The sequence below is a fragment of the Urocitellus parryii genome, chromosome 12 (assembly GCF_045843805.1).
Source record: "Urocitellus parryii isolate mUroPar1 chromosome 12, mUroPar1.hap1, whole genome shotgun sequence".
Taxonomy (NCBI): domain Eukaryota; kingdom Metazoa; phylum Chordata; class Mammalia; order Rodentia; family Sciuridae; genus Urocitellus; species Urocitellus parryii.
The window spans coordinates 5830175-6118532 of NC_135542.1; the positions used below are offsets into that span (position 1 = coordinate 5830175).

Sequence of the window (288358 nt, forward strand, 5' to 3'; positions counted from 1 at the left end):
TTTAAGATATTGCTGCCATTTTTGATTTAGCTCAGCAGTGGTATTTATAGTGCATTTTCTGTTTGACAGGATGTTTCTTACACATATTTTCTTCTCTCCCCGTTCCCACTGCTCCCTCTGAGACAAATCATTCCCTGCCTGTATTTATTCACTCGATTCCCACCCTCCCCCGCCCCCACCCCCTGGCCCCACTTGCACACAACTGCCAGTTAATCTTCTTTAAACATTGCTCTGTTTATATAACTTTGCAGCTTAAAAAACAGTCGATACCTCTCCAATGTCCAGAAGATAATGTGCAGGCTTCCTCTCACGGACATCCCCACTTTCTCACCTTGGCTTCTCAATGTGACACCCCCTCCTCCCACCCCCCACCCCCCATTTTAGGCTGCAGCCAGGCTACCGTCCCCAGGAACTGGAGGTGGAGCTTCTCTCTGCTGGGTCTAACCATCTTTTCTCCAAGGATCTGGATCCCTGCTGTGTCGACTCTGCTGTGCTGAATTCAAGATGCCTCATTTAGCCGTGTTGTGTCCAAACGGAGGTTTCCTGGTTGGGGCCGCCTCCGGGTCAGCTTCTGGCAGTGATCATTAGCCCAGATTTTATGGGATGAGGAAGGCTGGTCACCCTGGGTGGTAGGCTAAATAACCCCCCTCCCACTGCCATCAAAAGTAGGCCCACATCTGTATCCCCAGAATCTCTGAATATGTTACCTTAGAAGTCAGGAGGCATTGTGGTAAAATCAAGATCTTGAGATGGAGATTATCTGGATTATTCCGGTGGCCTCAAAGGAATCGCCAGAGTCCTTTTGAGAGGGAGGCATGAAGGTCAGAGTCAGAGAAGGTGATTTGAAGATAGAAGCAGAGTTCAGAGAGATAGAGATTTTGGAAATGCTAACCTGCAGGTTTGAGGAAAAGGTGCATGGATTCAGGCAGCCTCTAGAAGCTGGGAAAATCAAGAAACACATCCTCCTCTACCACCTTGAAAGGAACTAGCTCTGCCCACACCTTAACTTAAGCCTAACCTCCTGACCTCCAGAAGTGTAAGGGAGTTCATCTGTGTTTTTTTAAGCCACTGAAGTTGTGTACCAGTAGGAAACTAATGCAATTAGTTTTTGCATACTCTCCTGGTTCCTTGCCTAGCAATCCTGGTTTATATCCTCTGTGGGCTCACGATGAACATCCACCAGGCTTTGAGGCTGAGACTGGTAAAAGTTAAAACCTGTCCATCCAACACATTCACCACAGTCACATGTGACCATTGATACTTTAATTAGACTATAATAAAACATTGAGTTCCTCTGTTATACCAACCACATTTTAAGTGTCAACAAACACACGTGGCTAGTGGCTACTGGACAGGGAAGATATAGGACAAGCCCACCATCATGGAAAGTTCTATTGGACAGCGCTCGTTAGAATGAAATGCTGTATGCCATCAGTTTTTATAAACTATGAGCCCATTCAAATGTGTTAAATGAAATCTCTAGAGGAAGTCATGTGTGTTGTAGAAATTCAGAAGAGCTTTGTAGGTCTTACTCTCGTGGGGGGAGTGCATGGTGATGTTTTGGGGTCTTTAGTATGGGTTAGCTCAGGAGTGGCATTTTAAAGCCCTTGAAACATCTGGCTGGCTTGCTCCCTAGTGTGCTAGATCCGGGCTCACTAAACAGGGCTGTGTGTGACTGAGCACGTGGGAGCGACTGAGCACCCTGGAACACTCACAGTCCCTGGAAGGTTCTCATCTGAGGTAGGGAGGGGCCTCCTAGGTAGCCTGGCCTCAGAGAGCCCTTCTAGAGCATAGTATTGCTCAGGAAGTCTTCCCTGTCAGTAAGAGGTTACATTCTTCACTATGTTCTTCTATGTCCCAAAGTTTTTATTTTAAAAATTCTTTAATTCACAAGAAATCTGTTGGTGTATGGGATGTGAGGTAGGAATCTAGTTCTGCATTGAACAGCAAATGTCCTATCATTTCCCCCCAACTAATTTGAAATGCCACTTGGGTGATATAATAAATTTCTTCACATAAATGGATGTTTTTCCACTTATCTCTCCCTACATAGCCATTACCCTGCTTTAATTGCTACAGCCTTGCAGTTGATTTTGTTATCAAGCAGGGCAGTACCTCTCTCATTATCCTTATTTTTCAATCTTTTATCTATTCTTGTTCATTTCCTCTTACTGGTGCACTTTAGAATTAGTTGACTAAGTTTTCCTAAAGGTCCAAATGGAATTTGCATGGGAATTCACAGGCTAATGAGACAATTGACATTTTAACAATATTGGGTCTCTTGATTTATGAACAAGGTACTCTGTTCCATTTATCTAGCTTACGCTTCTTTAAAGTTTAATATTTGTCTTTATCTCATTGTAAGTCAATTTAAAAGTATTTGTTGTAGCAGATGTGAAAGTGTCCATTTTTCCCATGAAGTCTTAAAGTACTTAATGCGAGTGTAAAGGAAAACTACCATTTGTCTGAGTGTGTGTTTCAGTTAGATTTTTAGTTGCTGTGACCAAATTATCTGCCAAGAACAACTTGGAAGTGGGAAAGTTTATTAGAAGCTCATGATTTCAGAGGTCTCAGTCCACAGAGAGCTGACTCCATCGCTCTGGGCCAGAGGAGAGGGGAGGGTCCCAGCAGAAGAAAAGTGCTCAGCTCCAGGCAGAGTCCGGAAGCCAAGGCTGGAGGGATGTGGGGAGGGACCCCAGGGAAGATGCATCTTCCAGAGCACCTCCAGCCACCTGCCTCCTCCAGCCAAGCCCCACCTGCCTACAGTTACCACCCAGTTAACACAGGAGCTTTGGCAGGGACACCTCAATCCAAACCATAACAGGACTGGTCTTACTAAGACTTCTCTTTTTATGGTGTTTTTGTTTTGTTTTGTTTCTGTAAACTCTCTTGGATGTTTCTAGAATGTCATACCATCTACAAATCAAGACAGCTTTTCCTTTTTTATTCCTGGTGTCTTCGCCTCCTCTCTCTGCTTGCATTGGTTTAACTTTCTGGAGTACCCAACATGATTTATGTCATAGTGGCAAAAACAAGTCTTCTTGACACTTAATAGGAACACTTCCATTAACTCACCATTAAGGATAATGTTTACTGAAGGATATTTCTTTCTGTTTTTAAATTTGCTCAGAGAGGTTGAAATTTAGTCAGAATATTGTTTTACACTTGAGATAATTATATTGCTTTTCTTCTTTAAATTGTAAATTTTAAATTACAAGAAGATATTTCGTATCATCGAACAACTTAAAATCCTGGAACAAACCTTACTTGGCCAGTCCTATTAGAATTAGTGTTTAAATATGCAGATAAATTCCATTTGTCAATATTTCATTGGAACTCCCATTTTAGAATTTTTGCGTCTATTTTTTTATTTGTCCAACTACAATTTTTTTTTAGTTATAGCTGGATACAATATCTTTATTTTCTTTATTTTTATGTGGTGCTGAGAATTGAACCCAGCGACTCGCGCGTGAGAGGCGAGCGCCCTACTCCTGAGCCACAGCTCCAGCCCTGCATCTGTATTTTTCAGTGATGTTTCTTCAAAGGTTTCCTTTTAGCCCATTTATTTTGAGTTTTGTCTCGTCGGGGTTATGCTAGCCTTATAGAATGACGAGGGAAGTTACCACACTTTTCAGGTCTGGAATCTTTATATATCCTGAGGGTCCGGAGGAACTTTCCTGTGGCTGAGACAAAGAGCTTTTTAAACATAGATTTTTTTTTTCACTAATTTTAATTTCCTCTGTCGTAGTTTGTCTATTGTGGTTTTCTACTTCTTTAAGTCACTTTTGGCTCCACTGTTTGGAGCAGCATTAGTCACAATGGCCAAAAGATGGAAACAATCCAGATGTCCATCAACAGAAGAATGGAAAACAAAATGTAGGATAGATACACAATGGGACTTATTTATCCATAAAAAGGAAGGAGGTTCTGCTACATGCTATGACATGAATAAACTGTGAGGACATGCTTACTGAAATAAGGCAGTCACAAAAATACAAATGAGTATATAAGTCTATATATATGAAATAACTAGAACAGGCGAATAGGTAGAGATAGAAAGTAGATTAGAGGTAACAAGAGTCTGGGAAGACAGGAATGGAGGATTATTGCTTAATGGTTACAGAATTTCTGTTGGGGATGATGGAGAGGTTGGGAAATAGATAGTGGTGATGGTTGCACAATAGTGTGAATTAATGCTACCAAATTGTACACTTAAAGTAGTTAAAATGGCACATTTTATATTGTGCCTATTTTATCACAGTAAAAAAATTTAGATCCACATAAAGTAGTTTTTGTTTTTGAAAAGGTCACTTTCAGTAATGTACATTTTTTAGAGCATCTTCCATTTCATCTACAAGTTTAAAATTATTGGTATGAATTTATAATTTATCCCTTTTCTTAATTTTGTGTATTTGCATGTCATTTCTTTTTGGTCACTCAGGTCACCAAAAGCAAGTTTATCCCCCTTTTTCACCTCAAGAAACAGTTTTTCAATTTATTGATTAAATATTCTAATTTCTTTCTTTTTAATTAATTCCTCCTAATAACTGTATACATTTCTTTCTCAAGAATTATTCCATTGTATTTTTACAATGGAATAATTTTATTTTTCGGTGTGTGTGGGGGTCCTATTACCTTCGCTGTCCTTCATTTCAAAAGAGATAATGATTTTAGTTAAAATTTCATTTTTAATTGTAGAAAGTAAACATGGCTTTTTTAAATTTACAGGCTAATTGTTTGCTTGTTTTCTTTTTGGCTGACACTTTGCTATTTCTCCTTTCTAATTTTACTACCTTGTGCCCAGAGACTGTACAGCAATGTGTGTTATATGTGATTTGTACTTTGGCAACTATACTGAAATTTTCTATGTGGCCTAATTAATAGAATCTTTTATGAGTGTTTTGAGGTCAACTGAAAAGAATGTATGTGAAGTATATGAATGTACACGCAAATATTTATATGGATGTGCATAAATAAATAAATAAATGCATTCTAACAGTTACTAATGTTATTCAAATATTCCATATACATATAAAAATTCTCTTTTTAATCTGTAAATTTCTAAGAAAGATCTGGGTTGGGCTGGAGATGTGGCTCAGCGGTAGCGCGCTCGCCTGGCATGCGTGCGACCCAGGTTCGATCCTCAGCACCACATACAAGCAAAGATGCTGTGTCCGACGATAACTAAAAAATAAAATATTAAAAAAAAAAAGATCTGGGTTAAAGGGTTCCAGTAATATTTTTTAATTATCAACGTTTTTTTGCATATTTGTATATTAAAGGTATATAGCGGACAAAGGTTTACAACAATGACCTTTTATGAAGTATCTTTTCTCATTTTATCTAATGCTTCTAATTAAAATCCTATTTTTTCCTGACTTTAAGAGTGCCATCCTAATCGTCTCTATTTTAGATCTTTATTAATTTTAAGGTACATGGATTTAAAAGTCAAATAATTTTATGAGAGTTAAAACAAAATAAGCTCTTGACCTTGCCCCTTCCACCACTGATTTCCTCTCCCTAGAGACCATCGCCTACTACCTGGTTTTTTCCAATAATTGCATCCATATTTCTAAATGATAATTTTCCCACTACTATCTCTCAATTTTCAATTTTAGATTTCATCTATTTCCTGTTGTGGAATATTTTATTTTTCTCTCTCTCTCTCTCTCTCTTTAAATCTTTTAGTTATAGGTGGACACAATGTCTTTATTTTACTTTATGTGGTACTGAGGATCAAACCCAGTGCCTCACGCATGTTAGGTGAGCGCTCTACCTCTGAGCCCCAACGCCAGCCCTATTTCTCTCTATTATGTGATCCCACCACATTCCAAATTCCATTCCCCATACCCTTTCGAAAGAGGTATAATTTGTGTTTATGTCAATATTCAATTTTTATTATTATGCCTCTTAAAATGATTCATAACTAGGCTACTTAATATATAACGATTATATATCTTTCTGATATAATTTTCTGTTTTCCCAGGAGCTAATAAATTTAGCCTTGTCTGATTTTTTAAGTACTCATCCACAAATTCATCCCAACTTTCCGCAGTAAGTCTCCTGTCCACAGCCCATAGTTCCTCCTGCCAGAGGTTGACCTCAGGGCCTCCTGCATTGCTGTCCTCCTCGGATTCAATTCTGTTACCCTCATCCTGGGTGTCCCCTTGGTCTAGTCTCCTGTGCTGGATTCTGTAGTTGATCCCATACCTTTCTTTTTCTTGGTTTACTCTCTTGTTTTGGTGGGTGGTGTCCGACTTTCTCAGGACGGGATAGATGAGGGTGACCTGTCTGAAAATGTCTTTTTTTTCTACTCTTTATTTGAATGGTAGTTTGAAGGTGTCTGTAGATTTCTATGTTGGAAATCATGTTGCCACGGGATTTGGAAGGCAATGCCAGTTCTGGTCTTGTTCTTAAGACACGTGAAGACAATCAGACTCCTGTTACTTTATCTGTGACCTGTTGGTTTCCAGGAGGCTTTCAGAATCTTCTCTCCTGAGAGCCATGAAACCTCAAAGTGAGTTGCCTCAGTACAGATTTCTTTCCAGGCATTATTCTGGGCCTTATTAGACTCTCCATTTAGAAACTTATGAATTTTATGGCTTGGAGATCCGTTCAATTGTGGACTTGATAATGTCTTCTCCTTTGTTTCCTCTTTGTTCTTTCTGAAACCCACTAAACTGATGCTTTATTATTTCTAATCCATTTAAAATTAAAAAAAAATTTTTTTTCAGTTGTTGATGGACCTTTATTATTCATTTATTTATATCTTGTGCTGAGAATCAAACCCGGTGTCTCACACATATGAGGCAAGTGTTCTACCACTGAGCCTCAACCCCAGCCTTATTTTTAGTCTATTTTCATCTTTTCTTTTATATATATGTAAATGCATATGTATATATTTAAACATATATACATTTGTATATATGTGTGTATACACACACGCATGTGTATATAAAAGGACATTTTAATTCTTATCCTTAGAAACTATAAAGACTATACATGATTTAGAAATGAGACTGGCCAAAGAAGACTCATCCATTCTTATGCCTTTTCTTTTGTCTGATCACTCACAAATATAATGTTATCAGCTATGAATGTCAGTGCTTGTTGCCTCTCATTATTTTTATCCATACATTCTCTGTAGTCTACTTTCTCTTCCACTTGAATCCATTCTATCCTCCACATTCACTTGAATGCAAGACCCCTTTTTTTTCACATACTGATATGCCACTTCTCTAAGGCCTGGCTGGAACGCTGTTACTCTGTGCAATGTTTGTTTGTTTGTTTGTTTGTTTGTTTGTTTTAATTAAGGACCAAGGATCTTTATTCTCAGTTCTGAAATGAAGTCCATGACTCAGATAATATGCCACTGTTTGAAGAAAAGAGATCCCACCAACTTCCCTATGTCATTAGTTACTAGAGAAAATAGCCTGACTGAATTTCTCCCTTCCACCTGTCTCATGACAGGGTCCTGACCCACTTGCCCAAGTAACTGCACATAATTCAAAGATCTTTCAAGAACCACACTGTTGCCTATTTCTGACTTGTATCTATAACACAGATCTTGGAAACCTGGTTTCTATTTTTTTTTTTTTCTTACAATCTTTTCGTTTTGAAGCTTTTCCTTATATGCTTACTCACGTCCATTATTGCACTTTTAAATTAATTATATCATGTGTATTATCACATTTTTAATTCCTGAGGCCATTTTTGAATATTCCCAATCTTTATTCATAGACACAATTATCTTCTCTCTTTTACTTTTTTGGTCCTGGGGATTGAACGCAGAGTCTCATTCATGTTGAACATGAGTTCTACCATGGAGTTATATACCCAGCCATCTTCTCATTCTCCAAATTTCCTTTTCTCTTTGGTTATTTTTTTTGTTTTGATTACTGCTTTTATGTGGAAACTTTCCTCAGTTACCTGTCAACCCTTAGATGACCCTTTATAATTAGGAGTCAGTCTCTCAAAGCATATGGGGGGAGAAACCTTACTGGAAGCTGCTTTCTGAGGGGTGTGGCTTGCTCCCTAGTGAATTCACTGTAAGGAGATCTGGCTGGGCAGTGTAGTTGGGGAAAGCCAACCACCAGTGTTTGGATGTCTTTGCTCCTAAGCTACTCAGATACCTTAGAAAAGGGGCTCTCCATTGCCTGGAAGTAATAGTGCAGACTAGCGGCATTCTTGGGGTCACGTGAAGGGAAAGGACCTGGAATCTCATAGTTCCCAATATGCGGCATTTCCTTTAACTCTACTATGTTCACTACAGTCCTTCATTCCTGTCCTGAGGCTGGAGTCCAGTGTGGCTCTAGTTCCTTCTCTCCCTAGTCTTTTGTGGGAGGTGTCATTAGAGCTTCAATTCGTCACATATGGACTTTCCAACAAGAATCCCATTTTTAGCTTCACATCCATTCTATCCTCCATATTCCGAATGCTTCCCATGCTGAGTCTTTCTGGTGGATTGTGCCACAAGGCTGCCTACTTCTACTTCCACCACTGCCAAACAGGTATTAGTATTTTCTGGTCATTTAATCCTTCACCAAATAGATTACTTTCCACAGCTAGTGTAGATTTTCCAAGATATATATATATATATATATATGTTGTAGGTGGACACAATACCTTTATTTCATTTATTTATTTTTTAATGCGGTGCTGAGGATTAAACCAAGTGCCTCACGCCTGCTAGGCAAGCACTCGACCACTGAGCCACAACCCCAACCCCCCTTTTCCAAGATTTTGCTGCAGTTCTTTGTCCTGATGAGTTTATGCCTATTAAAAAAAATCCCATTCCTGTATCATTAGTGGGTGGGAAGGGAGTGGGAACATCTTCAATCCATCATGTTTTAACTCAGTGTTCTGTGCTTATTTTCATTAGTATTTTCTTATTCTACCTTTACTTGTTCCTGCATTTGGAAAATTTAAACCATAATTTTGTTTCAGGTGTTTTACATAGTAATAATAATAGCTAACATTAAGCACCATTTGCTAGGCACTTAACACATTATATATATATTTTCACACACACACAAGCATGTATTGGAGAACAGGGTACTATACATGCATTATATGATTTATTACTCACAACAACACTATTAAGTAGGTAGCAAATACTATTAATATGCTTTCTTAAAAATCCTTAATAGGTGAACTGGGGTTGTGGCTCAGAGGTAGAGTGCTCGTCTAGTATGTGTGAGGTGCTGGGTTTGATCCTCAGCACCATATAAAAATAAAGGTATTGTGTCTACCTATAACTGAAAAATAAATATTTAAAAAAATCCTTAATAGGTGGTGGACCCAAGAGGGAGAGCCAGAGTCTGTTCTACTGTACTAATGACTGTACTACTAGTAATGGCAACTTAATTTTTTCTTTAATCCTGTAGACTCTTTGTCCTCTAATAGGAGAATTTCAGCCCTTCATGCTCAATGGGATCAATGACATGCATGAATGTGTTCTTACTAACTATGGTGAATTGTACTATTTCTAGCAATAATCCACTCTTTTCTAATGTGAATTGAGCTGCTATAAACATTGATGTGGCCATATCATTATCTTATGTTGATTTTAAGCCCTTTGGATATATACCAAAGAGTGGTTCCATTCCAAGTTTTCTGAGGAATCTCCATACTGCTTTCCAGAGTGGTTGTACAAATCTGCAGTCCCACCAGCAAAGTATGAGTATATTGAATTGCCTTTGTGACCCTGAATTTAAACAGAAGTTTTCTTGTTCCTGTTTTGCCAACAAAGCAATCCTATCCACTTTCTATCTTCTAAGAATCCCTCAAATTTCTGGACTATGGAAGCTTCTTTCTTATTTGCTTTGTTACCTTATGTTTTAATTATTCCTGTAATAAAGAGCAGGATAAAAATTTGTCTTCCGTTCTTCCATGAGCCAAGTTCATTCAGCTCTCTCTACTTCATCTTAAAAACACATCGTCTCTAAAACAAAGTAGGGAAAGAGAAGAAGTATCTTTGTGGAGAAATTGCTTCCTCAAAGTCACTTTTGATTGCTTCCCAGAGGATTCTTTAACATCTGTCCCACAGTCCACTTCCAGTGAAGACTGATGCTTGGCCAAACCAGCTAATTCCATTTTTTGAGTTATTTTCACATTCTTCATTTTAGTATTGCTTTTCACTTGCCCTCCTTCCCCAACCCTTCTATTCTTTAATTCAAAAGTGCAGAATTGCCACATAGTCTAATTTCTCTTATATAGAAAATTGTCTAAGAAACTTATTGCATTAAAATGTTAGGAATTTAATATATTTAATAATATAGTTTCCATACCAGTAATATGTAAGTAGTTCCCTCTAGGTGGGGGATATATTCTAAGACCCTCAACAAATGCCTGAAACCTCACATAGTACAAGGCCTTTATATACTGTATTTTTCATCTGTATCTATATATCTACATATCTATACACCTACATATAGAATTACATATATAGAGAGAGATATATAGATATGTATAGATAGATAGATAGAGATAGATAGATAGATACACAGATATACTATACAGGTATAGACATATATTAAAAAGTTTAATTCATCAATTAGCCCCACTAAGAGATTAACAACAATAACATAGAACAGTTACAGCAGTATAGTAATAAAGGTTATGTGATTGTGGTTTCTCTCTTGGAAGTGTCAAGACAATTATTAATATTTTTCAAATGTTGTTTACCATGGATAACTACAATCATGGAAAGCAATACTGGGGATAAGGAAGTATACTTTGTATACTTTGGAAGATGATGAATGAAGGTAAACAGTGCTCATTCTAAAGGGCCAATCAGTAATGGTGCATTCCAGATATTTCAGAGAGAGAGGTCTTCAATGTACAATTGCAGACTATTTGCAAAGCCACTTTGCTTATTCATAAAATTAGCAATGCCTTCTACAGACAGAATTCTTTAGCAGCTCTGACCAAGTCTGCAAGGTGAGCTCTTGACAATCACTTTTGTTTTCTGCTTAGTCCTTTGTAGTTGATGATAATGATGATTATGATTTTTGAGTAAAAGTCAGTGTGCCCCTCTGGAGATTTCTTGGGGGTGGCACCTTTGGGATGGTGGAAGTCTTCGTGAGTGGGTGAGCAAAAGAGGTATTTTGAATACACTTTAGACTTTTCTCCAGAAATGGCACAAAGACAAGCTCAGTTTCCACAAATCTCATTCCCTGCTTAGTGACCTGCCCTCATAGGAATTTACTTGGTTTAGGGGAAGGAAACAATCCCACTCTGCACAGCAGTGTCTGGGAGAATTCATTAGCATGGAAATGTTCAGCTCACTAAGCAGTGTCAACTCACCAGGTGTGCACCTGACATGGGTTAATTATTTCAAATTATGCCTCCCAATTATTGGATCCCCCTCCTTTACCCTGGATGGCATTATCTTAACAACTTGTCCCGATTCCACATCTTCCCTGCAACTTTTGACTTTTTAGCAACTCACTCCTACACTTAAGCCCATTCTGTCCATTTCAAAAATTTGTTCTTCGACTCAAGTCACAGTCTCCTCATCTTCACTTCCCAGGGGTAGAGTGAAAGAGTGCCCTCATTTGCCCAGGACCGTCCCAATTTATGCCAGTTTTTCTGAGGTCAAATCTGATTTGTCTTTTGGTCTAGACTTCATTTTTTAACTAAATACTGTTATTAAGCTAGGTTGGGTCTGCTCTAACTGTGCCTTGTACTTCTAGCTTCATAGGGTATGAACCTATGTGCAGTGAACAGAGCTCTCATCTTAACATGTGCTTAAGTCTGGCGGATGACCCTCTGCTGACGTGCTGTATCTAATGCTTCATTTTCAAGGATGGTTTATAGGCCAGCATCCTGAAAACACAAAGTGTACAGAGAAAAAAAATGGCTGGGGACAGCTAATTTCTCCTAATCTTGGAGACAGTGGGGAACATATCCAGTGTTCTTGCCCTTGCCATTCACTGTGTCCATAATGATCACTGAGATATCATTGTCAGGGTCAGTGGAAAACATGGAAAATGATAGCATAGATGTATGTCAATATGTACAGGATCTAGAGGTCGAACAGTCCTCCAGAGGGTTAAGAAAATATTTTGAACACTTGCATAGTGGACTTGTGATTTATAGTGTAAATATATACAGAAATATATCTACCCCTTTATATCAGTTTATCTATAAATCTACAACTATTTATTTTGAGAAATACAATGAGCATTTGCACTGCATTTGACGGGGTTAAGGAAGAAAACATGTATGTATAATGAAAAGGAAATACCAGGTTTCCATTGTTCTGAATGTTGATGTTGGATCTCTAACACCACACTAAATACTTGTTGACATTTACCAGCCACCATAGGGACCCTACTGATTTCACTAATCAGTTGATAACCAAACGACATATGTCTGCTGAGGAAGCATCAGCACCTACTTGGAAAGGAGTAGATACTTTAAAGATCACTATGCCCCAAAACAGCAATTGACCCTGTGAAATGCAGAAGGTATACATTACCTATGACCTTAAAAACCCATAAGTTTGGGGCTGGGGATGTGGCTCAAGCGGTAGCGCGCTCTCCTGGCATGCGTGCGGCCCGGGTTCGATCCTCAGCACCACATACAAACAAAGATGTTGTGTCTGCCGAAAAAAAAAAAAACCCATGAGTTTTCACTTAGATCCAATAACTGTTCTAAGTTCATTTCATGAGTGAAAAGTGACAAATAATTGTTAACAGATTGATTTCATTCATTGAAGAAACCTTTTAATTATTTTTAAATGATTCCAGTTAATATCTACAAATAAGACTTAAATATAGAAATAACCCATAATCTGGTAATGATGGTCTTTGTTTGTCCCAACTAATTGAACCAATGAAATCAAAATATAGTTTTTGAAAGTTCATTATGTCAAAAGTGAAAAATCTGCCGTTGTTCATGCACTGTGAATTCAGATTAAAATTTTAGCATTGAGATAAAAATACTTGTAGTGAGATTTTTATGGTTAGAAATAATACTCTGATTGCTTGGAGCACAAATATATAGCATAACTGTATCCAAACAAACTGTGATATTCTACTAATAGAAATGAAGCTATAGTATAGTTTAGTAAAGTAGCTATATTTCAAAGTACAGAAATATTCTCCTATGTGTACAGTTAGAAGAAATAAATTACAGTTCTTTGTGTCATGACCCTGACATTGGAGGAAATCAATTTGCATGGAATAACATTTATTCCTTTATTTTTAGTGCTAGGCATTGAACCCATGGACTTACACATGCCAAGTATGAGCTTTACCATGCATAGAGGAATTGTGAGAAAGCCTATGATTTCCTATCATCTAAATTTGGTGAAACATTTAAAATGACCATAAATACAGACAACTTTATTGACAAATTTAATCTTATTAAAATATTTATTGAAAAAAATTGCTCTGGGGGCTGGGGTTGTGGCTCAGTGGTAGAGCACTTGCCTATCATTTGCGAGGCCCTGGGTTCGATCCTCAGGACCACATAAAAACAAAGAAAATAAAGGTATTGTGTTCAACTACAACTAAAAATTAAATATTAAAAAAAAGAAAAAAGTTCTCTGAATGAAGCAAAAGAATATTAAATGGGAGATTATTTAATGCTTATCTGTTTCATTGTGGGGAAAAAAAGTGGATTTGGGAATATTTTCCATTAATATATATTTTTGTGCTCATCAAATCTCCCAGTTCTCTCCCTGAGAAATCCACCCTCAGTTCAACCTCTCTCCTCTCTCCAGTCCTCAGTTCTTACCAGCCATCTGCAGTCAGTCCATTTTGCTCTTGGGTCCCCTCTGCTGAACATGGCCTCTTGTGCTGATAAACTAGCAAGATGTCTGAAGACCAGGTACCTTCTTTAGTGTTCACTTGATCCTTGGGGGAGTCCAATGATGCATGTATAGTTCACTTAGTCCATTTTCTGTTGCTATGTCAGACCACCACAAACTGGTTAATTCATGAAGAATGGAGGTTTATTCAGTCAGAGTTCTGGAGGCTAGCAGATCCAAGGGCACGGTGCTAACAGCTTGGCTTCAAGTGAGCACCATTTTGCTATATTATGACAGGGAAGAGGACATCAAGTGGCCAGACAGAACAAGCTTGCCAGAGAAAGCTCACTTTTAAAACAAAACCACTCCTGTGATTACCTATTCATTCATGAATGGGTCAGTTCATTCATTAGCCGAGGCCTGATGACCCGATCACCTCACAAACACTCCACCTTTCAAATATCGTTAACATGTGACGTTGGGGATGACACTTACAGAACATAAAATCTGAGGACTCTATTCAAACCATAATAGCTGCTCTGCTGTTGCTTCCCTCTCAGTCCTATCACTCCTTCGTCTTTTCTTCTGCTCGGACACTGGGTCAGATCAGATGGCTGCTGGCTAAGCCAAGCACATGTCCAGTGAAGACCCTTCAAACACTATAAGCGGATTTCTTGGAGAGCCTCCCCTTCCCCTTAGCTTTGGGAGGGGAAAGGGCTTCTGCCTCCAGCCCCACACAGACATACCCCATGAAAATGAAGAAATGGTATTGATTCATCAACACCACTCCGCCTGTCTGCTTGAGTCAGGGTAGGGAAGGCAGTCAGCCCTGTAAGAAGATGGGGGCGCCGACTGCTGAAGTCTATGGGACACTCCTGAACTCACAATGCTCCTTGGTCCTCAGCCTGGGGACCTTGCCTGTAATTCTGGATCATAGGAAACATTTCAAGAAAATTCCACTAACAAGCCACATGATATTTTCCCTGAAAATAAGTTGCCTTACTCATGAGCTGCTGGTAGATCTTACTCTTCTTGCTTGTCAACTCCAAGCATTTCTCCTGTTAGCCCTAACCGTGGCATGGGTTTAAATTTCCAAGCACATAAACTGTGTCTTAGACCCTGTTCTGCAATGTATTATGCTTGGGCCAATTACTTGACTACTTTCAACCTATTTCCCCATCTGTAAAATAGGCATTATAACAGTTCTACCTGATAGGATCATTTATCAATCAAATAGTGCCTTTCATGCCAAAGACTTTGCAGAACATCTTGCATGAGAGGTTGTGTGTGGGCAAAGAGTGGGGAGCCAAGAGTGGAAGGTAGGGGTTTTCCTTCTTCCAAGCTCATTTGCTCCAAGTTGGACTTAATCAGTAGTTTTTTGTGTTTGTTGTTATATTTCGAATTTTTAAGATAATAGATGCCCAGTTATCATGACCATGGTTGTGGTATCATAAAAATGTACAAGAGAAAGAAAGAAAGCTGTGAAAGGAGTGCTAACCTGTTCAAGATGCTGATGTGACGTGGAAGGTAATATGAGCATGGTATCTCTCTCAATTGGCAGCCTCCTTGCCATGTAGGGGCAGAACCTGTTTCTTTTCTTTTTTAAAAAAACATTTTTGTTTTTTAGTTGTAGTTGGACACCATACCTTTATTTCATTTTTATGTGGTGCTGAGGATCGAACCCAGTGCCCTGCACATGCTAGGTGAGCGCTCTACTGCTGAGCCACAACCCCAGCCCCCCAAGAACTTGTTTCTTTACTCATCCTTCTAAGGTCATAGACTGACCATGCTTCTGCTTTGGCACTCATTGTGATGAGTTATTACTAATATTTACTTATATTAACAGCAGATCTAGAAAAGATCTCAACAATATTTAGAGTTAATAAGAATTAATTGATAAGAATCATTTAAATTATTTGATTCAATTAAACTAGGTCTGATCTCCTTTATGGTTTCCTAATATTCTTTTAGGGAAACTTTTAAACCTAAAGAAAACTTGAAAGCATATGCGCTCATATAATTTGCTTATTTCTTGGTCCACATGTGTGGTTTTGGCTGAGCCACCTGAAAACCGTGAACATTGTGACTCTCAACCATACTGTAATTACTTAAGAAGGACTTTCTTATACATGTTGTGCATCTCTCATTCAAAATCCAAAATATGAAATACTCCAAAATCTGAAACATTTTTTCTTTTTCTTTTGGTACCAGGGATTGAACCCAGAGGCACTTAACCACTTGAGCCACATCCCCAGCCCTTTTTAATATTTTATTTAGAGACAGGGTCTCGTTGAGTTGCTTAGGACCTCACTAACTTGCTGAGGCTGGCTTTGAACTCCCAATCTTCCTGCCTCCACTTCCCAAGCCACTGGGATTACAGGCATGTGCCACAGCACCTGTTAATTAAACATGTTTTATTATGTACAAATTTCAAAATAAAATATGAAAGTGCCTGTGTTTCTGCACTTTATCACTCACCCCTCTGAGTCAGCTTCATGGTCCAACATTACATTCTCTTCTGGGTGCCAATCGCAGACACTTTTTAGACACAGAAAGCACCAAATTCCAATAGCAGCCATGTCCCCAGAGACCTTGGCTGTAAACTTACTTCTTTTAGAAATTGTCTTGTGCTTCTTATCTCTCCCCTGTTGGTATATATTGTGCAAAATAAAGTGGGTGTTTGGTAAAGTTTAAGTTGTCTGTGAATGTGTGTAACATATGATAACACATCTGAAATGAACAGGCATATCTGGAAATACTCTTTGTTCTGTTCTCCATCTTCAGCAAAGTGAGTGCACCTCACACCCTGCAACCCTCCCTGCCTTTCTTTTTTCAACACTGCAGAAGGTTCGAGAACCACGCCTGGGCTTGGACCTTGTTTGCCTTTGTTCAGACCAACAAACTGGGCATTGTCTTTGCACAGTCAGTCAGAGCTCTAAATGGTGGTCAAGAATGTGTAGCCAGACATGTAATTACCAGGAGTGCCCTTTTCCAGACCCCGTTTCAACTAAGTGCATTCCCCTCATTTCTCAAATTTGCCAGGCTTGTCGGTTTCTCAAGATTTCAGGCCCAAGGGCTTGAGACCATCTGTGTCTGGGATAGTATCTATTATGTGACTGGAAAAATGTGGAAAAATAATTTCTTGTTGAGCAAGTTCAGAGGATCCTTAATATAATGCTGAGTATTTGCACTTGTCAAGCGGGAGGATCTCCGACAGAAAGCCTCTGTTCTTGAGAAGAGAGCCTGAAGGACAATAGACCATGCTCGGGGCTTCTCTGCACAGAGGGATGTGGGCTTGAGTGAGTCACTTTGCTTAAATCTGAGACTCTCTCTCTCTGCAAAATGCTGATGGTCATGAAGCTGCGCCATTCCAAGGCTGTGATGAGGATTAGAGGAAGCAATGGGCAGAAAAACACCTATCAAAACTGTCCTGTCATGTCATGGCATTTCCACTGCTATGGTTCCTCGTGCTTCTCAGGGGCCATGGACCTACGTTGGGAGCTGGGCAGGCAGTGCAGAGCACTGATGTGGCCTCTTCTGTTCTAACACCTTCTCTACCAGACTGAGGGTCCTTCCTGGACCCCAGTGGGAGACATCAGGTTGCTGCCTCTAAGGTATGTCTAAAGAAGTGACAAATGTTCTACATTCCCCAGGACATCTCCCTTGAGAGCTGCACTGGAGCCTGGAGTCCCCACCTTTAAACCTTCTCTACTTATAACTTAGCAGAACTTTTTGGAAGGAGTTTGACAAAATGTGCTAGGAACGTGACAAATGTTCATAGTCTTTGTTATGGTTCATAGATATATGGTGTCCCCCCAAAGGTCATCTGTGAGGCCATGAGGGAAAGTTCCGAATTGAAATGACTGGGTGAGGAGAGCTGCAACCCAGCCAGTGAATTAATGATCTGATAGGGATTACCTGAGTGGTAACTGAAGGTGGGCAGGGTATGGCTGGGTGCACGCCTTGAAGATCTCTATTTTATCCCTGGTGAGTGCAGTAGCTCTCTTTCTCTGCTTCTTGGTGCCATGTCCGGAGCTACTCTCCCCCATCACACTTTTCTGTCATGGTGTCTGTGCCTTGCATTGAGCTTCAAGGAATGGAGTCGGCCATTGATGGAGTGAGACTTCTGAAACTGTGAGGTTTGTGAAAACAAACCTTTCCTCTTCTAATTGCACTTGTGATGTCTTTTGGTTCATAGCAGCAAAAAAGCTGACTAAAAAAATCTTTGAATCTTCAATTTTTAAAAATATTTATTTATTTTTTTGGTTGTAGTTGGATACGATACCTTTATTTTACTTATTTATTTAGTTTTTTTATTAGTTCAAAACATTACAAAGCTCTTGACATATACTTATTTATTTTTTATGTGGTGCTGAGGATCGAACCCAGGGCCTCGCCCATGCTAGGTGAGCACTCTACTGCGGAGCCACAATCCCAGCCCTGAACCTACAATTTTATTTCAAGAATTTATTTTAGGAAATTACCATACTTCCCTCTCTTGCCTTTGGAGAATACATTCCAAGACCCCTCAGTGGATGCCTGCCGTGCTGGATAGTACTGAACCGTATGTATGCTGAGTCCTTCCCATACTACAAGACTAATGAATGGGCAGTATCTAGAGTGTGGTTTGCTGGCTAAAGGAATGATTTGTGTCCCAAGTGGGACTCATGGCAATAGCAGAACATTTTATCATGCTATTCAGAATAGCAAAATTTTAAATTTATGAATTATTTATTTCTAGAATTCTCCATTTAACATTTTTGAATTTCGGTTGACTGTAGGTAACTGAAACTCATGAAATTAATGGGTAGGTAAGGGGAGGCTACTACAGTAACCTGTGTGCTGATTAGAAACACCTTATTACCCAAAGCCACAGGACTGGTAAAATACGATATAGTCAATCAACCTATTAAAAATTAGGTTGTGGGCTGGAGTTGTTGCTCAGTGGTAGAGCGTTTACCTTACATGCGTAAGGCACTGGGTTTGATCCTCAGCACCACATAAAAATAAACAAAATAAAGATATTGTGTCCATCTATAATTAAAAAATATTTTAAAAATTAGGTTGTACATGTATAATCAGAAAAATGAGAAATTATACTCCATTTATGTATATCAAAGTGCATAAATGTATTCTACTAACATGTATAACTAATTAAAACAAATTAAAAAATTTAAAATGCTTTTTGAAACCTTCACATTTGTGTAATTGTTAAAAAATGGTAAGATTACTTCCACTTTTCTTTTTTCTAATGGAAAATGTAATTATATATTTTATTTGAAAAACCTTAAATATCAAAAACAATAAAAGAAGTGGAAGAAAAAAATTAGGTTGTAACAGGTTATTTAATGATGTAGAATGTTAGCAAATATGAAGTGAAAAAGAAGCAGGCCACCAAATCGAACAATTTCTGTTACATTTATAAATAAATAAATAAGCATGCTTAGGGGAAAAACTGAAAATGTATTAAATGTTAGTGATTGTTAGTAAGAATTATAGGTGAGTTTTATTTTTATTTTATGTTTTTCTGCATTTTGTTTAATAATGTGTATTATTTTTATAGTCAGAAGGATTTTTTTTTAATATGCCTCCTTCAAGTTAAGGAATTGAATCTTTTCACCAAGGCTTAGTTAAAATGCACAAGTTACCTAAAACTTAACAGTTAAAAGCATGGGTTGCCCAAATGGATCTGGTCTTTAATCCCAGATTTGCTATTATTGCTTATTATTATTTAAGGTGCAATCAGAGCCAAATTACTTAATGTCTCTAAGCCTTGGTTTTTCTCCTCCACGAAACAGTGATTATGGAAGTATTTGTTACACAGTGTGAGATAAAATGCTTGGTACAATCCCCAGCACATGGTAAGCACCCAATAAATGGGAACAGCTAGCACATTCTTCTATGAGTACCTCATGGATGTCAGTGCAGGTGGTGTGTCAGTTGACAGTCATCCTTGATGTATACAGGGATTAGTTCCACGACACCCTCCCTTAGCATACCAAAATCCACAGATGCTCAAGTTTGTGTATAAAACAGCTAAGGATTTGTAAAGAATTTATGCACATCCTCCAATGTACTTTAAATCATCTCTAGATTACTTTTACCTAATAGAATATGAGTGCTATGTAAATAGGTGTTGTATTGTATCACGTAGAGAATAATGATAAGAAAAGTCTATTCTTTCCATATAGATGCAATCCTTCCCCCCCCACACACACATGCTTTCAATCCACAGTTGTACCCACAGGTATGGCTGAAGATAGGAGGGGCTGACTATAATTTCTGGCTGCCTTCTTATAAGATAGATGAGGAGTTGGGAGTGGGAGAGGGTGGGAACTCTACAAGACCCTGGGCTGGTGAGCATCCTCTCTCCTGGTTGGGTCAGTTCTGCTCAAAGTCTTGTGCACTAAGTTGGGGAGAGAAGATACTTTTGTATCCCAACAAAATTCCTGTAAGGAAAAACTGCCCCACTTTAAATTTTCTGACATATAATGTTCAGAGTAGCCAAATACCAGTGGCTAGAAGAACAACAAATTCTAATTTCCTGACTTGTAAGCAGTAAAGTTTCATAGTATTAACATAGCTTTGCATTTAATTTCCTTAGCGTTTTTCACAAACAAAGCATTCCCAACAAGAAAAAGAAAATAAAAAGGGGGATAAAAGCACAATGGAATATGCATGCCAATCTGAAGATATCACTGACATTCTCATTAAAAAAAGTGAATGCATGTAACAAGAGAAATAAATATTTTCACTTGCAAAGCATGCAGCAGTAATATAGTCATATTCAGGGATTATAAAGACAGTCAAGCTTGCTTTATCTTTGTCATGCCATAGTTCTTTTTTTATATTATTATGTTAAGCATTTCTGTCAAATTTAGCAAAAGGCATCATTCTTCCAAAAAATAAAATAAACATACTTAGGTCTCAATATTAAAACAAAAACAAAAACAAAACCTATTTCTAGATTTTCCATGAGAAATAGTCACAAAACATAGTTCAGAGCCAGACATTATTTTAAAACATTAGCTAATTCACAAATACCCCATTCATACTGGAGATTACTCAATGCTGAAAAAATATTCCTTTTGGCAAAATCAACTTCTATTTCAATCCATTTCTACCTTAGTCTTCTTTTTCCCATATTAGTCTCTTCCCTGTCATGTTATGTCTGTAAAAAGATCTAAGAAATTTTTTACAATTTAATTTTAAAGACACTCTTTATAAATGACTTGCAGACTGTAGTTACTTATTTAAAAAGTCAATCTAGTTGGGATATGGCTCTTTCCTGGTATGTAAAATACACTTTCCTGTTTTTTTTACATACACTTTCCTAGTATGTAAAAAAAGAAAGAAAGAAAAAGAAAAAGAAAGATTTGTAAGTTTTGTTGGGTGTGGTGGCATATGCCTGTAATACTAGCAGGAGGATCAAAGTTCCAGGTCGGCCTCATCAACTTAATGAGGCCCCAAGCAACTCAAGAGACTCTGTATCCAAAAGAAAAAGAAAATGCAAAAAGTGTTTTTGGGGGATGTAGCTCAACAGTAAAGTGCCCCCAAAAAGAAATAAAGAGTCATTTCAATGTAAATAGAAGCAACTTGCAACTCATACTTAGAAGAGAGTTTGTGTAATTTTTTTTATTTTGATAGATTAACAACAAATACATGTGTCTAATAAATACATCTTAGATCACAAGGAGGGTGACAGGACAGGAGGTGAGGGGGATCATAGCAAAAACTACAAAACTGACACTTTCCTAAACTACCCATGTGCTAAAATGTGGAAACCACTACATTAGGGCAAGAAAGACTAATGGTCTGCAACTTCAGTAAGAAACATCAAAACTGTTAAATTACTCTTACAAGTTGACTTGTGGCTTCTCTACCCTCTCAAAAAAGATATGGAGAAATCCTAACCCCCAGTATCTCAGAATGTGACCTCACCTGGAAACAGAGTTGTTGTAGATGTACCTGGTAAAGATTCTACTTCAGTTATGACATATTAAATGCTGGAGCATAAGAGAGGTCCCCTGTCCTGCCACTTCCTGGGATGTATCTACACAGGCTGAGGATATGAATATCTGAGGAAGTATAAATAAAAGTCTACATCTTCTCAGCTAACAGGTCTGAGCACCTGATTCCTTTCACTTAACCACTTACCAACACCAGACATCCCTGACTACTCTTAGCGTCCTCACCTAGCTTTTCCCAACCACTTTCTATGGCTGCCATCTTGGTTTCTAAAGCTAGGGTTATCTCTGACCCAAATTTTGAAGCCCCAAGAGGATCTTGCAAGTAAAGGACTTTTTGCAATTCAACTTCACTTAAGCAATCCTGACATAGATATATAAAAGGGCACTAATGCCCTAAAAGGTTTAAAATAGTTATTATTCTGTATTTTTAAAAAAATGTTTACAAAAACCTTTTCTACAAAAAAAAAAGATACTATGGATTGAAATCTGATTGTTATTGTGGCTCTCTTGGAAGGTAGGTCCTCATTAGGAGGGATTAAGGCCTTTCTAGAGTTCACTCTTCTTCAGTTTGGATTAGTAAGCCTGAGGACTGGTTGTTATAAAGTGAGACAACCTCTTGTGTTTTGTCCCTACTGTACACATTTGCTTGCGCTTCTGCTTTCAGGCAGGAGTTGAAATAGCATGAGGTCCTTGCTGGTGCCAAGCTCTTGGGACTTCCCAGTGTCTAGAACTGTGAGCCAATAAATCTCTTTTCTTTAAAAATTACCCAGCCTTGGGCTGGGGATGTGGCTCAAGCGGTAGCGCGCTCGCCTGGCATGCGTGCGGCTCGGGTTCGATCCTCAGCACCACATACCAACAAAGATGTTGTGTCCGCAGAGAACTAAAAAAAAAAATAAATATTAAAAAAAAAATTACCCAGCCTCTAGTAACAAAAATGGCATGGTATTGGCACCAAAATAGACTTGTAGACCAATAGTACAGAATAGAGGACACAGAGACAATCTCCCATAAATACAGTTATCTCGTACTAGACAAAGGCCCCAAAAACATGCATTGGAGAAAAGATAGCCTCTTCAACAAATGGTGCTGGGAAAGCTGGAAATCCATATGCAGCAAAATGAAATTAAACCCTTGTCTCTCACCATGCACAAAACTCAACTCAAAGGACCTAGGCATTAGACCAGAGACCCTGCGCCTAATAGAAGAAAAAGTAGGCCGAAATCTTCATCATGTTGGATTAGGCCCCAACTTCCTTAACAAGATTCCTAAAGCACAAGAAATAAAATCAAGAATCAATAAATGGGATGGATTCAAACTAAAAAGCTTCTTTTCAGCAAAAGAAACAATCAATTAGGTGATAGCCTAAAGAATGGGAGCAAATTTTTACCCCATGCACACCAGAGCACTAATCTCTAGGGTACATAAAGAACTCAAAAAACTTAACACCAAAAAATCAAGTAACCCAATCAATCGACGGGCTAAGGAACTGAACTGACACTTCTCAGAAGAAGCTATACAATCAATCAATCAATGTATGAAAAAATGCTCAACAGCTCTAGTAATTAGAGAAATGCAAATCAAAACTACTCTAAGATTCCATCTCACACCAGTCAGAATGGCAGTTATCGAGAATACAAACAACAATAAGCATTGGCAAGGATGTGGGGGAAAGGCACACTCATACATTGCTGGTGGAACTGCAAATTGGTGCAACCAATCTGGAAAGCAGTATGGAGATTCCTTAGCAAACTTGGAACTACCATTTGACCCTGCTATCCCACTTCTTGGTCTATACCTAAAGGACTTAAAAACAGCATACTACAGGGACACAGCCACATCAATGTTTATAGCAGCACAATTCACAGTAGCTATACTGTGGAACCAACCTAGATGCCCTTCAATAGATAAATGTATACAGGAACTGTGGTATATATACACAATGGGATATTGCTCAGCATTAAAAGAAAATAAAATTATGGCATTTGCAAGTAAATGGATGGAATTGGAGAATATCATGCTAATCGAAGTAAGCCATTCCCCCAAAAACCAAAGGCTGAATGTTTTCTCTGATAAGTGAATGCTGATCCATAATGGATGGGGGCATGGAATGAGTGGAGAAACTTTAGATTGGGCAAAGGGAGGGAGTGGAGGGGAGGGGAAATCGAGGTAGGAAAGATGGTGGAAGAGGCAGACATCACTACCCTAGGTACATGTATGATTGAATGAATGGTATGACTCTACTTTGTGTACAATCAGAGAAGTAAAAAATTGTGCTCCATTTGTGTACTATGAATCAAAATGCATTCTGTTGTCATGTATAACTAATTAAAATAAATAAATAAATTACCCAGTTTTAAGTATTTTGTTACAGTAAAGGAAAACAGACTGAGATAACAAACAGGTCCACATAAAATGTATCTATAAGTAAACTAGGACTTCTAGCCCTACTGCCCACAGTAATAACCTACTGATTAACATATTCATTAGCACATCTCTGTTCCATTTTTCACTTTCCTCTCTTCTTCACTGTGCTTTCAGGGATGATCTCTCAAATAAACTATCAAAACCAAATTATTATCTTAGGATCTGCCTTTGAGAGACCTGAGCTCAGATAACTTCCTCATCAGAGATGTGGCAACACCCACAGTTTTGAACTGGTAGCAAGGATCTTGCTCCTGGGCCACTTCTTCTTTTTTTGCCCTTTGATCTGCCTTCTGCATCCCCCGCCTTCTACCCTGTTAGGCACTAGAGAAGTTGCTTCCTTTTAATTCAACTGGTATACTAGTTTAAAAGATTTTTATATACTCTCCTCCAAAGCTCATAGATGGCTTTGAAAGTGTGGAAGCCTGCTGCCCAATTCTATAGTATTCCCCTTGTGCCATTAATAATCTCCATCCCTCATCCACCCTAGCTAAGAGATATACATGATTATAGGGCTGAGACCAGGGTGATATAAATTAGTATCTGCAAGGCTCTAAGAGGATCTGCCAATCATTTCATCCAATCCCTAATCTCACTTTAGAAAACTGAGGGGCCAAGCGAGTTAGCATTTGTTCAACACCTTGTCCATCAGAGAATGAGAACTCAGACCTCTGACTCTTAAGCCTATGCTTCTCCTCTCTGAGCTTTTTCACATCAACCATCTTTCCCCTTGTTTGATTAATTCCCCTTGCTCACTAATACTTTGATCACTTACTTCCAGTTTGCCTAGTCCTTAGTGACCCTGAACATTCAAGTCATATCCATGCAGTCCTCTGCTCTCCTTATCCTCTGTTTTGTGGTTAAAAATCCATTTCCCCAAATATTATTGTAACAAAGAAAAAAACTAGGAAACAAATGATGACCAAGGGTCGTCACTATCAACCTAACATTCCTGTGTCATTAAGCTCCCTCTAGAACCCCTATGCCTGAGTGTAAGAGGACTGTCAGCCCTTCCTACCCCTACAAGATAGGCATTCATTTCCTTGGCTTCCTCCGCTCAGGGGCAGCATAACTGTTGCTGTGGTTGAATATATCCTCCACAGCTCGTGTTGGAAATGAAATTCCCAACCAAGAATGTTAAGAGGTGGGTCCTTTAAGAGGTGATTACATCTTGAGAGCTCTGCTTCGAGAATGGGCGAATGTGGGGAGCCTCTCTGAATGACCCACACCTTCCATCCTGAAGCAAGAGGCTCTGCCCATCACTACATTTCGTGGTGACTTGGGCGTTGTTTCAGCCCAGGAAGTAGAAGGCACGTCTTCAGGAGCTACACTCACCTATTTCTTTGTACTACTTACTACCCCTTTGCCCTGTTTGGGATAGAATGTTCCATGGAATCGCCCTTTGTGTGTCCCCTTCTCTCACTTGGCCTTTGGGTGTGGCCTTCCTAGCTGTTAGTCAACCTGCTGACAGCAGACATCACAAAGCTAGACTCAACCCCCGGAAACTTGACCCCTGGCTTCATTTGAATGGCTTCTCCTCATGGGCTCACGGGCTCTCTCTCTCTTTCTGCGAACCCTTAAGGTCAGAAGAGCCTTCACAGAACCCAAAGGAAAAAGCATCTCTGCTCTTGTGTGATTATTTCGTGCAGCCCAGTTCACCTGGAGTGACCCTGAGTGTTTTAGTCGTGAGGAACACAACAGGCTGATATCACAGGAGTGGACTGTTACTGTGGGAGTGGGTTCCTGATAAAAGTCATGTGCTTGGACCCTTCTTCCCATCTCTGTTTCTCTCTGCCATGCACTTGTGGGTGTACACAGAAACACACACACACACTCTCTCTCTCTCTCCTTTCTGCCTTCTACTATCAGATGATATAGTAAGAAGGTCCTTGCCAGATGAGGGCCCCTTGAACTTGGGGTTTTGTCCTCTACAACTGTAAGAAATGTCTCTGATCTTTATTAGTGACCCAGTCTCAGGTATTCTATTATGGTAGTACAAAATAAACCACGACAAATGCTACTCTGGTCCTGAGTGACCAGAGAACTTCTTGATGTGACTGATAGTCTGGATTCTGTTTTCAACCCCTGACCTCAGTTTGTCTCCACTTACACTGTCTCAATTATGTTATAGTTTGGATCTTAAGTGTCCCTCAAAGCCCCATATGTTAAGGATCCCAGGGTGTGCCATTCAGAAGTGGTAGGAACTGTAAGAGGTGGGGTCTAGTGTAAACTCTTATGGCATTGGGGTGTCCCTTGTTCTAGTCAGCTTTTTTGATGCTAAGACTAAAAGACATGACAAGAAAAATCAGAGGAAGAAAAGTCTAGGGGTTCACAGCTTCAGAAGTCCCAGTCCATAGAGAACCAATTTCATAGCCATGGGCCCAAGGTGAGGCGGAATATCATGGCAGAAGTGTGTGGTAGAGGAAAGCAGCCAGGACATGGCCAGCAGGAATCAGAGAGGGGCTGGGGTGGGGGAGACTGGGAGAGGGAGAGGGAGAGATCAGGTAGGAGGGGGGGTGAGAGTGTTCCGATCACCCTGGACAAAATAGAAACCCTTAAAGCAAACCCCCGGTGACCGACTTCTTGCAGTCACACCCTATCTGCCTGTAATTACCACCCAGTTAGTCAGTACCAGTGGATGAATGCTCTGATGATGCTAAGGCTCTCATAACCCAATTATTTCACTTCTGAAAATTCTTAATTGTCTCACACATTAACTTTTGGGGAATACCTTGTACCTAAACCATACCAGCCCTTGAAGGGGATAGTGGAATCCTACTCCTCAGCTTCCAGCTGCCATGAGATGAATGATTTTGCTCCAACCATGTGTTTGCTGCCATGTTATCTTGCCACAGGCCCAAAAGAAACAGGACCAAACAATCATGTACTCAAACCTCCACATCTCTGAGCCAAAAATAAGCCTTTCCTTTATAAAAGCCAAGTATTTCAGGGACTTGTTACAGTGAAAGAAAGTCGACGAACACACACTGTCTTTCAGGGCTCTCTGAACTGAGTCCTCTGGCCAGGGTGGGCAGACTTTTCATCCTTTTTCTATTTTTCATTCTTTGCCCAAGCAAGCTATTCCCCACTCCTCTCCCCTGATCTAAAATGCCAAATTGGTGTTTATTTTCCAATATATCAACTACCTTGATTATCTTTTTGGATGGCTTTGTGTCCTCAAATAGATTCTTAAGGACAAGGTCCTTTCTGGCACTGTGTACCACAGGCTTGTTACACACTGAGTTTGTCCCTGCAACCCCACTGTTCATGTGTTGAAGCTCTAACCTCTCATGTGATTATCTGGAGACAGGGCCTTTAAGGAAGTAATAAAGGCTGGACTAGGTCATAAGGATAAAGCCACTACGGATAGCATTGGTACCCTTATAGGAAGAGATACCAGCAAGTGCATCCCTGTCTCCTTGAGTATGCCCCAAGGAAAAGTCATATATGTATGTAGGGAGCAGGTGGCTGTGTGCAAGCCAGGAAGAGAACTTTCATCCAAAACGGAATGATACATAGCTTTGATCTTGAACTTTTAAACTCCAGAACTTCAAGAAAATAAATGTCTGTTACAGCAGCCCCCCTTATCTGTATCTGGGATACTTTCTAAGATTCCCCGTGAACTCCTGAAACCATAGTACTGTGTACTATGTACATATGTACTAACCCTACGTATACTATGTTCTTACCCTAAACACACATACTTATGATAAAGTTTAATTTATAAATTAAGCACAATAAAAATTAAAAATAGCAATAAAGCAGAACAATTATAACAATATATTATAACAAGTAAGATTTATAAAATTTATTTCTGGAGTTTTCCATTTAATATATTCAGACCACAGCTGAGCTCAGATAACTGAACCTCAGAAAGTGAAATCATGAATAAGGTGAAGGGGGTACTATATTTAAGCCACCCAGAATATGGTATTTTGCTATGGTAGCCTGATCTAATACATGGCTGTTCACTGAAAACACTGCCCCTACCCTTGGAGCTGGAATGGACTTTCAAGGTGGGCAGGTATCTATTATTCTACTGTGAAAAGTGTACTAACTTTAGTTTGCTGTTCAAACCTTCCTTCTTCACTACTTCTCAGCAATCCCCATCTTTTCCCCTGCTCAGAACATCATCTTGCAATTGTGAACAAGTCTTTCACCTCCTTGTCTGTGCCACCTTCTGGCACACCATCAGATATCAAGTCTTAGAGAATCCACCATCCCCAGACCTCTTGTATTCCCTGTCACCAGGTGTTATTACCTTGGCCTAAGTTCTTATTTCTTGTTCTTATCTCTAGTTTTCATCTAGTATACAGAAGAGGAAATAGATGCTCAGAAATTAAACATGAGCAAGGTTGCACAACTGACAAATAATAGAATGAGCATTCAAATCCAGTTCAGTTTTGCCCCACATCCAGCATACTTAACACCAGACCGGTTTAGTGCTCTTTCCATCTTGCTCAGATTTACAGTGTTTGGCCTTGTTCTCTGGCTATTTATGAAACTGCTGTATGCTCATTATCAGAGTGCAAGCTCTCTGAGGACAGACTTGTGTTGTTCTTCCTAATATCCTGGGCAATGGCTAAGCCAAAGGCTGTACTGTTCTTTGAGACCAGTTTCTGACTCAAAAGTGAGAAATAAGTGTTCCAATGATGATATGGGAAAAAGATACTTGATTTAGAGAAACTCTATAGAAGAGATAGTTCTGAGCTGGGCTTGAGGTGACAGAACTTGAGAGAAAGAGGGGTGGTCTGAGGTGGGTCATGCCATGGGTTTAGTGTTGAACCAGTAGAAGGAGCTCCCTGGGGGGGGGGGCGTGGGGCTGGCACTTCTGTATGCGTACCCACTGTGCACACTGAGCAAGTTACTTAATTTTTTTAGATATTGGTTTTCTAGTGTGTAAAGTCAGAAAGATAAGAGTACCAGTAGGTTAATGTGAAAAATGATGAGGTAATATGTGTACCTAGTATTAACAGTAAACACTATTAAAATATTAATAATATGGTCTGAAAGTTCATAAGTGCACCAGTCTGTTCTCTAAAGAAATTATTTAACCTGTATTCATAGTCAATTCCATTGCTGTTGATGGATAAAAATAAAAATTACTTGAAAGCATTAATAAATATATAGAAACATTCTGGTAACAGCGATTTTTCCTAATCTGTGACTAGTAGGAGTCTTACAAGAGAGTCTCATGTCAAAAATCCTAGAAACTAAACTGTCAGGAAGAAGGAGAGTGCAACACGTATTGTGGGTAGAGCAGCTTAACATGGCTAAATCAGACTTGGATTTTGGAAAGAGATGGCCAAGACGCAATGCCTGCTCCCCTTCCAGGTTATGCTTTTAAGGATTTGGGTTCATTCTTTTATCTTCCAGTAGTCCTTTAGTTTCCTTATCCCAGTGCAGTAAATTGGATGAGGTACATAAAACCCTCAAGAATTGGCAGTTAATGACGACAATGAAAGCGTGATCTTTGTGAAACCCAGTTATGAAAGGCCTTGGCTTTTCATCCCGGTGGGACCCGTTCTCAGCCTACGTTCCTGTAACAGCAAGGTGAGTTTCCTTTGCGAACCTGTCAGAAATGCACGTTCTCAGGCCCATTCAATACCTCCAGAATCGGAGCCTGGGGGTGGGACTGCTTTTACCAAACCTCCTGGGGATTCCTCTTGAACACCTGCAGTCAAGTAATAGGCGGCCAATGGACATTTTTGGCTGATGCAGGAATGTGATAGAGAAGACTCTGATTCAACCCATGGCCCAGGTCCTGACTGGCTTCCCAGGTGGCCGGAAGAAGCCTGTGTGTTGACCCTTAGTGACCTCCAGGTACAAAACACGGGTGAGAGCTGGCGACCCCAGACCGAGTGCTCACGCTCTGAGCGCAGTCAGAAACGGCCGGGCAGCCAGGCGACACTCGGCGAGGCCCGGATAACCACCACCCTGTCACCAACGTCGCCTGGAAAAGAGAAAGGAAGGGAAAACGGTGTCGGGAAACGGAAGCGGGGGTCTTCAGGGCCCTCCACCTGGAGGTGGTGGGGGATGGGGGGAGGGGTGTGAGGAGGGAGGGAACACCCAGCTCGCCCCCTCCGCGGCCGGGGGCGGGGGGGGACCCCAGGGGCCGTCGCCTCCAGCTTCGGGGCCCCGCTCCACGTTCGGGCGTTCCGGGTGAGTGCGAGCTGGGCGTTTCCTCGGCCGAGCACCTCCCCGGGGGGAACCCCCGCCCGCCGTCTCCCGGGCCCGGCGTCTCGGGAGCGCGGAGCGGGCCGGGCGCCGAGGCCCCACCCCGGGCGCCGGGCGTCGAGTCCCGGCCGCGGCCCGCCGCCCGCCGCCCGCCGCCCGGCCATTGTTCGGGCCCCACCCCTGATGAATATTCACGCCGCGCGGGCGCCGCGCCCCGCGCCTCCCCGCCGGGGCTTCGGGGCGTGAGTGCGTTTCCGCCCGCTTTTCCTGCCGGGGAAGGAGAGGGGGAGCTGTTTTCTCTCTCCTCGGAATATATTTTTGGTGTCCCGTTTCTCCTCCTCCCGCGCCGCCGCCCCCCGCCTCCCGCCCGCCCCCGCCCCCGCCCCCCGGGTGATCTTTGTCTCGCTGCCTCGCGCTCACTCGCTCAACTCTCGGCGGCGCCGCGGCCCCTCGCTCCGGGCCCGTCCTCGAGGCGCGCGGGGCGCGGGCGCCGGGGCCTGAGGCGGCGGGCGACGCCCGGGGGCCGAGCGGCCCGCGCCATGGTGTGAGCGCCGTCGCCGCGCACGCTCCGCCCGCCCTCCGCGCGGCCCGGCCGCCGAGAGCCGCGAGCGGCCGAGAGCGCGGCCGTCCCGCCGCCGCCGCCACCGCCCCCGGCCCCGCGAGGAGAGTCCCGGCGGCCCGGCTGCGCGCGAGCAGCGCCGTCGGCGGCCTGGCCCGCGGCCGACTCCGCAGGGCCCCAGCGAGATCGAGCGTTAGCCTGCGTTTTGGGGGTAGCCAGCAGGAAAAATGGCGAACGACTCCCCTGCAAAAAGTCTGGTGGACATCGACCTCTCCTCCCTGCGGGTGAGTGGGCCCGCGCGGGCAGCGGGCAGCGGGACCCGCCCTGGCCGGCCGGGCGCTCGGGCGGCGCCGTGGGCAGAGCCGCGGGCGCGGCGGCCCTTTGTCTGCCGTTCGGCGAGTGCGGGGACCCGGGCGCGACCCTCGGCGCGGCCGCCGCCCCCGCGCACGGGGGCCGAGTGGGGTGAAGCCCACCTCTTTGTCACCGCCCTTTCTCTCCGATGGCCCCGGCTTTATGGATTCATTTTGGGTCTCTTCTAAATGCTCTCCTCTCCCCTCCTTTCTCTCCAGGACCCTGCTGGGATTTTTGAGCTGGTGGAAGTGGTTGGAAATGGCACCTATGGACAAGTCTATAAGGTCGGTGTGGGGCGCCTTCTTTGTTTCCCGTGGCCTGTTGAAACTTCTTGTGGGGGGACCGGGGAGAGGGTGAGCCATCCGCTGCTGACTGGAGGCCACGCCGCCGGGCTGAAGTTGGGAAAGGGGTTTCGCCTGGCATCCCTTTGCTTTTTAAACATCGAGTTTGCATTCTCACTGGCCTTAAAAGACCTCATTTCCTGGCTTTGAGATAAGGAAATAAGCTACACAGTTAGGCATGCACTTTAATTCAGCAAAATGGAAAAGGATCCCCCCCCCCCAAAAGACAACCTGATTTTTTTTTTTCCTTTGGCTCCAAATCTGACTTCCTGAGTTGTGTGTCAATTAAAATTCAGGATAGGCAGGCCTTGTCTATGATTATCCTAAACCACTGTCTTGGCTTTCTTGAAAATTGTCAAGAAAATTGTCTTGTTTCTTCGTTTGAGTGCTGCCAAGTGCTCAAGGTGGGGAGTTTGGTGTTGCCTGGGACTACTTTATAACAACTTTGGCTATCTTACCCTCTACTGATGGAAACATATTTTGGGGAAGCAGGGAGGAGTGTATGTTTGGGCAACAGGAGCAGGAAGAATTACAGTGTGGGGATTATAAAGTATGAATTCCAGGAATAACCTGTTTGACAGCTGTGTAATTGAAACAGAGATGAGGGAGAGCGGGGAGGAGAGAGGATGCCCTGGTTTCACACCCACCCCAGGTCTTTCTCTTTCTTTACCTACATTCTTTGTATTTATATTTTATCAACCCCTTCCCCCCACCAATGAAACTAGAATCTGGACACTGTGAGTCTGCACTGAGTAGCTGACATCTGATGTGACTAACAGTGTGTTGTTCATTTTTATCCAGTGCACATTCTGGAGATTATGAAAGAGCTGTAGGTGAGGGAGGCACAGGCCTTGAAAATTCAAAACAATGTTAAATTCTCCCTGTCTCGGTTTGTTTTCTTATTGCTAAACGTTTTCTGAAAGTTATCTGCACTGGGGGAGTTTTCTAGCTGTTAAGAGTGGGTGCAAGGTTGGGCTTGAGAAAAATTATCTTATGAAGCAGGGCTTTGTGGTTCATTGAAGAATTGTCATTGTCTCATTCAAAACGGGGGGAGTTGGAGGGCTTACTGTAGACTTTGTCTTAGGCCAAATGCAGTGTGGATCTTATTGTCTCCTTTCTGCTTTATGAATAGCCTTATCTATCACTTGAACATTTCTCCCCAGCCCCAACTTCCCCTGGTCTGGGCAACTACTGACTGGCCTGTGGTCTGAACTTGAGTCCGTATTCTTAGGTGATCTCAAGTGAATTAGCATGTGTTTTGTTGGTTAACTGTTGGGGCTGGGGCCAGATTTTTGAATTTGAAAAGAAGCCCTATTAGCTCTTCCTGCTGGGCTCAACAGAATTTGGAAGGCTTTGGAAAATTTTGGAAAAGATTGTGTTGCAACTCACTGAGTGACTGGTAACTGGCTTAAAGACATTTTCCCCAGCCCCAATGTTTGTCTAACCACCAGGCGGTTTTTTTTTTTTTTTTCCCCTAACCCAGTTTTTCTGGCCAAATCTAAGTGGTGAGTATACTCTTCCAAGTGAGTTAGCCAAAGCTTGTTTTTGACCTGGTTACACAGTAGTTGGATTGTTTGTATATTCCTCGGTCGGTCAGCATATGTGTTAAGGGCAGTGAAGTAAGTTAGAAGGCTGGAGCCCTTGTTGAAACCATAAGAAAAAGGAAAGAATAAAACCCCAGTGTGGATTAATTGGTTTTAAGAGATGGGTGCTCTTTATGGTAACAGCTCGGGCAGGTTCATTGTTGTTTCCCCTTCTCATTTCCTCTTTCCTTCCTTGTCCTTTACTGCTCAGGCTATTGAAAGAGATTTACTGAGACTACATTTGGGAAGTATTTGGGATAGTGACAATGACAATAGTGCTCTGACTACAAAGTCTGTACATTTGAGTAGAAATTCTTTAATTATGCAAACCTCCAAGGAGTTATAAAAATCTGTGCAGTTGCATATAATCCAGAATAAAGTAGTACTTGAGATTTTGCTGGTTAATTTTACCATTTTGGAAATTTTCAGATATACACAAAGAGAATTACAGTTCAGTTTAACGGTTATCAATCCATGACTGACCTGTTTCACCTGTATCTTCCTCCCCTTCTTTCTTTCTTTATTTGTTTATTTTTGTGGTGCTGAGTATTGAACCCAGGGCCTGTGCATGAAAGGCAAGCACTTTACCAACTGATCTATATCCCCAGCCCTCCTCCCCTCCTTTATTTTAAGGTCGACCGCAGGTACTATTTTACCCTTAAATACTTCAGTTCATTTATTTTTTTCTTTTAACATAACCACAATGTCATTATCACATTTAGAAAATATCAAATATCCAGCATTAATATTTTCCTAATTGTCTTAAACATGTCTTGGTACTTGTTAATATCACAAGAAGTTCTTCAATGATTATGACCTGGTACATGGAACTTTAATCTACTGTCTTCAGTAGAGACAAACATCTCTCTTTTCTTTTTAAATGTATAATTTCTAGAGTCATTTACCATTATGCATAGGGGTTTATTTAGGATTTTTGTTGGCTGATTGTTGGTTTGGGAATTAGATTCTTAACACTTGAGTTAACTTATAGCAGTTAATTTATTACTAAATTTTTTTTAAGAAAAACATTGTCAGGTAAAACACCTGTAAGCTGAACAACCTGTAGTACTGATATATTTCAGTGTTTAAGTTTCTACATTTTTGTTTTTTCAATGACAGGTTGCTTATTTTGAGGGGACTGTAATTTATATGGAGTAAATGAGTCGAGTTTCTGAGTTTTGATATGTTCTATGAAAAGTACATTTTGGGGGGATAGTGTCTAGTTTTTAAATTACCTCTGAAAAAAATGGTAAATGGTTGGGTATATTTAATGGCATAAAACTTTTATCTTAAAAAATAGTCGAAAAGCATTATATTCTGTTCAGAGAGGTTTATTTCTAGCTTTATGTTTTTAAGGGCTCATAGGAAAGGATACTCAAAAATTAAAGCTTTAAAAAATTTTTTATGGGGTTGAGCTCAGTGGTAGACAACTTGCCTAACAACTTCCTAGGCCCTGTGTTGATCCCCAGTACAAATATCCCCCAATTTTTTTTGTGAATTTGTGTCAGAATATTACATTCAGAGTATCAAATAAAAGAAGTGTCTGTGGCACAATGATCTGTATGTCTGTTTACTGATTCCCCAGGTTGAATAAATAGAATTCCATTTTTTTTATGAATGATAACGTGACAAATTAAAGCCAGAAATAAATCAAATTTGTTTTCATGTTGTTTGGATTTTATTGTTTAAGTATTTGTTTCACCATTTTTTGGTTTTCTTGGTAATTACTGCTATTTTGTATTTTGTGGGCATATGGCCAGACTCCAAAAGAAAATTCTGAATCTTGAAAGAACTGCAGTGAGGGGTCAAGGGGGAAATCCATTAATAGTAGTTGTTACAGAGCTTAGAATTCAGCAGGTGAAGTGTCTGAAATCAGGGCTCGTTCAAGGAAGGGATGGTAGATTTTATGAATGTAAGATGGAACATGTCTGACCCTATCTGTCCTTGGAGGTTGAGCAGTAGGGTACTCTCAACCCAGAGACCTTGGTGGTAAGAGGAGCTAACTGTGAGAGCCCCCTCCTCCAGCCACTGTGCTAATGCTGTACTCCTCAGTTAAGAAAGGCAGGGAGGGGAGGGTGTGCCTGAGAAGGGCTGAGTTACCTTTGGGAATGGCAGGAGGTTTAGGGAGTAGGGGGGAGTCTCAGGAAGGCATTATTTGTGCTGGAGTTGAGGAGGACATCATTCTTTAAACACCGAGGAGCTACTGAAAGGTTTCATTGTTTTTGAGCCAGACCCGGTGGCAGTGGAGCAGTCTGTAATCCCAGCCCCTCAGGAGGGTGAGGCAGGAGGATTTCAAGTTTAAGGCCAGCATGGGAATTTAGGGAGCACCTGTCTCAAGATGATGATAATGATGACGATTAAAAAAAGGGTTGGGGATGTAGTTCAGAGGTAGAGGACTTGCCTAGCATGCCTGAGACCCCAGGTTTAGTCCCTAGCACCACTGGGGGTAAGAAAGGGTATGTTAGGATTGGAAATCCCTGGGAGTAGGGGATTTGAGTAGATGATGTTTTGGAAGGAGCAGGTAAGATAGTTGGCAATGGTCCAGAAAGAGGAGGTGAAGGTTGAGTTAGGGTAGTAGTGGCTGTGATGGTAAAGAGGAGGTGAGGTTGTGGCAGATACTTGGGAAACCCTCTTTGCTAGATTTAAGTTGCTGAATCCCCTTATTCTCTGCAGGCTTTGGTATGTCTCTTCAGTGAGTACACTACTCACTAGATAGGAGGAACCTTGTGATTAGCAAGGTGAAAGTGCTAAAATTATTTTTGATTGCTCAGTGGTACAGTGCCATATAAACTTTTAAAAATCGTTACTTTTAACATTTTGGAGCAAGCACTTAAACCTTTGTGAGGGATTCTCTAAATATTATCTTTTAAATGTAGCATCTCTTGTTTTTAATTGGAGGTGAGGACATCCATTGGAGCAATGTGAATTCTGTAGAACTAGATGTTTTTATTAGAAGGAGGGTTGTGTCAGCTGTTCTGCTGCTGAGTGGCATGTTCAGACTTGTTCTGATATCTGGATTTCCTTCATGCTAGAAAGATCCTGGACTTCGGTAAGGTGGGAGAAAGCCACCCTGTTGAACAAGTATTGATGTGTAGCTCTTAAAGATTGTCAAACCCACACTTTCCAAAGCTGTTTTCACTAAATCAGGAATATCAGAAGCTTTTACAGAAAATCTAACCACCCCTGCTGATATTGGGTTTTATTGCTTGAAACTTTGTAATAAATATGTATTCATTTGCATACCTGCAAGTATTGTATAGATGTGTATTTTTACTTATTATAATCCAGAAATATTATCCACATACTTGTGGTACAGTGTATGTGTTCACAGGTTCACAGATTGAGCCTGGAGGAGTAGAGAGACATTTTTGAAATTTTTTGAAATAATGCATCCTACTTTTTTTTTTTTTTTTTTTTGGCACTGGTAATCAAACCCAGGGGAACTTTACTACCTAGCTACATTTTCAGTTCTTTAAAAAAATTGTTTTTGTTTCAAGATAGGGTTTCATGAAGTTGCTGAGGCTGGCCTGGAACTTGAGAGGTCTTCTTGCCTCAGCCTTCTGAGTTGATGTGATTACAGGTGTGAATCACCACACCCAGCTTGCATATTACTTTTGAAATAATATATCACTGAACAGGTATGTTGAGCTAAAGAATAATCTAAGGAGTTTTATTCTCAGGGAACTAAATATTGTAAGTTGAGTATGTTTTACCTTATGGAGAGATATTTTAATATATAAATTTCACATATGCTCTTTTATTTTGTTTCTTTGCTTTTATTAGCAAATACTTGCCTAACAGATACGAGCAAGTACCTGAGGTAAGAGCTTGCCACTCTTAGTATCAAATATTTCCATCTCTTTCTCAGTTGTATTAAGTTTATGATGCCTGGGCTTCCTATTATTACTATCAGTGCTTTAATCTTTTCAATTATTTAAAAACACTGGCAGATTGCAATAGAATATTTAAATAATTGCCAGTTATCCTCCTTTTCAGATATAGGATGTCCAGGCATTGAGGTCAGAACTGTGATGAGAAGTGAGCCACAACCATGGGGTTACCTGGCAGGTACATACAAGGTAAAATGTACAAAAGTGCAGACTGCTAAAATTCTCAAAATCCCACTATTCATTTAGAATGTGTAATAATTTTAAGGTTTGAGACAATTTTAGGTCATTTCTTTAGCTTTTGAATCAATATTTAAAAATTTTTTTCTATCATAAATAGATGGATTGTGGGTGATCATGGTTCATTATATAATGAGTATTTGCAAGTAGGTATTTTGAAAATTTATTATAAATAGATTTTTTACTAATTGAGTTTGGCTAGTTTGAATTACCAGTGTTAAAGTATTGTGCCACTTCAATATTTAATTTGGGGGCCGTTCCTTGATTATCAGTGTAGAAATTCCCAAGTACTTATTTAACTTGTAGAAGTTGACAGTTGATTGACTTTAATATGATATTACAAGATATGAGTCCAGGTAATTGTTTTGTATGTATGGAAGGATGGCTAGGAAGAGAATGGAGGATAGGGTAATGTGTTATCAGTGGCAGTGTGGCAGCAATATGTTCTTGGGCTGTATAATGTTATATCATGACTTTTCAAACATAGTATCTTTTGTTATGAGACTGATCTAGGGATAAAGACTACTGGCATTATGCAGAAGAATAACTATCTTTTAGGTTGAATAATAAAGCAATGTATGTTGGGAGGTACTTGTAAGAATTTCAGAGGAAAAGGTGAGAATGGTAAGTTTTAGGACTTCTCAAATTCAAAAACTGGGAACTTAAAAACCTTGGTAGCATTATAGGAATTTAGAAAACTAAATTGGGGGAGGCGGTGAAAAACAACCATTTGGGCTGGCTTCATCTAACAAGTACTAACTGTGCTGTTACCAATGCTAGGCCTGTTGTGAGTATTTGTATGTCATGGTGAACAAAACAGGTGAAAATCTACGCTCATGGAATGCTAGAAATTCAGGGGAATGGACACAAAATGCCAGAAATGGAGTATCAACTGTAGATCCTGTGTTGTCTACATTTCCCAGGTCCTCCACTCAGCCCACTTAAAATCAGACACAAAGAATTCTCCAGCACATCAAATGGCATGCTGCATGTGCTCTTTTTAAGTCTGAGTGACTCAGCCTCAGCAGAGTTTTCTTTATGTTAAAATTTAGTGAAACAAAGCACAAGAAAATTTAAATGAAAAAGTAGACATACAGAATACCAGCTTAAATTTTTTTTTATCATTAGAGCTAAAAGATACAATGTTATCCTGTCAGTTTGCTATAATTTACACATTTAACTCTTAATTTCTGAAATGATCTTGCTGTGTAACCCAGTCAGTAGACCACACTCTGAGATGCTCTGAACTGGCAAGATTGATTTGGATTGCTTAGTAAGCTTGAGTTGATTGGTGCAATAGCAAGCTGGAGAATTTGGGGCTCTTGTCCATGCCCATCACTTGATTCATCTACCATTGAGAAGCAGGGAGACAGAACAGGTGTGCTTAGTGGCCAAATGTCTTTGACCTCTGGGCGGTATAACTGGGCTAAATGTGCACAAGTTATGCTATTTCAAGTAATTAAAAGGAAAAAACCTACCCTTTTACATTATAATTTTAAACCCTCTTATTTTAGCTAAATGATGAGTACAGCCTTAAAAAACTTACTGAAGTTATGCATGCACATACTTAACAGGTGATACCAAAATGCTCATTTCGGAACTTGAATTTATCCTATTCCCCAGAGGCATTTATTTTTGATGCTTTTAGCTGCTACATCTTATGTTTACTGCCATATATCTACATTATGAGCTTATATCACTATTTTTCAATTTATACGTTTTGTACATTTATTGACTTTCTGCAACAGTAGTTAATTCTTGTTGAACTACTGTAGTTCAATAGTAGTTGGATATTTGGCTTATATACTTCCCTTAAATGAGTTTGTCATAATTTTGGGTTAATATAATAGTTGTTTATATTATCATAACTATGGAGATACCATTTATATATGAGCCAAACAGTTGAATATTATTATATTTCCTTATTTAAATAGCACCCCTTCTCATTATTTTACTTTTGTGTTTGCTTGTTTTTGCCTCTTAGATGCCCAAGAAGATAAATCAAATGGCTAGCAAAATTCAGCCTCTCTTAACAATTTTTCCTAATGCTAAATATGTCAGATAATTTATTGTTTCTGATACCCTGTTGATTTGAAATTTTCCACCTTGGAGATAACCTTACAACTAGGTAGGTGTGATTACCCTGAACCTGGTGTATAGCTGTTGTCATGGAACTTCACTGTTCTTGGATACCACAGTTGTTTTTTTTTTTTTTTTTTTGATCAACAGCACATCCTCCAGTAGCTTTTTTTGGGGGGGGGGGTACCAGGGATTGAACTCAGGGGCACTCGACCACTGAGTCACATCCCCAGCCCTATTTTGTATTTCATTTAGAGACAGGGTCTCACTGAGTTGCTTAGCCTCACTTTTTGCTGAGGCTGATTTTGAACTCATAATCCTCCTGTCTCAGCCTCCATGCCCAGCCTCCAGTAGCTTTATAAGAAAATTATGGGATGTGAAGGTTTTAGGTCCTTTCTAAATCCTAAAAACAGGCTGTAAATCCCTGTTTTTTAATCTTGTATTCAACACTTTGCTCCATGTCTTCTCGAGCATCACTTCTTTCATCTCTTCAGGGACTGAAGTTCTGAATTCCCAGGGATTTAGAGTGATGTGGGATAGTCACTAGATTGAGATAGAGAAAGGGGTGCAAACTTGTGCCAGTTCTCCTGATTTTATAGCCTTCATCCTCACTTGATATTGGTTGTTTCCAAATGATGATTTTCTCATCATTCTAGGGGCAAACGGCCTCACTCTTTGGTGGTGTTCTCAGTAGCACTTAGATTGTAACATTTTCTTCTTTACTAAGTCATTTACTGCTCTGTCTACATTTTAGCTGTTCGACCTGGTAAAAATGATCTCTGCTGCCATCTTTTCTTATCTGTTTTTTGGTTTACCGTATAGTTTTTATGGGAGTTAAGTCCCATGATCAATGTGATCGGTCCATCATGTTTAACTAGAAGTTGTATCTTTTTAAACTTATGGTTTTACTTAGACATTTTTCTTTTCATCCAGAACAATAATAATAGAAACAATATCATCAACAAAAATGGAACAGATCATCAGTGTCTTAGTTTGTGACCTTTGTGCTGACCCTTAATTTGGGATTTGCAGGCCCAGGAGATAAGATGAGGGAGGAGAGAGGCAAGAGATAAAGTGGTGTTGTGCTATATTACTTTAAAGACACAGAGGAATTTGGCAGGTTTTTTTTTTTTTTTTTAATAAAAGGCAGCTTATATTATTGATATATATTTTATATGTCATGAAATTCACCCAGGTTAGTCTTGGTACACCATTCACCACAAAGCATTCTTAGAACATTTTGATCATCTCAGTAGGATCCTCATACCCATTTACAGTTAATCCCCATTGTAACCTGAAGCCCCAGGCAATCACTAATTATTCTGTTTCTAGAAAGTTACCTTTTCTGAACATTTTATTTAAATGGAATTAGTGTAGTCTCTCCCATGTAATTTTTTTTTTTTTCACTTCACACATTGTAATATTCATCCATGTAGCAGTGTGGAGGTTTGTTTCTATTACATAGTAGTGTTACAGGTATGAGGGTGCCACATTTTGTCTGTATGTTTACCAGTTGATGGGCATTGGAGTTGTTTCTACTATTTGTCTTTTGTGAATTCAAAAGATGTTTTTAAGTTTTTTAAATTTTATTTTACTAGAACATTATATTATACATACTTTTGGGGTTCCTTTTGGTATAATTAAACATACAAGAATTTGATTTCAGTCCCAGTTCCCCTTCCCTTTTCCTCTCTTCCTTCCTCCTCCTTTTCTCCCTATTCTACTTATTTTCCTTTCTTTGATTGGTATTTTTACATATATATACAAGTGAAATTCCTTTTTTTTTTTGCACATTTGTGTATGTTATATAACATGACTCAGATTCATTCTGTATTTCTTTCCCTCCCTCCCTTTTCATTCTTTTCCATTGATCTTCCCTATATCTTTTAAGAAATCTGATCCCCTTCCCAACTGCCTTCTTTTCCTTATTTTTCCCTAGTTTCTTCATATGAGAGAAAACATTTGACTCCTGATTTTCTAAGTCTGGCTTATTTCACTTAGCATGATTTTCTCTATTTCCATCCGACTACCAGGAGATGCCATTATTTCTTCTTTATGGCTGAGTAAAACTCCATTGTGTGTGTGTATGTGTATGTATGTATGTATGTATGTATGTATGTATCAGATTTTCGTGATCCATATACCAAGGAGTAGGATACCTGGGTCGTATGTTAGTTCCATTTCTAGTTTTTTGAGGAGCCTCCATACTACTTTCCAAAGTGGTTGTAATAATTTACAGTCTTACCAGCAGTGTATGAGTGTGGCTCAGTGGTAGAGTGCTCACCTAGCATGCATGAAGCCCTGGGTTCAATCCTCAGCACCACATAAATGTAAAATAAAGATATTGTGTCCACCTAAAACTTAAGAATAAATATTTTCTAGCCAGAATTTATTTTTCATATTCTTTATTTTTAAAATATCTTTATTTTATTTTTATGTGGTGCTGGGGATAGAACCCAGTACCTCATGCATGCTAGGCGAGCACTCTACCACTGAGCCACAACCCCATCCCTATTTTTCATATTCTTAATAATTGCCATTTTGGCTAGAATGAGATGAAATCTTAATGTAGTTTTGATTTGCATTTCTCTGATTGCTAGAGATGTTGAACATTTTTTTACTATATTTATTGGTTATTTCCTTTGAGAAATTTCTGTTTAGTTCTTTTGCCCACTTATTGATTGGGTGTGTTTTTGCCTTGCATCACAGTCTTGTTCAGAAAAGCTACCTGATGGTGCTGTGTGCTGGAGCAAAGACCAGGAATTTATCTGCCTGTGTCTTCACATTTCTCATCAATTTAACCAAACATCTAGTTCTGGTGGCTGTTTGGATCAGAGCTTTACCTTCCCTATTCTGGCTGTTTTTCATCACTATGAGTTTAAGTCATTTCTTTAAACATGAGTCCATTTTCTTTCTTATCATCATAAAGACAGTTTACATATTAGTGAGGTTACTGATATTAGTAACTGGGTCAAACTAGTTTTTCCATCTCACTAATTGTTGGGGATTCCATTATGTGATAGCTATATGTGATATGCCATGTGAGTTTCCCTTTATCCCCAGCAGAAGCTATTGAAACACCAGAAATTAAAAACAAAACAAGGGATGGGGTTGTGGCTCAGCGGTAGAGCGCTTGCCTAGCATGCATGAGGCACTGGGTTCGATCCTCAACACCATATAAAAATAAAAAATAAAGATATTGTATCCACCTACAACTAAAAAAAAAATATTAAAAAATAAAAACACAACAAAACAAAATCTATTCTCTTTGGTTAGAGAATGTATTCCAAGTTAAATAAATGCCTTGCTGTGTTACATGGGGAAATGAGTTTACTCATATTAATCTGCTTAAAGTGTACCTTCAAAATATTTTTTTCATATTTTCTAAAATTCTTCTATGATTTTTTTCAAGTAGTAAACTAATGCATTCAGATAAAATCTAGTTAAGTTTAATAATTGTTTACTTTTTGCGAATTCTTGAGCTTGAGAGTATTCTTACCTGCTTATGACAGTAAAAGAATACCAATTGACTACCAGAAACCTGCTTCAGTTTTTGAGATTGTCTTTGTGTAATTGATGTGTAATTTTATGACTTCAATTTTGAGATCTCCAGTCAAAGAGTGCATTATCTGAATTAAGGTTTTGCATTAAGGCAAATACAGTTTATTGGTGATCCCCAGTTAGACACAGAGTATTGCCTGAAATTGTGCATTCACATGGCAACATAATTCTTTGGGTGTATTCATTCACTTAATAGGACTTGTCTCAAATTCCAGGGCCTTTCTTTTTTTTTTTTTAATATTTATTCTTAAGTTTTAGGTGGACACAATATCTTTATTTTACATTTATGTGGTGCTGAGGATCGAACCCAGGGCTTCATGCATGCTAGGTGAGCACTCTACCACTGAGCCACAATCCCAGCCCCTAGGCCCTTTCTGGTTTGAATTTGGTGTATTAGAGCATCACAATTCTCTGGCTCTATGTGCATGTGTTCTCATTCATTCTTTTTAAAAATTTTTAATTTTAGTTGTCAATGGACCTGTATTTTATTTTATATGAGGTGCTGAGAATCAAACCCAGTGCCTCACACATGTTAGGCAGGTGCTCTAACACTGAGCTACAGCCCCAGCCCTCTCATTCATTCTTTTTTTTTTTAATGTGTATATATATATATATTAATCCCTTATCATATATATGGTTCACACACTTATTTTCTTAATCCACAGGCTGATTTTTCACTTTGTTAACTCTTTTTGAGAGAGAGGAGAGAGAGAGAGAGAGAGAGAGAGAGAGAGAGAGAGAGAGAGAGAATTTTAATATTTATTTTTTAGTTTTTGGCGGACACAACATCTTTGTTTGTACATGGTGCTGAGGATCGAACCCGGGCCGCACGCATGCCACGTGAGCGCACTACCGCTGAGCCACATCCCCAGCCCCTCTCATTCATTCTTATTGGTCCCTCCTTTGATTTTTCAGAAGAAAAAAATGAAAACAAAACTTTTGGGTACATAGTCCTTTTACTCAGCAGTATTTGAGGGCTTAGTATCTGTTTTTTTGATTCATTGTCAACAGCTGCTTTAAGCCTATTTGGTAGGCAAGATTTCTCTTATTCGTTTATTACTGAACTACTTAATGCATGTGTAATGTGTGCCAGGCACCATTTGGTGACAATGGACAAGAAAGGCAGTCAGCTTGTGCCTTTGTGTAGCATAAGCCCAATGTGTAAAGCAGAAAACGAACAAACAGTTTAAGAGGATGGTATTGCAGATGGGGAAGAGCTGGGCCTATGTGAGCATACAACATGATAGCTAAGCAGATCTGATAAAGAAGATGAGATGGCACACAACTTTGATGTGCTGGCTGATGAGGCATAGATGTGTGAGGAGAAACAGTCTCTTCAGATTTAGAAGAAGCCATTGATCCTATGACTCATCATCTTGGTTAATACAAGATGGGGGAGGTTTGTTCCATTGATTATGGTGATTGACTGTATTTGATTTGCCTTGATACAGCTGTATGCCTTGCCTCCAACATCTGCTGTTTTGAATCTCCTGTATCACTTGAGAGTTACCAGCTTATTCATTTAGCACAAACATGTCCGTCAGAGGAAAGTGGAGGAGGAGCCCTCATGTCCCAGACCTCAGAAAGTCCTTTGAACAGCGTCTGAAATGATACCTGGTGAATGGATGGCCTCAAGTAGGTCATATCTGCCCTACACATGGGAGTTTGCTTTGTTCAGCTCCTGGTCCCCATGACCTTAGGGCTGGAAAGGACCTCTGTAAAATGGAAACATTGGTGTACAGGTTTGTGATATTCAGGTAGTTTTTAGACATTTCTATACTTCGGGTTTTGGAAGGAAATGATTAAAAGATGAAATGATGAAATTTTGCATTCTTTTTATTTTCTCCGCATAGTAGGGGCATCACTTGATGGGGACACTAGAAGTGTGCCATTAGGCAATATCATCAATTATGTGAACATCATAGCGTGTTTACACAAACTAAGATAGCTGCAGTGTCAGTAGGTGATAGAACTTACAGAACTACCTTTATTGACTGAAATGTCATGCAGTGCATGACTGTATTTGCTTTGTGAAGATACGAACAAAAGAGCTGTCACATTTTATCTTTAAAATATGGTAGCTTTTAAATTTTCTTTTTCTGAACCTACTAATTAAAATGGTTTTGTGGGCCTTTTTAAAAAGAAAAAAATTGAAAATAATTAGAGTAAATATTTTTAATCCTTCTCTAATCTTAGTGGAAAACAGGATTTTTAAATTTTGAGTGCTATATTAGTTTACTACTCAACTAGCTGAAAATATATTCATTCTTATTGTTACATGAAAATTTTAATGCTAAATTTTATACAGGATATTGTTTTTCTGGCTCTGTGAGGACTTGCTCTCATTGGTAGTCTTCCTTTTTACACTTCTTTGTGATTGAATTTTTTCTCATTTTATTTGATCCCTTTTACTGACTTGTGTATAATTTAGTTGGTAAGTTTCTTTAGGTTTTGTAGTACACATCTTTTAACTTAATGGTCTACCTTCAAATGATAAATACTTCATGTGTAAGAAACTTACAATAGTATTCTTCTATTTGTACCCATTTGTGTAGTTTCGCATACATTTTACTTTCATGTGTGCTCTAACTCCCAAAATATATTTGTTTCAACAGTCAACAATTTTTTAAAAACAATTTGAACAGTAAATAAAAGAAAGCTAATATTTGTATTCATGTGATCAGCATTTCTAGTGATTCTCATTTTTTGTATAGATCCATATTTCTTCTTCCCTTATTCTACTTTATTCTCACTTGTATTGCTGCTATTGAGAAGACTCCTGTTAATCCTTGTTTTGTTCCTTTGTATGTACATGTCATTATTTTCTGACTGTTTTTAAGACTTCCTTTATCCTTGATTTTGAGTGATTTGATTATGCCATACTTTGTACTTTTTCCCCCATTTTTTAAATTTAGTTTTTAGTTTTAGGTGGACACAGTATCTTTTTATTTTTATGTGGTGCTGAGGATTGAACCCAGTGCCTCATGCATGCTAGGTGAGCACTTTACCACTGAGCCACAACCCCAGCCCTCCCCCTGTTTTTTGTGCTTATGGTTTCTGGTCTTTTGGACCTGTGGATTCACTGGTTTCATCGAGATTTTCCCCTTACCCCATATTCCATCTGCCTAGGCTTTGGGACTCCCATTGTGTACATATGTGTTAAGCCCCTCACAGCTCACTGATAACACCTTTGGGGGGAAAAAAAAAACCTCTTTGAGCTTCATTTTAGATAGTTTTATTGCTCCTCATTTGTTTTTTCTTAAGTGCTGACTTTACCAAGTAATCCCATCCGGCATATTTTTCTTCTCAGTGTATTTTTATCTCTAGAAATCCGATTTGGGTCTTTAAAAATATTTTTCCAGGATTTACATTTTCTTTCTACTTAGCTTTTTGAAAATATGGAATATGTTACAATAGCTGCTTTAATGTCCTTGTCTGTAATGCTAACGTGTCAATTTTGCATTGTTTCAGCTAATTGTTCTCATTATTGGTTATTCTCCGTGTAATAATCCTTTAAAGGATGCCATTTATTATTAATTTTACCTTGTTTAGATTCTGTACTTTTTTTTTTTTTTTGGTACCGAGGATTGAACTGGGGGGCAATCAACCACTGAGCCACATCCTCATCCTATTTTGTATTTTATTTAGAGAAGGGTCTCATTAGTTGTGATTTACATTTGTCTGGTAACTAATGATGCTGAGCGCCTTGCTCCTTGCTGAGGCTGGTTTTGAACTCGTGATCCTCCTGTCTCTGCCTCCCAAGACACTGGGATTATAGGCGTGAACCACTGTGCCTGTCTCTGTACATATTTTTGAGCTTTGTTCTGGGATGCATTTAAGTTACACAGAAATAATTTATTTCTTTCAGGTCTTTTATGATTTTTGTTAAGTAGATCTGAAGCAGTCCGTGGTCAGTCTACCATGAACTGTTCCCCATCGCTCATGCAAGACCTTTCTGACTATTCTTAATTTCCTGGCACTTATGAGTTATTACAGTTGGTCTGGTTTGAACAGGCACTGTTTGCTTCCTTGTGTGAACACCAGCTCTGCTCTATCTAGTCCTTTTGAATGTGTAGTTTTTCTTCAGACTTGGGTATTTTTCTTACATGTGTGTACTGACCAGTGCTTTGGCTGAGTACACAGAGGCTTCTCTTCAGAGTTCCAGAGTTTTTTTCTGTGTCACTTTTGTCTCTTGACTGAAACTCTTAACTGCCTTGATCTACCCAGACTCTCAGCTGCTTCTCCTTAGCTAAGGGAGTCTGTTGGGTTCTATGTTTCTTCTTCCTGTGCCATGACCTGAGAACTCTGTAAAGTGCTTAAGTTTAGGCAGGTTATGTTTCAGGGGTCACTATCTTTTCATTGCTTGATGTCGAGTTTCTTGAACACCACCCATTCATCAATTTGTGTGGGTTTGTTTTGGTTGTTTCAAGTGGAAAGGTGAATCAGTCCCTGTTAACTACATCCTGACTGGAAGTGCAGGCCCAGTGCCAGTAGCAGTCTGTTTCTAATTTACCACTCATTAACAATGACAAACTGTAAAATTAGCCCTCCCCTTTTTAAGTGGGGGTTATGAGAATGTAAGAGAGCAACCATAGCTTTTAAAGGAAACATTAAAAAAATTTATTGATTTATTTTTTTAGTTAAGATTTCAAACACCACAATATTCACCAATTTAAAGCATACAATTCAGTTGTTTAATTTAGTATATTCACAGAGTTGTGCAACCATAGTCAGCAGTTTTAAATTTTTATTATCCCCAAGCTCCAATCCTCCTATCACTCTTTTCTCTCTTCTTCCTGCCCCAGTTATGGGCTACCACTAATCTGCTTTCTGTCTTTGTAGAAATATCTGCTTATTGTAGATATTTGTAGTTATTGTAGATACTTCACATAAAAGTTTTGTGATTGGCTTCTTTTACTTAGTGTAATTTTGTTTGTTTGTTTGTTTGTTTGTTTGGTACCAGGGATTGAACTCAGGGGCACTTGACCACTGAGCCACATCCCAGCCCTTTTTTGTATTTTATTTAGAGAAAGGGTTTCACTGAGTTGCTAAGCACCTTGCCATTGCTGAGGCTGGTTTTGAACTCTTGATTCTCCTGTCTCAGCCTCCTGAGCTGCTAGGATTACAGGCGTGTGCCACCACGTTTTATTTTTATCATTGAATAATATTCTGTTGTGTGTATAAATAGAACATTATATTGATTCATTAGTTGATGGACATATGAGGGTCATGTTGACTTTGGGTCTGTTTGGCATAGTGCTGCTATGAAAGTTTGCATGAAAGTTTTTGTGTGGGCTATGTTGGGTTTATATGTAGGAGTGGGATTGCTGAGTTAAATGGTAACTCTGACCTTTTGAGGAGCTATTAGAGTGTATTTCAAAGTGGTAGTACTATATACATTTCCACCAGCAGTAAATGAAATTTTAAATTTCTTTACATCTTGCCAACACTTGTAATTATCTGTCATTTTCATTATAGCCTTGTAGTGGGTGTGGAGTGTTCTCTCATTTTAGTGTTTGCGATTTGCATTTAACCAATGATGCAACTAATGATGCTGAGCATCTTTTTATTTGCTTGTTTCAAACTTGATTTGGAATCTTGGAATCTTTGGTTCCAAGATTCAAATCTTGGAACACTAAGTTTTGAATCTTTTCTTTGGCACACCCCCCACCACCACCACCAACAACAACATTTTTTTACCCATTATTTAAATAGGGTGAAATTGGGAGTGGTAGTACATACCTGTAATCCCAGCTATTGTTTATTTTTTATTTTTTGGAGGGGGGGGAATTGAACTCAGGGCATTCAACCATTGAGCCACATCACATCCCCAGCTCTATTTTGTATTTTATTTAGAGACAGGGTCTCACTGAATTGCTTAGCACCTCACTTTTACAGAGGCTGGCTTTAAATTGGTGATCCTCCTGTCTCAGTCTCCTGAGCCGCTGAGATTATAGTCATGTGCCACTGTGCCTGGCTAATCCCAGCTACTGGGGAGGCTGAGACAGGAGGATCTCGAGTGTGAGGCCAGCCTGGGTAATTGAGGTTTTGATTTGCAAAACTTTCCTCCCATTCTGTTACTTTTTTTTTGTTTTTCTTCATGGTATAATTTCAAGCACAAACATTTTTAATTTTGATATTCAATTTATCTTTCTTTTGTTTGTGCATTTGGTGTCATATCTAAGAAACTACTTCCTGATCCAAGGTTATGAAAATTTAGTCCTGTTTTCTAGTTTTAGTTTTTACATTTAGACCTTCTATCCTTTTTTGTTTGTTTTAGTACTGGCAATTGAACCCAGTGGCACTTAACCACTGAGTCACATTCTCAGCCCTTTTTTAAATATATTTTTTAGAGATAGGGTCTCACTGAGTTCATGCTAAGTTGCTGAGGCTGGCTTCTTGTTGAATTGCTTTAGCATACTTGTCAAAAACCAATTAACCTTGAATGTGAGGGTTTCTGGATTCCTTAGTTTTTGAAGTTTTTTTTTTTTTTAAATTTTAATATTTATTTTTTAGTTTTCGGCGGACACAACAGCTTTGTTTGTATGTGATGCTGAGGATCGAACCCGGGCTGCATGCATGCCAGGCAAGCGCGCTACCGCTCGAGCCACATCCCCAGCCCCCAGTTTTTGAAGTTTTTATACTCTTACTTCTATTCCATAGGTCTCTATGTCTATCCTATGCCATTATCACACTATCTTAATTACCTTTGAAGTAAGTTTAAGTTAGGAAGTTTGAGCTTTCCGGTGAGGTTCTTCAAAACAACTTGTTGATTTTGCTCATCTTGATACTAAAGGCTGACATTAATATATACTTTCAAGAACCAGTATTTTTGCAGTTGCCCTAAGCTTTATGAATTGATACTTAGACTCCTTTTGCAATTAAAATTTTTACTGTTTTGCAAACTAATGTCTGTTTATACTTATGTACATATCATGCATAGGAAAGGCTCCCATATATTTGTAAGGGAGCATCTAAAGACATTCCCAAATCCTCTTCCCTCTGCAGATGGGTCAAGGAATAATATGATGTTTTCAGAGTCTTAGTGATCCTAACAGTTAAGGACCATATGATACAGAGGAAGAAAAAATAAAAGATCTAAAGAATGGAAACCATGCCATGATATCTACATGCAAAAAAATCTCTCTAAATGATTTTATGATTTCTTATGAAAGTAGCATGGTGGGCTGGGGATGTGGCTCAAGCGGTAGCGCGCTCTCCTGGCATGCATGCTGCCCGGGTTCGATCCTCAGCACCACATACCAACAAAGATGTTGTGTCCGCCAAGAACTAAGGAAATAAATAAATAAATGTTAAAATTCTCTCTCTCTCTCTGTCCCCCTCTCTCTCTCACTCTTAAAAAAAAAAAAAAGTAGCATGGTAAAAAAAAATGTCTCCAGGATATGTACAAATTATATACCAAGATAACAAACCTGTTATTATCACAGAATACAGTGAATTTTAAGGAAGATGGAAGATTCTGGCCTTGGAATACTAAGAAATTGCTTTGAATTTCAAGAGCTGATTAATCAAAAATTTTTGTTTAAACAAAATCTTTATTTTGCTTAAAACATTTTAGCTCAGAGGAAGAATGAATGTTTTGCATTTTCAGTATTCTGGTTTAACAGTGATAAATGAAAAAGTTCTTAATCACCTATCATCTGACCCTACCAAAAATAAAACTCAAGGGGCTTTCCATTTCATTTACAATCCTAAAACTCTGCTGGCCTTAGGACAAGAATAAGTTGTATAGTATCTTTGTCTTGGAACCTCATTCATACAATATAGATAAACCTCAAATCCAATCCAGAGCATTACTTCAAGGAACAGTGTGATTTTTTTTTTTAAAAGAAAGAGTGAGAGAGGAGAGAGAGAGAGAGAGAATTTTTAATATTTATTTTTAGTTCTCGGCGGACACAACATCTTTTGTTTATATGTGGTGCTGAGGATCGAACCCGGGCCGCACGCATGCCAGGCGAGTGTGCTACCGCTTGAGCCACATCCCCAGCCCCAGTGTGATTTTAATACACTTAGAATGTGTGATAGTGCTACATCAAACTCTGGCAAAAAAAATGTATCTGCTATTTGTTCTAGAGACTATAAGCCCCACCCATAGAATTCTTTAGTCACAGAAATGGGACTGAAACCCCCCCATTCCTAGCTAATTAAAAAAAAAAACACTTGCCACTTAGTACTTCTATAAATTCCTTAAACTTTTCGCTCTTCAGAGAATGTGATGAAAATATGTAGTCTCAAGAACAACAAGTGTATGTGAACTCCATGCCTACACATTTGTGCTTGGGCTACCATAATGGAATGCCGCAGACTGAGGACCTTCAACAACAGATTTCATTTTCTTACATTTATAGAGGCTGGAAATCTAAGGTTGAGGCAGGGTTGGTTTCTCCTGAGGCCACTACCTTGGACTTGTAGAGAGCCATCTTTTTGTTTTGTATGGCATGGGTTTTGCTCTTCACATGCCTCCACAGTACCTTTCAGGATGATTCAGATTTCCTTCTCCTGTAGGGACACTAGTCAAAATGGATTAGGGCAGCCCCATGCATGCCAGGCATGTGCTTTGTCCCTGAGCTGTACCCTAGCCCCCAGACCCTCATTTTAACTTAGTCCCCTTTTTAAAAAGCCCTGTCTCTTAAGTACTGCCACATTCTGAGGTACTTGGGGCTAGAACTTCCACATATGAATTTTGGAAGCTTTAGTCCATAACATACAAAATATTTTTCCTACTGAAGATATAGAAAATGATTATGCTCTAGAGTATTAATGATTTTAACACTTGATAAATCTGGAACTTTATTTTTAAGAAGTAAGAAAATATAGAGAGTCTTCTTTTTTTTTAATATTTATTTTTTAGTTTTCGGCAGACACAACATCTTTGTTTTTTGTATGTGGTGCTGAGGATCGAACCCGGGCCGCACGCATGCCAAGCGAGCGCGATACTGCTTGAGCCACGTCCTCAGCCCCCAGAGAGTCTTCTAACCAAATGCATGTTCATTCAACACAAAATACTGTTATAGATGATAGAGATACAAAATTGGCGCGCGCACACACACACACAGGGTTAAACTCCGCATTTTCATGCTGTTGAAGAACACAGAAAATAAATGCATTAGGTGGTGATAGTTGCCTATTTCAGTCATCTTTTGCTGAGTAACAGATCCACCCCCCCCCAACTTAGTGGCTGAATACAGGCTTTATTTTGTTTGCTGATGATTTTGTAGGTCAACACTTGGATTGGGGCTGTTCTCAACATGGTGGTTCTGGTGTCTCCTAGGGCCCCTCAAACAGCTGACTTCATCTGGTAGTTAACTGGGGGTTGCATAGTGTAAGGGGCTGGTAAACTTCTTACTTGGCCGGCCTTTCTTTGTCTTGTCATAATTTTCTCTTTCTGGCCTTTCTTCCTTTTATTCTTTTAGAATTTACTCTATTTTAGTTTTTTTTTTTTTTGATAATGGAGATCAAACCCAGATTTCTCACATGCCAGGCAATTAAGTGCTCCACTGCTGAGCCACATCTCGTATCTTTCTTTTGTCCTTTATTTAGGAGTTTTAAAGGGGTTTTGAATATTGTGGGAGATTCCATTTTGGGGGATAGAATTTGAGACACAATGTTGACCTTTTAAAATATCTTTATATTACAAAAAGTTCTAGTCACTAAATGCATTCCTATTACCAAGTGTTCTGTTTTAGGGCTGGAGTTAGGATTTTTCACCCTTTAATTTGGATAGGGTAATAACAGCAGAATGGTCAAGTACATCATAAACTTTGCCTTGGCTTTAGGATTGTCTCAGTTCTCTTCTGGCAGTGCTAGACCTGCTTTTCTTAGCTGAACAGGAAATGAGGGTAGGGCTGGGTAGGGGAAATCATGCATATCCAACTTTCAGTGTGCAGGCTTCTCATTGGTTTTCTAGGACAGTAAATCAAGTTTGTCTCCTTCCCCAAAATGTTGATTACTAAGGGGAAATGAGATATAGCTACAGGTAAACTAACTAGTTTGTACCTGCTGTTTATGTGTCAGAAAATGAAGTGTAAAGATGTTTGATTTCTTAGGATGAATAAAATAAGTGATGATTTGAGGTTCAAGTGCCTCAGCTTAAGGCTGTCATAGAATAACTAACTCTTAATTTCTTTATTGTAGGCTAAAGAACAAACTCTTGGCTTGGATCAGCCAGTTATTTTGAAAACTCATAACCTTTTCTCATTAGAGGAGAAGTTGACTGGGACTCCATTGCAGGTGGATTTTCAGTGTCAGTGGGTGGCATGTGAAAGTGTCTGGTGTTCCATGTGCAGTGCACAAGACACATGTTTGCAAATGGAAGGTGTTCCACAGCAGTAGTTTTGGTGAGTTTAGAAAAGAATCAAGATATGTAGTAAGTGCAGTGAGGACTCAGTAGCCTTTGGTAATGTGTTTAGATGAATTAACAAGAGTTGGAGAGATGAAGACTTAGAAGAGAAAAATGCTAATACTGGAGGCTAGACTGATTTGTAGGAGTTTGGGAATCTATATGCTTTATTTGAATTACTAAGAAGATATTAGTAGGAAGGGAGAAATCAGGAGAGCTTCAGATCCAGGATGACAAAGGAAAGAGGAGACCCAGGGCACTAAGGGTGGATGAGAGGCAGAGGAGGTGATGGAGGAGCACATGTTGCTACCATGAAGCTTTCCTTTTGCTCTAGTTTTGAGTCAACTTTCAAGTTTGTCACACTTGAGTGTGCACTTGAATCAACTGGGGAGCTTGTTAAAATGCGGATTCTGATTCAGCATGTCTACAGTGGAGTCTGGGACTCTGAATTTCGAATATTCTTCAGGGTGCTGTTAAAGTAATTCCACACTTTGAATGCTAAGAGTGTAGCGGGACCAAGAAGTTAGAGAAGGAAAGAGTATTGGTAGTTTGCAGCTGACTCAGATGTTTCATTAGAACACAGCTGTTAGGGTGTCTTATTTGGACTAGGGTTATGTTATCTCTTTAAAGTGTCTTGTGTATCTGTACAGTCAAGATGATGATTTTGTGGGGCTGGGGATGTGGCTCAGGCGGTAGCGCGCTCGCCTGGCATGCGTGCGGCCCAGGTTCGATCCTCAGCACCACATACAAACAACGATGTTGTGTCCGCCGATAACTAAAAAATAAATATTAAAAATTTAAAAAAAAAAAAGATGATGATTTTGTGAACAGATTGTAACTTTCAGATTACTAGAATCTGGAAGACAGATTCTAGTCTTTCTGGGAATCACAGGGTAAATTTATGTAGGTTAGGGTGTTAGGAAGTTGACAGATGGGGAAAGAGAGACTTTGTGGTTTGGTCAGGACTAGGGTCACAGACATGTGGGATCTCCCTTTGGCCCTTGTATGCTCTGTCCCTGTCTCTCTCACTGTCTGGGTTGAAAGGCAGTACAATGAAGTACTGCTACCTCCTTGCCATCCAGTTTGATGATTTGGTGACATGACAATATCATATACTGATGATGATCCTCATGGTCCTTTTTGGTGTGTTGTGCATATGCTGGCATAGAACTAAAAGTGTTTGAGAGAGTAGTAGATCAGGTGCCAGGGTGGCCTAAGCTGTGGCAGTAAGTTTCTAGTAAAAACAGATGAGGCCATTGTGGTGTTGTGGAGAAGGCTATAGACTCACACAGCAGGCTGTCAGACAACAGCTGTGTTTTGAGTCAGGAGAGGGGAAAAGTGGGCAGGTGCAAATGTAATCAACTGGGTAACTTGGGAAAGACTCTTAGGCATGTTTTCTGGTTCTTGATTACATGCTCTCTCTTGCATCTAGCAAAAGAAGCAATAAAAATATCATTGTTGGAATAGAAAATTCAAAGCCAGACTGAGGAGTTCTGAAAAAGACAGCAAGGAATGGAAGGTAGGAAGAGCTTAAAGAGCTGAAGTAGTTGAGAAGGAAGTAAGTTAAAAATCAGTCTCGGAGGAGATCTGCACAATGCAGTTGTGTTTAAGTGTATGTATCTTTTGGGGATGGAGGGTAAGGCCATTTGTTTTTAAGTTAAATTGCTGGAACTATAGAATGATAATTCTGGAAGAAACTCCAGAAAGCCTTTATTCACCCCTCATTTGGCTAGAAAAGAGCCCCAAAAACCTAGTGAGGTGGAGGGACTTATTGAAGATATTTGCAGCTATACAGTAAACTATGGACTTGCACATTTTTGCCTCAAATGACTTGATATCTACCCTGGCTTTCTCTCATTCATTTTTAAAAAATATACTTTCTTTGAGTTTCTTTCATGTGCAGGCACAGTAATAAACTTTTTTAAAAAAACATCATTTTCCTTTTATTTTTTAGATTGTGCTTTCTGAAAGTTTAATTAATCTTTTTGTTCCTTTTTTTTTTTGATGGGGTAATAATTACTAGATTTATCTTTTGTAGACCTTAATTTAACTTTAAAAACAAGTTCAAGTATGGCTGAATTTGGGCCGAGTTGATGCAACCAGTCTTTAAAGAATAATTTTTTTAATACTCCATTTTCCTATAATTCACGTTTTATAATTTGGCTTTTAAAACATTTTACTCTAGCTGAATTGCATTTAGACTCATAGAATTTTTACTAGCATTAATTTCTATGGTAGAATATGTAAGTAGTCTCTGAGATTCAAAAACGAGAGGATTAAAACTTGATTGATACTAGAATTTGTCAGTACCTCACAGAAGACAGTGATATGGAGGTATTTTGAGAATTCAAAATATACTTCTGAATGACTTTGGAGAGATGCAGGTTTTTCCTCTAGACCTCTGTTTAAAAAAAAAAAAAAAAAAAAAATTCCGGAGAGGAAATTGCCCGGACTTTGTGAACTCTAGGAATGGCTGATTGGGCAGGGAAAGAAGACTCTGGCAGAGATAGTGTATGGAATATCTAAATATTGTGTTAAGGGTGGTGTGTTGACTTTTTAAAAAAAATTTAGTTGACCCACTGGTTCAGAGGAGGTGGTAATTGATACTGAATTCAAGAATTGTCATAAAGATAAGGTAACTATGCTTCCACTTTCTCTAGTAAATTGTAGATATTTAGAGCAGAATCCTCTCTACTCCCCACAAAACCTTCAAATCCAGTAAAAGTTAGACACAGTGATCCTGCTATCAGCTGATAGCAACTTTCTGGCTTAATTTTATTTCCTCTCTCTGCACCTGGTGAACAGAGTTCCTGCTGTGACCTTCCTGTGGACTTTGAGGCTATTAACTGTGTTTTACAGCTGAGGGAGATAGAGGTGGTGGGAAATCTGAAGGAAAAATCATGGCAGAAGTTCTCAATTGGGTATACTTTAGAATCTTCTCAAGGAGCCTGAAATCTTCAGCCTAAAGTAGCAAGTCCCAGCCTTGCATGCAGATCACAGTCATCTGAGAGAAAAGAGAGAAATTGATGCCTATGCTATAACCCCAGGAAATCAGACTTGATTATTCTAGGGTGCTATCCAGGCATTGGGACTTTTTTTTTGGGGGGGGGAGGGTACTAGCGAGGGGCATTCAGCCAGTGAGCCACATCCCCAGTCCTATTTTGTATTTTATTTAGAGACAGGGTCTCATTGAGTTGCTGAGGCTGGCTTTGAGCTTGTGATCCTCCCGCCTTAGCTTCCTGAGCCCCTGGGATTACAGGTGTGTGCCACTGTGCTCTACTGCATTAGGATTTTTAAAAGCTGCTTGCTCTCTGGTGCATGCAAGCTTCAAAACCATTGAGTTTTGGATGACAGCTGTCCAGTTAATACCTGAAACTGATGGTATTGAATTTGGAAGTTCTTTTTCCTCTCCTTTTACCTTTATTTATTTATTTTTTATATTTATTATTTTTTTACTTGTAGTTGGACACATTATCTTTTTCATTCTTTTGTGGTGCTGAGGATCGAACCCAGGGCCTCACACATGCTAGGCGAGCGATCTACCACCGAGCCACAATCCCAGTCCCTTACCTTTTTTTATAACCCAGTTTTGGAAAACACAACATTCAGTACATTGTGGGAATTTATCTCTTGAGAAAGAGGTAAATATAGGTCTGCTCCACTCCCCATCCCTGTCCTCAGATGGGAAAGGTTGTGAATTACTGTTGATTTTCTAACTGACTTAAAGTTTTCAACTAGGTGTTTTGTTGGAGGTTCTTCCTTTGTATTTTGTTAATTTTCAGAGTTTGTAAAGATTTCATCTCACATATACAACTTTGTATGTAATTTTATTGGAGAGTATTTCCCAGAAGATATCTGTTACTTTTGGAGGAAGAGGAGAAGAAACCTAAGAAAAATGGGCTTTAGATAAGCACAGAAGGTAGATAAAGTAGGTTCTCATTTTTTTTTTAAGTTTTTGCATAATATCTGGAGAACTGTCAGAATCATTGTATTCTGCTGGAATTGACTTGAAAAGTCTGTTCCCTGCTTGTGTGCCTCTAGTGGTTGAGCCCCTGGCCAGAACCCAGATGAATTCTCAGTGAGGATGAACAAAACTGGAGGTTTCACCTTACATGTGGCAATGATTTTTTTCCAAAGTTTGAAGAATTAACCATTTATTTTAAAACTTTTTATTGCCAGCTTTTTTTTCCCCCCTTGGAAAGAAATTGAGAAGAAAACGTAAATTGGCCTGGTGGAATTAAGTAATTGTAACTAGAGAAGGAGTATGTGAGTTAATTTATTCTGACTTCCTGCCCAGGCTCAGAAAGCTCTCTCACAGCATCTCTGGCCAGTCATTTGTCCTTGTCCTAGGGACAGGAGCTCATGGTCACTATTAGGTACATCACTCAAAGCAGTGTTGTCTGACATTTTCTTCCCTGTAACTTCTGCCCTAGTTAAGTAATGACTAGCCAGATTATGAAGACATTGGTCATGATACCCTAAGTCTTCTTAGCATTAACTGAGTATCTTTAGTTCTTTCTTTTGAATATTTGACACATCTCATTGTGTCTTACATTATACCTTTGGAAGTGCCTTAGTTTGATAATGATGCATTCAGAAACCTGTGGTACTTGGGTTGGACACAGTGTTCCAGCTCTCCATCTAGTATGGTGATGTCTTGTACACTTGCTTGACAGATTACAGATTCTGGATCAGTCCAAGAAAATAGGTAACAGGTGGAGCCATCAGGTTAGTGAGTGTTGTAGCATCAAGGGCTGGGAGGGGCTCCCTCATTGGAACATTGACAGATCAATTATCTTGAACCAATCTGCTTATCTTTTTGGACTCAGTTTTCTTCTCTGCAAAAGGAAGGAGTGGACCAGTCTGAGCCCGTTCATTTCTCAAGTGTTGAGTGCATTCAAAAGGTTTTTGAAACCTAGAACAGGATTTCATTAGAAGGCAATTAATATTTACAGAGCACCTGGTTTCACTCACAGGCTAACCCTAGACAGTGTTTTAGGTCTTCACTGGTTTCTCAGTTTTTGGTATTTTTCCACATTCAAAAAGATGCTTTTTGGAGGGAATGAAAACAATATCAGTTTTGAGCTTAGGACTTAAGGAATAGTTCTTTCACAGCTGTGGGAGATTGGCTCAGAGAGCAAATTTGTTACAAACAAATTGATCCCAGTACTCTGCTCAGGCCTAAGGATGAGGCCTAGAAATCTCTTTTTTTTTAAACCTTTGAAAATGATTAGCAGTGTTTGGGAAGTACTAGTTTCAGTAGTGTTCACTTCTTCTATAGAGTGAAGTCTTTTTATGTAACATGGCATGTACCTGGGATTTACTTCAAAATAGCTTCATTTCAAAATAGCATAAGGGAGGAGGTAGGTCAGAATAAGGATGAAATAGGACTGTCCATGCATTGATAATTATTCAAGCTGGTGATAATATAATAATTTAAGCTAGTACTTCTTCACTACCGTGAATTGTTACCATTCTGCCACCTTTTCCATCTTTGTGGTGTGTTTGAGGTTTTCCAGACTAAAAAGATAGGCCAAAAAAAGTGGCATTTTGAAACATTTTACTTCTGCCTAATGTTTTTATTTTGTAGACATAAAATAGTCGGTGATAAGGTCTGGAGGAGTATGCTCATCTCATTTAAAACAGACTCAAATCAGATCCCTCACATGAATAAGCCTCTACCTCAGTCTCTACCTCAGCATCTGCTGTGTTAAGTATAGAGCTGGTCATCACCCTTTTGGCTTCAGGTCTATATGAAAAGAGGGATTCCCTCATACAATGCCCTTTTCCTGAATCAGCATCTCAACACACTTGGGGTATGAAAGGAAAACTCTAGTGGGTGGTGATTGTGGTTGAAGATTTAGGGAGGAGCCAGGATGCCTGTGTGATATTCACATATGGCATGTAGCATTCTATAGGATCTAAATAGTTGTAGAGTCTCTCTCTTCAGTCTCATCTTCCCCCTATAACATATTTGTTGTGGCCACCTCATATTTCTTTGGTGGAAGTCTAGATAAAAGCTGGAGTTAACTGAATTTCTGGTGACCTGTGTGTGGGATCTTTGATGTGTAGTGTTTTTTTTTTTTTTTTAAGCTTGTGAAGATGAAGTAGTCAGATCAATTTAATATTAGAGTGAGTTTTGAAACCGTACTAACTTCAGGGATTCAGCATTATAAAAGGTCTTTAGGCTTATGTTTATTTCTAGTGATTCAAGGACTTTGGAGGAATTATGATGACTACTTTTGAATATGTGTAGGGTTTAAAAACCGATGAAAGCATCTCTTTATGGTCACGGGTTATGTGGGTAGGTAGGTGGATGTGGACATTATGCCACAGAAAACTTTTGCTACTTAATTGAGTTTATGAGCCTTTCTCCTTTAGTATTTTTTATTTTAAATATTTTTTTAGTTGTAGATGAACACATTATCTTTATTTTAATTTATTTTATGTGGTGCTTAGGATCAAACCCAGGGCCTTATGAGTGCAAGGCAAGCAGTCTACCACTGAGCTTCAGCCCCACCACTCCCCTTTATTAGTATTTTAGTTTTGATTTTATTGTTGACAAAACACTTAATATTAGTTAAGCATCAGCTGATATTACCTACTCATCTTGGAGTTTATCGCAGGCCTTTTCAGGTGACTCTTCCACTCCTACCGCTGGCATAGGTCAACTGATAACTTTCTATGCCATCATGAAGGCCTCAAGCTTTACTTAGAACATAAACGACTTTATTTTGGAGTTAAAGAGCCTTAGTTGTCAGAATTATAGATTATGTTTCTTTTTTTTCTTTTAAATTTTAAAAAATATTTTCTAAGTTGTCAATGGATCTTTTATTTTATTTATTTATAAATAGTACTGAGGATCAGACACGGGCCTCACACATGCCAGGCAAGTGTTCTACCACTGAGCCACAACTCCAGCCCCTTATGTTTCTTTAACTACATAGGAAAGAGGAAGATGTTTTTGAGTGGTTTGGCTGGATTGTTTCATGTGAGATGGAAGAGGAATTCAGTTTGAATTCATAACTTTCTAATGATGTGTGTTAGGGTAGTCTACAAATGGTCTGTAGAAATACACACTTGACAGTTAGCATTTACTCATGTAGCAACCATCTTCCAAAATAAAAATATCTACTTCTATAAAACTCAGTGGACCTTTTTTTTAAAGGTCCATGACAGTTTACTCCCCCCCCAGGAAATCCAAGAAATTAATATATGCATTTTTTAATCTTTTATCTAGCAGTATAAAGAACCTTGTATAGTCACTAGATTGTCTCTTGATTGTAAATGCAGAACTCCTTAAAGATAAATCCAAATGCTATAAAGGAAGCAATAGATGAAAGCAGAGCAGCTGAAAGAGTTAAAGCTGAGTTGTGTGTGTGGGTGTATGTATGTATGTCCCTCTATATCCTTTTCTTCCCTTCCAGGTCTTCCCTAAAAATATGCTTGGTGTTGTAGAAGATATTATTATATTCAGGATATATATTTTTTGTTTATTATTATGTTTACAATATCTTGTCCTCAAATTTTTCATAAAACTGTTTTTGTCAGACATAACTTAGCAATAGCAAATACATAGCTGTGAGTCTATTTTAGACTCTAATTTTTTTTTTTTTTGCAAATACATATAAGTCAGTTTGCACGAAAGAGAGACAGGAGATGCCCAATTGTCTCTTGGTTTGGCATTTGGTGCTAGTGTTAAAATTGTAAAATAGGAATGGGGGTGTAGCTCCGTGGTAGAGCATTTAGTTAGCATGGACAATGGACAAAGTCCAGGGTTCCATCATCCCAGCACCACCAAAAAAAAGGGGGAGGGGCTGGGACAATGAAGACACCAAAGAAGGAGCACATTTAGAACTCCAGGTAGGAATGTGTGGAACTAGAAAAGTAGAAGTTTGTTACACTGCAGTTCCCCCCCCCCCATAAATAACTGAGGGAATAACCAGAGTTGGTAACATTAAGATTATAGCTCAAATAATCTGATGCTGAAACTGCACACTTAGAAGAAATGACTGTGAGTGGTGCCGAGTTCGATCTCTGGTACCCAAGGGGGAGAAAAAGAGTCTTAAAGAAGTAATGGCTGTATATTGCAATAACCTGGGGAGCTTTCATCCCCAAATTCAGATCAACAGGGAAGTTAGGGGTATATTCATGTATCACCACTAAAATTTTATAGTTCATATTTTATTAGTTTATTTTCTCACCTAAGTATCTGCATATCAGTCTGCCTTGTTGTTTTTAAAAGGCATTTCAAAATAAGTTGTGGAAATCAGTACTCTTTACCTTGAAAGTTTCAACTTTAATGTTATCAAATAGAGTACAGTGTTTATTAGAACATTTTCTTTCTTTTAGGGGAAAAATGTACATGTAATGAAATATACAAATCTTAATGAGTTTTGACAGTGCAAACACCTGTGTAACCTGAACCCTCATTAGAATATAGAACATCACCATAACATCTGGGAACTTTAAAAAACTTAATTTAATCTTTGGTCCCCAATGATTAATCCGGGATGAGGTCCAGGCATGGCATTTTAAAAGTAAATCCTTCATTTGATATTAATGTGCAACTGTGTTTGGATATCGTTGCTCTAGATACTCCTGAATCTTGTAGTACGTGAAATAAATTGATTTATATTTGGAAACTTGGAAAAATTAAGAACTGAATCATTCTGTAACATGAAAAACTGGTGAATATTTCACAAAAGTTAAACTTTTAGGAATTTAAAGATGCTATAAAGGAAGCGACAGATGAAAGCAGAGCAGGTTAAAGAGTTAAAGCTGAAGTGTGTGTGTGTCTCTCTTTCCCTCCCTCTCTATACTTTTCTTTCCTTCCAGGTCTTCCCTAAAAATGTGCTTGATATTGTAGAAGACATTATATTGAGGAAATATATTTTTTGTTTACTATTATGTTTACAATCTCTTGTCTTCAAATTTTTCATAAAGTAACCAAGCAAGTAGCATTTCTCCAGTTGTGGGGTGCAGTTGACCAGTGGGTAGTATAACCCAATTATTGGGTAATTAATCGAACAGGAAATAAAATGCATCACATGTACTATGAAACCTTTATTTACACTTATGTATATTGGGTAGTGTTTTTAATTGTACTGTCTTAAGTTACAATGAAGATAGTTTGAAAATTCCTAGTCTGGGAGATTCTACGTTTGCTTTAGTGAAAGTTAGGAATGGTTAATAAATGAACTAAATTTTTAGGTATTTCTTTTGAAATTAACATTGTATTAGTTTTGTTAGCTTTATTGGCCACTGATATCTGTGGTGTTGTTTTTAGTTGTATTCTGTTGGTGTTAGGTCTCGCGGTGGCTACACCCATCAAGGTAATTCTTCCTGCCCACCTTTGACTAGCAAGTCTTCTTCTGTCTTCTTTTTCTCTGTTGGCAAAGTGTTTCCTGTCTTGTGGGTTATTTAAACTAGTTTTGAGGAAAGGTTTAGTTCTTGGCACCTCCTACAGCCTGTAGCTGGCACAGCATCAGACGGCATACAGAGAACAGATGATCTGAGATGGCGAGAACCTGTTCTCATTTCTCTTCCAGCAGCTCTCTGGGGCCCTTGTGAGTGTGTCTTCTCTGGAGAGACATGGACTGTGTTCAGGGGACCTTCCTTTAAAATTTGTCTGGCCCTAGAACACTTGCAAAGGGGGACTTTTAATAAGTTTGGATTCTCTTCTGAAACCCCTTTTCCCCCATGTTTTTAAAATTGTTTTTATCATTTGAAATGCCCATATTTTCTTTCAGATTTAAAGAATAGTGTGATAGATGGTCCATTTGGGGATTATATTCATGGCTTAAAATTACTTTTCTTGTTTTTCTCCTGTTGTGAGAGATTTTGTGGTATATTTATGAATCTGAGATAGAAAGGTGTGTTGAATTGAATGGTAGTTGTCTCAAGTTTGTTGTTTGCTGCTATAACAGAGTATCTGAGACTGGGTAATTTATAAAGAATAGAAATGTATTTGTTTGGCTCAAAGTCCTGGAAGCTAAAAGTTTCAGGAGCATGGCACTGGTATCTGGTGAGGACCTTTGTATTATATTATCCCATTGGAAAAGGGCAAGCAAATCCAGAAGACAAGAGAATGGGGCCCTTATTGTTGGAATGTGGTTTTTCCCTAAGGGTTTGTGAGTTTGGAAGCATGGTATAATGTTGAGAGGTGGTGGAACCTGTAGGAGGTGGAATCTAGTGGAAGTTGGTCCCATCATTGAGGACACTGCCCTTGAAAGGACTTAATTTAGTTCTCTTGAGACTCTGCTTAGTTTTTTGCAAGAAGTTTATTATAAAAAAAGCCAGACCACCCCCTCCCTTCTGTCTGGCTTGGTGTATCACCATGTGATTTTTCCCATTTCATATGTTCCCACCTTGATACCACCCATATGATGAAGTTGGGGGGCTCTTTCTAGAGCGAACAGGTCATCAGTGTGAAGTTCTTCAACCTTTAGTATTGTGAACTAAATTATTACATCCCCACCCCCACCCGGCTGCTTTTTAAACAAATTATCCAGTCTCAGGTATATTGTTTTAGCAGTGGACTAATACAAGGGACTGAACATATCCTTTTATCAGGAACCCACTCCTGCAATAATGACATTAATCCATTCTAGAGAGTAGAACTCTTAAGATCTAATCACCTGTCCCAGCTCTCAAAACTGTTGCTGAAATACTTGCTCTCTTTTCACTTTCCCTCCCTCCTTTTTTTTGGATGGTGATTGGGAACAGTTTTTCAGTTTGTGTAGGCTACAGCAGAAGTCAATCCTGGCTGGTTAGCACAACTGCAAAGAGATACCTGACTAACAAGGGAGAGTGGTAGAAGGAGCTGACTGCTCATTCACCCACTGTGGTTTGGTGCTCTTGCTTATTATTGACTCCAGAACTCTGAATGTGTAGTGGTTATCCAGAACCTCAAAACACATTGAAATGATTTTTAGTAGGGTTGAGGGTACTTTCTGGATTTTTATTTTGAGGCTACCATAATTTTTTTTTTTCATACTGGGGATTGAACCCAGGGACACTTTTCCACTGAGCTACATCCCCAGCAATTTTTAATTTATTTTGAGACTGGGTCTCAGCAAGTTGTTTAGGCCCATGCTGAGTTCCTAAGGCTGACTTCAGATTCTCCTGCCTCAGCCTCCCAGTTTTTGGGATTGCAGGCATGTGCTGCCAAACCTGGCTTGAGACCACCATCAATTCTTATACGTCAATTTCTATCAAATTACTTCAGCTCAAATAGCATATAATAGGAATTTTACTTTAATTTGAATTGGACAGTAGTTTTTGTTGTTGTTGTTTTTTAATTTCAAAGCAAAGAACAGAAAATAACGTCTTCTAAAAAGAAAATGATATGATACCCAAGGGGGCAGGGTGAAGGGAAAGGAGTTTCAAAAATGAACCTGAATAGCATTCTTTGTTCCTGATTTTTATGCACTCTAGATTCCTTTTAAATGCAAAAGTTTTGGTTCCTGTTAGTGGATTTTACCTCACCTTCACTTCTACAAATGACTAGGAAAATTATTAAAAATCCCATAATTTTGTTTGGATTTATAATATGATGCTTTCTGTAATATTTCTATAATATGATGCTTTCTCTTTAGAACTGAGGAGGGAAAGCTGGTTCTGTAGTTTTCTGTGGTAATTATACTAAAACCAGCATTGAATGAGTAGATGCAGATTTTAATATAATTCATTATTATTTTTAAACTCAGAGTTGAAATAGGCTCAAAGAACCCACAAAAAGTAGCTGTATGATTTAGCATGGCTCTAGGGCTGAAGTAACCCATGCACTGTTTCCTCATAAGCTTTCAGAACTTGTTTATGTTGACTTTATTTCTTTGAGAACTGATTACCTCTTGAGAGTGCAATCTAGATTGATTTGTGTGGACTGGGGCTGCAGAAAAACAGCAGGTGACCTCAGAGAAAGTGGCTTTACCATCTTGAGGAGAATAAGATGTAGCTGTTCAGAAAATGGGATATTTTAAAATTCAAAGGCGCTTTTGACTTTGCCTGTTCATCTCCTTCATGTGGCTGCATCTCCCCTCTTCTGCTGTGCTGACAGAAAGGAAAGGCAGCTTTGCTAATCATGTGCCTGCATCCAGCCAAATGTTATATGCTGGTGGACTTGGAATGATGAAAGTATAGCCATTGTCCCTCATGTGTTAGGGTTTAGTGGCTGTCCTCTCACTCTGAGCCCGTGACACTTGACCTCTATTCCTTTGTTACATCTTAAAAAGTCTTTTAGGTGTCTTTTCAGACAGTTGAAACCAACAATTTATCTATGTCATGAAATGACAAGCTAAAAAGCCTACCATGAACTAAAAAGCCAACTTCTGTCCTTTGCATGCTCTTGGATTCCCTGGCCTGGGCCTGTATCTGCAGGAGTAGGAAAGCAGCCAAGAACAGTCTTGTAGGTTGCACCTGCACCTCTGTGACTGAAGAGGGACGTGAGGCTATTGCTGATGGGGTGCAAGAGTGGTAAGAAAAGACCCAACTTTTTAGGGAGATGAGGAAAGGGAAGGGATGTCAAGAAACCACTGAGCCCGAGGCATACAAGACCCATTGCTCCATTATCCTCTTGGGGCCCAGAGAGGGTCAAGGTCTTAGCAAGTTGGTGTCAAGTCCAGAATGAGAATTGGGGTCTTTTTGAAGGCCGACAACTTGACTGTTAGTTGTAGCACTTGATGTTGAGGGAGTGGAGGAGTTAGAGGAAGTGAGGTGATTGGCTTAAAAGGCCAGAAGGCCAAGTGTATGGAGCATGCATGGGAAAGTGGGACAAAAACGAATTTTGGAACCAGACAGATCCATCCTGCTTTGCTTTGAAGATAAACTGCCATGTGTACAGATAGCCTTGTATAATGCTAGCCCAGGGTTTCCTTCTTTTGGGCTCTATAGCTCTGGAACATCTGTTCTGTTAGAGGAGAGACCTCATTGTTAGAGGAAGAACACAGATTTGGCTTCTGAGTTTCTAATCCAATTCCACTTTCACATACTGGCCATTCGACTTTGAAATGTCCTGTACTTTGCTCCCTGAGCCACCCAGTGGGCTCAGCAATCTTGACCTCAAAAGCTGAGGGCAGGGTGGGGTTGTGTTAGTGCATACATCTAGCAGAGTATGTGGCAGCTGGTCCACACTGTATACATGTGATGAAGTATCTGATAAGAATTCTTCATTCTCTTTCTATTATTATTTAGATTATTGATAGAAAAAAAATCCTCAGAGTGGGTAGAGATTATTGTCCATCATAGAGGGTCATAGAGGGTATCATGGTGTAGTTTTTGTGATAGGAAGAAAGATTGATGTTGTGAAATGATTTTTAGTTGAAAATCTTCAAATTTAAATATTAAAGAAAATAGTGACTTGGTTAAATGTTTCAGGGGGACCCCCATTTTTTCTTTACCTATATAGGTAATAATCAACTTCTACAAAGTTTACTATTAGATTAAAAAAAACTGGGCGGAAAACTTCACAGATAAATCTGAGGCACATTATTATCTATATTGTTGTGTTGCGTATAATTTAATATGAACATCAGGTAGTTTACTTAAGGTTGTAATCAGTCTTATTACATAACAAATCTAAATTTTAATACACTCACTTTTCATTTCCATTCTTTGGTATCTGTAGTGACATGCTGGTTCAGCAGCATTAGTTTACATACAGTGTTTGGTTGTTGCCCATTCATTCATGCACACCCTGGAGACCTCATGCTCCTGGGCTGCTCCCTGAGAACTGCTCTTGTCTTCCCCACACTTCTGCCCGTGTATGTCTGGGAGGCCTTTGGTTGACTGCTTTGTCTTGCAGCCAGCTCTTCTCCCCTGCCTGCCTTTTGTTGCTACTTCGTAGGAGAGAGGTTCAGGCGACAGAAGTTCTGGATCTGTGCGATGTATGTGCTGTCCAGCAGCATGATCTCCTTTGCTGTTTTCTGATTGAAGCTCTAGCCTGCATGAGGGAGGGGTTGTGAAGGAGAAAAGGTTCCTGAGAAAAGGGCTCAGAGGTCCTCAGCACCTTGGACTTTTGAGAATTGCTGAGAGTAGTTGAGTTTATTTGGTAGATGTGTTGGGGCTAGGAGTCAGGAAAGAGCTAAGCTCAGTTAGCAAACATTTGGGCTTATGGACTAGATGTTAAATTTCCTTTGTCCAGCACCAAAGCCCTTTGTTTTCCTTGGTAGAAGGCTTAACATGTAGATGTACAGTATAGTGACTTGAGTTTTAGTTGCTCAGACCCCTGTTGTGATGGCAAGCATGAGTTAGACTAGAAAGAAGCAAAGCTCTAACTCTAGGGCAGAAAGAAAGGTAGAGCATACATTGCCAGGTTTCTGTTCTCGAGACTAAAAGGCTCAGGGGTCACTCTAGTTAAACTGGGCTAACTGGGCTGCACGAAATAACCACACAAGAGACACAAATACCTTTTTCTTTGGGGTTGCTGCGACGGCTCCTCTGACCTTAAGGGTCTGCAGAAAGAGAGAGCGAGAGCACGCGCTGACCCCTTTTATTGAGGAGAAGCTATTCAAATGAGGCAAGGGGTCAGGTTTCAGGGGGCTGAGTCTATCTTCATGATGTCCACTGTCAGCAGATTGACTGACACCTGGGTAGGCCACACCCAAGGGCACAGCAAGAGAAGGGGACACACACAAGGCACTTCCATGGAAGATTCTATCTTAAACAGGGCAAGGGGTTATATTACAAAGCAACAGGTGAGCATAGCTGCACCCATGGGCTGTAGGAAGATACACCCATTTCTGTGACTGAGGGCCTCAGCACCCAACTGGGGAGTGTAACTCAGTCACCCATAAGATTGGCTTCCCACAATACATGAGGGGCAGTCTTGCAGGGGCAAATGGCGTTATATACAGCAAACTTCTGGACTAGTTATTTTTGCCAAGGCTAGCCCTGTTTTTATTCATCCCTGTACAAAACGGGCAGAAGTTATCAGAGAACAAAGGTCTTCTTTTTTTGGGTGGTATCTGAGCAGCGTGCTTCTTGAACAGCTCAGTCAGGGCACCAAATAGATGCCACCTGCTTTATTTTTGTACCAGGGTTTCCTGTTGAGTTCAAATGAAAAAGTCTGTGGGTTTTGGAGTAAACACTTCTCAGAATATCCTAAGTCATTTCAGTCATTTGTTGGGGTAAGCCAAGCCCAAGAGCCAGTGAGGCCAGAGATTCTCTGTCAAACTAAGGATTTCAGCCTTCCTCCTGAAGCTGCAGGGTGAAAGGTGTGAAGCAGGAGAGAGGGAGATAGCTTGGTAGTTGGAAAGACCAATCCAGCAGAGTGGGGAGGGTGGTGTGGAACAGTGTGACTGAAGACAAGTTTGGTTGCTGCTGGAATAGGAGTCAGAAATTGAAATAGGCATGGAAGTGGACCAAGGATGTAAATGAGAGAGGTGATGAAATGTCCTGTTCACAGGTGTTTTATTCTACAAAACATATTGAACCAAATACTTTGAAAGCTAAAATGGTAGACTTGCTGCCACTGCTGCTTGTGTGCAGGATCCATTCCCATTTGTTTTCTCACGGTTCGCTATAGTAGCCTTCATTCTTCCTAGCTTCCACTTTCTTTTTTAAAGAGAGAGAATTTTTTTTAAATATTTATTTTTTAGTTTTTCTGCGGACACAACATCGTTGTTTGTATGTAGTGCTGAGGACTGAACCTGGGCTGCACGGATGCCAGGCGAGCACGCTACCTCTTGAGCCACATCCCTAGCTCCTAGCTTCCACTTCTGATATGTCCCCTACCATAAGCTCTAGGATCTGTTCAGAACAGGAACCTGATCGTGTCACTCCTTCAGCAGTCACCCACTACTCATATGACAAAGGTCAGACTTCTAGTTTAGGCCCACCTGTCATGTGGTCCTCTTTTCTCTCTTGCTGCTGCTTTATTGACCTTTTGTCAAGTTTGCTTGCCTAGCTCCTGCCTGCCAGGAACTTAAGGTTTCTGTAGAGCCCTCCCTGACTTGTCAGGTGGGTCTGGTTTTGAATACAAGCCCTTTTACCACTTTGTTTCTTCTTGTCTTATCACTTGGTGCACAGTTGCCTTTGTGCAATCTCTGAGGGCTCACTACCCTGTCCTCTGACTTATCACAGTTCCTGGCATACAGATGAATTCAGTTTAGCCTATTATAACAATTCACTCTGTTGCTGAGTTTCACTCATCCAAAAATGTTTTATTTAGTATATCTTTGTTTGACATACTTGAGTCCCTTTTCAATGTGCCCTCTAGTTCCCTGTTTTAATTTTGTAACACTCCTCACAGTTTTCTGTAACTAATTTCTTAATCCTTCCTGCTGGAAAATAATTTCTAGGGATGCAGTTAGTGCTCCTGATACATATTGTACTTTGTACTTCGTGGATAATTAACCCTTTTTTGACTGAAAGCATTTGAGAATGATATTCGTTAAATTAAAATAATTAAAACCCTGGCGGAAAAGCGTTTATCAGTTTGTCTCCTTCCTTATTTCTTTTTTGCTGTCTTTGAACAGGCCATTTCTACTATCACCGTATTGCATGCTTGCTATGCTATCATGAGCTGTCCACACACAGGAAAGAGGGAGCTGTTGGGCAATTTGGAGTTTTGATTATGAACGATTAGTCATTATGACAAATTAGTGAAACGCAGATGATAAAGCTGCTAGTAAAATTTAATCTGGTAAAAGTATTTGTCATCTGAAAGAGCTGCCATTCTGACATTTAAGATATCTGTTATATTTCTGTTGGGGCTAGAGCTTTGGTTTCTGCGTCAGTAATAAGCATCTACCCTTACTTCTGTAATGAGGCTTATGTCCTCTTTTTAATTTTTAAAAATATATCTTATTTTAGTTGTAGATGAACACAGTATCTTTATTTTTATTTATTTATTTTTTAATGTGGTGTTGATGATCGAACCCAGGGCCTCATGCATGTGAGGCAAGTGCTCTACCACTGAACTACAAACTCAAGCCCCCTTTTTAATTTTTTAAAAATCACATCATGTTGTTTATATGGTTCCAAAGAACTTTTGAATGCACATTATCTCTTCAGATACTTTAATGTTTTTTTTTTTTTTTTTTTTTTTTTTTTTTGCTATTACTAATTGTTGTCTCATTTGATGGGTCACAGTATAAGATTGGGAGAAGAGACAGGCCTGGAGTGGTCTGGAGGTAAGACTGGGGAGTGTTTCATTAAACCTGCTGATGATTGTACACAGTAGAGAGATAATATGCATTTCCTTTCTCTGCCACTCCTTTGAATTGCTCAAGGCCAGGATTCTGTCTGGAACAGGTGACTCAGATGAAAGTAAGTTTGAAAAGGAAAAAAGCTGTCATTTTCTGGTTGCTCATTGTTATTCAGGGCCCAAATGATACCCCTTCCCCTTTCCCCCAGTTCTGTTCTCCCTTCTTGCTCTCTCATGTGAACTTCTGACTCCTTTAACTTTCTTGCTGCACTTTTTTAGTTTGCCAGGAATGAATGGAAAGGAAAGGAATGTCAGGAATTAATATTTGATGGTCACTTGCTCTATGACAGGCTCTGCAGTTATCATTTTGAACTTCAGAGAGGTTACCTAACATGCTAGCATCATCCTGCTAGTAGATGGCAGTGCTGTGGTTGAACTAGGAGAAATTGTCTTAAAAGACAGCAACAGTTACACACCTCTTCCTCCTACCCAAAGAGGATGCTCCTTTTACTTCTTTGAAATCACTAAAATACATTTCTAGGTAAAGGCTGGCATGCTTCAAACAATAAGGATCTTTATAAATCTTGATTTTTCTTTCAATCCATCAAATGAGGAAATTAGGAAACTAGTTTCTGAGTAGAAACTGACTTTAACTTCCTTTTTTTTTTTCTTTTGTGGTGCTGGGGATTGAACCCAAAGTCTCCACATGCTAGGCAGGTGCCATTCTGGATGAACACTGAGCCCAGTCTGAAAGATAGTACAGCCTTAGACATGATATGTTGAGAAAGAAATTCCTTTAGTTAGTACTAGAATTAACACAGATTTAAAAAAGCAGGAGGATGTCTTTTTAAATATGGGGCAATTAAAGTCAGTTTGGGTTGAACAAAATTCATAATAGTTGCTCCTTAGAGCAATATAGTGTTTTGAGATTTGTTGAATGAAAGAAATAGGGTAATGATCAGCAGAAGAGTTTTTGTCTCAGTTGGTTTTGTTGTTGTTGTTGTTATTTGTTTGTTTTAAGCATGTTGAATCTTATTCCCTCATCATTCTTGTGCTTTGTAGTGCTCTAACCAGACTCAGGTGTAACCCCCTTTGTAGCTGGTGATCACATTTTTTGCCCTCCTTGCTTTCTGGGTTCCTGTGCTTTGATCTCTGAAGCTTAGGGAAAATATAGTGGAGATATAGATCACTGTCTGATTGTCACCAAATTGTTGGTAACCCTGGGAAAGAGACTGGTTCTGAGAGTTCATTTTTTTGAGCTGCAAATTACAAGCCAATTACAATAGTGCTTATTTCATGAGGTGATTGTGAGTTAAATAAAATAGTGTTGGTAAAGACAAATGGTACAGTAAATGCCATTATTGCTAGCCATCATTATTTCTTGATTGCTCTGGTAGGGTAATTTGCTTTATTCTTCTATTCAGCATTTGAGAATGATATTCATATTCTTTTCAGCATGTGTGTCTATGGTTTCATTGTAATTCTTGTAAAGCAGAATCCATGACTTAAGAGAGAGGACAGGAGTTGAAATCACCGATAGTTTCATGACTTATTCCATGAATAGCTCTGCTGTGGACTCCTCAGAATTGTCAGGCAACACGGAGCTTTCCTTCCTTGCATGTGAAATAAGAGAGAGAAGTAGTTCCTGAAGGTGTTATTTTTGTTGTCATCAGGTTACAGTATGGATGACCCCAAAAGTAAAAGCCTTTATGAAGATATTTTAAATAGTATGTAAATGTAAATACCAATCTCCATATGTAGGAGTCCTGAAGAATTTTTTTCCTGAAATATCACTTGATTCTAAGGGTTTAAAAATTCTTTTTGGTGATAATTCAGTGTAATTTAAGCAGAACATTTATTTCTATAATAGTTGGTATGTTGTGGCTCTGGGGTATTGGTAGTTGTAATGTACATTTCTTGGAGGTGGCTGCTGCTTTTTCAATCTGCTCTCTTGGTGTCTTATAGAACCAGAACTTATTGTACATACTTACTTTTTAAATTTTGTTGATTAAAGGTTGAAAAAAAATTAGCCCTACTCTGGAAACTTGTTTCCTTTACAGTTGGTAGATAAGAGAATTTTCAGTGAATCTCTAAGCCCTGGAAATTAATTCAGAATTTACTCAGGTTAGAGATAATTATTTCTTAGTTCAGCTCACTTTGATAAGTCAGCTGTCTTGGGGCAGCCAGCCCTGGGGCCACCAGAAAGGCTCCTGCCTGTTAATCTGAAAATGAAGAAGACCATGTAAATGTTTTGTTAATTAAAGTAGTCAACCCTCCTCCGTCCTTATGTGTGAGACTGTGACCCTTCCTATGCTGTTGGGGAGGCCTCCCATTATTTTATACTAAGGGGAAGTATGAGGAGGAAGAGTTGAAGCTTTTGAGCATTTGGATTATAAGCTAAAGGCCCATGAATGCAGATTTTGAATATTCTGGCAGGCTGGACATTCCTATTGAACCTCCAGTAAAACATCTGCTTTCTTTGGATTCAAGGTGATTTATGTTTGTCTCCTCCCCCTATCATAATTTAATCACCCATATTGTATAATTGTGCCTCTAAGTTATTACATAAACCTGGAGCCCTGTACAAATAAGGGCATATACTATCTGCAGTAGAGTCAAACTTGAAGCAGTGCTTTTTTAAAAAAAATATATATATTTTTTAGTTGTAGTTGGACACAATACCTTTATTTTGTTTACTTATTTTTTATGTGGTGCTGAGAAGGGAACCCAGGGCCTCCCATGTGCTAGGTGAGCAAGCTACCACTGAGCCACAACTTCAGCCAGAAGTAGTGCTTTTTGACCTTGAGGTTTGCAGTTACTATTCTTTTCAAGCACACTAAAAGACAGAAAGGAATGTTGACATTCAGATGGGCAAAATAAATATTTGAAGGTAGGTTTTAGTCTTCTTAATTTGCACTGGAAGCATAAGCAAAGCTCTTCCGTAATCTCTTTGAAAAGAACCTTATTTTTAGAGTAAGGGAAGGAAACAAGTCTGTTCAGAAAACCTTGCTAAGTTTTGTGGAAGTATCTCCTTTTCTGTAGCTAATATTAATAGCAGCACTGGTTACAGTCAACATATGGGAGTTTGTGAGCCAGATTTTGTACCTTAAAGTTCCTCCATTAATCATTCCCATTGTTAGTATGATGAGACTGAAGCTTATAGAGGTCATTTTTCTCACTTAGGCCATAAAGAGTTAAGAAGTGGATCTGAGAGTCAAATCCAGCTTTGAGCTGTTTCAGGACTCATTTAACACTAACATATTATAAACAGGTAATTTTGACTTTGTAACAGGTATTTTTCTCCCTTAAGGATATCATAGACTGTCTTAATGAGGGGTTCCTTGCCCATGCTAAATTAAATCAAGGGCATTTTACTTTGTGCCTTCCTCCCTCTTCCATTACTCAGTTTTAGTTTTTAATGAGATCAATTTTGATATGATTGACCTAAACAAAAGTTCTATGGACTTTTAAATTTTTATGAGTGTGAGAAGGTGTACTGGGACTAAATAGTTGAGAACTGCTGACCTAGGCTTTGGTGTTAGCAAGTCCTGTCTTTAAGTCCCTATTCTAGTTTTAGCTATGGGCTCTTGTGAGAATTATTTTTTTGATCCTCAGTGCCCTTATTTAAAAAATGGAATCAGTAGTAGTAACTAACAGTGTTGTGAGGATTAGGATTAAATAAAACAGTACATGCCAAGTGTTTCTCTTAAGGGCTGGGCACTATAAATGCGATTGCTACTGTGCTAGGTGGTGGGGATGCACAGATGAGTATTGTTCTACCAGTCTTCAAAGAGTTTACATCATTTTGATATAGTCAGACATGTCAACAGGTAGGGGTTTGTAGAGGAAAAGAAGAGCCCTCACTAGTGTAGAAGTTCTAAGAAGAGGGCTTAGCTTGGAAAAGGTTGTCACCAAAGGCATTGGAGAATTGTGGGAACTGGCACTGGGCCTCACATGCTCCAGTGGGTCTTGCCATATGAGCAAGAGGAAGAATTGAAAGGGACCCTTCAAAGTACTGTGCTTTTGGGTTGGGTCCAGCCTGACTTTAGAGGAGGAGTGTCATTCTGCAGTGAATCTGAGACCTCAGGTCACTTGTGATATCTTTTAGAGGCCTCCTAGGCAGGGACCAGCAGGTTCTGACCTTGATTTATTCAGGCAGATTGAGGAGGCAGCAGCACAAGGCAATGGGCCTGGGGACTAAAAACTGATTGGTAACCTAGGGAGTGTCTCTTCTCATCAGTGACCTCTTTGGTGTTGTTTTCTTTAAGCCTCTTAAATTAAATTGCTTCTTTCATCCTCCTCAGCTTCCTGTGCCACACTGCCTGCCATCCTCCCTTTACTTTCTTCTCTTTAGCACTCTTTGCTACTTTGTCATCCAACTTTAGGAGGTTTCTTAAAAATAAGTGTGTGCCAAAGAACCTGAAGCCCCTTTAATTTAATTCTAACTTTGGCCTGAATGCAGTAAGTAAAACTAAAGCTAGTTAGTGCTCCTTTCCTGCTTTCTCTGGTCTCCCTTCGTTGCACAGAAAAACTCCTGTTGCTGGTTGTTTTTCAGCAGGTAGAGCTGAGCACTCCAGAGGCCTTGCTTAGTAGCCTTCTTTCTGCAATGCATGGTAGGAGGGGCTAGCAGATAGGGGAACAGGAACACTTAACCATTCTGCCTGTGGATGTGTCGGTCCTAATTGCGTTTTCTGGAGAAAGAAGGGTGATGATTCATATTGCCCTGATGAAAGAGAGGGGTAAGCCCCAAATGTCAGTTATAATGTAGAATATATTGTCCTCTGAAAGGACATACCAATTTTTTAAAAAAATTTAAATTCTAAAGTGAAATGAACAATCTAACAAGCAGCCCTCTCCCCTTATAAATGAGGGTTTCTTTACTTTAGAGATTATTATAAACACTGTGTACATTCAAGTTTTGATTTAGCCTCAGATTTTCTGTTTGGGCACTGGTGAGGTTAATCCAGTCATTCTGAAATGAGAATGTTTGGGCTGAGTGAGCTGTGAAACCCCATGTGGAGTTGCACGCGCCTAATAATCCCAGTGGCTCCTCCTGTAATCCCAGTGGCTCAGGAATTTGATATTGGAGGATCAGGAATTCAAAGCCAGCCTCAACAGTTTAGCAAAACCCTGACTTAAAATAAGATACAAAAAGGTCTTGGAATGTGGCTCAGTGGTTAAGTGCCCCTGGGTTTGATCCTTAATACCAAAAAAAAAAAAAAAAAAGAAAAGAAAAAAATCTATGTGGGCATATTTTGGGGGAGGTTTGGAAGGGGGTGCCACTGCCTCAGTTTTCATTTGCTTGTACAATGTGCATACTGATAATTTATGTTGGTAAATGCTTCTCTTTTCTTTATTTGGGGGCTTTTTGTTTTTAGGGCTTACATGTCATAAGTAATATTTCTAACATGGTGAAAATAACAGAAAAGTTTTTCTGTCAGAACTGTGACCCTTGCCTCAGTGACTGACTTACAGAGAAGAAGAATATTTATTTGTTACTACTTTTTGGATCAAGAGTTTATTAAGGTCCCCATTCTTAATAATAATAACTCTTTCCCATAAATACGTTATGTGTTCCTTATCATTTAACAGGGCTACCTAGAGCTCTTCAGGTGGCCTTGAATTTCGCTGACACGATGTTGCTTTTTCTGTTCTGTCCTTTTTACCTCAGACATGATAGTCATGTCTCACATTTTAAACCACCCCCAGAAGCAGTTAATATTTGAAGGAAGGAAAATGTGTTGAAGGTAGAGAGACTACCTATTTTTCTTAAGATTCTAGGTTTTTTTTTTTTTGCTGCCTTACTCTGAGAAACCTGTTAGAAGACCAAGTTTAAAACTTAATGAAATTTGTCTTAGCATGGTAAGACATAATACAGAATCTTGAGCAGCACTGTCCAGTAGAACTATGGTGAAAGGCCACATATAATGTAAACTTTTCTAGTGTGTGTATATATAAATATGAAAAGAAACAGTTGAAATTAATTTTAATATATAGTTAGCTCATAGCCAAACTATTACTACTTCATCATATCATTTAACAAATACATTAATTAGGCATTTACATTCTTTGCTTTTTTTTTTTTTTTAAATCTAGTGCATAATGTACATTTATAGCATATCTCTGTTGGGACTTGCCACCTTCCAAGTACCCAGTAGCCACATGTAGACTCACCAGATTTAGAGTTTGATTTTTTTTTTCTGTCTCCAAAGTGTATATTTTTATTTTTATTTTATTTTAATTTTTTTGTTTTAATTAGTTACACATGACAGTACAATGATCTTGACATATCATACATTTGAATCAGATGGGGAATAATTTCTCATTTTTTTGAGTGTACAGGTTGCAGAATCACATTGGTCATGCAGTCACGTATATACATATAGCAATAATAAAGTCTATTTTATTCTGCTGTTCTTCCTTTCCCCCCTTTAGGCTTGTACAGCAGAGGCAGAAGCTCAGTAGTTCCAGCTGGTGATTGTGAAAACAGTTTAGTAGCCCCTTGAGTCTGAAGTGTTATGTAGGACTCAGACAAGAATGGGTAATTTCTTAAGGATCCTTTGTTAGTTTGGCAGATATTTCCAGGAATTCAAATCCAAGAAATAAATGGCCTCTGCCTTCCCTCATTGAACAGGTAGTATGGTGGGGAAAATGGATGCAAAACAGATAACTCCTCAATAGGTGTTTTATTGGACATGTCTTGTGAGAAATGGTTAGGAGGAGCTGTCTGTGTGTGATTGTCCTAGTTTGATGTCGTGGGTTTGAAATTTCTGTGTATGGTACTGTCAAATGAAGATGTCTCTGGGATTCCCTTTAAAATGGGTTAGGAGGGAGCTGGGTGAAAACTAGGAGAATGAGTAGGAGAGAAGAGAAGTAGGAGGAAGAGACACAGAGAGGAGGGTGGTAAGAGAGAAGGGGAGGAGAGGGACCAGGTTAACACACTTACAACTGACGCAGATCCCTTTACACTTAATACCATGTACTGGGTTTGTTGTACCTTCAGTGAGTCTTGTCTTAGACAATACGTGTTACATTTACTTACAAATTGGAGTTGCTGTTCTAATTTATTTTTGCTTCACTTTGGTCCCAGAGGAGCTAGCACAGTGCTCATTAGCCAGAAGGAAGTGTCAGCTGCCGTTCCACTGCTTTCTTATCAACCAATATTTTATTATATTTTAGTTCTTATCTGCGTAGGACAGGTGACCTCTTTGGCTGCAGAATGGGCCATGAGAGAATGTTCCCTGAGAGTGCTGTAGAGCAGTGCTTTACAAAAGCTTGTGGCCTTTCAGTTTCCTATTTGATTTTGTTATGTTTTCCTTCTGAACCTCCTCTTCTTTCTAGGATTTATAAAGTGGATTAGGACTAATTTTATATTGATATTAGAAGTTTTATGACATATACAAGGATAAATGAAGTCCAAGTATCAAAAACACAGTCTGTGAATGAAAGATTTCTTGAAATTTAGTGAAAATAGCATAGGAATACACTTGACCTCACAGTTTTAAATTTCTCAGATTGTGTTTGCAGTGTGCCAGCTTGTTTCTTATTGAACAGTTCGTTTCTCAGTGATTCATATTCTTATCTGAAAGGTGTCATTATCTCATTAGTTCAACTTCATGTTGGTTAATTCTTGGCTGGGGAGAGATTGCCGCTCCCTATATTAAACTGCATTTTCTCATGTTCTTATTCACTTATCACCTAGCCTGTTTTCTGTTGATCACAGTTGACAAGCTTGTGCCTTCTGCCCAATGTCACTTGAAATTAAGAAGTTTCAGGGTGAAGGAGGAGGAAAAGAAGATGATCTAGACAGTGCATGGAGCCAGGCACTATGCTAGTATTTTCATGGGCAAAGATTCGTTTGAGGTAATTCCCATTGAGCTGAAGAGAACACTAGAAGTTTAGCAAGGTTAAACTACCTACCTATGGTCCTAGAGCTGGAAGGTGCTAGGTTGAAGTTCAGGTTCATTCCACTATACTGTACCAAGAGTTTTTACCACCCTTATCCATGTTTCACATCATTATCACTGCTGGCTCTCCCGTTTGTGCTGACAAACAGGGCTCAGAGGACTGCTGTGTTTCTCTTGGTGCCAGGCACTGACTGCAGGGAGCATTGGCACCCTTATGCAGATGGAGCCATGGCATTCCAGGGCAGACTCAGACCACAGGACAATGCCAGTTCTGTTTTCATTGCAGAGTCAATAATAGTAACAATAGCCAGCATGCCATGAGTTGTGGAGCATAACTGTATGCACACTATTTCATTTAATCCTTCGAATTAATGCAGTCAAGGCAAGTGGTATTTTGATGTCCATTTTTTAGGTAATGAAACAGAGGCCTAGAGGTTTTTGTGCAATTTGCCTGAGACTATGTAGAACCTAGTCAGTGGTAGAGCTATCATTCGACTTTAACTTATTCTCAAGTTTGCCTGTGGTTAAATCACTTTCACTCTTGTCCCCTCAAATGCCCACACCCATCCCTCTTCTCTTCCCTCCTCAATAGCACCCTTTTTCAAAGAAAATCTTTGTTTGAAATAAAATCTTTTGAAATTGCCTTTGGCATTTTGAGCATAAACATTCTCATTGTGCTGTTGGAGGAGGCTGTGGGAATGCATTCCGAGGAGGTCTTAGCAGCCTTTTTTATTTGGTTGAGGTGCTAGAATATGAGAAATCAAGTTAATAATATCCCAAGACCCCAAAGCCCCATCTAGCTCCAATTTATGAAACATAGCAATATGGATTTCAACAAGTCCACTTTTAGCACTTTTGTGATACCCTTCCAAACCATTTTTGTCTGCAAATATTCACTGAATTTTGTTTAGCCCAATAAGAACATTTCCAACCTCTAGTCTTCTATGGAAGACAATTTCCAGCAATATTCATAATAGAAATTGCCAGCATACTCAAAGGTTTTGGTGATTGCTTTTAGTTAGCTATGCCCTTTTTACAAAGTTACCTCAATCTTGTGGCTGAAAAAGTTAAACCTCCTTGGTATGAGAGACTTTTTAGTGTTGGCTTCTTTGCTCATGCTACTTGGGGTTTTCTTTTTATTCTTTTAAAATATTTTTAGTGATAGATGAACACAATAACTTTATTTTGTTTATGTGGTTCTGAGGACTGAACCCAGTGCCTCACACGTGTGAGGGAAGCACTCTACCACTGAGCCACAAACTCAGCCCCCCACTTGGGGTTTTCTGCTTGAGGTTTGGAGGAGCCACTGAAAGCATAGCTCTCTCCATGACTCTGTCTAGAAGGTGGAAACACCAGCCCTTGGGGTTTGGATCATTACTGGCTATTTCCAGTAACAGTGAAGCAGACAGATTCCCAGTATGATTGACCAGCCCAGCCAGCATGGCACTGCCTTTGTTTTTGAGTGTGAGATGTTTATCCATGCTGTCTTCATCTTCTCTTTGTGTTAATGTGAAATGCTTTCAAGGGAGGGAGGCTTCATCTGCAGGATGTCCTCTTAATGGTGAATATGTTTTCATATTTCACATTGCTGATAAGATTTGAAGCTGGTTGCTGGCCTTTTCTGTGGGAAATCACTATCTAGGTGTGAGTTGTGTCATTCTTTTTTCACTATATGTTTGTGGTTGTTGATGTAAGTTTTCATTAAGCCGAGGGAAGTAAATTAAAGCCCTGGGAAAATGCTGCCAGGGAATGTACCTGCCATATTGGATGGTGCTAAAAGCAACAACTTCTCAGTCCTCAGCAGCTTCATGTTGGAAAGGGAGGTAGAAGGGCAGGAAGGAGTAGAGGCTGAGGGGAAGGGCCCTGTAGTGCCAGCAGTGACCACAGAAGCCCAGTGAGTTTTGCTGTCTCACTAGAGGGAATTAACAGGGTGTGATTAAGGGCATTTGCTTTTATTTATTTGTGCCTTGTTCTAGGAAGAATTTAAAACAAATATTTATTATCCAGCATAACATATTGAAGTAATGAAATAATTTTAAGTGCCTGGGCAGCTGCTTTTACATTTCATATGCACGAGTTAAACAAAGTTAATGAGGAATTGTCCTGGTGCTAGATTTTGGAATTTTGTCCAAGAATGACAAAATTTGTCATTTTGATACCCTCCCCCTTTCTTTGTTAGAGCAGAGTGAAAATGTCTTGTATTCTGGGCTAAAATTTCTTAAAGATTTTTTTTTTTTTAAATTTCCTAGTAAAGAGCCTTTGTCTATTTTGCAGGCTCTGAATTCACATGACCAGTGCTAGAGAATAAATAGCTGCTTAAACACAGCAAAAGGGAAGCCTGGTCCATCTTCTTGATCCTTTTGTTCTATTTACTTTCCACCTCAGTCTCTCCCATTATTTCCAACCCCAGGAATAAAAGGAATAAAAGTTCATGCAAATTAGTGCAAGGCCTGAGATATCCATTTAAAAGGACAGAAATTCCAGAAAAGGATGCCTCTGGTATCATCTCTGAGTGAGAGTTTCTGGTCTTTCTGTAGTTTTGTATCCTCCTTCCCTCCCTTGCCCTGCCCCTTTTATTATATGGAGTAGACTATTGAAATTGGTAGCTGAATTAGGCCAGACCCTTCCCCCTGTCAAATACACCTAGGGTTGCTGTACAGGGCAGTTTGTACTTTGTTTTTCTCTCCTGCCTTTGTTTTCACTAGTAAGTGCATGTCTATATGTCTTTTAACCGGAATTTTGGTGCAGACAGGGAAACTAGTCGTAGCCTGAATCCTCACTTACAAATTTCTCTTGAGTTCTTTTCCTTTCTTTATTGGCCACTCTTCTGGAAGTTGTGTATTAGCAGTCAGTATGTCCAGTTTTCCAGACACATTTTCTCTGCATTGGCCTTCTCTTTTTCCTTTCAAGCAGTTTTAGATATTTATTTCAAATATAGACTCTCATATACAGTTTGCATTTTTGACAGTGAATTTTTTTTCAATCAAAATAATATGAAAGGGGCTGGAGATGTGGCTCAGCGGTAGCGCGCTCGCCTGGCATGCGTGCGGCCCGGGTTCGATCCTCAGCACCACATACCAACAAAGATGTTGTGTCCGCCGAGAACTAAAAAATAAATATTAAAAATTCTCTCTCTCTCTCCTCTCTCTCACTCTCTCTTTAAAAAAAAAATAATATGAAAGGTCTTAAACTGAGTTGTATAGCTTAAGCTAGGTAGTGAATCTCTGCTTTGTCATCAGTCTTTGAGAAATATTTGATTACAGCACATTCTTAGTTTATATTTTTTTTCTATAGTAGGAAAAAGGTATTAAAATACAATTTGACGTTTTTCTTGGGAGGGAAAATATTTGCCATTATGAATAATTTGAACCATAAATATATGCACAAGATGACCACTCCTGGCACTTTTTCTTATTTTACTTGGGTAGGCACGAGCAAATCCAAATAGTACTACATTTAAATGTTTATGTTGACCAGTTGCAGTAAAGCATATAGTCCCAGGTTTTAGGAGTGCAGCCACTCTCCTTTGATGACCTCGGATGATTCCATAGCATTGCTTTTAGGAGAAAGGATGCATCTAGTCTAAAGAAGAAAATAAAATTTTTGAGAAATTTGGCAGAAATCAGGAATATAGGCATTAAAAATAATCGAACACTGGGCAGCATGTTCTCAGAGTTAAGCAGAAATTGACCTCTTGGATACTTGACACTATTTAAGAAGGGTTACCTTTTCACTTTAGGTTCTTGTTTTAGTTTTCAATAGACTACAGAGGCTCATTAAATTAGGTTAGATTTCTATGTGAAAAAGTTTGCTTCCTTTGGTTTCCTTTGGCATTTTTCTCCTAGAAAGAGCTCTTACCAGTTTTCCTTTTCTTGAAGGAGTCTTGCATGACACCATCTCCTTGGCATTTCCTCTGAATTTGTGAGCAAAAGGAAGGGATTATTTCATAATACAAGAGAAAGTTAACGGAGCTATTTCTTTAACCCTACCTCCTCCTTTTTTATTTTATTTTTTTAAGGTTTAGGCTGTATTTCAGTGTCTTTCATAGTCTCATACTATTTAGGTTCTGAAGCTGGATCTTAGATATACTGAGACATTTATATATAAATTAGATATAGTGTTTTACTTAAAAAAGATACTGTTTCTTAAAATAATATGAAAAATCTCTTATTTTAGCTAGAAATGGAATGTTTAAACATGTTAGCAGTTAGATAAAGAAGACTAGACTGAATCCAAAGAATCTTTAGAACTTTAACTCCCTGGGAACAAAATGTTTAGGCAACAATAGCTAGACTTTTAAATAGAACATTTGTGTTTTATGAACTTGCTATAGAGGTTAAATGTACTATATGGAGGCACTCTGGTTATGTAAAGGGAACACTTAATATTTGAGATTATATAGATTAGGGGCTGGAGATGTGGCTCAGCGGTAGCGCGCTCGCCTGGCATGCGTGCGGCCCGGGTTCGATCCTCAGCACCACATACCAACAAAGATGTTGTGTCCGCCGAGAACTAAAAAATAAATATTAAAAATTCTCTCTCTCTCTCTCTCTCCTCTCTCACTCTCTCTTTAAAAAAAAAAAAAAAAAAAAAAAAAAAAAAAAAAAAAGAGATTATATAGATTAGGGTTTTAGGGTTTGTTGTTATTAGATATATTTTTTCCTCATGGCTTTTTGTTTTTATGATTTTGTAGATTGTGCTGACAATGGCATTTGACCCTGTCTATCACTTCTAGATGTGTGTGTGTCTGGCCTCATACTAGGTGCTAGGGATATAGGAAGGAGTCCGGCTCTGCCCTGAGGATCCTCTCACTTTGTAGACAGGTAATTAAATTACAATGAGAATGGGCATCCTGAAGAGAAAGCACTTAATTTTCATTTGGCCACATCTGCTTCCTGAACTGAGTTTAAGCAGCACCTGTACCGAGTCTGAGCATCCAGAGTCTGGGCAGCTGTGGCTGGAGACTGATTGATAGAACCTGATGGAATCTCAGGTCAGTGCCTCAACAGGTCTGTAAGCTTGGGCAACTTATTTAACCCTTCTCAGTTAATTTCCTTGTGTTCGGAAAAAATAGTACTAGGAACCACCTGTGTATCAGGCTTGTTTTCTGTATTAGAAAGCATATGATGGAGGCTGGGGATGTGGCTCAAGCGGTAGTGCGCTCGCCTGGCATGCGTGCGGCCCGGGTTCGATCCTCAGCACCATGTGCAAACAAAGATGTTGTGTCCGCCGAAAACTAAAAACTAATAAATAAATATATAAAAAAAAGAAAGCATATGATGGAAAGTGAATTGACTTTAACTAAGCATTCTGTAGATAGTGTTATGATCCTGTTGATAACCTTTGGCATCAGGAATTGTGTATCAAACATTTAAATACCTTGAAGAACTTCTTACTGTGAGTATAGAATCTGGAAAATTGCCAAGCCATGATAAGCTGCTCATTCCACCTTGGCTTCACCTTGGCAACAAATCCACAGCTGGCACAGGTAGCATAGTTGGTGGTGTCCCCTTCCCTGCTCACTCTGGGCAATGAAGTTTTTTCCCTTACAGTGTCTTAAAATTCCTGGGATTTAGAATGCCAGAGGAGTTTTCAAAGGAGACGCTTCTGAATAGAACCTCTGTCCAGCCCAGGCCCTCATACTCCCATTCAACCCTGAGTACAGAAGTACTTTTGATACCATCTGCTGAGTTGTCAGCTCTTGTGGAGGTAAAACGGCTAAAGTGGCACAGGGGGGGATTATTAAGGGCACAAACATCTAAATGGGAGCTCTTTAACAAAAGTCTGGCACTGAACAGAGCTTCCTCATTCTAAGTTACTGTGAAGGTCCCCCCACCCCCAAGCATGTGTTGCACAAAGCTGTACTGTTGTCTCACCGGGGCTAGCAGAGGGCTGTGAGGCTCTCTGACTTTATACAGTCCCCTCCTCCTTGGCTTTTCAGTGCTAGGCCCTCCCTGTGTGGGTGTAATTGGAACTGGGAGAGGAAAGGATTATAGAAAGCAATAGTATGCTTTTTGCTAGTTGCCAGCAGCTGTTTTGGACCAGTGGGGGGCTGGGATGTTGTGTGTGCCATTTGAATGGCACCCTTTTTAGAAGGGTGACATCTGATTATTGGTTGATAAGTAACTAGATAATAGGAATGCATGGCCAAGTAGCATACAGGCAAAAGGTCTAGACCACAGCCTCACTCTTCTTCCTTACTTGCCCCTTCTCTGACCTGTGGTGTGGCATCTGTGTAGGGAGCATAAATCTACTTCGCCCTTACCACAGAGCTCTAGGAAAGAATCCTACAGGAAGACAAGAAGCAGAATTTCTGTCACGCTTACTCTTACTTTCTACTCTGGTCAGTGGATAAGGCTCTCAGGCTGCTGTAGAGTTGGATGGAGATGGTTCACTTGGCCAAGAGTAAAAGCACAACTTGGTTATGACCACTTTACAAGTCATCACCACAGTATCAGGTAACTTCTGATACTGTTACACATACACTTGTATCATTTTATTTTGTGCTTTGTCTTGGTGACTGTGATTTTTCAAGTGCTTTGGAGGCCACTTTGGCCAGTTAATTTCTTTTCGATTGCAGAATAACCATAATTGTTATGAGAATGTGAAAAAAAAATGTGTATAAGTCCTCCAAAGGAAATAAGAGTAAAGTAAGTTTTAATGTGTACAAGTCCTCCAAAGGAAATAAGAGTAAAGTAAGTTTTTCAAAAGATTTTAAATCTACCATTACTTCTGGTGCAGAACTCCTTAGCATTCATGGGTTCTAGACTATACAACACTTCAGTGAGAGAGAGAGAGAGAGAGAGATAGATAGATATGAACTAATGTGAAAAGTGTCTTGTCAGAATTTTTGGGAGAAGTAGTTAATAGAATTCTAGTGTAAATGCTTCTGTAAAATACGGTTATTTTCTAATTTTGGAAACTTACTTTAACCTAAAAAGAACTCTCTTGATGCATTTAGAACATAATCTGACTTAAAGAAAAACAAACAAAAATCCAGTGTGCCAGCACAAGGCTGAGAATGGAGAGAGGGCAGGTGAGGAAGAGAAGGGCTAGGCTGCATGCCTCTGAGGTGTGCTATTAACAAAAGATGCTGCTTTGCCTGAGCAGATGGGAATTGATTCTGGTTCTGTTACATTTTTTTGTTCTGTAGGGTGGAGCAATTAGTGACATGACTTTACTATGTGGGAAGTCTGTGTGGGTTTACTGTTCATTGAAGAGGGTTTATTTAACACATTTACAGATGTTTAGTCAAATAAGAGAACATGTAGGATTTTTAAAAATTTGTGTGTGTGTGTAGTGTAAACCTATGCATATAAAATACGAGTGTTGTGCATATATAGCTTTGTACTACAGTATCATGAATACAGATGTTTCTGAAAAATTGTACACAAATTGAACCTTATTTTTAAATTTGTACTTCATCTTATTAGAATGGCCCTCATACTGTCAGATGACTTGGATTTAACCCTAGTTTTGATACTGTTTCTGAATCTTTGCCTCTGAGCTCAAATTCCCATTTGTAAACTGAGAAGGAGAACATTTTAGTCCTGCCTGTGTCCTAGTAGTTGTTAACAGTGATCTACTGTGTGAATATATATGGAAAAGTCTATTTACAAAGTATATAATGGCTTACAAGATGGCATACTATGTATTTTGCATTTTTAAATGCATTTTAATGGAGTCCAAAGAATTAGTTATAGGGAAAGTTTTGCAATGTTATTTATCTGAATAATTGTATCTGCTTTAAAACTCCTAGATTTTTCTAAAGCATACATGAATTACTGTAGACTTCTCACTTTCTGATTACATTTGTCACTCATAGTCTAGGCTAATATAATTAAGACCCTGACCTCTTCCTTATTCTGTGGTTCCTCTAACCTCCCCGCCCCTCCCCCCAATTCATATTGCCCTTTTTTTTTCTTGAATTCTTTTTTATTTATAAATGTATCTGCAGGAATCCTAAATACTTTAAAGTAAAATAATTTAGATTAAAATACTTATTTTTCCACTTAAGTTTAGGACCACTAAAGTTGGACCACTGAAGTTTCCCACTTAAGCTGGACCACCTGACATGAAACCCATTGCAGTACTGTGAAGGCATAAACCATAATCCATGAAACGGTCCAAAAATACGTTAATCAGAATAACTAAGGTAACTTGTGGCTAAGAGAAACAAAATACAACACAGGTAGCACAAATGAATAATCAGATAAATACAAAATCTACTGGGAAGGTTTGTTGTAGAAAAAGTTAATTTTTTTTTTTAAAGTAAGTATGTGAATGTAGTCTGAGTATTGGATAATATGGGGTTGTTATTTTCTTTTAGCTGTGATATAGGCTTGGGTATACTGCCATCTATATTTAGAAAGAAGGTATTAATATGTCTATATTTTGAAATGTTCATTCTTTGTAGGAGAAACATTTAAATAATGTCAGAATGATAACAAATATTGAATCTAGGCATTAGCTACTCAGATACTTACTCTATTTAGGATCATTCCTTTCACTCCTCTGTGTACTTTGAAATTTCAGTTAAAAATAAACGAAAGTTATCTTCATTTCTGAAATAATTGCTCAATGAGTTAAGATCCAGGGCTGGGGTTGTGGCTCAGTGGTAGAGAGCTTGACTAGCATGAGTGAGGCACTGGGTTCAAAGCTCAGCACCACATAAAAATAAATAAAACAATATAAAAGTATTGTGTCCATAAACAACTACATATATATATATATATATATATATATGTAGATCCACATGAATTTCTATTTCTCAAAAGATATTTCTTTGTACTACTGATTTTTTTTTTTTTTTTTTTTTGCTACTGGGAATTCAATCCCAGGGGTGCTCTGTCACTGGGATGTATCTCCAACTCTGTCCCTTGAGACAGGGTTTTGCTAAGTTGTCTAGGCTGGCCTTGCACCTTCCTATCTTCCTTCCTCCCGAATAGCTGAGATTATAGTCCTGTACCTCTGGGGCCTGATGCCATACTGATATTTTGCCTCTTTTCAGCTTTCTTGTTGAGTCTTTAATAACAAGAAGTTACAGGCTACACTCGGAGACCAAGGTAGTTGGGAAGTGCTTGGTGGCTCTTGTTGGCCCTGGCTGTCTCACAGATGCACTTTTTTGTTTACCACGTTTAATGGACCCTTTTCCTTAACAGCTTCTGAGAAAATTTCCTTCCTCACCTGGTAAATTGTTCTGGTGCGGCCATCCACTCTTTCTGTGATATAAGAATCTTTGAAATTATGGAAAAATAAACTTACTGGAATGATTTCCTCTCTTTCAGAGAGAGAGCTGGACAGGTGAAAGCTGGGTGATCATGAGATTTAGTGGGAAAGTTGCCATTGCTCTAGAAGTCATGTCACTTAGCCAGATGGATTTGATGTTTGCCTGTGACAGGTTCAGTCTTGAATGCTTTAAGTGGACTGTGGAAGGACTCTGAAGCAGCCCTGGTTCACAGTCTTTGTGGCATGACCTGAGTCTCTTTAAAGTTACTTCATGAAAGTTTGAATTACATCTGTAACTTGAATCAATTGGGTGGTTTTGAAGGAAATAAGACTTAGACCTCCATTTGTCAGCCATATGCAAATTTATTGTCTTGTTGTCTAAGAGTTGTCCACCCCTCCCCACCCCCTCCCGTTTCCCCCCTAGTCCCCCCTCCCATCTCCCCCCTCTCTCCCCCCAGTCTCCTCCCATCTCCCCTTCCCTGTTTACACCATCTCCCCCCCATTCCCCCTTCCTTTCATGGTTTTGTTTTCTTTTTTTTTTTTAATATTTATTTTTCAGTTTTTTGGCGGACACAACATCTTTGTTGGTATGTGGTGCTGAGGATGGAACCCGGGCCGCACGCATGCCAGGAGAGCGCACTACCGCTTGAGCCACATCCCCAGCCCTCTCCTCATAGTTTTCTTAAAAAAAGAAAAATTGGGTGTTTTCCCTAACTTGTTTCTAGCTTTGATGTCTTTATGCTCATTTTCTTCTTTTTTTATAATAACATTACAAAGCTCTTTACATATCATATTTCATACATTTGATTCAAGTGGTTTATGAACTCCTATCACATTGGTTACACATCCATGTTTTTACATGTTGCCATACTAGTGTCTGTTGTATTCTGCTGCCTTTCCTATCCCCTACTATCCCCCCTCCCCTCCCCTCCCCTCCCATCTTCTCTCTCTACCCCATCTACTGTAATTCATTTCTCTCCCTTGTTTTTTTTCCCTTTCCCCTCACTTCCTCTTATATGTAATTTTGTATAACAATGAGGGTCTCCTTCCATTTTCATGCAATTTCCCTTCTCTCTCCCTTTCCCTCCCACCTCTCGGCCCTGTTTAATGTTAATCTTTTTCTCATGCTCTTCCTCCCTGCTCTGTTCTTAGTTGCTCTCCTTATATCAAAGAAGATATTTGGCATTTGTTTTTTAGGGATTGGCTAGCTTCACTAAGCATAATCTTCTCTAATGCCATCCATTTCCCTGCAAATTCCATGATTTTGTTATTTTTCAGTGCTGAGTAATACTCCAATGTGTATAAATGCCACATTTTTTTTTTATCCATTCATCTATTGAAGGGCATCTAGGTTGGTTCCACAGTCTAGCTATTGTGAATTGTGCTGCTATGAATATTGATGTAGCAGTATCCTTATAGGACGCTCTTTTAAGGTCTTTAGGGAATAGTCCAAGAAGGGGAATAGCTGGGTCAAATGGTGGTTCCATTCCCAGGTTTCCCGGGAATCTCCATACTGCTTTCCAAATTGGCCGCACCAATTTGCAGTCCCACCAGCAATGTACAAGTGTACCCTTTTCTCCACATCCTCGCCAGCACTTGTTGTTGTTTGACTTCCTAATGGCTGCCAATCTTACTGGAGTGAGATGGTATCTTAGGGTGGTTTTGATTTGCATTTCTCTGACTGCTAGAGATGGTGAGCATTTTTTCATGTACTTGTTGATTGATTGTATGTTGTCCTCTGAGAATTGTCTGTTCAGGTACTTGGCCCATTTGTTGATTGGGTTATTTGTTAACTTATTGTCTAATTTTTTGAGTTCTTTGTATACTCTGGATATTAGAGCTCTATCTGAAGTGTGAGGAGTAAAGATTTGTTCCCAGGATGTAGGCTCCCTATTTACCTCTCTTATTGTTTCTCTTGCTGAGAAAAAAACTTTTTAGTTTGAGTAAGTCCCATTTGTTGATTCTTGTTTTTAACTCTTGTGCTATGGGTGTCCTATTAAGGAATTTGGAGCCCGACCCCAAAATATGTAAATTGGAGCCAACTTTTTCTTCTATCAGACACAGAGTCTCTGTTTTGATATCAAGCTCCTTGATCCATTTTGAGTTAACTTTTGTGCCTGACTAGAGAAAGGGATTCAGATTCATTTTGTTGTATATGGATTTCTGGTTTTCCCAGCACCATTTGTTGAAGATGCTATCCTTTCTCCATTGCATGCTTTTAGCCCCTTTGTCAAATATAAGATAATTGTAATTTTGTGCATTGGTCTCTGTGTCCTCTATTCTGTACCATTGGTCCACCCACCTGTTTTGGTAACAGTACCATGCTGTTTTTGTTACTATTGCTCTATAGTATAGTTTGAAGTCTGCTATCGCTATACTGCCTGAATCACTCTAACTGCTTAGAATTGCTTTTGCTATTCTGGGTCTTTTATTTTTCCATATGAATTTCATGATTGCTTTATCTATTTCTACAAGAAATGCCGTTGGGATTTTGATTGGCATTGCATTAAACCTGTAGAGAACTTTTGGTAATGTCGCCATTTTGATGATGTTAGTTCTGCCTGTCCATGAACAGGGTATATTTTTCCGTCTTTTAAGATCTTCTATTTCTCTCTTTAGGGTTCTGTTGTTTTCATTGTATAAATCTTTCACCTCTTTTGTTAGGTTAATTCCCAAGTATTTTATTTTTTTTGAGGATATTGTGAATGGGGTGGTTTTTCTCATTTCCATTTCAGAAGATTTGTCGCTGATATACAGGAATGCCTTTGTTTTATGCATGTTGATTTTATATCCTGCCACTTTGCTGAATTCATTTATTAGCTCTAGTAGTTTCTTTGTAGACCCGTTTGGATATGCTAGGTATAAGATCATGTCATCCGCAAATAGTGATAATTTAAGTTCTTATTTTCCTATCTTTATGCCTTTAATTTCTTTTGTCTGTCTAATTGCTCTGGCCAGTATTTCGAGAACTATATTGAATATAAGTGGTGAAAGAGGGCATCCCTGTCTTGTTCCAGATTTTAGAGGGAATGCCTTCAATTTTTCTCCATTTAGAATGATGCTAGCTGAAGCTTAGCATAGATAGCTTTTACAATGTTGAGGTAAGTTCCTGTTATCCCTAGTTTTTCTAGTGTTTTGAACGTAAAGGGATGCTGTACTTTGTCGAATGCTTTTTCTGTGTCTATCGAAATGATCATATGGTTCTTATCTTTAAGTCTATTGATGTGGTGAATAACATTTATTGATTTCCGTATACTGAACCAGCTTTGCATCCCAGGGATGAATCCTACTTGATCATGGTGCACAATTTTTTTGATATGTTTTTGCATCCGATTCGCCAGAATTTTATTGAGTATTTTTGCATCTAGGTTCATTAGAGATATTGATCTGTAGTTTTCTTTCTTTGAAGTGTCTTTGTCTGGTTTCGGGATCAGGGTGATGTTGGCCTCATAGAATGAATTTGGAAGAGCTCCCTCTTTTTCTATTTCCTGAAATAACTTGAAAAGTATTGGTATTAATTCTTCTTTAAAGGTTTTGTAAATCTCCGCCGTATACCCATCCTGTCCTGGGCTTTTCTTGGTTGATTGTCCTTTGATGGCTTCTTCTATTTCCTCCATTGTTATTGGTCTGTTTAAATTGTGTGTATCCTCGTGACTCAATCTGGGCAAATCATATGACTTAAGAAATTTATCGATGTCTTCACTATCTTCTATTTTATTGGAATATAGGGTTTCAAAATAATTTCTAATTATCTTCCGTATTTCTGTATTGTCTGTTGTGATATTGCCTTTTTTCATCCCGTATGTTAATAATTTGAGTTCTCTCTCTTCTTCTCTTCTTTAGCATGGCTAAGGGTCTGTCAATCTTATTTATTTTTTCGAAGAACCAACTTTTAGTTTCATCAATTTTTTCAATAGTTTCTTTTGTTTCAATTTCATTGATTTCTGCTCTGATTTTAATTATTTCTTGCCTTCTGCTACATTTGCTGTTGTTTTGCTCTTCCTTTTCTAGGGTTTTGAGATGAAGTGTGAGCTCATTTATTTTTGGTTTTTTCTTTTTGAGGAATGAACTCCAGGCGATGAATTTCCCTCTTAAAACTGCTTTCATTGTATCCCATAGATTCCGATATGTTGTGTCTGTGTTTTCATTTATCTTTAAGAATTTTTTGATTTCCTCCTTTATGTCTTCTGTAACCCATTGATCATTCAGTAACATATTGTTCATTTTCCAGGTGATGCAGGATTTTTTCTTCCTTCTTTTATCATTGATTTCCAGTTTCATTCCATTATGATCAGATAAGATGCATGGTATTATCTCCACACCTTTATATTTACTAAGAGTTGCCCCATGGCATAATATATGGTCTATCTTTGAGAAGGATCCATGTGCTACTGATATATATATATATAGAATATATCAACCACCTGATATATTCTATACAGTTAAGTCTAGGTTATTGATTGTGTTATTGAGTTCTATAGTTTCTTTATTAAATTTTTGTTTGGAGGATCTGTCCAATGGTGAGAGAGGTGTGTTGAAGTCACCTATAATTATTGTGTTGTGGTCTATTTGATTCTTGAACTTGAGGAGAGTTTGTTTTATGAACGTTGCAGCACCATGATTGTTGCATACATATCGATAATTGTTATGTCTTGTTGGTGAGTGGTTCCTTTTAACAGTATATAGTGTCCTTTTTTATCCCTTTTGATTAACTTAGGTTTGAAGTTGATTTTATTTGATATGAGTATGGCCACTCCTGCTTGCTTCCGAGGACTTCCGAGGACTGTGTGAGTGGTATGATTTTTCCCAACATTTCACCTTCAGCCTGTGTATGTCTTTTCCTATCATATGAGTCTCCTGAAGGCAGCATATTGTTGGATTTGTTTTTTTAATCCCATTTTCTTGCCTATGTCGCTTTATTGGTGAGTTTAAGCCATTAACGTTTAGGATTACTATTGATATATATGGTTTGTACTTCCAATCATGTTTTTTTGTCTGTTTGTTTATTTATTTAAATTTGGCTTGTTTTTCCTCTTTGATTATTCCCCCCCCCCTTTACTGAGTTACCTCCCACTGTTGGGTTTGTGTGCTGTTTTTCATTTCCTCTTCTTGTAGTGTTTTGCTCAAAATGCTTTGCAGTACTGGTTTTCTGGCTCCAAATTCTTTGAACTTTTGTTTATCGTTAAATATTTTAATTTCATTGTCAAACCTGAAGCTTAATTTTGCTGGATACAATATTCTTGGTTTGAATCCATTATCTTTCAGCATTTGAAATACGTTGTTCCAGGATCTTTTTGCTTTCAACGTCTGTGATGAAAAATCAGCCGTTAACCTAATTGGTTTACCCCTGAATGTAATCTGCCTCCTTTCTCTTGTAGCTTTTAATATTCTCTCCTTGTTCTGTATGTTGGATATCTTCATAATAATTTGTCTTGGAGTTGGTCTATTATGGGTTTGTATGTTTGGGGTCCTGGATCTGTCATGCCTGGAAAGTTTTCTAAAATTATTTCATTCAAGAGATTACTTATTCCTTTGGTTTGGACCTCTATACCTTCCTCTATCTCAGTGACTCTTAATTTTGTTTTTTTTATGACATCCCATATTTTTGGATGTTTTGCTCATAGTTTGTTACCAGCCTTTCTGCGTTGAATATAGTCTTTTTGAGTTGATATACTTTGTCTTTATTATCTGATGTTCTGACTTCTACTTGATGTAGTCTACTTGTAATATTCTCATTTGAGTTTTTGATTTGGTTTATGGTTTCCTGCATTTCTAGGACTACTATTTGATTTTTTTAAAAATCTCTATCTCCTGATAGAGTTGATTTTTTTGCTTCTTGAATCTGTTTATGTAATTCATTTTCAAAGTATTCTTTCATTGTTTGGACTTGCTGTCTCATGACTTCTTTAAGATTCCATTCCATCTTAGTCAGGTATGCCTTAAGGTCTTTGTTTGTCCATTTTTCTGATATCTCTAGGTTCTCCTCTTCTATGGCTGAACTTGCTGCGATGGGGTCGGATCTGTGGAAGCTGGCGATGATGACGTCAGCTCTCCAATATGGTGGTCGCTGGCTTCCTCGGTGGAGTACCCAGTGTGGAGGGCAGATCTGGACTGTTTCTCTCCCCCGTCTCAAACCCAGCATTCAGCCCGGAGCACTGTAGGGCACAGTTGGCAGGACCCCACAGAACCATAGCACCGTTTCTCTGCGTTGCTGGCCCGTCGGCGCATGCCCTGGCTACGGGGCGGTCCGCTGGCCAGTCAGCCTGAATCTCCAGGCGCACGGTTCACTCACAGTTGAGCCGCAGTAACTGATCCTCGGGTGTTGAAATTCTTCCTCTAGGTTTCAGTGCACCTCAATTTTGCTGGACCTTCCTAATAAGATTGCTTCTGGCCGTTCTAAACTCGCTAATCACCTGCGCAGTGACGCGGTACACAGGGGTGTCGCACTCTGTTCGCCGCCATCCACTCATTTTCCTTTATGTTTCCTCTACTAACAAATAATTTCTTTCAAACTCTGTTAGGTTGCATAGGTTGAGACAACTTTCTACTGTTGAGAGATTTATTGACAATAAAAAGGGGACAATGGGCAAATGGTCCAGTTTAGTGAAAAAGCTGCAATGATTTATTTTGGACTCACCTTAGGAAGAGTAAATGAAGAGCCCGGCATGCTTTGCAAATATGTTATCTCCCTGGAAGTCATCATTTAATCTGGTTTTTATTAGAATTTTTTCCATTAGTTCAAAATTGTAAAGTTTATCACTTTTCCCTTAAATGGGATTTCCCCAAGCTCTTCAGTTGTAATTGAGTTTCAGAGGGAGCCTTTAAACATGAAGGCTCTCCCTGTGGCACCTTGTTTTGGTGTCTTGGTGCTGTGATATGTTATCTCCAGAATGGCTGTGACTTTTAACTTTCATCCCTAATCTTTTCTTATGAACCTCTGTCTCACCTTTGGTGAAGTGTCTGTCTCTTTAATCTAACCCAGTACCCTCAGGGGCAAAGAGAAGTTCTCATACTTGGCTCTAGACTGCTCTCCTCTGAAAGAGGGATGTTTCTCTATAACTTGCATTAAAGTGGCGTTTATGGCAGGTTAGTGGTCTCAGTCTTCAATTAAGCAGGAAATTTGCTTTAATAATTGCTGTGACAGTTTGGCTTGGTAATACCTGGCTTGCAGTGAGGTGAAATGCACTGTTACTTAGACCAGTTATTTTTTTTTCACTTGTCCACAAATAATACCGATTTTTAGTTTTGGTGGCTTAGTATCAGTTGGCATGGTTGTTCTTAATTAATTGTTTGTATCCTTCTTCTTTACATGTGGCTTATTACTATCATTACTTAAGCTGCATTATGGTTATCTTGCATCCAGTAGTATTTTAATACTATAAAGAGTAGGGAGCCTGTAGTGACCTTTTGGATTTCTCATCCAGTTAGGGGTTGTGCTTTGTCCCTTTCCGAAAGATTTTGTTCTGTTTCCTTTATATTTGACTCCAGTGAGCTTGGGAGTTATCTGATCATCACCATGGATGTTTTTTCTTTTAATAGTAGTCATTGCTTTTAGCAAAGAATACAGTGTTGGTTTAGAAAAGACAAAGTTAGCCTTTCAAGGAGAAAGAATCCTTGGGCGGTTTATAACTGTCTTTAGTGTTAATATTTGGCTTAGGTTTGTGCATTTTGGTTATAGTCTGACATTTAAATTTTGCACATTTTCTTCTAACTTTAGTATAAACCACATAATCCATTTCTTTTCTGTGCAGAATTTGAGGTAGTGCTGCGCACCTCTGTTGTTTGCTCCCACTGCCCCCAATCTGTAGAATGGGTTTTTCCTGTTAGTGGACCAGCAGAAGGTAGGGTTGGGTTAGGTGATCACATAGAATTGTTCCATGGCAAAAGGGTGTTTCCAGTCAGTGTCATTGATGTTGGTGCTTCTCAGCCTAAGGATTTAAGAGCTACTAGTTAGTGTTGGGTGGGAAGATACCCTCTTTTGGCCCTTTCTTGCAGTGTTGCTACTGCTTTGCAGCAGACGGCACAAATGTTTTATTTGCTCTCATGTTCCAGTTCTCAGTGAACATAGGATGTCTGTGGCCACAGTTGGTTTAAGTGTGTTCAAATTCTTCTAATTTAAAGCCATAATATGATTTGATTGTAAAGATAAAAGGAGAAGAATCTGTGAGGGTCTAACACTTTATTTATGTACTCATTTTTTGATTTTAAGATGAGCAAGAAAATCTTTGCCTTTTGCTTTTACCAAAATCTTGTGCTCATATTTGTTATATAGTTTCTGAATCTTAAAGCATTAAGTTACTTTCTACAGAGAGGTAGAATGTGTTTCAGCTCCTTTCATAATACTTGTACATCTGTGCTGTAAGAATTAGAAGTCATCAGAGTCAGGTCCCTGCCTCCTGTTGCTTATAGACCTTAGTGGTTGTTAAATGAAGGCACAGAGGAGTGACCATGGCAGGTAGAATTGTAAAAAGAAATAAGGATAAGTTAATGGGAATGGTAGAGAATGGAACAGTTATTTACAGTTTTGTGGCTTGTACTTTCATAGTTTATTTGAAATGAACTGGGTTCTCATATGTTTGTGTTATTGTGATTCTTATCACATACGTTTCGAGTCATGATTTTGAACTACATGTTGGGTGTTGTGCATCTAAAATGAAGAAGTCTCGTGGAAATGGGGGATGAACAACAACCCTATTAGCTGATTCATTTCAGTGAGATAGTATTGTTTTTTATTAATTTGTTATATCAGCAAAATAATATTTCATAAACATTTAATAGGAGGATAAACTCATCACTCATATCCTCAGTTACTAAGTTTTGGAAAAAATACATTAATATACTGTGTAGCTTGAACCTTCAAATAATATCATTTAAAATAGTACTAGGTTTAAATTTCACAGAACATTTTTGTTCACTCTAATTTTTTATAGACTGATAACATCACGTAAAACTCTGTGGTAGTGCATATGATGTGATCAGCTACAGCTTGTCTTCCACCTCGCCTCATGTCTAAAATAAATGGTTCTTCATGTTCCAGTATTCTTCTTGCCTAATTTCTGTTGGATTGAATTGAGAAGCCAACCTGAGATTCTTGGAATTACTGCTGTTGTCTTGTATGGCAACCTGCTGAAGGACTCATAGTTACCCCAACAGATAGCTGGGTAGACAACTGTCACCATGTGGAGCCAAATTGTGGTCAGGATTCAGCTGAACTTCAGTTGCAGAAATAGTTCCCATGCTGTCCCCCTCACCCCACTTGCTAGCTTTTAGGCTTTTCCCTGATCAATTCTCTCAATTACCCTTAAAACTACTTACAGCACCATGGCTCCTTTCCTCTTCCCGTTTTTCGTAGGCCCAGGTCTTTTAAGTGTACCAACTACCTTCCCTTTTGTCATTGCTTACTTACATGTCTCCCTGTGAGCCAAATTTCCTGGTTGATTTCATGACTTCCACTATATTTTTAACTGTGGAGGCCACGCAGAATGTAGATAAGTAGTTGAGTTGTACAGGACTGCTAGCAGTTAAAGCACCACTGCTTTCTCCTCATTCACATGCTGAGTTGAGCTGCATGTGCTTCAGAATTGTCAAATCATTCAAAGAAGTGGAGACTATAGTGAGAAGATTCCCAGTCTACCCTGCTCATGGTTTATTTTTTAGATAGAAGCAAAATCCCTACACCGTTTTAGAGTAAGCTTGTTTACTTAAAATTGATGGTTGAAATATAACTGCTGATGGCCTGGATGCTGAAGTCCATGTTGGGTTAGCCAGGTTTCTCTGGGCCTTTCGTGTCTCCCTCAGAATATCAAGTTTTCCTGTCTCTGTGCTGAGATTGCTATGTTAGGGTTTAAAAGTCTGTGGGCTCAGTATGCATTGAAAGGATTTGCCTATATAAACATTGTTGACCTTGGCCTCTACTTGGGCATGACCCGGATGAAGAGGATTGGAGGTCTGTGGACTTGAAACCACCTAAAAATCATTCAGAAACAAATTATTTGTATTTTATTCCCTGGAAGAGCAAATTGTCTCCCCTGGGCTGACAGTCTGGTGTCCCCCATTTTAAACAAACCTTGTTTCTGAAGTTGGAGTTCACACACGTGAAAAAAGATATTTAATAAAATTTCTTTAGACTGGGTGAACTTTAGTTAATGTTATCAAAATTCTTCAAGTATCAACTTAGGAACACAACTACTGATTTAAAGGAGATATAGCTATCGAAATGTTTGTCTGAACATAAATTTTTGTTCCTTTTTTAATTGTGAACTGTTGTGATGTCCTTTTCAAAGACCTGAATGAGATTATCTTGCGTGTGCATTCAAGAAAGTATTATTATTTTTTAAAGGTTGCTACTGATTTTTCTGTTATCCACCTAATCAGTATTAATAGTGTGCTTCTCTTTCAGCACAGAGACAGGGGACAAGTAGTGCATAAATCAAATCTTAATGAGGTCCTGTTTGGCAATCATGTTGCCTAGTGTTTTCGTCTGTTTTACATAATGTGAAGAATTGTTTCTGCAGTCACAGTAATTATCTCACCTTGTACTGACCACTGCACTAGACTCCTCACACATGGAGTGTCAGTCCTCATCTTCATTGAGGCTCAGGTGTCTAGGAGGAGAAGGTAATGATGTTACTACCATCCCTGGATTCCAGCCCAGATGATTTACCACTTTATGTGAATACTCTGCTTTGATTTATCTGACTGAATAGTTTCTTTGCATTGGGTTTTCATAAAGTGTCATGGAATACTGTTGGTATAGGGTAGTGCTTGTGAATGTCATCAACTTTGAGACCCTTTGTAGTTCTTTGCTGCACACCTTCCACCATCTAGCACTTCCTCCTTGGCTGTAGCACCTTGTAGGGATTATGCCTATCCTGGCTTTGATATTTTCCCAACTGAAGATCCCAAATCTATTGGAGACTCTGAATTACAAGTGTCTTGAATGTCAGTGTGATAAGAATAGGAAATTAGAGGGCTGCAAGCCGGGGCAGGGAAGGAAGATAATGCCAACAAAGCAAAATCCCTAAGCGGATGTGTCTGTCTGAGGGGCCCCTCACTGAGCAAACAGAAAAAGACTCAAGGGCCCAGGCATCTCCTAGGTTTTGAATCACTGCTGCTTCCCTTTAGTGTTTTATTTTTATTTTATGAAAAATTATTGTAAAATTGACCTTAGTTTTCTTTTTAGTACAGTCTGTATGGAGTTTTAACACACGTTTACAGATTGATGAAACCATAGAATACCAAATAGTTCATTACCCAGACACATCTATGTGTGCTTTCCTGGAGTTCAGATTTGGAAGGAATGTCTTGAGTGTGGGAGAGGCTTGGGCTCCCTGTAGGTGGGACTATTTCAAGACCCAGAAAGAGCTTTGGAGGAGCTGAGGGATAGTGGAATATGGGCAACCCCTCAGAATTTCTCCAGAGGCCTGTAGTTCACTCCCAGACAGGCCTCAGGTCTTTCCAGCTAGGTGTTCTTATTTACTTTATCATATTTCTATTTTGCTTATTTATCATTCTAAAGGAGAACTTACTAATGAACTAACTTAACTTCCTTCCTGTTGGTTGAAGGCATTCATGGGTTTTGTAATAGTATTTTAGGACTTCACAATTAATCTTAACCCCCCAGGTTTTCTGTGTATTGTTGACTCAGTGGTTTTGCAGGGCCACACTATACAGTGTAGCAGGTTGAGTTCCTGGGGAACATTGGCCTGTACCCATAAGGAATAATAAGAGTGTCTGGCTCTGGAGAGGAGAAGCCCTATTCACCCTAGAGGCAAATGAATCAATTCTTGGGTCATTTTTGGCCACCTTCATTTTATTGTGTTTTCTATAAAGAATGTGTACCTCACTAAGTTTATCCTTGAATGATCTGTTGAAGTTGGAGAACTGCCTAGGTGGACTTGCCTGGAAGCCTCTGAGAAGTTAAGATCACTGGGGAGGTTTAAAGATTGTGCCTTCTGTTTGAGATTGTTTGTCTGAATTTACAAATTGCTGAATAGATTACTCACACAAGCACCAATTGGCTCCTTGCTTATTCATTGAAAAACCATTTGCTGATTACATACTGCTTGCAGGCCTGGGCTAGTGCTGGGGCTGGGAACTTAGAAGCTAGTAATTAGTGATTTGCCATCTGGGTTTTTTTTTTTTTTTTTTCCCCCCCTTCTTCCTTCTTAAAAAAGAAAAAGAAAAAAAAAAACTTGCTGCTTGATGAAGAGAGGATGACCATACCTCCTTTGCCCAAGGAAGCCTTGATTCACAACTGCTGACCTTGTGTACTTATTATTAGTGCCATTTGCTTTCAAACATTCTGTTTGCATGGTGGATTAGTATGGCCACCCCAAGGGGTAAAGAGGTTGAGTACTTGTTTGGCACTTACCAGTCATTGTTTATGTTGGAGTGTTCTGGCCTCTGCTCCTTGGGCTTCTCCCATAGTCAGGGCAACACCTGTTTGTTTTCACAAGTCCAGGAGATAACCATACATTTTATTAGCTGCAGTATAATGCTGAATTTACTGTAACATGTGATCCACAGTAGTGTTGTTTTGGGGGGCTTGCAATGTTTTTTGGAGGAATTTGGGTTTGCGTTATGTATTCTGAAGCCTGTGACGTTATTCCCCATGGGGCTAGGGTTACAGATATTTTGAATTATTCATGGGGGAAATTAAGATGCCCAATCCCCACTTCTAGTGATTTTGATCCAGTAGAGCTGGGTGAGACCCAAGCATATTTAATTTGAGACAAAGAAAAATCACCCAACAACAACAACAAAAATCTCTTCCAGTGACTGTCAGTTGTGGTTTGAAGAACCACAGTTATTCTCCAGTGGAGAACACTGAGCCTGTGCCTGGCAAGTGCATATGCCAGCATTTTGATGGAGTTGTGGGGTAGTGCCGAGATCTGCTGTCAGCTCAAGGTGAATGGCTGTCCATCTTGGCTCTACTCGTTGTTGTTTTTTTTTTTTTTTTTTTTTTTGGCCTAGCCTGGAGATGTAGCTTTAACAAGTTCATTTTTTAAGAGAAATTAGAAATCTGGATTTTAAAAATATGCAACTTCCAGATTTTTGGAACATTCAATTTTTTTAAAAAAATAAAGACAGAATGCAACCTCCACCCTCATAAAAAATACTATGGGAACTGTGATGTCCAATTTAGTCAGTATTACCAGGGAGAATAACCCTATTGTTAGTGTCTAGAGAGTGGTTTCTGACTGTAGAACTCACAGAAAGTATCTTAATAAGATGCCACAGTAATTTGAAATGGGAGAACTGCAACCTATAACAAACTGATAGAGGCCATTTTTAATATGGCTCTATTAATAGTTTTTGTTAGTATTATTCAGTAGTTGAAATGTGTAACCTCATAGCCTTCATAAATTGTAATATACAACGATGTGCACTATAAATTAAGAATTTTATTGTTAAGTTAACCATCCCCCCTCCCCACTTTCTTTTTCTATTGTCTGTACAGGATGAAGGGAGATCCTGCTTTCTTTGCAATTAGAAAATGCTCTGTCAGTATGGAATTCAGATCTTAACTTTGAGTGTGAATTTTACTTGAAAGATGACTACTGAAGAACAAATATATAGTCAGGCTGTGGATGGAGAAATGGGGCAGATCCCTTTTTTTTTTTTTTTTTTTAAACCTGTGCTTTTTGCCTTTTGTAGCCTTTTCTGTATAACCCAACATTGAGCTTTGCCAGAGGTGGTAGCCAGTGTTGGCTGGGCATGTCTGGAGACGGACCATGCCTGTTTGCACAGCTGCCTGCAGCACTGGGTTGTCCTTTGGGCTCTGTCTACTGCTGATGAGAGAATGGAGCCACATCACCATAGTTGAAACTTTTACAAAGCTACTGCAATGCCATAGAGCAGCAAAGGTCATGGAGCTAATGTGGCCCACTCCTAAGTGCCTGTGAGAGTCTTTTTGTGCAGAATAATTCTAGCTCACAAGGTCCTGCAGGGTGACCAGAAGGACAGGTCATCACTTCCATCTGACTTCTGCCCAAATGGTAGGGTATCCTGACTACCCAGTATAGACAGCATCCTCTTCACCACTGCCATTCTTTTTCCATTTTGCCCTACCACGTTTTTTTCTGTAAGTTGTGCCCCCACCCCCAAAAGCCATCAGAATTTATGGTTAAAAGAGCAGAAGGTGTATGTATTTGTTTATTGCTTGTGTTCCCCTCCAAGAAGCAGAACACTGATTTCTCCATAGTGACTATTCCAGGGCCTGGTTATTCAAAATATTGGCCTGGGAAGTAGACCTTAGAACCAAGAACATTGTATAGTGAGATGTCACACACTTCTGAGAAGTTGAGAGACTTGTTTAGGGTCATAAGTCTATTTTGTGGCAGAGCGGTTTACTCAGATGATCAGAATTTACTTTTAATATTTTCTATGTATTTTGGAAAAGTAAATTTTGGTGTTCTTATGACTGAAAGAGTTAAAATTTGGCTCGCATTTCTGTAGGGTGAATTTTAATGCTTATGGCTATGGGTTGAAGAGGGTGGCTTTTTTGGAGCCCTCTTTCTAAATGGGTAACTTTGGGCTACTTTTCTAATCTCACAGAGCCTTCTTCCTCTTTCTTCTTTGTACGGTTGTTGTGAAGACTTCTTGTATAATGTATTAAAAGTATTTGTACATTTTTATGTGCCAGGCACAGTAAATAAATATATACTTACTAAACTATTTGTTGAAAGAAAGACCATACAGTGAATACTTTCTTATCACTTATTTGGGAAGTAGAAGGAGAGGAGGAAACTGAATGATAGAGGCAATCATATACGTGGTGAGAATTTCATCTTGCCTCTTGTTTCAGTCATGTAATGTAATGCTCATGGCCTCATCATACAGAGAAGGTGGAGTGTGGGCTAGAACGCAGAACAGTAGTGCCCTTTATTTACAAAGTCTTTCATTGTGATCTTACTCTGAGAAAGCTATAACGGATGTGTACAATTCAAAGGAATCAGTTATATAACACTGAGGAAAAACTCATGTGTTTTTATGATATGGTTCCTCATAATATGTCATGAATTTTAACAAAAGAACTTTGAGGAGGGAGTTTTCTGTTTCAGATATTGAGGCAAGAACTCTATTTCCGTGTTTTCTATGGAAACATTTTAAGAAATCAATTTATTTTTTCATTTTGAGCAAGTTGAATTCTCTATGGAAATCATGGTATGAATTTGCATGAGGATGCTTTGACTTTAAAACCTGAGCTGAGGGTAAGGGTGCATTATTTCTGGCAAGGGATCTGTGTAATGGCACCTCAAAGGAAAATTCTTGTTTCTTATTTACCTTTTTTTTTTAAAGGATTAATGCAGTTATGAGTAATAAATGAAATACCTTATGAATATTAAGCACAATCAAATGAAGAGTTCTAAACACCAGAAGGAAATAAGCACTATCCTCCCGCTACATGCAGGGAAGGATTATATCCTCCCAACCTTTGCCAGTGCCTATAACAGCAGCAGAAGCAGATTACAGATACTAGTTTAAAATTGTGTTTAGAAATAGTTTAGGGAGACGTGAACCTGCCTAAGAGTTCTACTTTATATGAATCATGTGAATACATCTAGGTTTAAAGACAGTGCTGTTTCAGTCAGCTTAATATGTTGAGAAAGAAGAATTTAATTGACGGTTAGGTTGTTGGCAGGTACTGAGGTGGATCAACAGCCCAGAATGGAATCAGATTCCCTTTCATCACTTAGTCTCTTGCCTTTTGATTTGTGTCTGAAAATTTGAACTTTTTTTCTCTAAGCCAGAGAGTTGAGTTCTCTTGAGTGCATTAGTGATGATTAAAGTGATGTTTCAATATTGGGATTATGCTATGGATATAATTCCAAAACAAATGTACCTGTGAAGTTACAAGGGAGAAATGTAGAGAAACTTCTTGAGTGAAGAGAGGGGAACTCTACAGAATAGTTTTGTCTTTCATTCTGCATCAGTGTTGCCATTATGATGAAGGTTTTTATTCAAATTCACTGAATCATTTTTTTTTTTCTTTGTCGAATGTCTTCTGAGGTCATGTGCTCTGGCTGGCTTCATGATTGTTGGCATGGTATAGCTGTGTCTGTTACTTTTTTGTTGCATCTGGGGTTCCATAGCTGATCAGTAGGGAAGCCCATCCACATTGGCATCCTGAGCAGTTTAAGTTTGCATAAAGAATGGTGAGTTATTTTTTTTTTTTTAAGTGTTAAGTTTTTTTTTTTTTTTTTTTTTTTTTTTTTTTTTTTATGCTGTTAAGTGTTCTTTTGCTGTTTTAAACTTAAATTCCTGAACCTGCGGTCAATTGGGCTTTTCAAATGAGGGGAAGGAAAGACGATTGCATGTGGGCAGTAAATGTTAGTGATAGCTGCTGCAGAATTTGACATTTCCATTGTTTTAGATTTAATAAGAATACTTTCTAGTGCCTTCTTTTTCTCTATTGAAAGAATGTATGTACTAATAAACCTTTTTTCTTTCCTTGTATTTTTCTGGACCCTCTACCATTGTTGCTTTTAGATTTGCCAGTCTTCTCCTTCAAACATAGTTCCTCATACTTGATATTATAGTTCAGACTGCAGGGCTGTTGCCTCCCTTGAAAAGCACACTGACCTTTTTCATGCAGCTTTACCAGGTATCTTTAAAAAGTAGCTGCCCTTTCCTCTCACCTAACCCATTGCAAAGCCAAATCTGCTCTTACCCCGCTTCAAGGAATTACTCATAAATGCTCGGGACAGTATTTCTTCTCTTGCACCCTTTCATTGTGTGTTCATCTAAACTCTCTACACTTCTATAATACAGAGGTGATTTTTGATTCAGTGATAGCTCATTTAACTGGGTCTTAGTTTGCTGCCTGCTCCCTCCCTCTATCAGTTCTAGAACACAGCTGTAAATGACAGAACAAGCAGGCAGAGCCCAGATGACAGGACCCTTTGTACTGCGTGATGTAATATTCCCTGAGGCTGTCACTTAATTGCAAGGATTAAAATTGATGTTCATAGTGATTTTTTTTGAGCCATTAAGAAAAGCATCTTTAATGTATTCAAGATTTTAGGGTTTAGAAAGATTTTTATCCAGATTGGCTCCTTAAAAAGGAAAAGAAAGATTTGTTGCATAATTTACTTATCTGCTCATTCATCTGTGCAAAATGATGACTCATTTATTGGGGAATGGGTGGTAGCATTAGGTTAACTCATATCATATTGTCCATTTTTGATTTTTCCTTTTTATCATTAGTCTACACATTCACTGTGATTGAGGCATAGTTTTCCAGATGTAGCTCCAACCCAAGGAAGGTATAGTTTTGTATCAAGGCTATTAATTTTAAACTCTTGAGGGAATAAAGCTCTGTCTTATTAAATCACAAGTCCTGGGCTGGGGATGTGGCTCAAGCAGTAGTGCGCTCGCCTGGCATGCGTGCGGCCCGGGTTCGATCCTCAGCACCACATACCAACAAAGATGTTGTGTCTGCTGAGAACTAAAAAATAAAAAAAATAATAATAAAAATAAATAAATAAATCACAAGTCCTGACTGATTATATAATACATATTCCTATGCTTTATTTATCTACCTGCTGATCCATGACCCTGGTCAGGGAAGGGAGGTCCAATAGATAACTAGATGTTGATTTTAATAAGAAGTAGTAGTCACAAGGATGAACTGTGTAAAATATGACCTTACTTCAGACATGTTCTGCACTTTGGAGGCCAGTGATTAGAACAGCACATGGATCAGTGGGCTCATCTTGCCTTATTCCTGATCTGTTGCAGGGAGGTGTTTAGAAAACCAAGCTCTTTCCCCAAGTGCTCTAAGCAGACTCTTTCCTAAGTTAATGACATGGATCCTTATCTTAGACAGCTCATGGAGTGCTGTCTGGATAATATGTCTTCCCCCTTCAGTAATTTTGGATTTTTCATAGACTCTTCCTGGAAAATAGCACTCATGAGTGAGGCTTGTGGTTTTGGTGTATACAATTCAGAACCAGTTAAGCAGGTCTTTGCCCTTTGGGGTCAATGGAAAGAGTGGTCAGCAGATTGCCTGGTGTTGAACTCATGCCATTTACCACATGCTTATGGAGGTTCCCTATTTGCTATAAAAATAAGGAAATTCAGAAGGTGGAGTGGATTGGAATTTTCAAGTTGAGCTATGAGTATTCTGGGTAAAGAATTAATAGGCCAGTTTTGGTTTAACTATGAGGTATGAATTATGGTAGCTTTCTGGGTTTACATTCTCATGTATAAAATCACCTTTTTATTGAACCATATTGTATGCCTATCTTTTGAACTCCTGAAGTCTTGTAACTTCAGGGCAAGAGTTAGGTGTTTTTCCAGAACACATAGTTGTCCTTCTTTAGAATTTACTTGGTATGAATCTAACATTCACATACCCCAAATCCCCAGATTAGATCTAAAAATTGGATATATTGTTGTATTGTTTTTTTGTACCAGGGGTAGAACCCAGGGATTCTTAACTACTGAACAACACCCCCAGCTCTTATTTGTATTTTATTTAGACACAGGGTTTCACTGAGTTGCTTAGAGCCTTGATAAGTTTCTGAGGCTAGGTTTTGAACTCCGATCCTCCTGCCTCAGCCTCCTGAGCTGCTAGGATTATAGGCATGCTCTACTGTGCTTGGCCTGCATATTTTGTTTTAATTAATACTCCACTGTCTGAAGGGGAGATGAGAATTTGTATTTGGCCATTTTCATACAGTCTTGAGGAAGTAATTCCCAAATCTAGAGAACATGTGAAATTACTAGACTCTGATTTTTAAAAGTCTGGATTTCTGTATTCCACTTACATAATACTTAGGTTGGGTCTAGAATGGAAGTTTGCAACATGGATGAAAATAAGTGATTTTGGTATTGGACTTGACTTGTTCACTAGAGAAAGTTAACCACCACTTCTGTAAACTTTTTCCTTCCAAAATATAAACACCACTAAATCAATAAAACACCACTAAAAAGTTAAGGAACAATGATCAAGAAACATATTTTCCAAGTTGGATGCGAATGAGAAGCAACCAGGCTAGTTCCCCTCTTGAAACAGGTGCACACCCTACACACTAGGTAGAATCTCTTCTTCCAGTGTTGTGAAGGAGACTAGTATCTTCTTGGTTAAGTGTAGTGTATGACAACCTCCACATGTCCCTCCTTGTCCTCAGAGGTGATTTGGTTGTGTTACACTTCTAGTTATGGGTAAATCATTGTGTTCTCCCTTTTTCTCCTGGCCTGTTGCTTCCTGCATTACTGTCCTCTTCTAGAAATTAGGAAGGACTGTAAATCTTGAGGGATCCATGTCCTCTCCTTTGATGATCTTCAAGTAATATCTCCTTAACAGTCCCTTTGGCCCTTCCTGTCAAAATAGCACTGTCATGTTTCCTAGGTGCTTCTGTGCCTGGACACATAGTGTGTTTCTTCAGATAATGTCCTTTGTATGTGTGCTTGCACTTAAACACTCCTCCAAATTACAGGCTCCTTGAAGGCTGGTGCCTTGTTTTATCATCTTGCAAATGTAGGGCATATCCTTTGCATTGGTGAAATGCAGTTGGTTTTCAGCTTGATGAGATTTGCATTAGTAGGCTTTGCTGGTAAGCAAACATAAAGCCAATTTCAGGAAGTTAATCTCTGAAGTTTTTTGTTTCTGATTAAATTCAGCAAAAAAGCAGTTTGATCTTTAGTACTCATTGAAGAAAAATTTATGATGGGCTAAAGGTGGGAGCAAACAAAAGCCCCTTATCAGTTTTAGAAAGCCATGGATGTGTGACTCTGAATGTACCCATATATGTCTTTGGGTTCCTTGAGGAATTCCTGTGGGGTGTTTCTTTATCATAGAAGGTTCAGGCCAGGGGTTGAAAATATATTTATATTGTTGGTTAAGATAATGTCGTGTTGATAAAATATTTGTCGAATAGTGTACTTGGCAGTTCCTATATAAGTTGGTTAAATAGGACATTGTGCCATTTCTATGTAAGAGTGCAAAGCCTAGTATAGGGAATAGGTCTGGGTGTGAATCTTGGGTTGGTTAACCTAACCCTCTCCAAACTTTGGTTTCTCCATTTTATAAGATGAAGACAATGATACTTATTGAGTTGTGTGAAGAGTACAGATTTTACATGGAGAATGTTTGCTCATTAAATGTCTCAAGTGGGCCTTCCTGGTGCCTGTATTCTGTTCTTCCAGCCCTATCTTAGTATGTAGTGCTTTCAGGTAACAAGGCCAGGCCCACTGTCATTTAGGCTTAAATGTGCCTCCCTCTGGGCTGTTGAGGGAGGAAGACAAGTTATGTGTTCACTTACCTTACATAGTGTCATAGTAAAATTTCCTTCTGTATTATCCTATCCATTTTCTCTCTGCTAAATGAGCCACCAGAGCTTTCTGATTTATGAGGAAGGACTAGCTTTAGGTAGAAAGCACTTTGAACAGAAACAGTGCTACATTGCAGTGTACTTCCTTGTTAAGGTGTTAGGGGAGGATACTTGAGGGAAGGCTGAAGGATGAGTGCTAAAACTACTTGATAGAGTAGTTAGTATGGGACTGTTGGCGGAATCATCCTTTAGGATTGGAGTCCTAAATGAAGGGCTTTCATTTTTGGGTTCAGTAACACCTCCTTTATGTTTCCTCTTAGTGTGAACAAAACCTCCAGCATTTGCTTCTTGATGGACATATGTAATCATCATATATATTTTAATGGAGTTATCTAATACTTGGTGAAGGTAGAGGATTTAAGAAGATGGGGACATTGCTATGTTTTTCTCTTGAGATTTAAAAGCTTCTCTTAAATGCTGTTCTCTCTGCCTGTAGGCTCCTTGAGGGCCTGGGACAGACTTCAGTGGAGGCAGAAAAGCTGCCACAGTGCCTGCATGTTAAAACCACGTGGCATGATTTATCCTGGAACGTGTATTTGCAAGTGCAAGGTGGCAATTTTGACTTGGTTAGAAATACTAAGAAGAGTTGAAAAATATACCATTTTCTTTAGTTTGGAACTCTGCCAAAAAGTTTTCTTCCTAAAAAAGAAACATTCATTTTCTCAAAATTTAAAAACTAAAAATGAATCAAAAGCCATGAAGACTGCTTGATGAGGGGGGTGATTCTGGTTACTGTGAGCCTGTCAGACTTTCACGAAATAGTACTGATGGAGTCAAAACTTTTAAGTCTAGATATAGTACTGATGGAGTCAAAACTTTTAAGTCTAGATCTTATTATGTCTCCCTTTGAAAGCATAGAATGGAAATAACTTAAGCTGTGTCTTTAAAAACAAAACAGTTGATAGTAGCAATTTGACAAGTTGGTAGAAACAGTGGGAGTTCATCTCTTGCTTTTCATGTAATCATTGCTGCCATTGTACCTCTGGGCATATTATATGACTTTTTTAATAATGAAATTGATTCACAGTTCCTCATCTCACCTGTGGACTAGGTTAAGGACTTGCTTTGTTGCCCTCCTAGAGATTTTCAGAATTCATTGAAAAAGTACATATGAACCGTATTTGGAGACTTTTCATTAAGTGTTTCATAAATGCATTAATGTTTACATGGTATCACTTAAATAAAGCAAGCCAAGAACCTTTAATTCCTGCTGTCTGGCATTTTATAACTCTGGATGGGTCATCTGCTACTGGGTAATAGGACAAGAAAGTTGAGTTCATAATGGATGTGTTAGGTATGCATATTTACTACTGAAAAAGTCATTTTATGTTGTATTTTAGAATGTGTACGTACAAGAGAGAGAAAGACCCTGTTACTACTTAGTGCGCAATCAGTCACTCCATGTGCTAGTTAGATGTTTCAGTGACACAGTGCTGGATCCCAAGTCAGGTGATGGAGTGTGATCATTGTTCATCTGTAGAGAGCAATACTGTGAAGGTTAAAATGGGGTGATGTAATATATGTACAGCCTGAAACTTCAGTGTATCCTTAAATTGCCAGCACAGTGAAGTCTGTTATGTTTATTTTTTCTTCAGGCAGGCAGTACAGAGGAGGGCCATGCATTATAGATAATGGGATGCCAGGAGAGGCATGGGTATAGTCTTCCGCAATGGGTGGGTCAACCAGATTTGGCACATGGGTCACCCAGATTGGGCACATTTGTTTGTAGCTCATCCTTGGGTTGGAGGCAGTCAGTAAACTCTCTTTTGGGTAGTGTTGAGTAAATCACAGATACATTTTTATCCTTTAAAAATGTTTTGGTTGTAGACTTCTAGGCTCATAATTATGATAGTAATATTCAGTAATTCATTCTGAGCTTTAATTTTTTTGGGGGGTGGGGTCAGGCTGTTTTGCTGGCCATTTTGTTTACTTTACACAAAGGTGGTCTAGTTCACTTGATAAATGATGACTTGTGGTTTTAAATTTATAGGTTTGCTTTTTTCTCCCTAGTAATTAGAATAGCATGCTATGTTAGTGCACCATAGCTGCCTCTGTAATTGGCCATGCCTTCCAAAAATTACAAATGGTCCTAAATTAACAAGGTGCAAGGTAGTTGGAATCTTGGGGTTGTGGGGTTGGGAAGGAATTGGCCTTTTATGAGAGGGACAAGGACACTCAGCTGAGATTTCACTGTGTGCCAGGTCAGAATGGCCAGGCTTTCCATACTCTTCTCTACGTCATCTATAGCCTGGGCACCAGGCATCTGAACACACTGAGTTTTGTAGCAGTATTAGGAAGTTCATCAAAGTTAAGCAGCTTCCCTAAGGAAATATAGTGATGGCTTGAGGAGGAAGGAGAGGCGCCTGAATCCCATATTCTTTTTTCACTAGTACTTTTATTGTTTCTTAGGAAGGAGCAGGATTATTAGATTTCTTGATTTGAATTTAAATTTAAAAGTGGGACCTAATTTGGAGACCTAGTGTGTATTAACAAAGATTAATACCTTTGCATGATCTTACTTTTGTCATCAAAATAATTGATTCATTACTAGGTCCTATCTTATAATTCCTTAGTAAGGGAAATTCATGTTCTATATTAAGCAAATGCTGAGTGAATTCACAAATCTGAGCTTTTATGCCACTGTCAAACTGCTAAGATATGAGAATACACCACACTTGCATTCTTGAGTTCAGGCATAGAGGAAAGCCCAGATGATTTTCTAGTTGCTCCTTATGGTGATGTCTATGCTAATTTATTTGGAGAAAGAGAGAGAGAAAGAACGATGACCACTAAACAAACATCTGGAGAGGATTTTCATAGACCCTTGGATTTTTTTTGACTGTAGGGATCTTAAGCGTTACCTTGTCAGAACAACCCCACATTTTACCTAACACATTCCCAGCGTTGTGTAACTACCTCTCAAAAAGAATGGGGCTGGGGCTGTGTGCTCAAGCGGTAGCATGCTCGCCTGGTATGCGTGTGGCCCGGGTTCGATCCTCAGCACCACATACAAAGCAAAGATATCGAGTCCGCTGAAAACTAAAAAATAAATATTAAAAAAAAATTTTTTTCTCGGGCTGGAGATGTGGCTCAGCGGTAGCGCGCTCGCCTGGCATGCGTGCGGCCCGGGTTCGATCCTCAGCACCACATACCAACAAGGATGTTGTGTCCGCCGAGAACTAAAAAATAAATATTAAAATTCTCTCTCTCTCTCTCTCTCTCTCTCTCTCTCTCTCTCTCTAAAAAAAAAAAAAAAGAATGGGGCTGGGGTTGTGTGTAGCCCAGCGGTAGAGCACTTGCCTAGGCCCTGTGAGGACCTGGGTTTGATCCTCAGCCTCACATATAAATAAATAAATAAAATAAATGTTAAAAAAAGAAAAAAAAAGAAGGAAAGCTAGGGCAACTCATGTGACATTTACCCCCATCTCTTGATTTCTGTTAGTGAGAAGTTTGCTTTAGTCATTTGGAAATAAACCCACTGAGGTTTTGAGAGCTGATATATAGAGATGATCTTTTTAAGCCTTACATGGAAGGTATCAGAGGATTATTTAGTACGATATCCTCTTAAGTTCTGCTCTTTCTTCTTGGAAACAAGTAAATCATAATTTGGCTTCATGATTCGGTTGCCATAGTCATAGGAGCTGTGTGATACTGTGATCGGTTGAGGGCATCAGTGTCTGGCCACATTTTATCCTGGGTTGTGCTTGACCACTGACCACATGCCGTGCCTTTTTCTTTGCACCTCGATTGTACACCACAACCTAATGCTGCAACTAACATTGTTGTTCCACTGTTAGAAGCGGCACCCAAGGCCCACCCATCTGGGACTTGCCAGGTCACAGTTACTGAGAGTACTGGTTGTCTTACAATGTCATTTTCATGTAGTTGCTTTTTCCAAGTTTTAACTTGAGTTCTTGCATAAGTTCTCCAGGATAAATGGAGAATTTTCCTCAGATTTGAAATAAAGAATTCACTACTATATTCATCTTGAGACCACAGAGAGACAAGTGTCTGGGCTTTTGATCTTTTTTATTTTATTTTTTAAAAATTTTCCATGTGGAGTGTTAAAAAGGAAAAAGTAGTCAACCTATCGTGTTGAAGCATGTTATTTAAGTTGCTTGATTATAATGATATGCAAATTAAATATAGATGCACCACTTTTTAAAAGAAAGAAAGTGAAGAAGGAAGGAATTAAATGCTTTTAAGTGATTGTCTATATTAGAAACTCTTTTCTATTGGAAAGCATAGGACTGTTTCATCATTTTAATTAATAAGCAAAACACAGAAGATTTGTTGAAAAATTTAACCATTCTGTTTTAATGACTGTGCAAAACTGTGCTGATCAATCTTTTCTTGGTTTCCCAGGGTCGACATGTTAAAACGGGTCAGCTGGCAGCCATCAAAGTTATGGATGTCACAGAGGTAAGACTGGATCACATATTTTAAAGGAAAACCCACCAACATAAGAGTATTGTTCTGTTTGAAGATTCTGATTACTGAAACAAATTGCCTTGGTGTGACATTGTGAGTTCATAGATCTTGTAGCAGACCTGGTGACTTAAATTGTTCCAAATGGTTCCTCTAGATAGTAGCATTTGCTTAAACACACACACACACACACACACACACACACACACACGAGTGATGTCATCTTTGGCAGCATATAATGGGCCATAATTGGAAACATCTTCTGTAATGGAAAATAAAAGATTTGAGAAGGGATCCTGGAGGTCACATGAACAAGAAGATGGAGGGGTGTGGGATGGGGAAAAGCTTCTCTAGGGTATTAGGCCACATTTGTATCATTTCTTTTATTTTTAACATGGGGGAAGAAAACAGAACCAGCCAAGTTCCCAGAGGTTGGAAAACAGAAACATCTGTTAGAATGCTGAGCAGATTGTTGGCAAAATTTAGTAGCAAAAAATAGTTATTGGAATGGTTGCATGAGGATTTACTGTGCAGCTTTAGATGGGAAAGAGAATTTAACTCAAACAAAAAGAGTGTGTGTATGTCCCTGTCCCTGTGAGTGTAAGAGACAGGATCTCACTGAGTTGCTTAGCACCTCGCTTTTGCTGAGGCTGGCTTTGAACTTGGGATCCTCCTGCCTCCGCCTCCCAAGTGGCTAGGATTACAGGCATGTGCCTGCGCCTGGCTTAAATTATTTTTACCTGTACACTCATATTGCTTCTGGTTTGCCTAATTATCAACAGGATTGAACACTGGATCTCATAGGTTCTAGAAAGAATTAACTAGCAGCTTTAGCAATTTAGAATAGCTTTAAATCAAGCCTAATTCCTCAAATCTGGGGGTCTTCCAAAGGTGATGATTGCTAATAAACTGATTTGTTTGGTGTGCTCTCTAGTAATCTGGAGAGTCCTGTGGCTGCCTCCTACTATGCTGATCTTCACATCATGAAGTGTTTTCTTTTTTCATCAAAGAGGATACTAGAGACAAATAAACAGACAAAAAAGCAAAAAATGCTGTTGCTTGGTGAATAATCTAAAGGTTCTCTAACAAATTGTGATAAGGACTATCGTGTTGAGTTACAGTGGTACTGTCTTGGCATGCAGCTCAATGGGAAATTAGATATTTTCCAGTTAAATATGGTTTTAAGATTATTTTAAAGAGTGGTGAAGAGCAGTAAATTCTTATTGTAATTTAAGTACAGTAGTTGAGTTATCTGTGAAGTGCCATCTCTGTGCCTGGAATGATCATTGGTACCTTCCTATGAAAATCTCTGTTTTAGTCAGCTATTTTGCTGCTGTGACTAAACCAGCACAATTGTAGGGGAGGAAAAGTTTACTTGAGGGCTTATGGTTTCAGAGGTCTTAGTCCATAGAAGGCTGGCTACATTTTCAGGGCTCGAGATGAGGCTGAGCATCGTGGCTGGAGAGTGTGGAGGGAGGGAAGCAGCTCACATCTTGGTGATCAGAAAGCAGAGAGAGACCCCAGTGTCCAGATACAAAATATATACCCCATAGCCATGCCCCCAGTGAACCACTTTCTCCACCCACACCCCACCTGCCTCCAGTTACCACTCAGTTAATCTCATTAGGGATCAATTCACTGATTAGGAGGATATAACCTAATCATTTCTCCTTCAAACCTTCTTGCATTGTCTCACAGTGAGCTTTTGGGGGACACCACATCTAGACCATAACAGTCTCCATTCATGTCATGGTATATATTTTACTGCCTTGAGAAATGGTGGCACTAGAGCCTGCATTCCCCCCCCCCCCCCATATTTATTGACATACTTCTTGCCCTGTTTACTGCCAGACTTGTGGGTACCATTTTTAAATGTAAGCTTTGGAGTTTTAATGAATTGAGAGTTAAGTTTCTTTCCTAGGGTGCCTTTAGCCTGTGCTGCTGCTTCTAACACTGCTGTCGTGGCCAGCCAGTGAATGCCCTCTTTTACATCTCAGGTGTAACCCAATAGGCCCAAAGCCTGTAAGCTGGCTCTGATTATAAAGTGCAATACATAGTAGTCAGTGTGGAAAGAAAGTGTGAAATGTATGAGAATATAAAGAAAAAAGTAGTTGCTTATATTTCCCTGCCTTTTGACAGTCTTTAGTGGTGCTTTGGTGTATTTTCTTTAGACCATATCTCTGAGTGTAGCTGTAAAGTACTTCATATTTGCATGTGTAATAGATGGTTTTGCATTTCATGTGTCCTTAGATTCCCTCCTCCCCTTATGAGCTGGAGATCAAACCTAGGTCCTTATGCAGGTGAGCTAGGCAAGTGCTCTACCACTGAGCTACAGTTGAGTTGTCTACAAAAAGTATTTCCTTACCTTATTTTAAGACAGTGTTGGGCAAATGGATAATACAAGTATTTTCAGGACTCCTTAAAAAAAAAATAATGGAAAACCCATATGCTCAGGTGAAATGAAAACCAGATAGTGACTTTTTAAGAAAATAACAAAAATTAAAAAAACAAAAAACCCCCCAAACCCAAACCCAGTCGACCTTTTAGCATATTGGCCTTTCAGTGATGCTTCTTGTGTGCTGTTTTTCATGCAGTGACCTCTACCATAACCTGTGGCTCAGGAAAGACCCAGAGTAAGTGTTGATTATGGATAGAGGACCATGTGCAGCTGGCAGCTGGGAAAACATGCCTATCCTAACCCTAACCCTATCCTCCATGGCAAGGGCTCCCTGGCTGTTCTTGTGAAGTTGTGGGCCTTGGTCTGACTGGGAAAGAGATTTTACAGCTGATGCTCCTGGTTATAACTCCAGCAGGAGGGGCTGTTGGTAAGGATTTGCATGATGAAGGAGGATTCTGCTTGGTTTTTGATTTCCACTCAGTTTCGTCTTAGGAGCAAAAAGATACAAATACTTATTCTTGGTGTGGGGGGGTGAAATAGACTCAGGTGAAATAGAGAGGCTAAGTTAGCAGGCTCAGAAGGCAAGAAGAATTACAGGCGTGGGAAGTTGAATGGCAGCTAACTTCCCAGCAGTTAGCTGTTGGCAGTGTAAATGCGCTGAGCTCTCTGGAACTGACTTCAATTGAATGCAAAAATGTGATCCCTCTTCACTAGTGATTATGTGAAAAATCTGGAAACATAACCAATTGAGAATTCAGATTCCACTTTGGAGCGAGGTGACATGAGACCTTAGTAGCAAACTTAGGGGTCTAGAAGTGAGGCATTTATTTGTAAATGTATGGATCTCTTCACATTTCCTTTTGTTCTTCACTAGTATTAAGAATTGACTAGGACTGGGGTTGTAGCTCGGTGGTAGAGCACTCAGCAGCACATATAAACAAATAAAGGTCCATCGACAACTAAAAAATTATTAAAAAAATAAAAGAATTGACTAGGATTTTTAAGGATTGTTTTGAAGGAAAGCATGTCTTTGATTGGCTTTTGGGATAAGTTTAAGGAGCCAGTTAGCAATACATTCAGACTGGATGATACTAGCCCAACACGTCTGTAATGTGTGTTTTGTTTAATTATAGATTCACAGGAATTTGCAGAAAAATGTGTAAGAGTCCCACGTGCCCTTCACCCAGTTTACTCCATTGATAGTATCTTGCATAACTGTAGTACATTATCATATTTGGAGTACATGCATAAAACAAAGCAGAGCAGGTTATTGCTTTTATAAACTAAGGGTTTCACCGGGACTCCAAATTAGGCCGCTTCATTACACTTTGTTTGCCTGTATGTCTTAGGACAAAGACAGACCTGGAAACCAACTTTGGTTCAGTCCACAGAGCCTATTTAGATTTCCTCAGTTTAACATGTACTCATTTGTGATATGTTTTGAGGAATAGTTGAATTGGTCATTTATATTCTTTTTGTTTGTTTGTTTGTTATGGGGGGGGGGATACTGGGGATTGAACTCAGGGGCACTCAACCACGGAGCCACATCCCCAGCCCTGCTTTTTGTATTTTATTTAGAGACAGGGTCTACATTGAGCTGTTGAGTGCCTTGCTTTTTGATGAGGCTGGCTTTGAACTTGTGATCCTCCTGTCTCAGCCTCCTGAGCTGCTGGGATTATAGGCGTGTACCACTGAGCCCAGCAGTAATTTATATTCTTGATAGTTTTTTTATTTCAGTTCTTATGTCTTAATGTTAAACATTTAAATGGCTCTTATATTGTTCCTTTTACTTTTGAGTTAACATTACTTTCAGTTAACCTCTAAGATTAAAAACATGAATTAACTAGACATTAATGGTGCCTATTTGGGGTTCATAAACTCTTTGAGTAAGGCATGTCTGTAAGGATGGAATTTTATTTTGTGTTTTAATAACATTTCCCCAGCTTTTTATTATTAAAATTTTCATAATTACAGAATTGTTGAAATAATAAACACACTCTACACTTTACTTGAATTCAACAATTGTGTTAAAATTTCATTTGAGATGTATGTGTTATATATGTTGTTGTTAAAATTTATCAGTACCATCATGATACTTGATCTGTAAATACTTAAACCTGCCCTCTTAAAATAGACATTCTTTACATAATCATAATTCCAGAATTTCATTCTAATATTCAGTCTACAGTCAGATATCCTTGATTGTGCCAAGAATATTTTTATAGCTAAGTTTTTGAATCACAGTCTGATCCGGGTTTGTGCATTTCATTTGGTTGTGTTTTTTGTTTTTTTAAACTCATTTTTAAGCTAGTAATGATTCTTAGTAACCCCCTTGCCCCGGCCTCCCCACCTTTTGTGTGTGTTAAAGAAATGGACTTTTGGGAGAGCCCAGCCAATTGTTTTGCAAAATATCCTGCATTCTGGATTTGTCTAATAGTTTACTCATGTTACATTTTAACTTGTTCCTTTTTCTCCTGTATTCCTGTAAACTGGAAATTAGGTTGTGAGGCATGATTGGATGCAGAATAACTATTATTTGTCAAGAACACCTCATTGGTGATTTTAAGTATTATATACTTAATTATCAGGGACTTATCAATTCTAGTTCCACTGTTAGTGATGCCAAGTTTGAATGTTTACTTGAAGAGGTGAGTACTAGGTTTCTCCACTATAAAGGTGCATCATTTGCTTTATACTTAATAAATAATTTCCAGGGTGATACATTAGCATGGTGTGGATATTCTGTTCACTCAAAGCCTTTTAACTAATGGTTTTAGCAATTTTTTGATGACCCTTGCCTGGATAAGTTACTATTGCAAAAGGATGATTTTTCCTGTTTTCTGTATGTATTAGCATCACCCATTTGGACCTATCCCACCCTCTCCTGTCTTTTCTCTTTCCCTGGATATTGCTATTAGACATGAGCAGTTTTGTTCATTCAGTGTATTAGCTCAATTACAGTTGTTGTTGTTGTTGTTGTTGTTGTTATATAGTCACATTTTACCAAATTAGGCAGTGGGTTCCTTTGACATGGTCCCAGTGGGTTCCCAGTAGAATCTTCTTTATAATAGTTAGAACAAGAGAAAACCTGGTATTAACTAATTAATTAATTAAGATTGCTAGACTGGAAATAACAGTTAAAAAACAAAACAAAACCTGTTCATGTGAATTACACACTGATATTAAAAAGGCAGTAGTAACTTTAGTAACTATTAAGAGTGACATGTGCCAGAGGCCTGTTGAAAGCCACACAGTTAACCCCTGTCATCCTCAAAAATATCTAGAAACTTAAAATTTGTTTTTACTGTTGGCATCCTAGTGTCTAGAACAGTGCCTGGAGATCTATTAGACACACAGGAATTTATTGTTAATATATAACAAATACCCATCTAATAAAGACACATGGATAAATCTGCTCAGAGCTAGAATTCTAATTGAAGCATTTCTCCTCAGTGGTCACTCTCTACCATTATGTTATTGCCTCTCTAGAGTTTTAAAATCACCATTAAAGTAGTGTCAGCAGATGGGTATCACCTATTAATCCGTTTCAGCACCATAGTCTGTGCTTTTCATCTGGCTCCTCAGTGTCTCCGGGTGTGCTCACAGGTCACAGGCGCCTCTTCACTACTGCCATGTATCAGTCTGCCATCGCCGCCATTGCGAGCACAGGATGAATCCAGAACCCAGATTTTGGATTCCCAACTTACTATAGTTATGAGAATATTTATTTAAACACCAGAACCTAATAAGACCTATTCAGTAATCAACCATTTTTCACCTTTCTAAAGTTTGTTTTTAGTAGATCAGTCAAAGCTTTTTTTTTTTTTTTGGTCCTAAGACTAAAATGTTGTGGACTGGCAATCCTGGCATATTCTTTAGGGACAGAAAAATATTGGGTATGGTGTCTGTTGGATCATGGGAACTGGGCAGTTGGCAGATTTTGTTGAGCATCTTCTACATTCTTAGGATCATGCTGTGTGAGCTGTAAAAGCCTGGTTTATGCCTAAAACATCCAGGTAAAAACCCAGCCTCTGCCTTTAATTTTATTGGAAAGGCAAGAGTCACACTCCAGGCCTTGAATGCCACACAATTGTGCATCATCACTTCAGGTAGACAGGTATTTGAATACCTCTGAGGTAAGGACCCACAGATGGCAAAAGAGTAAAACCAGAATACTCAGGTAAAAAAGCAAAGCTCTGTAAAGCTTAACAATTTTACCATTTTGCAGTTGAAGGGGAACACAGTGTAAAGAATGTACTGTTCTAGACTGAGAATAAGAACAAAAGGGAGGAGGGAGGGATCTTTGTGGACTGTGTGACCTATTGTTCCTTCTGATTATTTCTCAGAAGCCAGTCAAATGCTGCAGGCCTTGTAGCTTGATACTAGCTTCTTCCAATTCAGCCAATTGGTGGCACTTTCTCCCTGCCATTCCGTGTTTCTGACCGTCTCCAAAGGACTATCCAGGAGAGAGTGTGTTGGGGGGGGGGCAGGCTCGCGCGCTCTCTCTCTCTCTCTCTCTCTCTCTCTCTCTCTCTCTCTCTCTCTCTCTCTCTCTCTCTCGTCAAAGTATACATACGCTATCCACCCCATATTCTTTCTCACTTTATCTTCTATTTTTAAAATGAACTACCTTCTTTCTCTTAACTACTCGAGCAAAATTGATGTGCCAAGTTTGTGGAATGCTCTGTTTCTTTATTGGGTATTACCTTCGAAAGTTTCAATCTGACTTAAATTGATATTACAACCCAATTTGAAAGTATTGCTTTTTTTCTCTACCTCAGAGAACTACCTTTGATCCCCCTTGAGTAATATTGCTCCCATTGAGAATGTCTGGTATAGAGTGATAGAAAGACAGTGACTTTTTAAGAGGGAAAAAAAAGCATGGCTATCACATTAGATATAGTACACTGCATTAGTTTGGTATGGAAATTGAGTTTAGTGCACTTTTAGTCAGCTTTCTCATTACTGTGACTAAATGACCCAACCAGCACAACTGTAGAGGAGGAAACCTTTAATTAAGGGCCCATGGTTTCAAAGGTCTCAATCCATAGACAGCCAACTCTGTTCCTCAGGGCTGGAGGTGAGGCAGAACATCATGGGGAAGAGTGTGGCTCACATGTTGATCAAGCAGCAGAGACAGACAGACTCCACTTTCCAGATACAAATATATACACCAAAGCCGTGCCCCAGTTCCCACCTCCTCCAGCCACACCTTACCACTTCAGTAACCTCTCATTTAATTCCTGTCAGGGGTTTAATTCACGGATTAGTTTAGTTTAGACTATAACCTGATGGCTTCTCCTCCAAACCTTGCATTGTCTCACACGTGAACTTTTGGGGGACGCCTCACATCCAAACCATAACAGTGCACACATCAGTTTTTGAGAGTAAGGTTAACATCTCTCTTTTAAAAAAAGAAAATTTTTTTTAGTTGTAGATGACACGATATCTTTAATTTATTCTTTTTTTATGTGGTGCTGAAGATTGAACCCAGTGCCTCACACCTGCTAGGAAAGTGCTCTATCACTGAGCCACAACCCCAAGCCCCAAACATCTCTTCATCTAGATGAAAGAACAAATTCTGGGGACTTATACCAATGTTTTTCTGATTATAAAGCTGATTCTTTGTTCTATCTTTCTATCCTTCTATCCCTAAAAATAATAGCTAATTTAAGATTAAATTTGAACTGTTAAAAAAATAGGTACTTGCTAAGATGTTTTAAAAATAGCTGAACTGGCATTCATTAATGCCATAGTAAAATCTGAAGGACTATATAATTTGTTTTAGGTAGGGATAGAATGTGATTTTATTTTCTGTTAATTCATTCTAACTTAAGATTGCAATTGAGACTTACATAACATGGAATTCCTTCCTCGATATTCTTATGTAGTTAATTAGTAAACAGAGGAAGAGAAGTTAGCTGTTCACCCAAGATATATTGTTTTTTGAAGTTTAAGAACTGTGTTTTTTATTTATGGATGATTGCAATTGGAATTTAAAGAGGTAGTTGACCTACCATAGCTTACTGCCAGAATGGAGTCCCAGTCTTATTTTCTTTATGCTGAGGTATTTCCCAGTTCACTATAGGAACATAGCAGGGGTGTTTGGTGTTCGTATTTACGTTTTAAAAATGGTGGTTCCTAACAAGGTGCAATGTTGTGTAAGTACTAGGCACTCACATCTTGGATGAATTAAATAGAATGCTCCAAATTTGGTGATGGTATTTGGGTCACTCTGAGAAAACACATAATAGATATTAAATATTGATTTCTTTGTCCTTAAAAATTATAATTGATATAATTATTGCAGAGAATTTGGAGATATGATCACTTTTTATACTATTCTCTTTTTTTGTAATCATATAAAATAAAAATGCTAGCAGCCATAAATAATAGCAAGATATGCTTTTATTTACTCATATTTAAATATCATCCCTCTGGAAAGAAATTATTAGGGAGCTGGGCTCAGTGGCTCACGCCTATAATCCCAGTGGCTTGGGAGGCTGAGATAGGAGGCTTGAGAGTTCAAAGCCAGTCTCAGCAAGAGCAAGACACTAAACAACTCTGTGAGAGAGACCCTGTCTCTAAATAAAACCAAAACAACAGGGCTGGGGATGTGACTCAGTGGTTGAGTGCCCCTGAGTTCAGTCCCTGGAACCAAAAAGAAAAGAAAAGAAAAAGAAAAAAGAAAGAAATCATTAGGAATTACAAAGAACAAATACATTTCTAGGTTTTAAAGCATTTCTAGAGTAATCACTGAACTATTTTTTAACTTTTTTCTCCTCTTTCCCATGAACATAAATTTAGGGTTTATACATCTCTTCCAAGGTGAATTATAGTTTATGAGTCTCATAGAAAATTTGCCTCATTATTGAATAGTCATGTCCTGGTTTTTACCCCAAAATAGGAATACATCCTTTATTAAACTACGGTCTAGAATTAAACTTAAAGCTTCAGTTTCCTCATTCATAAAATGAGGCTTTTTACCTCTTAGGCTTTTGTCAGAATGAAAATGACAGTGTCTAGCATATTAATTTTTACATTGTGAATATATGAGTTTCCTTGCTCACTTCTTCTCATTAAAGATACTAAAATATCACTTTTGCTGAAACAAACCTCAAGGCCCCTAGATACTTTCCTCTGCTTCCCCCCAGCCTCCTGCCTCTCAGTGCAGCTCTCTTTCCTGCCAGCTCCTGTCAGATGGCTTCTTTATCCCCCCTGTGGCCCTTTGGTCTAAAAGGAAGAACTGGCTATAGAGATAGATTAAAATTTGGAACTACAGGATGAAGCAGCATTATCTCTCTGGTCTTTGTGAAAACAATTGCTCACACAGCTCCAGCTGATCTTCTCCCTTATGCATCTTTAACTCAACATGGTCTTCCTTAATGATGGTTTGAGTGACTGATAAGAACCATGTGTGTGTGTGTGTGTGTGTGTGTTTTTAAAATGCTTTTTAGTGCCCTAGTTTGTAGAATGGGGTAGCAGGGTGTTAGGATAGCTGTCAGTTTTATTCAGTCAACTAGACAAAAATCATGGGACAGTGGTAACATTTAGACCAAAGGGCCTTCTTCACAGTGCAGTCCTACAAGTTTTTTTAAGTTAACCTGCTACCTTATAAGTGATCATAGGTTCTAGTTATTTTCCTTAGTATGTTTTTATTGTCACCATTAAGAGGATGGAAAAACATATCCATTGCTCCTAATGTTTCTGGTCGGGCCAGAGTAACTGAAGACAATTGTGGTGTGGGTGCTGTGTGTGTGTGTGTGTGTGTGTGTGTGTTCTTTGACTTAGGAGCTTGTTCAGAGGACTTGCTGTCTTCCTGTCTGTGCAGGGATCATGTATCTTCCTTCTACCCACAAGTCTATGGCTGGGCCACTCTAATCCAGCAGAATTGGAAGATGAATGTAGCTCCAGGGAGGTCATCCCACATAAAGAATGCTTTCTTCACAGCTCTTCATTCTGGCTTAAAAGTTCAAGGTTGTTTGGGCCTTTGAATTTTACTGGTTAGTTCTACTCATTTAGATGGCAGAAAGTTGAGTCCCCAAAACAAGTTAATATAGTACCCTATGACTTTTGTGATTCCTGCATTATAGATCAGTAAAGCTGTTGGAACAGAAAGTTTAAGCAACTTCTGGAATGAGTTTAAATTTTTCTATGAATTAGCTATTGTAAGAAGAAAATACAGATAAGTGAAAAAAATAATTTCATAATTCATCATTTGGTTTAATTGCTTTAATTGTGTGTGTGTGTGTGTGTGTGGTGTGTATATTCTTAGTTTCATATAGAGATTACATTTATATTTGCAAATATATTTAAAAACTTTTAGAAATGATAAAAAGCCTTATTAAAAATAATGTACTCATCTAGAAAATTGGAAAAATGGGACAGATATTCCCTTCCATAATGCCCTGCCCCCAGGCTAACTACTGGTTGACTTTTGAGTGTGTTTTCAGTCTTCTGTGAAGTAAAGCTATTAGTCACTCAAGAAACCTCCAGTTGAACATGTGCTTGTCTGTGTGGTTGCATTCAATTTAAAAGTCAATTTGTATTTATTCCAAGAAGATTTTCTCAAATAATTCAAAAGATGAAGTCCTTAACTTTGCCTAGTCTCAAATATATAGTTTTCTTAACTTTTTAAAGTTACCACTTCATAGTACACTTCTGTTTTTGAGCTTGTAGTATGTATATATTCTGTATTCATGTAGTGTTACTTCTTCTGTCCATACACCTGGACAGGACAGTGTAACCTTTAGATTGTAAACTACTAAAGAACAGGTCAGTTTAAGTAACTTCATAGTACTGAACAAAAGTGTTTATTATTTTTAGTTGTTCTTCCATATTGGCTTACAAGATCTTGAAAGGTAGACTAATCACTACACATACTGGGGATTGAATCGATATGTTTTTCTTGTCAGATAGTTCTTAGATGACAAGATTTTTGTCATAATCTTCATTAATTCATTTGAATATAAATAAAACAAGAAAGCCATTTGTGATTTAAGTCTTATAATAACTGTTTGAAATTCACATTTTGAAACTTCTTGATAGAGTATGTATATTTCTGCTGACACTTAAATATTAGGTACTGTTTTATATATCATGCTACTTCATTCAGTAGCCTGGCCTATCTGTGACCAGTGGATACAGATGTGGGGTTCCATGTTTGTGAGACAGCACCAACTTCAAAAACATCTGGTCTTAGGGGCTGAGGATATAGCTCAGTTTGGTAGAGTGCTTACCTCACATGCACAAGGCCCTAGGTTCAATCACTAGCACCACCAAAACAAACAAACAAACAAACAAAAAATCTGGTCTAAGAATATAGTTCTCTTCTGCAACTACATGAAAATTATTTGGAACATAATGGAATAATGCCAGTCACAGTTAGAAGACAAATGATTCAAAAGCCCAAGATTATTTTCTGAGCAGTTGTGAAGATTTCTGTGAATTGGAAGTAACTCTGTCTTATTTGAGCACACATCACATAGCCCAGTGCCTGTGCATCCATACTGTGGGTATGTTATTTTCCTTCATTCTAAGTTGAAGGAATAGCTGGTTTGTAATAATAGGTAGCAAAACCAGCAGTGAGATCTTTAGCCAAACCTTGAGAGTAAATTTGGTTCAGATCTCACAAGGAATGCTATGTCTGAGGTGCTTTTCTTTTCTCTCTTCTCTTCTTCTCCTCTCTTCTTGAACCCAGGGGAGATTAACCCCTGAGCCACATCCTTGACCCTTTTTATGTTTTATTTTGCCAAGATCTGAGTTACTCAGAGCCTCTCTATGTTGCTTTGGCTAGCTATCCTGGAACTTGTGATTCTCCTGTAATCCCAAGTAATCCCAAATCTCTGGGATTACAGGCTTGCACCTCTGAGTCTGGTTTTGGGATGCAGCTTCTTAAGTAGCTGCTATTCATTTTGAAGGAATGTTTAGAAAAGATGCCATAGTATCACTGCATTTTTATGTGTATGTAATAATTTCATTGGATTTTATATAATGTTAATTTATATACTTATTAGAAATTTATATGTTAAAATTAACGTATACACATTGTTGACATATAAGCAGTTCACTGCATTGACTTTTGTACTGGACGTGGTAGGGAATTCTTCCTTCTGAACTGGTAATTATTTTTATAACATCTGAAAAACTTTAGAATACATTTAAAAACAGAATTATCCCTAGAATTTGTTGTTTATAATATTTCTTAAGATTTTATGATCCCCCGCCCCAAGTAATTGAGGATGTCAGTCTTCAAGGAAATTAACCATTGAGAAATTGTAGTTCTGAACTGCAAAATCAGCTTACCCCTTTACACTGTACTCTTTAGCTTAATTGGCATATGTTTTTCTTTCCTTTTGATTTTGCGGTTTTACCTTTAAAGGTTGTAAGCCTTAGGGAACCATAAGTTTTAAACTCACTTCCCCTTCTGTATCTAATTTTAGTTAGAAAAACTGATAAACCCAATTAATTCTGTAAACAGAAATTATAGTGCTTTTGTATGTCGTTGTTTTCATTTTTTATTAGAGAACTATGCATGGTTTGGGGGTTTATTTTGACAAAATCATACATGTGAAGAGTTTGATTTCAATCCCCATACTCCTCTTTCGCCACTCCTCCCTCCTCTACTAAACTTCCTTGCTTCTACATATACATAAACATGAAATTCCCTTTGATTCTTTTACATAAGAATATAACATGAATTTATTAAATTCATTCTTCAAATGTCTTCCCTGCTTTCCTCCCTCACTCTCCTCCTACTCCACTGATCTTCCCTGTTTCTTTATGTTGTGTGTCAGTTTTTAGCCTTAGGCTTAGTATTCTTCAGAGAGACTAGGTGCTGAGTGTATATACCAGTGTGTAAATGTCCACGCACTAAGAGAGCACCTTATGCATAAAGCTGATAGATTCAGAGGTGAGGCTATAAGCCTCTGGTAAGAAAAGAAGATGTTTTCTTGATATCCTTTATAGATGTATTTTATTAATAGCATAGTTAGTCTGGGCTTAAGAATGTGCATGTACTTTCTCTGGTGCCTGGGATTGCTTGCATCATTCTGTGTGCTGTGGATCCTCATTTGGGTTGCTTTGATGCTATCTCTTCCCAGAGTTCTTTTCTTCCTATAAGATCTTCCCAAGTGCACCTTGAATGGTTTTTCCTTATCCTCTGGGGCAGCTGGTTGCCCTTGCCTGTTTCCTTTTCCTTGTGCTTTGTAGTCTCTGTCAGTGTTAACCTAGTTGTTTCTTTTAGTAGCTAGCCATTTCCCTGTCCAGTGCCTGTTCTCTAGCTCTAGGGCACAGTACATGCTGTGAATGATATGTACATGCAAATCACATGTGTTGAACCAATGGATGGGTGAATGGACAAGCTCTAAAAAGGCTGTTAAGGAGAGTGGCATAACCACTTCTTAGCCTTTATTTTTTGAGTAATGTCAGATGGTAGATTTGGTGGTTTGTATTGGTGGATGGAGGTAAATGAGTTGGACAGGTGTCAATGAGAGTATCCTTTGTGCTTATTTGAATTGGTAAATGACCTTTAAGGGTCTTTACTGGAGCATTTATTTCAGCATGTAACTAAATGGCCTAAATTTTGGACTGTATAAATCCATATATATTTTTGGAGGGGAGATACCATTTGAGACTTAACTTTGTGTTTGTTTTTATGATGGTGATGGGTTTATTTTTCCTTTGTTGAAGAAGTCCAATTCCCCTGCCCCATTACTCTGAAGATAGGCATGTAGTAGTTGATGGTCCTCTTTTTAGCAACTACATTCTTTCCCTTACCCTAAGCATTTTATTTTTAAAAAATTGGTCTGACTTGGCCAGCCTCAGGAGATTGATTCCAGGCAATCTCTGACCATATGTTTTATTTCATGGTCATTCAGAGTGGCAGGAGATGAGAATCCCAGGAGAGGGAGAACTGTGTTGTTCTTTAGGGAGTGGCATCACTTGACTGCTGGTGGACAGAGAGCAGCTGTGGTGTCTTGAGGTCCTCTTCCCAGATTTCTCCCACTGCCTCCATTCTGCCTCCTCATAGTACTCACATTCCAGAATGGAGGAATGCATTTAAGGAAAAGTTTTATATCGAGTTAATGAGTTATTTGTAGATTAAAAATGATTTATCACAATTTTGTGAAATGTGTAAGTAGTAGATTAACCTACAGTGCCGTATAATGAATGATTAATAGCAAGAAACTGTGTCCTGATCTAAAAAAAGAAATTCACTTTTTCGCTTTTTCTGAATAATTAGTATGCAGCTTGCTTATGGTGCTGGATGGGATGGTGGGATAGTAGGTGAATTTATTATAAAAAGGTTTAAGAAACAGGTTTAAGCTAGGATAGCACCATTTATGTTTATAAAATTTGTAGAAGTTTAACTTCTGTTTGTTTATTTCAGTTGGATCACGTCAGTCCTATATTATTGACTTCCCTTATAAAATCTGAAAAACACTTCTTATGCAATAAAATTTCACATTTATAAATAGTAGTCCTGTATACCTTCTAAAATCATTCAAATGAAATATAATTTTCTCAAAAAATACAGAGAATTCAATATTAGAATGTTTCCCAGAATGCACCCACGCAGGTTGCTGCAGGATGAGTGTCCATTGTCTTGGTGGTGGTGGTAATGTTACTGCTGGTTACCGGTGAGAGTTCTGCTTTCTCACATGTTGAAGTATAACATTAGAGAAGCATGCCAAGATAAGCATATAAAGCAGGGTTTATTTAAAAGGAGGTAACATAGACTTCTTGGGGGAGGAAGAAAGGGACCATAGCTGGTATCCTGGTATCCCCAGAAGTGAGGGTGTTCTGCCTTTGTATAAATCCTAGGCTTCCCTCTTTCTCCTACTCTATTCCCCTTATCTTTTCCTTCCTGGGTATGGGACTAGGCCCAGCAAATGCTTGGTGTGATGGCCAAAAGGTGAGAAGCAGGTGCTCTGGAGGGGCCAAGGTGGCCTGAACTGGGCAGGAAGAGGGTCTAATTACAACTCTCTGTAGCTAGGGACAATCCCTGAGACAGGTTACCTTAGCATCAGGTTGGAGCAGGGGCAGGTTATCTTGATAAGGGTGGAGGAAGGGCTCTGAAGGAATTAACATTTCAATCCCTATATCCTCTGGATCAGACCCTTGCCTATCTGCCTGTCTAATTCTGGCTTTAGCAACACTTTCCTCTAATGCAGTTGAGGAATGTCAGTCTCAGCAGCAGATTGTCTTACTCCCAGTTGAATCATATGTGAAAGATAATTGGTTCTTTCCTTGCCAGTCATCTTGATATCTATGAACTTTCCACATCTTTTTGTTTTTCCAGGAGGAACATCAGTAGTGTTGTATGTATGTAGCATTCATGTATGAATGGAGGTAATAACATAAGTAGTTGGGACACACATTGCTGATCATTCTTGAGTAATAAACCCAACCTAAATATAGCAGTTGGGAAGAAAATAGATTACTCTGCTGTTGGCAATTTTGGCACCTGGCATTCTTGCTCAGAACTCTTAGCTCATCACAGCAGCAAGATTGTAAGCCTGCCTGTCATTTAATTGATTGCTTCTCTATTCACTGTTGCTAACAGGAAGGGGGATGCAGGGGTTCATATCACCTGAGTTAACTGGGCCTGGCTTTTCTACAGGCAGCTTCAGGAACAGTTTGTATTTGGGATTATTCAGTTAATAAAGTAGCGGAGATAGTTATAATTCATTTTCCAAAAATCATAATGTGTTCTCACCATGTGCTAGGCTCTCAGAAGGTCTTTGCATGTTACCTAATTCTGTCACCCTGGGTTGATACTTATTGCTCACCCTGGGTTGTGTTTTACCTGCTAGGAGCTGATTAGAGTTCCATGAGATATTGTCTTCATTCCATGTATAAGTAAACTGAGGTTCTGGGATTCTCTTGTTTTGTATTGAAAATAAATCCAGCTTATTGGTGTTCTGGTGTATATAGTGGAACATGTTTAATATAGCAAGCACTGCTGGGCTACTGAGATAAACAAGGCCATGTCACTTCTTGGGACTTGCTTTTTTGTAGAGAAGGGCCATAAAAGGCAATTATCTGTCTGAATTCACATGGTTTTTATGCTTCTGCACTTTTTCTTTTTTTCTTTTTTCTATTTTTTTTTTTTAGAGAGAGAGAGAATTTTTAAAATATTTATTTATGTATAGTTTTCTGCAGACACATCATCTTTGTTTTGTTTTTTTTTTTTTTGCTGAGGATCGAACCCGGGCCACATGCATGCCAGGCGAGCCCGCTACCACTTGAGCCACATCCCCAGCCCGTTTCTGCACTTTTTCATTTGCCTTTCTAGGTTCTTCTGAAGCCCGAGATTTGCAATTGGCATGGCTGTGGTGTATATATAGTTGGAATTGGAGTGAGCTGGGGGGGGGCACATTTTTTGAATTTCTGTGCACCCAACTAGACTTTTCCAAGGAGGACCCACTTTTACACATGGGCTTTAACTGAATATTCTGGTTTGTTTCAGAGCAAACTCCCTCTTGGCTTTTGTTAGGTCAGTTTGCATCACTAGTTTGCAAATGGTGCCCCTGTAGGAATCAGGTTGTTTTCCAAGGGAGGATTTTAGTACTTTTCTCCACGTGATCATTATTCTGTTTCATCTTTTTTCCTTTTTTTAATCATCTACTGTGGTATATCATGAAATGTTACCAGAATAATACATAAAGTAGGATTTGAGGTAGTTTAAGAAGATAGAAATGAAGACAAGAAAAATAAGAGAAGAAAAAGAAAACATAAGACATCAAAAAATCTTTGCTTGGCCACTATTTGTAAAGTGAGACTTAAAAGAAGATAAATGTTATGTAAATACTCGTCAGCTATGCCCTCACCCCAACACCTATCCAAGTATGGGCTATAGAAAATAGTTTTTTTGACATTGTCTATATTTTTGATTCAGGCATAACTTTAGGATTTTTTTGATTAAACAAATTATTTTAATCATATGATTAAAAATGATGACTTTACATATTAATTTTATTGAAATGGTTTTTTTCCTACATGTGATTTAGTTTTTCAAAGATTATGATTATAGTCTTTTAGTGGTAGGTCATGTGTTCCTACTTTACTATCTGTTAAGTTTTTACTCTGCCACCCTGGGTTGAGTAATTGAAGCATTTGTAAATCTAAGTTGTTGCTTTCCAAATGCACTGGGTTCTGATTTAATGGACAATATAAAATAATTTGAGCCTAGAGTTCCTTTGTGAGCATACTGACTACCAGTAGAGGTGTAGATTGTAGGCTGTTTAATGGTTTTGTCTTTTATTCTATCCTTTGGATAGAATTAAAAAAAAGGTTGATCCCTGTCCTTCTTCCCATGGATGTATGTTTTAGCTTCTTTGTTCTAACTGAGTGGTTTTTTTTTTTTTTTTATTGTTGGTCGTTCAAAACCTTACATAGTTCTTAATACATCATATTTCACTGTTTGATTCAAGTGGGTTATGAACTCCCAATTTTACCCCGTATACAGATTGCTGTATCACATCAGTTACCCTTCCATTGATTGACATATTGCCTTTCTAGTGTCTGATGTATTCTGCTGTCTGTCCTATTCTCTACTATCCCCCCTCCCCTCCCCTTCCCTTTTCTCTCTCTACCCCTTCTACTGTAAATCATTTCTTCGATTTGTATTATCTTGTCTTACCCCTCCTTTCCTCTTATATGTCATTTTGTATAACCCTGAGGATTGGCTTCCATTTCCATGCGATTTCCCTTCTCACTTCCTTTCCCTCCCACCTCTCATCCCTGTTAATGTAAATCTTCTTCTCAAGCTCTTCGTCCCTACCCTGTCCTTGTTTACTCCCCTTATATCAAAGGAGTCATTTGGTATTTGTTTTTTAAAGATTGACTAGCTTCACTTAGCATAATCTGCTCTAATGCCATCCATTTCCCTCCAAATTCTATGATTTTGTCATTTTTTAATGCAGAGTAATACTCCATTGTGTATAAATGCCACATTTTTTAATCCATTCATCTATTGAAGGGCATCTAGGCTGATTCTACAATCTTGCTATCGTGAATTGTGCTGCTATGAACATCGATGTAGCAGTGTCCCTGTAGCATGCTCTTATTAGGTCTTTAGGGAATAGACCGAGAAGGGGAATAGCTGGGTCAAATGGTGGTTCCATTCCCAGCTTTCCAAGAAATCTCCATACTGCTTTCCATATTGGCTGCACCAATTTGCAGTCCCACCAGCAATGAACAAGAGTGCCCTTTTCCCCGCATCCTCTCCAGCACTTATTGTTGTTTGACTTCCTAATGGCTGCCAATCTTACTGGAGTGAGATGGTATCTTAGGGTAGTTTTTGATTTGCATTTCTCTGACTGCTAGAGATGGTGAGCATTTTTTCATGTACTTATTGATTGATTGTATGTCCTCCTCTGAGAAGTGTCTGTTCAGGTCCTTGGCCCATTTATTGATTGGGTTATTTGTTATCTTATTGTCTAATTTTTTGAGTTCTTTGTATATTCTGGTTATTAGGGCTCTATCTGAAGTGTGTGGAGTAAAGATTTGTTCCCAGGATGTAGGCTCCCTGTTTATCTCTCTTATTGTTTCTTTTGCTGAGAAAAAACTTTTTAGTTTGAGTAAGTCCCATTTGTTGATTCTAGTTATTAACTCTTGTGCTATGCGTGTTCTATTGAGGAATTTGGAGCCTGATCCCACAGTATGTAGATCATAACCAACTTTTTCTTCTATCAGATGCCGTGTCTCTGATTTAATATCAAGCTCCTTGATCCATTTTGAGTTAACTTTTGTGCATGGCGAGAGATAGGGATTCAGATTCATTTTGATGCAAATGGATTTCCAGTTTTCCCAGCACCATTTGTTGAAGATGCTATCCTTCCTCCATTGCATGCTTTTAGCCCCTTTATCAAATATAAGATAGTTGTAGTTTTGTGGATTGGTTACTGTGTCCTCTATTCTGTACCATTGGTCCACCCGCCTGTTTTGGTACCAGTACCATGCTGTTTTTGTTACTATTGCTCTGTAGTACAGTTTGAAGTCTGGTATCGCTATACCGCCTGATTCACACTTCCTGCTTAGTATTGTTTTTGCTATTCTGGGTCTTTTATTATTCCATATGAATTTCATGATTCTTTTATCTATTTCTACAAGAAATGCTGTTGGGATTTTGATTGGCATTGCATTGAACTTATAGAGAACTTTTGGTAATATCGCCATTTTGATGATGTTAGTTCTGCCTATCCATGAGCAGGGTATATTTTTCCATCTTCTAAGGTCTTCTTCTATATCTTTCTTAAGGGTTCTGTAATTTTCATTGTATAAATCTTTCACCTCTTTTGTTAGGTTGATTCCCAAGTATTTTATTTTTTGGGGGGATATTGTGAATGGAGTAGTTGTCCTCATTTCCGTTTCAGAGGATTTGTCGCTGATATACAGGAATGCCTTTGATTTATGCGTGTTGATCTTATATCCTGCCACTTTGCTGAATTTATTTATTTATTAGCTCTAATAGCTTCTTTGTAGACCCTTTTGGGTCTGCTAGGTATAGAATCATATCATCTGCAAATAGTGATAATTTAAGTTCTTCTTTTCCTATTTTTATGCCTTTAATTTCTTTCGTCTGTCTAATTGCTCTGGCCAGTGTTTCGAGGACTATGTTGAACAGAAGTGGTGAGAGAGGGCATCCCTGTCTTGTACCAGATCTTAGAGGGAATGCCTTCAATTTTTCTCCATTCAGAATGATGCTGGCCTGTGGCTTATCATAGATTGCTTTTACAATGTTGAGGTATGATCCAGTTATCCCTAATTTTTCTAGAGTTTTGAACATAAAGGGATGCTGTACTTTGTCGAATGCTTTTTCTGCATCTATCGAGATGATCATATGGTTCTTATTTTTAAGTCTGTTGATGTGGTGAATAACATTTATTGATTTCCGTATATTGAACCAGCCTTGCATCCCAGGGATGAATCCTACTTGATCATGGTGTAGAATTTTTTTGATATGTATTTGAATCCGATTCGCCAGAATTTTATTGAGGATTTTTGCGTCAAGGTTCATTAGAGATATTGGTCTGTAGTTTTCTTTCTTTGAAGTGTCTTTGTCTGGTTTCGGAATCAGGGTGATGTTGGCTTCGTAGAATGAATTTGGAAGTTCTCCCTCTTTTTCTATTTCCTGAAATAGCTTGAAAAGTATTGGTGTTAGTTCCTCTTTAAAGGTTTTGTAAAACTCTGCTGTATACCCATCCGGTCCTGGGCTTTTCTTAGTTGGTAGTCTTTTGATGGTTTCTTCTATTTCCTCTATTGTTATTGGTCTGTTTAGGTTGTCTATATCCTCCTGACTCAATCTGGGCAGATCATACGACTTAAGGAATTTATCTATGCCTTCACTATCTTCTAGTTTATTGGAGTATAAGGATTCAAAATAATTTCTGATTATCTTCTGTATTTCTGAAGTGTCTGTTGTGATATTGCCTTTTTCATCCCGTATGCTAGTAATTTGGGTTCTCTCTCTTCTTCTCTTCGTTAGCATGGCTAAGGGTCTGTCAATTTTATTTATTTTTTCAAAGAACCAACTTTTAGTTTTGTCAATTTTTTCAATTGTTTCTTTTGTTTCAATTTCATTAATTTCAGCTCTGATTTTAATTATTTCTTGCCTTCTACTTCTTTTGCTGTTGTTTTGCTCTTCTTTTTCTAGGATTTTGAGGTGAAGTATGAGATCATTTATTTGTTGGTTTTTTCTTTTTTTGAGGAATGAACTCCAAGCAATGAATTTTCCCCTTAGAACTGCTTTCAATGTGTCCCATAGATTCCGATATGTTGTGTCTGTGTTTTCATTTAACTCTAGGAAGTTTTTAATTTCCTCCTTGATGTCTTCTAAAACCCATTGATCATTCAGCAACCTATTGTTAATTCTCCAAGTGATGCTTGATTTTTCCTTCCTTCTTTTATCATTGATTTTCAGTTTCATTCCATTATGATCAGATAAGATGCATGGTATTATCTCAACCCCTTTATATTGTCTAAGAGTTGCCCTGTGACATAATATATGGTCTATTTTTGAGAAGGTTCCATGTGCTGCTGAGAAAAAAGTGTAACTACTTGATGTTGGGTGGTATAGTCTATATATGTCAATTAAGTCTAGGTTGTTAATTGTGTTATTGAGTTCTATAGTTTCCTTATTTAACTTTTGTTTGGTAGATCTGTCCAGTGGTGAGAGAGGTGTGTTGAAGTCTCCCATGATTATTGTATGGTGGTCTATTAGACTCTTGAACTTGAGAAGAGTTTGCTTGATGAACACAGCTGCACCATTATTTGGAGCATATATATTTATGATTGTTATGTCTTGTTGGTGTATGGTTCCCTTGAGCAGTATGAAGTGTCCTTCTTTATCCCTTTTGATTAACTTTGGCTTGAAATCTATTTTATTAGATATGAGTATGGACACTCCTGCTTGTTTCCGCAGTCCATATGAGTGGTATGATTTTTCCCAACCTTTCACCTTCAGTCTATGAATATCTTTTCCTATCAGATGCGTCTCCTGTAGGCAGCATATTGTTGGGTCTTGTTTTGTGATCCATTCTACTAGCCTGTGTCTCTTAATTGGTGAGTTTAAGCCATTAACATTTAGGGTTATTATTGAGATATGGTTTGTTCTTCTAGCCATATTTGTTTATTGATGTTACTAAACCTGATTTGTTATCCTCTTTGACTACTTACCCCCCTTTACTGTCCTACCTCCCATTGTTGGTTTTCAATGTTATTTTCCATTTCCTCTTCCTGTAATGTTTTGCCAAGGATTTTTTGAAGAGATGGTTTTCTAGCTGCGAATTCTTTTAACTTTTGTTTATCGTGGAAGGTTTTAATTTCATCTTCTATCCTGAAGCTTAATCTGAGTGGTTTTTGTTTTCAGTTTCTGCTGGGTTATTACTAAACACTTGGGCTTCTTTTTTTTAATATTTATTTTTTGGGGTAGATGGACACAACACAAAGCATTTAATTTTTTTTATGTGATGCTGAGGATCCAACCCAGCGCCTCACACATGTTAGGCAAGTGCTCTACCGCTAAGCCACAACTCCAGTCACTATGTTTTAGCTTCTTTGAATGCCTGTTAATTTTAAGTTAGGTGCCAGGCATTATGAATTTTACCTCACTAGAGATACTTTACATTTTATAATATTCTTGACCTTTGTTCTGGAATACAGTCAGTCATTTGGGAATAGTTTCATTCTTTTTTTTTCTCATTATAGATTCTTTATTTGCAAATTCATCCAGTCCCTAAAATACATTTGCAACCTCGTAATTGATACTCACAGCAGTTCATTCAAAGAAGGACCAGAAATTTGCCTCACCCAACACATGCATTCCCAGTTGAGGCTGAACAAGGTGATACTCTTCTTTTTTTTTTTCCCCTTTTTTTTTGTTATTTTATTTATTTATTTTTTAAATTGGTTGTTCACAACATTACAAAGCTCTTGACATATCATATTTCATACATTAGATTGAAGTGGGTTATGAACTCCCAATTTTACCCCAAATGCAGATTGCAGAATCACGTCAGTTACACATCCACAATTTTACATAATGCCCTATTAGTAACTGTTGTATTCTGCTACCTTTCCTATCCCCTACTATCCCCCCTCCCCTCCCCTCCCATCTTCTCTCTCTACCCCATCTACTGTAATTCATTTCTCTCCTTGTTTATTTTCCCCTTTCCCCTCACAACCTCTTGTATGTAATTTTATATAGCAATGAGGGTCTCCCTTCATTTCCATGCAATTTCCCTTTTCTCTCCCTTTCCCTCCCATCTCATGTCTCTGTTTAATGTTAATCTTTTCTTCCTGCTCTTCCTCCATGCTCTGTTCATAGTTGCTCTCATTATATCAAAGAAGACATTTGGTATTTGTTTTTTAGGGATTGGCTAGCTTCACTAAGCATAATCTGCTCTAGTGCCATCCATTTCCCTGCAAATTTAGTTTCATTCTTTTAAAATTAATTTATTTTTTTAAAAATCAGATCAGCATGTGGTCTTAGGCTAATTTGCCCCACTATTGAGTGCTCTCCCTAATGTTATATGAACAATGCATTTTTCCCCATCCCTGTGAGCACTGGTATACTGTTCTATGGACTTCTTTCAGGATTCAACTCTTTGCCTGGCTGTATGTGGTTTTCTCAGAGGTGAAGATGCTATACTGAATCTTCAAGGCAGATTCTCAGATCTTTGCCTTACTTTCTTTCTGTGAAGCTCTTTGGAATTCTGTCCTATACCTGTAGTTGATGTGGTCTCTCCAGAGACTCAGCTCTATCTTCTTAACTCATAGACTCCTTTGGACTGTAGTTGAGTTTCTTTTCTCTGGACTGTAGCCTGGAATCTCTTCTAAGAGGTAATAAGCGCGGCAACCTCTCAGGGATCACTGTCCTGCATTGCCTGATATTGTAAACTCTTTTCATATGTTTGGTTAATTTTACTTGTTTAAGTAGGAGGTTAAATCATTTGGCCCTTGATAGTTTATCTTGGCCGGGAGTAAAATTTTCTTCATTCTTTTTTATTGATCACTCTTTTTAGAGCCTAGCCTTGATCTAATTCACCATGTCAAGTATGCAAGCAGGTGCATACTTGTGCACAGATGGGGTCAGTATGAAATGCAGAAACAGGTATTGCTTAAAACACTGTCTTCAGAGCTGTGGTCAGATGTTGCCATTGCTTACTTGGAGCTGGATTTAGGGTTTTAAACAACACTGTTCTGTGTACATATTATTAGTTTCCTACTTGTACTGTAGGAAGTTTCATGGAGTTTGCTTCTGGCTTAGACAAGGGTCTGCAAGGGGTGAGGCCAGGTGCTGCTTCAGGGACCCTCTAGCAGGTCAGGAAAATGAAGACAGAGTACAACAATGTTCCACTTACCCTCTTCTTCTGTTCCAAGAATGACATAAACCTACAAAGAGCTGATTTTAAGAAGTTGTGGGTCTGGACTGGTATAAATATGAAGAAATGACCCTAAGGCCAAGGTCAGAACCATTTGGTACAGTTTAACCAACAAGGCTCTAGTTTATCAGACTCTTTTGCACCTCTGACCATTGGTGGAGTAGTCTTATCAGAGGGATAGCAGTGACCCTAGAGTAGCAAGGAGGCAAGAGGAATATTTATTTTTCCTAAATTAGGAAACTAGCCATGATAATTGTACAGAATTGTAAAGTTAAAGAAGAAACTATCTATAGAAATTATCTTTGGAAGCTTTTCTTATTTTCCCCTGTGTATTCATTAAAATATGTTATGTAGTTGTCTAAATATACGCAGACTTGCATTGATTGTAATTGGCAAAATGTTGATGTCAGGGACATACTCTTGTTATCTACAGAGTGTTTTAGATTTTGCTTCCTTTTTCCATTTCATAATAAAGAATTTTGGGGTGGGGATGTGGCTCAAGCGGTAGCGCGCTCGCCTGGCATGCGTGCGGCCCGGGTTCGATCCTTAGCACCACATACAAACAAAGATGTTGTGTCTGCCGAAAACTAAAAAAATAAATATTAAAAAAAATTAAAAAAAGAAAAGAATTTTGGATCTCAAAAACAATCAAGGTTTTTGGTAGGGTATTTTGGCACTAGTCTGTATGGTATTTGGCACAAGTTGTATTGTTGAAGATACTTGAACCATGGCCTTATATATTGGGACTTGACTTGATTTCTGCAGGTTAATGACATGAAACTTTGGAGTTTCTTTTAGAGCCTAGAGAAAATAGCAGTCTGCCATATTTCGCTTTATTGTTTAAGTTTGCCATATTGAGCTTTTTGGTGTTGGCGGGTGGTGGTGGGCTAAGGCAGAGGTGTATTTTGGGCCTCCTTGTGGTTTCTTGGAAGCAGCAGTCTCATGATTGTCTATGAGTGCGTGAAGTAGTGGGAAATGGAATAAGTTGTATTTACCATGCTGCATCATTCAGTTTATCTAAAGTCTTCCCCTGTTCTTCTAGGTGAATGTTGTTATATAATTTTCTGTTATCAAGTTTTTGGATACCAACTGAGTGATAGAATTATATTGAAATAGAAGAGGTGAACTTTGTAGAAGATGAAGGAGATGCAGAGGACTCTTTGAAAACTTTGTTCTATCTTAAAAAAAAAATTGTGTATTGTGCCTTTAGACAAGAAAGAAGGAAAACAGTTTTAGGGCTTCAGGACCTTATGTTTTGACTTTGGAATTCCAGAATAAATTCATTGATTCAGTATCAGATACAGAGCATGTCTCCCTGCAGTGTAATTCAGTATAGCCAAGTTAAAGAACCAGCATAAGTATTCATCATCACATGAATGGATAAAGAACATGTCACACACACACACACACACACACACACACACACACATACACACACATACACACACACAATGGAGTTTTATTCAGCTATAAAGAAGAATGAAGCCAGTGGCAGTGGTGCTTGCCCGTAATTCCAGCAGCTCCTGAGGCTGAGACTGGAGGATCCTGAGTTCAAAAGCCAGCCTCAGCAAAAGCAAGGCTCTAAGCAACTCAGTGAGACCCTGTCTCTAAATAAAATACAAAAATAGGGCTGGGGAATGTGGCTCAGTGGTCAAGTGCCCCTGAGTTCAATCCCTGGTACAAAAAAAAAAAAAAAAAAAGAAGAAGAAGAATGAAAGTATGACCTATGCAGGAACTGTAGAGCACTGTGTTAAGCAAACTGAGCAAGACAGACCAGAAAAATCAAGGGACTTGTGTATTCTCCCCTGTGAAAGCTAGAGAGAAAAAACGGGGAAAGGGGGTGGTTTGATCTTGTGAAATTAGAAGGGAGACCAGTGGAGTAGAAGAAGGGGACTGGGAGGCGAGATATAGGAGAATGAAATTTATTAAATTATGTACATATACAAATAATAGTGACATTATGTATAATTTAAGAAATAGAGCCTTTTAGTTTGAAGTGTGTTCCAAACACTGCTTTTTTTGAGCATGCTGTCTTGAATGTCTTGAATGTATATGATTCCTATTTTGGCTTTGTTAAATTTGCAATTTTCCTATTGGGATTTTATTCTGGGACTAATTGCCCTTTGGGTTGGGATCTTGTCATTCCTTCCTTTTGTCCAAATCCTCTAACCTTAATTTTGTTCTAGAATCTATCCTGGATAGTTTCTTCATATATGTTTAGTTGAATAGTCAGTGAATTTAAGTTGCATAAAGTTTTCATGTGTTTAAATAAAAAAAAAAAAACTGCAGTCATAAAGAAGAGCTCAATAGTAGTTTTCTAAAACAATCTGTAAAACTGATTTTCAGAAATAGGTATTTTCATTAAATGTACATTTAGTTGTACATTTTGGTACAGGAATCTGCCAGTTGTATATCTCATTTTTATAGCCCTCTCTCCAACTAATACAGTAAAAATCAATTGCCCTTTCCCATTTGTTCACCTGTCCCTGAGTGATACTTAGTTCTGTAAAGTATGGAAGCTAGGTGGTAAGATGATTAACTCAGATAATTTTCCTGGTCCTGTTGAATCCTAGGATGTGAAGTTTAACTTATATGAAGTTTGCCTATTTTCATAGCTACCTAGATCAGTGGAATGAGAGAATTTAGGTAACTAGAGTCTAATCCTCATTTTGAGGGAACATTAAAAAACAAAGAAGAAAATGCTAATAATATGCACCCCTGTGTGCTGAGATGGTGGAGTGGGCATGACTTGTCATATGACTCATTCACAAACCCAATGCTCCTTGTGAAAATTACCACTATGCAGATGTTCTCCCCTCCCCCATCCTCTTAACCACCAGGTGAGGCAACTGAAAACTTCATCCACTAATTCATTCCAGCCAGAGACAAAGACCTGTTTTTTTGTTTTTTTTTCTGTGAGAGTTGGCTTCCACTTCCAAAATGCTAATTGGCATCAGCTGCATTCAAACACCACGGAGGCTGGGGGCAGGGTGGGGGCTTGGGGGAGGCAAGCAGCTGCCTCACGGAAAAAAACAGAAGGAAGTCTTCCTTTCTTTCCAAAAAGACCTCCCTGTCAGATCACCCTGTTCTTTTCCTTTTTTTCTTCTCTTTTCTTTTTTTAGTTTTTTTTTCTTCCATTTGTGTAAGATGTGGCCCCCTAAAGAAGAAAGGTCACAATAATTTGCACTTTGACAATACAAAATATATAAAGCCATGTAATTTTGCCAATCCAGTTTTCTTTTCATATGTGGGATTTGTTATTGTTTTTACTTTTCAGTTCCAGCCAGTCCCAAGTTTGTTTAGTGTAGTATCTTCTTTAGCTAAATAAGCTGTTTGTTTTGGTGGTAATGGTAGTGTTACTGCGCATTACCAGTGAAAGTTCCCTTTCCCCATAGGGTGAAGTTGGAATACCTGAGAAATGCTAAGGCAAGTGTAGAAAGCAAATTTTATTTAAAGAAAATATTAACACAAGAAGGGGTCCCAGAGCTGGGTGTCCATGAGAGGGATGAATCTTGTTTTTCAGTTTACAGGTTTTCTGTCCTTTTATCCCACCTATGCAGCAAAAAGGTAGAAAAGGAGCAATTCAGGGATACCTATCCCCAGTTAGCAGGGGAGCAGTCCAGGGAATGCTCATTAATAACTCCCCACTGGGAGGACTGTCCCTCTGGAGGCAGGTGACTTTGGCCTTGAGTGAGGGGGAGGGGGATGTGTCCTAAAGGCATTAACATTTCAATATCCCAGGGTAATCGACTTTGGCCAAGAGTGTAGGGGATGCATCCTGCAGTATTAGCATTTTCTTTCCCTTTGAAGCAGCTTCCATCTTCCTGATCTGACCATCTGTCTACACTAACTGCCTGACCTATGTCTTGCTTCATTGGTACATACTGTGTAGTGTTAGCCTGAGACCACCAAACTTCTGTATTTCACCTTGTTGCCACGGCATTAATGTATATATGCACAAGTGTTCTGTGTATCTTAATCTTGCACCAATACAGTTTAGTAATAAATATTCTTTAATACCAGCAAAAAAATATGCTTTATATAATGGTTATATCCCACCCACCCCCATTTGGCATAAAATTTGCAACAATTCCAAAGGGAGACTGGAACTCAGAAGTTGGTTCAACATAGAATACTGTATATTCTGTATAATAGCATTAGTCATAATTAGGATTCCAGTTGTAGTTGGCTCAGAGCCATTGGGCAGATTCTGTATTTCTGATTTTTTTTTCCTTCCAGGAGTGGGCATTCATAATTAGACAGAGAATGACAATTAGTGGTGCTAAATGTCCTTTTATTTCATGTCTATTAATCATTTATTTTAAAATCATAAAAGAGGGAATATTCAAAGTATCTGTATACATTATCCTAAACCAATAATTTTGAGAGAATATGATTTTCATGTGCTTCAGAATTTGACTCCTCAAGACCTGGGAAATAGTTTTGAAAGAGACATTGGTCTGATCACTATATTTCTAGATGATATTTAAATTGTTCAGTCTTGTTAAAAAAGCTATTATCCTACTTGATTGCATTTAAGTTGTTCTTATGTTTCATTGATTCCAAGGTGCAGCCCAGTTCTGAAGATGTTACAGTGTGAGTCCTATGGTTCCTGATGCATCATGGTTTCATTACATAAAGTAATTGTGTGTCTCTATCAGTTAAATATGCCCCAGGATACTCTGTCAGCCATTTTTACCAATATCTATATGTGGTCTATGGGAGCACCAGCATGGTACTGAACCCGTAAGCACTCCAAAATGTGTGCTTGATTTCTGTCTCATTGGGATATGAAAACATCAAGTGACCTGGAAGACTCTGATTCCTGTCACTAAAAGAAAAAAATTCATTGAAATTCATCAAAAATGTCATGATCCTTAATTATGGATCAGGTTTCTCATAGATAGTCTTTTTTTTTTTTTTGAGGGGATTGAACTCAGGGGCACTCGACCACTGAGCCACATCTTCTTTCTTTCTTTCTTTCTCATGGTGTCATTAAAAAAAATACCTTTATTTGTTTATTTTTATGTGGAGGTTGTTTTTGAACTCGTTGTCTTCCTGTCTCAGCCTCCCAAGCCACTGGGATTACAAGCATGCTCCACTGCACCTGGCTTCTCATGGATGCTCTTGAACAGCATTTACTTTTTGTCAAGAAGTGAAATGTGTTGGCAGAGTATGAGAGGAACAGTGACCCTGGTAATAGTTTCACTAGGAGTAGGCATTGAAGGGAAGAAGGGGTAAGGGACAAAACAAGCCTCTGTAATCCAATAAATTCATAAAGTATGCAAAGTAATCAGCTGGCCGATCTTTCTACTAAGATAAAATAAAATTAATATTTTGACTTTTTTCCTTTTATAGTGCAATATTGCTCTTTTTTGTGTTTGTGAAAGCTTATAGGTTACTTATTTTGAACAAGAATAGAAAAATCAAACCTTTCTGATCACCTGCCTGCAGTAAATGAATATTTGGGTCAGTGAGCCCTTTCAATAGGGCCATAAAGGGCATTCAGTAGGAATCTGATTGTGGTTTTTTGACATGTTCTAATTTTTTTAAAGAACCTTTCTGTCGGGGCTGGGGATGTGGCTCAAGCGGTAGCGCGCTTGCCTGGCATGCGTGCGGCCCAGGTTCGATCCTCAGCACCACATACAAACAAAGATGTTGTGTCTGCCGAAAACTAAAAAAATAAATATTAATTTTTTTTTTTTTTTTTAAAGAACCTTTCTGTCTTGACAGGATCTCCTTAGGGTTGTCCTGGACTGTTTCGTACTTGGACCATGTAGGTGGCTTCTCTAAAGCATGTTGTGGAGAGTTCAGAGCAAACAGACTCAATATGCCCCCTGCCAATGAGCAGGGACATTACTGTATTATGTCCATCATTTTTGGTGTATGAATGTGAGTGCATAGAAAAAGCACAAGTAAAGCTTTTGATGAATTGGACTTTCTGGTTTTCTTTGGGGTCTGCTTCCTGGTACTGTTAATAAAAATCACCACCCTGTTCTGTTTTAGTATAAGATTCCTTTTGAAGAAAGATCTTAAACAGGTCTGTTTTTCTATATTGGCCAATCTCAATACTGGTTTTGTTTGTAATTAAGACACTTTTATTGAGTATTTTATTTTTCATTGCTCCTTTCTTCATGGCAGTATTTAAATCACAGATGGAAGGTTTTCCTATGTGTGGGGTTAGAATGAGAATTATTTTGTAGACTGTACTTTTGGCCATGTGATTTCTGTTGCTGTATTGGTAGTTATCATCTATTAATGCTCTAAGGCACTGTGTTTATGGAGTATACTCTTATAATATTTACACCAAGCAGGAAAGCTACCATTTTGAGAATCACTACTTTAGGGTGTCTACATGTCTTATTCTGCTTGGTTTCCAAAGCAGTAATGCACAACTGGATTATTTATTTATTTTCCTTTCCCCATTTCTTCTCATCATTAATGTCTAATTAATGATATTGATAGGACCTTCCTTCATTCTTCCTTCCTGCCTCCCTCCCTGCTTTGCCTCATCCCTCCCCTCCTCTCCCCTCCCCTCAGGTACTTAACCTCTCAGCCACATCTCCCAGACCTTTTATTTTGAGGTAGAGTGTTGCTTAGTTGCTTTGACCTTGCAATCCTCCTGTTTCAGCCTCCTGAGTCCCTTGAATTACAGGCATGTGCCACCACACCCACCTGAGCTTTCATCTAAAATATATTTATAAACTGAATTTCCTTAGGTTCTGGAGATGCTAGGCTAAAGCAGTAGGCATCTTCAGATTGTTGTGTGTGTGCACATATATGCTTGTTTATGAGTGTGCTCTGTTGCTTTTTTTCACGACCTCCAAGTTGTCCCTGGCTGGAATTTCTTCCCTAGGTGTATGTAAGAGAAAAGTGAAGACCACAGGCCTCTTAGCTCTCATCTTTCATAAGAACAGTTTTTTTTTTCTTTCAGATTTATACCACCATTTGTTTCCTTCATTCCCCTAATCCTCCATCTCACCCAAAGTCATCTTTTCTTCCATTGCTTATCTTATTTTAATAAGAGAATACAGGAGAGCCAAGTTTGAAACCCTGAGGATGAAGCAATCTTTTGTTTCTTGAGGGACAGAGAACTTTAGCTTCTTTTGTTATTGCATATGTGGGGGGGAAAATAAAGTCCCCTATATCATTCAAAAGCTGTGTGTTGTTTTTTCCTCCCCCCTCTCTTAAGGATGAAGAAGAAGAAATCAAACTGGAGATAAACATGCTGAAGAAATATTCTCATCATAGAAATATTGCAACATATTATGGTGCTTTCATTAAAAAGAGCCCCCCAGGACACGATGACCAACTCTGGGTAGGCATGTGTTTCTGAGTATTTTGTGGGCTTTTCTTTGTGGTATATTCTTAAGCGCATTAAGAATTGTGCCAGGGTAGACCAGAAACAATGGAATTCCAAGAAGAAAACATAGGATCAGCACTCTAGTACATCAGGCACAGGCAGTGACTTTCTCAATATAACAAGCAAAGGAAATAATGCACAGAGTTAATAAATGAAATGTATCAAATTAAAAAGTTTTTGCACAGCAAAGGGAACAATTGGGAATGAGAAGAACAAACCCACAGAATGGGAGAATTTTTTTTTTAAGAGAGAGAGAGATAATTTTTTAATATTTATTTTTTAGTTTTCGGCGGACACAACATCGTTGTTTGTATGTGGTGCTGAGGATGGAACCTGGCCTGCATGCATGCCAGGCGAGTGCGCTACCGCTTGAGCTACATCCACAGCCCAGGGAGAAAATATTTGCTAACTATACTTCTGACAGAGGACTAATGTCTAGAATATATAAAGAACTCACTTCACACTAAAAAAAACAAATAACCCAATTAATAAATGTGCAAACAAATTAAACAGATACTTCTCAAAAAAAGAAACACAGATGGCTAACAAACATGAAATAATGTTAAACATCATTAGTAATTTTGGGGGAAACACAAATCAAAACTACACCAACATTTTCTCTCACACCAAGTAAGAATGGTAATCATCAAGAATACAAACAATAGCTGGGTGCAGCGGTGCACACCTGTAATCCCAGTAGCTAAGGCAGCTGAGGCAGGAGCATCAAAGCCAGCATCAGCAAAAGCAAGGTGCTAAGCAACTCAGTGAGACATTGTCTCTAAATAAAATACAAAATAGGGCTGGGGTTATGGCTCAGTGGTTGAGTGCCCATGAGTTCAATCCCTGGTGGGCCCCCCACCCAATCCCCCAGAGAGGGAGTGAGTTAGGGGAGAGAAACAACAGAGGAAAAGGGACCAAAGGGTGGGAGATAAGGAAGCAAGGGAAAGTTCTGGGGAATATATTGGCCAAATTATATTGTAGTATTGTGTGCATGTACCCATATGTAACATTATTATTTACAACTACAATCACCAACAAAAAATATGGAGAAAAAGAACTTAGCAAGGGACAGGAATGAAAAGCAAAGAAAGGTCAGTAGCTGGTGGATTCTAAATGCTTCCTTGGCCTTTGTTGTTGAAGATAAACTAAATGTTTACTTTGCTGTTGATTTCACACATTGCATGGAAAAAAGTTAGCTTTGTCTTTCAGGAACAATCTTCCAGGAGGAATGTGACCATATAATAGCAAGGAAATTAGGATCTTGGAAGAAAAATAATACGAATTTTATGTGGGAGCCAGTTGATATGAAAACTCAGTGAATTTCTTCTTTTTTTGTAACTACCTGGAAGTGAGGCAAAGAATATAAGAAAATTTTTGTCAATCAAGAATTAATGATAATACTTAATTTAAAAACGGTAAATATTTAGGAAAATTTCTGAAATCAACACTTTGTAGCCTTATATCTTCATGAAGACATTTTTATTCAAGATGATGTTTCACATTAGTTAGAAGGGAAAAAATACTCTTATTATCTAACTTCAGTCATTAAATTTTTAGAATAGTTAATTTCTGTTTATATACAAATAAATAAAGCTGTGATCATTTTTCTATCAGATATAAATACTGCATTAAAATTATGTAATTTCTAAAAAATAGCATTATCCTTTTAAATTAAACCCAGTTGATACGAAATGATTTAATAATGATAAAGTATGAAAAATAGAACATGTTTGAGGTTAAAATGAGAAAGAACGTAAGAGCGCACTTGAATCTGATTTCTGATAATTGGGCAGTGATAAAGAACAAATGGCACTTTTGTGCCCACATGCTTAGAAGAGGCATCTTGGCTGGTACATGCCATAGAGTGTTAGGCATTCCCAGTCTCTCAGACCACATGTGCAGAGTGAATACACAGGGGCATGGAATGAGCTGTCATTAACTTGGATGCCTCTGAAATGAACACATGTCTAAGTGTCCAGGAAAGGGAGTGAATGGAACTGCATTTCCTCACTTCTCTGCAAGGTAAGTGTACTGAAAGCTGGTGTGTTAATCACAATGTGTCTTGTCTGCCCTGTAGCTTGTTATGGAGTTCTGTGGGGCTGGGTCCATCACAGACCTTGTGAAGAACACCAAAGGAAACACACTCAAAGAAGACTGGATTGCTTACATCTCCAGAGAGATCCTGAGGGTAAGGAAAGCAGGAGCTACCGTGCCTCAGTGGTGATCTTGTATTTACATTTGCATTTTCCTAGTTCCATTGTTGTCTTTACATTAGTTATACCTATCAGATAATTCTATTTTTGACAACCTAGGTCTCTGTATAGCCATCTAGGTTTCGTGGTTTAAGCAGAAAGTATACTTTTCTGTGTGGGTGTGGCACTTGAACCCAAGGCCTTGTGCATGTGAGGCAAGCACTCTACCAACTGAGCTATATCCCCAGCCCACCTAAAGAAAGTATACTTAAACAAAAAAAAAAAAATTAATTTTTTATATCCACAGACTGTGCATGTGTGGATCAAAAATATTCAAAAAAATAATCGCTTTGTACTGAGATTGTAGACTTATCATTACTCCCTAAATGATAAAATAGCAAATTATTTATGTAGCTATGATACTGTATTAGCTATTATAAGTGATCTAGATGTGATTTAAAGTATATGGTAGAATGTGTGTAGGTTATATGAAGATACCATACCATTTTAAATAAGGGACTTGAGCATCCTTAGATTTTTGGTATAAGAAGGTGTTGAGGGATACCATGGCATAAGCACTCTTCCCTCCCACCTGGACACCCAGGGACATCTGTAGTTTTTGTGTGTTTCTCCGAATTTGTGTTCAGACCTAATTGCAGTGGGAATTTCCTTTGGAGATTTAAAAGGAAATCAAGAGTGGAAGGAAGAGAAATAATCTCAAAACTATTGGTTTTAAATGGCATCCTGTGCTTAATAAATCAAGGTTCATTGTGCTAAATGCTGGTTTCAAAATCATCTTGCAGACTTTGGTATTAGGTGATAGAATCTGTAGCAGTATTTACAAAGAATAATTCTAATGTTTAATGTTATTTATAGCCAGTTGCAAAGCTGCCTAATGATCTTAGAGTAAGGTTCTGAACTGCTGTTTTAGCAGCAGTGGTTTCTTTAATAATAAAGTCATTATGATACATTGGCAGAGGGTTTTTAGGATTTCATATTTTAAAGTTGTACGCAACTTACTAATAGGTGTCCTTTTTTATTCAGCCATTACCATGTTTCTTTCTACTTTAACCCTAAATTACAAACTTAAATTACTTGATGCACTTTTATTTACCTACCATGTTTTAAAAATAAACACTGTGTTGTTAAAATGAAATCTAGTTCTTCTGCTTTCCCCACTAATTAAAAAAAAAAAAAAAACCAACTTCAATTTAGTAGTTATTTTATTTCTTTATGTAGGTAAAGTCAGTAGCTTTACCTATATAAAGAAGAAACAAAATATAAGATTCATACAGGGCTACAGATTTAAAAACTGCCATATAGAATTCCTAAATAAATGTTTAGTTTCTTTTTATTTAAATAGTCTACCAATAGGAAGTGTAGTGGTACATGGACCATATTTTTATAATCATATGCACATATCACTGTTATATTAAAATATGAGTCTTTTATGGTTATTGTAGGAAGCAGAGCCTAAAAGTGAGAAGCTAATTAGCCTGTCCTACGCAAGTGAAGAATTACAGTAAACAGCAGGCAGGATGAAACCATGGTTAAGAGGTTTTGATGGTGGAGTCAGTCACAACTGGGTTTGAGTCCTGCTGCTGCTTCTGCTCATTTACTGTGTACTTTCTGGGCATCACAGAGACCAACTATGAAATTACTGTTGTTGGAATTAAATCTGTGTTCATGAAGCACTTATTGTATTCTGTACATATGTGTTGTTACTATGTAGTTAGTATTCTCTGTTTGAACATGTATACAGTGTCTTTTTTGTGTATAATTCTATGATGTGATTTCTTAAGCAGGGAATTATTAGCTTCTAGCATAATGTCCCAGATGTCAAAGACATCAAAGATAGTTTATATTTTTTTGTATACCCAACAAGCATTGTTTACCTGTCATGTATAATATGTACATTTAACTATCTTACTACCATCAATCTCAGGCAGCATTGAAAAGAAACTGCATTTGTTTGTAGCTCCTAATCAACTTCAGTGTGATAGGCAAATGGACATCTTTTTGTGATGCTACAATTCTTTTCCATCTCTGAGTCTCTAAAACAAGAAGTTTCTTACTGTCATCTAGAATGGGAGTTTTTCCTACAACAAAAGTTCAGATTAAAGCATACAAATGCCTTATGGAGAGTTAGTGTATCTCTTCTGATGTGTATTTGTTACAGGAGTTGCCAAGAGTTGGCTTTGGTAGAGAAAGTGGAATAATAAGATGAAGTTGAGGTTTCATGCAAAAGGAGGGCAACCACCACTGAACAGATAACCTGGTTTATCACAGACATGGTTGTGGGTAGCAGGTATCTGTAGTGACAAAACTTTTCCCTGTTCCTTAATAGATAAAAGATAATAGATTTAGATGATATGTTGAGCTCTTCTAAGGGGCAAGGGTTGGGAATATGTAGGCCTCAGCCCTCAGCAGAAGTGTTCTCTTAGGCCAACCCACTGAAACTCTCTGGACCACAAAGTTTACCAGCAAGCCAGTATGTTTTTTTTAGTGCACTTCCACATTTATATTCTGTGCAATAGCTTCTCATTTATATAGAAACTGGTATTTCATCTTTTTGTGATGCTACAATTCTTTTCCATCTCTGAGTCTCTAAAACAAGAAGTTTCTTACTGTCATCTAGAATGGGAGTTTTTCCTACAACAAAAGTTCAGATTAAAGCATACAAATGCCTTATGGAGAGTTAGTGTATCTCTTCTGATGTGTATTTGTTACAGGAGTTGCCAAGAGTTGGCTTTGGTAGAGAAAGTGGAATAATAAGATGAAGTTGAGGTTTCATGCAAAAGGAGGGCAACCACCACTGAACAGATAACCTGGTTTATCACAGACATGGTTGTGGGTAGCAGGTATCTGTAGTGACAAAACTTTTCCCTGTTCCTTAATAGATAAAAGATAATAGATTTAGATGATATGTTGAGCTCTTCTAAGGGGCAAGGGTTGGGAATATGTAGGCCTCAGCCCTCAGCAGAAGTGTTCTCTTAGGCCAACCCACTGAAACTCTCTGGACCACAAAGTTTACCAGCAAGCCAGTATGTTTTTTTTAGTGCACTTCCACATTTATATTCTGTGCAATAGCTTCTCATTTATATAGAAACTGGTATTTCATACGTAGAATGTGCACCTAGAGCTTTCTATAACCACTGCTGAGGAATATCCTTTGTTTTTTTCAGGAAAAATATTTCCTAGTTTTGAAACGTTGATTAGTTTCCTTGAGCATGCGGTATTTACTGAGTATTTCTGACTTATCTCTGCTGAGGAGAAGTAATTGTGGCCTGTCTTCTGGCAAGAGAATAGTCACAAACAGTCCTGGGTACTTCATACAGAAAATGTATTCATTGTTCTGAATAATCATAACTGAAGTTAACATCATTACCGAGCTGTTAAGACACACCTTGAGCAGTTTTCCAAGCAGAAGTTGTGATCCCTTAGCAGTGTGTGGACAGGAAGATAGGCATGGTTCCATGTGCATTTACTGCTAGCAATGAAACAAGATGTAGGCCTACATGGGTTTGAGAAGACATGGATACTTAATGTTTGTTGCTAAGCCTGTGAAAGTATAAGAATAGGGTTTTGTAAGTTAGAGAACAAATTCATGTGAAGTAATAGAAGTAGACTTTTTTTTTTAAAAAAAAATATTTATTTATTTATTTTTTTAGTTCTCGGCGGACACAACATCTTTGTTGGTATGTGGTGCTGAGGATCGAACCCTGGCCGCACGCATGCCAGGCGAGCGCACTACCGCTTGAGCCACATCCCCAGCCCAGAAGTAGACATTTTTGTCTCCTTGGCTCTTCCATGTCAAATCATGCTAACAGGAGGACATATTTCCTTTCTATCTAACTAGGGCACTAAGGGACCATATATTTTTAGACATTTTTCTCTATTCAGTGCTTATTGGGATAATATGCACATCCCATGTTATAAAGAGTAAACAGCCATCAAATAAGGTATTTTATTTCATAGGCAGAATAATAAATGAATTTAGAGCCCCCCATGTTAGAAAAATTTATCTTCTACAGTGACTATTATATTTAATTCATATCCTACGAAGTAATGTTAATAACAAATCTCATAAAAATAATCAAATCCTTATTCGTGATCTACCTTTTAAAAAAGTTTTTTTTTTTTGTTGTTTTTTTGCAGTTGTAAATGGACAACATACTTTTATTTATTTTTTATGTGGTGCTAAGGATTGAACCCAGTGCCCCACAAGTGCTAGACAAGTGCTCTACCACTGAGCTATAGCCTCAGCCCTGATCTACACTTTTTGATCAAGATGTTTCAGAGTATATAGGTTGCTGGTAGGAGACAGGCTTCATATTTAGCTTCTCCAGTTAAGGATAAAACAAATCAGTTGTGAGAATGATGGCTGCTATCTTTCAGACCATATTTGGATGCAGCATGTGGTTTTGTTCCTCTACTACCTCTCAAGAGAGACATGCTCTTGGGCTTCATTCCAGATAGAAGGTCATCAAAAAATGCTAAATGCCCAGTAGGGTTTGTTTTCTTGGGAAAGAAAGATATTTTAATTCAACACAAGGCTCTTTTCAGAATCATTTTACACTTTGGGTAGAGGTGGGATTGATGAACACTTAGCAGTTTGTCACTGTACAGTGGGAAGACAAGATGACATTTTATAACTAGATTTAAATCCGCTCTAGCCCTTTGTTTTTCTTTTGGGATTTGTCTAGTGCAAATATACCCATGGTCACCCACTGAAAGATAGACATTGGCATGGGAAAGGAACCACCCTGTACACAAATAGCCCAAATTATAGCAGAGAAACTGTAGATGGTAATCTAAAGTGTGTCTTAAAGGCACAGCTCACAAGTGCTCATGTTGCGGAGGGGAAAACTAGCCAGTTGAAATTGTGGTTAGGTGGGTTTCTTCTGTATGATAGTATTGGTGATGTCTTCCTAGGTATGTGCTAAAAGAAAATTTTATGTCCCAATTATGAACTTAAGATAACTTTTTGGATCATGTATACTTTGTTACAAAAGGTGTGTTGCTGGCTGTTTACTAACAGGGACAAAGAACTAAAATTCTAATCTGTCTGTCCTTTTCAGGGACTGGCACATCTTCACATTCACCATGTGATTCACCGGGATATCAAGGGCCAGAATGTGTTGCTTACGGAGAATGCAGAGGTGAAACTTGGTATGTGAGGGATGTGTGGCATACTTGCCCCTCAGGCAACTTGCTGCCCTGTTTACATTTAGCTAAAAGTTCATTCTTTTTTTTTTTTAATATTTATTTTTTAGTTTTTTAGGTGAATACGGTATCTTTATTTTATTTTTATGTGGTGCTGAGGATCAAACCCAGTGCCTCACAGGTGCTAAGCAAGTGCTCTACCACTTAAGCTACAACCCAAGCTTCTAAAAGTTTATTCTTTTACCCATGTTTTCTGTTTCTGTTCCTGTTCTTAAAAATGTGGGCCTGGGCTTACTGCTTAGCCAGGCTCCAACCTCCTTTCTCTTGGGCTTCTCCTCTGATTTGTTCTCTGTACAGAAGCCAACTAACTGATTGAGACCATGTCACATTCCTGCTTAAAGACCCTTAGTGGCTTCCTATTTTACTTTAGATAAAATACACTTGAATTCTGCTGGTCCATAAAAAGCCTTGTAGGAACTGGCTCCTACTATTTTCCCACCCCATTTTGTGAGCCTCTTTTATTTCCTTTCTCAATCACTGTTTTTTTTCTCCCCACTTCTTAGAACTTGCCTCAGGGTTTTTGCACATACTGTTCCCCATTTGAAAGATTTAACCTCTATTTTGAAACCAAAAGTTTTCTCCTCATCTGCAGGAGGCTTTATTTGGCTCTCTTATCTGTCTTGGGCTGTGTTTCTTTTTCCTTTCCCAGCACTGTTCACAATTTATAATTACATGATTATTTATTTTCTTGTATTTCTGTCTCCTTACCAGAATTTAAGATCTGAGAGTTTATGACCAGGATTGTTTTGTTGTTTACCAGTATATTCTTACCCAACACCTAGTATGTTGCCTCCAGTGTGGTAGATTTTTGCTAAATTTCTGCATGGATAGATAATTGTAGACTCTGGCTGTCCCAGAGATGGCTTTCCAATGATTTTTAAAAAATATTTTCTGTTTCCCTTAGCTGGATCTGAACTTCTTCCCATCTAGTTTCATATAATGGTTCTTTGAAGTTTTTTTAAAGTCTGTTAGAATTAATTTTTCTTTCATTGAAACATTATACAAACACTTTTTATCCTTATGCTTACAAGAATTTAGTCCATCTTCCTTTCAAAAACCTTGGCACAATAGTTGTACTTTAAAATTTTCATCCTTGCTTTGTTGTGTAGTGCCTGTATTTATTGATCACCTGTAGAGGACTAGTCTGCGTATTTGGAAACTCCCCTTAAAGCTAAGATAGGAAGCCCTTGAGTTGTCCTCACTTAATGATTTCAATGAACCTGTGTATATTGGCCTTCTGCTGCCAGGCCTATGATAGTCCCTCAGTAATTACTTAGTGATCAGTTGCTGTTGCTATCCAAGTTGCTGTGAAGCTTGCTCAGACTTTCTGTGCTTTGTGGCCCATGCTTACCTGTCTTGAGCATTCAGTTAATGAACCCATCCCCAGCCCAGTTGATTCCCAAGCATGTTCTGTACACAGAATTGGAACCTTTGACACCAGTGAATTATCTCAGCAATTCATAGACCCGTTGGCATGAGCAGCTCCTACTCCTCTGTGCACTTCTTACTGGGGTCATGGCAGTTTGCAGGTAGTGATAATGTTAGTAGATACTGATGGACAGACATTCTGATGTGGACTTTCTGTCAACCCTGCCTCCCACCCGTGAAGTTCAGCAGAACTCCTCTGAAGTTAAATTGGGCAGGAAGTAAAAGTCCCTCTGAAAACTCAACAGAAATCCCAAGTGCTTCTGGGGATGTTTTTTGTATATTCCCTATTCTCTTTATTTAGAGCAATGCTTTATTCTTTTCAAGAAAACCTTAATTCTGCTTAAAACAAAGAAGCTATGAGTGTAGGTCATTTCTCCTTGGGACTTTTCTGAACCTGTACTCATTTACTGCAGTCGTGTTCTTTGAAAGCAGTTAGTAGTCATTCATGCAAAAGACCCTCTGCTGATCCTGGACCACACCTCCCAGGAGTTTCCATATGGCAGAGGATCTTAGTGACTTTGCTCTGGAAAGGGCACTCCTTTTGGAAGTGTCCTACTTTGAAGAGTTTTGCAGGTTCATCAAACAGTGCTATTTTAGTTTACTATGAAGATACCTTTACCATCCAGTTTTTTCTTTGCATCTTAAATTATGTTCTACTTTTTCTTCCTTTTTCTGTCTTTCACAGTTGATTTTGGGGTGAGTGCTCAGCTGGACAGGACAGTTGGAAGGAGGAATACATTCATAGGCACCCCCTACTGGATGGCTCCTGAAGTTATCGCCTGTGATGAGAACCCAGACGCCACCTACGACTACAGAGTAAGAGGCACCTACCTGCTTGGCTGGCCTTTGCTCAGTTGTAGGGGTGAATGGAGGTTGCTTATGTATTTCATACATACCTCTTAATTTCTCGAGGAAGACATGAGCCCCTGTTTGGGCGCAAATTTTCCAGAATAGTGTTAAGCGACTTTTTGGTCCATTTGCTTCACTATGGATTGCACTTGTGTCAGACAGTACAGGCCACTGGGTATGTAGTACGTGGAACTTTTCTTCATGAGTACATTAAAAGTTTTCTCCCATTTGTTATCCTTTTTAATTTGAGGAATATCTTAAAATCAAATATATTTTTTAAATATTGTCAGAATGTGTAAGAGCTACATTTATAAAATTTTAGATTATTCTTGTTGAAAGAGTTTCATAGTTTTCATTTAGTATACAAATATATTGAGATTATTAGAGTGACCTTGAGGGACTTGAATCAATAATGCATTTGATCCAGGTATAAAATCCATATATGGTAATCAGACTTAGGTTGGCTATATTTACAAAAATTTATTTTAAAAAAATCACCTTAATTAAACAAACTGGAGTGGTTAATGTACCTGTTAGTGATATTCATCGTGAAGTTTGTCTTAACAGTCCCCAGTGTATTTCAGTATTTATTTTAAGTACCCAATTACTGAGGCTTAAATTAAATCAATGCAGCTGAGGAATTTTTATTGTATCTTTTATATGGAGTTTTAAAAAATAGGTTACAGATTTTGTGACATTTTATTTTTTAATGTTATTGCATATCTCTTAAAATTAGAAACCATTTTTCAGTGTACTCAAAATATTATCATACCTAAGTAAATTATTATACAGAGTTAATAATTGAAAATCTTAATTAAGATTATAGCTGATTTGTCCAAACCAGTATCCAGTGCAGGACAGGACGTATTTGGTTGTTTGGCCATTGAGTTGCTTTTAATTTAGAATACATCCCCATTTTTATTCATGAATCTGACTTGCTTAAGAAGTTGGGTCTATTGTAAAATGTTCTACTCTCTAGATTTGCCTGATGATTCCTATGTAATATGTATTTCTTGTTTCCTGTCAACTGCAAAGGCTCAGTTATTGTCAAGGAAAGCTAACTTACAAGATGACCTCATAGGAGCTGGGGTACTTTGTGTTGCCTTATGCCAGGAAACCTACAGCCCTGCTTATGCCACCATTGACACTGCCAAAATGTTCTCTGGGTTAAGGCAGTAAGCCCTTTGCACCCTTGTAGTACGGAAAATTCCATAAAAGTAAGGGAGAAATTTGTAGGTCTATTCTTACTCTTGTATTCAAACATAAGGGTCTATACTTTGTAAGATAATTATAGGTTAATCTTGGAAAACTTAAATTGAGCAACATTGAGTAATTATAAGATCATGATAGCATAAAAATGAAATGTATACTAATGACAATAACTGTCTATATTTTTCTTTTTTAAAATAAGATTTGTTCTTCAGCCAGTGCTTATCAGATATTACAATGAACAAAACAAAAACACTCGCCCTTGTGGAATTTTGAGCAGGGAACAAAAGTTTAATTCAAAATTTAAAGTTAACATTTCAGGGCAATCAGGAAGAATAGAGTCCTTGCATACAAAGACAGTTTACTTCCATCTCTCCCTTGTTTGGTTTGAAGATGGACTGCAGAGGCCCCATAGTATGATTTGAATTAGTGAATAAGTATTGATTTTATGAATAGTTTTAAGAATTTTGTAAAGAATGGCTTCTATCCTTTAAACTTAAAATCTTAATTACATTTGAGGTGCTAACATAAAATATAAAAACAAACATAAATCTGTTTCAGGAGTCTAGACATAATGCTTGTAAAGAAATGTGGGTGCACACTGAAGAGGAGAACACTCACTGAGCTGTTAGAGGGCTTTTACATCAACTGTGTCTGTCTCGTTTACAGCGATGAGTGGTTTTAATCAGCTAATCTTTATTATTTTAGGTATCATCTGTTCACTCACTTGTAAGATGTTCCTAAACTGTGTTTTCACTTTTAATATCCTGGCAAGTTTCTGTTTGTTTTGTACACTTGAAAGAAAGCCTTTATTTCAGTTGTGTGAATAGTCATAAGTGAGTTAATGGCTTTGCAGCTAATATGGCGTACTGTTTTATTTTTGCAGAGTGATCTTTGGTCTTGTGGCATTACAGCCATTGAGATGGCAGAAGGTGCTCCCCGTAAGTAATTTTTCTTTACTTTTTAGCCCAGTTGTAATATGTAACCTAAACTAGTTCCTAGGCTTCAAAGAGTAGTTTCATGTATAAAGTGATTCTTGGTGGAGGCATTTGTAAACATTATAAATGAAATTCTTAATAACCACTGTCCCTTATGGAGATCTCTTGGTATGTATAGGCTGTATTTTCTTTTATTTAAGTAGAATTCACATGTGTAAGCTGAGATCACATCAATAACTGGTAATTTGGGGTTTTGCATTTTAAAGTTAATATCCAGTTAAACTGGGTTCCTAACATGAAATTTTAGTATTACTTAAGTTTTGACTTAATAAATGGAGGCATTGTTTTTATTTACAGAATTTTTTTGGGGGGGGTGGATTATTCATGAAAATTTGTAAGAGTGTTTGCTTTTCCTTGGATTAAATCAATGAAAACTTTATAAAATTGAGAGTTTTGATCAGGGTTGGGATAGAATAACAGAAAAAAAGGAAAAAGCCATATTTTCTGCTGGTTTCCCTAAAAGGGAAAGACAGTGTAACTGCCTGGTACATAGTTGCTGAATAAATATTTGTTGAATGAATGAAAAAATCATTGGCAACAAATTAGTTTGCAATACAGAAATGGATGTCTGCCTTGAATACCAGATGTTCCTCATGTTTCTTTCTAAGGAATTGGGACAGGGAAATATTGCTTGATCCTTTGTCTCAGTTTTCTTTCACAATGGGAATACTATTGTCTGCGTCTCTACCCCCACATTCCCAGCTGCCTTATAAGAATCTCTTGAAGGTAAATAAACACATGAAAATGCACATTACCTATGGTGACATTAATGCATACATGTGTGCCGACCATCTTTATTGGAATGAGTGATTGTAGAGGTAGTAATAGCACAGAATTAGACAACTCCATTTTACTTCCACATTTTCACTCTTTCATAATAATACTAGCTATAACAATAGTCAGCAACATCTCTGAAGGGCTTAACTATCCTTACTCTGTTCCAGGCATTGTATGAAGGCCTTCCCAAGGTGTGTTCACAAGCAGTGCCTTGTTTAATCCTTATTAGAACAACCCTGTGAAAATACAACCATTTTCATTATAATCTTATGGATGGCTTAAAAAACATAAGTGTTTTTATCTTCTTTTAAGACTTTGAATTAATTTTTATCTTTGGTTCATGAGAACTGTCTAATGTCTGTTTGAAAGTGTATATTCTTCTTGTTGCTCTTGTTCTTTGTATATTTTATATTTTTAAATGAGAAATTCAAGGTATTCCCAGAGTTCCAAGCTAGATGTCTAGACAGCTTGACATGAAGCCTATTAATTGGGCAATTGGAACAGAACATTTGGTGTTACTTATGAATGAGCCCTAGAAGTCAAGAATGAGTAAAATAAGTGCCATACTGATACGACCGTCTCCTCTCCCCAGCTCTCTGTGACATGCATCCAATGAGAGCACTGTTTCTCATTCCCAGAAACCCTCCTCCCCGGCTGAAGTCAAAAAAATGGTAAGCTATGTATGGATTTTTTGTTGTTGTTCTTTTCTTTCTTTTTAAAAATCGTATTGTTTCTTTTCAGTTTTACTTTCTTTTGAAGTAAAATTCTGGCCATTGTAATTTCAACCATTATAAAAGCCAAACACCAATTTAAAAAAAACCAAATTAATATTTTTAGTCCTTTTTTTTCTTGATAAATCCTCTTTTCAAAATAGTGTCAGGTTATCATGTGAAACACCATAACGTGATTTCTTTTTAATATTTAAAAAAATAAAATTAAATATATATTTAATATTTGCTTTTAAGTACAGTATACTTTTAAACATCTTTCCATTAAAACAGCAAAGCTATGTTGACTTGAAATCTCTCAGATGAAATAGGACTTTAAAATTAATGGACGAGTTTACTATAATGATTGTTATTAAGTGTTTTTTTGGCATGCTTGTTTTCATTCCAGAAGAACATAGTAACAGACCGGACCCCTCTCCTTGGCAGCCACCTTCCTTCCCTCCTTGCTGCTCTCCTGCATGTGTCCTATGAGACACTGACATCCCTGGGAGGGCTGTGATGACAGCCTTCCCCGAGGAAAGCCTCTAGAGTTTCCATATTAAGGGAGTGTGTGTTTGGGTGAATTTTAAAATCTTTAAGGGAGGGGGCCAGGCCCCGGATATTGCCGACCCCAACCCCAAGAGTTTTTTTTCACTTGTTCCTTCCTGAACTTTTTTTCTTGAATCTTTTTTTTATCAGGTCTTGTCTACACTCAGGCTCCTCAGACATATATGTAGGCCTTTCTTCCTTTCTCTGTTTTCCTTCCTGTTTCTTGTGCTTATCTATCTTTATTGATGCTTACCTTCTGTACTCTGCTGGTTCTCTCTTACCCCCAACCTTTCGTCTTTTTAAAACTATTCTTATTAGTTTTCCAATTAATGTTTTTCCCTTAGGATTTTGTCTCTTCTGAAATATGCACAAAGTCTCCGAGTCTTCCATTCAGGATTTGTTCTTTTGGTTATTCCTGTCTACTCTGCTCTTGATTGCTCGTTTTCTGATCTTTTGCAGTTTTCTTTTCCCCTCTGGGGTATAGACATGTACATACATTTTCACCCCAGCTTCCTTTGTGCTTCTCCTTTTCCTCACTTTTTGGGTCCTCACACAGTTTACTCTTACTTCCCCATCTTTATTCTAGCTGGATTTTCTCATTCTTTATGCAGTATCTTTAACTGCATTGGATTCCAGATAACTGAGGCCATCTAATTCCATTTACCAGTTTTAGAGAGGTTGTCAAAGGCCACACAATTGCAAAGATCTTAGTTTGATTGGTCCACTGTGTTAAGATATGATAACTTTTGGCATCATGGATAGGCAGCTCCAGGGACACCAAGTGTGTACAGTGGATATCACTTAGGAGTAAGGTAGGGGGTGGAGTAATAATTTTTTATCTAGCTCATCCTAAACCAAGTGATTCTTGTTTTTCTTTTTTCTTTCCCCTGTCATATTTTATTGAAGGGAGTTTTTACTGGGAGGATTACTAAATTAATGCTCTGTCTTCAGGGTACCTCACACTCTGATTATTCTGTCCATTACTTGCAGTTTTGTGTACAATGTGTACAATATACAATGATGTAAAAATATTGTGGTGTAGGTTGTGATCGGTAGAGAGAAATGCTTCCTGGATTCTTTTCTTAACACCAGACTTCCATGATCATCCATTCACACCACTGTTCTCATTTTACCCAGGTATTCTAAAGGGGTTAGAGGATTACAGACATAAAACCTTTCTTTGAGACTGCTATTTTGCTGTCTACCAGATGTATATTTCTATTACTGTTTCCTGGAGAAATGGTGATTAAAAAGATGATTAATAACGTCTCTTCCAGCAGAATTGATTGTTGATTTTTAAAGAAAATATTATAGATGGTTGATTCCTGAAGGTTGGTTGTTGTACACAAAAATTCCTTTGGAATCTTTTCACTCAGGACTCCAGTGTTTGGTGTGGGGAATGATTCATGTATTTGTATCTTTAATAAATTCCTTGAAATGATCCCCAAGGGCAGCAGGATTTAGGGATCTCTGAGTTAGAGCATTCCATTTTATAGTATTCTCTAAATTTCCCATGTTTCTCATTAAACACCTTCTTTGATGTTGAAGCCTTTCTCTGAGCCAATTCTAACATATTTCCACATTCTTCTCCACTTTCATAGTAATCTCAGAAAATGACTTCTTATTCTCTGATATTTTTGCCCCTTTGTTTGTATTGTTCCTTCATGTTGTCTTTTCTCTCTCATCTTTGGCATATCAAACATCTGCTTTTTCTTGATGTCTAACCCACTGTAGTAGTTTTTGCTTTTTCTCTTCCGTAAGTTTGATTATATATCTGCTATTGGGTATACCTAAATTTTCTCTGTTTCTATGTACATTTCTTATAGAGCCTACCATAAACAAATACATATATAAATATTTGTTGAATTGAAAAAATAGTAAGTTTGAATAGAAATAAAAAATAATTAAAGTGATTCTTTAAAACAATGAAAGAACCAAATTAATTTTTTAAATCATATTTCTAAAGACTGAATATTTCATTCATTCAACAAAAATTTATTACATACCTTTTGTGGTATGCCATGCTTAGAGTTTAGCATTGCTAATAAGTTTAAAAAAAAATGAGAACTGTTCCTGCCTGAACTATTTCAAACCAGTAAAGGAGACAGAAGCTTAAAAGTGTTCAGTATGTTAAGTGCAGATAACCCCAGAAAAGTCTCCTGTCTTGGGGTATGTAGGATAAAATGTTGCCAGGAAAGACTTAGCAAAAGACCTGATAGGTGTGTCTCAAAACAGAGTGGGTGAGAGTATCTTAGCTAAGGGCAGGGCTGGAGAGTCCTTGTGAATAAGAGAAGACCAAGGTCAAGCTAAAAGTGGCTGATAGTAAGGGTGGCAAAGTCGTTGCCCTCTCAAAACTGTCATTCCTACCTTTGTATATTAAGCCAAATGAAATCTGGTTGAAGTGTCAAATGAACAGGTGTAAGAGTCCCAGCATTTTGTCAATGCAAGGCTTCTTTGCCCCTGTGTCTGTCCTCATCTTTTAGGTGTCAAGGTATATCTGTCCTGTGTTTGACTTCATATTAACAAAGACCTCCCCCTATTCCTGCTTCTCCTACCCATGGCTTAGTGCTTAGTGAGCAACATTAGATTTAAATCCAGTACATTTAAACCTGATTTCCTTCACAACGCTCTTTGTAGTGTGTTGTCAGTAATATGGTATAATTCTTTAAACTGTTAAAATCATGCTCCTGATCACCAAGGACCTGAGTTCCTATTTGCATTCTTGTATTGTTCCTGTGCATTTGCAGAGTATTCATAGTGGATCCTGAAAATCTTTGTTTTCAAGTTTACAAGTTACTGATATTTTGGAACTTTGCTCTTTGTGACAGAAATTTGATGATATTTTTCACTTCCTCTTACAGGTCAAAGAAATTTTTTAGTTTTATAGAAGGATGTCTAGTGAAGAATTACATGCAGCGGCCCTCCACAGAGCAGCTTTTGAAACATCCTTTTATAAGGGATCAACCAAATGAAAGGCAAGTTAGAATCCAACTTAAGGATCATATAGACAGAACCAGAAAGAAGAGAGGAGAAAAAGGTATTAAATCTGTTTTTATTTTCATCATTTAAAATTTTTCTTTTTAGGTTCTTGCCACTCCTTCCCTAGCTGTGAGGTGGTTCTCACTTGGCCAGTTCTCAGATAGTTTGTCTCTGCTGTGCAGTACAGTGATCTGGCCTAGGATCTGAGCAGCCAGAGCTGTATGGTGTGTCCCAAGTTAACACCAGTTTTATCGGATGTTTGATGGGATGTTTTTCCTGTCTCTCCTTGGCAGCACATCAGTGGCGCTATTCATTTTACTTCATATTGAATGTTCTTACAGTTTCCTTCACTTGGGGTTTTGGACCATCATCATAACAGTGTTCCCATATTATTCTCCTGCTCAGGAACCAGGGTTTCCTGCTGCTTTACTTTGCTACAGGTGGTATGCTTAGGCATGGTTCACTTTTCTCTTACTTCTGCACAACACAAACATTCTGTTATATGAGTTACTGAGGGTTCCCTTCTGTCCCAGCATCTTTACTTTCTTTCTGTAAACCTGCCTGGCGTGCCCCATTTTCCTTCTGTCTAGCAAGGTACAGAACTTGCCTTATCTTTGGGCTCCTAGTGACTTTACACTAACCTCACAGAACAGCATTTGCATAACTGCATTCCATTCATGAAATTTAAAAAAAAAATTTAAAATACATTTCAAGGTCAAACAAGAAACTAAAGAGAGCAAGTCCAAGGCAAAAGAGAATTAGTCAGGGGCTGGGCTCATAGTTAAGTGCTTGCCTAGCATTCATGAGGTATCCTGGGCTTCAATTCTTAGCACTGCCAAAGAAAGAGAGTTGGTCAGAGTCATCCTGGAGCCTCTATGGAGCTTTTTGCATGTTCATTTGCATCTTGGACAACTTAGATATTCTTAGTGAAGCCTTGATTGGTGTTCTTTTTCCCACTGATGTATTCAGTCATAAAAGTAATTAAGCTTTGTGTATAGAATTATGTGATTGTAACAAAGTGAACTAAAAGTTGAAAACAAGTCTTTTTTTTTTTTTTTAACAGTTGACAGGGTAGCCCTATTTGTGGCAAATATTATTTTTATATTGGATGATTTTCCTGTTACTTAATCATAACAGCTAATAGTCTTGCTGTGTACCAGGTGTTAATTAAGTACTTACCCTGGATCACCTCAAGTATCCCTCATCTTTTACATTTTGCCAATGTAAACAGTAGTGTGCCTAACCTTTTTTTCTTAACTTTAAGTCACAACAGCTTATTTTCTTTTCACATTCACCTTCTACAAACCCTCAGCTTCTTGTTAGTAATTACTGGTTTATAGTACAAAATTTTAAAAATAATGAAGTACTCATTTAAAAGATTCCAGTGATAATTTAGGTTGGAATTTCCCTTAGAGGGTGGCATGTATCTATCAGTCTATTAAAATTATGTAACTTGGGCTGGGGTTGTGGCTCAGCAGTAGAGTGCTTGCCTAGTGTGCGTGAGGCCCTGGGTTCGATCCTCAACACCATATAAAAATAAATAAATAAACAAAATAAAGATATTGTGTCTAACCAAAAAATAAATTAAAAAATAGGGAAGAACCAACGTCATATGTACAGATTGACAAATTGGTCTTAAATCATATTTTAAGTCCTTAGGCCTGTTTTTCTCACCAGGAAACTGATTTTCATCTTGTATACCTGACAGAAAGCACAGGTGTATTTTTTTTGTGTTGTTTGTGTGTAGACTTTTAAGTCTCTTCAGCTTCTGTGGTTTTGATTGCTCTTTGGAGTAAAATGGCTCACTGAAAGTTGAATACTGACATTTGTAATGGGACCTGTAAAATGGCCTACTACTTTTAGGAAAATGAAATAAAACTTGTGGAAGTGAAAATGAATTATTCATGTTGAAACTTTTGATTACAGTCTAGTCTTAAGTTGAGCAGCTTTTTTCCCCATCCACTTGCTATATTGTTTGGTTCGTTTTTCCCTGGTTTAATTCTTATAAATTGTGGGAATATTTGATTTTGTTTTCTTACTACATAATGCTTCACTTTTTGTCCACCTAGCAAACCTTTCTCTCTGCTGTACTCCCAATGGATCTCCAGTATTTAAAAATAACCAAACAAATTTTCTTGGTTGTTTTGGTTAGTTTCTGTAGCTCAATCTGTTTCTTTTCAATTTTGGCATCAGAATAAACTTCTGTGAATTTGCTGGTGCTCTAGTCACTTTGATTTCATTCATCTGGAGCTCTTCTCAGCAAAACCTTCAAGGATTTTTAATATTTTGTCATAATGCTCTTGGAGATACTTGCGTGTGTAGGCACGAGTCAGGATATGAGCTGTCCCAATTGTCTTGTCCTTGTCTTCATAGATGAAACTGAATACGAGTACAGCGGGAGTGAGGAAGAAGAGGAGGAAGTGCCTGAACAGGAAGGAGAGCCAAGGTAAAGGCACAGCCTCTGTTCATAGACTGCACTTGGTGCTGATGCCAGGATTTTAGAAGGCTCATGGGTAATAGGAAGGAGTCTTAAATTACCTTGAAAAGTGCCTTGCTATCTCCCATTTCTCTCTCTCTCTCTCTCTCTCTTTTTTTTTTTTTTTTTTTTTTGACAAATTCCTATAAACATCTCATTACCCACGGTTGGTTTTTTTTTTTCTTTTTTAAACCAAGGATTACATATTAATCCCTACCTAGTAACTTGGAATTGTGCATGGCTGTGTTGAACTTGGACAGGAGACTTTGTCCCTGCTATTTATTGGTCCAGAAGGCACAGATAATGCAGGCCTTACACTGGGAAGATCAGTCCCACACTCAGTGAATTGTCCTGCTCATAAGGCCAATTTTGTGTCATCTGGAGCTCTTCTCAGCAAAATCTTCAAGGATATTTATTTTGAATGAGGCAGAATCATGGCCTGCATTGAAAAACTATGCAGTCTTTCCCCAAACCCCCCATCCCCCATTTTTTGCTCCTCTCACAAATGGGGTCACCAGCATTTGATTTCCTGTGTTAAGGTGTGTTCTGCACTGATCCATTTTATGTTTTGATTTATTTTTGGCTTCCTACGGTGCAGTATACAAAGATTGAGGAGTTAAAACTGGTAAGGTGAACTTCGTAAGAACATCAATCAAAGAGTAAAGGATTTTTGGATTTTAGTGATGTTTTTCCTGACACCCATTCATGACATCACTGCAGGAGCCATGTGTTTGAAAATGAGGGTTTGTTCAGAGAAGAGACTTTATTAAAGAAACAACATTTTGCTTTTTACTGTAGGAAAAGATTTGAATCTATTCTAAACTGAAAAGTTTAGAGGAGTTCGAACTGATTTCACAGGATATATAAAATTGTTTTGGGGTTGGAGAATGATTGAATAAGAGGCAATTGTAGGAGATTTGTTAGCTATGATATTTTGGGTAGCGTGGAAGGTGAGAAATAGAGAGGCTAGGATGGGCGCTGGTTAATTTATCTGCAATGGCTAATTCATGAGACCCATGGAGTGCAGCTGATGACTTGAACACAAAAACTGGGGGAGGACATACATGACAGGACGTGGTAGTTGACAAGGTGAAGATGAAGGAACAGTTAGTACTGAAGACTGCCCTGATATTTTTGTTTACTGATGGAAAACAAGGGGCAAGACAGTGAAGTGAAGTTGCGTGTAACCTTTCATTTTACAGAGTTTGGATTAATAAGAGAAATATTTTGTTAAGCAAACATGTAGGATAGAATTTTTAAGATGCTCCTAAATGGTAAAAGAAGATGTGGGACTATTGAGCTGTAAGTAACAGTCATTCCTATGGATGTTTTAGTTTAACTTCTAGGGTCAGTTGGGGACTCCCATTAGGAATGAATTTAGAAAGGGATTAGGATACCAGAATTGCTACCTTTCCTAGAGGTCAGGGTAATGTGCACATAACCATGAAAGCCCTGCTTCCTCTTACAGTTCCATTGTCAACGTGCCTGGTGAGTCTACTCTCCGTCGGGATTTCCTGAGACTGCAACAGGAGAACAAGGAACGCTCTGAGGCTCTCCGGAGACAGCAACTATTGCAGGAGCAACAGCTCCGGGAGCAGGAAGAGTATAAAAGGCAGCTGCTGGCAGAGAGACAGAAACGAATCGAGCAGCAGAAAGAACAGAGGCGGAGGCTAGAAGAGGTAGAAAATAAAAATGTCCACACTGTTCTTTTCTCTTTCATATTCACTTGGTAGCCAGGTACTCCAAGGCGTGTTGTCTGTAGCCCACTGAGATAATACCCATCCTCTGTGTAGCTATTCAAAGAACTTCTAAAGGAAAGCTTGTGCTTTGGACTGGCAGGCCTTCACATTCTTGAGGTCTTAGAAATGTTTTCCTTCCTTGTAAAAACTTTGAGGATCTGCCCTACAGTTACTCATGGACATACTGTGAGATGCAGAGCATTGGTGTCCCAGAGATGGCGTCAGATGAGCTTTGTGCAGTGTTTCCATTGAGGTTAAGTTGGCTTGCTCAGGCTTGACCTCATTTCTTTTCCATTCTTGGCCTCTAGGTTCCAGTTTGTATGGTTATGTTTTTTGGAAACTTCAGACTTTTTCACATGAAAACATTTTTCTCCAAAAGCCTTAACTTACTTCAAAGGAGTATTTAAGTTACTCTTAGGTTGAGGATGTAGCTCAGTGTTGGTTTGCTTGTCTCACATGCATGAGGTCCTGGGTTCCATCCCCAGTACCATAAAAATAAACAAACAAAAAGTGACTTTTATATTTTATATATATGTTTAAGTTAAGGGATGCAGAATATTTAAGAATAAAGAACACAGAATTTTAACATGAGATTAGTGTGTGCTGGTCGGGGGATGTGGCTCAAGCAGTAGCGCGCTCGCCTGGCATGCGTGCGGCCCAGGTTCGATCCTCATTGTTTATCTTAAGTTTAATAAAAAATATTAAAATGGTGTCCCAGAGAAAGCCTGATCCTCAAGCTAAGATAAGCTTATATTAGTTTTACTTGGGGTATGATTTTGAACCTGTTATGTATATAACTAAAAATCATGTCTGCTGGTTTGTATGTCTTTATTTTGATCTCATGGAGACAGATTATTAAAAGAAAAAGAAAAGTTTCTAGAGATGATTTGTTTTTAGTAAGCCTTGTGCCCTCATAATAGTACATTCTTAAAAAAATTTTAATCAAATTGTACAAAAATCATGTTAATCTAAATTTGTATTTGATGTTTCTAGATCTTATCCTTTAGAAAAAATTCCAGCTGGGGATATAGCAAAGTTGGTAGAGTAGTTGCCCCACATGCACAAGGCCCTGGGTTCAATCCCCAGCACCTCAGAAATAAATAAATAAATAAATCCCAAAATTTTCAATCCCATTTCAGTCACATTCTCGTGAAGACCATATATACTCTGAAGACTTAAAATATTTGCCATTGAGGCCAAGCGAGGAACTTCACTTATTGATCTGTGGATCACTTTTTCTACTATTTGTGTGTCTTTTCTATTTTAGAAGACTGCTGATGTGATTCTTAAATCCTCCTGCCTCACATCCTTTCTGTGGGTACTATAAGATAATCTCCTGCCTTTATGATCTTTCCTTGCAAAGTGTATAACACTGGAATCTCAGGTGACACTGTGATTTTAGAGAATCTGCTTCCCTCAAGTGAAGGGTACAGGAAGTATGTGCACTTCTAAGGTTATAGTTTGGTGAAAGTGAGAGAAATTAAAAACAAAGGCAAGAAGGAGAAAAAATATTTTCTTTTAAGTTTTAGCACTAGCAAAACCACATTTTTCCGTAAAAATTAAGAAACTGTACTGTGTATTTGTTTTATGTTTCTTGACTCTGAAACCTTAGAAGGAATGCTTTGAACTTCTTTACCTCAAGGACTTTCCAGAAGTGATTCATGGATTTTAAAGAAAGAAAAAACATTTCTTCATTTTACATTGCCTACAGAAAAGGCCTTTGTTTTTACAAATCACTAGAATCTAACATCAGGAGTACTGTGTTGGCACAGTGCTACTTTTTCACAGTTCCAACTGTAATATATGTAGTAATTCTAGTGACCAAGCAGCCAGTGACCCTATGGCTAATGCCTTGATTTATGTCCAGTCAGTGACTCAGTAGTTGTTTTTGCAAATTCTTGTTTTTAAGAACATCTTTAAAAGTTCTTAAAAGTTCTCTTGGCACCTAGCCTAGTGATTGGTTAAATTTTTCAGAGTTAGTTTAATTCAGCAAATATTATTTGTTGTCTCAAGATGGAGAAGAGTTGTCTTTGGGGAGAAGAGAAGCAAGTAGTTTCTCCACCATGGCTTCATCAGAACTTGTATATTAAAAAAAAAAAAATCAAGCATTTTTAGTATATGTGCGCAGTGATGTGACCTCAAACCTTTAGAAATAGCTGAATCTGAAGAATGACTTGGTCTATTGAAGTTTGCTAGTTTCCATTAAAGCAAGTAAATCCAGGGGAGTATATTTAAATGGGCCTTATTTTCAGTGTGACTTAGAAAAGTTTTCAGAATTATGAGATGAAAGCATTGCTTTAAATACCAAACTAGAAAGGGAACTTGAATAATTAAAGCATTGCAGGAAAAGTACATATTTACTTAGGCATGCTTGGGAAAGTTTAAGTAATAAGGAAATCTTTTTATAATTTAAGAGACTTGGAAATCACTTTATAGCACATTCAGTTTTTCAATTTGTTTGATTTTTGTTTAAAAGAAAAAAATGATTTAAGAAAATAATGACATCAGTTTGTAAAATCTTCAAAGGATTATAACATGTTTGTTATTTTTAGTAGGATAACCTGAAAAGATGTATTCATTAGATTCCCCAGGGTTTTGTTATTTGAAATGACAGGCATTTGGTTAATTCACTAAGGATTGATGTTGATGGTGTATGTTTCATTTTTGGCTGTTTTGAGATTGTGATGCAAGAAGCCAGGTTTTCGTGATAATTATTCAGATAAATTTAATGTAGGTTTTCTTACTTTAATGGTTCCTGACTGTGCCTATATCCTGATGTGCCCCTCTCCCCCTGCAATGGAGAGTTTGTTCTCATTAGAGTGGCTTTGTGATTGATAGTTTGAATTTTTGCTCCTGTTCCAATCTACACTTTGAAAATCAGAGCATAATGTGGGAAGAGGAGTAAGTAACCATCATCTGCTTTGCCCATTGGCCTTGTCAGCAGGTTGATCTCCTAGCCAGGATGTGCTGAATAGGCTAATCTTGGGAAGTAGGGCACTTTCCATGTTGCCTTATGAAGTTTTCTAATGTATGTAACTTACCTACCATAAGACTTAGAGGAGAGGGCTTGCTTCTAATTCATCTTCGTGTACCCTGGGACTTAATCAGTAAATATTTTTTCAAATAGGTAGGTCAGTCATTCATAGTCCTGTGTGTACCTCTAGAAAGGGTCCATTCAAATTTATTCCTGCTTGAAAGTGGCCCTTGCACTTCAAAGCTTGAATTTGAGTCCCAAGCCACTCAGAATACTTCAAAGGACTTTGTATGATACCCTGAGACGTAGAGTGTGCTGCTGAAGCATGAGGCATTATGCAACGCGACAGTGAATGTTCAGGCCTTTGTGCACTTACTTGGTGATCTTGAACTGATTGCTTTAGTATTTGATTAGATTTCATCTTTGGATGAATTCTTGAATCTTTTATTACTCTAACTACCAAGCATGGGGTAAAGTCACAGCAGTCTTTATTTTGGATGTCATATGCTTGGTGTGAGGGTGAGATTTGATTAGGAAAAAAAAAGGAATGCACAGGCTGAGGGAGTGGCTCCTTGTTAGAGTACAGGCTAGCATGTGTGAGGCCCTATAACTGATCTCCCCACAAAATAATGCATTCTTCTTGTGAAGATGATTTACAACGGGGGAAAAATGAAAAAGCAATTTACTAAGGCCTTAAGATTTCACATGAAATTAAGAAGGAAAAGGCCTTTTGGAAGCTTTTGGTTGCTAATTGAGATTTTTTTAGATAGATTTGTCCTTTTTTTTTGAGATGTTGTTTATTTCCTTTTTTAATGTCTTTTGAGTAAATAATAAATTTTAATTATTTTAGTTAACTGAATAAATATTTAGTTATATTGACTTTGAAAAACAATGGAACAGAAACTTTCATAGAGAAGTCCCTCTGAAATGACTGAAAAAGTAAAAAACAACATAAACAACAGGGATTTTTTTAAAAAGCAGAAAAGAGACCTAATTGTGGAAATTAATGCATGGAAGAAGGCTGATTCTTAGTACAAATCTTGGAAGAGTCAGAAGTGGGAAGCAGTAGGTGGGCTGAAAGCAGGATTTTTTTTTGAAGGTGGGGGAAATAGAGGACAGCTAAGACTTCACAGACTGTGCAGCCAGGCCACTGTGCTCGCACCTCAGCAGGGCCACGTGTATTCTCCCTGGGAAAGGGAGCAAAAGGAACTCAGAACATGGAGAAATCGGGCACAGCTGAGAATGCCAAGGGATGTACAGCAAAAAAGGCATTTAGTGAAAATCTCCTGATCAATGTGATTGCAGATGTGCTCACCTCACTCAGTCCCCAGGGTGCTGACAGTCACACTTACTACAAATGCCACCTATTTCAACCATATCCTTTCTTCAACTCCAGAAGGATATTGGGATGATTCCCAGAATATTGTGAAGATTCTTCTCTGGACCTTACTGGCCATTTGCAAGGAAATGAGGCTTCCATGAAATGATCATAGTTGCCAGATGTGGTCCATCTATTAACCCTTATGGTTTGCATTTTAGTGTCTTTTAGTATCTTTGGCATACTCACATTTTAGTAAGTATATAGCCAAGATTACAAACATTAAGAAAAGTCTTTAACATGAAAAATTTCAAAACAAATACAAAAAGGAACTTAAAATAGGATGCACCTAATGCATATACACATGCATTTATACAAAATCTTATCCTTAGAGAAAAGATTATTCATGAAACAAGATTATTTATGAAAAGAATTCTTCATTTAAATCTTAGAAAGGAGGGAGATACATTTGATTAGTAAAATCAGTAATACAGGAGGTCAACTTCTGTTTAATAGACACCCTAGAATTGAATATGATGGGACAATGTACAGAAAGTATTTAAAACAAAGTTTCTAGAACTCAGTTTCTGGATTGAAAGATTCATCAGTTACATAGCACATGAATGAAGAAAAGGACCATGTAAAGGAACATAGTCACTTGAAATTCTAGAAAAGAGGGTTCTAAAAGCTGCATTTGGGAAGCAGTCAGTATAGTAGGAAAGGGAAACTAGAATGGTCTTAGATTATTCAGGACGAGAAACTAAAAGATAACATTCTACCTCTGAGATTCTGAGGAGAAATTATTTCCTTAGCCAAAATTGTCAGTATATCATGAGAGGAAAGAAAGATTTTGAGACAGTTTTCACAGCCTTTACCTCTTCTGCACTCTTTCCCACAAGGCTGTTGGAGGATGTGTTCCAGCAAAATAAGAAAATCATAAGGGATCTAGGTAACAGAGGATCCTATCCAGGAGAGTGTAAAATGATTCCCAGGAAGTTGATGGTCAGAAATATAGAGTTACTGAAGAACAGTGAGTGGTTTAGGGTATAGAGTCTTAATCTCTAAGATAAAAAATGACTAATTCTTCAACAATATTGAAAGGAGTTTTTTTTTAAAAAAAAATACAAGGCACTCAGTAATTTTATTATAGATCCAATGAAAATCAAATAAAAAACAACATAAAAAAGAGGCAGTAGTAACTTCTGGAAAAAAATAAAAGGAAAGTTAGTCATACATGTCTTAGTCATGCATGTAGTTTTTACTTATCCAGAAATTGTCATACTGCATTGGAAATATGGACTGGATGGGGTAGTACAATAGATGGTGTCTAAGGTAGAAAGTTATTTAAAAATAGCTCCATATGTGAGTTATTTAAAAAGAAGGATGTGCTGGCAAGTGATAATTGTCAAGTTATATTGTTATATTGTGTATATGTACAAATGTGTAACAAATCCCATCATTATGCACAACTATCATGCACCAATAAAAAATGTGGAAAGAGGAAAAACAAAGGAAGATAGAAATAATAGGGGCAAATTTGAAAGCTTTAAAAATACTTATCCTTTTAGAGTAAGGATTGGGAGTTAGGGAAATAGGACAGCTTTTTTTTTTTTTCTTATGTTTTTTGTTTTTGTTTTTGTTTTGTTTTGGTGCTGGGGATTGAACCAGGGCCTTGTGCATGCAAGGCAAACACTCTACCAACTGAGCTGTGTCCCCACCCTGGACAGCTTGTTTTTGACATAAGCTATATAGTCTGTCTCCTTTTGACATTTTAAAGTTTCTACTTAATATTTTTATTAAAAAATTTAGATGACAAATATGTTGGAAAAAATCCTGTGTGTTACTTGTTAAGAGCATTCTAAAAAACATTTTTTAAAAATTCTTTTTAGTTACATATGACAGTGTCTTTTGGCAGATTATACATACAAAAAATGAACTTATTATATTTAGGATCCCACTCTTGTGGTTTTACATGATGTAGAGTTACCCTGTTCTTATATTCAAATACAAGGGTAGGAAAGTTATGACCATTTAATTCTACTATCTTTCCTATTCCCCGAAAACTCCCTTTCCTATGTTTTTCTTCATCTAATCCAGTGGATTTCTATTATTCCCCTCCCCAACTTCCTTTGTTTTGAGTTAGAATTCATAGTCAGAGAGAACATTTGGCTTTTGGTTTTTTAGCATTGGCTTATTTACACTTAGCAAGCAGGATATTCTCCAGTTCCATCCATTTACCAGCAAATATCATAGTTCATTCTTCTTTATGGCTGAGTAGTATTCCATTATCTATATATATCACATTTTCTTTATCCATTCATCTGTTCAAGGACTTCTAGGTTGTTTCCATAGCTTGGCTATTGTGAATTGAGCTGCTGAAAACATTGATGTGATTGTGTCACGGTACTATGCCGTTTTTAAGTCTTTTGTTTATAGACCAGTAAGTGGGATAACTGGTCAAATGGTGGTTCCAAACAGCATTTAGTTAGAGGAAATAATCAAGATTTCCTCTCATGCTGGTTGCCCTTCCCTTGGTGCACTTGGGAATAATCAAGAAAGTGGATTCTATACATTTTTTTTTTTTTTAATAGTGGGGGAACTTAGTGTCCAGTGAAAGAATGAATGCTTTTACTTAAAGAGTCAAAGCACATTTGACCAGAGGGCATGTGTGAAGGACAGTAGGTGTCAGTAATTCCGACAGGGGTAGAAGGGGGAGACGTAAGCATAGATGAAGAACTGAGTTTTTCATCTTATTTCACTCAAAATTGAGTTTCACTTTAAAATGTCCCAATGTAGCTGATGGCTATAACATTGAACAGCACAGCTCTAGAGGCCACACAGCCAGCACATTTCTGAGACACACCAAACTGACACTGTCGCCACAAACTTGATTTGGGAGACCGAGAGTAACTATAAACGTTTGAGGTAAAGTTGGGGGGATATTAGACGAAAAGGTGAAAAAAATCAGTTCTTCCTCTGTGCTGCTTATATTTCAGGGGCTCAGTGGCACTCAGTATTGATGACTAGGGCCATTAGTGACTATAGTATTGATCATTTCAGAAACAGAACATTCTCATTGTCTCCAGAGAGTTCTGTTGGACAGTGCTGGCCAAGGGCCTGTCATTTTTCATATTCATGGGACGATTTGGTCCGTGTTAGACTCCATATTGAGCACCACACTCTCACTTCCCTATGTGAGAGAAACTGTTAGTTTAGAGGCTGGTGGCTGGCTCTCGTGTTCTGTACTATAGGATTATATGGAGCAGGGATAAAGTGAGTTTGGTGACTTGGTGCACCGTGTGCACCTGCTGACAGATGCAGGGTGGTATGTGGTCAAGGGCATCAGCTTTAGAGGCAAAATAGCTTTTACACCTGGTGTCTTGCTGCTGGTGACATTGGGCAAGTTATTTAACTTTCTAAACTGTTTTCTCATCTGTAGAGATGCAATGAGATACTTATAGTTGTTTTGAGAAGGATATTAGGTGAAGTAAATGAAATTTAAAAAGTCAAATACTGAGCACAGTGCCAGGCACTTAGTAGTAAGAAGGAGCTAAGTGGTTGCATTTTAAAATTCATAGTAATGATGATGGTGCCTGTTACTCTTGCTAATGTCATTTCTTCCTTTTCTGATACATGCTTCTTTTCTTCTTTTTTATTCCTTGGCTCCCTTCAGTTGTCCTGTATCCTCCTTTATTCCTTTCCCTTATGTATTTTTCTTCTGACTTAATGGCCTCAAAGAACTGTTAATGACAGAGTAACCCCAAAATAAAGAATTTGTAGTTTTGTAATTGCTGTGGTACAGTGAGCAGTGGGGATAATTGTTATTAAAACAAAATCAAAACCCTAAAAGTATTCACAGAGACATAGAATCTTTGATGAGTATTTATGCAAAGGCTGTTAGATACAGGGCTAAGGGGTTAAGTGTGGAAATAATTGCCCAGTAGAATTGGGATCTTTGAACTTCACTACATTATCAGTAACTGACAGGTTAGCAAACTATTCTGGAAGACACAGCTGAAAGATCCCTGGTAATTACACATTTTTACTTATGCAGCAACAAAGGAGAGAGCGAGAAGCTAGAAGGCAGCAAGAACGTGAGCAGCGAAGGAGAGAACAAGAAGAAAAGAGGCGTCTAGAGGAACTGGAGAGAAGGCGTAAAGAGGAGGAGGAGAGGAGACGTGCGGAAGAAGAGAAGAGGAGAGCGGAAAGAGAACAGGTGAGTCCAATAGTGCTGTAGCCGTTAATTTGTGAAGATTGTTACTTAGTAAAGCTGGGGGTTTTGAGGTAAAATGTACACACATGTGTATGCGTATGCACATATACTATACTACACACACTCAGAACGTTGGACATCTGAAAATGCTGAAGCACATGGAAGCATGCTAATAAGTTGAGTCTCTTGTCGTCTTAGAAGGTTTTTCTTTTTTTTTTTTTAAGACAAGGATATTACATCTTAGAGAATCCTTGAATCAGCTCAGTGGTCTCCAAAAAAATTTAGACTAAGTGAATATTTGATGTATTTGCTTATAAGTTGATATATACATATATAGCATTAAAAAAGTAACAACTTTGCATGGTTCAATTATAGGATTTTATTAATAGCATGGATAGCTGTATTTAGAAATTTGGTTTTGTGAACCAGTTTTGTAAACAAAAATTGACTATGCCCAGCTTCCCTGCTTTTCTAGTGTTTAAATTAATTGTTCTTTGTTTTGAACTTTGAATAAAGAAAATTATATGAATGGGGACCGATTTAAATAATATTTGAAATTCACATTTAAAATACTTATAAACCATAGTGATAACTTCCAACTATGTCTAATCTACTGTCCTTGGTACTAATAATGTGCCTCTGGTTTTTTGGAGACTTGATCACTAATGTTTTCATAGGAATTTCAGTGCTACTCTTTTATCTATTACCGTATTGGCATTATTGATCATTTAACTATAATGTTATATATGTGTCTGTGTGTGTTTTATTAACATTCTGGCCATGTATTTACCTGTGGACTGCAAAGAGGAAGAAATACCAGCTTTTAAGAAATTACCTAGGAGCCCGGCACGGTGGCCCATGCCTATAATCCCAGCAACTCAGGAGGCTGAGGCAGTAGGGTCATGAGTTTGAAGCCCGCCTCAGCAAAAGCAAGGCTCTAAGCAACTCAGTGAGACCCCGTCTCTAAATAAAGTACAAAATAGGTCTGTGGATGTGGCTCAGTGGTTGAGTGCTCCTGAGTTCAATTCCCAGTAACCGCCCCCACCCCCCCCCAAAAAAAGTAGCCTTCTTAGAGGGGGAAAAAAAAAGAGGTGATCTCATTTAATATGAAAATGATGTTATTGAAGATTAAAAAATCATATTAAAAAAAGTTGAATTGGAAAATTTGATAACTAATAAGCCTAGTGATAATGAAGCATAGAGAAATATGGCAATCAATAGGAAATAGAAGTAATGCCCATTGTATAGATATCTTTGGAGATCATGTAATTCCAGTTAGGTGGTAAGTCAACAAAATCCAAATATGAACCCTATAGCTGTGTGACCTGACTTTTCTCTCAGTTCTTTATGCTCTCTGTTTCCATCAATTACTTTCTGTTCCAGTTTAAAATATAATATATATATTTAGTTGTTGATAGACCTTTATTTTATTTATATGCAGTGCTGAAAGTCAAACCTAGTGCCTCACACATACTAGACAAGTGCTGTATCACTGAGCTACAACTCCAGCCCTATGTTTCAGTTTTTTAAGCGATCTGTATCTTCATTTCCTTATCTATAAAATGAAGCAATGATAGTGTGCCTATGAGAATTACATTAATTAATATTTTGAATAAAATTAAAACATTGCTTTAATTTAACTAAACATTTTGGTATTCAAATTGGAGCATTCATATTCATAAAGTTTTATGTTCAATCTATAATATTAAATAATTCCTATTAATTTAAGAAAAATACACTTAAGATATTTTAATTAATATTAAGTTAAACTGCAGCATATCAATATAGATAGTGTTTTGATTATTGAAAAGTCAATAATTAACATCCTTATTTGATATTAATCCTTTTCAAAATCAGTTATTAAAATTATCACTTATGTGTATTGTACTTTGGACAGGAAGGTAATCAAAGACTAGTGTATCTTATTCTTTGAATGTATATGGTAGGGAATATTTTGAGAAACAATCTGAAGACTCAAATTATTGGGACAAAATTTAGAGTGTGACTTTTAGAGTGCTACATGATATCCTAGTGTCCTACTCTATGGAAATAATTTCTAAAATAAGAAGCTTTTAACTAGTCTTTTGGGGAAAAATCCTATAATAGGTTATTTGAGAAATAAATCATCTTAAAGAAATATATTCACAATTTAGAATCCACTTGGTCAAATCTAGTATATCCTTCAATAAATACTCATCAGTTCCTAATACTGAATACCTACCTCATTATTCATTTTGGGTGATATATTAAATATGAGGACATTAAGGACCAACTTTAGCTGGGCATGGTGGTGCACACCTATAATCCCAGCGGCTCTGGAGACTGAGGCAAGAGGATGGGGAACTCAAAGACAGACTCAGTAACTTATTGAGGCCCTAAGTAACTCAGTGAGACCCTGTCTCTAAGTAAAATACAAAAAAGGGCTGGGGATGTGGGTTAGTGGCTGAGTGCCCCCTGAGTTCTGGGTTCAATCCCCGGTACACCACCCCTCCCCCCCCCCCCCCCCCGCCAAAAAAATTACCTAGGGATTGTTCTCATAATTTGATAGTGACAGGAGAGTATGATGTTTACTGCATCATTAATTAGTAGTCATTAGATTTTGTAAATAGCAAGTATTCTGCAGTTCTTTTGAAAAAATTCTAAAATCAGCTTTGCTCTGCTTTTCTTGTTCTGTTGTAAAATAGGTTTTCCATGTTAACAGTGCTATAGGACACACTTCATTCCTAAGTGTGTCTATCTGTATACATTTGTTGTATTCTATATGTTCATTGTACATCAGGAGGACCTTTGTGGTTTGGATAAGATGTGATTTTTCTGTTTGTCCCTGTGGTTTAAAGGCAGAAAACAAATAAGTATAATAACTTGATCTTTCAAGCTAGAATTCTGTTTTGTTCAAAAGAAGGAATGAGTTGGGAAACAGGTCCCTTTTCTCATTTAGATTGGGTAAGCCTGCATGACCATTGCAAAGGCAATTATTGGCATAGTGTGATCATCAGGGTAAGGCATAAATGAAAGGGAATGATGCTCAAATCAGAACCAGGTATCTTTGCCACTTTATGGATAACCACACCCCCACACACACACCCTCATTGGCTTTTTTGCCTCTATGGATATTTACGTATGTCATGATTTCTGTATTATCTTTCATTTTCTTAGCCAGAATTGTTGGTTAATTTAAACCTCCTTTCAGCCTATACCTATGACTATTTTTATTTTAAGGTATGTGCCATGAAAGAAGGAGATGGTTAGCTGTACACACTACAGAAATGTAACCGAGGTCCTGGGGCTGATCTCCAGCATCACAAAACAAAAACAAGCATAACCTGAATTTTAGAATAAATTTCTCTGTGTGTCCCTTAGTCTGTTCCCCTTCCAGGGTAGGTAGCCTTTTTCACTGTCAAAGAGGAAGGAAACTTCTTTTACTTAAAATGTCATTTGCTCTTCAGTGTTATTTCATAACTGTCTCCTATTTGAACCTTACACAAACATGAGAGTTGGGAGAAATCTTTGCTCATTTTTCAAGTGAAGTGACTGAAAAAAAAAAAAGGAAGGTTGAGAGTATATAGTAAGTCATAGAGCTGATCCTCCTGGAAGAGGGATCAAGGCTTCGTGATCTCTTTTCCTAATAATGATATAATATGATATGATATGCACGCAACATTAAGATGCAGTCTTTCCCTCTTTATGCGGTGTATTTTGGGTTTGTTTACCTGTTAGTTATTCTCTTCTTATAAAAGTCATCTTTATCCCTCACACACTCATACACACACACACACACTCACTCACATACTTCTGCATGCATCATTTTGAAGAGCTTAGGCCTGTTTATTTGTAGAGAGTTGTCCAAGTCTGATGTTCCCAGACCATGGCTTTCAGAATAGAGTCTCCAGGTACCTTCTCTGAATTATCAGAAAAAGCATAAGTCATGTTTCTTTTATGTTAAACAGTTTTAGGTTTCAAAAATTGACGAGCCATTCTTGCATTAAATCATAATTATTAAGCAGACTTTTATTAATTAGAACCTTCTGATTTTCCTAGTTTTAGTTTTTCTGGAGTCTATCATCTATAAGAGGATGGCATTCTAAAGTTCTTCATTGTATATGATAGTGGTGTCCTAACAGAAACGCCTCAGTGACCTTCATATATATCATTGGAATGTATAAAACTCTTGGGATCTTACTGGTCAATTTGAAGATCTTGGGAAAATCCTTAGCAATAGAGTGTTTTTAGATTAGGTATTTATCACTGAGTTAATTATCACAAAGATGATTGGAGTGGCAGTTCTTGGTGCTCCATGCAGGTTGATCTAATATTTTTCTTTTGGATAAATTGATTGCTGGGTAATTTCTGTGTGACAGGAGTATATCAGGCGACAGCTAGAAGAGGAGCAGCGGCACTTGGAAATCCTTCAGCAGCAGCTGCTCCAGGAGCAGGCCATGTTACTGGTAACGCCCCATCTCTGTCCTGTTCCCTAGCACTAGGACGTGTTTGTCCCTTCCCCAAGTTGTCAAGCTGTGGTGATCACCAGATCTTTTTGGTTTTGCCTTGGGCAGCCAGGCTCAAATGGAGACATCCTTTATGGTCAGACTGCTTGGGTACGGTGCAAGGTGGCTTTTATTTATTCATTTACTTCCCATTAGTAAGTCACTGTTAGGTAGTAACTGTTCTTGTTTAGTAGCTACACAAGGTGTTGAACAGGACTTGACATTCAGCGAACATGCAGCTTATGCTGTAGGATTTATACCTAATATACACACTACTGACATCAACATTAAATTGAATTCTTTCATGCTCTCCAATGATGTTACACTTAGCAAGAGCCATCATATTTCTCCACAGGTAATATTCTGTGTAAGATCCCAGCCATTTTGCTGTGTTATAAAACAAGGGAGGCCAGGGGATTGTCTTGATGGGGGGAGTCAAGCACAAATCCAGAGAAGAGGCGAGCTCTCCAGTGTCCCATAGATTTAGTGTTATCCTCTCCCTCTCCAAGGAGTGCCGATGGCGGGAGATGGAGGAGCACCGGCAGACAGAGAGGCTCCAGAGGCAGTTGCAACAAGAACAAGCATATCTCCTGTCTCTACAGCATGACCACAGGAGGCCGCATCCGCAGCTCCCGCAGCTCCCGCAGCAGCAGCCGCTGGCACAACAGGAAAGGAGCAAACCCAGCTACCACACCCCAGAGCCCAAGTCCCACTATGAGCCTGCTGACAGAACTCGTGAGGTATCTTCCTTCTTGCTTGCTTAGACATTGGTCCTGCTCTGGAAAGTAATCTCCTGACTGTTCGGAGTAGTACAGTGTTAATGGTAGAATAAGTCTTCTTAAGATCAGCTGATAGTCCACCTTTATTTTCTAGTTGGTAGAGGATGTAAATGCCCAAGCTCTCCTATCTGGTTTGTGCTTTTTCTATAAAGGACCAGGGTACCTTAGTTAACAGATCTTAAGAATTGAAAGCTAAACTAAGTGAAGATTGATTGTATGCAGAATCATTCTCTAAAATGTAAACAAGAGAAATGGTAGTCTTGGTTTACTGTTTCTCCACAACTAATACCAGGAGGAAGAATGCCTTTAGGCCTGTATGTTACTGAATCAACTGATACTTCTGGGCTAAACCGAACCTCCCATTAAATGCAGCAAAGTACACCCTATTCTGGGTTGTTGGGTAGGTGGGACTTGTGTGTTTCCACAAGTTGAGTTCCTTCCTGCCTGTAGGTGGCATCCTTCCACTGTGTCTGTTCTCAGAAGTAGCAGTTCTAACAAGTGTTATGCTTGGTCTGAAAGAGTTATGCTCTTTATTTTTTTGAGGAATGAAATGGCTGTGTCTGAAATGCCTTTATTTTCTGAGGAATGAAATATGTTTTGGATTCCTGATGATAGTCTTTAATCTGTTGGGTTAGTTGGTTTTGACAGATTTTTTCCCTCTAGCTTATCATTATGTATAATCCTAAAGCCCTGGGCACAGAGATCTTAGAGGCTGCAGTGCTTAATTTTTATTTTCATAAGTACTTTTCCTAAGTCAAATCCCAGCCCTGCTCTATCTGCCTTTTTTTTTTTTTTTTTGCCATCAAACTGCCTTTCTCTTTTCATATAGCTGAGGGAAAAAATACCAGAAAGTTTATCTTTTTAGAGTTCTTCCACTTTCAGACTTTCTTTGACATCTCTGCTTTTCCCTACTAACACAGAGTTATGTCTTCTAATTCTCTGCTGCAGGTGGAAGATAGATTTAGGAAAACTAACCACAGCTCCCCTGAGGCCCAGTCTAAGCAGACAGGCAGAGTATTGGAGCCACCAGTGCCTTCTCGATCAGAGTCTTTTTCCAATGGCAACTCCGAGTCTGTGCATCCTGCCCTGCAGAGACCAGCGGAGCCACAGGTAGCAACAGCCAGCTTTTCCGTGGTGGAGGAAACTTGTGTGGCTCGCTGGGCCTTGGGCCTTCTTATAACAGCCACCCTTAGTTTGTTACTAGTGACAAACTTTAAAAAAAAAAAAAAAAGATGAGTCTCTAATTGATAGGAAAAAAAAAAGAAACCTTTTTTTAAAGGATTTTGGTTGAACTTAGTAAGGATATTTAGAGTCAGTAATTCCTTTTTCTTGCCTTCCGTCAGATATGAAATGCCTCCTTCTCTTTCTAAAACAAGAAGACTTTTTAGTTTAGTTTTTAGAAGGTTAATATTATAAGCACATGAAGAGAAGAACCAGAACCTTTTGTTCCAAGCATTTTAAAAGTGTTTGCTATGTGACCCCTGGCTCCTACCCATTGCTTTGAGTGGACCTTAAGGAGCCAATGATATTCCTGAAATTCTGTGCAGACGTTTTTGTCTAAATATGCATGTATTTCTTGAAAAGGGCCCTTTATCAGATTCTCAAAAGGTTCAAGATCCCTTTGGTTTATGAGACAGCAGATTGGGCATGAATTTCTCTGAAGGAGGCCATCTAGGCAGTATTCTGTCTTTTCTGGGTGAGGGAGCACCATTGGTCGGAGTGTATATGGTTAAAGAGAAAAGCTGCAGCTGGGTGCAGTAGTGCATACCTGTAATTCTGATCCTTACATGAGGCAAAATGTATTCCAAGCCCTTTTTATTTTTTTACTTTCAGACAGTCTAGTGGTTGAGGCTTCTAGGATCAGAAGTTTGAGGCCAGCCTCAACTACTTAGACTGTCTGAAAGTAAAAAATAAAAAGGGCTGGGAATGCATTCCTTGCCTAGCATGTTCGCAGCCCTGGGTTTAATATCAAGTTGCTCTGCTGTAGAACAGCAAAAATTTCCTAGGCCAGAGATCTCAGAGAGCCCTGAAACACTTATTTTGCTATCTCCCTGAAAATAGCTGACATTTAGACATTTCTCCCTTGGTACTGTGGAATCCAAACTGTTGGGAACTCAGGTTCCTAAGCCTGGGTGTCCTTGTCAGGGGGATTTGTGTGTGTAGGGGACAAAAGTTTGTGTTCTTGAGACAGAAGTAGCAGTAACGTTCTGAAAAACACATTTACTTGATGGCTGTAGAGTGATACACAGTAAATAATCTCCTTGAACAATGCGGGGAACTGCAGCCAGGAGGAGTTAACAAAAAGAAAGAAGAACACAGCTGAGGCAAAGACAGTGGTGTGTGGGTGAGGAGGGTTTACATGGGATCAACAGTTTGTGAACCCCAGAGGAGCTGGTCTGTCTGCGAGGAGAATAAGGGATGAAAAGGAAAAGACAGGAAAGAGGGAAACAGAGGTAAAAGAAGAGGGGCAAGTCGACTAGGTTGGATGGTACTTTAACAACTTGGCACTGTTTCCCAGCACAGATAGATTTGAAGAGTAGAAAATAAAAGCTTCAGTTCTGGAAATTAGGCTTAACACAAATGGAAAATCTGTTTGGCCCCTAACAGTATAATATAGGAGTTCCTGAGTTATTTCATGATTAGTTTAATTATTGAATAGTTACTTCATGATTAATTAAATGTATGGAAATACTCCTTTCTTCCTGTTTTGAAGTTGATTTTGGCTGAAGCAAATACCTATGACGCATTCTTAGGGGGAGAATTTACTCATGTGGGGCTCTTTTAAACCCTATTATTGATTGTAATTTCAGGTAAAAATTTTATTTGTATGCTTTGTCCTGAAAATCTCAAACATGTTAGAAGTCTGGGATTAACCAATAATTGGGATTATTTTAAGCTTACCTGTAAATTATAGATATTGTACACATGGAGCTAACTCTACATCTTATATATACTTGAGAGGTTAAACAAGTTGTGATTTGGTATTTTCTGTTTTCATTAAATACATTGAGAAAATAGATATGTAGCTAGAATTATGTAAGTTGAATGTGGAGCAATTATTTTAAAAGAATAAGGTTTATATTTAGTGAAAATATTTTATGGGTTTTATCAGAGATTGTTTTCCTACTTTAAAAGTACCCAGATAAACTCAGCTGACAAGTATTTGTCACAATTCTCGAATTGCCAAGAGGAGTATTCTAATAGCAGACATTTTAGGGATTTCCCTAGTACTAAATGTTCTTAAAGAAATCACATTCTTCTTTTCAGAACTAGTGTGAAGGTGTATGAGTATTTTAAGCCCTGGGAAGAAATAAGAAAAATTATTGATGAATTTGCAAAGTTGGCTTTTTTTTTTAAGTTATAGTCTTTCAAAACAGGTGGTGGGGTTGTCTTTGCTCATTCAATGTGTTGTATTGTTACTTGGTCTGAAATCTCAACACTGCCAGGTGGTATGAGGAGGACAGTAGGTGGGTTTGCCTAAGCAGTGTTTATCTTGAGATCTATTTTCTGCCTTTCTTTGCCTCTCTAGTATCTGCTTTGACATCAATATGCATGTAGTCCATTGCCCCACTTCAGGCCTATAAATCTTGACATTTACTACTATCTGTAACATTTGTCCGGATACTAGGAGTTTTCCTTATTAAATGTACATTTGTTCTTTCAACATACTGTTTTCCCCAGATCACGTTTTCATTTAGACCTGTAACTGATTTACTGCCCTGTTACCTTGTATTATACTGCCCCAACTTGCATTCCACTTTTGCCAGTTCCTACTTTGGATTTGGTATTGACCAGAAAAGCCAGTTTTATGCAGAACGCATTGAATGTTTTGTGTTTTGTTTTCTTGTAAGGTACAGTGGTCCCACCTGGCATCTCTCAAGAACAATGTTTCCCCTGTCTCGAGATCCCATTCCTTCAGTGACCCTTCTCCTCCCAAATTTGCACACCACCATCTTCGTTCTCAGGACCCATGTCCACCTTCCCGCAGTGAGGTGCTCAGTCAGAGCTCTGACTCTAAGTCGGAGGTACCTGACCCCACCCAAAAGGCTTGGTCTAGATCAGACAGTGACGAGGTGCCTCCAAGGGTAAGGAGCAGAAAGACAGATGTATGCTGCTTTTTCCTTTTTATTATTTTAAAAATATTTATTTTAATAATGGTTATGGTGATTTCACCAGAATTAAAGGGGCAATGAAATTTCAAAGGAGCCTTTTACCGTGGGGAACAAGTTTTATAATTAGGCAGTTATATTTAGTCAGTGGCCAATTAGCCTTTTATTGCTGTTGTTAACTCTGTACTTAAACATAAGAAAGCAAAATTTGATTCAGAGAAGACTCTATAAACAATATGGTTCTAGAACAAATAGAATCATAATTCATAGGTTTATAAGAGGCTATACAACATTATTTTAAAATTGACCAATGTCAAAACTTTCAGAAAAGGTCTTCTAATGAAGATTAACATGCAAATCTCAATGAAAATTTTTTTCTTTTTCAAAATTTAGGTTTTTTATTTTTATTTTTGGATGGTGGGGGTAATTACTTAATGGTATAATTAAACAAAAGGGCACATTTTAGTGTAATTTTCTTCCAGTTGGAATTTGCTTCTTCTGAGTATTTCCTTGCTTCTTGCCAGTCTTTGCTTTCTGCTGATCCATTTGAAGACCATTATTTGATTTCCTTGAACTTGTTTTCCTGATTCTCACATTATCTCAGCAAAGTGCTCTTGAATGTCCCCTGCCAGCAGCTTTAATCTAAACATCATTTAATTGTTGCAGGAGCACAGCAGGGCCGATTGTCCTGGCTCCTTAGATGCATTTGGCTAAACCAGTGAAGGACCAGAGGAAGATTAGGGAGGGAGTGAGTGGGTTGATGACTATCTTAAAAATACATTTGGTAGGGAGATCTTTGTTCTCCACCTCAGGTTTTCTATAGTTTAACTGCTGTACTTTCTACCTAAAGGTTCCTGTGAGAACAACATCTCGCTCCCCTGTACTGTCCCGTCGGGATTCCCCACTGCAGGGCAGTGGACAGCAAAATAGCCAAGCAGGGCAGAGAAACTCCACCAGGTAAACGAAGAGTGCATTCTCCTATAGTTTTATGTTGTCTGTTTTAATAAAAACACAAACATTGATGTTCTCGGGCAAAAGATTTAAATATATGTAGATCTACACAGATAGATCTATATATATTTATTCACAAACATGAATCTAGATCAAGTTGATCTAGAGTAAAAAGAGGGTTGGAATCTAGGTGTGTATTGTAATTTTGAAGTTAAAACTAACTGACCCTGTAAGATTAAAAGGAGGAACTGTCAGAAGAGAAAGAAGTTGTAAGAGATGTAATCTATGGAGTTTTCTACCCAAAGAAAATTGTAAGGCCTGTGGAATAGTGTAGAAATCATAGATAGGCAACTAAAGATAGCCAATGGTTATTTGACAGTCTAGTAAATTAACCAAATAATACGGTTTTCTGGTTCTAAAGCACCAGTGTAGTAGCTGTTAGCCATGTGTGGCTTGTTAAATTTGAATTTAACTTAGTTAAAATGAAACAAAACTAATACATCATTTCCTTAGTTGGATCAGCAACCTTTCAAGTGCTCTGTAGCTGCATGTAGCTAGGGGCTAGAGTACTACACAGCTCAGATGTAGAACAGTTTTATCACTGCAGAAAGCTCCTTGACCAGCATTATGCTAGGTGAGAGATTTTGTTGCGTGTTTTATAACTGGTCATTACTGAAGCTTTCTAAGGCTGGCCTTTTGCATGTGCCCAGCCTTGGTATAACTTGAAGTGGGGAGATGGATAATAACCAAGGATCTTCAGAGAACCCGTAGTATTTATGACCAGAGAGGGCTGTGGTGTTCTGTGACTGTGTCTGTGTTATGAGTTCTTTACCCAGCAAATATGTGCTGTCAGTCTGTCTGGTTATAGCGGGAAATCCATCCCAGCCTGTGTTTTCAGTAATATTCCCCAAACAGCTCAGATAAAGAAGTGTACTTTGAAAGTTCAGGGTATGAGAGCTGCAATGGATAAGAGAGAGCACACTAGATCCAAGAGATAATTGTGTTTATAATTATATAAGTAAAGTTTTTCATAATATTAAGACTTGAATTAAATTTGCAATGACAGAAGTGGTGATGTTTCTAGACTGAACAGTCACATTTTGTTTCAGACCTGAATGAGGAGTTTAGGGGTTTTAAAAATAGGAATTAGCTAGCATTTTTGGTTGGTTAAGATATCCAAGATAAAATCCATGAATAAAGTCACTACGACTTTTGGAGAATTTAATGTGAAATGTTGTGTGAGGTTATTCTCTCATCCCTACTTTTCACAATTCATGCATATGATTGTCATTTGGTACTATGTCTTGGGATGATGCATTAGCTGTTGTCTTTTCTTTCTAACAGCAGTATTGAGCCCAGGCTCCTGTGGGAGAGAGTGGAGAAGCTGGTGCCCAGGCCAGGCAGTGGCAGCTCCTCAGGGTCCAGCAATTCAGGATCCCAGCCCGGGTCCCACCCTGGGTCTCAGAGCGGCTCTGGGGAACGCTTCAGAGTGAGATGTAGGCTGCTTCTCCTTTGCTCTTTCCTTGTGAACAACCCTGGGCTATGATCATTATATCGAAAGGCTTTCATTTGTTTAAAAAAGAAGAAGAAAGATAAGAAAAATCTATGGTTTGCATGTAGCTGCATGTCATGAAACAGTGCCTTAGTATAGGCTGCTAATGACAAAAATAGACATCATAATTTCATCATACAGAGCTAAATTTTGAGAGCTTTACACGTGTTTATCACTGGCAGCACTTTACAATTGAATGTGATTAACTGACTTGTCCAACATAACTAAATGTCTAAGCTGCCATTTGAACCCCTTTCTTCCAATATGAGCGCCAGGGCCTTTGCTCTCCCCAGTATTATTGATGATGATTATTGATGATATCATAGTAGTGAAAACTGCCTCCACTGTGTTCTTGAGGTAAGGTATTAATTTGGAGCATACATTCAGTAGTGTATGCTGATGGAGAATTCTGAATAAGGCATTAGAAAGGTACCAGACTGCCTTCGGGTCTCCCTTTTGCCCTGAGTTCAGACCTTGCATGAGTGGGGCTAATAGAAGTGGGCAGTAGAAAAGGGGGAGAAACAGAAGACTCTGTGAGTTGGGACAGCTCAGTGACATACATCTTAGGTTTATATGTGTCTTTCTTGTCTCTTTTGAACTTAACAGCATCATCCAAGTCTGAAGGCTCTCCATCTCAGCGCCTTGAAAATGCCGCAAAAAAACCTGAAGATAAAAAGGAAGTGTTTAGACCTGTCAAGCCTGCTGTAAGGATTGCATAAAATGAGTCTTGCTTACTTTAGACTTAAGTGAGATCTTTCTATTAAAAATATGGTTGAGGGGCTCAGGGTGTAGCTCAGTGGCAGAGCCATGTGTTTAGCATGCACAAAGGCCCTGGACTGGAGTTTTAGCCGTTCATGCGCAAACTCACATGCACACACAGTGTTTGAGAGGCCTGCAGTTTTTTCTTTTGAACTCTTCCCAGATGTGAGGAATTGCACTGTCTTATACCCAGATACAGTTGTGCTTCTCCCTTAGGCATTTATTTCCTAAGTAATGTCCTGAGTATAGAATGAAGTCTGTTTTCTAGTGTTTCAACTGTACGCTTTGTGTTCAGTCATCTATACAAAGAAACACGGAACAAAGTGTAGTTTTTACTTAATTAAATTTCATTTTAAGAAAAGCCTTTATATTGCTTTGCTTGGCATTAACTTCACTTATTCTTCATGACTTGATCATTGACAGTGCTGGTTTTTAGACTAAATTTGTTTGATTCACCTTCCTAAACTCACTGGCTGCTTAAATTCTGGCTTTCAGTCCCTGGGATGATGATGGCTGGGACTGCTCCACGTACTTCCCCTGTGCTCCCTGTCTCATTCACTGGCCGTGTATGGGGGTGTGGTGGAGTTTCAGATCTGTTTAAGTTTTGTTTTCCTGCTTCAACTGACTTCTGCACTTCTTCCCCATACCCTTCTTTCTGCCATGCTCCCTCTTCTGTGTACTCTTCATCAATGGTGGCTTCTTGGACTCCATGAAACTGCTGCTGTCCTGAAGGGCGAAGTGGTAAGCCCCGTCTCTGAAGAGCTCAGCCTCAGAGCCAGCTTTCCGAATGACTCTTAACTAGCTCACCTTTGAGCTACATTCCTTCTCCTTCCTCGCCTTGCCTTTTTGATCTTTTCTAGGAGATAAAAGCCTTAAACTTAATGACTTCAGCTTTGTTAATGCACAAAACATGCTTCATGCATCTAGTATCATTTAATATAGCTTTTTAAGCAACTATAAAAGGCTACATACAACTTGTAATCACACCAGTTAAGTAGACTCATAGCCCTACTCTTGATCCCTGTTCAGAAGTTTAAGCGCAAAGATAAGAAACATATTCTCATCAGTAGGAAGGAAGAAAACTAGGTTGGAACTACTAAAAATAAAAAAAAAAAAAAGCTACATAGCCTGCTTTAAAAACAAAACAAAATACTCCTTTAAAATTTCCAAGTAAAAAGATAAAATTTGGACTCGCATAAAAATGTGGAGTATAAATATAGTAATCAACTCTTAAAAATTAGATTGAGAGGCTGGGTGTGGTGGCACGCATGTCTGTAATCCCAGCATCTTGGGAGGCTGAGACAGGAGGATCGTGAGTTCAACGCCAGCTTCAGCAAAAGTGAGGTGCCAAGCAACTCAGTGAGACCCTGTCTCTAAATAAAATACAAAATAGGGCAGGAGATAATGGCTCTGTGGTTGAGTGCCCCAGAGTTCTATCCTCTGCAAAAGGACTCCTCCCTTGCAAAAAAAATTACATTAAGAAATTTGAGGGCTGAGGTTGTGGCTCAGTCGTAGAGCATTTGCCTAGCATGTGTGATGCACTGGGTTCGATTCTCAGGACCTCGTATAAATAAATGAACAAAATAGAGGTCCATCAACAACTAAAATTTTTTTTAAGATATGAATATTAAAATGTCTATAGAAAAGTCTAGAGTAAAGTGTAGTGAAGCCCTTTTTGAATATATTTTAATATGGATTTTTTTTCTTTTTTTCTGTTCACTTTCGCTAGTGGTATGAATGGGGAAATGTGGGTAAGGCTGGGAAAAGGGGTTAGTGGGAAGCCTGCCCTGTTTGCCTTCCTGCCCACAGCACATGAGAGGTCATTGCTTTCTCTCTTCATAGTCGTGAACTTTTTTCAGAAATGCGGCAAGTTACTAACAGGAAAATATCACACTGGTCCTCACTTCAACTGTCATTTTTCTGTTGGCTTGAAATTTTTTTAAAAATTGGAGAAAAAATTTAAATAAAAACCTGCTTTAACTAGAAGCTTGCTCTCTGCATTGTCCCCTTAAAAGAACATTTTGTCATATATGTAGATGTCTTTATAACAGAGATCAACGATTTCTCTGTGTACATTGGTTGATCTGGCATTTTGCCTTATATCTGAAAACAACAAAAAAATACAGTCATCTTATTATAAGCAGATTGTTACGTTGTTGTAAGATTCGAATTGTCTGCAACATTCTTGACCTTTTTTTATGTTCTTTTCTATTTTTTAGTCTATTTTTTATTTCTTTCCCTTTCATATCAAAAATTATAAAAACTTAACTTTGTATGAAACTGGCAAATAGAAAATTAGTTTTATAAAATTGACATTGTGACTGTTCATTGAGATTTAAAATGAAAAACCTCTGTCTTTTGTGTATCCTTACCACCTTCCCCATTTTGCCTAACTCACTCTTTTCTGCCCTGTGCATTAGGATTTGACTGCATTGGCCAAAGAGCTTCGAGCAGTGGAAGATGTGCGGCCACCTCACAAGGTGACGGACTACTCTTCCTCCAGTGAGGAGTCAGGGACCACCGATGAGGAGGATGACGACGTGGAACAGGAGGGGGCTGACGAGTCCACCTCAGGACCAGAGGACACCAGAGCAGCGTCAGTCCTTAGCATATTTTAGGATGGTCTTCCCAGTGGCAACCAGAAGTTTTCCCCAACTGATTAATGCTCATAGACTCTGTGCGCATTAATATGTAGTTTCACTGCTTAAGCAGCAAACAGCTTTTGGGCTTTCCCCCTTTATCTCTGTATGTGTGCATGTCAGTGCCTCCCTCAACATCCCAACATATGCTTTATTTTTTTTTCTTTAATGATTTGATAAAAAGGAAATTTCAGTTGAATAACAAATTAACTATAAGAACTCCTTCTAACTTTTTGCTCATGCAAAACTGCACAGCAGGAGAATTCTTTGTTGAAGGGACAAAGCTAAACTCTTGCTTTCCTTCAGAAGACTTTATACTGTAGCCTCATCTCACGTTTTGACTTTGAGAAGGTAAAAATTCTAAATAGGATATCTTCGACTTGTGGGAATAGAGTCCTTCACTTCTGGATTTTGTCTCCTTAGGTCATCTCTGAATTTGAGCAATGGTGAAACAGAATCTGTGAAAACCATGATTGTCCATGATGATGTAGAAAGTGAACCAGCCATGACCCCATCCAAGGAGGGCACGTTGATTGTCCGCCAGGTACCATTATCCTCCTTGTCAGAGGCTAAGCTTCTCCTATAGTCATTAACCCACTTGCTCATTCACTCACTCATGCTGTTTCTACATCATCATCTGTTTTCATGTTAACAAGACCCTGAGAGTAGTGTGTCTGGGGCTAGGGAGGCAGGTGTGTGCTGCATGCCACAAAGGTAGCCGGTAGTCCTCCACCCCACATTGCTGTTCCTCTGCATGCCTGTGGCAGCCCTCATCCAAGCACCACGCTGAGTCTCACAGTCTGTCTGAGCAGTAGAAAAGTCATAGGGTGTCCTTTGCAGGCTCAAAGAGTAAGGGCACAAACCTTGAATGAGTAAGGGCACAGACCTTGAGTAGGAGTGGACAAGGTGGGTGGGATGAGCCTCGTTCCAGTCCCGTGGAGACTTGGGCACACGGGTCAGGAGGTCTCTCTTCTGTGCTCCAGAATATTAGTTTTCCCACTAGGTGAAGAATTAAATGTGTACCACCAGATGTGCTCAGTTTGGATCGCTGTGTCGTACAACTCTCTGTTCATTCTTAGCTTAGACCTTCTTCATCCAAGTGATATGCTCCTCGTTGAAACAGGACAGGGCACCCTGCTAGTCTTTGGGACTTGCCTCAGTGTGTTTCATGCTATGGCAGTGCATTTGGATGGAAAGTAGAAGGAACGTGGAAAAGACCAGAGAAGCCACCGGGTACTCTAAAGAACTTTAGACAAAGATTTACAAAGAACAAAAGGGGGAGTAGTCTTGTAAGAAGTGAGTGCCCTTCGTGGAACAGATGGAAGAATCAACTGCTAGAGCTGTGTGGCCACCAGAGGAGGCACTTTGAATTCTGTTGGCTCAGCTTAGGCATTTGGTGAGCAAGTGTGAGCAAGTCCGGCTAATTTCCTTGGTTTTCCCTTGGTATTTTAACAGAGTTTGAAAAGTCACACAGCACCTAAAACAAAGCAGTTATCAGTAGGGTCGTAGGCAATGTCAGCAGCGCTTGAGCGAGACCAGTGTGCCTGTTTTTTCTACAGAGTACAGTTGACCAAAAGCGTGCCAGCCATCATGAGAGCAATGGCTTTGCCGGTCGCATTCACCTCTTGCCAGATCTCTTACAGCAAAGCCATTCCTCCTCCACTTCCTCCACCTCCTCCTCCCCATCCTCCAGCCAGCCGACACCCACCATGTCCCCACAGACACCCCAGGACAAGCTCACTGCTAATGAGGTATGTCTCACACCACAGCTGGCTGCTTTCCTGGGGTTAGACCAGCACTGCCTAGGAGCTAGTTTGCAAAGGAGACCCTCTTCCCTTCCCTTCCCTTGCTTTCTTCTGTCACCTACCCTCTTCCCCAACCCCCAAGTAACATGTTTCAGATCTGAATACAAATCCCTTAACCCTAGATTGATTTCCCTCCAAACTTGCCAGTTCACTATTTACTTTCTCTACATAAGTATAGTTGCATGGCTTTCTTTATTCAGTTTATTTTCTTTTAAATCTAAATAAATGATTGCTGTGTTCTCAGATCCATTATGTATTTGGCATGAAATTCTCATAGTCATTTGTGGAAACTTCCCTTTTCATTCTTTTTATGCAGTAAATATAGTATAGGAAAATTTGGTTAAGCAGACTTGGCCTTACCTGAGGGAACTGGTTATCTTGTAAAGGAATCTCCTTCAAACAGGCCTGGATTGTTTTCTTTTTGCTGGGAGGGTGGGGGTTGTTGGTTGGTATTCTTACTTGTTTTTACCAGCCCTTTTCAAAGGCTTTTCTTTCCTTGAAATTCACAGTTACTCAAAGTGTTATAGAAGGCCAAATGCTTTTGGGGGAAACATAGAAAATTAGGATGTTAAGCAAGGACAAAGGAGAGTGAGAGCTTCTAATTTAAGACTTTGTATGGGAAATCCTGTGTGTGTGGTGTGGCTGTGCTACTTGGTCTGGGTGCTAGCTGGGTGATTCTTTGCACTTTGAACAGAATCAGGCTAAGTGCAGTTACAGAGTACACCTTGAGCACCATGTAAATAAGTAATTTGACTTCACAGGAGATTAGATTTAAATGCATTTACCTAAGAATTGAGGGAAGTTGAACTAACATGTAGCTTCAGCCAGTCTCATTAATATAAACACTTACCTGACTGCTGCTCCTATTTTCATTCCTTTGTTAGAAAGAATTAGAAAAATCTTCTCCCTGAGGAGGAGGCTCAGCATCCCATTGGCCACCAGCTGGGTTGGCCACTGACTCATGGGGGTAGGAGGAAAGGCTGTGAGGTGCCACCTGTGTCAGGTGGGGAGCTCAGGAAAGCCTGGGCTATAAGAATGGTGACTTTAGATGCCCATAGAGGGAGTGAAATGATAAAGCATAAAAGCACTTGATCAGACATGTTCTTTTTTGCTCCTGGGATGTGTATCTCACTTGCATTCCTCCTTATATTTTACACTTTGCACCATTTTACTGTATTTTACTATAACCCTTAATTCACTAAACTGGCAAGTTTATTTTCCTGTTTGTTTTGTTTTTAATTGTCATTACATTTTCACTTAACAATTGTTTCACTTCCTTTGTGGGTTTTTTTTTTGGGGGGGGGGAGTCTTAAGTTACATTATTAACCAAAACACTAGCGTTCCTAAAAGATGGAAAGGGTATGCCTTATTTCACCATTAGCACCTTTCACTAATGAGCCTGTTTGGTGTGGGTTTAATGATGATGCGCCTAAAATGATGGCAGCCAGAGCTTCTGTAACTTTCTGGCAAGAGGCTCCATTTAAAATAAATAAAACAAAATTAAGGTTTGCCAGATTTCCAGCATAGATTAATTGGACTTTAATAGGCAGGGGAATAAATTTGGAAATTAGTGAATTGAAATTAACATTTCAGGTCTCTATTAGGAGTTTACATTATAATTATTTAATTTAAATAAAAACAGGAGCATGAAATATAGATTTTATTATTAGCTTGTGGCATGGCTCCCTAGGTGTACATCTCTGAAAGAGATGGGATTCCCCCACTGGCTGCAGGTGAAAACATCTGTTCAGGGGTATGCCTGCCCACATGGAGGCTCACTGCAGTATGTCTGTGGGAAGTTTTGTCTGTAGGGTTTGGATTGGGAAGTAGTGCAGTATACCAAAGTAGACTTAAATATGTGTGGGGGTTTTTTTGTTTTTTGTTTTTTGTTTTTTTTTGGTTGTTATTGTTGGTTTTTATGTTCACTTTTAAAATGTCATTTGTATTAATGAAATTGAAATTTACATTGCAGACACAGTCCGCTAGTAGCACACTCCAGAAACACAAATCTTCCTCCTCCTTTACACCTTTTATAGACCCCAGATTACTACAGATTTCTCCATCTAGTGGGACAACAGTGACTTCTGTGGGTAAGTATAGTAGCAGTAAGAAAGTAGCTGACCGATGAGACTTGTTCCCTTGGTGTTGATCTTTCAAGTGGCTTAGGCACAGCAGGAGGGTTGTGCACAGGGTCAGGCCTTGGGTGCAGAAACCTCCCAGCCCCCTTGCGTTGCCTTAACTCACAGAGAACTGCATAGGCATTTACTTTTTCTGTATGCATTTCTTACAAAAACATTTTTTTCTTGACAAAGTATCATTTATGGCATATGAATATTTACTTGAGGTATAGTGAGAGAGGAAGGAAGGCATGGTTGTGGGTGTGTATACAAAAAATAATTTCAATCATACTGTGTTTCAGTGGGATTTTCCTGTGATGGAATGAGACCGGAAGCCATAAGGCAAGATCCTACACGGAAGGGCTCAGTGGTCAATGTTAACCCCACCAATACTAGGCCACAGAGTGACACCCCTGAGATTCGCAAATACAAGAAGAGGTTTAACTCAGAGATTCTATGTGCCGCCTTATGGGGTAGGTATCTTTCTGTTACTCTGCCTCTTGCTTTTATTCTGGAGAGTGGTCAGGTCTTTTATAGAATTACTATTTTTCATAGTTGGGTGATTTTTTTTTTTTTTTTAAGGGTTGGCAGCTTCTATGATTTTTCTACTGAGTGCATTGATAGGCAGAGAGAGTCCCTATGCACTTGTGGTTGTTTCAGCAGGCAAATGTTAGAACACCAGTGTAAAGAATAGTAAAGAGATAGCATTTGGTCCGCATTTACAAGAATGAAAAAGTTCATTGAGTTGCTTTCCTTTAAATATTTCAGTTCCTCTTTCTGTCTTGTTCTCTGTGCTTTGGACTGATATCCAAACAAGACTTTTAAAAGTAGTCTGCAGTAGGAAGGGACTGTTGAACCGGCTGGCCTGTGGAATCCCTGCAGTGTTTGTGTAGCATCCTCCAAACTAAAGATACTGTGAGACGGAATCTGTGAATGATTGGTTGCATGGACACATCTGCCTCTTCAAATTCTGAAACTTGCCGTCCTGCCAACTCTGATCCTGTACTTGTCCTAAACCTGCCATCCAGGCATATACTTTAATTTAATTCTTCAGTTGACTATTTTTAATAATGAGTCTATTTCTACCCAGAAAAGTGTCTTACTTTCTTGGTGTTTGTACATATAGATGGTAGAAGACATGAAATCCATGGGTTTGAGGTCCACAGCACCTGTCCCATAAACAGTCTTGTTCCTTGAATGCTAGCAGCCACTGCATTCCTCAGGTTACTGAATCGGCTCTCTTCTCCTCACCCACTCTGGTCTCTGGCATACTTAGCCACTCTCCTTCCTGATGCTTCATAGGAAAAGCAGTTGGGGCTGACATAAGGGCTTCCACTTTCATCTTTCAAACCTCAAAAGTGTTTCTGCTTCCTTTTGTTGAGGAAGGGGGCCTCCTCATTCCTCCTTATCTACCTTCTTTTTATTTAGTCTTTCCTTGACTTCTCACCCTATTCATAAACTCCTACTTGTCTGCTCACCCAAGGTTTTTGGGAGAGTTGATATCCATTGCAGGTGTACCTATTTTCTTTTTTATACCTTGAGATCTGGATTTCTGGCCTTGTAACTACTGGAAAAGTATTCTGAAACCTCTAATAATATATAATTGCTTTTTTCTTTATTAATCACATAGATAAAGGTAAGAATAATTCTTTGGGGATTGTAGGCATTATGGAAGCACCTGACACAGCATCATCACCAGCACATGGATGTCACATGATGTCAGTTGCCACCATTTCAGGGAGTGGAATTTCATCATTTTCTTTCATATTAAATGATTTCATTGAGAGCATTTGTGTCCCCAAAAAACTATTAACATTACCTAAATACAGTACAGCGATAGTGTGAAACAAATCAATACTTTTCAAAGTAGTAATCCGTGTTTATCAAGCTGCATTATTTTTATTCGGAATAGTTGTGTTTGGGAATAGTCTTATTCTTAACTTTATGTTTCACTAGTGCCCTAGAGAGTGCTGAACCCCATTCTGTATACCATCAAGTGAATTTTTATTAGTTAAAAATGAGACTTCTGAAATCTTTCTTTTCCTGATTAACTCCTTCAGGACTTCTAAGAAAATTCAACAGTATCTCAGGACATTTTTTCTTTCTTTCTTTTTTTTTTTTTTAATGCACTGAAACTTCACATTTTATCATCATGTTAAAAGAACAGATAGGGAGATGAATTAACATTGAAATACGTTTGTGTAAATAAGTGGGTTGAGATGCTTTTGGGGATTGGTGTACCTCATGGATGGGTTTTTTAAGACTGCTGTGACAGTGATCTAAGTTACCTCCTCAGTTAAAAAGGAACCTCTGAAAGATTAAGATTCAGAAAAGTTAAAATATGTGCTATGGGTGCTATAGCCCCACAAGAAAAAATTCAGAATATATTAAAGGTGGTATTATTTTTGAATGGTAAAATGCACACACAAGTTATTTTTTTGCATTTCCTAAATGCTAGCAACAAACATTCTTCTGTAATCATCTTATGAATGACTCATAAATTGCTATAAATTGCTTTGTATTTCTTATATAAATGTGTATTTAATAGTGTGTGTGTGAACACAGTTGCAATTCTTAGTAAACTACTGTGTGAACAATTAAAATGATTACAGGAAGGAACTCTTAACATTGGCATTAAAAGATTGACTTATATCTAAAAGTCGAAGTTAAAAATGTATTATTATTAAAAATTATTAGATCATGTAGTTCAGATTTTTTCTTAAGGCCTTCAATTTTCAAGATTGCTACTTTCAAGGTTGCTACTTTCCAAAGACTGTGCACTTTAAATAATATAATAGAGAATTAAAAGGTAGGATATAAGTGCCAAAATATCAGCAATTTTTAATGGATATGAAAGATTTTTTTCAGCTTTATCTGTTATTCCTTTTTTCTTTCCCACTGTAAAATCCTGTGATTTCTACTTATGTGCTGCTTATTTTATTTTATAAGTGGAGTACATGTTTATTTTGGACTCAGTTTCAGAAGTTCAGTCCATGACCATTTAATTCCATAGGGCATGGCCCAAAGCAAGGCAGAAATGTCATGGCAGAAGGACAAAGTTGGGGAGTTGCCACTCATAATATGTGCTACTTATTTTTGAAAACCACAAATAATATATTTCTTGATATGATTCATGTTTTCGGTAGACTACCATATTCTTGACAGAAGTATTTTGTTTTTCTCTTTTAAGCTACTTGATAAGGAAAATATCTAAATGTCCTATATAATTCAGCCTTCAGAATGGGCTGTGTTTGGCATCAGCTCTATCAGCAAATGTTTGTCTTTGTGCAGAGAAGTTTAAAGCTATTTAGAATTGACTCACCTAGGCATGTGGAAGAAATAAGTCTAATAAATTTTGTCTTATTTAGTCAGGGTAACATGGTCAACCTCAGAAGTAAAACTATATGAAAATAAGTGGAGTATACTTCATGGAATAAATATTAATTTTTCTTATTGACATTTTTTTTTTCAAACTGAACAGCAGCTTTTTCTATTAAGTGACTCTAATATTTATATGATTTCTATTAAACAAGAACTCATAAACTCTGATTTAATGCCATGAGGTTATATAATATCAGTATCATCCATAGTGATACTGCCTATTATGGGAGCACCTGCTTAAATGAATTAAAGTAAAATACCCAGTTTCTAAGTTACATGAGCTACATTTCAAATATTTTTAAAATTAATTATTTATTTCAATTAGGTCTATATGACAGCAGAATGCATTTTGATTCATGGTACTGCAGCACAACTTTTCATTTCTCTGGTTGTACAAGATGTAGCGTCACACCATATGTGCAGTTATACATTTACCTATGGTAATGATGTCCATCTCATTCTACCATCTTTCCTGCCCCCGTGGCCCCTCCCTACCCCTCCCTCCCCTTCACCCCATCAAAGTTCCGTCATTTTTCCCATACACATGTGTTCCCCCCACTCCCCATTATGGATCAGCATCCACTTATCAGAGAGAACATTAACCTTTGGTTTTGGGGGATTGGATTACTTCACTTGGCATGATATTCTCCAACTCTATCCATTTACCTGCAAATTCGCCGTTTCTTTATCCATTCATCTATTGAGAGGCATCTAGGTTGCTTCCACAGTTTAGTTATTATGAATTGTGCTGCTATGAACATTGATGTGGCTGTTTACTGTAGTATGCTGATTTTAAGTCCTTTTGGATAGACCAAGGAGTGGGATAGCAGGGTCAAATGGTGGTTCCATTTCAAGTTTTCTAAGGAATCTCCATACTGCTTTCCAGACTGCACCAATTTGCAGTCCCACCAGCAATGTATGAATGTGTCTTTCCCCCCACATCCTCGCCAACACCTATTGTGGTCTGTATTCTTGATAACTGTCATTCTGACTGGTGTAGGATGAAATCTTAGAGTAGTTTCGATTTGTATTTCTCTAGTTACTAGAGATTTTGAACGTTTTTTCATATATTTGTTGATCGAATGTATATCTTCTGAGAAATGTCTGTTCAGATCCTTAGCCCATTTATTGATTGGGTTGTTTGTTTTTTTGGTGTTAAATATTTTGAGTTCTTTATATGTCCTGGAGATTAGTGCTCTATCTGACATGTGTGTGGCAAAAATTTGCTCCCAAAATGTAGGCTCTCTCTTCACTTCATTGATTGTTTCTTTTGCTGAGAAGAAGCTTTTCAGTTTGTATCCATCCCATTTATTCATTCTTGATTTTATTTCTTGCACTTTAGGAGTCTTGTTTAGGAAGTCGGGGCCTAATCCAACATGTTGAAGATTCAGGCTTACTTTTTCCTCTATTAGGCACAAGGTCTCTGATCTAATTCCTAGGTCCTTGATCCACTTTAAGTTGAGTTTTGTGCATGGTGAGAGATAGGGGTTTAATTTCATTTAGGTGCATATGGCTTTCCAGTTTTCCCAGCCCATTTGCTGAAAAGGCTATCTTTTTTACAATGTATGTTTTTGGTGTCTTTGTCTAGTAGGAGATGAATGTATTTATGTGGGTTTATCTCTGTGTCTTCTGTTCTGTACCGTTGGTCTACATACTTCTTTTGGTGCCAATACCATGCTCTTTTGTTAATATAGCTTTGTAGTATAGTTTAAGGTCTGGTATTATGATGCATCTTGCTTCACTCTTCTTGATAAGGATTGCTTTGGATATTCTGGGTCTCTTATTTTTTCAAAAGAATTTCATGATTGTTTTTTCTGTCTCTATAAGGAATGATGATGGGATTTTAATTGGAATCACATTGAACCTGTATAGTGCTTTGGGTAGTATGGCCATTTTGACAGTATTAATTTTGCCTGTCCAAGAGCATGGGAGATCTTTCCATCTTTGAAGGTCTGCTTCAATTTCTTTCTTTAGTGTTCTGTAGTTTTCATTGTAGAAGTCTTTCACCTCTTTTGTTAAATTGATTCCCAAGGTTTTTTGTTGTTGTTTTGTTTTTTTGAGGCTATTGTGAATGGGGTAGTTTTCCTACTTTCTCTAGAGGATTCATCACTGCTGTATAGAAATGCAATTAATTTATGGGTATTGATTTTTATATCCTGATACTTTGCTGAATTCATTAATTATTTATAAAAGTTTTCTGGTAGGGATTTTTGGATCCTCTATATGGTCAGCAAATAATGATAGTTTTGAGTTCTTCTTTTCCTATTTGTATCCCTGTAATTTCTTTCATCTAATTGCTCTGGCTAGAGATTTAAGGACTATGTTGAATAGAAGTGGTGAAAGAGGGCATCTCTCTCGAGGGCATCTCTCTCTTGTTCCAGTTTTTAGAGGTAATGCTTCCAATTTTTTGCCATTTAGATTGATGTTGCCACATGTGATTGATTAGTCACATGTGACCATTGTCTGGTGGACAATGCAGACAAAAAGCATTTATATCACGGTAGAAAGTTTTTTTGGGACAGTCTAGCTTGGTGCTTTCTGTAAGAAGATCATGGATGATAGAAGAAACCGGGTAATCTTTTGTGGGGGTCATTCACTTTTAAGTTTCACTCTAAATCCCAGCCTTCTGCTTCCCCCCAAATTTCTGAGGTTTTCTTGAAGTTTTTTTGAAGCTATTTGATATTCTTCCAGGCTCTAAAAACTGTATTTTAAAAGATCACACTGGGTGGGAAGCACTTGTGGAAGGGTGGAGTTGTGTGTGCATGATGCTCTTACAGTTGTACACTATTTCCATAGGGCAAGATGGAGACAAATATTGTGTGCTGAATAGATTTTTCAGTTGTGTGCTTACATCAGGTCATACTGTTATCAGGAACTATAAATATTTCTGGCACTCATAAGGTTTTTTTTTTTTGTTTTGTTTTGGTTTTTTTTTTTTTTTTTTGAGGACTCCAGGTGTGGTGTGGTGGTGTGATAGTTTAACCTGTGGTGCTTTGGCTTGTTCCTGTTATCCTTGGGTGCTTGGCAGTGTCAGTCACTGCCATTCTCGATTGAGTTTAGGTTAACAGTGATGGTAATTATGAATGTAAATTCTAGGCTCCCGTCTTTCCAGTTTCCTCAAAGGATTCTTGGGTAGATTACTATCCGTCAGATGTTGGCATAATACCTACCTGAGCAGGAACAGATCTGTGAGGAAGCTCTGGGAGGCTGTTCTCTCACTGCTGTCACAATTATTCATTTCATATTTGCTGAAAATAGGGTGTGTGTGAACTTGCCATGATACTCTTCCCTGCTATTCCATCTCCCTGATAGTGTTGACTGAGCAAATACTTTACAAAAGCACAAATACTTTATTCCTTACCTCAATGAGTTTATTACCCAACAAAGATGATCACTGCAAGCATATATGTTCCTAGTTCCCTCAGAGTATAAGATAATTGGTGCTATATGTTACAGAGGTGGTTTAGACAATGAAAGTTCTATAGCAAGGAAGCAGGAACATTTTTGAAAATAAGAGAATGATCAAGAGGGAGAAATGGTGGTTCAAGGACAAGAAGTCTTGAATGCCAGCCTAAGGCTTTTGAAAATTCTTCTCCATAGAGTGTGTGGGTTTTAAAGGTACAGTCTGACTCAGTGGGTAATTTTAGGAAGATGAGAATTGATTTAATGTACAGTCAAGAGAAAGTCTTAATAGTCTGAATTAAGATCTCTGTCCATCTATTACAAGGTTGCCAAAGCTTGAACTAGAGTGAGAACAAAGGATAGGGAAAGGAAAGGAGAGCAGAGGAGGCCTTACCAGGATTTGGTGGCTAATTTGGCTAGTTTTGCAAAATGGGGAAGCTGGTTTCAATTGAAATCTGTGTCAGGTGGAAAAGCAGGCAGATAGAACAAGGAGGTGCAGTGTGGAATAGGAGTTATTGATTTAGAGAAACTGCTCACGCACAGGTGGGTATGTATGTTATCATCCAGATAACAACAGCAGGGTCTCTGTTTTAACAAGCAGAGCAAGTTTGTCAAATGGAAGGGGATGTCTCACTGCAGCACAGGAGTAGGAAGTACATGGTCAGAAAGTTAGAATGGGTCCTAGAGAAAGTTCCCAATATTTTAATATTCTTAAGAGATGGAGAAACAAGGGAACTGGGTACAGCTGTGTCTTGATGCCTGTGGAGAAGGATCTTAAGAAAAGTTTAAACTGAGCATAGATGCAGACTCATAAGCTGATAAGGAGTTGAGGGAACCTGTATCTATATAAAACTCATCCCAGAAGGTTGCCAGTGAAGATAAAGAAAGCATGAAGACACCATGCTGTTAGGTGAAGGATTGTTTAAGTATCTCATGTGGCCAGTTAGCTATAGATCTGTAAAGCCACAGAGATAGTGAGCTCCTACCATTAGTGAGGAATTAAAGAACTGGAAGTGGATGAGCTATGAAAGAAATTGAGTGGGTGAGGCTCCCCTGTTCTTCCCCTTATATCCTTTCTCAGATCCAAGTATGTCCCTATTACTCCTATACAGTGATGGAAGTTTGGTTGCTATTATAGGCATATCTTTTTCTTGATGAATTAAGGAAGCTGTCTTGTTTTCCAAGTATGTAATATTACCGTTTCCTTATAATCCGGCTCTTTGCTAAGCACAGCATAAAATTTAGGCTTTTCTGTGTCCATGAAACAGGAGTGAATTTGCTTGTGGGCACAGAGAGTGGCCTGATGCTGCTGGACAGAAGTGGCCAAGGGAAGGTATATCCTCTGATCAATCGAAGACGGTTTCAGCAAATGGATGTACTCGAGGGCTTAAATGTCTTGGTGACAATTTCTGGTAAGTCTGTTTAGTAAGGCAGAATCTAAGACGCTATTTACATTTTAACGTTCTAAATCTTAGCACATTTCCTGATGTACTGATTAAAAGAGATATAACTCTATTGCAGATTTACAATAATATGAGAGGAAGATGTACACAGCTTTGACACACCTATTTTCCCCCATTAACATATTTTATTAGTGTGGTACATTTGTACACTTTATTATGTAATAATAATTCATTAGTATTAACTAAATATATAGTTTATATTAGGAAAAACATTTTGTGTGGTTTATTTTTTAGTGGTTTTGACAAACATATGATGACATGTGTATTAGTCAGTTTTGCATTGCTGTGACCAAAATACCTTACAAGAACAACTTAGAGGGCAGGTTCAGGCATGAATTTCAGAGCTTTTTAGTCCATGGTCACCCTACTCTGTTGTTCTGGGTCCGAGGTGAGGCAGAACATTGTAGTAGAAGGGAGTGGCAGAGGAAAGCTATTCAGCTCATGGCTGTGGCGGACCAGAGGGAAAGACAGAGATAAGATACATTCTAAGGCTATACCCCCAGTAATCTACTTTAGTCACACTCTGCCTGCTGCTATTACCACTCAGTAGTCCATTCATGTTATGAATCCATGTAATGAATTAATCTACTGATCAGATTATAGGTGTCATAATCTAATCATTTCATCTCTGAACATTCTTAAATTACCTAACACAAATTTTGGGGGTAAAATATCCCAACCAAAACAACCCATATCTGGTATTATTGTACCCTTTAGACTAGTTTAAGTTCCTTAAAACCCCTCATTCATCCTTCCTCTTGAGGCCTTGGCCATAAGTGATCTATTGTTATCATGGCTTTTTCTTTTTAAGGATGACATATAATTATAATCATGTAGTATGTAGGTGTGTATAACTTGATAACTTCACTTATTAAAAGATATTTTGGTTGCTTCCAGGCTTTGGCAATTATGTATAAAATTGCCGTATAAATATTTGTGTGCAACTCTTTGCATGGACATAAGCTTTCACCTTATATGTTTTGTAAACACAAGTGCAACTAACTAGGACACATGGAAAGACTATATTTAGCTTTGTAAGAAACTACCAGGCTGCCTTCCAAAGCAGCTGTATCATTTTTGCATCCCACAGGCAATGAATGAGAGTTTCTCTTGCTCCACATTCCCTTCAGAATTCAGCATTGTCAGTATTTTAGATTTTAGAGGTACTGAGAGGATAGCACTACAAGTGTTATCTTGTTTTAATTTGTGGTTTCCTAGTAATATACAGTGTTGAACTTCTTTAGGCCACTTGGTAACTGGGATGCTTGTTTTCCTATTATTGAGTTTGAAGAATTCTTAGAATAATTTGGATAGAAGTTTTTTTTTTCATATTTTTTCTTTATTGATACATTATAGTGTACATAATGGTGAGGTTTGTCATGTTATACATGCACACAGTATAACCATATAATTTGGCCAATATCATTCCCCAGTGGAAAGAAATCTTTATCAAATAAGTGTTTTTGAAATATTTTCTTCCTGCCTGTAGCTTATCTGCACATTCTCTTGAGCATTGTCCTTTGCAGATGTTTTAAATTTTAATGAAGCCCAACTTATAATTTTTTTCTTTGATGTATTGTGCTTTTGGTGTTTTATCTAAAATTATCGTCGAATCCAAGGTTTTTTAAAAAAGACTTTGCTTTCTCCATTGAATGTCTTTGTTCCTTCATTAAAGATTTGTTCACAGTGATTGTGTGGGTCTGTTTGAGGATATCCATTTTGTTCCAGGTGATCTCTTTGTTGTCAGCCTCATTGTCTTGATTCCTATAGATGTGCAGTATGAGTCAGGAATTGTCTACACTTAAAAAAAAAAAAAAAACATTATGTTGACTGCATTGTCTCTCCATTTAAATTTTAGAGTCAGTTTAACAGAATAACTTGCTGTGATTTTCATTAGAATTGCATTAAATCTGTAGGTGAGGTTGGGAAGAACTGACAGCTTGATAATGTTGGGTCTTCCTATTCATGAACATGGAATCTCTCTCCATTTATTTGATTCCTTGAAACTTTTTATCAGAATTTTATTGTTTTCCTCAAATAGATCTCAAAAAGGTCTATTTTATTAGATTTATACCTGTTTCATTTTGGTACTAATGTAAATGACGTTTTTAATTTCAAATTATACTTGTTGCTAGTATGTAGAGAAATAATTGACTTTTGTGTAATAAGCTTGTATCCTGCAACTTCACTATAATTGTTTGATAGTTTGAGGAATTTTTTGTTTGTGGGTTGTTTGTTTTGTTTTGATTTTTGCTGATTCTTTGGTATTTTTTTACTTATAAACAAACATAGTAATTTTATTTCTTCCTTCTCAATTCTTATTTATTTCTCTTGTTTTTGGACTTACGACATTAGGTTGGATACCCAATATTATGTCTAGTAAGAAATGTGAGAGGAGTCCTCCTTCCCATATTTCTAAGTATCAGAGGGGAATCATCTAGTTTCTAACCATTAAGACTGATGTGCTTTATCAAACTGAGGCAGTTCCCTTCTGTATTCCCTAGAGTTTTTTCCAATGAGTATGTTTTGATTTTGTTTGATATGATAGCTCCTGTTTTTTCCTCTAGTCTGTTTGCAGTGTGTAGCTGCCCTTGCTTATCATCAATTTTTGTTGCTTGTAGCCATAGTTGGTTCCCCTTTGTCCCTATATGTGACTGTGCCACAGTTTATTTACTCATTTTGCCATTGGTAGAAAGATGTATGTTGTTTCCTCTCTGGAGGCTCTTGTGCACACATTTGTTGATGTATTGGGATATTCAGAAACCTCATTATTTTGAGAAGAGACGGCATTGTACTTCAGGTAGGGCATGCATATATTTTAGATTAATAGATAATGCCCAACTCTTCAGAATTACTCAGCAGTAGTTGATGAAGTTTCTAGTTGCTCCACACTTTGCCTGACCTTTTAATTCTAGACATTCTGATACATGTTTTAAAATTTTATTTCATGGTTTTAATGTACTTTCAGCTATTAACCGCAAGCACCTTTGTGAAGTATATGAGCCTATTCTAGTTCTTGCCTGGTTTTTCTATATGGTTATCTCGATATTTGATTTATAGGAGTTTATTACATAATCTAGATATCAGCTATTCAAGTGGTTTGAATCTTCCCCCAGTTGCATGGGGGATTGATTTAATCCCTGTGCTTATCTGTCAAATTGAAAAAACAACTACTTTAGAGAGTTTTGAGGGACAGATGGTGTAATACATGTGAAAGCATATTATAAGCTTTATTGGTTGTGTTGTTGTACAGGTGTGAGGAGAAGCAAGCAAGCAGTTACTTCAGCAGGTCACACCAACTGAGTGTTCCCTAATTCAGTTCATTTCTGAAAGTATCTACTGGAGGTGGCATCACATTGCACACAGATTGAAGGCTCATTTGTACAAGACCCTCTATCCTATATTTCCTTTAGACACCAGTTACACATCCAGGACCCAAGAACTTGTTATAAACTGGGCTTCCAACAACCCGCTCCTTGGGTTTGATTGATTTTTCTGGCAAACAGAACTCAGAGAAAGATGTTTGCTGTATATTACAAAGGATACAGATGCAGAAATGCATAGTGTGAGGTAAAAAAGAAAGGTCACAAGACTTCCGGGCACTTTTTTATGAAACGTGTGGCTCCTTTTTGGTATTTGTTTAAGCATACCATTTCTCAGGAATCTCCAGTGTGTTCAGCTATCTAGAAGTTCATCTGAGCTCTGTGCTTTTAAAGAACCTTTATTACATAGGCATGATTGACTAAATCATTGGACAGTGAAGATGAACTTAACCTTCACCCACTCTTCCTTCCCTGGATGGTGGGGGTAGGGCTAAAAGTCCCAACTTCTAATTCTGCAGTGGTCTTCCTGATGGCCATCCCGATTCTGAAGCTACCCAGGGGCTGCCAGCCTCTAGCCAGTTATCAACACCCAAATAGACACATTGTCACTTTGAAGATTCTAAGGAATTTGCCAGGAAACAGGGACAGTATGTATTTCACAATGTCACAGTATTCCTACTGGTTTGATGGTAACTATCCATCTATATAAGTGTGAGTTCATTATTTTTAAACCTTTCCTTTTAGCCATGCCTATACCCATTGATAATTATGTAGGAGGTTCAAAAGCCCACCTGAAGAGCTTTTAAATTGAATCTCTGGTTACACTTAGATGCAAAATAATCTCTTGGAAATGATATTTGGTATTCATAGAAGTTTCTTTCATTTGCTATTGTTATTGATAATACCTGTTTATTTTGCTAGGCAAAAAGGATAAATTACGTGTCTACTATTTGTCCTGGTTAAGAAATAAAATACTTCACAATGATCCCGAAGTTGAAAAGAAGCAAGGGTGGACAACCGTAGGTGATTTGGAAGGATGTGTACATTATAAAGTTGGTAAGTTCCAGTGGGGGCCTAAGTGTTTTGCTTTTCCAGAGATGAATTAGGGTTAAGTTTATAATTAGGGTTTAAGTTTATATTCATGTATTCTTTGAAACTTGCTTCTGAAACGTGTGGCTCCTTTCTGATATTCTGTTTTGAAGGCTTCTTCTAATTTTGAATTCTTATTTAGACATCGTATTACTGCCACATGTACCTATGAGCTTAACAGTTTGTTCCCTCCGCTTGCTCTTTCCTTAGTCTCCCCTCGCCCAACCAAGATGTGAAAGTAATTTCTTTAAGGAAGCCTTGCCAAATGAAAGCCAGTTGACATGGAGTCCTTCTTATATATCAACTCATTCTTCATTTAGAGGACTGTGAGTCCTTGACATCAATGATAGAACACTTGGGTGATCCATATAGAGTCGTGGCTTATTGTTTTTAATTAAGTGCACTGCACAACGCTGCCATGCTCGTAACTAGCAAACGCTTCTAGTTGGCCAGTCCATGTTTCATGGGAACTGATTGTTGTCCCCACTCCTGTCCCTTTTGGTATGTAGGCATTGATTTTTATGAAGTGAAATCTTTTTTGTTTGTTTGTTTTTTCTCCCATATTTTTTATTAGTATATTATCGTTGTACATACTAATATGTTGTTACATATTTGTACATGCACACATAATAACAATATAATTTGGCCAATATCACTCCCCAGCACTTTCCCCCTCCCTTCCTCCCCTGTTTCTTTCCTCTACTCTAATGTTATCAACTTGATTTGGAATTTCATTTTCACCATTAAAAAAAAAAAAAAAGATGACGATGATACAAGGAAGAACCATTAAATGATTATGTGAGTGAAAAATACATCCAAGGAGAAGGCATTGGTGTTAAAAGGAAAAGAATAGAATAAAGGATCTAGTATATATATAAAAACATTACATGATAAAGACCAGTCACACATCATATGCAAATGTCTTATTGGCTCTGTAGAGAAAGATGCCTAGATAGGTCTGATTAGACAAGGTATCAAGAGAGTCTGCCTGTCCTATTGAGCTTTTATTATTTATTTATTTATTTTTCTTTAGAATTTTTAAAATAATTTTTAATTTGTTTTAATTAGTTACACATGACAGCACAATGATCTTGACATACCATACATTGAATCAGATGGGATATAATTTCTCATTTTTCTGAGTGTACAGGTTGCAGAATCACATTGGTCATGCAGTCACTATATATACACACAGCAATAATAATAATCTGTTTTATTCTGCTGTCCTTCCTTTCCCCCCTTCCCCTCCCCTCCCTAATCTAATATGACACAATGAAATGAAATCTTACAGGAACAAAACCAAAGTCATTATTACATATGAAAAGGGGAAATAATGGACCTTATAATATAACTTAATATAATATAATAATATCAGGCATATTATGATACTTGACACTGCAAAGTTTCTGCAGTCTATCTAATAAAACACCCAGCTCATTGGTTAATAATGATTCAGAGATACGGAGATAGTATTATTTCTTTGGTGTAGATTTGAGGACGAGAGTTCTCTGTATTGTGTTTTTATGATATACTTTATTTGTTGAGGTATAACTAAAGGTTAAATTTAATGAACTTCTCATAACAGCTCAATTAAACATGAATAGATTATCCTCCAGGGGAGCTAGAGGCAATAGTGTTATATTATACTGGGATTTTCATCAGAACAAAACAATAGTCTTAAAGCCTGATATTCTTACAGAATGAATCACAGATATTTTCTGGAGATAAGTATTACTAACACCATTCATTCATTAACTTGAATATAGTTGCCACCAAGAACAGGGGGCTGTTTTAGAATAACAATCTGCATGGTACTGGCCTAAAAACAAATAGCTGAATAGCACAGAATAGAAGACACAGAGACAAGCCCACGCATCTTTGTTGATCCTCAACGAAGGTGCCAAAAACATACACTGGAGAAAAGAATCTCTTTAAGACAAATTGTAATGGAAAAATTGGTTAACCCTATATGGAAGAATGAAATTAGAATCTTATTTCTCACTCTGCACAAAAATCCACTCAAAATGGATTAAAGGCCTAGGAATTAGACCAGAAAATATAAGGTCAGCACTCCAGTCTTTAGGTACAGATGATGACTTTCTCAATAGGACTGCTGAAACTCGAGAAATAATGCCAAGAGAGTTAATAAATGGAATGACGTCAAATTAAAAGGCTTCTGCATAACAAAGGAAACAACTAGCAATTTGGAGAGAGAACCTATGGAATGGGAGAAAAATCTTTTCTAGCTACTCTTCTGACAGAGGATTAATATATAGAATATATAAAAAAAAACACTCCAAAAACATCACACCAAAAAAACAAATAGCCCAATTAATAAATGGGCAAATGAACTAAACAGATACTTTTCAAAAGAAGAAATATAGATGGTCAACAAATAATATGAAAAAATGTTCAACATCATTAGTAATTAGGGAAAAACATATAAAAACTACACTAAGGTTTTATCTCTTACGAGTCAAAATGGCAGTCATCAAGAATACAAACAATAGGGGCTGGGGATGTGGCTCAGCGGTAGTGCGCTCGCCTGGCATGCGTGCGGCCCGGGTTCGATCCTCAGCACCACATACCAACAAAAATGTTGTGTCTGCCGAGAACTAAAAAATAAATAAAAAAAAAAAAAAAGAATACAAACAATAATAAATGGTGGAGGGGATGTGGAGACCAAGGAGCATTTACACTGTTGTTAAGACCATAAATCAGTAGAACCACTATGGAAATTGGTATGGCGCTTCCTCAGAAAACTATGCATGAAATTACCATATGATCCAGCTATATATCACTCCTCAGTATTTGTCTTGAAAATTAAAAGTCATTATAGTACAGTGATACATGCATACTTATGTTCATAGCAGCACAATTCACAACAGCCAAACTATGGAACCAGCCCAGGTGTCCATCAGCTGATGAAAGGATAAAGAAAATGTGGTATATAGACATAATGGAGTTTGTGTAGCCATAAATAAAATGAAATTATGTCATTCAGGGCAATGGATGGGTATGGAGACCATTATGATAAGCAAAATAAGCCAAACTCAGAAAGTGAAGAGTTGAATGTTTTCTTTCGTATGTGGAAGTTAGAGACAAAAAGGAAGCCAGGCTTGGTGGTAATCCCAGCATCTCAGAAGGCTGAAGCAGAAGATCACAGGTTTGAAGACGACCTCAGCAACTTAATGAGACCATGATTCAAAATAAAAGGGCTGGAGATGTGTCTCAGTGATTAAGCACCCTTGGATTCCATTCTTGGTACCCCACACCCACACTCCCACTACCCTCCATAAAAAAGAGGAAAAAGGAAAAGAAAGGTGGGAGGAGTGGGGAGCTCATGAAAATCAAAGGGAGATTAGTAGAGGAAAGGAACAAAGTGGGGAAGAGGGAGGGGGGAAATTCTGGGCAGTGATTTTGGATAAATGATATTGTGTGCATGTACCAATATGTAACATCAGATCCCATCACTATAATGCACCAATAAAAAATGTGGAAAGAGAAAAAAAGGAACAGTTTATTTCGATTAATTTTAAAGTTTATTTAGATTAATTAAAATTAAGTCAACCTTGAAATTTAATTCCTCTGTTATCCTAGTACGTCCTAATTGCCTAATAGACATTATTTGGCTAGTATCTGTCTGCCATTGGTAGTACAGACAAAGCATTTCCAACATTTCAGAAGATGCTTTTAAACAGGACTGGTTTGGATAATCTCTTATAATCCTTTTGTCCTAAAGTTAATGACTTAACTCAGGTGATCATACATGGAGTTTAATAAAGAAAAGGTATCAATTCAACAAGCACCCCTTCATGCACAAAGAATCACATAATAGTTTGATGTAAAGTAGCTTATATAGAAGCCACCAGTGTATCTGAATCAGAGTAGTAAATCGTGTATAGTCTTGGACCTATGTGAAGGAACCAAAGCAACTATGGAAAGGTTGCAGGTTTTCTTTGGGGTTGAAAAGAGATGCATTTTGCCACTTCTTTTCTGGTGTAGAACTTGGTAGAATTCTAGAAATAATTATCACTGTAGATGAGGAAATGACCTGGAGTGATAAGTTCATCTTGTGCACAGATTCTTCTATTAATAGAATTCACGAGTCGGAAGTATTTTGGTTTAACTTCTTGTTCCTCAGTCTGTGGGAGCCCACGTGGAACTTGGGGAAAGCAGCATGGAAGACTTGACCTCTTTTTATGTGATTCTGGAGCCTCTAGACTGATTAACTGTCATTATCCTTATGAAGCAATGCTAAGCCTTAAGGACTTAGATCCTATGCCTGGCATTGTCCTTGATAATACAATATTTGGACTCTATGAAGACTAGGAACATTAGTGAAAACATTCACTAATAGTATCCAAACTATTGGAATTGAATCCAATACAACATTTAAAGAAAGGTGGGAAAACATGGATTATACATTAAAGAATTTGATGTCTATTTGAATTTGCCCCTTTCCTGGTTTGGATGAATCAATGGAATACATATTTATAAAGTTTGTAGAAGTTAGAGTTCTATGTTGATACTGATAATGTGCCTCTTTTTTATATATATATATTTGTTTTTCAGTAAAATATGAAAGGATCAAATTTCTTGTAATAGCTTTGAAGAGTTCTGTGGAAGTCTATGCGTGGGCCCCTAAGCCATATCACAAATTCATGGCCTTTAAGGTAATATCATCAAGTACATTTAAAAATAGCACCAGCCATCTAAGCTGCAACCAAGAGCCAGGGATCAGTTTTAAAAATCTGAGCAGTTAAAATTAGCACTATAAAGCTGTGTGCTAATAGACAGCCATAAGAGAGGCCATTTCTAATGTAATGTAATAAGCTTAGTCAACTGTTTTCTAAGCCCTCAGTAACTGATGTGTTAGTACAGTAACAGGAAAAGACAAAACACCTCTTCCACCCTCCATTAAAGACATGGATGCATATAAAGATCAAGCAGTTCTAAAGCATAGCTGTTCACCAGAGTATTAATTAAAATTATTAATATTGTGTATTATGCATTAAGTGGGAAAAAATTAAAAATATGTATAATATGGCTCTGTTTTACTTAAATTCTAAAAATGCAGTTAAACATCCGAACTTTAAAATAAGATGTAATTTGCCATTTTACAAGTACTGTTTCAGGAAGGTAAATGAATGAACACTATGTTTTACAATTAGGACTGTTTCCACTTGTGAGTTCACACATACTGTCATGTAACTAACTGATCACAGATATACCTCTGGTGGTTATATTTGTTTGTTTTTGAGGTGTGGATTTGAACCTAGTGCCTCACACATGCTAGACAAGACCTTTATCATTGAGCTATACTACCAGCCCTGGTGGTTAGGTTTCTAAGGTATGAATAAATTTTTAGTGGACTACAGTCTTTATTTAAATTAAAGTTTTTTTAGAAATAATCTATGGAAGATTAGCAATCATTTTTTATTTGTATTCTTAATAATTCTTTCATAACTTAGTTTATACTAAATATAAATGTATGAATAAGAATGCTGTCTTGGACCATTTTAGCACAGGTCAAGAAATTAAGAAATTTTCGACCCAAATAATTATATTAAAATAGTTTTGATATATTTTATTGGAGGGGTAAATTTTAGTTATTTGGAAATTTTATATTTTTGATTGCTTGTTGCGTGATTACCTAATGAAGCAGGATAAATGAGGCTATTATGTTGGTTTAATAAATAAATTCTAGTGTTATTGAATAAAGATAACCCATTATGAAATGACATCAGTTTCTGTGATCTGGTCTTTATACTAGTTGCTTTTACAAATATTACCTTTTTGTATCTGTTTCATCTTCATCCCAGTCCTGTGAGCTGTTAGTGCTAATGTTAATGAAGAGCTAAAGCCGGGCACTACATACATGCTGTGCAGTAGTACATCATAGTGCTGTCACCCTATCAGTCTTAGTCATAAAATTTCAGCAGGAGTCTTTATAGTGCACATATTGGTAAGGGTGACAGCATTGGTCAGATTCTCAGCATATGATTCTCTACAGCTCCTCTCCTCACCACCCGCATTTGAGTAGAGCTATTATGCTGCAGAAAGTCCTGTTTCACTTTACATGTTTTTCTTATCAAGACTAGAAGATAGAAAGTGACAGTGCAGAATGCTTGGACTGGGTAGGAGAGATTGAGGACATAATTTCCCAGATGGAAAACTATGTTGTTGCCTCACTACCTGGACTGAGTACCTTGGTTCCTGCTTCTCTAGTGTCATCTGAGAGGTATAAGTTCTATTTCACCTTACTGTTTCTTTCTTGGTTATTTCTTTGTAGTCATTTGGAGAATTGGTACATAAGCCATTACTAGTGGATCTCACTGTTGAGGAAGGCCAGAGGTTGAAAGTGATCTATGGATCCAGTGCTGGATTCCATGCTGTTGATGTGGATTCAGGATCAGTCTATGACATTTATCTACCAACACATGTAAGAAAGAACCCACACTCTATGGTTGGTTGACTGGCTTCATTTTGTTTTGACTTTTTCCTTTTACTCTGCTTAGTGAACTAACACAGCAGGGTTTCCTCATTTCCCCTTGATGTGGGGGTGAGTATTTAAGTTATATACCATTTTTCTTAGCTCCATGCTCTGAGAAAAGTGGAAATATCCTTTTCTGGCTCTCTGAAGCCCTGCTGAAAACTTCTCAGCCCTTGCTTTGACTAACATGGGGTGAATTTGGGTGATTGCTGGCAGACCAGAACACTTATGGGATGGGTGAGGTTCTCAAGTGGAGCCTACTACTCAAATGAGTTTCAGGGGCCTGAGGAAATGTGTCAGTGGAGTCTATGACCTGTAAACAGTAGACTTGGGATACATGTCAAATGGATTTTCCAGAATGTTACCTCTTTGCTATATATGTCACCAGGGATATGGTACCAGTGCACTCACTAGGCAGTCTTATTGACCACTTTGACAGTGCTGGAAATAGCTACACACATGCTTCCCTGTGCTCTATTCCTCTTCTCTAGATCCAGTGTAGCATCAAACCCCATGCAATTATTATCCTCCCTAACACGGATGGGATGGAGCTTCTGGTGTGCTATGAAGATGAGGGGGTTTATGTGAACACATATGGAAGGATCACCAAGGATGTGGTTCTGCAGTGGGGAGAGATGCCAACATCTGTAGGTACGTAGCACCTGGGATTGGGAGCATTTATGAAAGTGGAGTCTTTTCTAAGACTGCATCTGTTTCTCATACTAATTTTGCATTTAGTGGAGTTGTTGGCAATAGGAGTGAAAGAGTGAAAAGTTAGATTGTAAACCATGGAAATAGGATAATCATAGATCTATTTTAGAACAAACTCCCAAGTAATTTGTATGGTGGGGGGGATAAGGTACTGGGGATTTTACCTAGGCACACTAGGCTAGGCAAGCACTGTGCCTCTGAACTATACCTCCAGCCCAGCTCATACATACTGTTTAAAAACTGTTACCACAGTCTCTCATTTAATCCTTGAGACTTCCAGAGAAAATCAGCATGTGTTTTTTGTTTTGTTTTAACTGCTTTGTGGGAAGTATATAGAGAGAGTAAACTTACTCTTGAGTAGCTCTGCCATAACTAGAAGCACTGTTGGCACTCAGGAACAGAGGCTGGTATGGAAGTTTTAGTAGCTTTGTGTTTATACTCCAGACTGTCCTGGTTTTGTTGCAATGAAGTCCCTATATCTGTCTACTCAAAGTTTCTGACCCTTACCTTCTCTCATGACTGGAATGATAAAAACATGCACTAAAGCTCTGCATTTGGTGGGCCATTTCTGAAGATAAGCATCAGGGAAATTAGTTCAGCAGAGGTAGACTAGCGGTTACAGAATCCTTAAAAACAAAATCCTCAAATACTAGGGCTTTAGGGGTATGTTTGTGTGTGTGTACATACGTGTACATATATATCACATAAGGTTGTTTTCTTACCTTTAACAATTTGTATTTTCCCCTCCCTGAAAGCATATATTCGGTCCAATCAGACAATGGGCTGGGGCGAGAAGGCCATAGAGATCCGATCTGTGGAAACTGGTCACTTGGATGGTGTGTTTATGCACAAAAGGGCTCAGAGACTAAAATTCTTATGTGAACGCAATGACAAGGTAATGTTACCTTATGTTATTGGCTTTCTTTCAGTTTGTATTGTTTCTTAGCAATGATGTATTTTCCATGGAGTTTGGTGATGGACTACAATTTTGATAGATTCTGAAGTAAATTAAATTAATTAAAGAAATTTTTCACTGTCATGTTTGGGGTATGTTTGTATGGTTTGGAGTGCTGGAAGGTACTGAAAGGCCTGGTAACTGCACCTTCTCTTTCTTTTGCAGGTGTTCTTTGCCTCTGTTCGGTCTGGTGGCAGCAGTCAGGTTTATTTCATGACATTAGGCAGGACTTCTCTTCTGAGCTGGTAGAAGCAGTGTGATCTGGGGATTGCTGATCTCTAAAGTCTTCAGGATCCTGAGAACTTGGAATTCCTTGCAACTGGAGCTTGGAGCTGCACCGGTGTAGCCAGGACAGTTGTGTGTGCAGGCCTCACGTGTTGGTCCTCTCTCCCTTCCTTCCTACTCCTCTCTTTGACAGTTTATTCCTGTTTTCTTCTTTTCCCCTCTTAAAAATAAATCAAGGCTGCATTGCAGCTGGTGCTGTTCAGATTCTACCATCGGTGCTAGAAGTGTTTGGGGTTGAGCATCAGACTGGAAAGAACCCCTTTCCTACAGCTCCAGAATTCCTTGTCTCTGAATAACTCTGTCCTATGGGTGTCTGAAGGTGGCGACAATGAACACGCCATCAGTTTTGTTGGCAATGGGCACAAGGAGGTGAAAAGTGGTGGTATAAGGAGCAGTTTGCTGAAGCAGAGAGCAGATTTAATATAGTAACATTAACAATGTATTTAATGACATTTCTTTTTTGTAATGTGACAATATGTGGACAAAGAAGAAGGTGCAGGTCTAAAGTTAATATTTATAAAATGTGAAAGACACAGTTACTAGGATAACTTTTTTTGTGGGTGGGGTTTGGGGTGGGGTGGGTTAAGGGGTCCCATTTTGTTTCTTTGAATTTTGGGGGGGAAGGGTGTCCTGGCCAAGAATTCAGTCGTTTTTCTGTGTACCAAGTTTTGCCTAAATCGTGTGCAAATGGTTCTAAAAAAAAGAAAAAAGAAAAAGAGAACGTGTGCATTTTGTATTAACGGCCAGAACTTTGTTGTGTGACAGTATTAGCACTGCCTCAGTTAAAGGTTTAATTTTTGTTTAAACCTAGAAGTGCAACAACAGTTTTACCAGTCTGCACTTGCAGAAGAAAAAAAAAAAATTCAACCTACATGTTTATTTTTTTGCCTACCTCATTGTTTTTAATGCATTGAGAGGTGATTTAGTTTGTTTTTGGAGGAAAACATTAATGTTTAATTTAATCTTAATACCAAAACTATCAGATTGAGGTTTGTTATTTTTGTCAGAAATCTAAGCAGATGCAAGAAAAACTGTCCATGATGGTGTGGGAAATAATCCTGTGGCTGATGCAGTTTGCTTTCTAAGCTTAGAAAGCAGAATGCTTTATTTTCATGAGATTCCCCATTAGTGGTTGAAGGGCAGCTGTTGCCTACAACACATGAGATCTCTTTGTTTTCCATTGGGGGTCTGGTAGCAGACAGGTGATCATGTTAGAGTAGTCACACAAACTGTTTAGTGTTTCAGGAACCGTTTCTTGGGGGTGAGGATATGTCCCTTTTCTAAAAATGCGATGCACTAAAACTATTTTAAGAATGTAGTTAATTCTACTTATTCATAAAGATGGCATCTTCCTGTGTTTTAGGTGTAATTTGGAAGCCCTGGCTCTTGTCTTCTCACTTGCTCTCTTGTTCTCTGTTTTTTAAACTAATTTTACTTTATGAATATGTTCGTGACATTTGTAATAAATGTCTTGAGTAATGATTTGTTTCATGGCTTCCTGGTCATCTCTCCATTCCTCTAAGGATGCTCGTGTCTTGGTATAGGAACAGTGCTCAGAGCCATGGCTCTGCTGTCTTGCTTCCTCTGGTGTTCAAGTGGGAATATTGCATGATAGCTGCTCTGTTCTTCATTACTCAGACAGAAGCATGATGTTTGTAGGCTTGATCTTCCTTTCTGGTTTTCTTTTATAACATGAAAATGGGGACTGTTTTCTCTTTCCTCCAAAATGTAACAGTTGCCTGCACCTATTTGCCAAGCCTCTGCCCAGCTTCCGTCCCGTTTGACACTTATTCTAACAGCTCTCATTCTCGTCCTCCTGGTCAGTATTTTTCCCAAAGGCTCTTCTTTAAACCACAAAAATCTGGTTAAAAAGAAAGAAAATACATCTGCTCCCAAACACAGAAGAAGTACCCAGATGTACATACCCATAAAGACTAGATAAGTTGAGAAAGCCTTACTTTCTTAGAAGGACGAGGAGATGGAAATGGTTTTTTCCATGATGTGACTTGTAGTGCTAATGGCCAAAGCAGGAAGAACTGGTCCTTTTCTGTTGGTTAATCTAGTTAACCCAGAGAAGGGTGAAGAATTAATCCCACCAGTGAAAGGAACTTGAAGTAGGCCAGATTCTGTCACCAAAGGACTTCAGTCAGAATCAGATTCCTGATTTGATCTTCTCTCTACATTTAGGCTTTTCATTAGATGGAAGATGCCAAGGTAAACACTCCTATCCAGAGGAGAAGGAATGGTTTAGTTGATTACAGCCCCTTCCTTGGCCTTTAGAGAGCTGTGAAAGATGGGCAGATATCTAAGTGGTATTTGGCACATGATGAAAATGGTATCTCATTGGAATTTGGAGTGTTTAGAACTTTGCCTCAGGAGGGTGTGGGAAGGGGGTCTAACCTCCTGTCAGCACCGCCTGTGCTGCTGGCACAGCCCAGGCACACCCTGGGCACTCTCTTAGTATTTGAGTTGAGCATAGTTAAATCCATTGTCAGCTTGATTTGCTGAAGTAGGACAGCTGTTTGTCTTTGTGGGATGGGTTCCTGGAGTGGGCTTCTTGACCTCATCATCTTGTGAACCAAATTGAGTTGCAACAGTTTAATGCAGAAGCCAGCGAGATTCCTTCATAAAAGATTGTGAGCTATTGAAATCTCAAGATTCTTTTAGAGAAGGAATTATTCCCCTCCCTTCCACAAAAGTGCCAATATGGGGATTTTGCAGAAGCAAACAGTATTCAATTGATATATCAAATGTGGAATGTGAAACTGTTTGGGGAATGCTCTTCGAAACAAGAAAAGCCCAGGTGTGTCCAGGTGTAGCCAGAGCTTCAATAGAACCTTTCTGTAAATCAGAGTAACCCTTTTTGTACTGAGTGCAGTGTTTTTACTTTTTTATCATGCACATTTTATGTTGGAGAAAATGTTTACAAAAATGGTTTTGTTATACTAATGTGCATCACATATTTATGGTTTATTTTTAAATGATTTTTATGGATATGTAGGTTATTGACTTAGTTGTAGACACTTACGGTGATTTATAATCCCTAATTTTGCCAATTATAAGTTTGCTAAGTAGTGATACAAACGATAGACAGCATTAAATTCACTAATCATGAAGCTGCAGTGCAGACTGGTGGCAAGTACATGGCCTTTTTTTTTTTTTTTTTTCAGTACAGTGCTAACTTGTCTACTGTGTATTGAGAATTATTGTTGTCCCCATCCCCCCTTTTCCTCTTAAAAATAAAGAAAAATGACACCTTATTTTATGTGGCATGAGTTTCAAATACCTTCTGATGCTTCAGAAATTTCCCTTGTGTGAGCACCCTGTTTTATGTGTAACTCTCCCTCTCATCACCCTCCAGCTGTGTCAGAGTTGGCTTCCAAATATGCTGTCTCCAGCTGCCCTGATGATCACCAGCACAAGTTATAAGAGTAACAGATGTTTGCATGAAGGTCTCAGAAACAGATGAAGAGCTGTCCATCCTCAGTTTTCTGAAGTCAAAATGGGATAGAGCTGATTCTTAAGAAATAAGTTTGGAGTTTCGCAAGTCTGAACTGAATTGAAAAGTAAAATAATATGATATTTTGTACCCAGTAGTACAGTTAAAGTAGCCTTTCTGAATTTGACATATAAATAGCAGATGTAATGTGGAGGCTGAACATGAGCTCATCCATGCCCTGTGGGTCTGCCAGGTACAATTTCTCACCAGCAGTCTGTGCCTTCAGGGCTGTGCATGCTACGTCAACCACTGATAAACACTTTGTGCTTAGAAATGTCATTTCTCTAAGTTTAAAATCAAAATTAAATACCCATGCCACCAGATGAGTAAAATTCATAAATATTATTGCCCCTACAGGATGCCCTATGCTCTTGCTCTTCTTGTCCTACTTGAAGTTTGTTGCAGCTGGTATAGAGGTTTTTTTGATACTGCTGTGGAGTCCTCCTTTTCCATCTTTCCACTGGTTTGGTTGAGATTTCACTTAAAGAAAGCAGCCAGAATCAAATCAGTCCCATAGCTGACACCTGCTCTGTACTTTGGCATCACATTCAAAGATGCAGTAAAATTGCTGCTTTGTACCACTTTAAAAAATTCTTTAGGAGAAGTAGCTGTAATGTTTTAAAAAGTAAAATGGTTGGGGAAAGTAATTACTACGTTTTCTTAAGCAAGAGGAATGAGTGCTCTTGTATGAGGTTCTCATACCTGGTCTCTCCCTTCATCTTAAGATCGATCATACTGTGTGTGCTTCAGTCTTTCAGAAACTCCCATCTTTGGGCTGCCTTAACTTACCTGTGCATGTCCTGTCCTATGCCCTGATGACTTGGCGTGGTGTTCTTTTGTCACTATTTCTTGTTGGTTACAGTGTGTGCATATGTTATTTCTCAGATCCAATAACCAGTGAGTCCAGAATTTGTGCTCTGCCCCTCAGAAAACTAGCACACAAACATTTTTCTCATGTTTTGTCAATGAACATGAAATAAAAACTGGGGTTAAATCCAAGAGAAACTGCCCTGCCATGCAGCGTGGGGCTGGTAAGGTAGAGAGCTGAGCCAACCAGCCAGGAGGGATGTGGAGGAGCACCACTAGGCTGGGCTCTAGACTGACCTGTCTATACTCCAGTTGGAATTTGGGTTGTTTGGTAACACTGCAAGGGTTCCATTCCTGATTCCAGTCTGATAGCTTGCGTCCAGAGATTGTGTATTTGAAATTTATCTCAATCTAAAAATCTGATAGGGTGTACCTCCCAGGATGTTTGGGGATGGATGTGGATAGAGCAAGGATCCTGCATCGTCAAATTTGCCAGAACCCAAACCTGACTACATCCCTTTGAAACCGGTATCAAGTGAATTTTTACAGTCAATGATACTGAATAATTTCTTGATGTTTGTAAATAGCTTTACTGAGATATAATTCCCATAGTAGAGTTCACCCACCTAAGGTACAGAGTTGTGCATCCATCACTGCCTTAATTCACAAATCTTACTGCCCCCAACAGGATACCCTACGCCCTTGCTCTTATCCTCTGATCTTCCAACCCTCTCCCCCATGGCTTTAGCTGACCTTTAACCTCCTTGCCATTGTTACGGATTTGCCTCTGGAGACCCAGCTTCACTGTGTTCCTCTGGGACTAGCTTCTTAGCACCATGCTTTTTCATCCACATTGTCCCATGTGTCAGTATCTTTTTTTTTTTTTTTTTTTTCACACTTGGTTCTTAATCTGTGTCACTGGTATCTGCCTTCAGTTTTAGGGCCAGCTGTTTCACTGACAGCACATGAGTCCCTCACCTTTAAGCAAAAGCTGAAGTTAATCTTTCATCCCTCAGTTGCAAAACAGTCCAAAAGCAGCCGCAGAAATAGGTTCCTACCAAGGTACATTGTCATTTGGAGCTTGTTGAAACCCAGGGCTTGCCTCCCTCAAACAGTTTGAATGTCAGGCTCATGATAGGTCAGGTCCAGGGACTCAAGAATTGGAATGCAGACCATTTGGGGAGCCTCCAACCACACCAAGCTAGGGCTGGTGGGCACACTCTCTGTGTTTGAAGATTAGATACGCAGGTTCTCCCAGGTAAATGCGCTTGCTCCTGGGAAGAGACCTAAGGGCTGGCTGGCTTCCTTTTCTCATGCTGGATAGGTGCATGCACCTGTCTGTTTCAAAAGGATCCTCCTGTCTTGTGCCCTGTGTGTTTTATTGGCATCAAGGATGCTTCCTCAGTGTTGCCTCCCAGGAGGCCTCGTGTACCACTCCCACCCCCACTGCAGGGTTCATGGTTGCGTAAGTGTGGGAACTAGTAAACTTCTGGGAAGTTAGTGGCATTTTGGTCAGTTGAACAAGTTGAGCAACCCTCTGTGTACTAGGCAGTCTTAAGGTATGGTGATCCTGTGGGGAAACAGGAGGGCACTAATGAGTAACTAAAACAATGCTTAGTGTATTCTTGAGGATAAAGCAAAGCCTCTTGCTGTGGCTCATAATTTTTAGCTAGAACAGCATGTAGCTGCCCGAAAAGCTGATGAGAATTTGGACTTTATATAAAACAAGTGAGAGATGATAGGTCACACTTGGATACACTTACACTGAGAGCCAGACCAACTGCAACCTCATCATAGGAGAGCAGTCCTGCTGGAAAGGACACTATAAACTAGTTCTGATAAAGATTGGGTGAAAGAAATAACAACAAATAATTAGTAAATGTAGTTATGTAAATCCCTAAATATAGTCAGCTGAGAACTCCAAAGCTTTGGGGATAGTAATAATGACAGTGATGGCGATGGGATTGTGTGTATTTCCTGTGCACCAGACACCAAGCTGAAGGTTTTATACACATTCTCAGCCTGAGGAAGAGATTCAGTGTACCCCCTGTTGGCTTAATTTATTTGGAGAGGCATCAAGTGGCAGAGCTAGAAAGAGTGTGTAGAGCTTACAGGGCAGCAAATTTGACGATGCAGGATCTTATAGACCGTGGAGAGGGATAGCTGAGTCAAATGGTGGTTCCATTCTAAGTTTTCCAAGGAATCTCCATACTGCTTTCCATATTGGCTGCACCAATTTCAGTCCCATAAGCAATGTATGAGTGTACCTTTCCCCCCCACATCCTCTCCAACACTTATTGTTGTTTGTCTTCATAATGGCTGCCATTCTGACTGGAGTGAGATGGTATCTTAGAGTAGTTTTGATTTATATTTCTCTAATTGCTAGAGATGACTAACATTTTTTCATATATTTGTTGATTGATTGAATATCCTCTTGTTTTATATTAGACAAAGGCACCAAAAACATGCACTGGAGAAAAGATAGCCTTTTCAACAAATGGTGCTGGGAAAACTGGAAATCCATATGCAACAAAATGAAATTAAACCCTTGTCTCTCACCATGCACAAAACTCAACTCAAAGTGGATCAAGGACTTAGTAATTAAGCCAGAGACTCTCCGTCTAATAGAAGAAAAAGTAGGCCCTAATCTTCATCATGTGGGATTAGGCCCCAACTTCCTTAATAAGACTCCTATAGCATAAGAATTAAAACCAAGAATCAATAAATGGGATGGACTCAAACTAAAAAGTTTCTTCTCAGCAAAAGAAACAATCTGTGAGGTGAATAGAGAGCCTACATCTTGGGAGCAAATTTTTACCCCTCACACATCAGATAGGGCACTAATCTCTAGGGTATGTAAAGAACTCAAAAAGCTAAACACCAAAAAAACCCCAAATAACCCAATCAATAAATGGGCCAAATATATAATTCTCTTTGAAGGTCAAACAATGAGAATAGATAATGCCGTGCTTTGGAGTGTGGAGAATATCCCTGTTGGCAGCAAATTTGCTTTTTTAGTTCTGTAATGAGAAAATTATGTTGCTCACAGGTATATGATCGTAATTTTTAAATAGTTAACATTCTAAGATAAGAACCTAAAATATGTAAGAAGCCCATAATGTTGGGGTACTTTTAAAAATCGTAATTGTGAATGCTTATTAATTGTACAAATGAAGGGTTCCACTGACACTTCCATACAGGCACACACTGTGCTTTGATCACACCCACTTTCCCTTCTCTCTGCTTCCCCTTCTGCCTCCCCGCTGTCCCTGGTCCCCTTCCCGCCTCCTGAAAGTCCCTTTTCCACTCTCAGATCTTCCTTTTCCTTTTATTCCCCCCGCTCTCTACTTTCCATATATGAGAGAAAGCATGCAATACTTTTTTTTTTTTTTTTTTTAGAGAGAGAGAGAGAGGAGAGAGAGAGAGAGAGAATTTTTAATATTTATTTTTTAGTTCTCGGCGGACACAACATCTTTTGTTGGTATGTGGTGCTGAGGATCGAACCCGGGCCGCACGCACGCCAGGCGAGCGCGCTATCGCTTGAGCCACATCCCCAGCCCCGAAAGCATGCAATACTTATCTTCCTGTGTCAGGGTTATTTCAGTTAACACAATGTTGCTGTGGTTCCATATTTTTTCCTGAAAATGACATGATTTTAGTCATCTTTATGGCTGAACAATGCCCATTTTTTTGTGTGTGTATACACCATATTTTCTTTTTCCATTTATCTGTTGATGATCACCTAGGCTGATTGCATATCTAATAAAAGTTTCTTCTCAGAAATACTTGTAAACTCATGTTTATTGTGAATAGTGCCACAATAAACATGGGTTTACAGGTATCTCTTTTGTATGCTGACTTCACATTCTTCAGGTATATACCCAGAAGTGGTTTAGTTGGTTTATATTTGTCTCATTTATTTTTTTGAGGAATCTTCATACTCTTTCCAAAGTGACTGTGCTAATTTACATTCCCACCAGCAGTGTATAAGGGTTCCTTTATCTCCATATCCTCTCCAATGTTTGTTTTTATTTTGTTGATAGTAGCCATTCCAAGATGGAATTTCAATGTAGTATAGATTTGTATTTTCTCATTAGCTAAAGATGTTGAGCATTTTTTTTCATATTTTTGTTGGCCATTTGTTTGAGAGGACAACATACAGAATGGAAGAAGATCTTTGCCAGTTATTCATCTAACAAAGGATTAATAACCAGAATATATAAAGAACTCAAAGAATGTAAAAACAGAATAACATAATTTCAATCAATGGACAAGGGACTTGAAAAGATACTTCTTGGAATACTTTTTATTGATTCAAGGGTAGCAGGAAAAACTTATATAAGTTGTACACAAAAATAGATCAACTTGGCAACACAAGCCATAATTTTTGTTGGTCTCTAGTTTGACATATTACATTCATTTAAAAGTTGTTAATATATTACACTCAGCTTATATGTTCAAAAATAATATTTCCAACCCAAACATTTTATAAAATAGGATAATCTGCATTTTTTTCTACAAAGACTTTGGACTTGAATGTGTATATTACATACTGCATCTTAATTCCCACCAGACGTAATCTGCTTGATAGACGCTTGTGGCTGATGGCTACCATCTTGCTAAAGGCCTTATAGTCTTTTGTGGCAAATATTGTCAACACAATACTGAGCTCTTCAAAGTTAAACCTTCAGGGCATCGTTCTAGAATTTATTAATGGAGGATCCAGGACTAGGACTTGGTTGGCTAATACCAGTGGCTGTCTTTTCTATATCTCAGTGCTTATATTTTGATAAGTGTTTTAAAAGAGCTCATAAGTCACTAATGGTTTTGAGCCAAATGCCTGTAGAATAGCTAACATTCCACTGGAATGTTACCTGTGATGCTGGTTGGGGTTGGGATGGTGTGGTTCTGATCTATTTCATTCAGTCGCATTTTCATTAAAAATGTGGATTTTAGAAAACCATTTTTCTCCCAACAAACTTTTTTGTTCTGGCTGTATTAACAGAAACATGCAAAAATCTAAGGTGGGCAGAGTCATGATTTGCAGACTTCATTTTTCCCTATAAGGTGAATGCAACACATTTTAACACTGATCTGTCTTTTCCCAGGCTCCTCTTCATTTCTTCAAGGCTGCAGAGAAGGTGGGTGTCCACCAAGGTGCCCCACATACAGTCCCAAGATGTAAGATCTAAACAGCCAGGTGCCCACTTTTCCTGAGAAAGGTGGTGTTTTAGACGGAAGGACCTGCCCACTGGGATAGCATTCGCCCAGGGACCTCTGAGTCACCTGGGAGAGAAGTGAGGGCCTATCCTGTTGGGAAATGAAATTCTCAGAGACTGACATAGTTGTAGGGAAAATAAATACTGGTCCCTGCCATTGTATAAATGTGAAAGAAAGAATGGAGAAAAGACCCACGTGATAGAAACTGAGAAATGCCATGGGAGCTGGATAACGTGTCCTCACGGCTCATGTATATGTAACCTAGTCACTAACAAGATTCTGAATGTTGTTCTGAATCAACCTGTACAGTTCTAAAAGTTCAGATTATGACCTGGGAGTCTGGGTCAGAATCTCTCTGACTGGTGTCAAAGGACAACCCTTGTCTTAATTCACATACTTCCTGGTTTCTGGTGAGCTGGCTGCAGGTGTATCTTGCCATGATGCAGTCTACCAGAAGTAATGCCTTCCTGTCATGTAGGCCTGAGCCCATCTTAGATGACTTCCTCCAACGTTGGATCATCAAGTTCAACTATTTGAGATTATTTTTTAACCAACATAAAACTGCACATGAGCCAGGCATGGTGGCACACACCTATAATCCCAGTGACTCAAGAGGCTGAGGCAGGTGGATTGCAAGTTTGAGGTTAACCTCAGTAACTTGGTGAGAACCTGTCTCAAAAAAAAAAGGCACTGGGGATGTGGCTCAGTGGTAAAGTGCCTCTGGTTTGGATCCAGAGTACAAAAAAGGGGGGGAAAAACATGAAATATCTGCATCCAAATAAGTGTCTCCTGATCTATATGCATAAGGTCATATCTATTCAATAAAAATTTACAAACTATCATGCTTTGTACAGGCCTCTGTGCATCACACTGATGTTACCGTAAAAAGTGAGGGAACAAGTTCTGATTTTAGCTCAGATTCATCCTGAGAAAAGAAGGAACAGTACATAGAGATCCTGAGGGAACACCAAGAAGGGTGCAGTGCTAGGCTCAGGTGAGAAAGACATTGTATAGGTATGAACACATAGGTGTTCAACCCTGGAGCATGCATCAGACTCATTTTTCCCTATAAGGTGACTTTGTTAGAGCAGGTGACTGATTGAGGATGATGACTGATTCTCAAGGTCTAAAGTGGACCCATTTGTAACAAGTTTCCAGATAGTATTGACACTACTGGTCTGGAGACTGCACTTTGGTATCAAATGGAAATTGTTATTAAAAATAGGAAAATTGGGGCTCTGGATGATGCATTGAGAGAAGCATGTTATGAGGTAAGCTCAAGATCAGAGAGACAGAAAACTGGTGGGGAAGAGAAGTCAGGCCAGAGGGGAGAGAAGCTGACACGGAACCTGGTTTATTATTTTGTAATATGCACATTTATTGGTATGAGGTGTTTCACTCTTGCAGCTGGGAGAGATAGTAGGACAGCTCCTGTTGGTTCCCACCAGAGGAAATGACAAGTTTTCAGGACCAAAGCAAGTTTCCAGCCACTTGGAAGACGACTTCACAGCCAAGACTTCTGTTTAAGAAAATGGGCCATCTGGGGAAGTTTGGTAGGGAAAGGCAAAGTAGGGTTCTGTTGTGGAATGACTTGTGTACCCCCACCAATATTAATTGAAGCCTTAATCCTCAATGTGACTGTACTTGGAGACAAGAGCTTTTAAAAAGTTGTTCTAATTAGTTGTACATTACAGTAGAATGAATTTTGATACATGGGAGTATGAGTTCTCATTCTTCTGGTTGTGCATGATGTAGAATCACACCCGTCATGTAATCATATATGCACATAGGGTAATGTCCAATTCTTTCTACTCTCCTTCCTACCCCACACCCTGTACCTTCCTGTCACTCCCTTCTGCCTAGTCCAAAGTACCTCTATTCTTCCCTAATCTCCCCCCTCCACGCCCCTCATTGTGAATTAGTATCCGCATATCAGAGAGAACATTCAGCCTTTGGTTTTGGGGGATTGGTTTATTTTGCTTAGCATGATATTCTCCAGCTGCATCCATCTATCTTCAAATGCTATAATTTCTTTAAGGCTGAATAATATTCCATTGTGAATATGCACATTTTTTAGTCCATTCATCTGTTGAAGGGCATCCAGGTTGGTTCCATAGTTTAGCTATAATGAATTGAGCTGCTGTTAACATTGATGTGACTGCATCACTATCATATGCTGATTTTAAGTCCTTTGGATATAGACCGAGGAGTGGGATAGCTGGGTCAAATGGTGATTCCATTCCAAGTTTTCTGAGGAATCTCCATACTATTTCCCACAATGATTGCACCAATTTTGGCAAGGATGTGGGGAAAAGAAGAAAACAGGAGTGTACCACACAAAGGGAAGTGAGAGAGGACACAGCGAGATGGCAGGTGACTACAAGCCAGGGAGAGAGGGCTGAAGAGAAATCAACCTGCTGGCACCTTCCTCTTAGATTTACAGGCTCCACAACTGTAAAATAATGAATTTCTGTTGTTTTGGCCACCCTGTCTGTGGGACGTTGTTTTAGCAAGTAGAGCAGAATGATGGTGTCCAACCAGGGAGAGAGGGTGAGTTTCCTGAAGCTGGTGCAGGGCACGAGTTTGGGAGGAGGTTCTGCTGGTTGAAAACTGCCTCCGGGTGATACGGCCTCTGAGGAGCTGACATGTTGTGGGAAATATAGTCACAGGAGGCAGAGCCTCAGATAAGAACAGTGAGCATCTCCTTGGGCCAAGGGCTCCAGGCCTCCCTTCTATGTCCAGATGACTCCTAAGCCCCAAGGGTCCTAGTAGGATCATACAGAGAAGTAGCCATCCACCAAAACTGCACGGATTGGATGTGTCAACATTTTAACCAGTGGCGGCTTGGAGCTAGTTGGCTTCAATTTCTGAAAATAATGTCTATTTCTTGCATTGACTATTGTGGAGCAAATCTAGATCAAGTGCACAATTTGTAAATAAGTAATGGGCTAAGTTTATAACACTTTGTTTCTATCGCCCTGTTCAGTTATCACCACCTGTGGCTAACCATTTGATTTATTCTCTCACCCCTCGTCCCTCATGGATTAGTTTGAAGCAATCCCTAGATATTACAACAGTTTATCCATGAATATTTCAGTATCCTTTCCAAATTCACTAAGATTATCACATCAAAATCTAATGAAAATTTTGTTTTATCAAATATTCAGTTTTCAAATGTCCCTGGTTGTCTCATAGTGTTTTTGAAAAACAGTGTATTTGAATCAAGATCTAAATGAATGTAACACATTGAGGCCGGTTGGTAGGTTCCCTCTCTTTGAAAAGCCAGGATTACCAGTGCTCAAGTGGTCTCAAGCTTTGGTCAGCAGCAGCCTCTTCACACTGGATGCTCGGTATTTTAGATATGATGGTAGTGGTCTTTGGTAGTTTTCTTGCCTTCTGGTGTGATAAGTTTCTAAGTTCTTTTTGTTCATTTCCCACCCAGCCCTGGAATCAGCTATTTCTCTAGGACTCTGGGTTTAGAGTGGTTATACCACCAGCTTGGTACATATTTCATTTTGTCTTAGATTTTTATGGGTTGCTTTTCAATTTAATTTTGTTTTATAATTATATAAAATATTATCTTAAGTCAAATCTGCAGAAGAAAATCTAGCCAAAGTTCCAGTTTCCCTCCCTTCTCCACCAGTGTCTTCCTTACCTCGGCAAGTAACTATTCTTCATTTTCAATGTATCTTTCCGCTTTAAAAGAACACACAAACAAATGAGTTTGTATTTTTCTATTCTCTTGCTGACCTCACTTACCCCCTCCTTTCTTATCTCATTAATAATGGCCCAGAGATCACTCCGTAGCCTCTTAAAGATACTTTACATTTCTTTTAAAAACAGCTTTATTGGGAGCTGGGGTTGTGGCTCAATGGTAGAGCACTTGTCTTACACCGGGTATGATCCTCAGCACCACATAAAATAAATAAATAAAACAAAGGTATTGTGTCCCATGTTCAACTAAAAAAAAATAAACATCTTTATTGAGGTTTAACTTTTATAGACCTCAAAAATATGATTTCATCTTACTCCAGTCAGAATGGCAATTATCAAGAATACAGCAATAATAAGTGTAGTGAGGATGTGGGGGAAAAGGTACACTCATACATTGATGGTGGGACTGTAAATTGGTGCAACCAATCTGGAAAGCAGTATGGAAATTTCTCAGAAAACTTGGATTGGAACCACCATTTGACCCAGCTATTCCATTCCTCGGTTTATACCCAAAGGAGTTAAAATCAGCATTTGATAGTGATGCAGTCATATCAGTGTTTATAGCAACTCAATTCACAATAGCTAAACTATGGAAACAACCTAGATGCCCTACAATAGATGAATGGATAAAGAAACTGTGGTATCTATACAAACTGGAATATTACTCAGCATTAAAAGAGAATAAAATTATGGCATTTGCAGGCAAAGGGATGGAGTTAGAGAAGATCACACTAAGCGAAGTAAGCCAATCCCCCAAACCAAAGGCCAAATGTTCTTTCTGATAGGTGGATGCTGATCCATAGTGTGTGTGTGTGTGGGGGGGGGTGACATGGGAAGAATGGAGGAACTTTAATTGGGCAAAGAGGAGGGTGAGGAGGGTAGGGGCAATGAGGGCAGGAAAGATGGTGGAATGAGATGGACAACATTACCCCTAGGTACATGTACGACAGCACATATCGTGTGATGCTACATCGTGTACAACCAGAGAAATGAAAAGTGCTTCATTTGTGTACAATGAATCAAAATGAATTAATAAATAAAAAATTTTAAGCTAAGAAGCTAGAAAATGAAGCAGAGCTTTTGGTAGTCTGTGAGTCTTAAAATCTCAGTGGCCCACTAAATAAGAGAGCCCTATCTTTTTATTAGTACCTTCTTACAAAGGCTTACCCTAAGAGTAAGGGCAAATCAAGAAAAGGCTGGTCCTTCTCAAAAACTAAAACCCAACTTTGAATTAGCCCCTAGTAGTAGTCATTCCTTTCTAACTACTTCCCAAGAAACAAATTCTTTGTGGGGAAAAAAAAAACCATAATTTTGGTAAACCTCAAATTTTGTCTCAATTTTTTATACACATGCCTGGCATGAAATAAGAGATGACCAGGCATCCCAAGGAATGGGCAAAAATAAGCCAGTTTAAAAAAAAAAAAAACTATAGAAAGAAACAGGTGATGCAGATACTGGAGTTGCATTGGATCATTTCATCATGTTCAATGCAAGACAAAATTTCTGCAGAACTGTAATCAATTAAATCAAATGGATATTTGATAACAGGAAGAACTGTTGAAAACTCATGTGAAGTGAAAAGACAACCCACAGAATGGGAGGAAATATTTGCAAGTCATATATCTGATAAGAGGTTAATATGTAGACTATATAACAACCCAATAACACAAAACTAACCCTATGAAATGATGATTGAAGGTCTTGAATATGACATTTTTCCAAAGAAGATACACAAGTAGCCAAGAAAGCACATAAAAAGACGCTCGAACATCACTCATAAGGAAAGCACAAATCAAAACTATACTAAGCTAATACCTCTTGCTCGTTAGGATGGCTATTTTCAAACAACAGGAAATACATTTTGGCAAGGATGTGGAGAAATTGGAACCCTTTTGCATTGTTGGTGGAAATGTAAATTTATTCTACCGTAAAAATAAATTTTTTTAAAAAAATTGATAGACCTCTAGCCATACTAACCAACGAAAAAGAGAGAAGGAACATTACCAATATCAAGATGAGAGGAGAGGATATTACTGCAGACCTTGCAGGTATTAGAAGAGTCAATAATCAACTCTTAGATGAAGTGGATTAATTTTTTGTAAGATAAAACTAAAACAGGAAGAAATATGACAGCATGAATCAACCTATTATCTGCTGAGGAAACTGAATTTGTAAACTATAAAACAGAATAACTACTAAGAAAACCAGTGCTCTCAAAACACTTTCAACAAGTTAAGATAGACTTGTATAGGAATACAAGAAAAGAAAACAGGAATGAGAAACAGGACAGAAACAAACAAGTCATAGATAGCAGATAAAAGTCCTGGTTGCCTCATGCATTTGGTATTGTCAGTGTTCTGTATTTTAGATATTTTCACAGGCATGTAGTAGCATCTCATTGTCCTTATGGTATTGTGTTTCTAATTTGGGGCTTCATATTTCATTTCAAAATAAAACATTAAAAAAGGGCTGGGGATATGAAGTCTGTAAGAAGTCTATGAATCATACCAATGTCAATCTCCCAGTAACTAGAAGGGTAAGGGGACTTCTCCACTGTTTTTTCAATTTCCAGTGAATCTATAAATATGCCATTTATTATAGGCTTTAAAAAATCAAAATCCTAGAAATAATTTTAATAAAAACTGCAAAATTTCTACACTGACAACCTAAAGAATTTAAAGAATGAAAAAAAAATGGGTTATTCTATATTTACCAATTGGAAGGTTTAAAAATGTTAATTTATTTTAAAATAATCTATATAGATTTAATATAATCCCAACTAAGATCCCAGAAGCCTTTTTGTTTTTGCAGCGGGGAAAGTGGCAAACTAAAGTATATGATAAGCAAATGACAGGAATTTTCAAGATAATAATGAGAAGAAAAGTTGGAATGTTTTTACTTCAGATATCAAGATTTATTATGAAGTAACAATGAGGTATTGGTGCAAGAACAGGCAATTAACCAATCAAGTAAAATAAAATTCAGAAATATGCATATGAGGCACTTAATGACAAGGTCTAGATGGTGGGGAAAAGGACTTTTTCAGTAAATGAAACTGGGTCATTTTATGTCCATATATGAAAATACATATATTCAACCCTACCTCATATGGTACACAAAATCACTGTTGTTCTACATGTGAAAGGTTAAACAATAGCACTCCAGCAATACCCCTAAAGTATACTATAAAAGAAGTTATCTTTTTTGAGTTTGGTGCAGGTAAACAATTTTTCAACAACCACAATACCATTGAATATTTCTTGAGTCAGTTCTTTTATATAAAAGTTTTTATTCCTTTTTCATAGCACTGTCTTCTTGTTTTATGAATGTAGTTTCTCCTCCACGGAGGTATAAATTAGAATCTTTTAACTTGTGCTTTGTGACTGTCCAGCTTCACCTTTTTATTTGTTTACTGTTTCACACTCCTCCTACCTACATACATCTGATGATTATAGGACTGATTGCTTATGGGTGGCTGGTGTAAGTTTCCTCTGCTATTGTGTAAGCAGGTTTGTTTCCTCATTAGGTCTGAATGGGAAAGCTGATGGGGAGCTTTGGGTACATGGCTAAATGGTAAGTCTTTGCTGGGAATCTCCTAAACACCTGGATTCTGATACAATGGGCCTATCCTTGCCCAGTAATCTCCATTTCTCTAGAGGAGAATTTTATTTTTGTTTCTTCACTTAGAGATAAAGACTGGACTGCCAGTCTCTTGGAACCCATCATCTCTGGTTCTAAAGCCCTTGAGTCTCTCCAGGGAGACTTCTTTCCTGGCCCCCTGTATCTTTCTTTTGCATGTATCTTAGCCTAGCTCCCTTCACTTGACTTCTCCCAGGATAATATTCTAATCCCACTTTTCTCCTCCCAGAAGCATATTAAGAGCTCTCATCCACTGCAGACCAATCCCTGTATTCATTTCTTTTTGGATATATGCTTAATGGTAATAAGTGTGTGTGGGGGGGGGATATGGTTTTAGTCTACTCTCTTGAAATGGAAACTTCTAGCTTGTTCATCTTCTACATAACAGCTAAACTGAGCGTTTGCCAAAATTACAGCATTTGTCTTTTAGTTTATTTTCTGTTGCAATAATTGAATACTTGAGTCAGGATAACTTATAAAGAAAAAGAAAAGAGGTTTATTTTGGTTCATGATTCTGGAGGTTCAATAGAATGGTGCTTCATGGAGATATAAATCAGAATCTTTTAACTTATGCTTCCAACCAGCTACTACTGAGGGTCTTAAGAAAAAAAGGAGAATGTAAGTGGACATATATGGAAGGAAGAGAAAGAAACTTGCTTTATAACAACCTCCTTTTGCATAGGAGTTAATCCCCTCATGAAAATGGAGTCCTAATTATTTCTTAAAGGTCCTACAATCTCTTAACACTGCCCTGTTGGTGAATTAAGCCTATTCACAAACCATAGCAGTGTTCTATTGACTACTAAATGGAACACCTTTAGAAACAGTATGACATAGAGATTTAAGGAGATTATGAGAAGTTTGACCAGTCTGATTCTGTGAATGAAAATTTTCACATTCTTTTTGAAAAAACAAAACAAAACAAAAAAAAACCCCAACACATCAGCATTTCTTCATGCAAGATTGTTGAGTTGCGCCATATGATTCAGAACTGCCACTCGGGCATCTTGGTGTACCAAATCCCTGCCGTGTTAAGGTTTCACAATCCTAACAACTGATTGCTTTCCCCAGGGGTCACGCGAATCCAAAACCACTTCAGGTTCATCCACTGATGCCCCTGTACCTACATCCTTTTTAGGGCAAGAATACCAATTAGGCTGCAAAATATTCACAGAAAATTGCCAGCCCACCTATTCCCTTATCAGCTGTCTATCCATCTGTCTGTCTGGAGCCAGACACATGGAATAACAAAACACTGGGCCCTCCTCAGAGAGCCTGGCCCCGTGCACTTCTGACCAAATTCCAGGCCGAGGTAAGACACCCTGAGAGAAGAACATCTACAGCAGTATTTTCTAGGTTGTTCCCTAGAACACCTACCACATGTTACTAGGTCTCTATGGGCAAAAGAAGTTCAGCCCCTTCCTGAGAGCATGTCAGAGTGTCTAGGGGAAAGGTCTCAGCGGGACCAGCCTGTTTTACCTGGTTGAAACCAGCCTTTCCCTACAGGACAACTCTGGAAACTATTGAGAGGATTTCTAACAGAAACACATGTAGGAAATACAGTTCTTCATTGTTACACAATGCTGTTGGGGAAAAAACAAACAAACAAAAAAAAAACAAGAAAACAAAGCCAGAAACATCTCTTATGGAACTTATTGTCCAAAATGCTCCACTAACAAGTGTCTCAGAATTTGTGTGCAAGGCTAGGGGGAGGGAGGAGGGACTGGGACACTTTTCCCTTTCTGCTGAGGGGAGCCATGTCCCTAGTTGTTCCCCTTTTGGCTCGAGGAAACTGTGAGTCAAACGTGAGAGCAACAGCAAAGATATCAATCTGTGATTAGCATGTTGTTTTCCTTCCTCTTTCCATATTCTTACTGTTTTGATTTTATCTAGCTTTCTGTTAATAAACCACTTGGCAAACCATTTCAAAAACCTATGGGTGGGCTGAGGATGTGTCTCCAGGGCAGGGCTCTAGTATAGCATGTGCAGGTTCCCAGTTTCAACCCCACCACTGCAAAACCAAACTTAGAAACAGTCAGGGTCTAAATGTGTTTCAGTGGGAAAAGGTAACTAAAGCTTGCCCCTCCTATGATTATATCTAGTGCTAATATACAGTGATGTAATGTCTAGGTGGTATAGAGTCGACAACACAAACACAAACATTGCACAGACCTGGCTGATGGATTTGCATGACAAGGACACCAAGTCTATACAGTGGCAGAAAGAAAAGTCTCCTCAATAAATGGTACTGAGTCAGACTCCAGGTACAAAGCAAAAGAAAGAAATTGGACTCCTACCCCACACCATATATCCAATCTGCTCAAGATGGAGCAAAGACCTACATTTAAAGGAATTCTTATGATATCTAAATTACAAGCAACAACAAAAAGATAATACGTACTTTATCAAAATGAAAAACTGTTGTGCGTTAAGAAAGTGAAAAGACAACCAATTAATATATTCCGTATATATAAACATATGAAAATCTATATAGAAGAAAATATTTGCTAATGATATATTGATAAATGTTTATTTTCCAGAATATATAAAGAATTCTTGTGATTCAACAACAAAATTCCAATTAAAAATCAACAAAGGATTGAAAGATTTCTCCAAGGAAAATATACAAATGTTCAAAAGCCCATGGAAAGATTTTTAACATCATTAGTTTTTAAGGAATCACCATTAAAATCATGATACCTTTCTCTGGGCATTTTTTCTGGGCAGTTCTGTAGTAACACATAACCTTAGTTTTCCTTTACCCGAAGACACCTTAATTCTCTCTTTGAGCTTAAATAGATTCACTAAATATAGCTTTTTAAAAATTTTTTTCTTTTTATTTATATATGATAATAGAATGTGCTTTGACATATCAAACATATTCCATTTTTTTGTGGTTGTACGTGATATGGAGTTACACTGGTCATGTATGAACATAAAAAGTAATGACTTTCCTATTTCCATCCCCCATGAATATAGTTCTTTTTTAAAAAATATTTTTAATTGTAAATAGACACAATACCTTTATTTATCTTTATGTGGTGCTGAGGATCGAATTCAGGGCATCTCATATGCTAGGGGAGCACTCAACCACTGAGCCACCACCCCAGTCTGTGAATATAGTTCTTTTTTTTTTTTTTTTTTTTTTTTTTTTTTAAAGAGAGAGTGAGAGAGGAGAGAGAGAGAGAGAGAGAGAGAGAGAGAGAGAGAGAGAGAATTTTTAATATTTATTTTTTAGTTCTCGGCGGACACAACATCTTTGTTGGTATGTGGTGCTGAGGATCGAACCCGGGCCGCACGCATGCCAGGCGAGCGCGCTACCGCTGAGCCACATCTCCAGCCCCTGAATATAGTTCTTGATTGACCTTTCTTTACTTTCAGGACTCATTTAAAAATGTTTTATTCTTCTTTCTGACCTCAGTAGTTTCAGATGAGAAACCAGCAATCATTTAAATCATTTTTTCCCTCTAGGCAATGGGTCACATTTCTTTCTTGCCTGGCATGCAGAAGGCCCTTGGTTTTGAAAGACACCCCGTTAATGAAAGACCCCCGTTTCCCTGTCCAAGGAGAATCACACGAAACACTGGCTGCAAAAGCACGAGGTGGTTTATTGGGACACAGGCGCCTGCGGGTGTCCAGCAGAACCTCAGCCGGAGCTTTGGTGAACTGGCACACCGGGCTTGGGGATACAGAGATCTTTATAGGGTTTGGGACAGGTTTCGCGCGCGGGAAGCAACAGGTTTCTTATTGGTTTGTTTAAATCTAGCATATGGGCCACCTAGGGGGTACAGGTCTGCATTCCAAAAACCACAGGTCTGCATTCTATTCTTTCTGTTCCTGCTTATCTGTTCCTGTTTATTCATTCATGCCTCAGGATGTGGGTGCTCTGTCCTTTCTCAACCGGTTATATGGAAAGCACATCCGGGCGCCTGAGCCTGTTTATGACAAGCCCGGTATCTTGATTTCATATCTTGGCCTTAGGTAACTGGACTAACTGGGCTAGGGTCTTTCAGTCTTATCTCCAACAGTGCAAAAATAAAATTGAAAGCAATGTATAAAGATTATTTTTTGTCTTTAATTTTCAGAAGTTTAATTATTAAGTATATTGGTATGCATATTTTAAAACATATTCTATTTGAGACCCACTCTGCTTCCTGAATCTCTAATTTTATGACTTGCACCAAATTGGGGGAATTTTTAGCCCTTGTTTCTTTGAATAATTTTTAACCCCACAATCATGGTCCTCTCCTTCTAGGACAGTGAGCACATAAACGTTAGGTCCCTGAGACAGTTCTTTTTTTTTTAAGTTTATTTTCTCTTTGTTGTTCAGAGTAAGTGAATTCTATTTCACTGATCCTATCTGTGGTTACTTGTATTCTAATGCTGAGCTCATCCAGTGAACTTTAAATTTCAGTTATTTTACTTTTCTTTATATGATTTCCCCTTGGTTATTTTGACAACTTTTATTCATATTTTTTTTTCATTTATTTCAAATGGATTTTTAATTGCTTGTTGAAGCAATTTTTATGATGGCAGTTTTACCCTAGGTCCACATGTGATTTATGTCCACATTGGCATCATTTAAGTTGCAGTTTCCCTGGTTTGGGGTATGACAAGTGATTTTCTAATTTGGACATTGCAGATTATGTTAGGAGGGTACTGATCCTATTAAAATGTCCATTTCAGCAGGCCACTGCCATGTTTTGGTGTGGAGTTCAGGTTGTGGTCTACTTTTGTGACAGTAATTCAGTTGACAACCTAGTTGAGGCTTGGATTGGTCTTTCATTTTCTGGTTCCACTTTAGGTCCCCATTAGTCCTTGATGGTCTTGCCCATAAGAACCCCCAGGGCTTCTCTGGGGCCTTCCCTGCAGGAATGGAGAAGGCTGCCCTTGACTTTTCCTTCAGCCACCAGGTGGTGGGCTTCCTACTCTCTCTGTGCTCACTGAGACGGAGAGGGAAGTCTGTTGGGCCACCTGCCCCTGGGCTGAGGGTGGGAGCCATGGATCGAGGGTGCTCTCTGGTGCTGGTGGAGGTTTGGGAGAATAGGAGCCTGCAGTACCACAGGTGTGTGGCCAGGGCTGGGTCCCTCTGCTTGGGCAGCCTCTGCTTCAGGAATCCCCGGGCCTTGGTGTCAGTACAGGAGTGTGTTCTCGTCACACTTGTGCTCCCACCTTCCCTCAGCCCTTTGGACAAACAGCACAAGTTTTGTGTTTTCAGTCTCATTTTGCCTATGACTGTTGGCAGTTCTGGGTTAGAGGTCTCTCCTGGGCCCATGCTGGGGGTAGAGAGAAGATGAAGAAAAGAAAAGAAAACCTGAGAACTCAAAATGGTGCTGTCCTCCAGGACCTGAGGTTCCTGTTCAGTTTGCCTTTTTCCTCTCTTTTGATTGTTGAATCCTGTCCCTCATGATCAGTTGTACTTGGATTCAGTGGAAGGGGTAGGAGAAGTGGGAATAGACTGTTTTCTCAGAAACAGACTGTGACAGTGTTCCTATTAAGTGCTCCTAGTGTGTGTGTGTGTGTGTGTGTGTGTGTGTGTGTGTGTGTGCTGGGGCTGGAGCTGTTCCTCACACACACTAAGCACACACTCTACGGCTGAGCTTTTCCCCAGCCCTCTCCTAAGCCTTTTAATGTAATTCCTTATTAAAGGATAACATACGTTTGAAAAAGTGAACATTCTATAGACAGAGCAGGGTGGATTTCCCCAAATAGAGCACACCCATGTAACCAGCTCTCAGATCAGGAAACTGGAACTTTCCGGCACTCCAGAAATCCCCTTGGGCCACTTCCAGCCACAACTCCCATACCCCACAGGTTAACTACCAACCTCCGCCCGACACTACAGATTTTATTTTTCTTTGACCCTCATATAAATGGGATCAGATGGTGTGTAATAATTTTCCTGCTTTCTTTCACTCCAGATTTTTTTTCATGAGATTCCCCCATATTGGTGTTTAGACTCATGGTTCATCCTTATTTCTGTACAGTAAGAAAAAGAACAAGAATAAAATAGGATCGTCAATTCATCTTACTGCTAATAGACATTTAGGTTGTTTCTACATCTTTGCCTCATGTATTTCTCTAGCATGTTGTTTTAGAATATAGGGTTATCCCTCAGTATCCAAGGGTGATTGGGTCCTAGACACCCATGGATATCCAAATCTGAGGATGCTCAAGTCCCTTCTAAAAACTGGTGTAATATTTGCAGAGAACCCACTTGTATCTTCCCATATTCTTCACATCATCTCTAGATTACTTATAATATCTAATCCTTTGTGAATAGTTGTTATACTGTCTATCTTGTTTATGGAATAATAACAAAGAAAAAAAATCTATTCAGAGCAGATGTGATTTTTAAAAATATTACTGAACCATGGCTGGGTAGATCTGCAGATGAGGAACCCCCGGCAAAGAAGACTGGCTGCACAGATAAAAGCCTTTGTGATAGGCAAAATGGGGGTCCCCAAAGATGTCCATGGGAACTGTGACTGTTACCTGGTGAACGGGACTCTGCAGAAGTTTCTAAATTGAGGATCTTGAGAGGGGGGGGGGGGGGGAGAATCCTGAATTACTGGGGTAAACCCACTGCAATCACCAGGTCCTCATGGGAGGGAGGCAGCAGGGCAGAGCACCAGGTGGAAAGGATTGGCTGCTGGCTTTGAAGAAGAACAGGACCCACACCAAGGAGCACAGCCCTGCCAACAGCACTTGGTAAAATAAATTTCAAGTTTCTGGACTCCAAAACCGCAAGGTGATACACTTGTACAGTTTTCCACCACTAAAGCTTGTGATCATTTGCTTTAGCAACAACAGAAAATGAACACAACCCTCTTAAAATTTGCCTTCGTCATTAAATAATGCTTTCCCTGCTGTGTGAGTCCTGTTAACCCGTCACCTTGGATCTCACCGTTTCTGATGTCAATCTGGTGACAGGGTGGCCAAGGCCACACTCACACATGAAGACACGTGTCCACCTCCAGGCTGCACTTGCAGTTTTTGGAGGAGGGTTTCCAGTGATCTATGTGGAGCGCAAAATGGACAAGAGTTGGGGTGCCCTACCCTGGCAGGACAAAAAAAAGACTGGAAGCTCCAAATGACCCCCCCACACACACACACACACAAATGCTCCTGAGAGTGCTGTGTGCTCAGCGAATGCAGGAAACCTAGTCTGGGGGTGGAATAGGTCTCCCATTCTTTTACCAGGAAAAGAAAGTCAAGCCTTGAAATATCTGATTTCTCAAAACTGTTGAGGTCATGCTCATTGGCAAATGCATTTTACAACTTGGAGTTTTGCTTTGGACTCTTGGCTGTTTCTCAGAATTCCTCCCCCCCCCCCCCCGCAGGCCACGCCCATTGGGAAGGGGATTCCCTGTGTGCATGGACAGCTTCCTGTCTCTGCAAAATGGTGAATGAGGAGGAGCAAGCAGCAAGACCACCTGTGCAAAACTTCCAGGGCGTCGGAAAAGCAGATTCCAAAGGGCTTGAAAACAAATGGCCTATCTGAGTCTGGTGACCATAAGAGGATCGCTTCTGGCTCTGCAGATCCTGACTTTTCCTCTCAGGTAGCCAGAGCAGAACGACTGGAATAGCTCCCTTGGAGCTTAGCAGGCACTGGCCATATCTGTCCCTTCGTTTCCTTTCTTACAATCGTTTCTCTCTCTGGGCTAGGGGAGGCCAATGTCGGTCAGGGGTGAAGCGCTTCCAAACACATGCAACTTTGTCCTTAGTGGTCAGGAGAAAGGGACCAGGACAAGGACACCGGGAGGAGGGGGAGTGGATGTGGGTAAGAAATGGAGGGGCCAGGTGCCTGCCTTTCTGTTGCCCACACATCCCTGCCCCAACTCTGCACAATCAATGTGGCTTTATGGCCCAAAAGACTTAGATATGGCCACCCCATTCTCTAATTCCTGTTTTTCTGCTCTAGATATTTGAAAGGAAAAGTTAGGACTTGCTGAGCCTAATTAACCAGATAATTACCCAGGAAAACTTGGACATTCAACCAGGCTGAAAAAATAGAAATATGGTCAGATTTCCAACAATCACAAGCATTTCTTACCAATGGCTGCCTCTTCGCTTATTTCTCTCTTCGGTGGAGGTGAAGGGCGGGTGGCAGAGCTGTTTCTAGACCACAAGTCCTCTACCTGGGAACATGGGGTCGGGGAAAAAGGTCCTGTCCCCACCCCCAGCTTTCCTGTTTTCTGAGCACATGAATCTTTACACGGATGATAGTTGGTTCTTCCCTAACCTCAGTCTCTAATGATGTTCTCGTGTGGCCCAGGACAACTGTGCCCAGGTGTCTTGTGCCCAAGAGTGTACACATGCAGTGCACACGTACCTCTCACACTCACACAGCATTTCTATTAATGCATTTAATTGTCATAATTCTGTGAAGTGGATTTTTATCATGACCCCATTTTACAAGTGAGGGAAGTGAGGTACAGAAAAGTTAAGTGACTAAACTGGCAAGTGGCCGGGTTGGGGTCCCAAACCAGGTAGTTTGGCTTCTAATGAGTCTTCGTGGGGTCTGGGTTGGTCTGTGATGTGTGTATTCCTTGCTGCCGGTGCCACTCAGAAACTAATGCCGTGAAGACAGGTGTCAAGTGGTAAAGCCTCAGACGACGCCCCCACCCTGCCCGCTGCCTGGCTAGTTGGCTTTGTGACCAGGAAGGGCGGAGGAGGTTTGGAGGGAAAGGGGAAATCTGGAAGATCACCCCATTGCCTTTCTCATAAACTGCCCACTTCCTGATTCCTCTCTGGAGTCAGGCCAGCGGTAGGGACTGCCTGGCATGTGGGTAGGGGGTGGTGGCCTTGGTCCTGTGGGAGTTTGCTCCTTGGGCCAAAGGAGAGTCTCGAGACCAGAGCCAAGAACCCTGTGGCAAGGAGAGTCTGCTGCTGGTGGAGATCTTGGGCCTCCCTGTGGGAGGACACACTGGTTCCCCTGGGTTCAAGTCCTGCCCACCTGTGGACAATGTACTCGAGACCTCTATCCCTAAGACCTGGGACGTAGAGGTTTTGCATCTGAAAAAGATGAATACTAAGTTTGACTCCAGGGCTGTGGGTGTAGATCAGTGGTAGAACACTTGTCCAGCCATGCATGAGGTCCCAGGTTCAATTCCTGGCACCATGAAAAAATACTGATTTCACTCCAAATCTGCTCTAGGAACTGTACTAAGCATTTCCATTAACTCATCTAATTGTCATAACCCTGTGAAGTAGATTGTATTATGACCCCGTTTCACACAAGTGAGAGAAGTGAAGTACAGAAAAGTTAAGTGACTTAACTAAGCTAGCAAGTGGCAGAGTTGGGGTCCCAAACCAGGTAGTTTGGCTTCTAATGACTATTTGTGGAGTCTGGGTTGGTCTATGATTTGAGTATTCCATGCTGCCGGTGCCACTAGCCATGCACTAAAAGGGAAAGAAAAAAAAGTTGAACTCCCTTCATATTCAAAATTCCATCTAAATTAAATATAAAATGTACAAATAAATAAAAATCATAAAAGAAAATATAACCAACATCATTTTACCCTTGTGATAGCGAAGACGGTGGAAGCCAAGTCGATAAATTCACAAGTATATTAGGAAAGACAGATGTATTTGACTAAATAAAATTTTTCTGAATAGCAAATTATACTATAAATAAAGTTGTATTAGTCAACTTTCAAAGACTGTAACATAATACTTGAGACAATCAACTTAAAAATAGGAAAGGTTTATTTTGGCTTACAGTTTTACAGATTTGATTTCAGTCTATGATTAGTTGGCCCCTTGCTTTTGGGACTGTGGTAAGGCAGCACATATGGCAAAAGCATTGGGTGGACAAAGCCCATTCACTCATGGCCAGGAATGAAAGGAAGGGGAAGAGGCAGGGGCTGGGGTTCCAAGATCCCTTTTGAGGGCACTCCCCAATGACTGACAGGCCTCTCACTAGAACTCCCTCTTAAAGATCCATCCATCTCCCAATAGCGTCATGGGCTTGGGGCATCTGAGGACACTTTTAAAAACCATAGCAGAAATTAACTGGGTAGTAAGAAGTCAAATGGATAATGAAGAGAGGTGGTTTTTAATCCATATTGAAAGATTGCAAAAGAGCTTAAAAACTTAAGGAAAACTAGTAAACAAGAAATGGACAAACTATATGAATAGGCAATTCATATTCATAAAATCAGATAGGATGCTGATATAGAAAGGTGTAGAACTTCACTAAGCAGTCAGGGAAATACAAATTAAAACATGGCAACTTACAGAGATTAATTGATGAGAATCTGGGGAAAGGTCTCATATACCATTGGAAAAATGAATAGTGTAGCCTTTTTGGGGAAAACAATATAGAAGTAGTTATTAAAATTAAAAAAATAATGAAGATATGGAATCAACGTAAGTGTCCATCCATGGATGAATGGATAAAGAAGATGTGGTGTGCTCATATTTGTGACAATATGAATAAATCTAGGGGACATTATTGCATATGAAATAAGCCAGAAAGACAAGTTCTGTATGACCTCTAATCTGTACAAGGCAAAAAGTTGAACTCATAGAAGAGGAGAATGGTGGCAACAAGGAGTTAGTGATATGGTTGGAAAGATGTTATCAAAGGATACAATATGCAGTTATGAAGAGATCTATTCTACAACCTGGTGAAAGAGCTAATACCAATGCATTGTTTTCTTGAAAATTGCTGAGAGAGATTTTAAATGTTCTCACAATACACACATAAAAGATAAGTATTATTTCAGTCAGTTTTTTTTTTTTTAATTTTGTGACCAAAAGACCTAACAACAACAAGTAGAGGAGGAAAAGTTTTATTTCAGGCTCATAGTTTTAGCCGTCTCATTCTATAGATGGCTGGCTCCATTGCTCTGGGCTGCAAGTGGAGCAGAATATCATGGCAGAAGAGCATGGTGGAGGAAAGCCCTCAGGACATGGCAACGGGAAGGAGGGAGGGAGGGAGGGAGAGAGAGAGAGAGAAAGGAAGGAAAAGAGGGAGGGAGGGAGGGAGGATGTACTCCACTCACCGGGACAAAACATACACCCCAGAGGCACACTCCCGTGACCTACCTCCTCCAACCACATACCCTACCTGCCCACAGTTACCACCTAGTTAATCCATGTCAGTGGGTTAACCCACTGATTAGATTTCCACTCTCACAGCACATTGCACCCCTGAATGTTCTTGCACTGTCTCACACATGAGCTTTCGGGAGACACCACATAATCCAAGTCATAACATTCCGCCCCGGCCTCCAAAAGCTCATTCCTGCCTCACAACACAAAATACATTTCGTCCATTTCCAAGAGTTCCTGCAATATCAATGGTTTCATCATTTTCCAGAAGTTCAAGTCTAAAATCTTCTGAGAATCAAGGCAAACTCTCAGCATGAAACCCCTGTAAAAATCAAAAGCAGGTTACATACAGACCATATATCATGTAAACATGTCTGCTCCGAAAGGAGCATACAGGGGCCTAGAAAGAAGGGATGGAACTGAAGCAGGACACACGAGTTTTGTAGCTTCATGTTTAGCATCTGGGGCACATGGCATCGTGATGTTCCCTCCAAAGGGCTGGTGTAGCTCCTCTCCAGGGACCTCACTGATTGCAGCCCACGGGCCTCCTTCTGGCTTGTTCTGCTCCATTCCTCCAGCTTTCCCCAGTCGATATCCCACAGGATTGGCACATTTTAATCAGCAGCAGCCTCCGTGACCCCCGAACGCCAGCACCCTGCACTCCTGCAGGACCAGCCCCCCGTGGTTGAGGCCCACTGCTGCGGCAACCTCTGCGTGCTGGGTGGCTGACCACAGTGAAACGAGTTCCTAGGAAACCTTCCCCCTGCAGCAAAGTGTCCCCACGGTCTCCTCTCAAGGGATTTTTACTTTTACACTCTCAGGCCTCAGGTAAGTATGTCTTGCCGGTTCCTGAGATGCCCTCAAGCCATCTTTTCTATTGTTTCTAGATAAAGAAGTTAGAATTTCTTTAGTGGCTCTGATTCCTTTAACCACACCTTCCTTGGTGCCCGTTTCACTCACCTTTTTCTGGCCAAAATTCAGGTTTTAGGAATCTTTCTGCTCCTGATCCTCACAGTAAACGTGGCTAAAAGCTGCCAACAATACTCATGTCATCTCTTAAATGCTGTGTCGGCTTGAAATTTCCTCCACCAGATGGATCAGTCCATCATCTTTAAATTCAGCCTCACAGAAAGTCTCAGTTCATAGGCAAGTGTAGACAAGTGTTTTTGGTTTTTTTGCCAGAACATAACATGAATGGCCTCTACTGCAATTTCCAATGGAGTCCTCCTTCTCCTCTGAAACTTCATAAGCCCAGTCTTTATTATCCACATTCCTATTAGTATTCTGGTCTTCTGAGTTCCCACTAGAATTGGTGACTAAGATCCACTTGCAATATCCTAAAGCTTTTCCCTTTTTTTTTTTTTTTTTTTGTACTAGGGATTAAACTTGGGGGCACTAAACCACTGAGCCATATCTCCAGCTCTATTTTGTATTTAATTTAAATATAGGGTCTCACTGAGTTGCTTAGTGCCTCGCTAAGTTGCTGAGGCTGGCTTTGAACTTGTGATCCTTCTGTCTCAGTCTCCTGAGCCACTGGGGTTACAGGCATGTGCCACCACACCCAGCAAGCTTTTCTATCTTGTACCTCTAAACTTTTCAAAATTCCTCCATCCACAATCCAGCTCCAAAGGCTTCTGAGCCACATGGTCAGGTTAGTCACAGCAAAACCCCCACTTTTTGGTATTGAATTCTGTCTAGTCAGCTTTTTCATCACTGTGATCAGAGAACCTGACAAGAATAACATAGAGGAGGAAAAGAGTTTCTTTCGGCTCATTGTTTCAGAGGTCTCAATCTATAGATGGCTGAATACATAGTTCTGGGCCCACAGTGAGGTGGAACATCGTGGCAGAAGGGAATGGTGGAGGAAAGCAGCTCAGGACATGACTACAGGAAGGAGAGAGACAGAAAGCAAGAGAGAGAGAGAAATTTCCACTTACCAGGGAAAAACTATAACCCCAAAGGCACACCCCTAGTGACCCTCTTCTCTAGCCACACCCCACTTGCCTTACAGTTAATACATTCAAGTGGATTAATTTACCAATTAGGTCAAGACTCTCATAATATACTCATTTTGCCTCTGTACATTATTGCATTGTCTCACACTTGGCCTTTTGAGGGAACGTCACAAATTCAAACCATAACTAGTATGTCAGATAATGCATAAGTTAATAAGCTCAATTTAGCCCTTCTGCAATGTATATACACCATACTGGGCTGGGGATATAGCTCAGTTGGTAGAGTGCTTGCCTCACATGTACAAGGCTCTGGGTTCAATCCCCAGCATCACAAAAAATAATAATAAATAAAAACACCATGCCATGTATGACCAATATGTAGAATTTTAATTTATCAACTGCTGAGGGCCATTGTCAAGTAGGAATGACGCTTCAAAATTTCCTTGCCAGCGTACCCCATGTGAAATGGATTTCGCTGTTGACATTGCATGTAAGGTGACCTTGCTCAAGGACCAAGGCGGATCTGGGTCTAGAGCTGATCAGGTTTGAGGAAGTATCCTGCTCCTTAGGGTGTTCCCTGTTTAAGACAAAAGGAGTTTTAGGGAAGTGGGAGGTTGAAGATGATTGCTGCTGGGAGTAGGGCGTGCCTGCTGCCTGAGTTCCCACTGAGTGCCCGTGGAGAAAAAGTATTTAGGACGTGTATTGTGGGGGAGATGGAGAATTTCCCCTGAGCGTGTGTGGAGGCTGGTGTGAGATCCGGAATAAAGAATTGCTGTTTGAACCTACAAAGCTGTGTGGTGGCTCGTGATTCTGTGCCAAGCCGAGACATTGGCATTTGGCAATCAACTAAAATAATTTTTTAAAAACTTAAAATTAAAACAAACTTTCTTCTCAGAAATGTTACTCCCAGCACTTTATTCTATGAAAATAAAAGTGCCAAGACATAAGAATTTATGTATATAATTTGTTTTTTGGCTGAAAAGTGGTTGCAGGACCAATGCTGGTCTGTAGAATAAACTTTGTGCATCCAAATAATAGGACACTATGCAGCCATTGAAAGCCTGAGTTAGACATAGAAGAGTGACTAGGAAATACTGCTATGATGTATTTTTTAACTTTTTATTTTGGAATAATTGCAAAAATCTATGAAAGTTACAGAAGTGTCACAAACAATTCTCATATTCCCATTCACACATATTGTTCAGTTCTTAAAATTTTATTACACCCATGCCTCCCTCACCCTAGTAGATATAGATGACTTTTCATGAATCTTCTTTTTGCCTAAATATTTCCACATATATTCTTAAAAAATGTGGATATCTTCTTGCATAACCATGACATAAGTGGCAAAGTTGAAAATGAGTATTGGTGTGATTCTTTTACTTAGTGCACAGAAAATTGTCCCACTGATGTCCTTTATAGAAAAAAGAATTAGGTCTCTAGAATCAGATGCAGGGTCAGCACAACCCAGGATGCACACTGCGTGTCTTGTGTCCTCATTCCAGGACACGAGACACTTCCTCTGTCCTTTACTGTCTCTCTTGACCTTTTTTATGGTGCTGGAGATTGAACTCAGGGGCACTTGACCTCTGAGCCACATCCCCAGCCTTATTTTGTATTTTACTTAGAGACAGGATCTCACTGAGTTGCTTATTGTCTCAGTCACGATCCTCCTGCCTCAGCTCCCGAGCCGCTGGGATTACAGGTGTGTGCCGCTGCACCCGGCTGACCTTGGTTTTTGATACAGATTAGCTCTTCTGCAGGATGCTCTTCAGTTTGAGTGTATTTGATATTTCATCACAATTGTATGCTAATTATGTATCTTAGGCAGGTCTATCACAAAAGGGAGGCTCATGTTGCTTTGTGCTTTGATGAATTATTTTTTTTTAAAAAATATTTATCTTTTAGTTGTAGTTGGACACAATACCTTTATTTTATTTATTTTTATGTGGTGCTGAGGATCAAACCCAGGGCCTTGCACATGCTAGGCAAATGCTTTACCACTGAGCCACAACCCCAGCCCCTTGATGTATTAATTTTTAAATTCAGGGGATTTTATTATATTCCCCCAATTATGCAATCATCACCATCACTTAATTTTAGAACATCTTCATCATTTTAATAAGAAATTCCACAACCCCATAGTCTTTAGTCACCACCATCCAGTTACCTCATGCCCTCAGCTCTAGGCTTGCTGTTGCTATAAAACTTTGCTTAATTTGAACATTTCAGATAAATAAAAGCATAGTATGTTTTCTTGGCCTGTCTGGCGTCTTTGGCTTAGCATGTTGTCTTCAAGTCTCATCTCTGTTGCAGTAGTATCCATGCTTTTTTCCTTTTTTTTTTTTCTGAATAATGTGGATATGAAGTCCATTATATGGACATGTGATGTTCTATTTATTCATTCACCCATTGATAGGCATTTGTGATGAGGAATGGTGCTGCTATGATCATTTGTGTATGAGATTTTGTGTGAATATGCCTTCATTTCTCTGGGGAATATACCTAGGAGTGGAATTGCTGGGTTTCATAGCAACTCTGTGTTTAAAATGATTGTGCAATGAGGATTCTCCAGGGCAACAGAATCAACAGAATTCGTATAAATGCAGAAAGATTTGCTCTAAGCTCACAGAATTATGGAGACTGGCAAGCCCAAACTTTCAGTGTGGGTCAGCTGGTCGAGATCCAGCAGGGGAGATGGTGAGGGTGAATCTGAAGACCATCAGATGGAGAATTCTGCCTTCCTGTGGAGGCCCATATTACTCTATTGAGACCGTCTACTGATTGGAGAAGGCTCGCCACTTCAAGTTGCTTCATTTAAATTGTACAGATTTAAATGTGATTTTCATTCGAAAGCACTCTCAGAAAAAATGTGCAGAATAATGTTTGATCAACTCTCTGAATGTGTCAATTTAACACATAAAAATTGTAATTATAAGGGTATATTCCTAAGAGATGAAAGCAAGATGCAGAGAAAGGTGTATAAATGAAGGCCACTTTTATAATAACCAAAATTTCTCCTTATATTTGTCTATAGCTAAATGATCTCTAGGAAAGGTATTCAGGAATGCATGTGAATTTATTAGCTTTTGTTGCTGGAGTGGCATTCGAACATCAGGAAGGAGGACTACATTTGTAAAATGCTATTATTTGTGTACGTAGTCCATTTGAACAGAATTTTATATGTGGATATGTGTGTATGTCCATTCATGTATCTGAAAAGATAATCACTAAAAAGTTAACGTGTAGAGGCGAATGTTGAATTTTTACTTTCCCTTTTTAAAATTATATAGTTTTAAATGTCTTTGGTGATGATGATGATGATGATGATGATGATGATGATGATTTGGTGCCAGGAATTGAACCCAGGGATGCTCAACCACTGAGCCACATCCCCAGCCCCTTTGACATTTTATTTAGAGGTAGGGTCTTGCCGAGTTACTTAGGGCCTTGCTGAGTTGCTGAGGCTGGCTTTGAACTTGTGATCCTTTTGCCTCAGCCACTCTAGCCACAGGGATCACAGGAGTACAACACAGTGCCTGGCTCAGTGCACGTTATTCATATGGTTAAAAAAATCAACAAACCTACCTGGGTGCTAAGGAACTCACCTGTCATCCCAATGACTTGGGAGGTTGAGGCAGGAGGATTGCAAGGTTGAGGCCAGGTTGGGCAACTTTCTGTGACACTTTCTCAAAATAAAAAATCATAAAGTGCTGGGAAAGTAGCTTACTAGTGGAGCACCCCTGGGGTCCATCCCTAGTACTTCCAAAAAGAAAAAACAAAAATCAACAAAACTCTCTTCCTTGTAAAAATAGGCATTGAGGCCATGCCTGGGACCCTCCACTGTTTGGCATTTGGGGCTCGGTGCCCAGAATCTGATCCAGTGTTTTAAGCCCTGCCTATTTGTACTGTCAGCATGTTTCAGTGATGACTGGAAGTCCCCGGGGGGGGGGGGGGGGCTTCTGATGCCTCAAATGCAACTGGTAGCTTAAATGTAAATCCTTTCTGGCCAGAAATCAGGAGCCTGTACCATTGTTTCTCCTAAGAGGTGGGAAGGGGAGAGTCTTTGACGAGGTGATTTTGAAGGTCTGTTCCAACTTGAAGATATTAAATATCGGAGTCAATTCCAGAACTAGGAACAGCCCCGACTCCAGGGCTTACCCCAGCTGCTGAAGCCCAGGTCTGTTCTGAGGGTGCTGCGTCAGGAGGCTGCTTGCTGCTCCGGGGAGCCAGGGGGAGTGAACCCAGGCGTGAAGAGGACCAGGCACTGACCTGAAATGTCAGGTGTCTTCTGATGTCCTGAGAGCCCTGCAGCCCTGCCACCCTGGGAGCAGGGCACAAGGTGGTTTCCCCCTGACTGTGTCCCCTCCAGCTGGGTGCCTGGGGAAACCTGGGGGGCAGTGACATTGCTTGCCTAGACATGAGGTGTGGGGTGACTGGCAAGTGCTGGCCCACGGTTTCTTACGGGGATATGAATAACATGCACTTCCTGGTGTTCACACCCTGGTCTCTTTCCAACAACACGGTCTGGAAAGGGACAATAAGCCCAGTTTGGTTTCCACTGACACAGCCACAAAGGCTGGGCCACATAGGATGGCCTGGTGGTTTATTTCATGCCTGATGTTTGCTTTTCCTGAAGCTAACAATCACTCTGTGTTTGTTTAGATTTCGACGAGTTTGCCATTAAGATTTTTCCTCCACCGAGGGCAAGGGAGGTCCATGCTATTCAGCAGAGTTGGCCCAACCCTCCTCTGCCTTCTGTTCAGCCCTCCATGTGGCTGAGGCCTCCCCTCTGCTCAGTCCACCAGTGCAGATGCTCTTGGGTCTGGAGACTCTGGCCAGCTCGGGTGGCTGGGGTGGCCTCTCTTGGCAGGGCCTCTCATCCTGCAGCAGGCCAGCCTTGTTCACCTGGCTGAGGGAAAATGCCCAGCACAAGAGCAGGATCTGCAAAGGCCCCTGGAGCCTATGTTTGGAAATCATTTGTCATCCCTGCCACACTCTGTGGGTCAAAATGAGGAAGTTGTGTGAGGATTTTTGGAAAGTTCTCCAAAAGCAAAATGGATGCACCACAGCCCAGAGGAAGGTGGCCATTCCTTTTGTGATATTCCTTCCAGAGGTTCACGATGTGGATCTGATCATGAGGACACATGAAAAGAACCCAGAGTGCAGGGCATCCTACAGAGTAGCTGGCCGGTCCTCCTCAAAAACAGCAAGGTCTTAGGGCTGGGCTGTAGCTCAGTGACACAGCACTTGCCTAGCAGGTGTGAGGCCCCGTGCTCCATCCTCAGCACCAGAAAACAAAACAAACATGGTCTACAGAGACGGTTTTGATCAGAATAAGTTACACGGGCAGCCCAGACTCAAGGGTGAGGAAACAGAGGGGTAAAATATTTGTAGGCTTTTAAAATTTTTTCCTTTTCCTTCTTCTTTCTTTCTTTTTGCCATCTGTTAAAAAGTATATATGACCTCTTTCTAGTGTTCTTCCTAGTTCTAGAAGAGAACACAAATTCCAGTATCATCTTTAGTAGGGTACACAGGAAGTGGATGTTTGGAGTCCTTACGTGTCCATACTAACCATGTGACTTAGCATGGGGGCTGACCACACCAGATGGGCCAACTCTGAAACAGGGGGGGAGCTTTGGATGAGGACTGGACACTGAGGTCAGCCACATGGACAGATTGTGCCTGCAGAAGACAGCGCCAGGAAAAGCTTTGGACATTGAAGCTCAGGTTGGCTTCCCTGCTGAGCAATACTCCGTGTTGGCATCGGTCAACGCCGGGAAGGTACTGTACCTTGTGTCCTCCGTGTGTTACTCAAACAGAAACTGTGTTTTTGTTTGTTTGTTTCTTCCTTTTCTTGGACTCTGCCTGATGTTAATCAGAAACCTTTCCCTGTAAAAAACTGTAACTGTTTATAGGACATCTTTCACGGAGTGCTGGGAGTCCTTCTAACAAGTTATTAAAGGGGAGAGTCGTTCTGGAAACCCCATGGACTTGCCATTGATGTCAGAAGTGCAGGAGGTCTCTTGGGGACAGTGTCCACTAACTTGGCATGGGGTGAAATTCTTGCAACACCCCTTCCATTTTTTAAAAAATTATCTGATAAATATAAATAAGGAGGTGGTACATCTTCTCTATTTTCTCCAAGGACATTCTAGGTTTTTTATAGAAAATACTCTTCTTGTTCCCTATTCCTTACCTCTTCAGTTTTCTGTGCATTTGTTTCTCTCTTCTGGTTCCTCTTTCATGCTGGGCTCTTTCCTGAAACGTCTGATGATTCATCACTGTTCATTCATGTTTGAGCCAAAGCACGCGAGAGGAGAATCAAAGCTTTGGGCTTGTTGACAGGGCGCTGCATTAGGGTCATCTGGTTTCTGGTCGCCTTATTATTGAAGGACCTCCAAATCCGGGCACATTTTCTCCGTGGATTTGAGACATGTCAGGTTTCTCAAAACCCCTCTGATTTCTTGTGGTGGGGGAAAAATAGACCTGGCTCAAGGAATTCTGGACCCTGAATTTTGTCTGCATCAGAAAAAGCTTCATTTCTCCTTCTGCCTTTGACTGGATTTTCACTGTCTTGGCCTCCAGGAGTCTGGCACCTCCATGGTTCCGTTTTCCTAGAGACCACACCTCTGACTGTTTTGAATTGTGGCTGCTGAACAGAAGACAGGTCTGCTCTTCTTTAATAGCAGCGCTTCATTTCGCTCTTATTTCTACCACTGCATGCTGCTCTCTGGTGGCTTCTACCCGCGTCTTGTCACTTCCATTCAGTCATTAAGCCAGGAAGTATGGGATTTATTGGGTTTGGGATGTTTTCAGGTACCAAATATTAAGTCAAGCATGGAGAAAGACATAAACAACAGGCAACCCACCAGGATCTCTGCCCGAAGTCAAAGAATAATTTTCATGGGAACGGTTCCCATGTGAAGTTGTGGTCCTCTCCGCTACTAGAAGTCACAGCTATGGGAGTCACAGAGAGCAGAGAGTGTTTCTATCATGACATCAGGGAAGGGTTCCCGGGAAGAAGTAACATCTGCACCAACTAGGGAAGGATGAGAGGGTTTCAGGAGGCCCTGATAGGCCTGGGGCCGGGGAACAAGGAGTAGGATGAAAAGCGCCCACCGTCCCCTTCCATGTGTGTCCACACCTGAGCTCTGCATTTTTATCTTGGTAGCCAGGCCCACAGCTCAGACCTTGGCCCAGGGGACTGCTTATGTTGGGAGAGCCGGACCAGGCCCTAGGAAAAGGCCTCTTGGGGTCATCCCAAGAACAATTCTGCTGACCTGGCCCACTAGGCCCACTAGAGTGGCTCCCTCTGCCACCTTCAGATCCCAGGTGATGGAGGTAATAGGCTCGCCACATCGTGTGATTTGGAAATTGGGAAGCCCCCATGGCCCCCACTGCAAATGACTCTCAATTCCCACAAAGCTGGTGAGTGGCACCTAGAACCCCAGTGACCGTGTTTTCCAGTAGCAAAGGAGAAGAAGCTTTTAGAAAAGGACTGTGGTGTCCTTTGGTCTTCCAAACCTAGACGCCTACCAACAATCTATTGTACAAAAAAGGCTAGATGGGCGCCAAGTACCATATTTCCCATATTTCCTTGAAAAGTGATTACTCTTGAGTCTTGGGGATTCCATTAACAGCTTTTCTTTTCATTTATAAAGTATATTCATGACAACAACCTAGATAGTGGTGGTTAGTTGATCCGGTCTGGTCCTTAAGCAGAGTGCCCAGGCTTTCCAATTCATCTTCCTTTGGAGTTGCAGGGGTCTTAAATAGCTGATTATTTGTTGCTCATAAAAAGTAAAAATTCCTTTCTGGAAGTTTTTGCTTGGGCACAGGGGATTGGTGCTTGTAAAATTTGCAGCAACTATATTGGGTGCTATATTAGCCCTTGTCCTGTTGCAATAACAAAATGACTGAGGCTGGACACTTTAGAAAGAAAAGAGGTTTATTTAGCTCATAGTTCTAGAGATTTAAGAGCATGATGCTGACATTTGCTCAGCTCTGGTGAAGACCTTCTGGCTCTATCAGAACCTGGTGGATGATAGGAATAAATTCCGGGGCCAGCCTCCTTTTTTGGATAGCAACTTGCTCTTGTGGGGTCTTGTGACAATTATATTAAGTCCTTCTGAAAGTGATGCTCCCCTATCCCGTGACCTAACCGCCTTCCACGAGGTCCCACCTTTCATGGTCCCGCCATCTCCTAACACTGTCAGGGTGGGTTTCCAGGGTCAGCATCTGGACCTATGGGGCACACACTCCATCCATCTCCACCATGGCCAGTGACAACTCTAGGCGAGGGCTCGGGCAGCACACCCTGGTGATGTGCCCAGCCTTGGGCATTTGTTCAGGAGAATGAACAACCCATGTCAGAGGGGCTCCAAACACACCACGCTGTTCCTTCTACCTGCCCCTCCCTGTTGAACCCTCTTCCTCTTTAAAGCTTGACTTCCCTAGAAAGGCCAAGCGTCCTGTTGGGAGGGTGAGTCTTGGCAGACCACACAGGAGGTGGGCTTGCTTGACCCAGGGACCCCCTGCTACGTGGTGATGCTTTCTTTTCTGCCTACCTTGAAGGGCTGGATTTTTTTTTTTTAATGATAGGGGCAGTGGTGGTTCCCAGGAGGGGGATGTTCTGTCCTGCCACGGTCTCCAGCAAGTTCAGCCGCTGGGGAGGGACCACTAGGACGTTTATGCCAAGCCTTCTGCCATCCGTCTAGGCAGTGTCAGAGAACGGCTGGAGCAAGACCGGCGAGTGAGCAGGCAGGCCGCAGCTGCCAGGGCCTTTAACAGGAAGAGACCTGCTCCCCAGGGTCATCTCTAAGGCCCTCTTCCCTCGCCTCTCATTCAGCAGAAGAAGCGGTAGCTCAGAGGCCATGACTTAGGCCTCAAGTCACCCTGAGCTTCTGACTCATCATATCCCTGACCCCTCCGGGTCAAGGCATCCTGCTGATGTTGCAGAAGCAGAAGAGAGAGATGAACTTCTTTCCCCCACCCCCCAACTCAGTCTGTTCAAGCAGATGCTGCAAGCATCCGTTTTGCAACGCCTTGTGATACTGAATTTTTCATTTACACTTGGCCACTCCTGAGGCTCCTGGCACCTTGATGTCTTGGAGCGCAGGAGCTGCCGGCTGTGTCTTGGCAGATGAGGGTACAGGAACCAGAAAAACTCAATGACTTGCTCAAGGACGTGCAGTGGAAGTAGCAGGCCCCGACCCTGCCGTCTCTGAAGTGCTGCCCCTTTCCTGGGCAGGATGCCGCTCACTCACCCTCTGATTTGCATCATTTTCTTTGCAAGCCCTGGGCTCTGGGTTCTCATCAGTGTCCTGGTAAGGCCTGGCTTTTATTCAGGGTCTGAGGAATTTATGGCCCTCTAAAGGAGCCAATGGTCAGGGGATGGCTTGGCCCCAGGCGGTGCTTCCCAGGACCTCTGCTGCAACCTCTCCCTTGGAGATGGAGGTGACTCGTGGCCACCTGGGCTCTGGTGAGCATTTCATAATGGTTTCTGTTTTGCACAGCACCAACCGCACACTGTTTCTCAACCAGGCAGAGAAGTCCTGGCATCTCTTCTTCACAAACAGATTGCTGTTAGGCAACTTCTCTGTTGAAATAGCACGGCTTCCAACACAAACTCAGGGCTGCTGCCTTTTCTCCCAAACCCTCAGACTTTCGCATCCAGTCAGTGCACACCATCCTGATTCTCTCGGGTACCAAGAATTGAACTACTGAGCCCGTCCCCAGCCCTTTTTACATTTTACTTAGAGATAGGGTCTTGCTAAATTGCTAAGGCTGGCTTTGAACTTGCGATCCTCCAGCCTCAGCTTCCTGAGCCACTGGGATTACAGACGTGCACCACCACACTCGGCTCCATTCTGATTTTTAATGCTGAGAGACATCAGTGTAGAAAAAAAAAACAGGTCATGTCACTTAGGAGAGTAACTCTCTAGGGCTTTAGCAATAGCAAAGCAGAGTTAGTCAAGACCATCTGCAGGCAACGGGTAGGAGAGAGAGAGCCTGGGGGTCACATCGCATCCTACAAACCAAATTCCTGTGGAGCAGCTCAGGTTCATCCACAGGAGGAGGAGAGCGGTTCACACGGCTGCATCCATACTCCCCTGTGAACAGTTCTAGAATGCAGGCATTTTTCTGGGCAGTGAAGAGCCTTGGGAGTGAAAAGAAGCTGGAACTGGCAAGCAGAGCCAAGCAGCCAGACCCCTGGACTGGCCGGGGTCATGGCAGGGAGCAAAGCACCCAGTTTCCTCTGCAAGAAGGTCTCTTTACCAAGGCTTGGGCAGGTGAGGGGAATGACAGGTGTCTCGGGCAGCCAGAGACCGTCATGTGGGATCTATTCCATCCCTGTGAGGAGAGCACAGGTCACTTCCCGAGCCTAGTGAGCACCAGAGCAAATGAGAGGGGACACAGTGACAGCTTCTGTGTGGAGCCATGGGCTCCCGTCTCTGCTCCCCTTCCAGTCTCCTGCGGGGCCTCCTGAGGCTGCAGAGGGAGCCCCAGGGGTGCAGAGGGCAGAGGGCAGTCTGCCTGACCCGGTGCACGGCAGTGTGTGCATGTGCGTGCACATGTATGTACATGATGGAAGATTCCAGGCTTGTCCCTGAGCTGTTTTGAATCTTACCTACAACGAGTGGGAAGACGGCCCTCGTCCTGCCTTCCCGACAGGTGGTCCTGTTGGCACGCGGCAGAGCTTCCCCCATCTGCCAGCTAAGCCTTCTCTTCCAGGGCGTGGAAGACAAGGCGGGACACGGCCCCAGGACAAAACGTGAATGTATCTGTCCTTTCCTGTGTTTGCTTAGACCGAAGTGTGGAATCTTGACTCCAACCACAGGATATAATCCCCCTTTGTTTTGCTTTTATGAAACTTGTAATTATATGTGGGAACGCATGGCCCATCCCACCTTGATCAGTTAAGCACACTTGGCTCGGGGACGACAAGGTATGTTCCATGTCACCTCCCCTCCCAGCTGCACCTCACCTTGGGAGTCCACTTGGTGGGACTCTGAGCTGCTAGGAGTGGTGGGTCCTTCCCCTCATCCCCTTCGTGGAAGCTAAGAGCTGTCAATATGGTGGACAGAACTCTGGGTGAACCAATCTGGGAAGAAAAGTTCCCAGAAGAGAAGCTGCTGAACCCCTCTGTGGCTGTGGGGACACGGTCCATATGTGGGCCTCTGGTCCCTCTCCCAGGCCTGGCTCCCAGCAGCCTCTATGCACATTGGTTTGACTCCCGTGTACGACACAGGGTCACACTGGGAACACGACGGCAGGCAGGGCTTCTTCTGCAGAGGCTGAATGCCTCCGTGCAGGCAGCTGCTTACCAAGGTGCGAAGGCTGCAGTGGCTCTGATCAAGTTCAAGTTCAAGTTCTTGCCGGGGCGTGAATCCCTGAGGGAGCACTGGTGGGTGAGTCAACTCTTTGTCACCGTACAGGATCCCAGGGAGAATCAACTTAACAGGAGGAGAGGTTGATTTTGGATCACAGTTTTGGGGATTAGAACCCATGGTTGCTTGGCCCTTGATGTACTGTGTCACCACAGGCCCAGGACCCTTGTTGCTCTCTGCCTGTGGTGACACAGTACATCACGGTGGGAGTTCATGGCTGAACCTTGTCCACTTTATGCAGCTAGGAAGCAAAGAGAGAGGGGAGGAGCAGCCTGCGGCCCAGAATCCCCTTCAAGGGCACAGCCCCACAGACAGGGAGACTTCACCTAGGCTCCGCCTCTTAGAGTTTCCATCTTAGGCCCTGTGCACTTCCTCCCAACGGCCCAGGCTGGGGACGAAGCCTTTACAACATGGGCCTCTAGGGGGACACTGACTCAAACCATAGCAGCTACCTGGACTTATGCCACAGGGTCCAAAGTTTGGAAGTATCCCACGTTTTGGGGAGAAGACGGAGGTGAGTATGCTTTTCACTCTTGGGGAAATGTAAAGAAACACAAACTCTTTTCTCAACTCACAAAACCTCTCCATAAAGAAAGAGTGGAGAGAAAACCATTTCATTAGTTAACAAGCATTAAACCAGCACATTCAATATGTGCATCATAGGCAATCTGATAGAAGACTGCAAAGGCAGAGAGAAATCTGAGCCTTGTATACAGTTAAGTAGATACAACCCACTACTGTTCTCAAGATAGGCGGTCACTAGTCCTCAAGTGAGGGGGCTGAGGACCATTTACTACACGTAGCCCATCCCAAACCGATCCATCCACTGGGTCACCATCTGGGTTGCTTAACTGACCTTATACAAAGGAAAGATAAAATCCTATTTTTACGACAAGAGGTAGTTTTGCATCTTGGAGCCAGTTACCTGGTAGAGTTAGGCTCCCCCCTTCCCACAAAAGATTGGTCTTGCTCTCCCCCTCAATGTTTACATTTCCAAGAGACAGCTCCCAGCTCCTCTGGAAAGACATGCCTGGGTCTTAAAGCTGACAAGAGGCTTATTTAAGTTCTAAAAAGATTTACATGCATTTTAAAGAAACGCAGAAAAGAACGTATAATTACAAATTAAGGCTTCAAGAAAATGGGTGGAAAGAATTCCCCGTATTTTCAACAAGGAGAATTCAACCATTGACTTTTAATTTGTATTTATCCTATAGCACCCAAGCAGAGAAACAAACGTGACTGAGTTACCGCACCAGTTCCAAAAGCAAGGTCACCATCGTCTGGCAAGTTGGGCTCTCCTTTACACTGAGAGAATCTCAGGGTATGATTTAGACTAGGGTGAGGATGGATACGAGGGTGAGTCAGGCAGGTCTGTGCAGAGGGGTGCAGGGGTGGATTCAGTCTTTCACATGGTTCTTTGTGCCTAAATGGAATGACCAAGGCTTGGGAGATGTGGGGCTCAGACATACTAAACAGGATAGCCGAATCCGACTTCTGAAAACTCAGTCTTCACAATTCTACAGTCAGAGAGCAAAACTAGAGGGGCTCAGGCACCCTTGCATGTCATGCCTGGGTTGAAACCTTCAGCAAGAGGGATTTAGACGAGACTGAAATGTGACTTGGGTGCTCAGTGATCCCTCTGGGAAGACTGGCGATGGCCTGAAGACCTGGACCCTGCCTGCAGGTCTGTCCATAAGGGGTGGCAGTGCACTGGACCTGACTCTGGCCCACCCAGACCTCAGGCTCTCCGCTCCCACAGTGAGCTTCTTCAACCTTCTAGACATCTTAGGTACTGAATTAGAAAAAGGCATCCCAGGCCTGGCTGGAATCTGAGAGTGGCAGGTGGAGGGCCTGCTTTGGATTCCTGTTTCTCCCTTCGGGCCTTCTCTTGCTCTGCCCTCAAGGACAAAACTCTGCTTGGTTCCTAGAAAAGACACACCGATTGCTTTTCCAGCTCTGGCCCCATTTGGAATGAAGTTCTTTTTCCTCTCCAGAGGGGTGGGTGGAAGGAGGGCGAGAGGGAGAGCAGGAGAGAGAGAGGGAGGGAGGGAAGGAGAGAAGGAAGGAGGGAGGGAAGAGAGAGAGAGAGAGAGAGAGAGAGAGAGAGAGAGAGAGAGAGAGAGAGAGAGAGAGATTGAGTGCACAAGTCAATGGTTTTCTTTGGGATCCAGGACGTGGCTGTATATTCACATGGGATCTAGAGAGGCTTATTAGACTCTCCTGGGCAGGTGGTTACATGTAGACTCTTAGGCCCTGTGCACTTCCGCCTGGAAAGTCCTGCTGTGGGTGGTTCCTGGAATCCACATTTCTCACCAGCCTCCCTTGTGCTTCCTGTCCCTCTGGAAGGGCTCCCTGGGGGACAGGGTGCTGGAGAAAGAGCACTCTCCTCTGAGTCAGAAAAGTGGGGTTGCCACTTTTTGTGAGGGTGACTCTCAGCAAGGCACCTAAGCTAAAGAACACTTTACAGCAGTTTGAGGAGGGGTACGGACGACAATGTATGCAGGGAGAGTCTTCAAACTACAATGGGCCAACAGCACAAGTCGCATTAGTACTGTTATTAAGGTTTAGGAATGAGTCTGTTTGGAAAATACTGAGTTCTTCAAAGCACCGTCTGGGTCCGCTGCCGGCCTTCCTGTTACAGACGTTCAGAGGAGATTTCAAAGGGCTTCTCCACCAGCCTGCCCTGACTGGGGAGTACCTGAGGCCCCTTATCAACCCCCTGCCCACGCTCCTACCGCTGCAGGTGACGCCATCTACAGATTGTCCAGCCGCCCCATGACCACTCGGTCCCCTAGGGGTGCCATCATCTCTGCCCTGAAGGACTCTGTGGAGTCCTTGTTCTTGTCTCCTCTGAAATACAAATGACCAATTTACTGACCCTTGGAAGTAAAATGCACATCCACAGTCTCACGGGTCCACGTTTCAGAGAGGTGCTGGTCTTCTCAGCAGAGTTCTGGACGTGTGGGAACAGTGGGGTAGGCCGATTCTCCTCTTGTTTTTAAATAATGCTTGGCGTAGTGTTGATAATATATTCTTTTTGAACTGGAAGGGTTTTAGTGCCTGAGTTTTCTCGGATCTAGTCCAGTGAGAATATAATAAAATGGATTTTCAGTGATTACCATGATCATTAATTATTAAGAGTTTACTGTAAATACTTACTAAATTCCGATACTAGAGCAACATGGGCTCTGTGAATTCTTTCCCTTAACCCTCCCAACCCTTTATAATGTGGATACTGTCATCTGCAAATCCACTAACAAGGATAGTGCAGCTCATAGCAGCTAAATAAAGTGTCCAGTCAGCTATATAGAGAGAGTGGGGCTGAGTTCAAGCTCAAGCTAGTTTCTTCTGCTAATTCTCTTTTTTTTTCCTTGTATTTATAAAGAATTCCTTATAAAATGCAAATGCTGTGGTCATGGCTAGGACCTATCATAGGTGACAAATTGACATTTTATACAATTTACAGACAAGAAATATCTTACCTGTATAACGGGCTTCTGTGTCATTCATTTATTCATTTTTCTGTCAGGGGTTTATTTTTTAATGTTCTTTGTTTCAAAGAACGTTCACAAGCTCCAGGTAATTTGATCGGCCTGGTGAGCTGGTCAGCAAAGATCTTGCTGTATTTCCAAGGTGACTCAGAGAGAGGCTATGCTTTGACTAAGGTGTGGGAGGAGCCCAGGCTAGGCCCAGAGGAGGACAGCTCACCACTGTCCAAGGCCATCGAGCCTCGACATCTGCCTTAGCTCCCTTGTCAGCTGCTCTGTACGACCCTGCTCTTGAGCTGTGAGGGTCAGATTGGTTTGGCCCTGGGGTTTCGCGTCTTGTATTTGGGCTTAGAGGCTGGAACTAACTAGAAGTTAGTCAAGAGAACCTTGGTCTTCCACATCATAACATGAAGGGAGTTGGGAAGTGTTTTGAGTTGAAAAAATGTGCAAATGCAAAAAGCCACAATGGATTCACCAAGGAAAATGAGTGTTCATTTTGTGGATCAACATGAACATCTCTATGTCTTTGGTCAATGGTCATTGGTACAAGTGAGAATGTACTTCCCTCGCTGTCTTGAAAACTCATGTGGGTAAGGATCGTACGACTTCTTGTAATTACTGCTGTCCCCATTCTCCATCCCTTCCCATCCCCAGTTTATAAAGAAAGCTTCAGGGCCACCTGCCAAGGCTTGTAGGGGTCTCAGATGGGAGGTCGGACTACCCTGAAGGAAGACCTCCTCGCTAAGAACATTCAGCCGTGGGAGTCAGCATCCCATAGAGCTGCCACAATGACCTGAGCAGGGCTGGGTGGACTTGGGCTGGGTGGTCTTGTGCTCATGAATATGCACACCCCACACCAAATCCCGTTGACTTCCTGGCATGCTCATTTATGCCACTCAAATGATAATTGGCAAAGGTTATTCATTCACAGCTTTCCATGGTGAGAGAGTAGGCCAACCTCACCTGTGTTACGGTAGAGACTTAACAGGGAAAAGCTTTACAGTGGACCACAGGGAGGCTTCAGGTGAGCCCTGACCGAAGGCTGATGGAATGGGGAAGCTGCAGATGAGCTAACTAGAAACGGGGGCTGCTGTGTGAATGGATCGGGTGCCTATCTGGCTCTCTCTCTGTTGGTCCTCAGTTGGAAGCTCATGGGTACGTGTGGGGTGGGGTGCCCATCAGTTAGAGAAGCTGTGAGTTGTTAATCAAGCCCTGGCTGTTGGGGGCTCGTTATTTCTGGGGTTGTTCTGTGGCTTCCTTGATGGGTTGGTAGAGATGATATTCTGGGTCCTGGGTTGGTTTTTATGTAGGGTCTGCCCATTGTCTGTAGATTCCGTCTCTCACTCCCTCCTTCTCCTGAGCCCTCCTAGGGCGTTAGCTTGGAACGACCCAGCTGAGGGCCAGGGTGGAGCCCACATTTGTGTTGAAGAAGAAAAAGAGTTTCAGTGGAAAACTGTGCATCATCCATTGTGTGCTCTTCAGAGTTGGTTACCAGAATCTAGCCCTGTTCATTACCTTGGAGCTGTTCTGCCACTCCTGATTGTAGGCAACTGGTAGGTGTGTAAATGGTGTCTTGTCTGGGAATGATTTAATTGGCTTCTTCCCACTTCCTTGGAAAAAAAAAAAAAAAACTTTTGTCTCTATTTACAGTCTATCCCAACATTGCTTTGCCCACATGAATCTGGGTTGTTTTGACTATTTGATAGTTACAACATCTGCTTGCATCCCTCCTATTCCGAGAAAAGTAAAATCTTTGATATTACATTGATTTTTGTATTTGTAGGGAAGTCATGATTTTACCTTTTTCCAAAGATACCTGTTAACACTGAGCGTTATGTGGGAGCCAGGGGATGACAGATGGCCATGGAGGAGCCCTTTGTCATGTTAGCTCTGGAGCTGGACTGGTCATGGAGGGAGTGGCTCCAGGTCAGAGAGCAACAATCATGGCCATGAAGACTTTCCTAAGGATTCTTATTGGATTGTGAGGAAGATTTAACTGAGATCAAATTTCTCACCAGCTCTGATTAAAGTCTATATGTCTGTGATCGGGGGGCTTAGAGGTGGGATGTGATCAGGACCAGGTTTAATCCGATATAGGAAAATTAAGAAATATGAAGCTGGCATCTAAGAGTTATAAAACACATGCTGTGTAGGGCAGGCTCAAAATGGCCATCGTTAGGCTCCTTTGCTGAGACTTCCAGTAAGCTACATTTTTAGTGTGTAGTCAAGGTCATAAACACTGATTCAACATATGTACTCGAGGTCATAAACATTCGCTTGTGAGTCTGCACCGCTGATATAAACTGTTGGCAGTGTGCCTCCTTTAAAGGCATAAAAATAAAGGCCTGAAGAAAAGACTCAGGGGCTAAATGGAAATGACTGGGGGCTGAAGCTGGAACTGGGGTTTGGCTAAAGGCTATTGTCACCTCCAAATGAAGCACGTCCACTCTGCCAACTCCATCTTCCATCTTCTTCCACCTTCTGGGATCTCACATCTCTGTCCTGAGACCGAGCCCCAGCCCAACAAGCTGTATGTGGCTGCTGGATTTTGGAGGTAGGTAGGTCTGGATGTGCAAAGATCATTTGTGCAGCCGATATGTTCACTGACTCCCAGCGACTCCAGTTGATTTGCAAGGCAAGGCAGGTTTTGGAGAACTGGTGTACAAAACACTGCTAAGGGGCTGGGGTTGTGGCTCAATGGTAGAGCGCTTGCCTTGCATGTGTGAGGCCCTGGGTTTGATCCTCAGCACCACATAAAAATAAAAAAAATATTTTTTTCCAAAAAACAAAAACAAAAAACACTACTAAGAAAGGGAAGGACAAGGAGGTAATTTTAAGGATATTATTTCAGCCTCTGATGATTGAATCACCAGCAACAATTACAACACGAAAACTTCCTAGAATAAAACAGAACTAATCTCTACAAACCGGAAACCCTTCCAGGAAAAAGAGGGGTTTGCACAGGCAGTCATGAGTGGGGTTGTGGGAAGACTTGCGACAATCCTGAGCCTGACTTGTGCAACAGGCATTGACCCACCTGATGGGTAGGGGGCACAGCAGGCTGCCTAGAAAATAATGAACCACCAGAAACTGAGGGCATTTTGGAGTGATGGCATGCCACCTTTGGGGAGAAGGGTCGGAACTTCTAATGGTTAGCTCTTCTGAGATGCTGGGGCACTGGCGATCCCAGGCAGCCAAGGAATAACATCCATGAGGATATGCTTCAGGATTCACGGGGTGCACGTTCCAGTGACATGGGGTGCATGGTGAGGCCTTAAAACACACCAAAACACACCTTTGGACACTTGCCAGAGAACTGATTGTTCTAGCTCCTTAGAACCTTCCCAGGTACAGGCTGAGCTTTGGGACATGAATTCACTGGGTACCTGTGAAAAGTTTTTGGTCTTGTAAAGTGAGAGACTGAATATATAGATGAATACCCCAAAACATATAAAAACAGGATTCTGACCCATCCTACACAGCAACCAGCCTGGGAAACCCAGCCATTATTCACAGTGACCAGCCTGCTCTAAATTAGACTTGTAGGAGGGCAGAGTACTTCTCTAGCCACCCTGCCAGGAAACCAAACAATAACTCCCGAATAACTTGGCTCCCAAAAGCTGGCACTTGGTCGGTAACTGACAGCTCCCCCCTAATTTTTGCTCCTGCTTCCAACTTACAACCAATGGAAGGGAGGCAGACATGGCCCCCACCCACGCACACAGGCTGCCCATTTCTAGTTAGCCTACCTGCAGCTCCCTGGGCCAGCAGCCTCCAATCAAGGTCCACTGGAAGCCTTCCCCATGGTCCACTGGGAAGCTCTCCCGCCCACCAGCCTGCTTCGAAGACTTTGCCAGATGCCAGTGATGGTGGCCAACTCCTTGCCTTGGCTTGTTCCTACTGGGTCATCTTTATTTTTTTAAAAATTTTCCCCACAAAAGCATGATTCTCATCCACAAAGAAACCTCAAAGAAAGTGGGTCAGGTCAGCTTGGAGTGTGTCTGACTTTGTAATCCTCCGCCCTGCCCCCAACTCCTGGATTCAGAGGAGGAGGAGGAGGAGGAGGCAGAAGAGGAGAAGGGGGACCAGTCTTGGGGGTGACTTCGGTGGTTCCCCCCTCCTAGGCCCCGATGGCAGGGAGAGGTGAGCCAGAGTCCTGACTGCTGCTTAGGCTCCGGGGAAGTTCCTGAGTGGAGGCCCTGAAGTCAGCTGCTTACAGGCAGCCGCCAGTGGATCCAGGCAGAGGGACTGAGACTGGGAGGAGGAGACCCAGACCCACCTGCAAATGGGAGAAGCAGCCAGGTGTGAATAGCCATCGGAAGCTGGTGATGGAATTTTTTTTAACTTAAAAATTACTTGGATATAACTTTATACCTGGAGAAATATTATATGAACCGGAAGCAGAATTTCCATGCCATTTACCCAGATTCCCCAGATGTCAACATTTTATTGGATTTACTTTTTCTTTCTTTATCCTCCACCCTCTGTGTGTATATTTGTGGGTTTTTTTCCTGAATTATTTAAAGATATATTTGCCCTTTTATTTTATTCTTTTTAATTTTTCTTTTTAGTTATACATGACAGTACAAACTACTTGGACATATTAAACATACATGGAGTATAACTTCCCATTCTTGTGGTGGTACATGATGTGGAGTTACATGGGTCATGGATTCATATATGAATGTAGGAAAGTTATGCCCGATTCATTCTAATCTCTTTCCCATTCCCATACCCTCTCTTCCCTTCATTCCCCTTTGTCTAATCAAATGAACTTCAATTATTGCCTCTTCCCCTATAATTCCCCTCTAAGACTTCAGGGTATAATTTCTGCAGGCAATAAATTGTCAGATAACCACAGTACAATGATCAAAACCAGGTATGATACTATTATCCAATAACACACCTTATACAGATTTTCCCATTTGCCCCAATAATGCCTTTTATAGAAAAACAGAATCAAGATCCTTTGTGCATTTGTCGTCTCTCTGGTCTCCTACAATCTGAACAGTTTACAGCCTTTCTTTGTATTTCATGATACTACACTTTGGAAGAGTGTGGTGGGGATTCCCCTGAGTTTTCCTCCATTTCTGTCTGGTATCTGTTTCTGATTAGGTTCAGGTTTGCACCTTTGGCAAGCTCTGCAGGTGTGAGGCTGAACTGAGCTCTTCTGGTGTGTCTGGAGACTGACATTTCAATGGCAGCACATAGGGGTGTTGCCTTGTATGGTACTGAGATTTAGCTGTACCCCAGGGGCTACAAGCACTTCTGCAAAGAAAACACACCAAAAGGGTCCACTGGACTTCTAAGAAGCTCATACCCCAGAGAAGGCTTCTGTCATTTATATCTCAATCAACAGCTAGCCCAACATCAAAGTAGGTTTTTATTTGTAAAAATAAAGACTATCAATGCTCAAGATTTGAGTTAGAAGTGGACTCTCATTGCTGAGACTAAAGGTATTTGAGATTGAGTTGGTTGGCAAAACCATTTTGGAGAGTATCTCTAATGCGGTGGCATACCTTGGGCAAATGCACCAATTTAGGAAAGATGCCTGTTCCTTCTGTACTTAATCTGGTCACTGGTGGATTCTGGGTTCCTCATTCTGGCTTTCGGCTGGAAAAACGATTTCCTGCCAAGTAGCGGTTGGAGTGTGTACAAGGACAAAGAACTAGAACTTTCTTGAGCCTACAGAACAGGATGCATGAACATATTTCTAGCTTTGCTTGCTAATAAACATTTAGTGTAAAAAATGTTTGCATGTCTATGAGGCAAAGCTTGGTCTTAGACTTGATGTCATGGCATCTTGATGGCGAGGTTGTAAAGGGAAATTGCCAGCCCTCCTTACCTTCCTGCTTCTTCCAAGGCTAATGATACCCATCGTGAGTTTGCAGCAGAGGGAAATCCTTTAGCACTGTCACCGAGTATTTAAGGAAGCCCAAGGGTCCTCCTATTAACCTTATGTGAGGGAAGCTGGATGTCTCTTGATAACCTGCATTAACAGGACACACAGAGGGCAATGCAGGTTGAGTGTTCCTTATCCAAAATGCTTGGGACCAGAAGTGTTTTCAATTTTACAAATTGTCTTTGGATTTTAGAATATTTACATTTACATAATGAGGTATCTTGGTGATAAGATCCAGATCTAAACATGAAATTCATTTGTTTCATGTACATCATATATACATGGCCTGAGGGAAAATTTATACAATATTTGAAATGATTTTGTGCATGAAGCAAAGTTTCTTTTTCTTTTTTTTTTTAATATTTATTTTTTAGTTTTTGGCGGACACAATATCTTTGTTTGTATGTGGTGCTGAGGATCGAACCCGGGCCGCACGCATGCCAGGCGAGCGCGCTACCGCTTGAGCCACATCCCCAGCCCGAAGCAAAGTTTCATGGTGTGGAATTTTCTACTTGAGGTGTCATGCTGGCACTCACAAAATTTTCAGATTTTGCAGTATTTTGGATTTTGCAGTTTGGAATTAGAATGCTCAACCTATATGAAAGCTAAGTCCTGCTCAGAGTGTAGGACTGTGATTCTCCAGCTCAGCCGAACATTGGAATTACCCTGGGCATCCATTAAAAATCTTATTTTTTTTTCTTCTTTTTTGGGACTGGGTATGGAACCCAAAGGTGCTTAACCACTGAGCTATGTCCCCAGCCCTTTTGAAATGTTTTATTTAGAGAAAGGATCTCGATAAGTTGTTTAGGGTCTTTACAAGTTGCCAAGATTGGCTTCGAATTTGAGATCCTCCTGCCTCAGCCTCCCCAGCTTCTAGGGAGCATGCATCATGCCCAGATCTTTAAAATCTTGATGCCCAGGGCAGCTTCAGGAAATCAGAATGTGTGGGGTCCAGACATGGTAGTTTTTAAACTTCCTAGTGATGAGCAGATGCAGCCAGGTTCGGAAGCACTGGAGGAAGAACCCTGGCCCCACTGGTGGTAAGACAGCTGAACCTTGTTCTCCTGTCACCCCGAGAGGGCCAACAGCGTGGGTGGGAGGAGACCTAGGGGTGGACGCTAGGTGGTCGGGGGCTGTAGTGCTGCCAAGGCCACTGTTCTTCCCCCCCCCATCCCTTTTTAGGGGGCTCCAGCCAACATCTTGGAAAGGGCCAGGTGTGAAGACCTGGCTGTAGATGGGGAGGGGGTGGACTCCAGTCCTGGCCAAACACAGGCCTCAGTGCCTTGAAGGCCACGGTGGAGGTCTGTCCGCGGGAGGAAGGCACTATGGGGGAGGGGCTCGTTTTCAAGGATGTCTGGAAGCCCCCTGCTAGGAGGTGAGATTCTCTCCCGTTCTATTCCTCTTCCTGCCTGTGGACACTGGTGGGCTGTGCTGGCCCAGGGCACTGCATTGCTCTGTTCTGGGTGGCCCTGGGCAGGGCGCTAATGCCCCATATGCCCGCCCAGCTCTTTAATGCATAAGTCTATGGGGATGTCTGTGACTTTCCGTCTGATGGTTGGGGCAAGAGGAGGGTCCTGAAAGAACAAATAAAGGGACATCTCCCCGCCCCCTCTGAAGAGGAAGATAGCAGGAATTTGGGTTCAAGTTCTAGGTCCCTGGTTCCCCTATTCATGGCTTTGCATTTCAGGGACAAAGACCAATGCTCCCAAGTGACATGGCTGGTGAGTGTGGGCCCACCGAAAAGGGTTCCCTTGGAGAGACCTTGGCTAGAGATAGGAGAGACCCTTCGGACAGAGGAGGGGGGGTGGGACGAGTCTGTGTGGGAGCAGCAGCTGGCAGCAGCTGGGCCTCTGCAGAACCAGGCCTCTAGTGACCGTCTGAGCCAGGAGGCTAAGGCCGAGAGAGGCTGCTCTGTGGCTGGGCTTGCCTGTGGCCGAAAGGGCAGCATCAACATTTTAACCACTAAGGAGACCACCATGGACTCATCTAGCCCTGAGACTGGACCAAGTTCTGGTCTGATCATGGTCACTCTGCCCGGGGCGGGGGGCGGGGTAATTGGGAGCACTCATGGGCCTCTTTTGGTGGAGAACTTTGTTGGGAAGATGGATGATTTGTCAGCTCCGAAGGATCTGCTTCGAACCCCTTATCATGGTAAAGTGGCTCATGTGTGTGGCAGCACCTTCTGCCACGTGGGGGAGACCCTCTGCCTCCCAGTTGCCACCCTGAAACCCAGGCTTTCTTAGGAAGCCTCGTGCTCTCACTTCTCAGCTTCACCCATTTATCCTGAACAACTAGGTGTGGTAAGTTCACCACAGTGAGAACTAGGGCTCCGGGGACCGCAGGACTGGCCAGACTGGGGACAGGTGGCACTCAGAGTGGACCCTCAGCCCCTGGTCTTTGGGGGAGATAGGTGCAGGGGTCAGAGGCAGAGGCCAGACCAGCTGTGGGCAGCAGGGAGTCCAGCAGGGGGCTCCAGAGGGCAACGTTGGCCCCCAGAGGGGAGTGGATCTGGGAGAGAGAGCAGGGTTTGGATTCCCAGGGCTCCTGGGTGGGAGTCCTGCCCCTGTTTCTTACCAGCTGTGTGAACTTCCCTTGATGACTTAGGTTCCTTATCACCTCAGCTGGGTGAGTTATAATTCCTCACCGTCTGGAGGGCTGAACCATCATGTTGTACATTGAACCCGGAACCTGGAGCACAGAGTGGGTTTGGTATTCATCAGTTCCCTGTTCCTCCTACTGTGGGAAATGGGGTGCATGCTGGAGCTGGTCTTGTGAAAGAAGTCAAGGACTCAGTCACTGGGACCTGGCATTGGTGGGGACTGTCTGCTTCCCTAGGGAACAGATCCCCATGGCCTCGCTAGACTCCAGGACCCACCCTAAGCACCAGAGTTACTTCTGGAGGGAAAATGGACCCATTTTCAACTCTTACTTTCTTCATAAATCCCACTTACTCACAGCCACCTCAGCCCCTCACATCTCCCAAGTCCTGGACTTGTGTCCTGGCCTCTGCCCTTACTTCCCTGTGCCAGGGACCTAGGACTTGAACCCAAATTCCTGCTATCTTCCTCTTCAGAGGGGGCGGGGAGATGTCCCTTTTGTTCTTTCAGGACCCTCCTCTTGCCCCAACCATCAGACGGAAAGTCACAGACATCCCCATAGACTTCTGCATTAAAGAGCTGGGCGGGCCATATGGGGGCATTAGCCCCCTGCCCAGGGCCACCCAGAACAGAGCAATGCAGTGCCCTGGGCCAGCACAGCCCACCAGTCAGGAGAGAAGCTCCTGCAGGTCCTGGCCTGATCTGGGAGTGGGGCTGTGCAGGAACAAGGTCAGAAGCTGGTAAGGCTGACGTGACCCTGAGCCAGCAGCCCGGGGCTCCCTGAGTTCCCTACACCTGAAGTGGGTGGGTCCCTAGCGCCTTGGATGGGGCTGTGCCCATGGGTAGGGGCCAAGGACCTGAGTGGCCAAGGCTGGGCCTGCTTCTTGATGGAATTCATGATAAATCTTTCTCCGTTCCTGGAGTTGTTAGGTTTCAGGCTGGGTCTTTGTGTCCTGCACATTCAATCACTCCACGTAGGTTTTATAGTCGTTGCTGACGCTCACTGAATGCCTTTTTTTTATTTTTTGGTGCCCAGCCTTTCTAAGTGCTAATTTAATCCTAAAACAACTGTAGACAGATATTATGATTGTACCTAGAGAAAACTGAGACACGGGAAGGCAAAGCCCATGCCCAGTTACTAACTGGTACAGAGTCCCATTCACAGTCATGCATTTTGACGCCGTGAATCAGGATGGTGCTCCCTAAGTGTGTGTGAAACTGGACTGAACTGGTGGCTGATTCGACTCTGTGTTGCTGGCTCCTCCTCCTCCTCACTGGTGCCTCTATTTTTAGGGTGACTGTTTAAGATCAGAGGTGTAGGTGCTCCTCCTGGGGTAGGGGAGGGGGCTGCACTTCTACCCAGCACCCAGCACCCAGCACTCCACGTGGGAAGGGCCGTCCTACACTTGTGCTCACCAGGCTAGAGGAGGGCCAGGTTGGAGAGGCGCTCTCGCCTACCCCACCTGGGAAGGAGTTCTGCTCTGGCCTTGTTCCATTTGGCAGGAGCAGCAGACTCATTTACTCTCTGATGGAATTTACTAGGCTCAACACCCCCGGGAGTGAAATATCGGTTATGAAAGGAAGGTGGTAAACAAACCCATCCATCTCTGTAGGGTACATGACACTCTCGATGGAACATATTCTGTTGCTACATGCTGGGGAGTCAGGGGATGGTTTCAGTCTTGTTAGAGATGCTTGCCATGTTTTCTTTGTTTATTTTAATCTTCTGAGAATGTGGACGAACAACCTACAAGAGGTTGCCTCTTCCATCTCTGCAGAGTTCTTAACTCACCACCACCACCACCACGTGTGGATGAGGTACATCATGTCCATCACGAGTTTTTCCAAAGTTGCCGTAGCAATGTGCCACAAATTGGGTGGTTTGGAACCACGGAAATGTATTGTCTCACAGTTCTGGAGGCTGGAAGTCTGAGATCAACGTGTTGGCAGGGTTGAGCTCCCTCTCATGGCTCTAGGGGAGAATTCTTCCTTGCCTCTCCAGCTCCTGGTGTTGTTGTGACACTGTGGCATCCCTTGCCTTTAGGTAGGGTCATCTGTCATCTCCTCTCTGTGCCTGTCTGTCTCTGTGCCCATCCTCCTCTTTTGGTTAAGGACATCAGTCACATTGGATTAGGACCCACCCTATTGACCTCCTTTTAACTTGATTTGCTCTGTAATTCTGACATCGTGGGGGTGAGGGCTTCCCCATACCTGTTTTGGGATGTCATGACTCATCATCTTGACAAGTGACTTGACGTCTTAGTGTCTCGGTATCTTTACCTGGGGCTGCTAATGCAGCCAGCCTAGTACATACTTCAGAGGGTTGTGGAGGTGAATAAAGAGCTTGGAGGACAGTCAGATGCTTTGTCACCTTGACCTTCTTATTACAGGAGGTTTGGGCACTTGCTAAGTTTTCCAACAAGGACTAGAAACCTCGGTCCCTGGGATCCGGGCCTGGATCAGGCCCAGCAGCATGCCTCGTGGACGGACCCTGAGTGGCGAACTGTGCTCACAAGCAGGGAGCCCAGCCTGCAAAATGATTTTTTTTTTTCATTTGTTTTTTTATAGAATTGTCCAAGTCAGCAAATTCAAATGCACATGGGGAAGTGGCAGAGAGCTTCATCCTTCAATCTTTAGCATGGGGGAAATCCACCCATCCTCACCTACAAAGAGAGTGTTTGGCCTGCAGTGAGTCGGGTCTATGGATCTACAAACAGAAGGCCCCAACCCCCACTTTGGTCAGACTAAGTGCTTCCAAGCCCCAGTGCATATTCTGCTTGGTCCCTTCAGGATTGGGCCTGAGGTGGCCAAAAGGCCTGGGAAGGCTCTTGAGAGTGGGCCTGGCTTTTTGGACCCAGAAGAATCAGAGCAGGGGCTGGGAGCACAGGGGGTTCTTAGATGCTCCAGAAAATTAACAATGGTACCAATTCTGCAGAGCCCAGAGCCTTCCTCCCACCTGTCCATCAGGGCAGCAGCATCACTTTATAAAGGCTGAACTTCCTTAGCCCCCCTCCTAGAGAGGCCTCCTTTGAGAGCCAGGCTCAGGAGGGCAAGTCACGGGGACTTGTCTGCCCACGTGCCATCTTCACGTTGTCGTCTTCATGACCGTGATTGTTGGGAGAGTGGCCAGGGTGACCGTGGAGTCATTTGCTCTCCTGATGAGAGGGGAGGTCTGCTTCCTGGGAGCATCAGGATAGGGGCTCTCTCTCTCTCCCCACCAGAAATGCCAATGTGAGAGTAAATCAGGGGTGGGGTCCTTTGGCAGTGATTGAGTCAGGAGAGTGGAACCCTCATCAATGGGATTAGTGCCCTGTAGCAAGGACCCCAGGCAACATTGTCGTTAGACGGAAGGACTGAGTTCTAGAGTTCTGTTGCACAGTGGGAAGTCTGTAGTTAACAACGATGAAACACACAGTTTCAAACAGATAGAAGGGAGGATTTTGAACGTGCTCATGAAGAAATACCGAAAGTTTAAGGTGATGAGTATGCCGATTACCCTGATTTGATCATTATACATTATGGATATGAACTGAAACATCACCCCATAGATATGTACAGTTATTATGTGGTCATCAAAAATAATAACTGAAAAATTTAAAAGGCTCTCAGAGAGCTCTCTCACCCTCTTTCTGTCTTGTAAGGACACAATGAGAGGATAATCATCCACAGTCTTGGGGAGGCCCTCATCAGAACCTGACCATCCAGCACTTTGATTTGGGACTTTTGTTCTTCAGGACAGAGAAGAAATGTCAAGTTCCAGCCTCAGGTACTTTTTAACATGCAGCCTGAACTAGTGAAGGCCCTGCCCTGCTTAACTTTTAGTCATTGCTTTGAGAAACAGATCAGCCTGAATGAGTGTAGAACTTGCATGTTTTAAAAAGCATTTAAAAGTCTGTGAAGATACATTCTGGACATGAATCCGGGCCAACAGAATGTTCTGAAGAGAGACACCTGGAACAGATAGTTATGATTTGTTATCAATGCATTATCACTTTAAGGCGTGTGACTGTTCATCTTCAGTGTGTGGTGTGCACTGTTCATCATTTTGTTTGTGATTTTACGGAGCAACCCCTAAGATGGAATCAGAATAATATCACCTCTTCCAACAACGTCAGCCTCATTGGTGCCCTTGCTTCTCCTGGATCAGTGTAGTCAGATCAAAGCTCAGGAACTCCAAAGTAACATATTGCAAATGATACAGGTGGCAACAGATAATGCCAACTGCCCAGAACAAATCCATCGAGAGTAGACATCTGAATGGCTCTACCTTGTGGAAGGAATTGTCCAGTGCAAGGGACCTGCCTGGGTGCTGCATAGAGAACATCTCACTGGCTATAATGAAGATGGTGCCTTGTTGACATCTTTATTATTGCTATTGTATTGTCCCTGGAATGTGGGTCCTTAGGACCTAGAGCAATGCTGAGCTGGGCGCAGGTGCTCAGAACAGAGCACGTTAGTAAAATAGGCAAATGAATGAGGATGTTGACACAGACCTTGCTTTTTTGTTAGTATAAATCAAGTCCGATTTCTCTGTTGCCCTGATTAGACACTGAGTTTCAAGTCCTGTTCTCATCCAGTCTGGCAACCTTGGCTTCACCTCTGTCCTATTAGCTGTCCTTGATGATTCAGCCTTGGAATTTTTTTTTGCACTCACTTGCTTATCTACCTGCAGGAGCCAAAGACAAAAACCATAGAGCAGGTGAGTGGTGGAGCTCTCCACCCTGGGAGGCAACACATCAGAACCTCCTGGGGAGCCTAAGGAGCATCCATGGGCCCCACCTCTTGTAGGTTGAAAGTGGGGTGGGGCACCAGGTTTTGAGGAAAGCTGCCTGGGGTGACCTGCATGTACAGCCAGAGCAGAGAACCAGTGGAGTAGTGCTTTGCAAAAATTTGGTACCATTGGAATCATGTGGAGGTCTTGTTCAACATAGATTGCTGGGCCCCACCCCCAGTTTCTGATTCAGTAGTCTGAGATGGTGCCTGAGAATCTGCAGCTCTCATAAGCTCCCAGGATGTTGCAACTGCTGTCAGTCTGGGTGAGGCTTCAAGAACTGCTGCCATGGGCCTCTGTCATGGCTGCCCCTAATTCCTTGATCCAGCATGTTTCCTGCTTCCTACCCCTACTGTCCTGGCTCTTTTCCTTTCTGTAACTTGACTTTTTCCCTATACTAGTCTGCCTTTTGCCCTGGGATATTCCGACAGGGTATAGAAAAAAAAATTATTATTTTTCCCAGTCCAAAGGAGATGGGAATGATGTCTTTAGTCTGTTTCTGTTACTATGACAAAATACCCAAACTGGGTAATTTATAAAGAATAGAGGTTTATTTGACTCATGGTACTGAAGGTTGCGGAGCTCAAGGGCATGTTGCTGGCATCTGCTTGGCATCTGGTGAGGACTTTCTTGCCGTATCATAATATGACAGAAAGTATCACACAGTGAGACAGAGCAGGTGTGCTGGCTCAGGTCTCTCTTCCTTTTTTTTTTTTTTTTTTTTTTTTTTTTATAAAACTACTAATGCCACCAGGGAGGCTCCACCCTCATGACCTCATCTAATCCTTAATTGCTTCCCCCCAAACCTCACCCCCAAATATTGTTAACATAGGACTTTGGGGATTAAGATTCTAACGTATGAACTCTTGGGCCACACTTGCAAACCACGGCAAATGCTTCCACATGGTGTTCTACTGGGGGCGGGGGCGTGGTTAATGGACCACCCAATAGGGAACTGAGCACAGAGTGCTCACCGTCTGACCTCAGGCGAGGCCTTAGCGATGGCAGAATGGCCCCAGGGTTGGGGGCATCTGGGCCCCAGGGCCAGGACTGCTGCCACCCGGAGACCACCAGGGCAGGGCCGAGGGGCCGCTGGGACCTGTGCCAGCTCACCCTGGCTTCTGTCTGTGTCTCTCTTCTTTTGATCTCTCTGAATTGTCACCTTCTGGCTCCTTCAGGCTCAGAGGGATTCGGTGGACCTTTAACTCTTTGAGTTTACGTAGGAGAAGTCCAGCTTCTCGCAGAAGCTAACCTGCCTCTTTCTGGGGCCCAACTCCAAATTCCTAAGAAAAAGAATGTGAGCCTATTTCAGGAGCCAGTCCCTGGGGTACAATAGACCGTGACTCAGGGAAGGGTGTCATACATACAGGAAGATTACTACTGAGGTGTGGCAGGCCTAGCAGATGAGGGATGACTACTATTGAAAAGAGGACTCTTGTATTCACAGTCCCAAGAGGAGGTGGCATGCCGTGGAGCCGTATGGGGACCCACCCGGGTTGGTGCAGGAGGCAGAGGGAGAACCGCCTGCATTGTGATTTCTACTGGAAGTAGCGGCCAAGGCAGGGTGGTTGGCTTTGGATTGGCTAGTTTGAATAGCATCATCGGGCTCTGGGGCTGAGAGGCATCCCTCGTTGTCTGGTATCTGGGCCTGGGGTGATTGAGTCAAGAGGTAGTGGCCCAGAGGGGGAAAGCCCGATAGAGCAGGTGGGTGGGCCATGGGCTTTGGACTAGTGGGTTGGAGAAGTGCATTCCTGGGACTCTGCCCATTATCTCTAGGAATTGGCTACTCCCAGAAGAGGCCATCCTGCCAGGGCCAGCAAGCCCCAGAGGTCAAGTCAACAGAACACAGAAAATAAAGACATGGTGAATACAGGGTAGTCGCAGAGAAAAGTGAAATCAACAGAACCTTCTTAAAGTCTCTTTCTTCAAAACAATGTCCCATCTGCCCTTGGCCGAGATCAGAGTTATTCCTGACAGGTGTAGAATCAAGTTATTTTTAAAAATTATTTTTCTCAGCTCAAAGGAGAATGCTAAGTCCATTTTCTATTGCACCCTGGTGGGTAACTGCCCCCTTCTCTAAGCTCAGTGCTAGCTTAAGGGGCCTGGCCACCCACTTCTCCCTGGGGAATCTCTGTCATAATTCCTGGAGTGGCAGTGGCTGTGATATCATGCATCCAGGGGCAAGTGCGAAAGCTCCCACAGCATGGGGTGTAGTGAAACCCTGTGGTCCCCACACTGAGTGTCATTTCCAGTGGAAGAAGGAGTGGCAACTACTGGCAGGATGCAGGAGGAACGTGGATTCCCCTTGGTGGATGACCTCATTCCAGTGGCAAGGCCTTCTGAGCCAAGATGCTGGGTCTGCTAGTGTCCACCTGCCCTGGGAGGAGAGGAGTGTTTTGAAGACGACAAACCAAAGGGCCCTGCCTGAAGTTTTTGTACCTGACAGCCAGACTAGCATGTTGTGCTACACGGGTGGGTTGGTTTGAGGTTGTTATTTTATATAACAGGACACAGGTTGAGAAGCAAGGGAGCCCTGCAGCGGGTTCAGGCTCTATCGCTGCTTTGCAGAAGCTCGGGGCCCAGGTGCCAGCTGAATAAAGGAAACTGTTCTTCATGTGACTGAGAGATCATTCGAAAGCGGAGCGGGTCTCGGGAGTCAGGGAAAGGATTGCCTTAGAAGCTGAAGGTGATACAGCAGCTGGGAATGGATGAGGTGAGTGGTCAGGGGATGAGGGGGGGTGTGAGCAAGGATGGCCAGAAAGGACTCACAGTCACAAAAGGTTGTGGATGATGACTTTCAGGTTTTATCTCAAACGAGTTATGCCTATGAGGTTACTTGGAGACCTAAACCATTTGCTTTCTAAAGGTAAACTTTTAAAATAAAGCCTGATGCCAGTCACACTGCTTGGGCATGGGTCTTTAAGACTTAATATACTAAGAGTTTCAAAATTGCAGTGGTTGGGGTCTCTCTTCTTACCTCCTGGAGGCCCTGCCACATATTGGCTAGAAGCGGAAAGAAATGGTGAAGCATTGGGGGGCTGGGCAAGCCTTGGGGGAGCTAGAAGGAAGGGCAGCAATTCATTAAAAAGAGAATCAAACACACATATCACACATGCACACCTGACACACATCTGGGAGTCCTAGCTTAGAGACCACACTTAAAAATTTGTTCGGTTCCACTTTCACTGTGAGTCTAACGTCCATTCAGTCAATCAGCTGTTTGTAATTTGCACTTGTAACAGAAGCCCAGAGGAGCCGAGGAGGAGATATTGGCTAGAATAGCTGGTGGGTGGGGTGGTGGGGGCTGAGAGGAGGGAAGGGGAATGTGGAGGATGGGCGGGGCCGGGGGGTGGGTCTAGAAGAACGGCCCAGGCCGGTTTGGGCATTGGAACCCCATCATTTTTGTCTGATAGTCTTCCTGCTAAGCCTGGTAGGAATAACCGTAGCATCAGATCCCGTCATGATGAGTCCCTGGGAGACAGGGACCCCCAGGACTGGAGCCTGACTTTGACTGAGTGGAATGAGCGCAAAGTCAGATGCTGGAGGCGGCCGTGTCTGTCTCAGCGTCTCTCGGCTCTAGGTGCCTGACAAGGCTGACTTGGCTGTGTCTATGAGATCCTCAGGACTGGGGTCTTCTCTGCTGGCAGCCGACGGGGAAGTGAGGCATCTGGACCACTGGCAGGACATGTCCGTCTGCTGATTCCAGGGGCGCGGGGGAGAGGGTTGAATGATCACTGTGCTGCCCACTCGTGCAGAATGAAAATCAAGTCTGCATCCCAAGCCAATCGTCCCCCTTTCTGGTTCTTAGGGAAAAGAAGTTTTTCATCTCTTCTCCGGAGCAGCGAGAGATGGGCCCACCTCCAGGAGTGGCCTGTTGGTACCCTGTGAGGTCTGCTTCGAGGGTTTCTCAAGGGAGCACTCCCATCCCATGGGTGAAGGTTATCGAATCAAGGCCATCAAATCATTTTGTAAAACCCTAACAACCACAAAAATCATGATAAATAAAACAGGGAAGTTGTGGAGGAAGGGGATCTTGTGCGCTTGTGCCTCATTGGAATGATGGCAGAAGACTCTGCCAGAACCACAGCTTTGTACATAGGCAACCACAATCTTATTCAAAAAAACAAAACAAAACAAAACAGAAAAATCCTTCTGCAAAAACTCTGTCCAACAACTTCCTGTTTCATCTTTGACTGAAGCCACTCTTGCTATTGATCCTTATAGCCAAGGGTTACTATTTCAAAATAAAGCATATAAACCTCTTCCTTTTTTCCCTTAAAAACTTCCCTTGGCATACATCCTGGGAACAAATCTTTACTCCACACACTTCAGATAGAGCCCTAATAACCAGAATATACAAAGAACTCAAAAAATTAGACAATAAGACAACAAGTAACCCAATCAATAAATGGGCAAAGGACCTGAACAGACACTTCTCAGAAGAGGACATACAATCAATCAATAAGTACATGAAAAAATGCTCACCATCGCTAGCAGTCAGAGAAATGCAAATCAAAACTACCCTAAGATACCATCTCACTCCAGTAAGATTGGCAGCCATTAGGAAGTCAAACAACAATAAGTGCTGGAGAGGATGTGGGGAAAAGGGCACTCTTGTTCATTGCTGGTGGGACTGCAAATTGGTGCAGCCAATTTGGAAAGCAGTATGGAGATTTCTTGGAAAGCTGGGAATGGAACCACCATTTGACCCAGCTATTCCCCTTCTCGGTCTATTCCCTAAAGACCTAATAAGAGCATGCTACAGGGACACTGCTACATCGATGTTCATAGCAGCACAATTCACGATAGCAAGATTGTGGAATCAGCCTAGATGCCCTTCAATAGATGAATGGATTAAAAAAATGTGGCATTTATACACAATGGAGTATTACTCTGCATTTAAAAATGACAAAATCATAGAATTTGGAGGGAAATGGATGGCATTAGAGCAGATTATGCTAAGTGAAGCTAGTCAATCTTTAAAAAACAAATACCAAATGACTCCTCTGATATAAGGGGAGGAAACAAGGACAGGGTAGGGACGAAGAGCTTGAGACGAAGATTTTCATTAACAGTGTTGAGAGGTGGGAGGGAAAGGAAACGAGAAGGGGAATCGCATGGAAATGGAAGGCGATCCTCAGGGTTATACAAAATGACATATAAGAGGAAAGGAGGGGTAAGACAAGATAATTCAAATGGAAGAAGTGATTTACAGTAGAAGGGGTAGAGAGAGAAAAGGGGAGGGGAGGGGAGGGGAGGGGGGATAGTAGAGAATAATATAGACAGCAGAATACATCAGACACTAGAAAGGCAATATGTCAATCAATGGAAGGGTAACTGATGTGATGCAGCAATCTGTATACGGGATAAAATTGGGAGTTCATAACTCATTTGAATCAAACTGTGAAATATGATGTATGAGGAACTATGTAATGTTTTGAACGACCAACAATAAAAAAAAAAAAAAAAAAAAAAACTTCCCTTGGCCTCAGCTTCCTTGAGTACAGACACACATTGCTTATGACACATGTGTTTCCCTTGCAATATCTGTTCCTGAAAAAATTAATGATCTCTGGAGACTCTTTGTGTTATTTAGTTTTGGACATGTGCAAAAAAGGATTTGGGACCCCACCCGCCCACCCACCAGCTATTCTAGCCAATATCCACCATGGGTGGAAGGAAGTCTCCATGAGTGGTCAGAAGAGCCCTCTGGGTCTGGGTGCCCGTGGGAGGGGCAGTAGGCATGGAGATGGGACTGAGTTCCAGTTGCCTGCCACCTAGGCTTTGAGTCCTGGGGGAGAACAGGCTGGAGAGAGAGAGTGGCCTGTGGCCATCTGTGTTGCAACTGGCCTCCCTGGAATTCTTTTCCTTCCCCAGTTTCTCTCTTGGAAACTCATCATGGGGGAAAAGGAACCAAAAGGAAAGACTGGAACACAAAAGCTCTTCCACAACGAAGATGGGACTTTCTCTGTACTGAGTGGCAAAATCAAATCGCTCTTGTAAATCTCAGAAGCTCAAGGGCATACCCCTATCTCCCTTTCCCAGACAATCTTCACCTTGGGCGTGGAAGGAATTATGGCCTTCCAATCCATAACTATGCGGAGTCATTTTCTTTCTAAAGAAATGGGGTCTTGCTGCGTTGCCCAGGTTGGCCCGACACTCCTGGGCTGCAGTGGTCTCACAGTGGCACACCACCATGCAGGCCAGAACCTCTTTGCAAAGTCTCTGTTTAGAATTGTAAAGCTTCACACTGAAAACTGGAAGGAAACTTTCAGCTCACGATGGGATGAACAATGGAGTCAAAGATGTCTATGTCCCTATCCCTAGAAACTGTAAACAGGCCAGGTAGCATGGCAAGGATTTGGGGAGGAGGGAGATTATAGTGGGTTATTTGTGTGGAACCCAAAGGTGATCAGTAGAGTCCTGCTAAGAGGGAGGTGAGAAACCCAAAGGAGAAGAAGGTGATGTGACATACTCTGGGGTTACAGAAAGGAATGAGGAAACCTGCAGGTGCTCCCGGGATCTGCACAAGGAAGTCCGCATTGCTCATCTGTGATCATCTCCCACTGAGACCCGTGTCACACTTCCAACCTCTGGAGCTTTAAGACAATTGTTTTAAGCCACTAGTTGTGGTCATTTGTTACAACAGCAGTAGCAAACGGACACAGAGCACTCACTGTGCAGGTGAGAAGGCTGAAGCCCACCTGGAGTCAATATCTGAATTGTCAGTATGTCTGTAAGTTACCTCTGTGGAGGGGATAGTTATCCTTCTGCTCCATGAAGAAGACATAGAGTTTTTGGTTTTTTTTTTTTTCTGTGATTGACAAGTAGACCAGGGCAGGCCTTAAAATTCTCTTTGTGAGGTTTTTATAGCTAAATGTTGTCCTAGGGGCTTAATGACTATATTTTCTAGCCGCTCAATTCTGGAACTCTGATCTGATAAGAATGAGTGAGTTGGTGACGGTAATACGCTGGAGTATTTGAAGCTGAGGTTGTCCTAAAAAAACTGGGGACAGATACATGACATAGCGACCAACAGGTGCCTTCCTCCTCTTTCCAAGCTTCCTTCTTACCTTCCCCCACCCGTTGGCCTGCACATCCCGAGGAAGCACAGAGGTCAGGGTTTTTAGAGGGCGCTGCTGATTTGTGAGCCAGAACTGACCGTGGAAAGGCCTCCTTCATTCTAAAAAGTGAAGGATCATTGCTTCAATCAGCGCAATAAACACCCCGAGCAACGTTCACCTCAGAGGATTTCGAGATACTCGAGAACGTTCTGTGCCTTGCGCATTTCCCATCAGCTAGTGGAGAAGTTGAGCTGAAAGTTGCCATAGATGGTGGCTCATGAGTAGATGATGGAAGGAGACAGGAGAAGTAGCCATTGCCCTGTGACTCCTACAGCAGGCTGGGGGGTTTAGTCGCAGGTGACTGTCGAGTTCGAGGATTAGTTCTTGAAAGGACTCTTCAAGCAATCCTGTGACTCTGTGATTGACTTGTCCGATAGAAAAAAATAAAAAAGGAAGGTTATGCAAATTCCTCTTTCTAGGTCACAGGATCAGCAGTTACCCTTCAGGCCAAGGGCAGATTGCATGATTTCACTTCCCCTCTGGGCAGCCTGTGTTGGTTAGCAAAGAAGATCCCCCACAAGGAAGATCAGCCGGGAGGGATGTGTTCACTCGGCTACAGTGAGCGTGGCCAGGAGCACTGGATTATGTGCATGTCCTTTCTTCTGGGGTGATGATGGTATTTAGGAAAAGCTTCCTGGTGTGGGGGGGGGGGGAATTCATACCCTCAAAATTTATTTGGTTTAACCCCAAATTTATAGCTTCCTTTTCAATCTTACCATGTCAAAAGGATGGGACAAGTATTACTCTCTCATCCGATGTTTGCAAAATGAATGCACGTATGTGGGAATGTAATAATATATCCTTTGTCCCACAAACTCCACTTTGGGCTATTCCCAGCTTCCTTAAGAATGCTACCCTTCATGAAGTCAAAATCCATCATATCATTTCACTCTTGGTCCTCCTAAGTGCCTGTACCCCAGTTTTCTCTTTTTAAACTGGAGAATGGATTTTATTATCCCTGAGTTTCCATCTAGTTCTAACATTTTCTCAGATATTATTTACTCAGTCTGAGTTGAAACCTCTCAAGGAGAGTTACCTTCCTTGCTAGGAAGAGAATAACACTAGGGCCCAATGGGCCCTTTGACTTTGTGCCATTTGTTCTGGGTATGAAATTCCCAACATTCTTGCAAAAAAGTTTTCATATCTGCCCTTTTTCACCTATAAGAATGTGAAGATTTGAATCAACCGGGCAGAAAGTGTCATCAAAGTTAGTAAGTTTGATTTTAAAGTCTGTTTTGAAAAGCATTCTTCTTTTCCATCCACCAGTAGGGGGACCCTGAACCACACCCCTTTAGGCTCTGTGACATTTCCTAACATTTGTGAGAGAACCCAGGAGACTGCAGAGGCCGCGCAGGGCTGATGGCTCAGGAAGGTTCAAGTCTGGTGCTCGCCTTTTGGGGGAGGCCGTGGCCAAGTTCTTATGCTCTTCTTCTTGGCTTCCTGTTCATAGCGAGGAGAGCCCTGGGCCACCAGTTCTTTGAAGTCCTGTCTGGACTGACCCACATGGATTTGAATCAATGAAGTAGGGGGTGTTGGTACAGAGGACCAAAATTGGTTCTGTGCCTGGTGTGGTCTATAGAGGACCTGGGGGTCTATGAACAAGCTCCAGAGGCAGCTGCAGGTCAGGCTCACCGTTCATGGAGGGGACACATGTGGGTCAGAGGAGCAAGCCAGAGCACCTTCAGGCCCCGTAGAAGGTAGATGAGATAGTTGTTTTATATGGATGTGATTTAGTGACTTAGTCCACTATCAATCGGAATAGAAACTACTCAGACAAATTCCACAAACTGGAAGAAAAAAATTAAAAAAAATAACACCTATCACTTGGCAATAAAAAAAGTCATGTAAGAATGAAATAAAAGAGAAAGAAAAAAGAAGAAACCAGGGGCTGGGGTTGTGGCTCAGGTAGAGTGCTTACCTAACATGCACGAGGCACTGGGTTTGATCCTCAGCACGGCATAAATGTAAAGATATTGTGTCCATCTAAAACTAACAAAAATAAAAATAAACCTTAACAGAAAAACAAGAAGAAACCATAGACTTAACCTTAATCTTCCCTGGATCCCAGAATGCTTCCTTGGAGGTGGGATTGGGGACCAATTGTGCTGCTGGTTTAAAGATCTCCTTTTACCTTTAATGGGACCATGGTTGAGTGGAAAAACACACAGCACTTTAAAACCACTTCTCAGCTGGAAATACGTAATTTTTAAAAAGTCGCAAAAAATAGGGAAACTTACCCAGAGTTTCCTTGGCCACTTCCCCATCTGGTGATCATGCACCAGGGCCTGGGGGCGCTGCCCTGAGGAGGAAAAAGGTGTGTCCACCATCACCCAGTTGGAGCCAGTGACACAGCGTGGTTAGGAAATCCCAGTGTGCAGGAGGCTATAAATCCCTGCCTGGACAGCCGTGCTTCCACTGAAGGTGAAAGTCTGGCCTGGCAGCCTTCCCCAGGCAAGAAGCAACAAGGGGCAAGAATGCAGAGCTGCAGGTAAGAGGCTTTGGAGAGAAGGAGGGAGAGGAGGAGGAGAGGAGGAGAGGAGGAGAGGAGGAGAGGAGGAGAGGAGAGAGGGGAACCTGGGAGTCAGAACCGCAGAGTCTGCTTCTGGTACAACCTCAGGCAACTCTCCTGATGTCTCCTGACCTCAGGCCACTCATCTGGGTGACCTTCCTCATTGGTGACCTTCTTCACCTGTGTGAAGGTGACCTGGAGTGTTCCTTGATGTTTCTGGGCTTCAGTTTTTCTTCCGTAAAAGGGGCTGGATCAGCGGTTTTCTGAGGACCTTCCTCGATTCCTCTGGAACGCCACAGGAGGAAAACGGACTGACCTATGCCCTGTGGAGGCTTTCTCCCCTGGAAGGCTCTTGGGACTTTTCTAGGGTCGAATGCCTGATCTTGTAAGAGCATGTGACTTCTCTGGTACCTGAGCTCTCAGGGCTAGCTGGGCACCCGGGGGTGCTCACGTTGGTCTGTGAGAGGAGACGGTGGTGTGAACTGTGTGCCCCTGGGGCTAAGTGGCTGCATGTTCAAAGTCCAGCGTTGCCTTTTGCTGGCTGAGAGATGTTAGGCAATTCACCCTCTCGGTGCCTCAGTTTCCCCATCCCAAAGTAGGGATCATACAGTCAATGAATCTGAGTAATGCTGAAACCACTTGGAATAGGCCTGGCCCAAAGAAGGGGCCACAGACGTGTCTGTTTGCACTCTTTTAGAGTAAGAACCCCACCCTCTTGGAGGGCTTCCCTCTTCAATCCCCAGCCCCTCGGGGTTCCCCAACCCCCACCCTCTGGCTTGGCCTCCTAGCATGGTGTGATCTTGGTCAGAGCTCCTCATCTCTGTTTCCTCTGGTGTCAGCTGAGGTGGTGGATTTAACCAGCGATTCCCAGGATGTCCCAGTGCTCCCTGTCTGCAGGGGAAGGCTCCAGGATTCCCTCTAGGTGCTCCATCCACCTCTCACCAGGCCCACCCTTTCCCTGCCCTGATTTTCCCTGCTTTGCCTCCCAGAGGTCGTGGGCTTGTTTTTCCCCAGCTCAGTGTGGTATTCCCACATGCACAAGCAGAAGAGCGCTCCTTCCTTGAAGCCACAGTTAACAGCATGTCCGTTTTATTCTTCTGTGGCTCTCCTAAGAATTAAGAGGGATGGTGGGGCTGTGGGGATGTAGTGTCAGTTGGTCTGGAAGCACCTTCCCAGCCCTGTCGGTGAGGCTTCTCCTCGAATCTCCACTCCTGGTACAACCTCCCACTGAGGGACAACTCGAGCCAGGTGATCCCAACACCCACAGAGCCTAGTCCCTCCCCTCTGTATCCCAGGACAGCAGAGTGGGTTTCGAGTGACAACGCGGTCCAAGTAGTATTAGAAGTGCAGATTCAGGTGGCCTTTTTATGTTACTACCACTGGCTTTCCACCTGGGGACACTTCATCTGGACAATGCCTTTGGCTGGGGTTGTCAGACTTCAGTCTGCCTCAGAGTCACTGGCAGGTTTGTTACAGCACGGATGGCTGGGCTCACTTACAATTTCTAATTAGTGGATATGGGTTAGGTCTGAGGACTTGCATTTTAATAAGTTCCCAGGTGACTCTGGAGTTGCTGGTCTAGGGACCACACTTTGAGAACCACTTCTTGAGGAGATAGGTTTCATGACCAGTGGAAGCCTGTCAAGGAGTTATTCTGAGATGATAAGGGTTTTTTGAGATCAATGTTTCTCCTATCACCTGGAGTCTTGTTAATGTGCTATTCCTTAGGTCTCAAATGGGCCCTGAGAATCTAGATTTCTCACGATGGCTATTCATTTTGCTGGCCCATGGACTACACTTTGAGTAACAAGGCTTTAGATAATTTTGAGAGACTGTTCCTATTTGGGAGCAATGAATAAGTTAATGTAAATATTTGGGTGGATCTTAATTTCCTAGAACTAATATTCATCAGAAGGCTTTCTTATATGTGTGTGATAGGTAGAATTCTAGGATGACTCGAACTTCCACTGATTCATGCCCTTATATAATCCTCTCACCTGAGTGAGGCTAGGATATGTGACTAGATGGAAGAGCACACCCATGGATTAGGTGACCATATATGGTAAGGGTGAAAGGATTTTACAGATGTCATTTAGGTTCCCAATCAGTTGACTTGAGGATCATCAAAAGAAAGAGCATGCTCAGTGGGCCTGACATAAGCAGTCAGGCTCTTTGTAGGAGGGGTAGGAGCCAGGGTCAAGGGACCAGAGATGTTTGAAGCAGCGACAGATCTTCTGTGAGCCTTGAAAAAAGAAACGGTCCTGTTGTGGAGAGGATCATGGGGGTAGGAGACCAGGTGGCCCCTGGGGCCTGAGCATGGCCCCTGGTGGGCAGAGATCAAGTGAAGGGAGACCTGAGTCCCCCAATCACAACCACTGTGTGGGCGGGGAACAGGAACCTAAGCTCAGGGAAGGAGCAGAGTTCACACTTGACTTCAGTTTTGTGGGATTCTGTGCAGAGACTCTGGGTAAACTCAGCCCAGACATCTGACTTATAGCAAATGGGTTAAGTTGGCTGTGCAATCATACCATGTCCTTTGAGGATACTTCTCTTTGAGTGCCATGCATCCAATTTACACTGCAGGGATAACATGGAACAGGTCAACTCAAGACACTACCGTATTATTTCCTGTTCATGCTATGTCGTCATTGTTGGTCAACTGTGTCAGACCATGACGGCTCCACATAGCCACTCGAGGGCACGGGCCGCTTTGCAAACAGTACTTGCGCAGTCCACTTGCAGGAATCACACTGTTTTGACATGAGTGCTGGAAGGGGTGGGGATTATTCCTATTTAACCAGAGGAGGAACAGACAGGAGCCCACGGGTGGATCAGTAGATGGAAGCAGACCTCAGCCTGTCAGGAGGGCATGGCCATGTTACCAGGGCAGCATTGATAGAGGAGGGCTCAGCCATCACCGTGGCAGGAGCAGAGAGGGCTGGAGGGTTGAACTCCAGCAGAAAAATGAGTGAGTCTGGAAGTGGCACCATGCCTCCCAGTGCTGTGTCGCGCCTAACGCCAAAGGCATAGAGGCGAGCTCTTTGAGTGCCCCAAAGTCAAAAAGAGCCAAGTGTTTTTGAACGTTGCCTGTGCTGTAGCTACCCTACCCTGCTGTTGAGTCAGGTGGGTTGGAGTGGAGGGGCAGGACCCAGGGTTTCAGAATGTCACCTTCATGGAGCTGTTCTTGCCAATGGCAGCGAGCTGGTGGAGCCTTGGGAAGCGGAGAGAAGCCAGAAGGGTGAAGTGTGGGTGGGAAGGGACAGGGACACTTACCCACAGCCCCAGGGAAGAGCCAAAGGGTTCCTGGGGGAACTTCTGGAGCCTGTGGAAAACCCAGAGAGTTTTGGGCTGTCTTTGGACCAAGGACTGGGTTTTCTTGTGGCAAGGGATTTTCCCACACAGAATGCGTAAAAAGCTTCTTGGTGTTTTTAGGCATTTGTTGTTGTTGACTTTTACTTTTCCCATCGATATTCTGGATTCAAGGGTCAGGATGGCTGCTGCCCTCGGTGACCCTCAGGGGACAGGCCATGCTAGGGAAACTCATCTTCCAGTGAGTGGGAGATGATTTTTCAAAGCATAAAAAGAAAAAAAAAAAAAACCCACATCTTTTCTGAGAACTTAACAACCTTGGAAGGAAATATTTCTAAAGTAGATAGAGCCTGGAGAAAATTTATTCTTATGACAAATCATTGTCCCCAAAGGTACCTTGACTCACTCTTCCAGTGGGACTCTCTCTGGGCTCTGAGGCCCCTTCCTACTCAGGCAGAGGAATTCAAGCTCCCGCTGGGTGTTATCTATCTACTTCCCCAATGCAGCTCTGCCTCTCTTGGGTTTATCCAGTTTCTTTTGGGTAGATGCTCAGACTTCCATGGTCTTACCTGGTCCTTTCTTCTAGCGAGGAGGATGTCTAGAATAGAGGAAGCAGTGTTCTGCTTCCTTTATTCTATCCACAGGGTGGCTGGTGCACACCTGCTGATCTGGGGGTCTTCCTGGCTTCCCCAGAGATGTCCCGATATCTTCCTGGTTATGAGGTGATTCTACGACTGGGAACCATGAGTGGAATAATCTGGGATTTGGTGCTCAGGTGTGTCAGAGCCAATCTGTGCCCAACTTGTCTCCTCTGTGTCTCTCACTGGCTCCACAGGTCCTCGGCATCTTGGCTGTGATCTTGCTTCTCTCCTCCCAATGTCCAGGTGTGTCTAGATATTTAGCAACCGCGGGACACCAGCGCCTACCAATCAGAACGGATGCTGCAGCATCTGTTGCTGGACTACATAGGTCTCTGGGGAGCCTCGGGAAAGCAGAGGTAGCAGAGGGCAGAGAGCTCAGTGCCTGGGCAAAGTGCTTATTTACTAACTGTTCCGGCGGTGCTTTCTAAGGTGGCCCCCCTCTTTCTGAATACCCTGCAGCCTATCTCTCGGGGACCTTGTGCTTCAGCAGGGTGGCCCGTCTTAGCCCAGATCTCAGTTTACCTCCCTTTGTCCTCCGGATACATAGCAGAAAGTCTGGATCTCTCCACAGGGACATAGAACTGAGGGCAGTAGGAAATGAACACTCACATCCCTTCTACCAACACGCCATGCCATTGTTTCCATTCTTCCTTAGTGCCCCCATCTTGGTAAGGGCTCCTAACCTTAACAAAGAGGGGTTCCTGCAGACACCCAGTTTGGAAGTGGAGCAAAAGTTCCTCTGCGTTAAGCTTCACTCTTTTTCATCTTTATGTCTTTGCTTTCAGGATCTAAGTCCAGAATAAGAAATAGGAGCCTCCTGCAACTTCACTCTTTTCACCCTGGATCCCAGAGGACCTTTTCTTCTACTTCTCCTTCCTAGCAGCAAGGAATATCTTCCCCATTTCCTTCCCTCCTTCCTGTGGAGGGCTTTGTTCTTCCTCTTTCCTGGGAAGCATAATGGTAGAATAATATAGGATAGGAATGTATTTTCATTCCATTGAGAGGTAATTAAAATGTTATTTTTGTAAAAAGTGTGACATCCTGTCCCATTCTAGAGAAAGAGGGTTTTGAACACAATTTGAACTGTTCTTTATGATTCAAGGAAGTCATTAGGAACCTGGGCTGTTTTGTACCCATAGCTCAACCAAAGCCCCATATACGTGGCCTCCCTAAAAGGTGGTCTCCAAATGGACAGGTTCTGTGCGTGATGGCCGGCTGTCCAGAAAGTGAGCATCCCACGGGGAGCCAGTGGAAGCTGCCGGGATTTTTCTGACCTAGCTCCAGAGGTCACATAGTATCCCTTCGGCTGCATTCTGTTGGTCACACATGGGATACAGGCCAGGCCACATTCAGTGGAGGTGAGCTGGCCTCCACCAATTGAGTGCAGAGATTGTGACATGACAGAAGACCATGTGGGATGGGAGATGTGGTTGTGGCCACCTGCGGAAAAGACAATCCACTGCCCTGAAAGACGAGCCACACTCGTACCCGTAAAGGGAAAGAACATCCGGAGGAGGCCTTCAAAGATGGTCTTGTGAGTAAATGCACACGCCCTGTGTCAGGGTCCTCTTGGTTCTGTCAGCTCCTTAGATCTTTTTGTCTTTGTCTCTTCTGTCTGCGTGGAGTTTTAGATGGGCAAGCTTTCTAGATGTTTAATTATTCAAATATTTGAGTTGTTTCCTATACTCAGGTTACAAGAGGTTGAAAGCAGCATTTGGTCTAAAGATGTGCACCCAGCCCCTTTCCCATCACCCCCAGAGCATACCTAGCAGTGGTCCAGCAGTGCTAGAACTCCAGTACCCAGGAGAACGCCAAAGTCCTGAGTGTCGGCTCTGCCATATGCCGGCCATGGAACTTTCAGAAAAGTTCTGTGACCGATTAAACCCCCTGATTTGATGCTTTTGAAATTGAAGCTATGCCCAGGACTACAGCCTAAGCTCCAATCCAGATTGTCTTAGAAATCTAGGGTTTTTGTGCCTGGGAGTGAGTTCTCATGAGCACGACCTTTATATTTTGGAGATGAAGAAATTGTGGCCCAGATTGTGTAAGTGATTCTGTGGTTGCCTCAGATCACATAGTTAGTAAGTGGTAAAGCCAGGATCCAGGTCCAGTCTCCAGTTCCAGATGACACTAAGATGTTGGTCTTTGAATTCATAGCAGGCCTTATTCATGTGTATGTGTGTGTTTCTGGGTGTGGTACTTAGGATTGTGTGTTTATATGTCGAATATTTATAAAATTTGGATGTATGCACTTGGAGTTATTTGGTTCCCTTAGGTAACGATGCACTTAGGTAACACAGTTCTAGTATAGTATAGTAACTGAACTGACTGTGACATTAGAAAGTTCTCAGGCGATGGGATGGACCCAAAGCAGGAAGGAGGCAGAGTACAGACAGTAGAGCCTCTGCCTTCTCACTCAGATCTGCCAGCAGTGGGCCCTTCGTCAAGTCACCTCCCCAAGTACCTGAGTCTGCTTCTGTGAAATGCTGGTGAAAGCTACCATTGCTTCAGTACTTCTGCTTTGCCGCTCTGTGCTGAGGTCTTTATGCATCAAGTCATCTAACCTGCCTGAAATGCCCTTGAGATTATGTCAATTTTACAGACTGAGCTCAGGCAGGCTACAGAAGCTGGTCAGGGTCATCCTACTACACGGAGAGAAGGCAGGACGCACACTTGCTCTCTCCCGTACTTTCCATGGGCTCTTCTGTATGGCCTCTCTAGCACTCAGGGACTATTGGAAAGGGCAGGCAAACTTCTGAGCTGCTCCCGATGGTAGAATCTGACTAATGAATGGAGTTTAGT

The 288358-nt window shown here is 40.1% G+C and overlaps 1 protein-coding gene across 18 annotated transcripts; it reads left to right on the plus strand.

The window, feature by feature from the left end:
- The first annotated feature begins 30990 nt into the window (after positions 1-30990).
- Positions 30991-214129, plus strand: Map4k4 (mitogen-activated protein kinase kinase kinase kinase 4). Of its 18 annotated transcripts, XM_077791998.1 has the most exons (32): positions 30991-31170; positions 31456-31521; positions 112280-112336; positions 143823-143948; positions 146071-146181; positions 151267-151357; positions 153525-153655; positions 155784-155838; positions 157265-157343; positions 160790-160965; positions 163281-163353; positions 164852-165062; positions 173469-173630; positions 177986-178072; positions 178621-178851; positions 179839-180000; positions 182748-182975; positions 183850-183956; positions 185295-185446; positions 186109-186206; positions 188682-188857; positions 189324-189444; positions 190460-190651; positions 192678-192795; positions 193125-193295; positions 200874-201017; positions 205313-205447; positions 210056-210156; positions 211776-211925; positions 212468-212627; positions 213443-213582; positions 213808-214129. In XM_077791998.1, the coding sequence occupies exons 1-32, from the start codon at positions 31114-31116 to the stop codon at positions 213889-213891; spliced, it is 4152 nt and encodes a 1383-aa protein (XP_077648124.1). In that variant the 5' UTR covers positions 30991-31113; the 3' UTR covers positions 213892-214129. The 18 variants fall into 18 exon arrangements, with proteins under 18 accessions (XP_077648124.1, XP_026264383.2, XP_077648125.1 ...); XM_026408598.2 differs by lacking the exon at positions 182748-182975; XM_077791999.1 differs by lacking the exon at positions 182748-182975 and having other exon boundaries at positions 185298-185446.
- The last annotated feature ends 74229 nt before the right edge of the window (positions 214130-288358 follow it).

Bases quoted from the DNA above. Each gene is read 5' to 3' on its own strand.
- Map4k4 (XM_077791998.1), top strand. From the start codon at position 31,114: ATGGCGAACGACTCCCCTGCAAAAAGTCTGGTGGACATCGACCTCTCC. The intron at 182,976-183,849 runs GTAAGGAGCAGA...TTCTACCTAAAG, and splicing joins GTGACGAGGTGCCTCCAAGG to GTTCCTGTGAGAACAACATC. The intron at 185,447-186,108 runs GTAGGCTGCTTC...TGAACTTAACAG, and splicing joins GGAACGCTTCAGAGTGAGAT to CATCATCCAAGTCTGAAGGC.